At 41.6% G+C, this 283,943-nt stretch overlaps 4 protein-coding genes and 1 long non-coding RNA gene across 12 annotated transcripts; 2 read left to right on the forward strand and 3 right to left on the reverse strand.

Moving 5' to 3' along the window:
* The first annotated feature begins 1,284 nt into the window (after positions 1-1,284).
* sycp1 (synaptonemal complex protein 1) lies at positions 1,285-107,593 on the forward strand. Of its 4 annotated transcripts, XM_062978684.1 has the most exons (33): positions 1,285-1,534; positions 2,929-3,040; positions 3,925-4,041; positions 5,269-5,344; positions 6,008-6,054; positions 6,953-7,117; positions 11,611-11,678; positions 12,865-12,938; positions 15,356-15,414; positions 22,666-22,735; positions 25,707-25,780; positions 27,407-27,515; positions 31,298-31,392; positions 34,126-34,310; positions 42,102-42,169; positions 42,830-42,891; positions 48,591-48,707; positions 68,333-68,437; positions 69,219-69,322; positions 74,356-74,473; positions 76,040-76,110; positions 80,347-80,428; positions 81,989-82,051; positions 82,680-82,742; positions 83,594-83,656; positions 85,498-85,614; positions 88,597-88,707; positions 94,234-94,326; positions 96,242-96,316; positions 97,899-98,033; positions 99,186-99,326; positions 106,424-106,519; positions 106,601-107,593. In XM_062978684.1, the coding sequence occupies exons 3-33, from the start codon at positions 3,928-3,930 to the stop codon at positions 106,742-106,744; spliced, it is 2,964 nt and encodes a 987-aa protein (XP_062834754.1). In that variant the 5' UTR covers positions 1,285-1,534; positions 2,929-3,040; positions 3,925-3,927; the 3' UTR covers positions 106,745-107,593. The 4 variants fall into 4 exon arrangements, with proteins under 4 accessions (XP_062834754.1, XP_062834756.1, XP_016848847.2 ...); XM_062978686.1 differs by lacking the exon at positions 88,597-88,707 and having other exon boundaries at positions 1,353-1,534; XM_016993358.2 differs by lacking the exon at positions 68,333-68,437 and having other exon boundaries at positions 1,355-1,534.
* LOC100554747 (uncharacterized) lies at positions 107,313-118,096 on the reverse strand. Of its 2 annotated transcripts, XR_506293.2 has the most exons (5): positions 117,346-118,096; positions 113,420-113,550; positions 112,140-112,602; positions 108,239-108,403; positions 107,313-107,892 (listed from the first exon to the last, which is right to left on the reverse strand). It is a non-coding gene; the product is annotated as an uncharacterized LOC100554747 (long non-coding RNA). The 2 variants fall into 2 exon arrangements; XR_506292.2 differs by lacking the exon at positions 113,420-113,550 and having other exon boundaries at positions 117,346-118,090.
* Positions 118,097-132,443: 14,347 nt separating this feature from the next.
* tshb (thyroid stimulating hormone subunit beta) lies at positions 132,444-139,053 on the forward strand. 3 transcript variants are annotated; one of them, XM_062978687.1, is made up of 3 exons: positions 132,444-132,580; positions 135,885-136,053; positions 138,395-139,053. In XM_062978687.1, exons 2-3 carry the CDS (start codon positions 135,886-135,888, stop codon positions 138,635-138,637), a joined length of 411 nt encoding a protein of 136 aa, XP_062834757.1. In that variant the 5' UTR covers positions 132,444-132,580; position 135,885; the 3' UTR covers positions 138,638-139,053. The 3 variants fall into 3 exon arrangements, with proteins under 3 accessions (XP_062834757.1, XP_008108073.1, XP_003220553.1); XM_008109866.3 differs by lacking the exon at positions 132,444-132,580 and adding an exon at positions 132,594-133,864; XM_003220505.4 differs by lacking the exon at positions 132,444-132,580 and having other exon boundaries at positions 133,872-136,053.
* A 912-nt stretch (positions 139,054-139,965) lies between these two features.
* On the reverse strand, positions 139,966-155,056 carry LOC100553181 (mitochondrial glutamate carrier 1). 2 transcript variants are annotated; one of them, XM_062978688.1, is made up of 11 exons: positions 154,970-155,045; positions 153,337-153,443; positions 148,040-148,171; positions 146,518-146,643; positions 145,917-145,972; positions 145,170-145,260; positions 144,105-144,223; positions 142,581-142,782; positions 142,336-142,490; positions 141,623-141,698; positions 139,966-141,187 (listed from the first exon to the last, which is right to left on the reverse strand). In XM_062978688.1, the coding sequence occupies exons 3-11, from the start codon at positions 148,057-148,059 to the stop codon at positions 141,028-141,030; spliced, it is 1,005 nt and encodes a 334-aa protein (XP_062834758.1). In that variant the 5' UTR covers positions 148,060-148,171; positions 153,337-153,443; positions 154,970-155,045; the 3' UTR covers positions 139,966-141,027. The 2 variants fall into 2 exon arrangements, with proteins under 2 accessions (XP_062834758.1, XP_003220554.2); XM_003220506.4 differs by lacking the exon at positions 153,337-153,443 and having other exon boundaries at positions 154,970-155,056.
* Positions 155,057-163,069: 8,013 nt separating this feature from the next.
* On the reverse strand, positions 163,070-238,787 carry tspan2 (tetraspanin 2). The gene is made up of 8 exons (XM_008109867.3): positions 238,589-238,787; positions 201,440-201,542; positions 172,255-172,352; positions 170,994-171,068; positions 168,529-168,624; positions 167,773-167,847; positions 165,843-165,926; positions 163,070-164,447 (listed from the first exon to the last, which is right to left on the reverse strand). The coding sequence occupies exons 1-8, from the start codon at positions 238,655-238,657 to the stop codon at positions 164,382-164,384; spliced, it is 666 nt and encodes a 221-aa protein (XP_008108074.1). The 5' UTR covers positions 238,658-238,787; the 3' UTR covers positions 163,070-164,381.
* Positions 238,788-283,943: the final 45,156 nt, after the last annotated feature.

Raw genomic sequence — 283,943 nt, forward strand, 5'->3', positions numbered from 1 at the left:
TCCTGTCTCCCTGATAACCTGACAGAGAAAATGCTTCACTGCTGAGCCACCACCGAAAAAGCCCTGTCTCTCGTCCCCGTCAACCGCACCTGTGACGGCGGTGGGACCGAGAGCAGGGCCTCGCTCGAAGATCTTAATCTGCGGGACAGCCCATAGGGGTAGATACATTCTGAGAGGTAAGTTGAACCAGAGCCGTTTAAGGTTTTGTAGGCCAAAGCCAGCACTTTGAATTGTGCCCGGAAGCTAACAGGCAGCCAGTAGTGCTGCTTCAACAGAGGAGTTGTATGCTCCCTGAATGGCACTCTGGTTAGTAACCTGGCTGCGGAACATTGGACTAAGCTTAAGTGGCTGAGGGGGAAAAGGAAGGGGCCTGAGGTTGTTATGAATAATGGGAGTTGAAGTCCAAACACCTGGAGGGTGGCCTCAAGTTTGCCCATGCCTGGTCTCTTTCCATGGTCCCAACTGCAGCTGATTTACAAACCTATGATGAATTACTTTGCATATTAAAACTGTGAATTTCGTCCCCTTCCTAGTGGCGCTTACATTCAGGCAGGAGGAGCAAGTTATCAGCCCATTCATAGACTTTTGGGATCATATGTGTCATTATTTATATTTTATTTATTTATTTAATTTATATACTGCTCTTCTCCTCCAGGGGGACCCAGAGCGGTCTTACACAATGGCAGAATTAGATGCCACATACTGTATAATACAAATGTAGTAAAACCAGCCATAAAACACAAAAGCCGGTATCCAAATCAAATTAAAACAATAAAAACCGTGTGACCGTTACAACAAGGGCAGTAGAATTGATCCAGAAGTCAATTTTAAGTTTTCCTCCGAGGATTATGACAACCCTGATGTGTATATTTAGCAATCCTGTTATTAGCTCAGGAGCTCATCCTGACTGGAAAAAAAATCTCAACAGTTGGGTCTTTAGATGCCTCTGCTCTGTAGAGTAAATGCAGCTTGACAGTACTTTATTAACGGATATGGCACAATGCTAGGGGACCCTGGGAGCTGTAGTTTTACAAGGTCTTTAGCTTTCTCTGCCCAAGACTTCTGGTGGTACCTCACCAAACTACAACTCCCATGATTCTACAGCACTGAGCCATGACAGTTACCAAGTGTTGTCAAACTGCATCCATTGTGTAAAATGTACAGTGTAAATGTGCCTGACTTTTGGAGGGGAAATCCTCCCCTCAGAGTGGCTCTCTCTCTCTTTCTCGCGCGCACAATCCTCCCCCCCCCCCCCCGCCCGCGCGGTTTCAAAAGATCAGGCGACCGTTGAATTCCGTTGGAAGCCTTGCTCTTTATCTTCCCCTCTCTCCCTTTCCTTTCAAAGTGTCGCGCTCCCCCCGCCCTCTCCATTCAAAATAATAACGGCTAGCGAGGGCGCGCGTGCACACAGGTGCTCGCTCGCTCGCTCCTGACGCCCCTCCCTCTTCCCTTTCTCAGCAATCTCTATAGACTGAGGCGAAGTGGAGGTCGCTTTTACGTACCCTTTATCAGCTGAATTATAAGGGTGACGGAGGTAGCCTTCACCCACACCCCTTTCTTGTGGAAAGTGGTCCTGGCAGTTTAATTCCAGGCACCAAAAATCACAAAAACAGATTATGTCTGGCTTCTTAAACTAATAAAAAAGGCGCCTTGAGAGTTCTCTTAGGAGGTCGAATTAATACAGCTTGAGGCCGCTTGATTCCCAAGGTTTCATCCTAGGGAATCGTGGGATCTGTAGTTTGCTGAAGACACCAGCCCTCTTTGGCAGAGGATAAAAAGAACTACAGTTTCCATGACTCCGTGGTATCCAGCCATGGCAGCGAAAGTGGTGTCAAACTCCTCTCATTCCACATTATAAATGCACCTGTGGGCTGTTTTTGTGTGAATAGTTCCCTGTGTCAAAAATGGGGTTGTTAAGGGAAACGTGTTGGCTGAGATTTAAACAGGCCACACAGCCATATAGCCCAGAATATCAAGGCAGAAAATCCCACAATATCTGCTTTGAACTTGGTTATCTGAGGCCCCTTCCACACAGCTGAATAAAATCCCACATTATCTGCTTTGAACTGGAATATATGGCAGTGTAGACCCAGTTCAAAGCAAATATTGTGGGATTTTCTGCCTTGATATTCTGGGTTATATGGCTGTGTGGAAGGGCCCTGAGTCCACACTGCCATATATCCCAGTTCAAAGCAGATAATGTGGGATTTTATTCAGCTGTGTGGAAGGGGCCTCAGAATGGGACATGCAAGAGAGTGTCACATGTGGAAAAAGCAGCCCATGCCTTCATGCTCAGACATCTATTTTGCTAGTATCCTTGGGATCAAAATGTAAAAAGGTGCTTTTATAAGTTTACTTATAAGTTCACACATTATTTTCAATTAAAAATATGTTTAAACATTTTTTCAGAAAACTCATGACAACATTTATGTTTTTTTTAATTATTTGCTTTATTTTTATTCTGCCTTTCTCCAGATATAGGCACTCAAGTTGGCCAACAACAAACATGATACAAAGCAGGCTTTTATCACTTTTATTTTTTTAAAACTATAATTTTAATTGAAGTTTTTATGAAGTAATTTAAACAGAAGTTGGATGGCCATCTATTGGGGGTGCTTTGAATGCGATTTTCCTGCTTCTTGGCAAGGGGTTAGACTGGATGGATGGCCCGTGAGGTCTCTTCCAACTCTATGATTCTATAATGTTTATATATATATATATATATATCACACACACACACACACACACACACACATATACACATACATATACATTTTATCGTAATGTGTTAATTTTATTATCACTGGAAGTCACCTTGGGTCTCATTCTTGGAGAAACACAGCATATTAAATAAATAAATAAATAAATAAATAACGGACATATAAAATAGAAGGGATGCACAATTGTTTTTCTTTTTAAAAATTACAGGATTTGGTCCAATAAAGGAAATGATTGAAGAAGTGGTAGAAAATAAGATGTTATGAATGAAGGACGACATTCTCTGAAGCCTGTGAAACATTTAGTGAAGGAATGAAATAGGGTGATGATGTCATTAAAATCTTCCTCTGAAAGTGGTTGTAGAATGAAAGCAACTGACTGTTACTGTTTATTATTGCTTATATACTTGATGACATGTTTGTATATGGTGATTTAGAGTCAATCTGTGAGTTTTACAATTTAGATAACAATAACGAGAAAAGAAAACAAAGACGCAGTTGATACATACATTTTTTTTCTATTACATTTGCTTGCAGCAATCTCATTGGATTGAACTGGGTTATCTGCGTCCACACTGCCATATATTCTAGTTCAAAGCAGAAAATGTGGTATTTTATTCAGCTGTGTGCAAGAGGCCTTAAAATGTAGCAAAGGCAACTATATAGTGTTTTGGGGTCTTCATGTTAATTATGTTCAGAAAGGCCCTGTCTCCCACCATAAGGTCCATAAAAACACAATCACAGTATACAATAATAACTCCAGAGTTTACTCATGAGGTGAGTTTACTCATGAGGTCAACAATTTTCTGTCCAGTAAGTAGCATTGGCTGTCTGCAATGGGGGCATTGCGTAGGTAGGTGGTAGCTAGTCTCTTGTGTGCCAGTGATCAGAAAGAAAGAGTCCTTTGGCATATTTTAAAGACCACAGCCATGTGCCATTTCAGTAAATTATTGAAGTCTTCTGAACAGCAGTGAGTTGAGTAAATCAGGCACTGCTTACTTTGGCTATTCAGTATGCTCCCCTTCTCAGTCCATATGTGGCATATTGTGAGCTTTACTATCTTATGCCATAGAGCTATTTTAGGAATTATTTAGAGAAGCTGTTTACATTAGTCTGAGGAGTCTGAAAAGACACAATATAATACCTTTATTGTTTAAATATTTCTATTGGTACTGAAATATTGTTTCTTCTGTCTTTATTCAATCAGAAAATGGAACAGGAGAAATCATACAAATTTAAATTATTTCTACCACCAAAACTGAATAATGCCCAGGTATCGGCTGTCAAACCACAAACACACACACGAGATGGGGAATTTTATCAGGTAATTATAGAATATATATAATGATAGTCTAACTGGTGAACTGTTGCCAATATAGTGTGAGAATTAGGTGGATCTATAATTGGTTGATTGGCAGAACCTAGAGTGTATTCAGCAATGGTTGCTTCTCATCTTGGAGAGAAGAGACTAGTGAGGTGCCTGCGGGTTCAGTCTTGGGTCACCCCTTTATAAATCACTTGGAGAGATTTCTAGTATCACAGAGGAGAGGATCACAATTCAAAATGACCTAGATAAATTGAAGAGCCAAAACTAACAAAATGAATTTTAGCACTAAGGAACTCTATGCAGGATTCAGAATACAGAAATGCAGAATGGATTGCACCTGTTTTGAAAATAGTACATGTGAAAAGGACCTAAAATCTTAGTAGACTACCAGCTAAAGAAGAATCAACAATGTGATAGAAATGTCATGTAGCGAAAGGAGCCGGCATGTTTCTTCTGCTCCAGAAATTAGAATAGAAACCAATTGATTCAAATTACAAGAAAAGAGATTCCATCTAAACATTGGGAAGAAACATTTCCTTTTAAGAGCTATTCAACAGTGGAATAGTTTGCCTTGCAGAGTGATGGACTCACCATCCTTTGAGGTTCTTAAACAGAGGTCAGAAGGCCATCTTTCAGGAGTGATGTATCTGTGTATTCCTTCATAGCAGGATTTAATGATGGATGAGATATGGGTGAAGGAAATGTTAGTCTGTTCTGTTAGTCAATAGAATAGCCAGTGTTGGTTTGGAACAATTGATTTTTGAAGTGTGTTGTACACCCTTATAAAGGATAATCTTTCCATCTTAGATTATGCTCCTGGACTGAGTGCTGTTCTTGAAGTGCCAAGCAGCTGATGTTCCTTTGCCTTGTTAACCTGATGTACCTGCTGCATCTTACTTAGGAAAGACAAATCTGGATATAGTGACTATATTTCAGTTAGATGACTGTAATGAATTTTACATGGTTCTGCCAATGAAAAGCACTAGGAAGCTCCAGTTAGTGAAAAATGCAGTTTTTGGAGTATTATCTTCTGTGTACTACAGAGACCATATACTGTACCACTGCTCTTCAACCCACTGTTCCTGTTCTCAATTTGTTTTTGAGTAATAATAACAAGAATGTACATTGTTTGGAAGGGGGTTGTAGCCAGAATAAATGCTTGAAATAAATGGTAAACCCTAATAATTTCATATATTTTATACCACTATTTGATTCCTTCCCCAGAATTTTAACAAGGGAATTGAAGATGATTACAGCTTGCCATTTGGGATGAATACTTCAAAATATATAGATCTCACAAGTAGGTATTAAACATGGGAATACAAAAATGGTTAAAAGTAACTGTTTATGATTTCTACAGTATTTAAAACCAAACTTCTACAGTTGGCCCTCCACATTTGTGAGTTTAACTGTTGATAATTTGATTATTTGCAGATTTGATTAATATATTTGCTCAGTCTAGGTCCTTCAGCACAACTCTGTGGTCAACTGCTGCCAGGGGTCATAATGGAAGACCTAAAGCTTACTGGAGAGAACACTTCCCTAGGCATTTGTAAGTCCTCTGGCACTATTCTATTGTCATGTTCTGGTGGAAGTTGACCATAGACCTTTGCTGGAGGACCTAAAAAAGTGTTTTTTTTTCAGGTTAAAAAATTAGTATTTGCATTTTTTTTCCATTTTGAGGGGGTCCTGCACCCGTAATTCCCATGAAAGTGGAAGACCAGTTGTAGTTTTAAAGTGGTATATTCTCCTATACATTTGATAACTAAGAATGCAATATATCTATTTTATATTTATTTTGTAATCTATAATACTTGGATGAATATGTACATAGCAATAAAATATGTTAAAAGCAAAGTAGTTCACTTGTGATTTTGTGGTATCATGCATACTTTCTAATTAGTTGTACCAGTGTAATCCATTTATATTGAAATAAGCAATATAAAATTTTACTTTTTTCTAGAACCAGTTTCACAGAACATGAAACTTGTACCTGAGATTGATCAGGAGGTCAGTTAAGAATATATATGATGAAACATGCCCAAGAATGTATTATTAACACTATAAATATGCATTTAAATTACACCAGTTTCACTTCTGTTCACCATTCCCCATGATAGCCAAAACATAAAAAGGTAAAGGTAAAGACATACACACATATATATTTGGCTGGTGTTACACTTTTAAATGTTCCTGTTCTGACTTACATACAAATTTAGCTTAAGAACAAACCTTCAGAACCTATCTTGTTCTTAACCCGAGGGCAGCCTGTCCTGAGTTTCACCATTGGTCCAATTAGGCAATTCTTGTTAGTTCTGACTGAAAACAACTCCCTAGTGATTCAGACAGGATTGCTGGTATTCCTTGGTGGTCTTCCATCCAAGTACAAATAAGACCAAAACTGTCTTAATTTGTAAAGTCAGAAAAGATGAGGTGTTTTGGATAGTATGATGGCAGACAATCAAGTTCAAAAAACATTACAATAATCAAGAATCTACCCCTGGCCACCATTATGACCATTTTCCTGCAATTTTTTCTTGCTCTGTATCTTTTGGTGTGCTCTGAGAAGGTGTGGAAGACTTTGCAAGATATGGGGAAGAAATAGGCTGCAGCTTTAAGTATGTTTGACCTTTCTGGAGAAAATATTTCATGAAAATTGGCCCCCAGATTAAATTTTGTTGAGTCTGGGGACTAGAGGGCTTCTGCGGGTTTCCAAGGGTAACACTTAGGGGCCATTTTGCCCCATTCCTGAAATAGCCAGTGGGTACTGAAATGAGATAAAAACTTGTTTCACTAAAACTTAATAGTTGAAAGGTTTTTTAATGAATTTTTGTGTGTGAAATAAATTGTTTTCCAACTTTTTAATTCAACTGCATTTGAGTTTAAATTGTTGAAACTGCTTTATTAGAACATGGATACAGTGACTGAACTTTATTCAAGACTTTACAAGGAAGCTGAAAAGATCAAGAGATGGAAAGTCACTGTAGAATATGAAGTCAAGGAAAAGGAAAGAAAATTACAAGAAAATAGAAAGATTATAGAAGCCCTACGCAAAGCCATCCAAGAGTTACAGGTAAATATTTACTGCATTTTGAAATGTATATTTTTTAAAATACAAGAATAATGAACGTTCAGGTTTTCTGACATCATTTTCCACAAGGAGTTGAAAAAAACCCTACTCAATCCTTTCTTTTTTTGGGGGGGGGGATAAGTCAGGATTAAGAATAGAACATGCTCTTACCTTATATACATTCAGTCTTCATACTCATTTGGGATCAGGTGATTTGAATTCAGAGTCACTTGGTTTTAAGTGAAAGGAGGGACTTGATGAGAATATGAAAAATAGACACGAACCTCCGACTCCCAATAATATCTTAATTCATGCATTGTACGCTTTTGTACCAAAGGCCCCCTGGTGGTGCAGTGGGTTAAACCACTGAGCTGCTGAACTTGCTGACCAAAAGGTTGGCGGTTCAAATCCAGGGATCGGGGTGAGCTCCTGCTGTTAGGCCCAGCTTCTGCCAACCTAGCAGTTCGAAAACATGCAAATGTGAGTAGATCAATAGGTACCGCTCCGGCAGGAAGGTAACGGTGCTCCATGCAGTCATGCCAGCCACATGACCTTTGAAGTATCTTTGGGCAACACTGGCTCTTTGGCTTAGAAATGGAGATGAGCAGCAACCCCCAGAGACAGACATGACTTAATGTCAGGGGAAACCTTTACCTTTACTACCCTTTTGTGGATATGGATGGGCATGAATGGTGTAACCGTTTTGTGCTCCCACTAAAAGAGAGCACATTCTTAAACTGGTTTTCCATGAAATTAAAAGTTATTTATTTAATTTATATCCCATCTTTCTCCCAATAATGGGAATGAGTACTTGTACTTAGTATTCACACCTCATGAAGCTGTTCTAAGATTAATATGAAATAACTCCAATTTTACTAAGCTACAAATATTTGAATTTATAACTATTTGCATAAAATTGGGAATATAAAATGGAAACAAGAATAGCATCTAAAATCCTCCTTAATTTTTAAACATATAAAATCTAATTGCATTCAAGTTTTTTAATTTATAAATAAGTGGCAAAATAGTAGGTGGCTATTGTTGAAGTGGGAATGATTGTATATAGAGTTGTTTAAATGTCATTGAGTTATAGTGTTGCAATGTGAGCTGGAGATTGCATCATGCTGTCTGCTGTCCACTATGCGAGTGTGTAAAGAGTTAACTGTGTATTGCATCAGACAGCAGAGGTGGTTATAAATAGCTTGCTGTGTTATCTGTTCTTCCTCTCTGCCCTCTGCTCTCTGCCTATTTGCACTCTGTATGTATATGTCATCTTGAGAGTTTTCCGTTTGTCAGTAAATCTTTTGTAGAAAGCCAAACAGGCTTCAGCCTATTTATTGGTGCCAGTGATTCTTCGTTGATCTTCCGCTGCATGTATGTTTATCCAAACCGCGCGCTCTGACAGCTATTTCTTCCTCTTCCTACCAACTTATTCCTTCTATCAAAACAGTTTAGTGCAAGAAGAGTATTGCAGTTCTTTCTGCAAAAAATTGACCTGACAGGAAGAAAATTTGTCTATGATACAGCTGTCTTTTACCAATGTTTTTGGGCATGTTTCACATGTTGGAATGCAGTTTCATAAATGAATTTCATTTTGATTTTCAACCGTATTACACATTAAATTACATTATTTTATATTATATCTGAATTACATCTCACTTGGTTATTACCACAAATAATCTTGTATAAGCATCCTTCTCTGAAGGGTTTTAAGCAGAGGCTGGATGGTCATCTGTCACAGGTACTTTGATTCTGTGTTTCTACATGGAAGGTCATTGGACTAGATGGCTCTTGTGGTCTCTTCCAACTCTAGGATTCTATGATTCTTCATCCCACTGAACAGGTCAAGTGTTTGGGAGAGTAGGTTTACCATTCAGTTTAGGCATATTCCGTTTTGAAATTAAATTGATGATTTTCCTACCTTCATGACACACTTTTCACTATCTGTTTTACTCAGGAATCCTTGATTGATTTTCCATAACATAGTTGAGATTTGTCCCCTCCCACTGTCCCTCCCCCCGTTTTCTTTGTGGGAATAAAAACCTAAAGAAAATTACTGACAGTAAAAGATAGCTGCTATTATGGAAAGTTATGTACTATTACAAATATTTAAAAACCATCAGTCCATAGCATCGATCCATGACACCATGAAGTGGTGTCAAAGTGCTGTAATTTGGCAGTGTAGATCAGTGATTCCCAACCTTTTTTTTTTTTTTACGAGGGCCCACTTGACCAGGGCTCACTTTGACCAGGGACCACTCTCCAACATTAGTATCAAAAGGATTACAGATCAGTTTCTGGTCAACTTTAGATTCGGTTTGGTTATTTGGGTGCTAATTCAGAAAACTGCATTGGATAGACCACATCAGCTCTAGTTTCTGATACAGAACATATGCCATCCAGTAGTCACCATCTGCTCACTCACAGAAAACCATATTTAATAATCTAGAGCTCATGTGGTCTATCCAATGCAATGGTCGGCTCTGCAGAAAGGAGCGAAAATAAAATAAATAAAGAGGAAGGCGGTTTGCGGACTGGATTTTTGTTCTTGCGGCCCACTGCTGGGCTGCGGCCCACAGGTTGAGAACCACTATTGGTGTAGATGCACTCATATACTTACCTACCCTGGTTCCCCAAACTAAATTAACAGACAAGAGCTATGCCTAACAGCAGAAATCATTTGTACTAGTGATCTTGTTTGTTAGATAGACAATCATTTGTAAAAAAAAAAAAAGGACTAGAATCCATATGAATCAGAATCAGAATCACCAGCATAACAGATCTCTTTCACCCAGTGCAGCTCCTGGCTGTTAAAGTGGATCGGAAGAAGGAAGAAATGAGCCTAAAGCTTTGAAACATTTTCAAGAGTTTTATTAAAGTTCAGTGTACTTCCCAGAGTGCCCTTCTTAGGAAAGAAGAGTCTGCCTAGGAAAAAAACCCACCCCAGCTTCCCAATCATTTTCAGTCTTGTGGAAGCTGCTCCGAGGAACTTAGTTCTCATTCAGTGAGATGGGACTTCTCAGCGGCCCCCGAGAAATCTCTGTTCGACCTCCCTTTTTCCTTCCCTTAGACCTACACTGACTCCATACCTGTTCTGAATTCATCTCCTGAAGTGCCTTTCAAACCTCAGCTCTTTCTCTGTATAGCAACCAAAGCTCATAGATGCAACACAATGACAATGAAAAGGCTCAAGTGAAGCAATGTGTGTATTTTTGAAAGAAAGCACAAGAGAATGCCTGGAATTGCACTGTTGTGGGATCCAGCGAGGTAGAAGGATGTGAGAAGGGATACAAAGATGAAAGAAGGGAAGAGGGAAAGAAGGGGTAGAAGGAAGAAGGGAAGGTATCAAAGAAAGAAGGGAGGGGAGAGGAAAAGGGGAGAAGAAAAGGGAAAAGAGGGGAGGAAAGAAAGAAGAAGAAAAGAAAAGGGGAAAGGAATGAGATTTCTCCAGGAGATGAAGACAATGGTGCCTTTCCTTCTGCTGCTAGAACTATTGGCATCCTCCTTCTCTCCCCCCCCCCCCCCCCGCTTTCTCCTTGAGAAAAAGCTAAGCAAAAGGTAATGGCAGAGCTTTTTCTTTAAAGGGCATTTCAGCTCCTCCCACAAATTGCGTAGCTGTTTAATTTTAAAGTGGAGAATGGGGAATTCATCACATGACAGAATTGGCCAACTTGCCCATCTCTATGCAGATAATTTACAAAAAGTCACTTGCTAACCAGTTTAGAAAGTGTCTGAAAAGATAACCTTTTAAGACACCTAAAAATGCTAAGATATCTCTACCCTACATTTGAAGCTTATGTCATGTGATGAACACAGCAGGTTGCTGTTTCTTAAGTGGGTGGCTCAGTAGAATTTAATGAATGTGATGAAGTGGTAAATTGACTATGGTATAAACCATGGATAAATTGAGGATTAGTCAATAGAGAAGGGAAAGGAACAGTGCTGCTTCAAGGTGGCAGAATCCCTTGGTTACTGCCTACACAATAAAAAAAGTTAGAAAAGCAGCATTGTTGTGGAAAAAATAGAGGGGATCAGTATTTCTTATGGATTTTCCCTGAAGGTACTAAACTTCCGGTTTTTGCTCTTCTACTCAGAGAAGGGGATGGCTTCTTTATTTATAAAAGTTAAGGTATAGTGTTTAGCTGACCTATGAATAAGTTACCCCAGGTTTTTGGGGATGATTTTTTGTCTACAGTCTAGACATATGCATGAATATATGCAGTAAATAAAATGCACATAGTTAATACATGTAATTTATAGACTGTATGAAAATCTCAAGCTCATTCATGCATGTCTTTTAAAAAAATTCAAATCCTGGCTTCTAATTTTGAAGTTTGCTTCTAGCTTTTATAATTTGCAGGTTGAAGATATAAATCAAGTTCATCATACTGCTCTCAAGTGTAATAAACACATATGTGAAAAGATAACATTTTGACAATTACAGAGTATTTGTTCATTCAAAACTATTTTTGTGTGATTATGTTTTATAAATTTAGTTTGAAAATGAAAGGCTAAGCCTAAAACTAGAAGATGAAATACATGAACATAGAGATCTTCTAAAAGAGTAAGTTTACTGTTTCAGAACAATGTACATAATGTATAATTAAATAAGCAAGTGATTTCTCAAAAGCCCAATGGTCCACAAATTTGGAATTTTGATATTACCATGTTTCATCTGGAACACTTGCATGTTTTCATAATCATATAGACTCTGATAGATCAACAATTAAAACAAGAGTAAATTGTGCTCAGATAAAGTATTGTAACTAAATTGCTACTCCTTCAAACAACTTAATTAAAGCATTACAAGAAAATGTACAATAATTCTGGAAGACAGATTTACAAAAGATTATCATTGTCTTTATCTTCATTACTGATAAATTCTAGAAGTGACCTACAATTAATTTAGCCCTCTAAATTTTCAGGTTGGAGATATGAGGAATATACAAGCAGTGGGTGCTCTTACTCCTCTGCCATCTTACTTTGTCAGTTGCTCAGAAGAATTTCAGGATCTTTTTACACAGGGCAAAAATCCAAGAGGAAGTAGGTTTCTGTCCCCACATCCTCCTACAGCCTGACCAGTACAGGCCCCTCTGCACAGTCTTCCTGATGTTTGAAAATGACGCATCAGGAGTACTGTATGGAGGGGCCTGTGCTGCCGGCAGGCCCCTCGTGTAAGTTTTTTTGGGGGAAATGGAGGGCTGGGGGTGAGTGGCTGAGGAGACCGAAGAACTAGGATGGCTTTGTGGATTGACCCCTGGGACTGCAAAAGGAGTCCCAAGGAGTCAATCCCCACAGAGCCCTCACCTGGAAAGATCTGAACCTCAGTTTAAGATCTGCATCTTTCCAGGTGTTTAATTAATGTGGAGTAAATTGGGAAAATCCAGTTTTCTCCACATTAATTCACTTTTAACTGAGGTATCATTTGGACACCTCAGGTAAAAGCGAGACAGGTCTCGCATTTTGGGCCTGTCTGGAAAGACCCTTCAGTTGCACACAATGCATTTAATGAGCCATGGAGTTTAATTATTATTTTTGCTATCGTGCTTATATATTTTTTGTACCAATAAGGCCCAAAGAGGAGATACTTGACTTCATGCTGTAGACTTTTTATTATAAGAACCAGCCGAAATAATTCCCTTTCTGGGATTTTACATATAGATTCATTTTCTTTGTAAGACATGAAATAGTAGTATCATTTATAACAGTAATAGTATTTATTATAGTAATATAATTTATTTTTCCTCCAGAAGCAACACAACAAGACATTTCTGTGACTTGCTGAAAGAAAGGTTTATGCAGTCAGTGGAGAAATCCAACAAATGTAAATATCTTTGAACAGTGTTTATATAATTGTTGGTTATTTGTGTTATTGTGGCTGCATTGCCATCTAATAAAGTGTAGACAGTGCAGTGGGCTTTTCATAGGAAGTTGTATAATATTTTCATAAACTGTATATTGCTGCTCATTTCTCCAGGATTTATAGTAATTCCTTGTTATCCATTAGTAAAGAATTCAAGGTACGGATTTTGACAATATAAATCAGCAAATGTTATTTTGGTTCAATCAAAATAGTTGGTTGGGGGTATTGCTACTTAGTTACATTGCTAGTCTAAGAGCTAGCATGGGCATGGGTGAACTTTGGCCCTCCAGGTGTTTTGGACTTCAACTCCCACAATTCTTAACAGCTGGTTAAAATGCCAATATTAAAGTGCCAAACTAAACAGCAATCAGTTTAATGGGTACCTTAAACGTTATCAAAGGCCTGCTTGAAAAGCCACATTTTTAACTCTCAGAAAGTATTGCAGTGTGGGGGCTTGCCTAATTTCCCTGTGGAGTGGTTCTAGAGCTGGGGAGCCACCACTGAGAAGGCCCTCTCCCTCGTCCCCACCAACCATGATTGAGACGGAGATGGAACTGAGAGGAGGGCCTCCCTGGCAGATCTTAAAACCGGCACAAGTTTATAGGGAGAGATGCGGTTGCGAAGATAGGTTGGACCCAAACATGTAGGGCTTTGTTGGTGAGAACTTGCACTTTGAATTGGGACTGGAAAATTATCAGCAGTCAGTGGAGGTGCTTTAATAGGGGTATGCTGTGCTCACAATAGCTAGTCCCAGTTAGTAGCCTGGCTGCCGATCTTTGCACTAATTGCAATTTCTGAGCTGTCTTCAAAGGCAGTCTTACGTAGAGTGCATTGTAGTAATCCATTCTAGATGTAAACAAGGCATCTGGAAGACCCCAGGCTTGTCTGCTTCCGCGGTGGGGGAAAAAGCAGGCCTTCCCGAGGCTGCAACAGCAGTAGCAGGTAGAAAAATGATGGACCCAGCACTCTGTCCTATGGAGGTGGTGGAGAGACAATTCCCCCCAGTTCGGCAACAGCAGCAACAGCGATGGTGGGGCGGTGTTAAGGCCCTTTTCAGCAAGGCCTGTGGCAGTGGAGAGCAAAACACCCCCCCCCCCCCCCAGTCAACAGCAACTGCAACAGTGATCATGGGGAGGGTGATGTTGAGGCTCCCAAAAGATGTTTAAAAGTTTTAAAGTTCTTTTTGGAGTCTCTCGATGTCCAAGGGGGAATAAAGCCATAAGCCACAAGCTGCGAGTTGCAATTATAACGGCGGCAGCGGTTCTCTACTTCATGTCCTCTCTTCTGGGGCTTTTCTTCCCTGTTCTCACCTTAGGCTGCACCCAGCCAGTCCCCAGGGTGTCCTTTGAGATCCTGGGTCCCGGCCAGGGCGGCTATTTTTGTAGGAAGATACAGGGAGGGAAGATGATAGCACATTTCAAATCTACTCACAGAGCCTGGCGGAGGTGCTCTTGACGTCATCTTGCACACAACTCCTTGTGTAGAAAGGTCACCCTCCTTGAACATGTTTTAATTGTTTTTTGAACATGTTTTAATTGTTCTTAAATTGTTGTTGTTGTTGTATGCTTTTTTGATGTATTTATTGCTGTGTTTGCATTTGTTTTTACTGTTGTATTTTTATATTGTTTGTAAGCATATATGTTTGTATATTGTGGTCCCTTTGTAAGCTGCCCCGAGTCCCCTTGGGGAGATGGGGCGGGATATAAGAATAAAGTATTATTATTATTATTATTATTATTATTATTATTATTATTAATTTGCCCTAGTTAAAAGTTGAAAAGACCATGTTAACTTAACCAGCCCGCTCGCTCTAAAGATTGGCTGGGTTGGCATGTACGATTTTTTACAGTAACACTACATATTAATGAATACAGAACAGTTATGAATTATAACTCTAGGAATCTCTTAGCATTCTGAGTTTTTGTGAGTCTTAGGTGTAAAAATGTAATGTTTGAAAACAGAGCCGGTCCTAGGTATTTTTCAAGTGTAGGCGAACAGAATTTTGCCCCCCCCCCCCAAACCAATCACTGAAAAATAAAAGCGTTGGATAAGTAAAAATGTTGGATAATAAGGAGAGATTAAGGAAAAGCCTATTAAATATCAAATTACATTAAGATTTTTACAAATTAAGCACCAAAACATCATGTTTTACAACAAATAAACAGAAAAAAGCAGTCTAGACTGCGCCCCCTATGTTCCCCTATGTTTTGCGCCCAAAGCGACCGCTTAATTCGCCTCATTGTTGGACCGGCTCTGTTTGAAAATGCACCAATTGTTGAGGAATTACATTGGAACAATCATTGCTGTTTTGGCACTTTTAATCAAAATTTGTTACATATCAATATGCCTTGTCAGTTCTATGGTTAATTTTGTTTTAGATGAACAAGAGCGAGAAGAAACCAGACAAATGTATGTGGATCTTAACAATAACATTGAGGTAATATTCAACATGCAAGAATTATCATTTTTCTGGGTTTTTTATTCTGCACTAAATACTGTATGTAACCTATTTCTGTACAGAAAATGTTTTATGCACAAAACAATCATGTGTTCTGTGCTGTAAATGAGTGCATTCCAGAACATCCCAAGACTTTATTTGTGCCACACGTATATTACTGCTATAAGATAAGCTTTATTGATGGTAAGTACTACAGCAGATGAAATTTAGCAGGGAACTATCCACCCCTATTCATTGATGGAGCCCAGCATTCCTTCACAGCCATAAAAACGTCACCCATAAGAAATGAAATTAGTTTGGTTCTTGAAACAGACTTTGTACATATATGAGGGTTGAATGAAAAGTAATGCCTCCGTCTTCATTACTTCGGTTTGGATGGGAATATTTTAATAAATCAGATGCAGAAATAATCCACTATTCACCTTTCCACATAATCACCAGACAATTAGATACATTTCTGCCAACGATGAACAAGTTTTCTGAAGTTGTCACGGAAGAAGTCAACACTCTGTTTCTGCAACCAGCGTCTCATAGTACCCATCGTGCACAGATCTTCCGATAGCCAAGCAAAGCAATAATGTTACTCACACGTTCTTGTGAAATGCTGATTATGCTTGAAATTTCTCTCTGAGTGATACGATGAGCGTCCTGAATCAATCTTGTCAACCTTTTGCTTGTGAAACTCGGTGGTTGCTGTCACAGGACGTCCAACTCACTGCACTTTCTTCTTTCACCCTGGTGATAAGGCTCCTCAGCCCTTCCTCACTTTCGGACATCAGAGTGATATCATCTGCATACCTAAGGTTGTTAATCTTTCTTCCAGCAATTTTAACTCTGGCCTTGGAATCGTCAAGCCCCGCACGTTGCGTAATGTGTTCTGCGTACAAGTTGAATAGATAGGGTGAAAGTATGCAGCCCTGCCGTACTCCTTTCCCGGTCTTGAACAAGTCTGTTGTTCTGTGATCTGTTCTTACTGTGGCTACTTGGTCTTTATACAGATTTCTCAGGAGACAAGTAAATTGTAGAATTCACTTTGTTTGGTATTACATAGGGGGCATAGATTGCTACTAGAAGAACCAATTTGTCCTGGATGAGGACGTTAATTATTAGAATCTTACCCTCCTTATCCGAGAAGATTACCTCAGTGTTTAAACTTTTCTTAATATAGAATACAATCCCATTGGTTTTCTTGCAATTACATGAGGTTAATAACTGGGCCAATTTTTCTTGTTTTGGCAAATAGGTGTATTTTTCTGTTATGTGAGATTCCATTAAGTAGGCTATGTCAGACTTAACTTTCTTCAAAAAATGGAATACTCTCGCATTTAGACCCACTATTTAAATCATTAAGTTTGGTGCACATTTTACCAAAACCATGCCTCTCCCTACCACCCTTCTGGCTCACTTCCCCCCTGAGATAAACTTATGATCTATACATGTATATCATTCTCAAATAGTCTATTCTTTCTCAATTCCTTTCTCCACTTCTTCTCCCCTTTCTTCTGCATCATCTGGCACCCATTTCTCCTCCTGCACAGGCTCCTTATCTTCTTCTGCCTGGAACTGCCAAGTTTGCCCTAAGCTCGCTTTCTTATTTCTTCTTTGTCCTTGTCTTTCTTGTCTCTTTCCTCCTGACTGAAAGTATTCTTCTTCTGTTGGGATTATTGTTGATTATAAATTCAACATGAGCCAGCAGTGTGATGATGCAGCAAAGACAGCAAACGCTATTTTACCCACTTTGGTGCAGATTCCTGTCACCACCCCCCCTGAAAAACCCAGGCATCCACCCCCTCCCCAAACCCAAAATTTCCCCCTAAAAATTAAATAAAATGTACCTGGATGCCATAACTTTGTTTCTCATGCCCTCCTGGTAGGTTTTACTTTCTTTTTAGGGGAAAATTGGTGTGCTTTGGAATGGCATATGATTTTAATCAGGATGGCATGTAAGCAATTCTTCAGAGTGGAAACTGGGAGAAACTTAATGGTGGGAGGGAGGACTTACTTTGACTAGCTCCCCTTTCTCCCAGTTTCCTCTACTTCCACTCCTATCTACACAGAGATAGACCAAATGCAATTTTCATGGCTTCATATTGCCCCCTCCCCCCAGGGACAGCCAGGTTTTTAAAGAGCAAACACCGCTTTAGCTCTCCTCATGACACATATTATTCTGCACAATCTGACGTTCCCTCAGAATTTGTGCTAATTTCTATCTATACTGCAAAGATTCTCTGTGTCTTGAACAGTGAAAATTAACATACTAAGTATACATTGTTGTTCTTACAATGATGTTCTGTAAAGGTAGACTGCCGTTTGAGTTAGACTCAATCCTCAAAGGAAATGGGTCTTGGTAGTAGGTGACTCCCTCCTTAGAGGAACGGAAGCCATCATTTCCAGACCGGATGGGATGGCTCGAGAAATATGCTGCCTCCCGGGGGCAAAAATACACCATATCACTCAGAGGCTCACCAGGCTCCTAAAGCCCCATCACCCTCCCCACCTTATGTTGATTCATGTAGGAACTAATGACACTGCTAGGCATACTTTTCAAAAGATCACAAACGATTTTCGAGCTCTTGGAACAAAGCTAAAACTATGTAATGTACATGTGATCTTTTCATCCCTCCTCCTCGTTGTAGGACACGGCTCTACAAGGGCCAGAAAAATAGTACAGGTCAATAACTGGCTCAGAAACTGGTGTCAGGAGGAGCGTTTTGGCTTCCTCGACCATGGCCTACTCTTCTAGGAGGATGGCCTACTGGCAAGTGATGGGGTGCATTTCACACAAGTAGGAAAACATCTTTTTGCGCACAGACTCACAAACCTCATCAGGTGCACTTTAAACTAGATCCACTGGGGCAGGGGAACAACAGCCTGGCAAACCCTATATTTCCCACGACCACAGGGAACCGCCAAAAGGCTAAACAGAGGGCTGCACAAACACAGCAAGGACCAATTACCAAGAGCACAATAATCCCAAATAAACAGCTTGGGGGAAGGTCACAGGGGCTTACATGTCTTTACACTAATGCACAGATCATGAGAAATAAGCAAGACGAACTCCAACTTTTAGCGCAGCACCGCATGTATGATGTCATAGGCATCAATGAAACTTGGTGGGATGACGCCCATCACTGGAATGTAGCCATTGAGGGCTATAACCTCTTTCACAGAAATAGAACAAAGGGGAGAGGAGGGGGAGTAGCTTTATATGTCAAAAACAGTTATGTTGCAGAAGAAATGCAAGCCTGTAATCCAGGAAACCAGCTTGAAAGCATCTGGATAAGAATCAAGGAAACCGGGACTCAAAGAGATCTCGTCGTGGGTGTCTACTACAGACCTCCGAGTCAGGATAAAGGACTTGATGAAGCCTTCTATCAACAGCTGACCAAACAGGCACAAAGAAGGGATATAGTAGTAATGGGTGATTACAACTATCCCGATATCTGTTGGAAAACAAACTTGGCCAAGAGTACAAAGTCCAACAAATTCCTCACTTGCCTTGCAGACAATGTTATGGTCCAGAAGGTAGAAGAGGCAACATGGTGATCGGCTACTCTTGATCTAATCTTAACAAATGTGGAAAACCTGATCAATACAGTCGAAGTTGTCAGATCCTTAGGGGCAAGTGACCATGTGCTCCTGCAGTTTGCCATACAAAGAAAGGCTGAAACTAAGACAAGTCAAACACGCATTCTGGACTTTAAGAGAGCTGACTTCCAAAAACTGAAGGAAATACTGAGTGGCATTCCATCGATGGCAATATTAAAAGACAAGGGAATTAAGGATGGATGGGAGTTTTTAAAAAGTGAAATACTCAAGGTGCAAATGCAAACAGTGCCAACAAAGAAAAAAAAATAAGACAAGTGCGAAGAAGCCAGAATGGATATCCAAAGAACTTCTAACCGGGTTAAGACCAGGATGATGGTGAGAGGGGACAGGGAAAAGGCAGAACTACTTAATGCCTTCTTTGCCTCGGTCTTCTCACAAAAAGAAAGCCATCTTCAACCTCAGCAACATGGAATGGACGAAGGATTAGGGGAAATCCAACCCCAAATAGGGAAACAAGGTGTCCAGGAACACCTGGCCTCTCTAAACGAATTCAAGTCCCCAGGGCCAGATCAGCTACATCCAAGAGTATTGAAGGATCTAGCTGAGGTTATTTTAGAACCATTGGCAATTATCTTTGAGAGTTCTTGGAGAACAGGAGAAGTCCCAGCAGATTGGAGGAGGGCAAATGTGGTCCCTATCTTCAAGAAGAGAAAAATGAACGACCCAAACAATTACCGTCCAGTCAGCCTCACGTCGATACCAGGCAAGATCCTGGAAAAGATCATTAAGGAAGTGGTCTGTGAACATCTAGAAACAAATGCAGTCATTGCTAATAGCCAACATGGATTTACCAAAAACAAGTCATGCCAGACTAATCTGATCTCTTTTTTCAATAGAGTTATGAGTTGGGTTGATACAGGGAATGCTGTGGATGCAGCCTACCTGGATTTCAGTAAGGCCTTCGAAAAAGTCCCCCACGACCTTCTGGCAAACAAATTAGTAAAATGTGGGCTAGACAAAACTACGGTTACGTGGATTTGTAATTGGCTAAGCGAACAAACCCAAAGGGTGCTCACTAATGCGTCGTCTTCATCTTGGAAAGAAGTGATGAGTGGAGTGCCGCAAGGTTCCGTCCTGGGCCCGGTTCTGTTCAACATCTTTATTAACGACTTAGATGAAGGGTTAGAAGGCAAGATCATCAAGTTTGCAGATGACACCGAACTGGGAGGGATAGCTAACACTCCAGAAGACAGGAGCAGAATTCAAAACGATCTTGACAGACTAGAGAGATGAGCCGAAACTAACAAAATGAAGTTCAACAGGGACAAATGCAAGATACTTCACTTCAGCAGAAAAAATGGAATGTAAAGATACAGAATGGGGGACTCCTGGCTCGACAGCAGTATGTGTGAAAAAGATCTTGAAGTCCTCGTGGACAACAAGTTAAATATGAGCCTACAATGTGATGCGGCTGCTAAAAAAGCCAACAGGATTCTGGCCTGCATAAATAGGGGTATAGCATCTAGATCCAGGGAAGTCATGCTCCCCCTCTATTCTGCCTTGGTCAGACCACACCTGGAATACTGTGTCCAATTCTGGGCACCGCAATTGAAGGGAGATGTTGACAAGCTGGAAAGCATCCAGAGGAGGGCAACTAAAATGATGAAGGGTCTGGAGAAGAAGCCCTATGAGGAGCGGCTTAAAGAACTAGGTATGTTTAGCCTGCAGAAGAGAAGGCTGAGAGGAGACATGATAGCCATGTACAAATACGTGAAGGGAAGTCATAGGGAGGAGGGAGCAAGCTTGTTTTCTGCTGCCCTGGAGACTAGGACGTGGAACAATGGCTTCAAACTACAGGAAAGGAGATTCCACCTGAACATCAGGAAGTATTTCCTCACTGTGAGGGCTGTTCGGCAGTGGAACTCTCTCCCCCGGATTGTGGTGGAGGCTCCTTCTTTGGAGGCTTTTAAGCAGAGGCTGGATGGCCATCTGTTGGGGGTGCTTTGAATGCGATATCCTGCTTCTTGGCAGGGGGTTGGACTGGATGGCCCATGAGTCTCTTCCAATTCTACTATTCTATGATTCTAAAGAAAGCTGCTTAGACAGCTTTCCACATAAGTACAGTAGAGTCTCACTTATCCAACGTTCTGGATTATCCAACGCATTTTTGTAGTCAATGTTTTCAATACATCATGATATCTTGGGGCTAAATTCGTAAATACAGTTATTATTACATAGCATTACTGCGTATTGAACAGAGTGTTGTTCTTTGTGATATTTTATTTTCTTCTACTGTCTGTGTAGATGAAGAAGTACCCATATGCAGTGTTTGAGCGCACACTAAAAAAAAAGACTGTGGCCCTCAGAAAACAGAGGATTTGCCAGACCTTGGTGATAGGAATACAGTAGAGTATCACTTATCCAACATTCGCTTATCCAATGTTCCAGATTATCCAATGCAGTCGGACTTTTAGTAGTCAGTTTTTGTAGTCAATCTTTTAAATACATTGGTGCTAAATTCATAAGTACAGTAATTACTACATAACGTTGATGTGTATTGAACTGCTTTTTCTGTCAAATTTGTTGTATAACATGATGTTTTGGTGCTTAATTTGTAAAATCATAACCTAATTTGATGTTCAATAGGCTTTTCCTTAATCCCTCCTTATTATCCAACATATTCACTTATCCAACTTTCTGCCGGCCCGTTTATGTTGGATAAGTGAGACTCTACTGTATTAAGGAGATTTGAAGAGGCCAACCAGAAAGGGACTTTTAGCATTTTATCCACTCATGTATGTAAGCTTATTGAGTTTGATTATTTTCAAGCAGCAAGATTTCATGTTTTGTGAGTATGTGATTTATGAACTGTTACTGAATCTTCTAATTCAATTGTTTGGACTCTGGATTTACAACTTCTTACACTGGACTGCTGGATATCGGACACCACACTTCCTGTATTTTTGTCACCTTGGACTTGGATTCAGTGTGAGAGTAGGACAGCCATGTGATGTTAGCCACCCATGTTTATTCATTATTGACACGGGCTTTGGCAAATGCCTGGACTATATTCTCTTCTTATAATGGCCCAACCCACCACCATTATTAAGTCACAGATTTTTGTGGGGCACAGAGACCTAAAAAAAAATCCAGACTATTTCCTTGTAACTCTTCAAGTGGACATCTGTAGTCCCACACATCTGTAGTCCCCTTCTCTCCTTTTGTCAGATCCTGGGTTGCTCTCTTGTTGGATTTTGGGAACTGAGGAGAAGAACAGTATTGGCAGAACAGAGCATGCATGGGATAGGTTGAGGGGAGGAATAGGAATAGGGCAGTTTTCCTGTCAAAGCTGCTCAGCTCTAGAACATTCCATTTTTGGCTCTGCTTAGGTCCAAGATCCATTTGCATTGTTCCCCTCCCTAGAGATACCCTACATGTGTTGTTCCTCCAGAATAAGCTTATCTGCTCTTTCAAAAAGATTCTACCTGATATATTGAAGTGTCATGCCTCTGTTAATAAGTCTCTGATAATCAAGCTCCTTTTTACAAAGTCTTTTTACACAAGCTTTTCCTCCTAGCCTTCTAGAAGGATGGTTCTTTTAGCATTGCCAGCATTGGGAGGATGATTGAAAGTGGGCTTTTTGTATTTTTTTGTTTTCAAATATTTATTTGCATTTTTCAGAGAATGATACAGGCCTTTGAGGAACTTCGTGCACAAGCAGAGAACTCCAGATTGGAAATGTATTTCAAATGTGAGAATGTAAAGTTACAATACATGTATTGACTGCAGTAGATTATTACTTTGTTCCACTGTTACAGAACAGAAGAAAGTGTAACAATGAATGATATGAACTGATATGAACAGGGCCAGGCTGTGGCGCAGGCTGGTGAGCAGCCTGCTGCAATAAATCACTCTGACCATGAGGTCATGAGTTTGAGGCCAGCCTGTGGCGGCGTGAGCAATTTAAAAAAAAAGTAAAAAATAGCCCCTGCTCATTGCTGACCTAGCAACCCAAAAGATAGTTGCATCTATCAGGTAGGAAATAAGGTACCACTTATAAAGTGGGGAGGCAAATTTAACTAATTTACGACATTGGAATGAGGAAGTGTTGTCACAGTGGATGATGAAGCAGCTGCTCCCCCCTGTGGCCAGAATCAAATATCCCCTCAGGAGAAGGTTAAATTGCCTCTGCGTCTGTCTCTGTCTCAGTTCTATGTGTTTATTTATTTATTTATTTATTTGTTGTTCAAACTTATATGCGGCCACTCCCCTAGGACTCGGGGCGGCTTACAAGAACAGGCTAAAATCTAACAATTTAAAAACATCTTAAAAACATCTTTAAAACACCTTAAAACATTTTTTAAAAACATCAATAACAGAAATAAAAAGCCTGCCGAAACAGGTGTGTTTTACATGCCCTGCGGAAGGCTGATAAGTCCCGTAAGGCACGAACTTCAGGTGGCAGAGTGTTCCAGAGAGATGGCGCCACTGCTGAAAAGGCTCTGTGTCTAGTTGTTGTTAGACGCAAGGTCTTAAAACTGGGAACTTCCAAACTGGGAACGGAGGGATCTCTGGGGTTTGTAGGGGGTGAGGCGGTCCCTCAGGTACATAGGCCCTAGACCATGTAAGGCCTTAAAGGTAAGTACCATCACTTTGAAAGTGATCCAGTGCTCAATTGGTAACTAGTGCAGCTGCAGTAAGATTGGTGTTATGTGGCATCTCATCGGGACTACCGCAAGGAGCCGGGCAGCTGCATTTTGCACCAATTTGAGCTTCTGGATCACCGACACAGGAAGGCCAATGTAAAGGGCGTTACAGTAGTCCAGTCTTGAGATGACTGTAGCCTGGATCACCGTAGCTAGGTCGTCCCTAGACAGATAGGGGGCTAGCTGTCTAGCCTGCCAAAGATGAAAAAAGGCGGTTCTGCCAACGGTGGAGACCTGGGCCTCCATTGTCAGTAAAGGGTCCAAGAGGACTCCAAGACTCTTTACCAGTGAAGACAGGCATAGTGCTTCGCCATCCAGGGTTGGCAACTGGATATCTCTGCTGCCCGGTTGACCCAGCCATAGGTTCTCCGTCTTTGCTGGATTCACCCTCAACATATTGGACCATCCAATAATGGCCTCAAGGCACTGATGAAAATTGTCAGGTACAGAATCCGGTTGGCCTTCCATCTTTAACACAAGCTGAGTGTCGTCAGCGTATTGATAACACTCAAGCCCAAAATCTCAGACCAGCTGAGCATGTGGTCGCATATAGATGTTAAACAACAGAGGGGAGAGAATAGCCCCCTGAGGAACCCCACAAAGTAGAGGGGACCTTTCAGAGACCAGGCCTCTTCTCTCTACTCCACTGTCCATGGTTGTGAAGAAAGGAGGCTAGCCAATTTAAAATTGTCCCCCTGACTCCAGCAACGGCAAGACGGTGGGTCAGAAGATTGTGATCGACTGTGTCAAATGCTGCTTTGAGATCCAATAACACAAGCAGCACCAACCCGCCCTGGTCAAGCTGGCATCGAAGATGATCTGTGATGGAAACCAATACAGTCTCTGTCCCATGCCCCGCACGGAAGCCGGATTGGAAAGGATCCAGTCCGGCTGTGTCGTCTAGGAACTGCTGCAGCTGCACCTCTACTGCCCTCTCAGTCACCTTGCCCAGAAACGAAAGATTCGAAACTGGGCGGTAGCTGGAGGGAACCGAGCGATCTAAATCTGTTTTTTTCAGCAGAGGAGAGACCACTGCCTCTTTTGAGCCCTCTGGAAATACTCCTTGCTCAAGGGAGCTGCTTATTATCTTCAGCAGCGGGTCACGCAATCCCTCCAGGCAGGATTTCACCAACCAAGAGGGAAACGGATCGAGGGAGCAAGTGGTCAGTCTAGCTGTAGCTATGAGCCTATCGAGAGCCTCTGCGTCCAGCAGGATGAACCGGTCGAGGGTGGGTCCAGCGAGTAGCCACGGAGTCTCAAGTTCTCTCACTGTGTCGATTGTGGCAGAGAGGTCCTGGCGTAGTAGCGAGATCTTGTCGGCAAAATAGCTCTGAAAAGCCTCAGCTGAAAGGGCCTGATCATCACTTTTTGGGACGATAGTTTGTTTGCCCTATATGTATATAATGTGATCCGCCCTGAGTCCCCTTCGGAGTGAGAAGGGCGGAATATAAATACTGCAAATAAATAGATAGATAGATAGATAGATAGATAGATAGATAGATAGTTTGAATAATGATTTTACCTGTTTTCCTGATCGGTCCTATATGGCAGCCATTTTAAACCCCTTGAAATGGTTAAAAGTGACAAGGAAATGGTCTTTAAAAGATAACCAGTAAGGTTGTGGGTTATTTGGTCTAGGATAGCTAAGTGTTATTAATGGTTTTGCAAGTTTTATTTGCTTTGTTTTAAACACATATAAAGAAAAATTGGAGATTTGCTTGGATTTTGTACTTGATAGTCAATAAAAATAGGGTCTTCTATATATTATTCCAGCCTTCTTTTACCATTCTTAGACAGATTCATGTTTGGATTTCAGGAACATCAAACATGAGTTGCCTGCTCTGGCATTAGTGGAAAATTTTAATGTTTTTTCAAGGGCGGCTGCCAAAACATCTTTCTGTGTTTTCTGTTTATTGTTTTTCCTAATTGTTTTGCTATGTGCAATTAACATTATGCTTAGTATAAGAATTAAAAGAGGTTGTGATTTAATTATTATTTTCTCTTAAATCTGGGAAGTAAAAGAAGAAGCAGAAAATATGGCACAGCTTGAAAAAGAACACAGAAGAGAGATGATTGCCATGGAAAAACAGGTTTTTACTGTTACTAATATCTGTAGCATCTACAGGTTGAATATCCTTCAATATCCCTTATCCAAAATCCAAATTCTCCAAAAATTGTCTGAAATCAATCTTGTGGCAAAAACTTTGTTGGGACACCAAAAGGCACAATAATTTGTGAAAGATTTGTATTTTGGGGTCCTTGCTTGTTTTCATTCACATTGAATACCTCACTATTGGGCACACTATAGGGTTTCAGGAAGGCCTGGATTTAATGGGATATCAAAATAATTAATTCAGAATAACTTGGTTTATTCTGAATTAATTGGTTTTTACTGGCGCCATTGCTTGGGGGCACCTCTGGTAAAATCCCAGACAGGTCCTGGGATATGGGCCTGTCTGGATGGGCTTTAAGTTTGGGCTTCTGGCCTTTTAGGGCATTAAGTTGAGTCAGGATCACATCCTTACTATTGATTTTTAAATTCCTGCTAGAGTTGAACTGTGTGGACTACAAGATGGCATTTCTCCAGCCTCTGAAGAATGGAGATTTTTTTTTTTTTTAGTTTGGCCCTCCACATTTTGTGTTTTGTCTTTATTATTCATGGTTTTGCCACTGCCTGGCCTGACCAATTTACTCCTGTTTTCCAGGATGGGAGGTAGCACTTGGCTCAGGTTTCTTAGCCCATAGGGCTAGATATGTAGGCATTTACTAAAAGGATCTGTGCTCAGGATGTTATCCTGAAGTCTTCCTACATCTCATGGACTTGGTGACACCTATGCTAGAGTATGGCTAAGGCCCTGCAAGCATGGTTCCTCTTAAATATTGATTCTCCCACCAAGTCTCAGACTAAAATGATGATGATTTCTCAAAACATTTTCCTGCAACATCTTTATCAGGTCTGATAGGTAATAGAGGTAGCATGAAATTGCCGAAATGCTGAAATTGTGTTTTGGTGTTTCTTCTAAATGTTCTCCCTATGAAAAGATTCTAAAATTATTTTGTGGGATTATCTATTCTGTTTATATATTTACTAGCTTAGATACTCGGCAATGACCAGGTTAGGTATTTGGTAATTTGTAACACTATTTCAAAAAGTCATTGTTTTTGGATTTTGTGAATGGTCTCATTAAGAAACTGCATAAGGATATGGGTGAACTACAACTCACATCATGTCAGGTTAATCCTCCTCAAATCCCATCAGTACTTAAAGTTGGTCATGTTGCGTATGTGTGCTAAGTTTGTTCAATATCCATTATTGGTGGGGTTCACTGGGCTCTCTGGATGTGGGTGTACTAAAACCCCCATCATGCTGAGTCAATCCCTCCAAACCACTCCAGTATGCTCTGTTGGTCATGAGGGAGTGGGTGTATGTGTCAATTTGGTCGTGGTCTGTCATCGGTGGGGTTCACAGTGCTCTCTGGATTCAGGGTAGACTACAACTCCCATCATGCTAGGTTAGTCCCCTCAAAGCCCTCCAGTATGTTCTGTTGGTCATGGGAGTTCTGTGTGCCAGATTCATAATCGGTGGGGGTCACAGGGCTCTCTGGAAGTGGTAGCCAATAGGAAATCGCCCACAAACATGCACTTCCACTTACATACTTTCACTTTTATTATATACATATTTATATTTGTATATGTCAATTTTTTCATGTTATCAGGTATCGCTATTGACAATGCAAAGTGGAGAAAAAGATGATAAAATGAAGCACATAAACATTAATTTACAGGAATCAAGAGAGCAAATTGCTGAATTAGAAGAAGTAAGAAGTAAGCATTTTTATAACTCTACTCCAAATAGCATTTTAAGTACAGATAATGTGATGCCTGGTGGCTGATAGGAATTAATCAAAATTGTTTGGATAGTGACAGGTTAGGGAAGAGATCCAGAAGTTCTTCTTGCTCTCTGTGGTTCACACAAATGAGCCTGATAGGAATTAATAAAAATTGTTTGGATAGTGACAGGTTAGGGAAGAGATCCAGAAGTTCTTCTTGCTCTCTGTGGTTCACACAAATGAGCCACCTGGCCATCATGCAAAGCCTTAAGGCAGTGGTTCTCAACCTGTGGGTACCCAGGTATTTTGCCCTACAATTCCCAAAAATCCCAGTTAGTTTACCAGCTGTTAGGATTTCTGGCAGTTGAAGGTGTATAATAGCCTTTTGGCAATAGCTCCAGCCATTCCCTCTGCATTGTGCCAGAATACTTCCTGACTGAACCCTCAGTTCCTCTTTGTTCATTCTTCAGCAGCATCATGAGGAATTGTGATCACTCTTTTTTCTTTTCCCCCCTCAAATTATTCTTTTTCCTCTTTGTTTTGACTGAATTTTCTGTCATTATATATTGATTTGGACTTTTTTTGGTTTTTGGTTTTGGACTTCTCATCATTGGCCTGGCCTTTCTTGGCTGTTTTCCTCCTGAGGGACTATGTACTGCCTTTCCGGATCTTTTAAGAGGCATAGTAACTACAGAAGAAAGATTCCCCAAAGGGACAGATGCTTGAAGTGCCTCTTTCTGTTTAGGAGAAGGTCATCAAGTTGATTCTTGTTCACATTGCCAGGCCTTTACACAGCAGGCTAGGTGGGACCAGCCTCCATCTGGACAATCTCCATTCCAGTGCCCAACTTGATCTCAGCTTGCTCTACCCTACTTATTCTGAGTGGCTATCAATTCCATCCATGTAAAAGAAGCTATGAGTGGCATTCAAGTCAAACCGGGACGTTTGTGTTTATTAAATTAAAGAACAAGTTTTAATGAGTGGAAACTGCATTTATTTTTGATATACCCTGCTACATTTATACACTTATCACAGCTTTTAACTAATGCTTGGAAAGCTTTGGCATGGAAAGAATTAATGTACACTAGAACTATCCTAAGACAACCTGCTTCACTTCGTCATCATTTGACCTCTGAAGAACTCTTTTAGGGGTCCTAACTTTTCGAAAATATAAATGTTTGTGAATGATTATGTTCATCCGAAGAAAGATTAGTCTCTTGTGCAATTTCATGACAGATTATGCATCAATTACCCAGGATCAGGACTTCCACATGCTGAATGTTCACAGGAATGACTGCTGTGGGCTGGGAATCACCATGGCCATGATCATCACTGATGGGCAGATGGCCATCCTCGAAACACCATCCAAATGTCTTACTGCAGCTGATCATCTCATCATCATACTGTGCTTGAAGTCTTCTATAGATATCCACAGACTTTACACCTTTATTCACAAGAAATGTCATCACCACATACTGTTCTATACACACATTAACACTGTTGTCTGTCATCTTGATTAATGGTTTCTGAACTGGCCCGCAACATGTGTGTCGCCTATCAGTAACAGGACTCACTAGCAATTTTACTACTACATGTAGTACTGCCATGCTAGCATCGATTTTTATATCTGTAAAATTAAAATTCCCAGTTTGACTTGAATGGCCCTTCAAGAAGACTTGTTCTTTGTTGATTCCAACAGGCTGATACATCACTCTAAGCTGAACACATTAGTGATGCTGCAAAATCTGAAATTTACTGGCAACTCCACTCAGCACTATGAGACAAGTTGGGGAAGAAGCTTGACATGGACTGAAAATGATTTCCTTCATATTACCACCTATTGCATATCAACAATTGCTGTGGGAAAAGATTTCCACTGGATAACCTGCAAGATTACCTCTACATTGCAAGCAGAAGCTCATAAATTGGCTGTAGTTCACCATTGCCCAAAACCTAGCAGACTGTAATGCTAAAGCTTTGATTGGGGTAGCAGTTCTTTGTAGACTGTATGGCTGTGCTCCTCAGGCCTCTCTCATCAAGCCTGTGGCACAATTGAAGATCTCCCTTTTGATCAGAGTCATCTTTTCAAAATTCAAACTCACAAGAAACCTGAGTACACCACTGCCAAAAAAGTTGACTTTCAATCACAAAATTTGCCAGGTGGTTCTCACTGCTCTTGGTCACAATATTGGTTTTTCTCTAGGCATCCCTACAACCTTTCAAGGGATGGACAGCACAAACACGTCCAGTCCTTGTCCTCTTCCACCTCCAAGAATGGTTTTCCATCTGGAAGACATATGTCACCACAGCTTTTCTGTGGGCCGTGTTGTTTTCCTGTCTGGCATGTCACTCTCTCCTCCTGCTAGTCTCTCATTTATGGGAGTCACAGAAACCATGAAGAACAACAGGTTGTTTATAACTATAGTTCCTCAAATATTCATCTGTCAACTCACAAACAGCCCCACCCACTCTCCCCTCATTGTGTCGTGCCTTCTCATAGATCCTTGGCTGCTGCATTTGCAGCCATGGAAAAAGGTTTAGCATGGTGGTATGGCATGCAGGAAGTGGGTGGGGCTGTTGCCCAAATGCTTATGTCAAGCTCTAGAAGATTCCAAATGATTGCACTGTACTGGTGCATTTGTGTAAGTTTACAGATGACCACTTAAATTACAGGCAAGCAACCTGATCTAGCCCTTAAAACTGGATAACCATTTTCCTTAGTTGAGATGTTGGTATGCTATGCACAGCTGTCTTTTACATAGTGAAAGCAGATGGCAACCATGCTCCCTCCTATGAAAATTGATTATATTTATTAACTTTTTCCCATCTTTCTTCTCATGGGAACTCAAGGTGGCTAACAATCCCATACCTTTTTCATAATTTTAAAAAAAGCAATACAAAAATTAAAAATAATGTGTGGATTAAGGTAAAATCAGATTAAAATATAATAAATACACTTAAAATAGCCAATAATACCCACAACCCCCCCCCCTCTAAATCTCCCCTCCCCACACACTTCCCCAGCACCATCCCCTTTATTCTTCCTCAGATGCCTCCTGGCAGAGGAAGGTCTTGAAAACCCCATAGAATAATTGCATTTTAATTTTTTTGTATATAGTCTCAACTTAACTAGGGATTGACTGACTTTAGGCTTGTGGGATTTACAGTATTTTTTAAACTAGAGAATTGGCTAAAATATGGTACAAACTACAGGCAATTAAAACTAAAAGAATCAGCACACAAGAATTGGTTTGTCATATCTGACAAAATTTCTTTGTCATCCTAAGCATTCTTCATTATAGCATAATTTGGGGTTTGTGTATGAATCTTTTTGTTGACCCCATCACTAAATAATTGGGTATCCAAAAATTCTGTGAATCTACTAAATATATTTTCAGAAATTTACCAGTAGATCCAGTTCTATCTTGTGTATACCACTAGCTTAGGCTCAATAAGGACATCCTTGGTTACACTAAGAGTCTACTGTGTTAGTCAGAGGAGATAAAAATATGCTGCCTTGCAAAGTGGGAGAATTTCCAGAGGTTTTTAAGCAGAAGATGAATGGCCATCTATCAAGGGTGCTTTGATTGTGTTTTTCTACATGGCAGGGGGTTGGGTTGGATGGCCCTTGTGGGCTCTTCAAATTCTATGATTCTATGATATATCAAAAAGACCACACTAATGTTAAGAATAGAAATCTTGTTCAGACTGTGACATATGCTTTGCAAGTCTTGTAAAATATCTGAAAATGTTGTATGTTTAACACTTAAAATTTAGAACAACAAGATGAGATGTTGAAAGAAGCACAAATAAATAAACAGTCTTTGTTGACAGAACTGGAAGAAACTAAAAATTCTTTGCAAAAGGCAGAGGTAGGATCTTGGAAATTTTTTTTGTAAATCTAGTAGAAGTATCCAGGTTTAGAACTGTTGGAAACACATTTAATCACTCTAGTTCTTCTTCATGGAGTCTGTAAAATACACAAATATGGGCTTCTGTATACATGCCCAGAGTTTCCAAAGTGAAACATTTTGGTGGATCCACATTCCCTATGTACTATATATGCCCTTGGGCAGGGCTACGCCTCAGTTCCTCATTTCTGCCACAACAGCAGCATCTAGGGAACATTACAGTCGACTGTGCTGGGAATGCTTTTATCTAGTTTTTGACATGGCTGATATTTTATACTGGCTTTTTACCAGTTATATTTTGCAAGTTCAGTTTTATTCTCCATGCATCCTGCTTTTAACTGTTGAATTTTACAGTGTTTTCTATAGATGATTGTTTGATATGGTTACTTAAGTTTTTTAAATGACTGATCTTATATATTAGCTTTTTACCGGTAAATGTGCAGTTCCCAGCACATGTTGCACTTGTGTTGCTGCAATGTATATTTTGCACACTTTGTTTTATCCTGCTTGCATCCTACTTTTAATTGTTGGATTTTACAGTGTTTTGTATAGTTGTTTGTTTGATATTGTTTCTGTAAATGCACATGACCGTTGGTTGAAGCATTAATAAATTGATTGTGTGTGTGTGCTTACCTGTAATTGTATTTCTTCAAATGATAGTCTGTGAAATTCGCACAGCCCTGCCCGTCCCCCCTCTTATGTCATGCCTCGGCACCTCAGCTGCTGTCTTGCAGCAAGGAACTGAGGCGTAATCCCATCCAAGGGCATATATAGTGCATAGGGAGTGTAGGTGGGCCTCCGCCAAAATGTTTCACTTTGGAAGCTCTAGAATGTTCCAAAATTGCTACACATGTGCACAAAAATCCAAATGTGTGAATTTCACAAATGACCACTCAAAGAAATACGGTTACAGGTAAACAACCTATACATCTTTCTCTTCATCTATCCTGGTTCTCATTCATTCTTTTCCTCTCCTTATTTTCCCTTCCTAACTTATCAGGCAATAGGAGCCTCTCCTGCTCCTTTTAATCATTTGAAGAATCTGGACCAAATGAAATTGTGTGTGCAGGGTTACCATTCCCACTATCCAGTAAAAACACTGAACAAAAAATACACAAGAAATGCATTTTTGGGATAACAAAGGCAACAACTTGTTTATTTGTTACAGCTGATAGCACAGGGTTGGCCAGGCACACATGGGTCCTGGATCTAACATCAGTAATCCTGAGTGCTATAATGATGGCAAGAATTCCACACAGATAGGTAGAGATCGCCACACCATGCTGTATGACCTCTATCTGCCCCTAATAATAATAATAATAATAATAATAATAATAATAATAATAATAATAATTTTCCACCACCTCCCAAAAGTGACTCGGGCGGCTTGCAGAACGGCACATAATAGTGTCATAAAAACACATAAAAACCCGTTAGCACAGAAGGAGGGGGAGGCACGGCACAGGTGCCCGACCAGGTGCCAGGTCCAGACCCATCTGCATAGCCATATGCACAACACAAAGCAGGGCTATAACTCCAAGGACTATGAGTAGAGAGGGCCAAGAAACATAAATGGATCCAGGGGCTATGCCAACCACCCTCAAGTTGTGACAGAGCAAACCATAAAAAACTAGACAATATAGAGTCAAAATACAGTGATGGGTGGGGGGGGGGGGGTGAGAGCTCAAAGGCTACTGAGTGCAGGAACAGGTGGGCCTAGAATAAATATCCGAGAGGCAGACCAGAGTTAGAAAGTTCTCCTGCAGGATTTCCTTCAGTCAGCCAATCAGCACAAGCCACGTGGTTTAAACCAATTGGCTGGCCATTTTCCCACTTTCCAAAGCAAGTGCACAATGCCCAGCTTGCTGGGAAAGGGATACTGTGGCAAAGGAAGGAGGGAAGTTGGTGGGCAGCTGGCAGCACAATGCTGCAACTTGTCCTACCTGGTGGGTTGGGTAGGGCATATATCAAATAAAGTGGCTGAGAAGGCTTTTGTAAAAATTATTATCCTAGACCCAATTTTAGATTCCTCTCTAGTGATCAGAGAAAGTTACAGAAGTTGTCACCTAGTGCCTGAAGATGATACTACTGTATAGGCTATAGAAATATTTAAATTATTGATAATTATTCAGATAAATCCCCCCTAGAATAATTATTTAGTGCAGACTCCTACTGTCCTTTTAGCATTTCACAGCCTTGGAACTAAGTTGGAAAAAGACAATTACACACTCAGTTTCTTTATTGTTGATAAAGTGAAATACAGTAGAGTCTCACTTATCCAACACTCGCTTATCCAACGTTCTGGATTATCCAACGCATTTTGTAGTCAATGTTTTCAATACATCGTGATATTTTGGTGCTAAATTCGTAAATACAGTAATTACTACTTAGCATTACTGCATATTGAACTACTTTTTCTGTCAAATTTGTTTTATAACATGATGTTTTGGTGCTTAATTTGTAAAATCATAACCTAATTTGATGTTTAATAGGCTTTTCCTTAATCCCTCCTTATTATCCAACATATTCGCTTATCCAACATTCTGCTGGCCCGCTTATGTTGGATAAGTGAGACTTTACTGTACAAATTAAATGATAACATGCAAATTGTTACAGGTAATTTGATCTTATTTGTAGATATTTTTCACAAGATGTAAGTTGGATAAATTTAACATTACTCTTTATTTTGATTAGGATGCTTTCAGGACTTTAGAAACTGAGTTGCAAACTGCAGTGAAAACGTTAATTCAAGTCACTGAACAAAAGGAAGTTACAATAGAAGAGCTCAAACAAACTAAAATTCTTCACGCATCAGATATTGATGAACTACAAAGCAAAGTTTTGAACTTAAATGAATTGCTAGAGAAAGAACAAAAGAGGTAAAACAGTACTAGTTATAAAAAAGAAAATGTAACATTGTGATAAAATGTGATTAAAGAACCAGCTAGAAATTTGTAGACTGGGAAATACGTAGCTCTCAAAATATGGCTGTACTACAGTGCTCATTACCCATAATCAGTGTAATCATTACACTTAGAAGTCCAACAGTTTCCATCATTTGAAAGTTATTGTTCATTGCATTTTCTGCTTGTAGGAACTTGACTAGATTCAACTCTTTGCATCTGAAGTCCTCTTCATATTGAGGGAAAGTTTAGCACGAGATTAGAGAACATATGCCAATCCAGACATTGTTAGAATAAATCTCCGTAGCTGTACTGGCTAGGATCAAAGGGAGGTGCAAACCAGGACCATCTATAAGGCCACACAGTCCCCACTATGTCTTTGTTTCTGCAACAAATAGCAGTTTTGAGGTATATGATGAATGACAGGGATAATAGGTTGGTGCAGGATCAGACTTGGCAAATCATCACTTCTAGCTTCTCATTAGTTAGGAATTCCTTCATCAAAACTGAGGCTCTTAAACTGATCAGTTTTTAAAAGGAAATAGTTTTTGAACAGAATGGGTTTTTTTTCATATGCATGATCCAACAGAATATGTTGATTTAGGAAAGCAACTACACAGGAAATGGGGGTGGGGTTATTTTTCCAGCTGAAAAGGGGGCAAAACTATCTCATAATGATAGGAAGACCACCTCGGTTTCCATGTTAGAGGTTTTCAGCAAATCTTTGATCTTCTTGTGATGAGGGGAGATTGTGATTTTTTTTAAAGGGTGGGCTTATTTTGTTTGTAATATTTAATGCAGATGAGAATACAATTGAGTGTGTGTGAGAGAGGAAGGCTACATGGCTACTGAACATACAGTACATTCTCGGCTACTTGGAACACAAGCAACCAGAACTCTCAAGCAGCCAGCAAAAATAATAAAGAAATGCGTATATATGAGTATAAACCAACTCAAATATAAGCTGAAGCACCTAATTTTACCACAAAAACTGGGAAAACTTATGGACTCGAATATAAGCCTAAGGTGGGAAATGCAGCAACTACTGGTAAATTTCAAAATAAAAATAGATACAAATAAAATTACAGTAATTGAGGCATCAGTAGTTTAAATATTTTTGAATATTTACTGTATTTCGAAGAAAAACAATAAACTAGCTCTGTAAGTGGAAAAGTAGGTCAACAAAAACAATATGATATCAACTTAATAATAATAATAATAATAATAATAATAATAATAATAATAATAATAATAATAATTCATTTGTATACCTGCCCTATCTTCCCATAGGGACTCAGGCCAGCTTCCAACATAGTAACAAACATTCAAAGTCTATATAAATAATGCAGAGCTAGATATAGATCTATAATTATATTTACTAATTTCACATATGCATTTCGCCCTGAAATGTTTGCAAATCCTCCCTCTCTATATGTGCATTTCCTGCCTGCAATATTTGCAAGCCCTATATTTCTATATTCATATATATCTATCTAGACATTTATATGTAGATAATTATATCTATATAGGATTTGCACAGACTTGTAAACATGGGAGGGGAAAATTCATATATGAAAATAATGTATACATAGTAAAGGTAAAGGTTTCCCCTGACGTTAAGTCCAGTCATTTCCAACTCTGGGGGTTGGTGCTCATCTCCATTTCTAAGCCAAAGAGCCAGCGTTGTCCGTAGACACCTCCAAGGTCATGTGGCCGGCATGACTGCATGGAACGCCGTTACCTTCCCACCGGAACGGTACCTATTGATCTACTCACATTTGCATGTTTTCAAACTGCTAGGTTGGCAGAAGCTGGAGCTAACAGTGGGTGCTTATTCCGCTCCCCAGGTTTGAACCTGGGACCTTTTGGTCTGCAAGTTCAGCAGCTCAGCGCTTTAACACACTGAGCCACCGGAGGCTCCAATGTATACATATAGATACAGATATACAGGTTCTTGGAAATCTCTAGATATCTATATTTATATAGGATTTGCAAAGACCTGCAAACATATGAGGGGAAATTGATATATAAACTTAATGTATATAGATACAGATATATAGACACATAGGGATTGCAAAGGCTTGCATAGGGAAATGCCTCGATATCTGTAGGTGAGATTCACATATATTTCAGGGGGAAATGCTTTTATAAGATTTATATATATATATATATATATATATATATATATATATATATATATTCTTTTTCCTGACTTGCAAGGGCTTCTCTCCCCCTCCTTTCCTTTTTTAAAACATTCCCTTGGTTAAGAGTGTGGGAGGCTTTGGAAAAGAAAACACTGATAAAGGAGGGTAAGAGGAGAGATTAATATATCATATATTGCAAGCAATAGCCTCCAGGCTGCACTGCCCGGCCTTGACCCCATTATAAGCCAAGGAAGGCTTTTTCAGTTCATAAAAAGGGCTGAAAAACTTGACTTATCTTGGAGTATATATGGTAATACTTTATTAAAATACATGTATAGACAGTCATCAAGTTACAAACAGGGGCAAGACAACAGGAAGTAAGAGGAAATCTACCCTCAGGTCATTCCTGTAAGAGTTATCATGGGAAAAAGTACCTCCATTCAAGCTTTATCACTACTTGTTTCCACAAATAACCCAATTGTCACAGGGACAGAAAGCGAGATGAAACCTTCTAAATAGGGGTACAGACCTCAAGACAAATGCTACAGGAATGATCATATAGATGGTCATTTGTAACTGAGTATGATTGTCTTCCAAGGGTAGATTCTTGGTGGTGGGACCATAAGCGACTGTGGAAATGTATTCTGGATCATATGGACTTTCACAACGAGGACATAGATTTCCAGGTGGGATGCGATTATGACAAGGGTTTGCTTGATGTGCCTTCCTCTTGGCATGTTTCTGTTGCACTCTAGTCTTGAGACACCTTTTCACCCAGCATCACACCAGAGTCCAGTAGTACTAACTACAGCAGTTTATTAAGAAAAGCATGTACAAAGGAAAAAAAGGCATTTCCCAAAAGAGCAGTGGAAAAGGAACTATTAAATAGCAGCAGTCTATATACAAAAGAACAGTAGTCCAAAAATAGCAAAGTACATGAAGTCAAGAGAGTCAAAACCACAGGCATAAATCTATGAGCATAAAAGCAGCAACTTTTTCCAAGGCAAACTCTTCTAGGAACATAGGCAAATGCACGTAACTTGAATAATGAACTTGATAGCTAAGACAGGAACCCAAACCTTTTGGCAACATCATCTCTGAAAGACAGCAAGTAAACATCACTTAATTTAAGCCCAAGCCTGACCAAGAAGCCATCAAATCATTCCTCACACACCTGGGTTACAAGGACTTCTCATGGAGTCTCTCTGAAAGCCTAATTAATCTATCTTTCACTCCCTCTGTCTGGAGACCCAATCTGACATTGTGGGAAAACTCCCCATTGGCTGAAGGCCAATTCCCAAGGGAAATGGACCTTTCACCTGTTTCCCTTTCCCCTGTTGCTAAGGAACTAATGTTGGAATAAAAAACATCATCTGTCTCATCTTCAAATGCCTGCAGTTCTCTCTGATCTAAGGCCTGCAATTCTCCCTGATAACACAGAGACTCCTCAGTTTGAAACCCATCATCTCCGTCCTCCTCTGAGATGCCAGTGACCGCCATGATGTACTTCTCACAAGAGCCATGAGCAAGTGCTGATAAAGGTTGGACACCTATCAAGATTGCTCCCAAACTAGACTTCAAGGAAGAAAGATGAAGCATAAAATGAACATTCAAGCCCTTCAACAGCCCTCCAAATGAGCCTTTCTCCAAACATTTTAAGGGTGTGCCCATGAAACACCCTGAAAATGTTGCAGAACATTGCAATAAACTGAAAACCTCTATCATTACATCCTGCGAAGAAACCATTGGATTCTAAACTAAGAAACATGAAGATTGTTTTGATGAGAATGATAGCAAGATCCAACATATAATTGATAAAAAAAGTTAAGCCTTCCAAATGTAGCAAATAGACATTAACTGTGCTGTTAAGAAAAAAGAACTATGTTTATACAATAGCTGAAGTTCAAAAAGGACCAGAGGATGGACAAAAAAGGCTCAAAATATTTAATGCTTCATAGATGTCCACAATGCATGGGGATTATTTAAAGACACAAAGGTCATTTATAGCCCACAAATCATGGCAATCATCAGGGGTCACCAAACTAAGGCCTGTGGGCTGGATGCAGCCCTCCAAGGTCATTTACCTGGTCCCCACCCTAAAATTTAGACTTAGGTTGCCCTAAGTCTGAAATGACTTGAATGCACACAAAAACAATCCTAATTAACTTGACTATCTTATAGTCAAAAGCAGGCCCACACTTCCCATTGAATTCCTGGTAAGTTTATGTTGGTTAAAACTGTTCTTCATTTTAAGTACTGTATTGTTTCTTTTACAGTTTTGGTGCACTACATTTTCATTTTTTCAAACTATAGTCTGGGCCCCCAACAGTCTGAGGGACCATGAACTGTCCCTCTGCTTAAAAAGTTCAAGGGCCCCTGGCATACACCCTCTGTGTTCATCAGGTGGAACAAAACTTCTAAGGGCTGTGGCGCAGGCTGGTTAGCATCCAGCTGCAACAAATCACTCTGACCAAGACGTCATGAGTTCAAGGCCAGCCCGGTGCCTGTGACTGTCTCTGTTGTATGTTATGGCACTGAATGTTTGCCTTATATGTGTAATGTGATCTGCCCTGAGTCCCCTTCGGAGTGAGAAGGGCAGAATATAAATACTGTAAATAAATAGTAAATAAAAAGGAAACAAATTTATTGTACTACATTGGAAAAAACATTATCATAACCTTCTTAACAATAATTCTAACATGGCTGAAGAAGTTTTATTGTAAATCCCACAAGCAATATCCAGAGATGAGCTTGTAGCACTGCCTCGTTTGTACACTGCCCTTCCACACAGCCCTATATCCCAGTATATCAACGCAGAAAATCCACAATATTTGCTTTAAATTGGCTTATCTGAGTCCACACTTAGATAATGTGGGTGACTGAGAAGATCCCAGTGGACTTCAAGAATGCCATTATCACAATTCTTTCCAAAAAGGGAGAAAGACCAATTGGTTTTATAGTGGTTATCCAAATTCACCTTTAATCCACTAGTCTCAGTGGAACTTCCTTGTCTCTCTCACAAAACTGTCCAGGGTTGTGGTTATCTTGGTCTAACATGCCAGCAAACTGTCTGGCTTATAGATGTATAACCCCTACATCTTCATCTATAAGCACAACGTAGCCCTTCAAACTGATACTTTTCACAGAGGCCAAGAAATCACTCTGCTGGTATTCTTTCATAATCCAGCCACTTCACTAGAAGAAACTCTCAACTCGATAGATGTGAGGAGAGCTCTAGATTTCTATGTCTGTGGGACAAATGGACATACAAAATCTTCCAGATTCTTCTGTAATTACTGCCAAGATGAGCTTATACGTTCTGTATCTCATATCCTCATTTATCATGGCTACAATGTGTCTTCCCTTCCAGTTTAAGGGACAGGACAATTCACACCACATCAGGGGGCACTCACTTAGAGCTGTTACTATGTCAGCAGCTTTTCTCTGATTAGTTTGTTGCGTCCCCCCCCTGCAAATGGGATACCTCCTCTTGGAGCAGCGGTTCTCAAGATGGGGGTTGTGACCCCTAGAGGGGTTGAACTGCAATTTGAGAGGGGTTATGCTGCTACCTCCTTCGACCCCGTCTCCCCGGCATGGCTGTTGGGCCTCCTTTGCCAGCCAAACAGCCGCTTCACCTCCTTCTCTATCTTTTCTCCTCCGGGTCGGTGCAGAGGGGCTTCTCCTCTTCTTCCTCTGGTGGCGCGGGGAGGTGCTTGGAGGCAGAGTTGAAGCAAAGGGGCTAGCAAATTGGGGAGCCAGTGAAGGGACACAAGACAGCCCCAGGAGCCAAGGAGATAGAGGCAAATGAATGGCGAAGACACCACGGCTGCCTTTGCATCTTCCTCCTTGGCTTGTCAGGGCCACTGCCTCACCAGCCGCAGGCCCTGAAACCGAAGAGGAGGAGGATTGAAGGTGGCCTCTTTCACTTGGACTCCCCAGGGCCTCCTCAGTGGAGCCAGCCTTGGCTCTGCTAACACAAAGCTCCTTTCCTTCTTTCTCTCTCCCCCTCTCTCTTTTTCTCCCCCTTTCATTCTTTCCCTTTTTCCCTCTCTTTTTCTTTCTCCCTTCCTCCATTTTTTCTACCTTATCTCTTCCTCCCTTTTTCCTCTCCCTTTATCCTCCTTCTTTTTATATCCCTTTCTGGGCAGGATGGAGGGGACGGGGATGGCAAAGCCTCGCCCTGGCAGTTGGCAAGAGAGTTTCTTTCTGCGCCCGAGAAGTGAAGTGGGACAGAAAAAGAGGGAGGTCCTTTCCGACTCCAACTCCTCTTTCTCCTTCCTCTGTGTCTTTGGAAGAAGGAGCCTAGGAGCTGAGGCGGAAGTGACGGCCCTCTCACCTGCTGGGCTCCAAGGCAGAAAGAAACAGGAGGAGGGGAAGCAACTATAGTTATGTATTTCCTGAGTTAATATTTAATTGTTTGATTTCAATCATTTCATTTTGCTGACTTGTACATTTCACTTTTAATTCATCTGTAGTCATTTCATTGAAAAAGAGAAAAATGACAATTTTCCAATTTTTGTAATTTTGCCATTTGTATTAGTTGGTTGTTAACAAAAAAAATTGGTGAAATGTTTTAACTGCTGAACAATAAGGATATTGAGCACATGTCTAACTCTTTCCTGTTGAAATCAATGAGATTTAAAGCTTAGCATCTACTGGAAAATACCAAGTGTGTTGTCGAAGGCTTTCATGGCCGGGAAGAACACAGCAGATAAGCTTTTCAATGCTAATGAAGGTTATTAACAACAACATTCACACTGACCTCTCTCACCTTAGACTTTCCACAGATATATATTAACCTCTTTGCTTAGTTTTCTTCATACCTCACTACCTCTGAGGATGCCTGCCATAAATGTGGGCGAAACGTCAGGAGAGAATACTTCTGGAACATGGCCATACAGCCCGAAAAACATACAACAACCCAATACCAAGTGTATTTTATTTATTATCTTTAAAACAATTTAAAAGAAGAAGTTAATGTTTAATGGTAAGAAATATTATTTTAAGCACATTTGAAAGAAGGAGGCTAAAAAATTGCTCAAAATTCAGGCATTTTACTAGCACAGCATCAGATTTTTTTTCAATGATTTGATGCACCATTATCTTTTTAATAGATTTGAATTATATATTTGTGTTTTACAAAAGTATAATTTTTTTCTCTCTTTTGCATTAACCAAGAAAAAAATGCCACAGCCAAGACAGTTGTTACAAGAAAGAGAAATAAGAATTATTGTAGTAGGCGTTTGGTGGGCAGGTTGGGGTAATGCGTGTATTCATTCATTCATTATTTCAAAGGTAAGATGGTTAAATTCAGGATTGTGTAGGTAGCAAATTCACTCTCAGATTTATTGTTTCTGTTCCCACAGCTGTTCTTGGTTACACAGGGGACACCTAGGTGCAAGATCCTGTTTCTAACAGAGGCTTGCCTCTAGGAGAACCCCTATACCATCTGGAAGAACTGTAGTAAGACCAGCTGTAAAACTGAGAGTGGTTCACCACTATCCTAGTAACAGATGCATTAGTCACCCTTTTAAACTTATATTCCCCTTCAAGTTCATATGCATCTGACATTTACTTAGTTTATTACTCACTCATACTTTGACTATTTCAATTATTTTAATAGACAGAAGGAATTGAAGGATGGATCAGATATATTGGTTTTGGAGCTTCAAAAGAAAGCAAATGAACTAGGTATGTTGTTCCAAAAATGTTGAAACTTAAAGAAATCATTGCACTGTTAGTTCTAGTACATTAATATCCATATGTTGCAACAACAACAACAGCAATAGCAACAAATGGTGGACCACCTCTATGCATATTGTGATCCTGATGAGATATGTACTAGGATTTTTTCTCAAATGACATCATTGTCATTTAGGAAAATTGATGCTGTCTTTATTTGGTTTATAACAGAGACAGATTTAATGTAGTAAAGTTAATATTTGTGTTTTTAAAACTCCAGATGTACAATTGAAACTGGTATATCAAGTTGCTTTAAAGGTGATTTAATAGTGGGAATTGCTTTTACTGCTACTTCATTACAATTACAATTACAATTACTTCATTACAATCCTGGTGTCCAAGTAATTATACCTTTCTCTTTGATAAACGAGTAGAACTTTTTACGAATACCTTTTAAAATGTAATATGAATAATTTATATATGTATTTGTGTGTATGGATGCATGTATTTAAATTGACTAAAGAGTTAAGTACCAATCCCATTAACTATTTAAGAGTTGCATAAACCTCAACAAATTACAAAAGTGATGACAAAAAGCAAAAAATACTATCTTTTAAAAACATGCAATGTTACATTATTTTATATTGTGTATATTTGTATTCATTGCAGAAGTGGTGGTCAACCTGAAAAATATTAAAGAAAAACAAGTTGAAGAAATGGCAACAGCACTAGTAAGATATAACTTTCCATTTCAGAGTAAATCTCACTGATCTGAATAGATTTCAGCATAGGGTTACTGTATTACAGGCAAGACTGTAAGCAGGAGGTGGGGTGGGGAGTGGTTACAAGTTTACCCCCCCAAATTCAGGTTAAAAATGTTACTCATGCATTTTAACTGGTTAACCAAATCCCCATGCTAAGACTATCAGAAGCAAAAATTAGAGTTCCTTCCAAACTGCAAACACTATCTCATTCTCAACCAATTTCTGATCCTTTATTCACACTATCATTACCTACCTTTCTGCCAATTTATATTGCAATAGCGACAATAGTCAACATAGTGGAAGCGACCAATTTTGATGTTGTGGATATTTAAAGAACATTTTTGACATGAAGATGATACAATCCACCGAAAATGACATCAGAACCAGACTCCCCAGGTTAAACTTCATCAGAAAAACTTAAGTTTAAATATATTGTAATTTACAATGTTTCTAGATATATAATAATAATAATAATAATAATAATAATAATAATAATAATAATAATAATAACTTTATTTTTATACCCCGCCCCATCTCCCCGAAGGGACTCGGGGCGGCTTACATGGGGCCTTGCCCGATAAAACAATCAAATATCAAAACACAGCAATAAAACAGTTATCCAATAAAAACATCAATTACAGTAAAAACAATCGTTAAAATCAACATAAAACATACAATATTAACACTGGAGACTAATTCATAGAACCCAGGCAACGTGCAACATGTGCCGAAATGGGCCGAAATGGGGAAGGTAATTTCACAGTTAAAATGGACAAAGTGCAATATAGCATTGGCAACACCTCAAGAATGGGGCTATTATAAAATGGGCAGATCGATCAGTCCGACACCAGATTAAGTATCAAAGGCCTTTTGAAAGAACCAGGTTTTTAAGCTCTTACGGAAGGAGAGGAGGGTAGGGGCCTGCTTGATCTCTCTAGGGAGCGAGTTCCAAAGCCGGGGGGCCACGACGGAGAAGGCCCTCTCTCTCGTCCCCACCAACCGCGACTGCGAGGGTGGTGGGAGCGAGAGAAGGGCCTCCCCCGACGAGCGAAGAGAACGTGCGGGTTCGTAGGGGGAGATGCGGTCTCTAAGGTAGGTGGGTCCCAAACCGTTTAGGGCTTTGTAGGTGATAACCTGCACCTTGAATTGGGCCCGGAAAGTAAATGGCAGCCAGTGAAGCTCCTTAAACAGAGGCGTATATAACAGCTATGATAATTTGTGCTTCCTTTAAAAGTTTATACTTTAATTTATCTCAAACTATCAAGTAGTTTTTTTAATAACTAGTTACCAGATTATAGGTATTTTATGTAGTTTTTAAAACGCTAATAATATGTGTGGGTCATAGATCTTGATTTTTAGATATTCCAATTTAAAGTGAAAATACTTGTATAAGGGATCTTTCAAAATGCAGTATCTCTGATTCTAATCAACATTTTTGGTGAAATTTGAACACAATTATAGATTTTATTATGCAGTTTCATTTGTATTTTACCCCATAAACTTATCTTTAATAGTTTTTGAAATATTATTTAAAAAACACCTGAAAGTAGTCATGTCACTGCTCTCTTGCTCTTCCTCCTTTCAGTGCTCTTTCTTACGCCTGCCTTCTCCCCCCCCCCCCCCCAACTGTGGTATAAAAGGAAGCCATGGAAACAGCTTTGGGTCATTCCAAACACAGATGTCTTACTGTGCAATTGTCTGTCAGCTTGAGTTACTGTTCTGAGACTTAAAGCCCTGTTAGTTGCTGTTAAGTGTTTTCTTTCATCCACCTGACTCCAGAAGATGCCTAAATATTTTTGAGTTCACAGGAAAAAAGAAAAAGCCAAATAGCTTCTTGAAGACCAAGAAGGCAGCAGGTTGAGAATCATTGCAGCAGCTGGTTCTGTTGAAGACCCCAGAACATGCACACCTGGATTGCAGGTGGAACCTGAAGTGTCTACCACTGGTTTCATCTAATCCAAACTGTGGAACAGGAACAAAGACAAGAAGCTATGCCATTGTTAGACATTGGACTTTATATGAGTAAGACAGTTTCTGATGACCACGTGAAAGCTCAATTAGTGCAAAATCCACAGACTCTATTGCCATGTGGATAAGAAGAGGCATCTAAGTTTTCAACCCAAAGGAAATAAGAAGAAAACTGAAGAAAATAGAAAAAAACTTATATCAGTGGTGGCAACTATTTGTTGCACCACTAGACTGCGTAGGCACCTCAAAACCACACTGGAGCCCCAGAATATAAGCAATCAAGCTGCTTATTGAAGATTATATGCAAAGAATAGCAAATCAAAGTTCAAAGTCAGTAAAATGGGGTTGAATCCACAAGAACAAAGTACTTGAAAATCTTGAAGCAAGAGTCTATAAAAGTCACCCACAGAACATAGTCAGAATGTGTCCCCCGCTACGACCCACCTCGAAGTATAAGATCGTCAGGTGAGGCCCTGTTCGCGATTCCATCAGCCTCACAGGTGCGGCTGGCGGGGACAAGAGACAGGGCCTTTTCAGTAGTGGCTCCCCACCTATGGAACGCCCTCCCCAGTGAAGTCAGGCAGGCTCCCTCCCTTCTATCTTTCCGTAGAAAAGTTAAAACTTGGTTGTAGGGCCAGGCTTTCGAATAACCATTAGCAGCACTAATTACTATTATGTACGCTGGAATTCAATTGACAGACCCAGTCTTTTAGACTCAAACTTGCCCATCTGTATTTTATAAGTATTTTTATGAATGTCTGAAGTAATTTAATAACTTTTTAGTTGACTTACAATGTATTGTACAATTTATATATGTGTTTTATTGTAAGCCGCCCTGAGTCCCCTATTGGGTAAGAAGGGCGGGATATAAATATTGTAATAAATAAATAACTAAATAAACCGGATATCAAAGTCCCAAGAAATGTATCACGAATAATCCGAACAAGATATCAAGGATTAACCCAAGGCATGAGTCAAGCTGGAGACACAGGAAAAAAACTGGAATACAGGAACAAAACTCCAAGTTTAGTCCAAGGTACAGATTCAATGCTGGAACACAAGGCAAAGGTCTTTCCTGGAACAGAAATCCAAACTGCAAAATTACTGGAACATTCAACTGGATACACAGGAACAAGAACGAGTCTGGAACTCAAATCAAGATCCAAAGCTGCAGGAATTCACAGGAACACAAAGCAGAGATCTCCCTCTCTTTGATAAACAAAGTTGCCACCTCTGACTCTGTCAGAAAAAGCAGCCCTTCTTAAGGGAAATTCAAGGTCCCTTCCCGTGAGAAGTCTGCTCATTATTTCGTTTCAATACGTAGCTAACACTTACTCCTTCTAACATACTCCATTCCTTTCCTCTGCTAAGGTATCACCTTCCTTCTGTTAAGCTCATTAGCCCTATCTGCCTTATCACTTCCAGAATTCAAACTAGAATGTCCATCTGGCACCAGGAGATCCGACCTTGACTGCTTTGAGGAATGCGGTTCAAGCTGCTTACTTGCAACGATTATGTCTCTGGTCCCAGAATCCACTGGGACAAACTCTGGCTGCACTTCTGACGAGGCAGGTGCAGGGACAATCACAGACTGAACCTCAGGCTCACCTGACAGCTCAAATGGAGGCTGGGCCACAACACTATTGTCCTTTGTGGCTAACAAGAACTGGCTTTAAGGGGGAGCAATGATTCAGAACCTATTGCCTGTTAAGAACTTTTGAACAAATATGGTAATTTCAGGGGCCCTGTTGAGATCTCGTGGTAGATCAGGAGACACTAACTTGAACAGTAATCTCAAAACTGCAGCTATGAATGCCCAGTATACTAGTCCTCAAATACAAAAGGAACTAATTTGTGGTGACAAAATAGTCCAAAATATGTTGAGTGATGCAGTACATCACAGTGTTTCTCTGTTTTGGCAGATGAAACTTTGGATGTGAGTTACTCAGACAATTATCACTCTCGTTAGGTTTGTTGATGTTGAAGCTGAAGGAATAAGAGAAGACGTAGCTTTGTAAAAATAAGTGATATGACAGATGGAGGACTTGCAGACATTATTTTGAAAACACTGGAAAATTGGGCTGAACTTGCAACAAGGTTATGATGGAGCTGCTAATATTAGTGATGCACAGGGAGTTATATCGCAGAAGTATCCAATGGCTGTTTATATCCATTGCAGTGCTCGCTCACTAAATCTAGCCCTAGCAAAGACTTGCAACATTCCACCTGTCAGAAACTGTCAAGGAACAATACCATGTGTGCAGTTTCTTCAGAACACCATCTATGAAAATGGAACTGTTGAAGAAAAATATAAAAGACTGTTTCCCTGAGCAAACAAACTCTTGCCGCTTTGTGAAACTCATTGGGTTAAGCAACATTATGTAGTTTTACGTTTTGTTGAACTGTACAGTGTGGTGGTGAGAACACTTGAGAGTCCTTTATACAACACTCAGAGTCCTCTATACAACAGTGAGATTGCTTCCTAAGCTGGACATGTTCTTTTAGCTGTTCAGAATGCTGAATGTGTAGTAACTATACATATCCTAAGAAAGTGTCTGTCATAATCCCTTCAGTTTAGCAAAACAATGCAGCCTGCATTCTGTAGCCTGCAACATGTCGACAGTCTCTTAGAAGAAGTCAAGAGAGATGCACACAGAATCTGTGAAATAATTTCAGGAGATCTTTGACACAGCAAGATCAGTGGTGGAGTCGTGGGTGGAGAAGTTAGGATTCCTCATACCTTGTAAAAGCAACATTCAGGCAACTTCACCAACATCAATGGAATATTATGGGCTAATAATCCAATTTCTGGACTTTTTCTGCAGTCAGCTTTAAGAAATGTTTACAAGGCACAGGGAAGTAGTTCAGGAACCGCAATTAATTGTGGCCATTTAAAATCCAACTTGAACAAGTGCACAGAACTTTACAATGAATGCCTTCAAGATCCTGACAAACTGATGGAAGAGTTTGACCTGTGGTGTAGAAAATGAAAAAAAGACTGCAGAAAAAAACATAAAATGCACTGGAAGCATATCTTGTCTGTGATAGACAGTCCCCCCCCTCCCCCCGAAAATAAAAAACAAATGAAAAGGTGATTTTCAACTCTTAAACGTTTGAAAACATACATAAGAAGCACAACAGGGCAGTTAAGACTGACTGGACTTGCACTCTTGAGTATCCACTGAAGTGTATCAATGGAGCTTGATTTCTGTCAAAGTATATTGGTATTCTTTTGTATCCACTAAATTACCAGTTAAGAGTCGTTTTTATTTATTTTACTTGAAATTTAGTAGATAAATTGAAATTTGATTTAATAAAATACAGAATGAGTCATAGAATTTAAATTATTTTATGTTATGGACCCACTCTTCATGATTTGCTTAAAAAACCACCCACCTACGTCCCCAATTTTTTTTGGCTACGGGCCTGTTACAGAGGTAAACAAAGTGTAGTCCTCGAGGTGTGCTCAAATATAAGCCTAGCCAATGGTGAGTAATACCTGAGGGTGCCATTTGGCAATATCTGGAGGATTACACGTTGCCCACATCTGCTGTACTAGCCTCATGTTGCATTGCAGTCAAAATTTTTATTTCTCCCATAGTAATCTGTAATTCTACAAATTAATAAATTCATTTTTCCATTGATTTTAAATACAGTTAATACATTTTTATACGGTTGTGTTTATCTTTATACTTTAGGAAAGTTCAAATGAAGTTCAAAAAGATTTGAAGCATGAATTAGAAAGTACACAGTCCAAACTTAATCTTTTAATGAAGGAAATGGAAAGCAGAAATTCTCGTGACTCTACAGTGCAGGTTAGATGGTTCTGTTTTCTACCTTCATTTGAAACACAGATGCAAGCACTTACAGTATAGTCAAGGATGCTTCAGATGAATCTTTTGCTTTGCAATCTCAGCCTATCATTCTTGAAAGAGGTCCAGATGATGTTAGAGAAAATATACATACTAAGAGGAAAAAAGAAATACCAGTACTTATACAATAACTTTCAATTGTGGCCAGTAGGAACTGTCTGGAAGCATTTTAGGTGTTTCACAAGATGCTAAGGAGAAATGTATGTACTTTTTAGAAATTATCTTGGGATAGTACTACAAGATTTTTGTTGCTTCTGATTGATCTCACACTGTTATTGAACATCTTCCAAACTTTACAATGTATACAGTGAGCACTTTAAAAATTACATGATGTAATTCAAACCCTGTTTTACACATAAAATGTATATTTTATGCAAAGCTGTGTTAATTCTTTCATGATTCTCCATCGTGATCCCTGTGAAATTGCACATACGATATTTCCTGCACCTATGCAGTCAGTATCAGAATCTTCTAGAGCTCTAGGATTTTGGTGAGAGCCTGGCCCACTCTCCCCATAGTACATAACCAGTGGGGAAGGGGGGGGGGACTACTGCCTCAGTTCCTTTAGTCTGCCGCTATCATAGCAGCTAGCGAATCTTGTTCTTTATTAGTTAGGACAGCTCTTTCACTATCTTTGGATTTGACTCAGACTGATTTTGGATTGCTGATTTCTCTTTTTTTGAAATAATTTTTATTAATTATTTGGCACAGTCTAATATACAATCAGAAAATATACATTCAAAAGTAATGAAACGTGTCTAGATCTGTATTCAAATAACAACTTGCACAAAATAAATATAACATTCTTTGCTGTTTACTCTAATTCAAAACATTTTCAAAGCAAAATCCACCAGCTACTTCTCCCCCCTCCCTATCATATACAGAAATCCTAGTTTAAAAAAAAAGAGAGAGACTCTTTGCAAGGCAGGGAATATATCTTCAGGATCAAGAGAATTTCAGAGTATGTCTAAACACATCATGACATCACATTAGTAAAAAAAAAACCATAAGAATGACAACAGGCAATAAAATATTTTCTGTGTTTTGAGCTTTGTGACTGTTTTGCATCCACCAGTATGGATAGCTATAAAAACGCAATTTGCATAAATTGAAAGATGTTTAAAGTCATAATTGAATGTTTTATTAACATTATTCCAACATATTTAACCTTTTCGGGAATCACTTATTTTTAATTTTGTAACCTTCCAGCTTTTCCAAATAGCATTACATATTTCTTTTTCTTTAAATTTTTTTTCTTTTTCCTCTTCTATTTTTTCCCCTTCTCCCCCCTCCCTTCCCTTCCTTTCCTTGACAACTGCACATAATACCTTTTCTGAACACAAACTTAACGTTCACATCTCAAGAGTTCTGCCATAATACATATACTAGAGAAAATAAAGTCACATCAAATAGTTCCTAAGGATTCTTCATCATGACATTCTTAAGAAAGGAGTTAAACAATGTGATTAAAATTTAGCTTTTATAATGTTTAAACTTGAAACCCCCACATTGAAATAGTCTTTCCTTCTAAGAACCTTTTGAATGGCTCCCAGTGATTTCTCCATCATTGAATCGGATTGGACCATTGACCTACATTTTTGTCTGATCTCCCGTGAGGCCTGTTTAGTGAATATGGCTTCTTCTTACGTGTTGTCTGTGAAATACGCACATATGGGTTTCAACTGCGCCTGCGCAAGACTTCGGAACATTCTAGAGCTTGAGAAAGCAGTAAAATGGCGGCAGCCCCGCCCCTTTTCCCCATACACAATATAAGCCCGAAAGCGGGGCTATGCCTCAGTTCTTCTTTTCCACCAAGAAAGCAGGACTGAAGGAACTTCTGTAGCTTGATCTTTTTCTCTCACAACGATTACCTCAATACTTGACCTAACGGACTGGCTTGACTACGATTTTGCTTACCCCTTAACTTACCTTCACTCGGATCTCCATTGATCTCAGGCCAGTTATGTCCACTTCTTTCTTCAAGAAGTGTGGGGCTTGTGGGGGCAAACTCCCCGATTCGGATGGGCATTCAATGTGTCTCCTCTGCTTGGGGGAGACCCATAATCCCCAGATCTGCCCGATCTGTCAAGGCTTCACTCCCCAGGCACGGAGGAATAGGGATGCCCGTTTAAAGGCAACCCTGTACGAGCAAGCCTTAGCCCCGGAGGAGAGGCGACTGGAAAAACGGCCCGCCTCAGAGCCGCCATCTTTGCCATCGGGCACTCAAATTGGCGATTCCTCCCCTGAGGGAGAAATAATAGCGGATGCTGCTCTGCAGCAGGAAGAAGTGCCCAGGAAGAAAATGAAGCCTGCTAAGCCTCACAAGGAGGCTAGGGCGAAAGACGGCCATCAAAAGCTTAAGAAGGGGAGGCAACTCTCTGGCGTTATGCCCCAGAGCCCTCCAGGCTGCTTGTCTGCAGAAGGGAATATCCCTCGGGATCGAGCTGCTTCACCTCCACCCCCTTCACAGGAGGCGCCGCTGCAGCTCTCTCCTGCTGAACCCTTGCAGGAGCCAAGGAATGAGGGGGAGGCCATCGCTCCCGAGTGCCCAGCGCGCGCTTCGGGCCCGGGATCGAGCACAGCCTCACCCCCTCGCCTTCGCCACAGCCCTTGACGTCGAGCCCCACCGTCATCTCCTGGGGCACAAAGCGTCCGTACTGAGAGGCGTGGCCGTAGCTCTGCCAGGGATGGGAGGCGCCGAGGCCGTTCTCCATCTGTAGCCTCATGTAGCTCTGGCTCTGGAAGCCCATCTAGAGTGTCATGTTTCTCTCGGTCTCCAGGCGGAGGATCCCGGTATCGTTATCCAGATTATTTTTACCCTTACCCTCCCCCTCCCCCCTTCCCAGGCTACGGGGGTTACTTCCATTCACCTTATGATTTTTACCGGGATCATGGGGAAAGGGCCTCTTTGATTTCAAGGCACTCTGTCAGGGCCCACTCTTTAATAGAACAGCCAGCTGCCCCCTCGAGGCAACTGCCTGTTACTGCAGTGCAGGCTTCAATTCAAACGCCTGAACCAGGATCTTCATCTCAAGAACCGGAACCCCAACTGGGTCCCCTAATGGACGCACCCCCACAGGCTCCTCTTGCCCTTGATGAAAGGGACATATTGAAACAACCACCTCAGATCCAGCAGATGAAGCTGGAGGGGCACCTCTTCAGGAAGAGCCTGAGCAAGATCCACAACAGGTGGAGGAGTTCAGAAACTTTTCGGCCTTACTGATTAGGCTTTCAAAAGCTTTGAATTTGCCTACCCCTAAACCAGCAAATGTGGTAGATGACCCTTGTTTCTCATCTTCAGAATAAAGAAACCCTTCCTCTGCACCTCTCCCTACACTCCCTTATCTATTGAAGGTCATTAAAGTTGAGGGCATTGCCCCCTCTCTTGTGCCAGCAACGCCCAGAAGGGCTGAAAATCTCTACAAGATTGACATCACCTCAGCTACATGGCTTGCTAAATTGCCAAAAGCGAACTCTGTAGTAACTGATGCACAACCCAAACCTGTCCAAAAGTCTCAAGCCTCCCCCTCAGATAAGGAAGGAAAGAAACTTGATGCCATGGCAAAGAAATTCTATTCCTCTGCCTGTCTCTTTGCCCGCATAGCCCACTATGGAGTCTATATGAGTGTTTATCAAACCTTTCTTTGGAACAAACTCAGGCCTTTCATCGACTCCCTATCCTCGGGGGACCAGACACTGGCTAAAGCTTTTAAACAAGAAGCCCTGCTTTTGTCGAGCCTACAGAAGGACCTTGCAAAGAATACGGCAGATGCCTCTGGTAAACTTCTTGCAGGAGCCGTTGCCTTAAGGCGTCACGCTTGGCTACGTGCCTCTACTCTATCTCCTTCGGCTCGATCACTGATAGAGGACCCTCCCATGGATGAGACTGGCCTCTTCAACCCGGACACTGACTCGCAATTGGAGCATTCACACAAAATGAAGCAAACAATTAATAAGTACGGCCAGTCTTATCACCCTTATCCATATCAACAACGTCAACGCTGGGGCTTCCAGTCTCAATACTACCGCAGGCATTTTAGCCCTCCTTCCTTTCGTGGAAGACAGCGCCAGCAGCCATCAATGTCTGGAGGTAGGAAGCCTCCGCTACCTCTTAAGGGCCAATATCGCGGGTCCAAGACCACGGATCCCAGGAAGCGTCGTTTTTAGCTCGGCACAAACCTCCCCCTCTCGTTTGAGTCCAAGTTTTGCGGCCACAACTTTCCATGGCCTCCTTGTTTATGACCACCAACCTTCCTTGCCCTTACTGTTTCTTGATAGGCTCTCTCCCTTTTTCGACATTTGGAGTCAGATAACGACTGACTCCTGGGTTCTTGACATTATAGGGAGGAGTTATGCCATCGAGTTTGTTGATGCCCCACTGGTGGGCCGTGTTTGTGCTACACCATCTTCCAACACGTTGTTGGAGGAAGTTTCTTCTCTACTTGTCAAGGGAGCTATTTCGCCCGTACCACCCGGCCAGGCACACCGTTGTTTTTTCTCCCGCTATTTTCTGGTATCCAAGAGAGGTGGCGGGCTTCGGCCCATCCTCGACTTGCGCGCGGTCAACTATTTCATCAAACCGTGCAAGTTTCGAATGGTCACCCTTGCCTCCATTCTTCCCTTTGTTAAGAAGGGGGTGTGGCTGGCCACAGTAGACCTGAGGGATGCTTATTTTCATATATCTATCAGAGAAAGCCACCGTAGGTTTCTTAGCTTTGCAGTTGATGGTTGTTTTTATTCCTTTAATGTGTTGCCCTTTGGCTTTTCTACGGCCCCTAGGGTCTTTACAAAATGCATGGCCCCTGTGGCAGCTTTCCTCCGCCAGGAAGGCATTACCGTTTTTCCCTATATAGACGACTGGCTCCTGGTTGCAGATTCCCGCGTTCAGTTGCAAGCCGACATCAATTATACTTTATCTCTTACAGGCTCTTGGTCTTATAGTAAATCTAGAAAAGTCTCGTTTGGTCCCTACCCAATGTATTACTTTCATCGGCACCATTATAGACTCCAGGAAGCAAAAGGCTTATCTACCCGAAGAACGGTTCAGAAACTTGAGATCTATGATCGGTACCCTGCGTCACAAAGGCCATACATCTGCTTGGACTATCCAGTCCATCTTGGGCCATATGGCCTCTACTACGGCCGTTACCGAATTTGCCCGCCTAAGGTTAAGGCCTCTTCAAAATTGGTTTCTCAGAACCTTCGACCCAAGTCGCCACGTTCAGACCATGGTCTTCTATCCCACTCGCCACGTGATACGGTCCCTCAGATGGTGGACAAGGAGGTACAGTGTTCGCTCCGGTATGCCATTCACTCCACCATCCCCATCGATGGTACTAACAACAGACGCATCTTCCCATGGCTGGGGCGCTCATCTCCAGGGCCTGACGGTTCGGGGCCGTTGGTCAACTCAAGACAAGAGACTTCACATCAATGCCCTAGAGATGATGGCAGTGGAGAAGGCTCTGCACTCCTTCGCTCTCCTGGTTGTCGGCCGGGTTGTCCAAGTAGTAACGGACAACACAACCGTCATGTATTATATAAACAAGCAGGGCGGAACGCACTCCCAAACGTTCCTATTTCTGTCGTTACGGGTCTGGGAGTGGTGTATCCGGAGACACATCGGTCTAGTGGCCATTCACCTCCTGGGGGACCAGAACATTTTGGCAGACGCCCTGAGCAGGACGACGGCGTCCATCCACGAATGGAGACTACACAATAGGGAGTTCAACTTCCTCACCAGGAGGTGGGGGACCCCGGACGTCGATCTCTTCGCCTCGCCGATGAATGCTCACTGCCCGAGGTTCTGTGCGCGGATGCGCCCTCTCACAACCCCGGGTTGTCTCGGAGATGCCTTCCTCTTCACATGGACACCAGGCCTCCTTTACGCCTTCCCACCTCTACCTCTTCTGACCAAAGTGGTGGCCAAAATAATATTGGACAATGCAGATTGTATTCTGGTGGCACCGTGGTGGCCTCGCCAGCTCTGGTTCGCACCTCTCCTCAAAGCGTCGAACGGTGACTACATCCGCCTACGGGGCAGCCCCGACCTCTTTACGATCCAGGACGGTCTTGTCCGACACCCCGAAGTAACCTCCCTTCGCCTGACAGCGTGGAGGATCAGGCCACAGCCCAGCTCTCAGGCGCTGTCCGCCAAATAATTGCGGCGGCACAGAAGGCCTCCACGAAAAAAGCCTATGTGTATAAGTGGGGTCGCTTTAAGGACTTTGTGGCGGCATCGGGGGTGGACCCTGTTTCGGCGCCCATATCGATGATACTCGACTTTTTGGTTCATCTTTCTACCAAAGGAATGGCACTCTCCTCTATCAAGTGCTACGTTGCGGCCTCTCCTGGTACAGAAGGAAAGGAGGACAACCGTCCCTTTTTCAAGACCCTCTGCTCCAATTATTCCTAAAAGGTTATAAAAACGTTCACCCTCCCAGTTCCCTGCCCCCACCTTCCGGGAGTTTGGAGCTGGTTTTGTCCCAACTATCTAAGCCACCATTTGAGCCTATGGCTTCGAATGACTTATGTTATCTCTCCTGGAAGACCACGTTCTTGGTGGCTATTACTTCAGCCAGACGGGCCAGCGAGTTGACTGCTCTTCGATCTGATCCTCCTTATATCCGATTTCATGAGGATAAGGTTGTACTGCGGACGGATGTGACATTCTTACCAAAAGTAGTGTCACGTTTTCATATGTGTCAAGACATCGTGTTGCCTGCCTTTTTTCCCAAACCATCCTCTCCATTGGAGCTAGCCCTGCATTCTCTGGATGTTAAAAGAGCACTCTCCTTTTACATCCATAGGACTGCTCCATATAGAAAGTGGCCTAGGCTCTTCCTTAAGTACAGGAAGGATTCCCTAGGTACACCAGTGACTACCCAACGCTTGGCTGTGTGGATTACATCAGCCATCCGCCTGGCATATCAACTGGCAGGCAAGGAACCTCCAACCAGGATTGCTGCACATTTCACCAGAGCGCTGTCCACTTCCCAGGCCTTCCTTCATGGCGTCCCTCTAGAGGACATCTGTAAAGCGGCTACCTGGTCGATGCCTTCCACCTTTGCGGCGCATTACAAGCTGGATGTCCAGGCGAAGAAAGATGCCGCCTTTGGCAGAGCTGTGCTTTTTTCCTGCGTGGCATGACCCGCCTCCAGGTTAGTAGCTTGCTAGTCACCCATATGTGCGTATTTCACAGACAACACGTAAGAAGAAGTATAGGTTGCTTACCTGTAACCGTATTTCTTCGAGTGTTGATCTGTGAAATTCGCACAGCCCCACCCTTCCTCCCCGCTGTGTCATGCCTTGTTTTCAGTTGCTATCTTGGCGGCTGAGAACTGAGGTGTAGCCCCGCCTTCGGGCTTATATTGTGTATGGGGAAAAGGGACGGGGCTACCGCCATTTTACTGCTTTCTCAAGCTCTAGAATGTTCCGAAGTCTTGCGCAGGCGCAGTTGAAACCCATATGTGCGAATTTCACAGATCAACACTCGAAGAAATACGGTTACAGGTAAGCAACCTATACTTCCACTGCCTGTTTTAAGAGATGTGCATCATGTGGGGACAAACTGCCTGACTCAGATGGCCACACAATGTGTCTTTTATGTCTTGGGGAAACCCATGTGATACAATCCTGTTCCATTTGCCTTTCCTTTACGCGTCAGGCGAGGAAAAACTGGGAATTGCACCTTAAAGTGCTACTTTATGAACAGGCCCTTATGGCATCCTAGGGCCCTGATCAACATGCACCTGTTGTGACCTTAATAGAAGCTGCCCTACCTGTTGGTGCTTCCTTCATGACAGTAAATTACCACCATCATTTAATAGCGGCCGATGGAAGCGTGGTTATAACCCTGATCTGATTTTTGTAAAGGAAAGCATAAGCCACCAATGCACCAAAAGGGTATTAAACCCAATACCTAACACACAACACAGACCAATATGCTGCGTAGCATATGCAGCTGTAAGACCAAAAAGTGTCCCATTCTGCAGAAGATATAACTTCAATAAAGCTAACTGGACAAAGTTTACAGAGACCTTGGAAGCTGCTATTTCTGATATAGAACCTTCTATAGAAAACTATGACCTGTTTGTAGAAGCTGTGAAAAGATCCTCGAGGCTCTCAATCCCTAGAGGCTGTCGCACAAGCTACCTACCAGGCCTAAACGAAGAATCACTAAATCAGCTACAAGAATATCTCAGATTATTTCAAGAGAACCCATACAGTGATGGGACTATAGCAGCAGGCCAAAAACTATCTACAGCCTTAGCTAATGCTAAGAAAGACCGTTGGATAGAGCTGCTTGAGAACCTGGACATGTCCAAGAGTAGCCGAAAAGCCTGGCAATTGCTGAGACGCCTGGATAGTGACCCTCTGGTCAACCCTGGACACGCGAACGTGACACCAGATCAGATAGCTCACCAGCTAATTCAGAATGGGAAAACCAACCGCAGCAGAATAAAGATGAAAATCAACAGGGTGCCAGAACTTGAAACCCACCAGTTGTCTTCTCCTCTAAACCTGAAAGAACTCAGAGAAGCCATCAAGCGATGTAAGACTGGTAAAGCACCTGGCCTAGATGACCTGATGATGGAGCAAATCAAACACTTGGGGGCCAAAGCTGAAAACTGGCTTTTGAAATTCTACAATCAATGCCTGGCACACAAACAGATTCCCAGAGCATGGAGGAAAACTAAGATCATTGCCATCTTAAAACCTGGTAAAGATGCCTCCAATGCCAGGAACTATTGACCAATCTCCCTCTTATGTCATCTATATAAAGTCTATGAGAGGATGCTATTAAATCGACTAGGACCTGTTATCGAACCCAAGCTTATTGCACAACAAGCAGGTTTCACACCAGGGAAAAACTGTACAGGTCAAATTCTTCATCTGATGGAACATATCGAGGAAGGCTACGAGAAAGGCTGCATTACGGGAACAGTCTTTGTGGACCTTACGGCAGCCTATGACACGGTGCAACATAGAAAAATGCTGCATAAAGTCTACCATATCACCCGGGACTTTGACTTTACAAAAACTGTCCAGACCCTCTTAGAAAACCGCAGCTTCTATGTGGAGTTTCAGGGACAGAAAAGCAGATGGAGGAGGCAAAAGAATGGTTTACCCCAAGGCAGCGTTCTTGCACCAACCTTATTTAATATCTTCACGAACGATCAGCCACAACCACCACTCACAAAGAGCTTTATATATGCTGATGACCTTGGCCTTACAACACAAGCAAAAGATTTTGAAACAGTTGAAAAGCAACTCACCAATGCCTTGAAAGATCTCTCCAGCTACTACAAAGAGAACCACCTGAAGTCTAACCCTTCCAAGACACAAGTGTGTGCTTTCCACCTACGTAACCGCGAAGCCAACAGGAAACTGAAAGTTACTTGGGAAGGCCAGGAGCTCGAACACTGTTTCCATCCTAAATACCTTGGTGTCACCTTAGATCGAACACTAACATATAGGAAACACTGCATGAACACCAAGCACAAAGTAGCTGCATGCAATAACATCCTGCGGAAACTGACTGGCAGCGCATGGGGTGCAGACCCACAAGTAGTAAGAACATCAGCCCTGGCTTTGTCTTTCTCAACTGCAGAGTATGCCTGTCCTGTTTGGCACAAGTCTGCCCATGCAAAGCAGGTGGACATAGCACTGAATGAAACATGCAGAATCATCACGGGATGCCTTAAGCCTACACCTGTTGATAAACTCTACAAGTTAGCTGGCATTGCCCCTCCTGACGTGCGACGGGAAGTTACTGCTAATGGTGAGAGAAAAAAGGTCGAACATTGTGAAAGCCACCCACTGCATGACTATCAACCTCCTCCCACCAGACTCAAATCAAGGAAGGGCTTCATGAGAACCACCACTCCTCTTGATGTTCCTCCAGCAGCAGCAAGGGTGTCTCTCTGGGCAGCTAAACCTGGCAATTCTAACTGGATGGCCCCCCAAGAGGGTCTTCCTCCAGGGGCAAACCAAGAATGGGCCACTTGGAAGTCCCTGAACAGACTCAGAAGCGGAGTGGGCAGATCAAAAGACAACTTGGCGAGGTGGCACTACCTGGAGGAATCCTCCACCTTGTGTGACTGTGGAGCTGAACAAACAACTCAGCATATGTATGCTTGCCCACAATGCCCTGCCTCATGTACAGAGGAGGAGTTGTTTAAAGCTACAGACAATGCGGTTGCTGTTGCCCGCTTTTGGTCCAAAACTATTTAGTTGCTTGTGATTTCTTTCTTTCTTTCTTTTTTTTAATTTTATTTTTATTTCCATTATTTGAAATGTACAATGCTTTTGACACGAAATAAATAACCTGTTGGTGCTCCTCCTCCAGCATCACTGCCCGTGGGTGGCAAGAAAAAGTCTTTAAAAAAGCCAAATCTTCTGTTCTGGCTGCAGGCTGCAAAAAAGGCCCCAAGTGGCCTAGACCTTTGGGAAAGGCAGGGATGGGGAATTTGAGTACCCTCCCTGCCACTTTGAAGCAGCCCACTTCAGCACCATCCCTAGTGGCCACTGCTGACATGGCACCCACAAGCCAGCCATTCTCGTCCCAGCCGGGAGAGGTGCACTTGCAGCAGCCCATGGACCTCCAACTCCCACAGTCCTTCCCTCTTTTCCTTCTTTTCTTCAACTGGCTGGGGCATTTGTTGTCACTTCAGTGGTGCCCAGACACGTTAATAACATGTACGAAATGGACACTTTAACGGCGGAATGGCTCTCTTGCCCTCCTAAGCCTAACTCTATTGTCGTTGACATGAAGCACCTACTGAAGTCCAAGAGGCAAATTCCAACTTCTGACAAGAAGGGATGGAAGTTTGATGCAATGGACAGACAAATACATACGTCCGCAGAGCTATTCAAGCACCTTGCCCACTATGGAGCCTACATGGGATCATACTAGATGTTCCTATTGTCGAAAGTTGCTCCCCTTCTCAAGCATCTTCCTCAGGACGAACAACAATTGGCAAAGGCTTTTCATGCTGAAGCAGTGTCCTTAGCTAAACTTCAGAAATATCTGGGCAAGTACATGGCTGACTGGGCAGGCAAATTATTCACCGCTGCAACTTCTATTCGGCATCATTCATGGCTCCGTGCATCGGGCTTTTCAGAGGATAGGTTCCACCATCATGGAAGACTTACCAATGGATAATGGTGGCCTTTTCAACCCTGAGACTGACTCTAACCTGAAGCATACTCAGGAGATAAGACAAACTGCTTATAAGTATGGCTACCCATTACAACCATCTTATCACCCAAAGCCACATTGGCAACCTTCAACTTCGTCATCCAACTGCTGACCCTATGGGGGAACATTGAGTAAATTTCCTAATCCTATGCAGCCCAAGTTTAAAACACAGAAAAGGCTGTCCTTGCCAGCTAAGGATCATCCTGCGGGTAAACTGAAATATCAAGGTGGCTCCAAATGGCATCTTTAGCCCAGCCCTGCTCAGGACACTATTTCTTCTCGCTCGTTGGTGAATGTTGATAATCCCACCCCAGTTTCCACTCCTGGTGACTTATTAACTTGAGGCCTTATTGGATCTGTTTCTGAGCCCATGATTTTTTGTTCTCGATTTTCACCCTTTATCGCGGCTTGACGCAAAGATATCTCGGACAGTTGTGTCCTTGACATTGTTGAATTTGGTTATTTCATTGATTTTTTCAGCACCCACCTGTGGGTTGTCTCCATGTTACTCCACCACCACCATCCTTATGGGAGAAAGTTCGTACTCTGTTGCATCAGAGTGCTATCCAACTTTGCAAGCCTCTATGCTTTCTAATTATTTTTTCTCTAGCTACTTCTTAATTTTCAAGCAAGATGGGAGTCAATGTCCCATCCTGAACCTGAGGGATATTAACAAGTTCATTTGCATCCAAATATTCTGGATGGTGTCCCTTTCTTCTGTTATTGAATAAAGGTGTTTGGTTTGCCACCATTGATTTGAAGGATGCTTACTTCCATGCTTACAGCAAAATCATATACGGTTCTTGTTGTTTATGATTGGGAAACAAGCCTTTCATTTTAATGTTCTCTTGTTTGGGCTTTCCACTGCCTCACAGGTCTTTACTAAATGCATAGCCGCTGTGGCAGCATGCCTTCACGTGAGGAGCATCACAATTTACTCATATATTGATGACTGGTTGTTGGTGGCTAACTCAAGATCACAACTAACCTCTTACATTCATTCTACATTATCCCGTCTCCAGTCTTTAGGTTTGATAGTGAACTTGGAAAAGTCACATCTAGAACCTACACAACACATCCAATTTATTGGGCCTATCCTGGACTCCCAAATACAGAAGATGTTCCTCAGGGAGGACTGATTTTCTGCCCTGAGGACCACTACCTTTCAGGCAATTTCACAACTGTTTATATCAGCCAGGCACATACAAGTCATCCTGGGACATATGGCTTCAAGCACAGCAGTCACCCCTTATGCCAAGCTCTGCCTCTGGCCCCTGCAGTCGTGATTCCTCAATACCTTCGACTTGCTGATGAACAACCCCAACACTCGTTTATCACTACTATTGGATGTCTGATACACCTTCCTATGGTGGACCAAAAGATGGAATGTTTGTACAGGTTTGCCTTTCAAACCACTCAACCCTGCCAAGTTTTTGACAACAGATTCTTTCCTGCAGGGATGGAGTGCCCATACCTCATTGTCCAAGGGACATAGTTGGAAGAGGAGTCTACCAACCACATAAATTACTTAGAGCTCCTTGCTGTCAAAAAGACTCTAAGAGTCTTTGAACCCATGCTGTTGAGACATGTAGTGCAGATTATCACAGACAACACCACAACAAAGCACTATGTAAACAAGTAAGAAGGAACACACTCTGCCCCACTCCTGTTGCTTATGCTCCACCTGTGGGACTGGTGCACCAGCAAACGGAGAAATCTAACCTTTATCTTTTTGTATAATGTGGCATTGAATTTTGCCATAATCTGTAAGACACTCTGAGTCCCCTTCAGGGTGAGAAGAGTGGGATATAAATATAGCAAACAAACAAATAAATAAATAACTGCAATCCTCCTTCCCAGGGAAGACAGACCACCTGTAAGCAGTGTATTGCTTGCTCACCACGAGTGGTCACTCCACACCAATGAATTGACTTGCCTCTTTGATTGTTGGAGGATCCCTGCTTGCAACATCAGAGAATATCAGGTGCCTAACATATTGCACACTATGAACCGAGAGTCCAATTCTATGCCTTAGACACAAGTGAAAGCAAATAAAAAAGGCTTTACTTCAGCCGAAATAAAGATAATGCAATTTAGAAAGAGGAGGTTGCTTGCCTGTAACCGTGTTTCTCCAAGTGGTCACCTGTGAAATTCACACATATGGTATCCCTTAGCCTGCGCTGACAGCATATGGAATCTTCTAAAGCTATTAGATACATTTTGGCGGTAGCCCCGCCCACTCTCCCCTCGACATATATAGGCAGTGGGAGGGGCTGCCGCCTCAGTTCCCTGCTGCGATGGCAGCAAAGATAGAGGCATGACAACAGCGGGGAGGATGGGCGGGGATGTGCAAATTTCACAGGTGACCACTCAGAAAACACATGGTTACAGGTAAGCAACTTCCTCTTCTCCAGTGGTCAACTGTGAAATCACACATATGGTAGACTAGCAAGCTACTGACCTTGGCTGGTGGGCATCATGCCACCAAGAAAAAAGGACTGCTCTCCCAAACTCAGTATCCTTCCGAGACAGGGCATCAACTTTGTAGTGTCTGATGAACATCAACGGAGTGGACCAAGCCAATGCACAGCAAACAGCATCCAGGGGCACACCCCTCATGAAGGCTGTAGAAGTTGCCACAGATCTCATTGAATGGCCCTTAACCTGCTCCGGTAGATCCCGGCCTGCTATCTGATAAGTGAGATGGATCAAAGAGACAATCCAAGATGACAGACATTGAGAGGAGACCAGGAGACCCTTGGTGTCTGTATAGCACTTGAGGAAAAGTCTAGGAGATTTCCTAAATGCAGAGGTCCTACTAATGTAGAAGGACAACACCCTGCGAACATCTAAAATGTGAAGAGTTTTTTCTAATGAAGAAGACAGGTTCTGAAAGAAGGCCAGGAGGATTATCTCTTGAGAAGCATGGAAACTGGACATCACTTTTGGAAGGAACGAGATGTCAGTGCGTAAGACCACTTTGTCTTTATGAAAACGCAGATAGGGAGCATCCGAGCAAAGAGCATACAATTCACTGGCACGCTGCGCCAAAGTAATTGCAACCAAAAAGGCAGTTTTCCATGACAGGAAGGAAAGATCAGTAGAAGACAGCGGTTTGAATGGGGGCCTTGACTAGGATGACAGAACTATTTCTAGGCTCCAGGTTGGGCCCACAGGTGTGATCAATGGTTTCAAGTTTTTAAAACTCAGAAGGAAGAGAACGACCAAGGGGTCAGTGAAGCAAGAAGGGTATCCTGCCTCCCTCATACCAGGGTATTGCCGCAAGATAACATTTCAAAGATGAAAGCGACAAACCCTCATCAGCAAGAGAGACCAAAATGACCAAAATGTCCAAAATCACAGATGTTGGCATGGACGTGGGTGGTACTTCCTTGCACATCGTGAAGGACGATAAAACAAAACAATTTATAAGTGTATGATCGCTTAGTCAGCGCTCTCTGAGTCGTGTCTAAGATCTTCTGTACTGACAGGGACAACGAGGATGTTATTGCGGTGGTCAAATCTGCCACACCGTCAACTTCAAGCGATGTACGTCTGGGTGCAGGACCATGCCGCTCTGGGTTGACAAAAGATCTGGGCGGTTTGGTAGGCGGAGATATTCCCCCCTGGACATCTGCAGCAATGTTGAGAATCATGGCTGGCAAGGCCACCATGGAGTGAGAAGGATGCAGTCCCCATTGTCTCTCTGCAGCTTGGATATCACCTTCATGAGAAGAGGGATCAGAGGGAACGCATACAGCAGATTGTTGGTCCATGTAAGAAGGAAGGCATCTCTGAAGCATTCCCTCACTCAGCTCCCTGACTGACAAGCGCAATACACTGGACATTTGGAGTTCTCCAGTGAGGCGAAGAGGTCTATTCCTGGAACCCCCCAGCAGCTGAACAGGCGTTCCTCCTTGTTGTCATGGAGTGACCACTTATGGTGCGCAAATGGCATTCTGCTGAGTCGATCCACCAGAGTATTCTCCTCCCTGGGCAGATGTATCGCTGTTAGGTCTATGTTCTTGCTGATACACCAGTTCCATAGGCGGAGGGAGAGTTGCAGGAGCTGTGTCGAGTGTGTTCCCCCCTGTTTGTTTAGATAATATTTTGTGGTTGTGTTGTCCGTGATGACCTGAATTATGTGTCCTGAAAGCGCTGGCTCAAATGCCCTTAGTGCTTTCTCGTCCACGAGGAGCTCTAAGTAGTTTATATGATTGTTGGACCCCTCCCGTGACCAGGTACCCTGTACAGTAAAATGTCCAATATGGGCACCTCATCCCACCAGGGAAGAGTCAAAATATGGTAGGGTCGAAGGCTTGAAGGGAAACCCTGCACAGACATTGCTGCGGACGGTCCACCAAGACAGGGTATGGCGAACATCTGTTGGAATAGACAACTGTGTATTGGGGCTGTCCAACAGTGAGTTGAACGAACTGAGGAACCATGCTTGTAACAGCTGCAGGCGTAGCCAGGCATAAGGGGTGACTGCCGTAGTGGAGGCCATGTGACCTAATATGATCTGTACCTGCTTGGCCGACACAAACGGTTGCAAGATTGCCTTCTGAACAGCGTTTCTCAATGCCACATACCGGTAGACTGGCCTTGAATGTTCAAGGGCATATTCCCCCAGTGCGTGCCTACTTCGAAGTGGCTTCGCTTCCCTTGCCTCCAAGACGCACGTCGCCCCCGGGATCAAGCTCGGTCTGAGCCACTAGAGGTGGTGGTGGAGGAGGAGCTATAACTCGAGGAGTGACTTCCTGAGGAGGAGGAGGAGGATTGACTGCGAGATCGTTGTGGGCAGCGTGAGCTACGGTCCCAACGCCTCCTCTGTGGGCTGAGGAGGAGAGGCTTAACAATGCAGGGAGGGTACTCTGGTTCCCTCTCCCTGCCTGCGGCGAAGATGGAAAAACAAGCCGCTTGGTGCCATTTTCTTGAGCTGCTTGAGCCACTGAGGGCTTAGGCTTTTTGGCCTTCTTCTTTCCAGGCGCCCCTCCCAATGAGAGCTGGGAGGCAACGGGAGGTAAGGAGGGTTCTCCCTCGGGAATCGGGTGTGGTAGTAGTGCCTGCTCATAGAGCATCGCTTTGAGGCGTGACTCCGTATTTCTTCTGGCCTGGGGGGTAAAGCCCTGACACACGGCACAAGATTGAGCTATGTGCCCTTCCCCCAGGCACAAAAGGCACATAGAGTGCTCATCCGAGTCAGGCAGCTTGCCTCCACAAGAGGAGCACCTCTTAAAACTGGCAGTTGATGCCATTTGTACTTAACGAAAGTGATCCATGAGGTGAAGGGAGAGATCCGATCAAGAAGAATTATCTAGCTGTCAAGCAGAAAAAAGGAACTGAGGCGGCAACCCCTCCCCAATGCCTATATATATGCTGAGGGGAGAGTGGGTAGGGCTACCACCAAAATGTATCTAATAGCTCTAGAAGATTCTGTATGCTGTCAGCGCAGGCTGAGGGATACCATATGTGCGATTTCACAGTTGACCACGCTGGAGAAACAAAGTACACTCTCGATGATAATCTTCAAGCAAACGCAAAACAAAAGTCTTCACAGCAGACATCAAATAAAGTCTTTGATATATAGGCTTATGAGTTGCAAACAACAGGAGGTTTCAGAGATTCCACACTGGACACAATACTGGTAACAGACTCTCTCTCGAAAGTAAGACTGTTGCAGCCAGCACTGGCCCCTAACCTCCTGCTAATTTATAGCCCTGAATTTCCTAGCACAGCTGACCCTAGTGTGAGGTTTGATTGCTCTACATTTTCTCTGCTAGCCTAGTTGACCTTCTTCTGCCTTCTTTTGCCCTTTGTCACTCCAAAAAGGTAGGGATCTCTGCCATACCTGCCATCTCTCCTCCTGCGTCTTCTTCCTCATAAGTTAACCTTTAAGCCCCAAGTGCTGCCTCTTCAACCACCTGTCCTCCTTCTCTCTCAGAATCAGAAAAGCAATCTACAACACTGAGAACTGTGTGCAGGCCTGCCTTGGAGATGCATTTCTTCTATTATGGAGTACCCACCTTCTGTGTTTCCATCTATACCCCTACTCACATGAGTATTCCCAAAATGGACAACGGGAACTGCATCCTAATTACCCCATGGTTGCCTCATTTGCTGTCGTTCTCCCCAACTTCTGGAGATGTCCAAAAGCAAGTTCTTACATCTCCCAGCTCAGGCGGATCTGCTGTTGAACCAATCTCGACATGCATCCCCTCAAGTTAACGGCATGGCGTGTCAGACCCAGTTAGTGACACCTTCCCGATCACATCCTGTAAAAGCGATTACAGATGCCACCCAGAGGGCGTCCACTAAACTCTCTTATGGGTACAAATTGTCACGCTTTTCATCCTTTTTTACACAAAAGGGAGAAGACCCCATCTCAATCCCTGTAATTTTGGACTTTCTAGTTTCCCTCACAGATGCGGGCCTTTCATTGTTATTGCTGAAATGCTACCTTGCAGCTATATCGTGGTACAGAAAGAAAGCAGGTCTTCCCTTGTGTTTCTCTGATCTCTTAGTATCTCTTTTCCTTCAAGGCTTCAAAAACATAATTCTACCATGGAGTTTGGAGGTCTTACTCTCTTTGCTGTTCAAGCTACCCTTTGAGCCTCTGGCTTCCACATACATATCCTTCCTCTTGTGGAAGACAGCATTATTGATCTCTGTGTGCCCGTGAACTTTGCATACTTTGGGCAAATGAGTCTACTTGCATTTCCTCAAAGATAAAGCACTTTTACTCACTGACATCACGTTCCTTCCCAAGATAGTTTCCCATTTTCACACCTCACTAGAGATAATTTTGTCTCCCTTTTTTCAAAACCTATCCTCTGCCTTAGAACAGACCCTCCACTTCCTGGACATTCACTGGGCTCTGGCCTTCTATGTTAATAGAATGTTCCCAAGACTGTTTCTGAAGTACTGGAAGGATGCCAGTGGCCTTCTTATTTCTTTGCAGCAACTATCATCATGGATCATCTCTGCCATTTGGCTGTCCTATCAGCTAGCCGGTCAAGACTTGCCTACTCAGATTAAGGGTTATTCCAGAAGATCTGTGGCAATCTCTACGGCCTTCATGGGGGGTGTTCCTTTGGATGTCTGTTGTGCCTTTGTCACACACTATAAAGTCAATGTTCTGTGGTGTTTGGGAGAGCAGTCATTTTCTCTTAGGTGGCATGATACTCACCAGCCAAGGTTAGTAGTCTGCTAATCTACCATATGTGCGATTTTATAGGGAACACGATATAGAAGTAATGGTAGCATACCTGTAAACGTGTTTCCCTGAGTGGTCACCTGTGAAATTCGCACATCCCCACCCTAAAAGGTTTCATTTTAGAGATCTAGAAGGTTCTCAACTGCACGGCGCATGAGCAGACAAATCCATATGTGTGAATTTCACAGATCACCACTCTAAGAAATAATAATAATAATAATAATAATAATAATAATAATAATAATAATAATAACTTTATTCTTGTATTTTGCCACCATCTCCCCGAAGGGACTCGGGGCGGCTTACAACAGGGACAAGCCCAACACAACAACATAACTTTACATAAAAACAATAGTTTAAAACAGTAGTTAACACAATACAGCAATAAAAATACACATTGTGTAAAATTTCCTTAAAAACATAACATCAATTGCACATATAACAGAGACCGACTAGTGCAAGGACTAAAAGGGTCCATAAGTAAAGTCAGGGCAGGAAGAGGACAAAATAGGGTTCCATTAAAGTGCTAAGACATAGAGTGAGGAGCAATGAGAAAGTGCAATACAATTTTACATGTCTGGTGGCCTTATTCACTCAAAGGCGCTTTGGAAAATCCATGTTTTCAATTCACAGTTACAGGTAAGTATCCCGTTCTTTTAATTTTTCAGTGTTTAGTCTTGGGTCACTTTTGACACTGTACAGTGCAACTTGCAGAAACATATCAGTAAAGGCACCTTACTGCCAGCAGAAGGACCCTAGCACCCAATTGTGAACAAGCAATGCTCACATTTAAAGGTCCAAATTTGGCCCTGTGCCATCTGATTTCCCCCCTGCCACACTCACTCACCTTTTCACACAAACATTCTCATTTAATTGTTTTAGGATATAGGTATAATAATTCAATTCCTAAAATGATTCACAATAACAAATTTGTATTTGTATTTAATAATTCTGGCCTCACAATAATAGTTCTTCTCTCATAGGTAACTGGAATCTATCATTTCTAAATGTTTTTATTCTGCTTGCTTGATACCATTTTAATGGGTTTTTTAAAACGTTTCAAATGCAATCTGGTGGAAATATTCCATTACAGACTGACTGACTTCAAAATTTGTTCATTTTGAACATCACTACCCTAATTTTAAACAGGTGCAACTCCAAATGCTTTTAGATGAAAAACACATTTTTGAGAGCACCATTGAGAAATTACAAAAAAGAGAAAAGGAACTAAAGGACATTGTTCAGGTCAGAGAGGTATGTAGACTGTTATTTATATATCGAAACACAAGATGCATTTAATCCTCCTACCTAATAATCTGCATCTTCCAATACACTTATTTTCGTAAGTGTAGCACCAACCCTTTCATCAGGCAAGGCTAGCCATTTCCCATTCTCACCACCACTCTGAATCTTGTTGGCTGCCCTGAGTTCTTCAATGGCTAGACCAGGCATGGGCAAACTTTGGCCCTCCAGGTGTTTTGGACCTTAACTCCCACAATTTCTAACAGCTGGTAGGCTGTTAGGAATTGTGGGAGTTGAAGTTCAAAACACCTGGAGGGCCGAAGCTTCCCCATGCCTGGGCTAGACATTGTGGCACAGGTAGTCTCCCAGGGCACTTCATCAGAAGAAGGACAGGCATTTTCTGTTGCTTGCCTTATTTGTGTCAGTGGAGTTTTTCATCCTAAATCAGGTGATGAGACATGATGGGCATCCACTACCTAGATTCTTCAAAAATCAAAGGAGCTCATTGCACATTGCAATTCAACACAATTTCAATCCAGCAGAGGGGGCCATTTAGGTAGAGTTTAAATCTTTTTTGATGAAACAAAGTGGGAATGTTACACTGACTTTTAATGAGAAAATGTGACTATTTTTTGCTTTTAATATTTAAATATTAACACATACCCGGAAGGTTTCAGAACAATATGATTTATAGGAGTCATGTAGAAATCAGGGCATTTTTATATGAAAGCCATATTGTTTGTTTCTCAGAAACAATACATAATAAGTATATATGTATAAATTAAATCTATAGAGAGAAGTACATGATTTGGAAGTGCAGTTATCTGGTGCACTGGAAAATAATGAAAATTGCTTACAGCAGCTTACATCAATGAAAGCAGAGCTTGAAAAAGAAAGGTATGTTTAAACTGGTATAAGGTTGTGTTTTAAGACAAGCAATGTCATTTTTGAAGGCTGTTTCATAACAGGGCAACAGAATGCACACTCACACTGCTCTTCAAGAAGGAGGGGAGTGGGAGATACAATCACTCTGGTCATCAACCATTTCATGAAGCCTGGGATTGCTATATACACATTCATACTTTAAGAGGGAGGGGAAGAGGAAACAAGTTCTGTTCTGAATTTACTTCTCAAGCTTAGGGACCTACCACTGGATATGTCCATTGATGTGCTTGGAATACTCTTTCTGAGACATGTAAGTATGTGGAACAGAAGAGGCAAAGAAGGAAAATACGCCCAAGGAGACTTGGCCTTCCTGTATTTGCTCTTAACCATTGATATTGCCAGGGTTGGGCTCATTAACTCAGGTAATGCTGTTGCTTCAAAACTCCTCAGTAAGAAGGACAAACACATTCAGTTTTAGTTCATTTCTCTATTGGTACTCAAAGATCTCCACTTACCCTAACATGACTGCCCAACCTAACATCTCTGCAGAAGAGGTATTATTTTTCAGTACTGTGAAAGAGGATGAGATTCCTGATTCTTCATCTTGAGTGACTCCACAGGTTTCCATTCTGTCATCACCTTTGGTCAATTGTCACTGCAGATTTGCCTCACCTCTTTAGCCATCTCATTGTCTATCAAGATTGCCATATTGACATAACTGATCCCCTTCTTTACACATTTACTTAATGAGTTTGTTAAATTCCTGTTCTATATTTTCCCACTCCTAGTCATGTAGGCCTTGACCCTGTTCTTCATTTCAGGACAGAAGAGGTTATTATTCCATATACAAAAAGCACTGATACTGGGAATCTGAACTCAGTACTGAGCATCAGATGTTGGTCAGGAGTGATCTTTACTATATGGAATCAAGTCATGACAGATTTCTACCTCAGGCATCTCACTTTTACTATATGTTAATCCTTATGATTAGCATCCTTGCAATGATACAGAACATACTTCTGCTGCCTCACATTCCTTCTCATCACCTAGCTGTGATATTTTCAAGGCATTCTCCATTTCCTTTGCTATCTGAGATTGTCCATATTCAACATCCAGCTGGAACAAGATCTGTCCAGCCCCCCAAAGCTCTTTTTGTCAGTGTGCAGCCTATGACCGAGACTTCCCCAGGTCCTCTTTCAAGGCTCGCTGTCAGACAACAGCCTTTCTTTATCTCTCAGTCTGTTGAATTAGACCTGGTACAACTTCAGACCATATGAACCTTCAAGGTCTGATGATGACTCAGACCCATCTTCCATTTCATCCGAGGATCCTTCCTCTTCTTTGATGTAGGCTGTGGTGGAAGATCAGAACCTTTCTTCACTACTGGTGGTGATTTCAGATCATTTGTGTCTGACCCTATTTGTAAGTGTGCTCAACACCACACGTTAGCTTTGATACTATTATTTGGATTCTGTCACCTGCTCTCCTTGGGTCGTCCATTGAAAAATACCATCTTCTAATTTTATCACCTCTAGGAGGTTTGAGGCCTCTAGGGTTCTTGAAACAAACTGCATTTTAGAATCACTAGGTGGAAAAGTTTAGCAGTATCCCATGGCTATATAAGGCCTGGTTGCTGCTGAAACCCCTCCGTTCCTTTCATCCATGCTGGTTTCAGGAACCTTCACTCTTCAAGCTTGTTCTCTGGACCTTTCTTGCTCCCACAAAGCCAGCTTTGACTGCTGTGTTCTTCTACGAAGAGCCTCCAATCTATCTTAGCTAGAGAGGCTCCCACTCTGAATTTGTCTCGCTCCATGGGTACAGTGCTTGCGGTCTAGTTCAAGATGGCCTCCATGACTCACTTCAAGTAATGTGAGCAATTTATGGGCAGACTGTATTCATTGCCAGGCTTTTACGCCACAAGACAAGGAAGAACCAGGAGGCGAAGCTTCATTCTTCAATGAAGCAAAAGGCCTTGTCTCCTTCTTCCATGGCTTCTGCCTTGACTTGGAGGTCCCAAGCTGGGTCAAAGCATTCGGATGTGGGCACATCAAAGTCTTCCCACTTCTACCTCGAGGAAGCCCATTCCTCCTTTGCCATCCTGCAGCTTCTCACTAGAAGAAAACTAAGCTCAAGGAGTCCACTCCCTCAACCAAGAAGCCACCAATGCTTACAAAGCAGAGGAGGCTAGAAAGAAAAAAGGTCAAAAATTGTCTAAGAAAAGCAAATCCTGAGCATCTCATAGCGATCCTCCAGTAATAATCGTTGCACTATCAGGGGCCCAAAGGGCAGCCCCTGATGCATGTCTATCAGCCTTGCCTTTGGAAGGAAGGCCTGCGACCCCAGAGCTGCACTCTAAGGGTGAAGAGCTTGAGTTTCTGTGGAAGCCACCTAAACCTCCAGTTGACTATGGGAATGAACCTATCATGGTTGGCTCCCTATCTTACCAGAGGTCACGGTCTGCATCTGTGAACTGCCTTGTTGGGGCTGAACTCCCCCTGGTACTACTATACCACCAACATAAAAAGGCTCTATAGGTTCCTTGATACTATGAGAGGAACATCCAGGACCTGAAGCCTCCAATGCCTCATCCCAGAAGGGCATCATTGTATGCTTCAAGAGTGTATGACTCCCCTGCAATGTCTGTTTGATGTTTTGGTTGGGGGCTGTGGATGAAGATTATGAAACTCATTCCCCTCCATGGTAGGAGGCTGCTTTCCCCTCAGCACCACATTCTGGGTACAGCTCTCCAGGAAGGAACGGAGCCACTGTAAAGCAGTGCCATTGTTAGGGGGATGGAATCACTATAGGTCATTGCAACTCCACCTGACAGGCAGACAAATTAATCCCCGCCAGTCTTGACTAGCCAAGTCAGTTGTTTTTCTATTTCCTGACCTGGCATTTAACAGCAGCATTTTCAACTTAGGGGACTGTCACCCTGGTTATCCAGGCCACTTGATATAGGAGATAGTTTGGGGGCAATAAACATTCTATTTTGCACTCCATTTTGTTGGTACTGAGACTGTCTCCTCCTTCCTTATCTCCCCCTGCCCTGTATGACTCCACTGGCTGCCCTATGAATCTGGGGACTCCCTCCCTCTAGAAAACACATCCTTTCTCTGTGGGCAGGCTAACACATGGCAAATAAAAACAACTTTATATAAAATCAAATAGGCAGATGGTAAAAACAAGGTAATAGGCTTGAGGTCAGTCAATTAAAGGGACATGACCTCGTCCTTATGCCACTCCCGAAGTGGCTTCCCCAAAGGGGTGAATGCCCTTTGGTGGCGCCGTCACTCCCATAGACATCCTCTTTTTGTCCCCCAGCCTCTGGAGGTAAGCAGGTGTTTTTGCTGGGAATCTAGACCTTGTCAAGACCTCAATCTGTGAATAGCCAGTCCTCTGCACCAGGAGCTGAGATCAGAGGCAGCCCACAACAAGCAAACGCTTTGTCGTCCTTCCAAGCTCCCTGCTGATGTTCTTTCTGGCTCTTCTGGTTGGTGCTGTGTAAGCAAGTTCCAGTATCAAAGATCCCCTGTTTAATGAGGCAAGGACTCTTTAATGCTGCCACTAATGAAAAGTTGGAACAGATGTGCACTTCAGCCAAGAATTGGGTGTGCAGTTGCACACTCAACCATTCCACTTCTCTTCATGAACCAAACAAAGCCCATTCACCATTTTCTTTCACCTCGTCTAATAGCCATCAGATCAGAAGACTCCTTTGCCATGTTCTTCAAAGGAGTCTTACCCTTCTGGCAAGTTTACATTAATATCATAAAAGAAAATGGGTTCCCTAGGAACTACAAAGACAAGTATTCACTGTTACAGTAATACAGAAATTGTTTTGGACGTCATTAAACCTATATTTAGTTCAATGCATCAATATGAATACAGATACAAAAAAGCATTGCTATACAATAAAACAAAGGACTGTTATATTCACAGTAAAAATAATATTTTTCTCTTGAAAGATGAATTGACTCCTCTTCTCATAAACAATAATTTTTCTTTAGTAGGAAGTAGTAGACTTCAAATACACAAATTGACTCCTCTTCTTATATATAATAATTGTTCTTATTTCTTTACTATGGATAGTAGACTCAAAAACTACAACCGGTTTCAGCTCAAAAGAGTCTTCATCACGTGGATTGTAGTCTATTCTTTAAATTCTTTTTCTGAGTTTTTTTGATATGGACCAGAAAGATCTATTTCTTAATATGCATACTCTGCAAGCAGTTTGATTTCAATGCGAGTAAGTTTACATTAATGTCATCCAATAAAAGGCACTGTTATCGATATTGCCAATAGATGAAAAGAACTGCAAATTCCAGGTAGGTGTTGCAATAATCCTAATCTATGGGTGATTTTTGGAAACCAAGGAGTTTTGGATTTCTTAAATTCGAGGCCATGTCAACACACCCAGAGTGTCTTGACTTGTGGCTATTCACAGATGGTACAGAGCTTTCTATAGGTTTGTCTCTCCTTCTCCCATCATCGGAGGTCGCAACGACCATCCCAACGAGACTTACTTTATGTACTGGGTCCTAGAGAAGTGCACTTGGAAAGGACCAGACGCAGAACTTTTTCTATTTCTCCCCCTGCCTTATGGAATGCCTTGCCGCCCTATATGAGAGCCATGCGTGAGTTAGGGCCTTTTACCCTAGCACTCAAGACCTGGCTCTTTACTAGAACTTTTAATCTGTGTTAATTTTATCAATATTTGTATGTATGTATTTTTATCCTTTACAATTTTATCTTGTAAATCGCCTAGAGCATCGTGGATGGAGGGCGATTAATAAGTAATTAAATGATGATGATGATGATGATGATGTTTAGGGATTCTCTAGGTTGGGACTATTGTGGTTCCAGTAGAATTACTTTCAGCTGCAAAAACAGCAATTTCCCTTCCTTCCTATGGATTTTCACTATATTTCAAATGTCCTTATGATTCCACCCCCTATCAAAATCCAACCCCAACATCATGTTTTACTTTTTAAAAAATTGAAAAATGTAAAAAAATATATTTTCAAGATTATATATTTTATCAGATCAAAGAATCGGGAACTAGATATGAATACAAACAAACTCTTGTTGAACAGTGAAAACATCACATCAGAAAAAAACAATCTACTTAATGAATTTAAAAAGCTTCGAGAAGATCTCAAGGCAAGTTTTGAATTTCTTGGTTTTTATTTTGATTTCTTAATTTCAATTAAAAACATTATTTTTACATTTTCATTTTGTGCTATCATAGTTGCACTTGACAGTGCATTTTTCAAATAGGCTATAACATTACTGTTTCTAGACTGAATTTCTGTAATACTGTTTTTTATACTGCTGGTTTTTCAATTTCTCCATAGTAGCTGCTTAATAGAATTGCATATTGTAGCATTAGCTGGAAGGCCTTAGTAAATGAATAGATATTTTCACAATCACAAATAATATGATTTTATCTTCATACATCAAATAAATTGTCAATGTATATACCATATTTACTCTAATATAAGGCACCATCCATTGTAATGCACACCTCAATTTTGAAGGTGCACATTACAATAAAGGATTTGTAATCAAATATAATGCACCCTTGGAACACCTGACAGACAAGGGAAAGCCTGGTGGAGGGGCACATCTTCCCAACTGATTTCCTCCACAAGCCTTTCAAAACCTGCCCCTTGGTTCTGAAAGTCTTGTGAAGGAAGCCAGTTGAGAATTGTGCAAGGCTGACAAGTTTGCCAGCCTCAGTTTGACAGGGCATAGCTTCAGCCTGACAGAGGACACAGCCAATTTATGTGCATGATTCTAATACGCCATCAAATCTAATGAACACCTCAATTTTTTGCTTTGTAATTTAGTCAAAAAGGTAAGTTAGACTCATGTAAAAATGGTACTTCAAGACTGATATCAACATTGCCTGTCGCAGAATTGATACTTTGAGTATCCAGCAAAAACATACCAAGTACTTATTGACTCTCAGCAGTCCTGATAGTGCTTTCAGCAACTGCAGTAAGAGACACAACCTGCCCTCCTCAGAGAACTCACCTTCCTCCTCTCTTTATTCACTTCACTTCACTTTATTTCTTAATTAGTCGCTCTCCACCAGAGTGCTCCGAGCGACTTACAATTTAAAATATCATTCCACAATATAAAAACATTCAATATAAAAAACATTCAACAGTGACTATTTATTGCAAATCTGGCTCTTCTGCATATGATAACCTATAGAACTGTGGAGGAAAACGTTTAGCATACTGGAGTGCACAGTGAGAATTGGAAAGATGGAGTTCTGACCAAAGCTATTCAGATCTGCAACATTTCATTTGCGTCTTTACACAGGTGCAATGTATGTGTGAAGATATAACAATGTATGTGTTGAAGAACCACAATTACAGAAAAGCACCTTTTTTCTCCTTGCACATATTTTGATGTTTTTGATGTGCATCAATACATATTTTTAATATTTTGTCTTTTAATAAAAAATACCCTGAAAAAGGTAGCCAATGAACACTTCAACCTGTTGATTTAAGATTTAAGTCTTGTTTAAGCTCAGTAATGCTTGCTTTCAAAGCTGAGTGTATATTATTGCACAGATCAATAAAATAGATTCCCGTTACTGCAGGAAGCTGTCCAAATGGTTACAAAATGGTTTATGATCATTTAAATATTATGACATGTGCTGCACTTCATACTACTATGCATTCTGAGTAAGAGATTGGTTGTAATTTTTTTCAGAATCAGAAAAAGATGGAAGAAAAAGCTGAAAAGCAAATAGAAAACCTGAAAAAAATGAATGCTAACTTAAGGCAAGAAGGAATGTGAATATTTTAGTCTAGAATGTCCCACACTAATGTTTTAAATACTGGTAGCCAGATTTTGTTCATTTTCATTGTTTTCTCCTTTTTGTTGAAATTGTCCACCTGCTTGTGGCTTTCGATAGCTTCTCTGTGTAGTCTGACATGGTGTTTGTTAAGAGTGGTCCAGCATTTCTGTGTTCTCAAATAATATGCTGTGTCTTGGTTGATTCATCAAGTGCTCTGATGAACAGAATGGCAGCCAGTGGAGCTGCTTCAACAGGGGGGTTGTCCACTCCCTGCAGCCAGCCCCAATGAGCAACCTGGCTGCAGCTCTTTGGACCAGCTGAAGTTTCCGAGCACTCTTCAGAGGCAGCCCCACATAGAGCGTGTTACAGTAATCCAGTAGGGAAGTAACTAAGGTATTTACCACCATGGTGATGGTGGCATACTTGATGTTTGCTGGGATTTTCTCAGTTGCCCACACTTTTTCAATGAGCTGGCGGAGTTGTGTAAATTCAGGTCCACCCTATCTAAAGATTTCAGCAGGCATCCCATCAGGTCCATTGGCTTTGCTATTTTTAGTTGGTTGATGGCTTTGCTGACTTCCTCCAAACTAGGCAGTGCTGTAAACTAATCCCTGGTTTGTTGCTCTGGGATTTGCAAGAGAACCTCTTGGGCCATGTTGGAGTTGCGGTTAAGGAGATTATGGTAGTGCTCTGTCCAATGTAGTGCAATTGATTTTTTTTATCCTTCAGAAGTTTATTTCCATCTAATGAATGGAGAGCAGTGGTTCCGAACCTTTGGGCCTCCAGGTGTTTTGGACTTCAACTCCCAGAAATCCCAGCCAGCTTACCAGCTGTTAGTAAGTGTGGGAGCTGAAGTCCAAAACACGTGGAGGCCCAAAGGTTGGGAACCACAGACGTAGAGGGTGTATGCTATGATTTGTTGGGCTATAGATGATCTTTGTGGCGTTAAAGAATTTCTTGAGCCTTTTTTGTCCACCAGATGTTCTTGAGTTCTCTGGTCCTTCTTTGGACCTCAGCTTTTGAACAGGCATAGTTGGTGTCTCTCCATCATATTTGGAAGGCTTTCATTTTCTTATTGATTAACTGTTGAATCTCAATATCATTTTCATCAAACCAGTCTTGATGTTTCTTAGTTTGGTATCCAATGGTTTCTTCACAGGTCTTCAGTTTATTCCAATGTCTCCCAACATTTTCAGGGTGTTTTATTGGCAGATGACCCTTGAGTGTTGTTTGGAGAAGGGCTCATTTGGAGGCTCTTGAAGGGCTTGGGTGTTCATTTTACACCTTATCTTTCTTCCTTGAAGTCTGTGTTTGGGGGCAATCTTGATGGCCATCATCATCACCTCCTGTCGTGGCTGTTGTGAGAAGTACATTGTGGTAGTCTCTGGCATGTATAATTACATAGTCTAAAAGGTGCCAATGCTTTGACCGGGGGTGCTTCCATGATGTCTTAAGATTGTTTTTCTGGCAGAAGAGTGTGTTGGTGATGATAAGTTTGTGTTCCCCATATTTGATGAGAAGCAGGATGCCATTCAGGTTGCTGTTTCCAACCCCATCTTTTCCTATAGTCCCTGGCCACAGGTCGTAGTCTCATCTGACATTAAAATCACCTAGAAGAATTATTTGTCCTCTTTAGGTATCTCTGACAGGATGATGCCCAGCTGACAGTAAAAAAAAATTCCTTTATGTCTTTTTCAGCATCTAGTGTTGATGCGTAGGCACTTATGATAGTTCCCTGTTGGTTTTTGGCAGGGTTAATTTGGAGGGTTGAGAGTCATTATATGCTTTGGACAGATGCTTCACCAGGTCGTTTCTAATAGCAAAGCCAACTCCACGTATTCTTTGTTCTTCAGGCAGTCCCTTCCAGAAGAAGGTGCAACCCCTTTATTTATTTCTTCAGCTGTCCCTCTTCTGCTCTTCAGGTCTCTTGAAGTGCTGCTATGTTGATGTTAAAGAGACCCAGCTCCCTTGAAATAATAGCAGTCCTGCGTTCAGGGTGTTCACTGTCTGTGTTGTCCAAGAATTTCTGTATGTTCTATGTTCCAAAATTCATCTTTCTTTTTTGGTCACTTTTCACAGCCATTGTAACATATAGCATGTTACTGTTGGCCTGCTCTGCTGTTGAGGTCTTCAGATTGTGCTTGGTCTGGTTCCTCCCCTGTGGCCCTGCCACCCAGGGAGACCCCCTGGGAACACACAAGTCCCCTCACCATGACAAGATGACAATCCATCAAGGGGGACTGATGTGTGTCAACCAGCCAGCCAATAGACTTGCCTTTTATTTATTTATTTATTTATTTATTTATTTCCAACATTTATATCCCGCCCTTCTCACCGGAAGGGACTCAGTGTGGCGTACACAATTGGCAACAATTTGATGCCTACGCATAATTAAAACATAGCAATGTTTTGTTTAAACATTTTGTTTAAATCCAATACATCTGGAGAACATCTTTTACAAAAAGATATTATCCAGATGTGATAAGTGTGGTGACTGTTTACATACAAAAAATTATTTAATGATTAGGGGCTTTATTTCATTTCACCCAAGGTTACAAGACATCAAAGGTAATCATATCAAGATGGCACAGGAGGTGTATTCATTTGTGTTATTACTATACTCACATCCCAAGGCCTCAGTATGAGCACATGCCAGTAGATCTATGGTGACAACCACAGCAATTAGATAGACAATCAACATCTTTGAAAAATGTGTGTAGTGTTGCAGAATGAAAAGAAACATCCACATTTATTAGGCATTACAAGCTGGATAAATACAAATAGAATTTGGAAGAAACTGTCCTGTAACTGGTAGTTCAAGAGGATAGCAGCCATTCCCACCTTTAAAGAGTGAATCTTGTGGGTTGTGCCCTCAGCCAGCTTAAGAATGAAAGGTTGATAACTGCGATGACTCTAGGATGACTGAAGTCATTCTCTAGGATGACTGAAGAAGAAACCCACTCTGTGACTGCCCCCCCCAAAAAAAACTCCTTCTTCTTCAAACTATCTTTTATCATATCATGGAGTCTTAAAAAGCTTTAATATAATTTCCTCAACTCTATATAATTATAGAGTTGAGGAAAGGGGAAAAATGGAAGAAATGCCTGTAGAACTTGGAACTCTTGTGAAGGAATAACCTAGCTGTAGTTTAGCTTTTTTAGCCACTCTAGAATATGTCATGGTATGTATCCACCTCTCATTTCCATCACAATGGTTTCATTATTCAATTCACCCAATTCTGGTCTGGGGTGTGGGATCAGGGGGTGGGTGCTGCTTGGGTAGCTGTGTATAACCTTTCAGGGTCCCTTGCATGCTGGGCTAGACCCATTGGAACTCTCAGCCAATGAGTTTGAACCACCAAGGATGAGTTCATTGGCTGGCACTTGGGTATCAGCCTCATTGGTTTGAAATCATTCGCTGAACTGTCAGCAGGAATGGAGGAGGTGTTCCTATTCCAGTTTCGCACCTGAGTATCAATTAGGTTGCTTAAGGCAAGCTTGGGCAGTTTGCTTTTGGTGGCATCTCACTTCCCACCCTGATTCCAGTTGTTTTCTGTTCTTGATTGTTCTGGTTGTATGTGCTATTGTTTTGTATGTAGAACCTATATAGTACTGTTGTATATGTTTATATGTAATAATGTAATCTGTGTGTGTGTGGGGGGGGAGGGGAATGCAGTTAGCATGGGTTCTGGATTCAGGATTGGAAGGTACCCAATGGGTTCTGGTAGCGGGTTGGAATGGTTATGGGCCCACTGATCAATAAGCAGATTTGTTGATGCCTGGATCTGGGGGCCCATGAAGTTGTGGCCTGGGTTTCCCAAACAAATGGTATATTTAGTATTTATGTGAAACCTGGTCTCTCTTGGACGCACAATAAGCCAACTAACCTAGATCCCCAAAATATGCCCCTATTCTTGAAAGGAGCCTGTAAAACCATTGCTTGATGGACCCCCACCCCCTTTCCTGGAAGTATCGCTCATTTGAAGTGGCTTGATAAAACAAAGGAAAAGACAACTGCTGGTCTTTTTGAGCCAATTTGGAGAGAAAATGGGGATGAGGGGAGGATGGAAGGGTAATGGGAAGTGCTACCCATCTCTTAACGATAAGTTTCTAGGAGTAACTGAGACACCATAATGATGGTTGTCTTTATCTTTTGTTCACTGTTATTCTTTTTCAGCTGCAGCTTAGTAATACTATTTATTTGTTAATTTAATATATAGCAGTGAATTGGAATGTGTAAAAGAGGAGATGAAGCAGAAGAATGAAGAAGCAAAATATAAACTTCATGAAACTGGAGAAAATGTATGATGTTGCTCCTTAATAAGATATAAAAGTATTTATATATATAATTAAGTGACAGGGAACCACCATCTTCCTCAGCATTTATTTTCCAGAGACCCATGTGTGTTTTCATAGGTTTCCAAGACGCTGACTGAAAGCAGCTATGATGGGCAGATCCTTCTCCATAAAGTGTAGACCTCTCTGATTGACCTGAAAGAGATATAAGGAATCTTGATATTGCTCCAGTAGATGAAGCCTCAAGTGGTGCAGTGGGTTAAACCCTTGTGCCGGCAGGACTGATTACCTGATGGTTGGGTTGCTGACATGAAGCTTTCTGGTTCAAATCCAACCCAGGGAGAGCACGGATGAGCTCCCTCTATCAGCTCCAGCTCCATGCAGGGACATGAGAGAAGCCTCCCACAAAGATGGTAAAAACATAAGAAAACATCCGGGCATCCCCTGAGCAACATCCTTGCAATGTCTCGCAAGGATGCAAACTTCTGAGGCAAAGAATTTCACTGTTGAACAGCTCTCATGTTCAGGAACTTCTTCCTAATGTTTAGGTGGAATCTCCTTTCCTACAATTGGAACCCATTGCTCTTAGTCCTAGTCTCTGGAGCAATAAAAAACAAGCCTGCTCTGTCTTCCTTGTCAATCTCTCTCTTCAATTGTGATGAGGTCTGACCAAAGCAGAATAGAGGGGCACCATTACTTCCCTCAATCTAGACACTATACTCCTTTTGATGAAGCCCAAAATTCCATTGTCTTTTTTAGCTGCTGCGTCACACTGTTGGCTCATGTTCAACTTGTTGTCCACTAAGACTCCAACATCTCAAAGACTACACATCTACTGTTGTTGAGCCATCCTGTATCTGTGCATTTCATTTTTTCTGCTTAAGTGAAGTATCCTATATTTGTCCTTGTTGAAATTCAGTTTGTTAGTTTTGGCCCAACTCTCTAATCTGTTAAAGTCATTTTGAATTCTGATCCTGTCCTCTGGAGTATTAGCTATCCCTCTCAATTTGGTGATATCTGTGAACTTGCTAAACATGCCTTCTAAACCTTCATTCAAGTCATTAATAAAGATGTTGAACAGCACCAAGCCTAGGATAGAACTCTGTGGCACCCCACTAGCCACTTCTTTCCAGGATGAAGAGGAACCTTTGGAGACCACCCTTTGGGTTCAGTCATTTAACAATTTCCATATCCACAAAGTGAATTACTTTGTGCAAAAGTAATCCTAACATTTTTGCTCTCTCCCCACTTTTCCATTACATTCTTTAAAAAACTCCAGCCCTGATTTAAAATACTGTTTAGTATATGCCATTTTCACATTTAAATTCATTTAAATCATAGCAACATTAAAATAGTTTAAAAAGTACTGTTGCAGATAGTACAACATGATTCTCTCCCCAAATATATGTGTGTGTGTGTGTGTGTGTGTATTAATGTGGAAATTTGAATATGAAATTTGAATATGAAATAGTAGGGTTTGTACACAAGTTATTGTATATTATGACTTTCATGTGTGTATGTTTTACAGTTGTGTGAGATATGTGTCAGATTCTATACTTTTTTCAGATTAGAACAATTGAAAATGAACTTTCAAAGAAAGAAAAGCAGTTGAAAACATCAGATAGTAAGGTATAAACATTTAAAATATACAGAATATGAAATGTAATTATTTATATTATTTTCCCATGCTATTTCAGTATTTCAGATACAACCCTTATATAAAATGTATTATTGACATTATTTTGTTAGAACTATTCAGTTTAGTCTTTGCTAGGTCATATACGTGGTAATTCTAATTATTAGTGCTAAATGGTGGATCATGATTATGACAATTATTATGTGCTTCCATAGTTCAAGAAAGTCCTTGTGGATATATCACCTAAATATGATAAAGGCATCAGTTCATGTCTGATCTTGGGAGATAAACAATTATTAGTATGTGGATGAAAAACTGTCAACGAATACCAGGTGCTATAAACTATTTCAGAAGAACTAACTGTCAAAACAATTTCTGAGATTATAATTTGCCTAAGAAAAGCTTATGAAATTCATACTTAAATTCCACTGAGTTTGAATTTGATACAGGTAACCTAGACTACACAGCTTCAGGGTTATACAAATAAGTATAAGCAAGATTTCAGACTTATCCACTGTGGAAGAATTAGTAAATGTTCTTAAAATGTCAGCTGTCTTATTAGAATCATAACAACTAAAATTTATATTGTAATGCATTAATATATATTCTAAAACTCTTTAGATTAATAGTTTAAAGAAGCAAATTGAAACCAAAGTGAAGATTGTTGAAGAACTTCATCAAGAAGTAAGAATTGCTTTATACTTGTAGGTCCAGGGATATATATATATTTCATAAATGATGTACTAAACAATAGTTGTTATAGTGCCTGTTATGAATCAAAATTAGTTTAACACCAATCTCTCTAACATTTCTGGGAGTAAAGTTTGCTTCCATTAAAAATGAAAATGTTTATTATTTTTCAAAAAGGCAACTGAATGTAAATAATAAAATAGAAAGGAATCGGGAACAAGGTGATTCCACTTTTGATGACATAAATTACTCCATGCTTTAAGTCAACATTCTAGTATACTAGAACTAATTCTCCAAGGAAAGAGTATTAGAAGGAGCAACAAAAAGTCTCACTATAGTACATGATATACCTGTTTTCCTATCATGGTCATTGACAATTACAGGGGAATATACAAACTTGCAGAAGCCATGCAGAAGCTTGATGAGAAGAGTCATTTTGTTAATTTTTCTCTTTTATTCTTTCTTAAAGGGGGTGAGACATTTTATTCTTCTTCTTGGTGCCCTGTGGTGAGGGAGATATTTCAGTTGTAGTAGTGTAGTAGTAGTGAACCAAAACACTCAGTTCACAGTTTCTAATAATGCAGGATGGTCTGTGTTTATCTTTAGACTGGAATTCCTCCCCCTCCCCATCTCCACCTGCAGCCCAGTGGTTTAATTCAAATTGTCTTGATTGAGACATACAAAATTAAAATGCCAAGTTATTAAAATACCAAGTCAACAATTTGTAAGTGCCTCCTTTACAACAAACCAGAAATAACTTTTTGAGGAAGTTAGGTTTTCTAGTATCATAAAATACTGAATACTGGATAAAGATAAATTTCAGTAACACTTTCTGTTGTTAACAGATTAAGGTTTTGCGAAAGAAAATTGGTACAGAAAGCAAGCAAACCAGTATTACTGAAGAAAAGGTAGGATGAAATGTTAATCTTCATTGTACATTGGATGAATTAGAATGGAAAGGTATTAATATTGAAATCTGCCAAGATGTGTCCATTTAACGTTGTGGTTTTATTCTTCTCACATGGCCTGGGCTACTTATTTCTAGCCTAACAGTTCTTTCAAGAGGCATGGAAATGGCTCACTGTGGGAGTTTTTCCCTTTTCCATTGGCAGGAGAACTGCATAAGCTGTGGCATGTGGGTAAAATAAATACAAGTCCTCAAGCAGAAGCAGGCAGGCTGCTAAAGTATTCACAGTTGTCCTTTATTTCCGACATCACAGAAAGATCTAACAGTCTCTGATCTCCCTCCTCCCTTTCATTCTTAGTGTTCTTCCTTTTTTATCTTCCCCGCAGCCCCACCCTTCACACACACCCTTGAGCCATGGCTTTTATCTCTTTCCACTGAATTAAGGGAGTGTGCTTTCTTTAGACCCAGAGCAGGACCCTCTTCTTTGTCACACTTTTAAACTCACTCTGTTATAACTTTCTATAGAATATGGAGCCATTTGTAAAGGGCCCACTGTATTTGAGGATGCATGATGCACAGATTCAACCCAGTACAGAGTGCTGCTGCTACTAACTACCGGTATGTCCCTGAAAAAACTGCTCACCACCGTGCATCTAGCAGCTGTGGCATCCCTACTCATTTGCGTGGGTAGGGAGACACATCTCCCAGCATGAAACCAAGGAAGACTCAAACACGTGGTTGGGTAAAAAATTGGCCACAACTTGTTTATTGATAACAGTAACAAAAGGAGTTGGCCGACATGCACGGGTCCTGGATCTAACATCTGTCAACCCCATGCTGACCGATACCAAGCACGCCAGGGTGCAGCCGGTTAGAAGACCAAGCCAGCGTTACCCCACACCTCTGGCAAAACAATACCGCATGCAGGGTGGGAAGGGAGGGCCAAAAGAAGCAGGCGTGGAGCCTGACCCTGGTTAGGGGTCGCCTTATAAGGGCGACTCCAGCCAATAAACAGTGGGCCCCAGCCCACTGGCCAGAGGAGGGTGCATGCTGCTGATAGGCTGCCTGTCCCCCAGTGGCGGGAATTTTCCTGCCGAGCAGGGGGCTTCTGGGAAGGAGAAGCCCCCTGCCGCTGCCATCTTCATGGGGAGGCACCCCCACCCCGCAACGGACGCTCCCGGTAAGTTGGGCGCTGCTTTTGTTTGTGTATCCACATGAAATCCTTGTATAAATCTTCCATGAACTGGGTGGTGTGGGGGTCATACCATACAAAGTGTTTCCCAGTAGGAATTTTCCAGTGGGTTAGGAATACAGGAGGCTTTGATTCTTGCACAAATGCACTGTGCTGTGCCCCAAAATAATCATATCCCATTCAAATAATGTTATAGAAACATTGCAGCAGATAGGCTTCTTCCTATGAGCTTTCCACCACTAGTTTAGCCTTTATTTGTTAGAGTTCTATTAATGTTTCCTTTTGGAACAAAAAAGAAGAAGAGGAAGCCACATTAGTATAAACAGATGATGCTTTTGTCATCTTGTGGCCAGAAAGGTTATGTGTTGCTTTTATTCTTTGAAGATTTGCCTAGTTTCCCAATGCTTCCTGTTTAATTGGTTATTGGGATATGATGTTTTAACTAATTGTGTATTGTGGTTGGATGTACTTGTATGAATTTTATATTTCTATTTCAGTTCATGCATGTGAAAACCCAAAATGTGATGGGACAGCTGGAATTCACAATACATAGACATACATTGGACAGATGTGTGATGCCAAAATAGTTGGCAAGATTTGCAACTACTGAGCAGAAAAAATACTGAACCAAATATTTTTATTCTTTAAAGGTGAAAAAATTGCAGCTGGAACTTGAAAATATAAATAAATTGCACAAAGAAACAATTTTCAGCTACAAAAATGAAATTGAGATGGCAAGGGCAACTGAAGAAAAGCTTCTCAAAGAGGTAGATTTTTTAAAGATTTTAATTTGCATATACCATATTTAAATATTCTTATTTATATTATTCATCTGTGTCTACTAGCAATCCTCCTGTCAATCTTTCTTTGTTAGACTTTGATTTGTATTATTCACAGTAAGGTGAAGAAATAAAACCTTAAAAAATTGGCTTTGAATGTGGTGGGGAAACATTAAAAGCACACACTACTTTATGTGACAACCTGAAGAGCGTGACTGTTAGAGCTAGTTTTGGAAAAGAAAGAGAACTGAAACAGTTTTCACAGATGTATTTTTCCCAAGTCATTATAGTGTCTCAGATTGAAGATAGCAGAAGAAGAGAGCACAGAATCAAATCCTTAGAAAGACAACTGACTGGCTATTCAGAGTGGATTTTATCAAACTAAAGAAGCAGGGATAATGTAACTAAGTTTTGTTTTTGTTTTGATGCTTTTTATTGGGAAATATGAGACACCCCCCTGTCCAGGAAAGGAAATAAAACTTACTCTTATTTGTAAGATATATAAGAGTAGTTTTTATTCACTAACACTTGAGCATAATCAACACAGTTTTGTTTTCTTGAAGAAAAGCAAGAAAAGAAATACAATTACATTGTACCAGGAGAGTTGGAGCATACACATAGAAAGGCTCGTATTACACATGCCTCATGAAGGACAGGTAGAGGGAGGGGAATACAAGTGGGCAGATGAGATCCCAGACAACAAAGGAAGGGAAGACAGTAGATGTCAACAAACACAAATAAATAAGAAGTTCCATAAGCATGCTGTAACTCTACATCTAGAGTGTCATGCAATATAACTACCCCCGAATATAAGCATCTAATGCGGGATTTAGGATAAATGAGACCTTGTGCTAGTTAAAATATGAAGCCCCTTGCTTGGTCCTGAAGAAGGTAGGCCTGGTAGAAGTACACTTCCTGCTTTGTGGCACACTCCCATACACTATTAACTCAATCATTATGTCTGGAATTGCTCCAAAACAGAATACAGTAGAGTCTCACTTATCCAACACTCACTTATCCAACGTTCTGGATTATGCAACACATTTTTGTAGTCAATGTTTTCAATACATCGTGGTATTTTGGTGCTAAATTCATAAATACAGTAATTACTACATAGCATTACTGCATATTGAACTACTTTTTCTGTCAAATTTGTTGTATAACATGATGTTTTGGTGCTTAATTTGTAAAATCATAACCTAATTTGATGTTTAATAGGCTTTTTCTTAATCTCTCCTTATTATCCAACATATTCGCTTATCCAACATTCTGCCGGCCCGTTTATGTTGGATAAGTGAGACTCTACTGTACTTTCTAATTTAGAATTGCACCACATAAGCAAAATCCATCGTTTTTTTTTGGGGGGGGGGGAGAAATGGGCCCTGTGCTTCAGCACCTAGAATCATAATTAGAAGAGATCGCATGGGCCAACTCGTCCAACCCCCTGCCATGCAGGAAAAGCACAATTACAGCAACCCCGACAGATGGCTATCCAGCCTCTATTTAAAAATCTCTAAGGAAGGAGCTTCCACCACACTTCGAGACAGAAAGTCCCACTGCTAAACAGCTCTTACAGTCAGAAAGTTCTTCCTAATGTTCTGGTGGAATCTCCTTTCCTGTAATTTGAACCCATTGCTCTGAGTCCTAGTTTCCAGGGCAGTACAAAACAAGTTTGCTCCCTCTTCCTTATGGCAGCCTTTCAAATATTTAAACATGGCAATCATGTCTCCTCTGAATCATCTCTTCTGCAGCTAAAAATATCCAACTCTTTAAGATGCTCCTCATTGGGCATGGTCTCCAGATCTTTGGTCATTTTAGTTGCCATCCTCTAGACACCTTCCAACTTGTCAATATCTCTTTTAAACTGTGCTGTCCAGACTTGGACACAGTGTTCCAGGTGAGCTCTGACCAAAGCAGAATAGAGGGTTACCATTACTTCCCTCAATCTAGACACTGTACTCCATCTGTTGCCTTTTTTAGCTACAGTACAGTATCACATGTTTAACTTGTCCACTAAGACTCCAAGATCTTTCTCATATGTACTGCTGTTGAGCCAGGCATCACCCATCCTGTATCTGGGCATTTCATTTTTTTTTTCTGACTAAGTGTAGTATCCTACATTTGTCCTTATTGAAATTCACATTGTTAATTTTGGCCAAGCTCTCTAATTTGTTAAAGTCATTTTGCATTCTGATCCTGTTCTCTAGAGTATTAGAGTGTTCTCCTAATTTGGTGTCATCTGCAAACTCGATAAGCATGTCCTATAAACCTTCATCTAAGTCAGTATGGTCCACTTAGGGCTGAGATTTCTCTCTCATAAAGCATCGGAATTCTTGCTGTCTAATCCACAGTAGCATAGTCCTGCATCTCAAATGCCCATTGACCTGTAAGGAAATCTCCCTGTGCCTCAGAGTTTGGTATTTTCAAAGCTATCGCTAACTTTGCTGAAGTTTGAAATGAGGATCTTGCATTCAGATCTAACCTACCATCAGATCTTGTCAGGAGGTCTCACGTTTTAGACGTTACGTGCTTGAGGACCCAAACCACCAAAGCAACCCCTTGTTATCTGGTCTTTCATCTATATAGATCTTAAACAAATGCTAGCCTTCTTTCCGCTTAACCTTCAGGTGTAGCTTAAATGCAACTCTGCAAGCTTTTGCCTTTCCTCTATTCCATAAAAACCAGTACCCAAATTGCTTAAATTGCATCAATACCATAGGGAGGTGTGAAGAGTATTAATTATGAAACATGATAATTAACAATTCCATCTTGAACATATGTTGTAAGTTCTATTATGTTCAGTCAACTCTCCCTCCGTAATATGTCAAGCTTTGTTCATTATAGCATGACTAAATTGCACAAGTAATTATTGTATATTACATAGTACATCTGTTTCATTTGATGCATAAATAATTGTTTAATATAAATAAAATAATACATACACATTTGAATTCACTTATGTTATTACAGCTAGAAGCAATGAAATTGGTAGCTGATGAAGCAGTGACAATGCAGAAAGAAATAGACATTCGATGTCAGCATAAAATTGCTGAAATGGTAGCACTTATGGAAAAGCATAAGGTAAACATAGCTTTTTATTTGTGTGTTTAATGACTAGAACCAGCAGAGGGAAATGACACAAGGACAGAGCTGTAGGTAGGTGCAGTTTTGCTTGTTTTTGCTGCTGTAATAATCAGTTTAGGGAATGTTTACACTGGCTACATAGCTCAAGTTTGATTAAGTTTGATACCCAGGAGCAACAATTTCCGGTTCCATTCTGTGGGAGAAAATAAGTTAACCTGATTCTGCTCAATATTTGGAAAAATTGGGGAATGCTCTGGAACATTCCGCACTTCAGGGTTTATCTGAACAGCTTGGCTAGTTCTGATTCAGAATTGGCCTCACTATTCACATGTGCCAGTGTCACCATCTCACTTTCCCCACACTTCCTGGCATGGGGAAGAAAGAAATGGCACTTATCATTATTGTTTTTTGTCATTGTCGTGGGGGGTTCATCTTTGGGTACATTTGTCAATGTCAGCAAAGACACCCACATGACTTGGAGAGGGGAGGTAACAAAAAATGGCAAAGGTAAGTGTGGCTGTACTGCGGGGATGAACCAGGTTCAGTCCATCTGGATAGTCAGGACTCCACCCCCAATGCTGCCACAGTTCAGGAGAAAAGACACATAAGCATCAGAACAGACCAGATTTTGTGGTCTGTGTAGATAAGTCCTCAGACAACCTGCTGCTCATTGAAAGGAGTTTTTCACTTGATCAATGAGATCTACAAATGTGGCACCTATTGTGACTATGTAAATGTTTGCCATTCTTATGAAGTATTGAATTTTCTATTTTACTTTTGATGTCTGAATGTGGTTATGGTTACTGTTGTCCACATGAGGTGATAAATGGTACCAAAGAATGCCTCTATAGTAGTGTCTCCTGTCTGTGGAATGTCCTTCCACTGTAGAATGCCTGGTATTCACATTAGTAACATTTAAATTCTCTTTCCTACCGACCAATCTCCCTCTTATGTCATCTATATAAAGTCTATGAGAGGATGCTATTAAATCGACTAGGACCTGTTATCGAACCCAAGCTTATTGCACAACAAGTAGGTTTCAGACCAGGGAAAAACTGTACAGGTCAAATTCTTCATCTGACTGAACATATCGAGGAAGGCTATGGGAAAGGCTGCATTACGGGAACAGTCTTTGTGGACCTTACGGCAGCCTATGACACGGTGCAACATAGAAAAATGCTGCATAAAGTCTACCATATCACCCGGGACTTTGACTTTACAAAAACTGTCCAGACCCTCCTAGAAAACCGCAGCTTCTATGTGGAGTTTCAGGGCCAGAAAAGCAGATGGAGGAGCCAAAAGAATGGTTGACCCCAAGGCAGCGTTCTTGCACCAACCTTATTTAATATCTTCACGAATGATCAGCCACAACCACCACTCACAAAGAGCTTTATATATGCTGATGACCTTGGCCTTACAACACAAGCGAAAGATTTTGAAACAGTTGAAAAGCAACTCACCAATGCCTTGAAAGATCTCTCCAGCTACTACAAAGAGAACTACCTGAAGTCTAACCCTTCCAAGACACAAGTGTGTGCTTTCCACCTATGTAACCGCGAAGCCAAGAGGAAACTGAAAGTTACTTGGGAAGGCCAAGAGCTCGAACACTGTTTCCATCCTAAATACCTTGGTGTCACCTTAGACCGAACACTAACATATAGGAAACACTGCACATACACCAAGCACAAAGTAGCTGCACGCAACAACATCCTGCGGAAACTGACTGGCAGCGCATGGGGTGCAGACCCACAAGTAGTAAGAACATCAGCCCTGGCCTTGTCTTTCTCAACGGCTGAGTACGCCTGTCCTGTCTGGCACAAGTCTGCCCATGCAAAGCAGGTGGACATAGCACTAAACGAAACATGCAGAATCATCACAGGATGCCTTAAACCTACACCTGTTGATAAACTCTACAAGTTAGCTGGCATTGCCCCTCCTGACGTGCGACGGGAAGTTGCTGCTAACAGTGAGAGAAAAAAGATCGAACATTGTGAAAGCCACCCACTGCATGACTATCAGCCTCCTCCCACCAGACTCAAATCAAGGAAGGGCTTAATGAGAACCACCACTCCTCTTGATGTTCCTCCAGCAGCAGCAAGGGTGTCTCTCTGGGCAGCTAAACCTGGCAATTCTAACTGGATGGCCCCCCACGAGGGTCTTCCTCCAGGGGCAAACCAAAAATGGGCAATTTGGAAGTCCCTAAACAGACTCAGAAGCGGAGTGGGCAGATCAAAAGACAACCTGGCAAGGTGGCACTACCTGGAGGAATCCTCCACCTTGTGTGACTGTGGAGCAGAACAAACAACTCAGCATATGTATGCTTGCCCACAATGCCCTGCCTCATGTACGGAGGAGGAGCTGTTTAAAGCTACGGACAATGCGGTTGCTGTTGCCCGCTTTTGGTCCAAAACTATTTAGTTGCTTGTGATTTCCTTTTTCCCCCCCCAACATTTTGAAATGTATTTGTTGTACAATGCTTTTGACACGAAATAAATAAATAAATTCTCTTTCAATAAGCAATCAGTCCATATTATTCACTTTCATTATTCTGTTTTATGTTGGATTTTAACATCGTACTTTGTTGCAAGTTAGATGGTATAGTAAACTCTCAGTTAACCAAAACTCAAGCCACTGGAATTTTAAAGCAACCAGTAAAAACATTCAATTTAATAAAAATTGAAATCTTTTACAATACAGTATAACTGTGCTACATTACATTTATGTGTATTTGTCTTAATTTGCTTTTGATTTATGTTATGGTATATTACGGGATATAGTATTAGTTAGATCTATTTATAATAGTGACTCTCAAACAAGCAGAAACTACATTTATCTGGCATCTACTAATCCCCATCGGTATAGGTTAACTGAGAGTCTACTGTATATAAGCATGTTAAATAAATGGTGCATTTGAAGTGTAGTTAATATTTCATACTGTCATCATATCAGTTTTTCACATTGTGTTCATATGCATTTGAAGGATGCGTATAGAGACAGATCTTTTAAAATTGAAAAAGACAAACTCCATTGCCATGTTTATAGTGAATAAGGTTATTGAGTTAGTTTAATTATTTAATAATAATTTAATAGTTTCCCACTATTCGGAGTGTGCATGTCAGAACACAGACGCTTCAGAAAGCCACACACTCAATCAACAGTGTAAACAAAAGGTTTATTGTCACTCAAAACTGGCTCAGAAACATTTAACTGCAGTGTCTCTAACCAAAACTCAAAATGTAAACCCAAACCGGGCTAAAAAGGTAGAACGGAAAATAATCCGGATTATATAGGAGAATAATCCGGGTTTAATGCAGTCAAACAAACAGCGCTAGAAGTAGCCTCCCCAGGGGGCAGCGCTGTATTCAAAGGAAAGCAAACTTGTCAATGTTCAGAAGACAAAAGAAACAGATTATCAGCGTCCTGTTGAGTCAGCCAGGAGCAAGGAGGAAGAATGCTGCCCAGGCAACAGTCAATTCAAAGGCAGCTCACAGAAGAGAGGAATCCCAAACTGGAGTGAAGACAAGCCGAAGTTAGGAAGGGAGAAAAACTGCAATTCCGAGTAGCCCAACCAAGCGTTGTTACCAGAGGTCGTCAAACAGGATTGAAGTCGCCAGTCCAGAGGTCCAGGGGAGGGGAAAGCTGCAAACACGATTACCCAATCCAAAAGTTGTTACCGGAGGTCGTCAAACAACTTGGTTGTGGGGCCAGGCTTTCGAATAAGAATCAGCAGCATTAATTACTATTATGTATGCTGGAACTCAATTGACAGACCCAGTCTTTTAAACTTGTACACGCCTATCTATATTTTATAAATGCATTTTATGAATGTAAGTTAATTTTTTAACTGATTTATAGTGTATTGTACTGTTTTTATATGTCTGATGTATTGTAAGCCGCCCTGAGTCCCCTGTTGGGTGAGAAGGGCGGGATATAAATATTGTAATAAATAATAAAATAAAATAAATAAACAATGCCGAAGTCGTCAGTCCAAAAGTCCAGGGAGGGAGAAAGCTGCAAACACGATAGTCCAATCCAAATCCAAGAAACACAGGAACCAGGAACGCCAAGCTGTAGAGCCAGGACCCAAAGCCCAACAGGAAAACACAGGCAGGGACAAACTAATGCCAAAAATGACACTTTGCCTTCTGCGAAGAATCCCCACTTTAGACCTTATTTTTATCTTACACATCATCATCAGATGAGCTGGTCTCCACCCCATTATCATTCCCCACAGCTGTTCCTGTTGTTACACGTGGACCTCGCCCATCATCCCTCCAACTCCTCCATCTTCTGTCAAGACTTAGATCTCCCCATGCCCAGGTGTATCATCTGCTTGCCAATCGTCCTGTCCCGAAAATCCCACAAATGTATCACCAAAAGTTGACTCTGCAAACACATCCCTCATTTCCTGAACCCTAGTCCAGTCTGATGTGCCCTCTACGTTTTCATCACTCCCAGACCCATCATTCCCAGAGAAACCCAAAAACGTCTCATCTTCTGTGGAAGCAATAACTGTATCCCGGAGCTTCTTTCTTTCTCTTTCCTCATCTGATTCTTGCTCCTGAGTAACCCTTTTAGTTCCTCTACTCATATCCATCCCATCTCCCTCTTCAATCATTGACTCCTCATCACTTGAAAACCCTTCAAATGTGTCTTCCTCCGATGGAGCCATAAGTATCTCCCGAATATGTTTCCTTTGTTGTTCTTCATCAGGCAGCTGCTCAATATTACCCCTTCTCCTCCTACTAGTCCTTTTACTACCGTTTGTAATATTGCCAGCTGGCTCAACTACAACAGTGCAGGTTTTTCACAATAATTTTTTTAAGCCAGATTGTTTTATTTAGGGAGCTCAGCTATCCCCATTCACTTATATATACAAAAAAAAAAAAAGGGGGGGGGGGAAAGATGATTTGAGAACCCACAGTGCAAACAGCATCATAATTGCTATGAGTTTACTAACGTAGTGATAGCAGAATAAAACTATTATGTTTTGCAAGATGCACACTAAGTGGAATACTTTCTTTACATGTTTATGTATATACAAAAAAAAAAGAAAAGGAAAAGATGATTTGAGAACCCACAGTGCAAACAGCATCATAATTGCTATGAGTTTACTAACGTAGTGATAGCAGAATAAAATTATTATGTTTTGCAAGATGCACACTAAGTGGAATACTTTCTTTACATGTTTATGTATATACAAAAAAAAGAGGAAAAGATGATTTGAGAACCCACAGTACAAACAGCATCATAATTGCTATGAGTTCACTAACGTAGTGATAGCAGAATAAAACTATCATGTTTTGCAAGATGCACACTAAGTGGAATACTTTCTTTACAGGTTTATGTATATATAAAAAAGGGGAAAGATGATTTGAGAACTCACAGTGCAAACAGCATCATAATTGCTATGAGTTTACTAACGTAGTGATAGCAGAATAAAACTATCATGTTTTGCAAAATGCACACTAAGTGGAATACTTTCTTTACATGTTTATGTTTATGACCATCTCTTCCAAACAGCACCAATATGATAAAACAGTTGAAGAAAAGGATACAGAATTAGAATACTTTAAGACGAAAGAAAAAGAGCTATCATCTGCAATAGAATTATTGGTAAAAAATATCTCCTTATTTCTTTTCATTCACTGATGTGGTTTCTGTACAACCAATACAAATTTCTGTATTTTATTGTGTTTCACTGCCCTGTATATCTCCAGCAGAAAAATCCCAATGTTCATCAGTGAGTATTAATGGTGATTGTTTGATTTTGAGATAATGTTCTATGTTAAATGTTGGTGTTTGTTTTATTACTTCTAGGCAAAATTTAAATTATGTAGCCAGGCAAATACATGGACCTGAGCCATCTAGGCCTTGAAAGGACATAACCAGCACTTTGAATTGTGCAGCCAGTGGAGCTGCCGCAACTTTGGGGGGGGGGGGGGGAGGGGTTGTCCTCTCCCTGTAGCCAGCCCCAGTTAGCAATCTGGTTGCAGCAATTTGGACCAGCTGAAGTTTCCCAGCACTCTTCAGAAGCAGCCCCACATTGAGTGTGTTACAGTAATCCAGACAGGATGTAACTAAGGCATGTACCAGTGTGGCCAGATCTGGCTTCTCAAGGAATAGGCGCAGTTGGCACACAACGTTAAATTGTCCAAAGGCCCTGCTGACCATTGCAGATACCTGGGTCTCCAGGTTCAATGCCAAGTCCAGGATGACCCCCAAATTCGGACCTGTGTATTCAGGGGGAGTGTAACTCCATGCAGCACATGCTGGATCACTATACCTGATCTGCCTTCTGACTGACCAGAAGCACTTCTGTCTTGTTTGGATTAAGTTTAAGTTAGTTTGCCCTCATCCAGTACATTACTGATGACAGGCATTGGTTTAAAGTCAGGACAGCTTCCTTAGCTTTAGGTGGGAAGGAGCAGTAGAGTTGGGTGTCACTTCTATATAAGTGGCACCGTACTCCAAAACTCTGGATGACCTCTCCCAGTGGTTTCATGTATATATTAAATAGCATGGGGGACAAAACAGAACCTTTGGAACCACAGAGGACAATGGACAGGTGTTCGAACAGAAGTCTACTAACACCACCTTCTGAGTACAGCCCTCCAGAAAGGAATGGAACCACTGTAAAACAGTTCCTCTCAGTCCCATCGCAGCGAGATGGACCAGAACGATCCCATGGTCGATGGTGTTAAAAGCCACTGAGGGGTCCTAGAGAACATACTCCCTGTGTCTAGCTCTCTGCGTAGGTCATCCACCAAGCAACCAAAGCTGTCTCTGTTCCATAGCAAGGCCTGTAACCAGATTGATATGGGTCTAGATAATCTGTTTCAACCAGTAATCTCTGGAATTGGATCGAGCTCCTTGCTCAAAAAGAGAAGCTTGGACACTGGCCAATAGTAGTCCATTACAGATGGATTCAGGGATGGCTTTTTAAATATAGGTCTCACAAGTTGGAATGTTGCCTTGTTCCAAGGAGGCATTGACCATGATTTTCACAGACTCTGCCAGTCCCCCTCTGGCCTGTTTGATCAGTCAAGAAGGGCAAGGATCTAGAATACATGTGGTATGTGTTGTCGAAGGCTTTGATGGCCAGAATCACTGGGTTGTTGTGAGTTCTTCAGGCTGTATGGCCATGTTCCAGAAGCATTCTCTCCTGACGTTTCATCCACATCTATGACAGGCATGGAACATGGCCATACAACCCGGAAAACTCACAATAACCCATACATGTGGTAGTTTTCTCTCTCCTCTAATCCCATAGGAAGCCTTGAATATGTACAGGAAATATAAAGAGGACTGGGATACTAAATTGAATTCAATTATTTACCTTTTAATATATATTGTCAAAAGAAGGTGTCTTATTTCACTGTTTATCAGCAATGAGATATGTTGAAATATATGTACTTACTGCATTGCACTTTTCTTTCAGTATAAGCTCAAAAACAGATACATGTGAGATTTCAAATGTAGCCACTTTATTTTTTGAACTGTTTAATTTACACTTTACTTTCACTCTCAGCAAACAGAGCTTTCTTGCAAAAAAAATGAACTTTCTTCACTTCAAGATCAGCTTAAAATTGAAATAGAAGAGAAGGTATGTCTTCTGGTTTCATATTTAATTTTCAGTACATACAAGTAGTTCTGTGAAGGTTGTTTCATGTCTTCCATATTCAGAGAAACGTAAAAACAAGGACAACTTAGTGAGACTGTAGTAAATGGAATTTCATGTAGTGGCAATGTGTTTCAGGATGGATTTCAAGCTGTCTGGAACATCATTCCAGATAGGACTATCACAGGCCTAGAAATCAAGGTCTGTTACTTTCTTGTTACACACAAGTACAGTGTTATACTTTTAGTAATATAATGGTAAAGGTTTCCCCTGACGTTAAGTCCAGTCATGTCTGACTCTGGGGGTTAGTGCTCATCTCCATTTCTACACAGCACCACAATATGCCAACATCTTCATGGCAGACCTAGGACAATGCTCCCTTAATTTCTGCATTGAGAAATGTCTCCTCTATCTGATGATATTGATGATATCTTAATAATGTGGACATAGAAGTATTCATCCAAGACATTCTACCAGAATTTCAACCACTTCCATCCTACTATCGGTCTCATCCTGGAAACAGAACAAGTCCACTTTCTGGCCCCCTCAGACATTTAAGCACCACACTATATTGCAAACTCACAGACTGCTACATTTACTTACATGCTTGCAGTTTCCTCTCTGAACCCATTTTTATTCCGCCTTTTTCTTGATATAGGAACTAACAGAAAACATGACACTAATGTAGTCTGTGATGATTGGAGACCCTTGTTAGCAATTAAAAGTCACTCACAAGAAAACCTTGGAAATTTCTTTAATGCTAGATTACTACTGTACAGCAAAGCTACGAATGAAGAAAATGCAGACAAGTTCTCAGTTCAGTACCCCCCAAAAGCCCCACCCCTTTAACTCCCAAAAGTTCCCCCATGGTCTTCCAGTCTGAGCCAGTTCATCTTATCTGACACATTCCCACGTAGGGCCCCAGATGTTTCCACTCTGTTTTCATTCCTTAACTTTGTCTGTGAACTTTTGGTATGGAGGTTTTCTGGTGTATTGAACACACCAGATATAAAGTCTATGACATAGTTTGACAGCAACTCATTGCATAAATATATGTCAAAGGTAAACCAGCTTTGTCAAGGACTAAACGAGTCGCCTTCAGACTATCTCAACATGATGTCAGTCAGTCTCAATTTTGTGCTACAAGATCCCTTTTTATAGTGAGTAATGTGTTTGTTAAATCTTTGAAAAGAACTCCAAATAGGTTGGAGTTATTTGTAATTAGAGTGGAAACATGCTTCATTAATAATATAGTTCTATACAATTGTTCACACTGTTAACAAAAATGTCTGGTTAGTATCAATTAAATTGACATTATCAGTTTCCAGGCTGTTTGCAGAAATTCAAAGTGTTTACAGATACATATAGCTTCACCTCTGAGCTACTATGGAAGCCAACTTAACACATTTTAAACATAGCTGTTCCCTTGCTATCTTCTGTAAATCAAATTAATAAGTTAGAAAAACACATTTGAAAATAGTAACATTTTCTAGTACTATTTATTGGTAAGGATTTTGTTTTTTCTCTCATTCTTATTGAATTTTTTTTGTTCTCATTTGAATTATAGAAGGCACAAACATCCACTCTGGAGACACCTAAACACAGCTTGAATTCTCAGCCACTTCATGCACCTCAGAATTCTATATCTACTAATGTGAATAAATTGGAATATACACAGAAGCCTTCATGGACTCCGGCCAAGGTTGGCTTGTTAATATATTTGAGTTATCTATTAATTTTTAATAAGATAATAGTTCAGAATTCATTTTCAGATTATCATCTATGCCAATACTTTGTAGAGATACAAATAGATTTATTTTAAAACAAGGAAAATGTCCTCATGCTTATTACTATCTATATTCATGTGTAAGAAACAATTTTTAGACAAAATATTAACCAAAAACGCCATATCTACACCAGCGAAATATTGATACTGGTGCTATCAGAACACATGATATTCCACTACTTTAAAAATGAATGCTATTTAAAAAGCTGAGAGCTTTAAGGCCATTTTTTTTTAAAAAAAACAAACAAATATCCATTTAGCCTGCATTTTCTTATATAAACAGCTTTTTTTTTTTCAGAAGTGTGACCTTTAGTCTGAATCCAGATTTGAATGTTATATGGGGGTAGGATGGCAGGACAAGTTAGTGGATACTTACCTGGGTTCATAAGACATGATGTTAAAAACAATTAAATGAATATAGGATTAACTGAAAACTAGCAGGGCTTCTGAAACATTAAACACATGAATGAGTAGAAGATGGGCAGAGCCGGCCCTAGGTATTTTTCAAGTGTAGGCGAACAGAATTTTGCCCCCCCCCCAAAAAAAAAACAATCACTGAAAAATAAAAGCGTTGGATAAGTGAAAATGTTGGATAATAAGGAGGGATTAATGAAAAGCCTATTAAACATCAAATTACATTAAGATTTTACAAATTAAGCACCAAAACATCATATTTTACAACAAATCAACAGAAAAAGCAGTCTCGACTGCGCCCCCGTACGTTTGGCGCCCGAAGCGACCACTTAATTCGCCTCATTGTTGGACTGGCTCTGAAGATGGGTAAAGTTCAGGGGAGGAAGGATCTCAAGCTTGTGTTGACTTTTTTTTAGTTCAGTGTTGTTCAAATAGACAACAATGGGGCAATATTTATATCCCTTTGGGAGAAATATTTTTTTTTCTCCACAGCTTCATCAGGCATCATGTCAATGCGATGAGCTAACCAGCATTGTACTTTCTGTATATATTTATTACAATATTGCACATGAGTATCTTTGAGAGAGAATTTCTAGGTACAACACAGAGGATTTTACTATAACAAATTGTTTTAACTATCTTTATTTCACCAAGATTTACACTGTGAAGACACCTCCAAAATCTAAATTGCAAAGAGAAAACACCAATCAATGCCCAGAAAACAGAAGAAAGAAAAAGAGAAGAGTTCTGTTAGAAATGGATACACGATCAGATAGCTCTGAGAATGACATTCTGGTACATATCTGAAAATAAATTTTACCTTGCTATTTAAAAGATGCCATATAGTATCTGAAAATAATGTGGGCTAAATATATCTGATGTTTGCATATTTATATCTTTATGTTTAAGCGGTCTCAGCTCTTGCGTTTTTCTTCATTTCATATTTACCGTATATATTCGAGTATAAGCCGACCCGAATATAAGCCGAGGCACCTAATTTTACCACAAAAAACTGGGATAATTTATTGACTCGAGTATAAGACGAGGGTGGAAAATGCAGCTGCTACTGGTAAATTTCAAAATAAAAATAGATACCAATAAAATTACATTAATTGAGGCATCAGTAGGTTAAATGTTTTTGAATATTTACCGTATTTCAAAGAAAAACAATAAGCTAGCTCTATAAATGGAAAAGTAGGGTCAACAAAAACAATATGGTATCAACAATAACTTTATAACAACAACAACAACAACAACAACAACAACAACAACAACTTCATTTGTATTCCACCCTATCTCCCCATGGGGACTCAGGCTAGCTGCCAACATAGTAACAGGCAAACATTCATTGCCTATGTAAACAATGCAGAGCTGGATACAGATCTATAATTATATATACTAATTTCACATATGCATTTCCCTCTGAAACATTTTCAAATCCTCTCTGTGTGTATATGTGTGTGTGCATTTCTTCTGCAATATTTGCAAGCCCTATATATCTATATTCATATCTATTTAGACATCTCTCTTTATATAGATCTACTACTGCGGACAAGAGGAACACTGAAGAAATGGAGTAGCCTTCATAGTTAATAATAAAGTTGCAAAAGCAGTGATTGGATACAACCCAAAAAATGATAGAATGATCTCAATTCGAGTTCAAGGCAAGCCGTTTAACATCACAGTGATCCAAATATACGCCCCTACCACAGCTGCTGAAGAAGAAGAATTAGATAAGTTCTACGAGGATCTGCAGCATTTAGTGGATAACACACCAAAAAGAGACATTATTCTCATTACAGGAGATTGAAATGCTAAGGTGGGCAGTCAAATGATAACCGGGATCACAGGCAAGCATGGTCTGGGACAACAAAATGAAGCAGGACGTAGGCTGATAGAATTTTGCCAGGAAAACTCAATGTGCATAACAAACACTCTCTTCCAACAACCTAAAAGACTAGATTTAATAAATAGAGTCCAAGAAGAACTATGGACAGAAGTCCACAACATTGTTCAGGAGGCAGCAACAAAGTATATCCCAAAGAAAAAGAAAACCAAGAAGGCAAGATGGTTGTCTGTTGAGACACTGGAAGTAGCCCCAAAAAGAAGGAAGGCGAAAGGAAACAGCGATAGGGGGAGATATGCCCAATTAAATGCACAATTTCAGAGGCTAGCCAGAAGAGACAAGGAATTATTTTGGAACAAGCAATGCATGGAAGTGGAAGAAGACAACAGAATAGGAAGGACAAGAGACCTCTTCCAGAAAATCAGAAACATCGGAGGCAAATTTCAGGCAAAAATGGGCATGATCAAAAACAAAGATGGTAGGGACCTAACAGAAGCTGAAGAAATCAAGAAAAGGTGGCGAGAATATACAGAAGATCTGTATAGGAAGGATAATAATATAGAGTATAGGTTTGCTGGTGTGGTGAGTGAATTAGAACCAGACATCCTGAGGAGTGAGGTTGAATGGGCCTTAAGAAGCACTGCTAACAACAAGGCAGCAGGAGACGACGGGATCCCAGCTGAGCTGTTTAAAATCTTGGAAGGTGATGCTGTCAATGTGTCATGCCATATGCCAGCAAATATGGAAAACACAAGATTGGCCATCAGATTGGAAAAAAATCAATTTATATCCCCATATCAAAAAAGGGAAACGCTAAAGAATGCTCAAACTTCCGTACAGTGGCACTTATTTCCCATGCCAGTAAGGTAATGCTCAAGATCCTGCAAGGCAGACTCCAGCAATACATGGAAGGAGAGTTGCCAGATGTCCAAGCTGGCTTCAGAAAAGGCAGAGGAATGAGAGACCAAATTGCCAATATCTGCTGGATAATGGAGGAAGCCAGGGAGTTTCAGAAAAACATCTACTTCTGCTTTATTGACTATTCTAAAGCCTTTGACTGTGTGGATGATAATAAACTATGGCATGTTCTTAGTGGTATGGGGATACCAAGTCACCTTGTCTGTCCCCTGAGAAATCTGTATAAAGACCAAGTAGCCACAGTAAGAACAGACCACGGAACAACAGACGGATTCAAGATTGGGAAAGGAGTACGGCAGGGCTGCATACTTTCACCCTCCCTATTCAACTTGTACGCAGAACACATCATGCGACATGCGGGGCTTGAGGAATCCAAGGCCGGAGTTAAAATTGCTGGAAGAAACATTAACAACCTTAGGTATGCAGATGATACCACTCTGATGGCCGAAAGTGAGGAAGAGTGAGGAGCCTTATCACCAAGGTGAAAGAAGAAAGTGCAAAAGCTGGGTTGCAGTTAAACGTCAAGAAAACCAAGATCATGGCAACTACACCTATTGATAACTGGCAAATAGAGGGAGAAAATGTGGAGGCAGTGACAGACTTTATATTTCTAAGCGCGAAGATCACTGCAGATGCAGACTGCAGCCAGGAAATCAGAAGACGTTTACTTCTTGGGAGGAGAGCAATAGCCAACCTTGACAAAATAGTGAAGAGCAGAGACATCACACTGGCAACGAAGGTCCGCATAGTCCAAGCAATGATATTCCCCATAGTAACCTATGGTTGCGAGAGCTGGACCATAAGGAAGGCTGAGCAAAGGAAGATAGACGCTTTTGAACTTTGGTGTTGGAGGAAAATCCTGAGAGTGCCTTGGCCTGCAAGAAGATTCAACCAGTCCATCCTCCAGGAAATAATGTCCGGCTGCTCACTGGAGGGAAATATATTAGAGGTAAAACTGAAGTATTTTGGCCACATCATGAGGAGACAGGAAAGCTTGGAAAAGATCACGATGTTGGGGAAAATGGAAGGACAAAGGAAGTCCTTGAAGTGATTAGCTTGACCTTGAAGGAACTGGAGGCGGTGATGACCAACAGGGAGCTCTGGCATGGACTGGTCCATGAGGTCACGAAGAGTCAGAGACGACTAAATGACTGAGCAGCAGCAGCAGGATTTGCAGATACTGTACTTGCAAACATGCGAGAGAAATAAGAGGATAAGAGAGAAATATATCATGGCCTCCAGGCTCCATTGCAGATACTGTACTTGCAGATTTGCAGATACTGTACTTGCAAACATGAGAGAGAAATAAGAGGATAAGAGAGAAATATATCATGGCCTCCAGGCTCCATTGCCCGGTCTCGACCTTGACCCCATTATAAGCCGAGGGAGGCTTTTTCAGCTCAAAAAAGGGCTGAAAAACCCGGCTTATCTTCAAGTATATATGATAATATAGCTATAATATGATTATTTCTGCATGTTATTGTGGTTTGATTGTTGGACTAAGATACAGGGAGAACAGAGTTTGAATCCTGGCTTGGCCATGGAAATCTTGAGTAACTCTAGGCAACTCACACTCTCTCAGCCTCAGAGGAAAGTAAGGGCAAACCTCCTTCTAAACAAATTCTGCTAAGATTCTCAAGATGGTACAGTGGAATAATCCACAATGACTGGGTTTAACCTCATTAATAAACAATATGATCAGGAGCGTCTGCTTCAGAATTAATATAAAAAGCCTTGCTGAATCAGATTAATCGAATTCATCATTTTTTTTCTACAGTGGTAGCCATAGCCAACCCTTCTGTAGCATGAAATGATAGAATTTTTAAAAATGTTTTTATTGGATTTTATATTCATAATCATAACAGTAGTACAGTAGAGTCTCACTTATCCAACATAAACGGGCTGGCAGAACGTTGGATAAGCGAATATGTTGGATAATAAGGAGGGATTAAGGAAAAGCCTATTAAATGTCAAATTATATTATGGTTTTACAAATTAAGCACCAAAACATCCTGTTTGAAATCCAAAACCCCTGGAAGACCAGAGCTGGGAACACACTGATAATACTGTAGATTAATCATCTCTAGAATTCCATATTGAGCAGAGCAATGGCAACACTGGGAAACCAAAGTTTGCTAAATATTTGATATTGGTCAAATGTCTCCAGAATCTCACCTGGAGCTGAGTGGTTCTGTGTTGGGAGGAGGGCTTGGCTTGTGCCTTCCAGCCTGACAGAATGGGGCTGGGCTGGAGAGCCTCTGAAGGGAGGAGGGGGTCTCTTGTGTTTCTAGGGTGCTATGCCTCTAATGATCCTTGCTTGGGTTAAAAGAGGAGGAGGAGGAGAAGGCCAGAAGTGCAAGTTGCTGCAAGGCTGATGGATAAAAGGGAGAATAGGGAGGAGGAGGAAGAGAGAGTGTGTGGGGGAGAAAAAGGAAGGGAGAAGGAGAGAGAGGGGGGGGGTCTGAAGCAAAGTGTGTGTGTGTGTGTGCAGGAGGAAAGGGGGGTCCTCCGCCCACCCGCCCAGGTAAGGAGACGACAGAAGGCAGCCAGCCCCCCTGCCCCATTCGCCAGCCCTGACTTGGCCTTGCCTGTGGCCCTTTCCCAAGCCCGGCCCCGCTGCTTTGGCTTCTCTCCTCCCCATTCTTTCCTTCCAATCACGAGCCATTGATTTGGAAACAAGGCCAGTTTGGAGACAAGAGGCTCTGCGAGCACAAAGAGAAAGAGGGAGGGAGAGGGAGAGCCATCGAGTTTCCTTTTTTCCCCCTCCTCCCTCCCTTCCTCACATACAAATGCCCCCCTCCCCCCATGGAATTATTCACCCTCCTTCCCTTCCCTTCCCTTCCCTTCCCTTCCCTTCCGAGATGTGCTTTCCTCTTTCCAGTTTTTTCCAACGGGAAAGAGCCACAGCTCTCACCTTGGATTGAGTGAAGGGTGCAATTTTTCCAATTGGCCACTAGATGGCGTCGGATAATACGGAGTTTCGGATAAGCGGAAGTCATATAAGTGAGACTCTAATGTACTTCCCTTTCTTTAACATTTGTCTTCCAAATAAACTTATTTTTTCCCTCCCTCCCTCACCCTCCCTCCTCAACCACAGTATAGTCTACTAATCTTGCAGGTTCAGCCACAGATAAAGTCTTTGTATTTTTTCTTTGATGTAATCATTGGCTTCTCCATTTTTCACCCAGTTGAAGTAGTCCTTCCATTTATTTGTAATGTCCTTTTGTTTGTTCGTTCTTGTTACTTGCTTAGTCACAATTCCTGTAATGTCTAACAACACTTGGTCATACATATAATCATTCCAATTACTTAATGTCCATTTCGATTTGTCTCTCCATCCTCTAGCAATCACCATATGTGCTGATCTTATTGTTACTTTAAATAATTCTTGGCAGTTGAGTTTTATACTCGGATGATCCAACACTCCCCAAAGTAGCCGATCATTATTAATTTGTATTTTTATCTGTAACAACTCCTGAGTTTTACCTTGTATCATTAGCCAATTTTTTAAAAATTCAGAACATTCCCACCACATATGTGAATAAGTACCTGAAATGAAGTACATGAAATGATAGAAATAACCATTATATAGCAGCCTCTAAATCAGTGGTTTAGATCCTATAGGTCCCCTGGTTTTTTTTTGGCCTACAACCCCTAGAAATCCCAGCCAGTTTACCAGCTGTTAGAATTTCTGGGAGTTGAAGGCCAAAACATCTGGGGATCCACAGGTTGAGAACCACTGCGCTAAATAATCTGTTACAAACTTCTCTGTGGTTGCATAATAAGTTGCTAGATATCAAAAATGTTTATTTATGTACACAAACCAATTAGTGTGTGGCCAAAAGAACAGAACTATTTGAATATTTTCCTATGTCAATGTGAAATAGTTTTTTGCACTTCAATGTACCCAGATTCTGTAGTTGAACATTGGATCTTAGTTATCTAGGGGAGGAATCTTAAAACCATTTAGGAGAGATATTATTCCACTACAGGGTAGGAGAACAGAATTCAATGGAGCTGTTAAAACAGCTCCACTGGCTGCCTGTGATTTTCCAGGCCCCATTCAAAGTGCAGATTATCGCCTATAAAGCCCTTTACAGTTTGGGTCTAGCCTATTTGCGTGACTGTGTCTCCCCCTATGAACCAATTTGGGCCTTAAAGTCCTCCGGGAGGCTCTTCTTATGGTCCCACTACCCTCACAAGCACGGTTAGTGGGAACAAGGGAAAGGGCCTTCTCGGTGGTGGCCTCATGGCTTTGGAATGCTATCCCTAAAGAAATCAGACAAGCTCCCTTTCTAGCTCCCTTTAGAAAAGAACTAAAAACCTGGACGTGTAAGCAGACTTTCGAAAATAGATGATTACAATATGATGGTGGTCTTTTAGCTCTGTCAAATACCTATTGGTTTTTAACTGGTTTTGCCTCCAAGGAGCAGTATATTTAAACCCAAAACAAATTTTTTAAACTGTGTATTTATTTTGATACTGTTATGTTAATTTAACCTGCTTATGATTGTTGCTTATATATTATGCCCTGACTTGTTGCTTTTGCTTCTGTATGTGTTATGGTTAATTTTTTGTAAGGCAGCCCGAATCCTTTTGGAGAGAGGGCGGGATATAAATAAAGATTATGATGATGATTATTATTTCAATGGCTTTTAAAGGGTCTACAAAACCCCTTGGAGCCTACTAAAAGAAAGAGCTTAAAATAAGTTCCTGAAAGTCTGTTGGAACTTGTTTTTACCTGCCAGCAGAAGGATAGCAAGGGCAGAAAAGAGGACCTACTCTAGCTGCCCAGGAAACAAATAAAAAAATCTTGGGGCAACTGTTTCCAGTAAATACACGTAATGGTGGGATGGTGGAACAGAGAAATGACATTTTTGAGCCTGAATAGGTTCATAGGGGAGAATATATAGTAAAATACTGTTTATAGACTTGCATAGTATTTTCTCCTGTTCCCTGCACACTGAATGAAATGCTACTAAAGTTTATGGACTTTACAGTTATTTCCCAGGGAACATAAGGATTGTAGTTTGAATAAACTTGCATTAAATGGTTTTCCAAGGTTTGCTATAATAGAAAATGAAAGAAAAGTCTCTGTGGACTTTACTAATTTAAATTTTTTTTCCAGAGTCTTGTGTCAAAAGAAGATAAGTTTAAACAACTGTATAAAGATTATCCATCTGAATCTCATGTCAGGACACCAAATACTATGACACCAGAAAAGGTATCTTCTTAGATTTTCTGGATGCTATGAATCTCAATGGTCTTAACAAAATGAACTAAAGCTTCCTTTTTTTGTATATAGGTTCAAACTCCATCTAGCCTCAAAACCCCTGGATCCTTAGTGAAGCTTGCTGCTATAAAAAAGATGCGAGAGTCTGGATGGTCTGCAATCTCCAAAATGGACAGAAAAAACAAAATGAAAGAAGCTGAAAAGCTTTTTTCATAAACTAAAAATGTACTCATGTAACTAATACGTTTTCTTATTATTTTATTTAAATTCAACATCACCTTTGTTATATGTTATTACAATAATTTATTTCACATTATCACATTCTAATTAACTTGAAAAGACTTAAAGTATTGAATCCTTAAGTAATTCAGATGTAAAAAAGATTTTATGGCCTGATCCATCCGCTGCAGGTACAGCTGTATATGTGGTGGGGAAAGGTCAGGTTCAATAAAGCCCTCTTTCCTCCCACTTCCTTCCTGCCTGTTTTAGCACAGTAGTCTCTTCTGCACTAGGCCCTGGAAAGAAAAAAAAATGCCTATAAAGGTTTACATAGGACTATAGTTGAAACAGTGTGTAGCCCGCTGGGCACCAGCATTGGAGGAATAAGGAAACAGGATTCCAGTGAAATCTATGTCAGTTTTCTCACCACATGATCAGTTGCAACATATATTAATAAAACAGGTAAAACCTGACAAGGTTTTTTAGAGTTAGCAAAAATACAATTTTATTAAAGTTTTATGTTACTTATTTAAGCACAATAGACTGAGACCAGAAATATTCATCATTAGAGTCATTGAATCATTTTTATTCAGACTTTATTATTACAATAACATACCAATAATTATTACAGCAAAGTAAAATATTCACAATAGCAAGGAGATCTAACTTAGCTGATAAAAATCATTAAATTGGCCCTGTGTGTTTGTGGGTCTACTCTGTGTATGAATAAATCTGGATCCAGTAAAATATTGTGCATGAAGCAGTCAAGTTGCAAAGAATTGTTAACTATTCCTGTATAACTTGTAAATGGTTCTTTGTTTTAATAAACGTCTTTGTGAGTTCTAATTTCTGCTTTTATTCAAACTGAATTTCACAGTGGATTAATTTTGCTACTTTGAAGGATCTGTGTCCCATCCATTATAAATCTCCTGGTGTTTTCTGAAATGTTTCATAAGCTGGGAAAATGTTCTGTTCTTTTTCTCCTGACAGAAATTCCAATTTGAGTTGTCCTGGTTGAGCACTAAATGGTAAATGATCATTTGAAAGTTCATCATCTTCATACATCATGTTGGGATTATATATTCTTGGTGCATCATACAACCCTCCTGATATAACCAGTACATCTTCTTGAGTTGTATATCTTTCTGTTGTGAAAAGTTTGGGGAAATATATTATTGAGGAAGGAAAACAGATCAAAACAATCTCAAGGCTCAAAATTATTTCTTCTATAGTATGAAACTGGATAAACAAAATGTCAAGTAACAACAACAATTTTTAAAAGTGTTGCCATCAAGATAAATCATTTAACTATGTTCCAAATCCCACTTTACTTTTCACATTTCTATTATCCAATTAGCCGTCTTCTGCATCTGCAAAAGAGCTCTTAAAGGTGACAGCAGTATGACATGTGCTCCAGTGGATTTCCATCTGAAAATATGGAATAATTTCATGCTTCTGCATATAGGCCTTTTGATGAAAATCTATACTAACCTGTTTCAGAAGAAGTATCATAAAGTGGATGGTGGGAATATTGATCTCTTCTCTTTCTAAATTTATTGAAAATATACACAGTGGATCCTAGGATTGTTAGTGCAAGAAGAATGGCAAAACTGATAGTTAAGATGGCTTCTGAATTCTTCAAACGACCACCTCCTGCTGAAATGAAAGAATACAGGCACGTTCCTCACACATAGGTTTGCTAGTCAGGCCCTGAGGTTTCTGCACCAAATTCTAAAACCAAGGACAGCTCCATTAATTTCATTAACTGTGATCTATTAGATAGCACCCATAGCAGCTCACAGTTTAGCATTCAAATTCTGGCCTCATCTACTCTGCCATATAAAACCAGTTTCAGAATGCAGATTTTCTGTGTTGAACTGGATTATATGGCAGTGTAGAGTCAAATAATCCAGTTCAATGCAATTCAGTCTGCATTATATGAGTCTACACTAACTATTATAATGCAGCTCGAATTGAATTATATGGCAGTGTAGATGCCCCCTCCCTCTCTCTCTCACACACATCCTGCCCCCAACTTTCCTGTTTATAAATGAATACAGGAAACTAAAAGGACTGCTCCCAGATTAAATTGAAATAAGAGGATTCTTCCTTCTATGTGAAATGGAATAAGAGATATTGTTGTAGCCTACTCACTTCTCGCCAGAAGGTGAATGGAGAACAGATATGATATTAAGCCCTTGTACTCCATATCTGAGAGAGGTAGAGGAAGCTATCTAAGTAAATGCATAACTTTTAGGATTTGTAAGTTAGCCAACATTTCTGTAAGTGATAACAGGATCAGTGCCTGAAGTCTAGCCACAGGTGTCATTGTAATTGGGATGTGGTAGCCAGTGTTGAGACTATTAAATATACAAGGGTTGAATGAAAAGTAATGCCTCCACCTTCATTACTTGGATTTGGATGGGAATATTTTAATAAATCAAACACAGAAATAATCCTTAGAATGTGCTCTTTAACTCCCATTATTCACTTTTCCACATAATCACCAGACAATTGGATATATTTCTGGCAATGATGAACAAGTTTTCTGAAGCTGTCATGGAAGAAGTCGACACTCTGTTTCCGCAACCGTCTCACAGTACCCATCGTGCACAGATCTTCTGATAGCCAAGCAAAGCAATAATGTGACCCACATGTTCTTGTGAAATGCCGATTATGCTTGAAATTTCTCTCTGAGTGAGTTGAATCAATCTGTCAACCTTTTGCTTGTGAAACTTGGTGGTTGCTGTCACAGGTCATCCAACTCTTTGTTTGTCATGCAAGTCAGATGTTCCCACCTCAACATCTTTAAACTTACTCACCCAATGATGCACAGTAATCACATCAAAACAATCACCATAAACAGTTTGCCTTCTCTGATGAATCTCCTTTGGGGTGACACCTTCTGCTGTCAAGAATTCAGTGAATGCACATTGCTTAAGTCGCATTGACCGACCGTCTGTGCAGGGTTCCATACTTTGCACTTTAACAACACAACCGTTCAATGCTAAGACTTCCCGCCAAATTGAAATGTAGAGGAGAGTCTACTGAACTAGCCAGTACCTGCTGCATACCAGTACTGCCATCTGTTGAGGAGTTGCGGAAGCATTACTTTTCATTCAACCCTCGTAGGGTGTAGTAACTAGGGGTTAGTTTGAAGGTTGATGGATGAAGAATGAAGTTTGTTGTACATACTATACTGGTATTTGTACTGTTTGTACGTTTTCTGCAACTGAAGAAAGAAAAACCTTCCATTTGGAAATAAAAGCTTTGTGTCTGTGTTATTTTTGTTCTAAAGGATACCACTTCATGGCAAACAGACATTTGGCTCCCCCCCCCCCCGCGGTGGCACAGTGTGTTAAAGCGCTGAGCTGCTGAACTTGTGGACCAAAAGGTCACAGGTTCGAATCTGAGGAGCGGAATGAGCGCCTGCTGTCAGCCCCAGCTTCTGCCAACCTAGCAGTTCGAACACATGCAAATGTGAGTAGATCAATAGGTACCGCTCCGGCGGGAAGGTAACAGCACTCCATGCAGTCATGCCAGCCACATGACCTTAGAGGTGTCTACAGACAACGCCGGCTCTTCGGCTTAGAAATGGAGATGAGCACCAACCCCCAGAGTTGGACATGACTGGACTTAACATCAGGGGAAACCTTTACCTTTTCCTTAACTGGAGTGAAGAATTCCTTCAGCTGTGCACCAGAGAATTTCTTGCTTTTTTGAACCCCTAACAATAACCCCATGTAGAATCTATGCAAATAGCAACAACAAAACCTCGGATATGGTTGTTGCTCCCCTAGCTGAGCTGGAAATTTGCAGACAGCCCTGTCATCTGCAAACCGGAATGGTGTAGTGGTTTGGGCACTGAACTACGCCGGGAGACCGGATATCAAATCCCTCCATGGCAATGGAAACCAACTGGCCAAGTCATATTCTCTCAGCTTCAGAGAAAAGTAGAGACAAGCATCCACTGAACAAATCTTGCCAAGAAAACTCTATGGTAAGGCTGCCATAAGTCAGAAATGACTTGAAGGCACAGAACAACAACAACCTTTCCTCTAGTTTGGAACAGTGCCTATCAAAACTGATGAATTTGTAATCTTCCCTCCCACTTGGAGATGACTCATAAAAACTTGTGACTCAAGGCAGACCCTGATATTTGGCAACTTTACTCGTACATCATTTTTAGAAGCTCACTATGCAGAAATGGTTGAAAATGGTAGTAGATATTTTAACCTTAGTCTCATGTTAATGTGGCCCTAATTGTCATGCAATAATGTCCTTAGAGCTCAAGTTCGGACAACAATCAACACCCAAAATTTTAATTCTAACAAATAAATGAAGTGCAGAAAATGAGATTATTTAACTTAAGCAAATTCACATCATTCATCCTCAAACATAACATATTCTTATTAAAAAGCGTTAATGATGTTTTACTTTAGATTTCATGCTAAAATGATCAATAAGCAAAGCCCACTTCTCTTGAACCTCCTTGGTATTTTCATTTATATGGTTATATTAAAAACACAAATGGTCATCTTGATGGGCATATACTTTTTCTGGGCATTGTGGGGTTTGTATTCTCTTCCTCCATTCACAATGCTAAAAAAGGTAACATTTATGACTTAATGAACAATTACTGAAGACCCCTGCACAGCCACCATGTGCTCCAGGAGGAGCAGACAGGATCACAAAAGTATTTGTTTATATCTCCAGAGTCACATGTGCCATTATCCCTGAAATATGTCGGGGTCCAGGTGGAGGTCTAATCATTTCACGTCTGGTACTGGAACTTACTATGCTATGATGAGCCTTACACCATTAGACCACGATCTACCATCCCCTTGGCATAGCATAAATACCCACATGTGAACATAGGCTATGGCAGCATTATGTAACATGCATGCAGAATAGCAACACATCACAACACATGTCAATGAATGCCATTGTGCACCACACTATACACAACACACAACCACAATGCAAAGTATAGGATGCACAACCAAAATACAAAACATAGGATTCACAACCTCAGTGCTTATTGCACAACTTGCAAAGACAAGGCAAAAAAGAACATGTTTCTGTTCAACTCAATCTCTGCCATTATCAGCAGGATACATCCATTATGCAGTGACTTGTTGACCCTACATGCTTAGCATGACTTACGTATGAATTTATGTCCAAATGAATTCAAGCCCTAACATCCACACTTCCATCACTACATTTTGACATAGGAATCTCCAGATTAATTCAGTGTGAGATTTTTTTGCTCCTGAACTGAATTGGGCCAATTTCATTTTAACAGAGACTAGTACTAATTAGTCTAAATTGTCGCAATTTGCTTTAGAATTTGGTAGGATTGGTTGTAATGGCTTATCAAATATATAATTACCTTGAAACTGATTTGATGAAACTGAAGCCAGAAACTTGCTACTGATTAATGGCATACTTGTTGAAACTTGGACTATCAAATTCGATGTTATAGCTGAAGTTGTTGTTTTGGGATCTTCTACAGTGGATTGATACACAGAATTACTAAAGAATGATTCAGCAGGAAATGTTGTCACCTTTTTGGTTTCGGCAATGATATCTGATGAACTGTTACTTTCTGTACTAGGAGAGCGAGTGCTTTGTGATAAATAAGATAACATTGAGGAAACATTGGTAGTGTTTGCAGTTGCGGTATATATATTCCAGTTGGTACTTGTGTTATTCAAGGCAGTGTTGTTGTCTGCTTCTTTAGTGGCTATTGTGGGCATTTTGGTCCATTCAGAGGTAGCAGCATGTCTTGCTTCATGAGTAGTCATGGTGGTTTGCAGATATATATATATATATAGCCTTTAGTAGCAAATAACCTGTAACATAAAGGGGAATCGTCTGTATTATGGCAAAAGCTAAAAAACGTGGACTTTATCACATGATCCCATTACAGTTGTATTATCATTGATAGTTGAAAACTGTTGATATTGAATATGCTTTCATTAGAATAATTGTGCTGATTTGTCAGTTGGTGATCCTATGATCACCCACCCTCATAGCCCCATCTTTCCATGCTCAAAAGTAACAAAATGCAAATTTAAACTAAAAGGAAAATAGCTAGGGGGAGGAGGGGGAGGAGGAGAATGCTGCACCCTGACATCACTTTACTTCTGGTATGCTGTCACAGAAACTGAAAGGACCCATTACACCACATTTTTATTGTGTCAAAAGCAACTTGAGAACTTACTGCAAGTCACTTCTGGTGTAAGAGAATTGGATGTCTACAAAATGTTGTCCAGGGGATACCCAAATGTGTTACTGGGAAGTTTCTTTCATGTCCTCGCAAGCTAGAGCTGACAGATGGAAGCTCACTTCATCTTGTGTATTCAAACCGGCAACCTTCAGGTCAGCAACCCAACCTTCAGGTTAGCAGTTCACAACCTATTGCACTACCGTGGCTCCAAGTAGATGACAGGGACATTGCGGCATTGGAAGCTATTAATGAATTTTACCTGCTAATAGGTAGGGATGGGAGGCAAACATGCAGCATGAAGCACAGGGCATCATGCAATGGGGACCATCACTTTGCCTACCTCATGCAGGAAAATCTAAGCACAGTATCTTTTTTCATCCATTATTACTACTACTTTTTCCCAATCATTTGATCTTTGATTCATTTATTGCCACACATACCTGATTTCAGTTTGGAAAGACACATGGGACCTCCATTACAAAGTCACATTGGTGCAATGAGATGTTTCTCTTGTGTGTACATGTTAGCTGTATCAGTTTATGTCCAGTTACACAGATACAGCAGCTGTGGCCTTGTAAAGTGAAGCCAGTAGAAGAGAGGGAAATGAAATACTGATCTGTGGATGTGTGCAACTATATGCATACAATCACCCCGCCCCACCCCCCACCCCCCGAACATTGCCTTTCCTACCTGCTGATACAAACAAGGGAATTATCCTTCTATGGAAGAAACCACCTAACCTAGATTACCACCCACCAACCTGCCTCCATCCTCCCACCAGGAGAATGCTTTTAGCAGAGGCAGCAGAGAAAGGAAGTAGGACAAACATGAAAGGAAAATGGCAAAGGGGAAGAACTGTGTCAACTTCCAGGAAAAAAAAGGGTGGGGCATCTATGGGGAAAGAAAGCCATACCCTGTAACCACTACTAGTCTGTAGCATTCCTTCAATATCCCCGCTCACTTTTCAGGTGTTGGTGCTATTTATCCACAGGCCTTTGCTGAATGAAAAGTCAGAGACCAGAACAATTATACTACCAGCAAGCTTCCACCCTAGACAGGGGCGGTTCACCCATAAGCATGAGGTTTTTAGACAAATGGATCTAATTTACATATGTTTTAATTGTTATAATGTATTTTAATGATGTATTTTTATAGTTTTAATTGATGATATGTACTGTTTTTGTTTTATTATGTTCTTGGCATTAAATGTTGCCAACTGTTGTAAGCCGCCCTGAGTCCCCCCGGGTGAGAAGGGTGTGGTATAAATGCTGGGAATAAATAAATAAAAATGAATAAGGCAATTTAGGCAGTTGCCTCGGGCACAATCGTTTGGGGGGCACAGTTGAGGCTGCCTCCTGCCAGGTGAAGCGGATGGAGAGCGTGTGCGCCGCCGCTTCCGACGAGGTCTCTTGGAAACTAGGCAAGTGGGGATTATATATATATGGAATGTCAGCCCTTGAGGCAAGTGTGAATGTTGTAAATGGCCACCTTGATTAGCATTGAATGGCTTTGCAAGTTCAAAGCCTGTCTGCTTCCTGTCTGGGGGAATCCATTGTTGGGAGGTGTGCCGTCGCGCCTGGGGCTGTAAACTCTTAGTGAAAGAGGCATGGACGTGACATCTTTCCCCAGGGGATTGCTTCTTGCCCTCCTTTAGGGAAACTGGAACTCCCAAGGACCAAAACACTGTAGTTAACTCAAAAACTGGGTTTATTCTTCACAAAGGGGGTAAAAGAAAATATACATTACAGTCTTTGATTGTTTAAGTCCATGAAGCTTGTCCAGATCCCTCTTTCTCTGGCTGTGAATGCCGGAGCAAACTCAGCCTCAGTCCAATGACCTATATCTGAAGACAAGAGTCTTCCTCTGTTGCCAAAGGACTGATGTGAAGGCGCTTGAGACTCCTCAACGTTGTTCAGGTTGGCCCTGAACATGAAGTGTGAGTCCCAAGGGTAAGAACCTCAGAATTGGTGCTGAGAGGTAACTTTTGAAGGGCTTTTAGTGCCAAGTCTCTCTCTCACGTCCATCCGATAGAGAACTTGCTGATGGAATGAAAAGGAGGAAACACAGTCCTACTCCAGGAAGAGGTGGAGCCAAACAGTTTTGCTGAGTGAGCAATATAACAGGTACAAACAACATTGATTGACAGATATAAATAACCAATCCAACTACATTTACAGGGTAAGGGCAAAATCAGGCATGATACAACAATTCAAATCTTGAAACTTATAGTTCCAACATATAGATGGCGCCACTCGCGCCGTCACAGGAGGTGTTAGCTGGCCCTGATTGTTTCCTGTCTGGAATTCCTCTGTTTTCTGAATGGTGTTCTTTATTTACTGTCTTGTTTTTAGAGTTTTTTAATACTAGATTCTCTTTCGGTGGCCTTTTAATTCCTATGGATTCCTAAGGACCCTCAGGGCTCTTCCACACAGCCATATAACCCAGAATATCAAAGCAGAATAACCCACAATATCTGCTTTGCACTGGGTTATCTGAATCCACACTGCTCTATATCCCAGTTCAATGTTTGGTGCTAAATTCGGAAATATAGTAATTCCTATTTATTTATTTATTTATTTATTACATCACTTCTACCCCACCCTTCTCACCCATCAGGGGACTGAGGGTGACTTACAATATAAACATACACGTCAAAAAACAATTTTCATCAAATTTAAAAATCCATCAAGAATAAAAATTACAATAAAAATAAGAATATACATTAAAATATACATAATTATACATTTAAATATACATTTAAGGCGCTTTCCTACATAACATTACCATGTATTGAACTGCTTTTTCTGTCAATTTGTTGTAAAACATGATGTTTTGGTGCTTAATTTGTAAAATCATAATGTAATTTGATGTTTAATAGGCATTTCCTTAATCCCTCCTTATTATCCAACATTTTTGCTTATCCAACACTTTTATTTTTCAGTGATTGGTTTGGGGGGGGGGGAACGACAAAATTCTGTTCGCTTACACTTGAAAATTACTTAGGGCCAGCCCTGACCCTAGAGTATCATTAGAAATATTTGCCAGAAAGATGAATGGTATAAGCCTAATTTTCCTTGGTCTTCAGGATGACTGGTAGAAAACTAGGAAATTGAGACCTTAGAAAGGTCTTATTCAGAAGGGGAGGACTCTAGCTTTCTAAGCAGGAGAGTGAGACGACACTATTTTCCTTTAAGAGACTTTATTGGTCACTGACAAGAAGTCAGTGTTATACAGCGTTCCCTCACTACTTCGCAGTTCACTTTTCGCAGATTCGCTGTTTCACAGTATTTCAATAAACTCTAAAAGAATATTATAAATCATAAAAATTTACAATTGACAGCCTAAAGAAGGAAGGAAGGAGAAGCTGAAGGGAGAGAAAAGGAGCCCAAGCGGCAACAGGAGGAGGAGGAGATTTATCAACACACAATTGTTTGATAAAGACTTAAAATAGTGTATAACTACTAAAATAATGTATAAATGTTAAAATAAATATAGTGTCCCTACTTTGCGAATTTTCACTTATTGTGGGTGGTCTTGGAACGTAACCCCTGCGATAAGTGAGGGAACATTGTAGGTGTTTCTGTAATAGTAAATAAAAACCCGAATCCAGAAACTAAGAAAGTATTGATCTTAGTATAAGTTTGTTGTTGGATATTATGGTCAGAGGAGGGTGAAATGTATTACTGTTTGGTGACCTTTGGCATACAACCAGAATGGGGAAAGGAAGTAGCCTATCCCATTTTTCACACTGGCCATGCCAACCTTTGGCTTTAAGGGTGCCCAATGTTTTCATATGGACTTGACAGATTACCACCATCCCCTCCCAAGATGCAGACCTCAATAGAAAAAAATTTATATATGCATTTGAATTTCCTAGTGACTTATTATAATGCCATCAATTTGATACACTTTTCTTATGTAAGCAATCATTTGAGGTGTTTTTGTCAGTTATAAGGTAAAATAAAACAAAATCTCTTCCCAGCTGTCTCTTGGTTTCTGGACCTCCATGTGATGGGGTCCTAACAGTTTCTTAGAAATGTCGCATGAAGGGGTGGAGTGGGAAGTTGCTTGTTTCAGTACAGAGAAATATGTCTTTGTGGAAACTGATCAGATGTGATCTGTGGCCACTCTTTCTGCCTTATCTAAATAGTACAGCTCTAATTCTAATATCTAATTTCAAAAGACCAGCTAATACCAAACACAACTTAAAGTAAGGGAGAAATCCGTGAAAGCAACATCCTAATTTTAATTCAATTTATTTCTGCTTCTTAAGAGTATTTTCAATGATTATGTTTCTAAATAGTGCCCTAGAAAATAAACATTATTTCTAATAACAGAAATCTGAATCAGATCTCTTAGAACTCACCAAGGATCGAAGAAGGCAGAGGTGGTTGAACTTACTGGTAGCTACTCCAAGTAACCGATACTTTGCCTTAGCAGGTTTCTGTGTATTTAATAACTGGAGGAACTGTTTGCTGGAGGGCTGGACAAAGCTTAAAGAGATCCCTATGGCAACAGGTGAAACCATAAAAGGGTTCAGAGATTAGTCATGTTGAACAATAACTGGTTGGGTTGAGCTCACCTGTCATTTGATTACAGCTGGGAAACATAACAGGAAATAATACCTTTACCTATTATAAGGTAGAATTTTAGTGCAAGATGAAAGGTGTGTCCAGTAAAAGAGATCCTGTATCTTTACAGAGAAATGTAATTGTAAAAGCACCCCTTTTGTTTTTGAAATAGTTTTCCTCCCAATAATTGTAAGTATTTTAAAAATCTGATTTTGATCAGAGTGCTGACTTTTCTTTAAAAAGAGGGTGGGAGGGGACCATTCAAGACTGGTGCTAGGATCTACACATTAAGGTTTTTTTGGTGCTAAATTTGGCACTACTGCTTTATACAGGATTTTAGATCTTTTCCTTGTTTGTTTTCTTTATGTGGTACTGTTTGGTTTTATTTTATTTTTCTTTCTGTTGGTTTTATTTTCTTTTTTGTTATGGATTTATTTTGTATTATATATATTTTATTTGCACGCTGCCAAAAGAACTGCACCTATTGACATATCTATCTATATCTATCTATATCTATATCCATCTATATCCATCTATATCTATATCTATATCCATAATAAAAGTGAAAACCCATATATGTGTATGTGTTATAGTTAGGCGATCTCTCATCATTCGAGGATGATTGACTTCCATTTCTGTTGTCTTGGGTGTGTGTCCTTAAGTCGCTGAAGAGACCTATTCTTGATCTGCATGTTCTACCACAGTGAAGACATCGGTTTCCAGATGGAAGGCGGTCCTGATCAGGATTGGTTTGATGCTCCTTCCTCTTGGCACGTTTCTCCCTTAAGCTCTCCATTCATGCCTCTTTGAACTCCGCAGCACTGCTGGTCACAGCTGACCTCCAACTAGAGCGCTCAAGGGCCAGGGCTTCCCAGTTCTCAGTGTCTATGCCACAGTTTTTAAGGTTGGCTTTAAGCCCATCTTTAAATCTCTTTTCCTGCCCACTGTGTATGTGGCACAGGTGTCTGCTCACACAGACAGTCTCCGGCCTCCCTAAACAGGCTATAGTTCCCAGTGCTGAGAAGCCAGCAAGTCACTCCCGTCCACTGACATTGAGGTTACAGCGAACTCCATGGACATATAGCCCAACCCCTGCCAATGTCCTCCCCAAACACTACGGCCCACCACCCAATGAATGCTTTCATTTGAGGACCATTTCATCCTAGATTTTGCTTTTTCCACCACAGGCAGTCATCCCAGGGTTCTCTATTGCTGGGAAATGTGCATGACCCCGCCTCCTGCCCTTGCACCATAGGCAGGCATCCCAGGGTTCTCCATTGGTGTGTAATTTGCATGACCCCGCCTACTGCCCTTCCATTTCAAATCTTTCCACAGAACAAACAGAGAGAACTGAGCAACAACTAAACTTACTGGAGGAGTTTGGGGGATTGCAGTTGTAGTTTACCCTGCATCAAGTCAGAGTATTGTGACTCTTACTGGGGAATGTAGAGGAGTTGTAGTTCACCTACACCCAGAATGCTATGAACCCAAACAATGATGGGTCTGGACCAAACTTGCCATGCATCCCCGATATGCCCAGATTTGAATACTGGTGGGTTTGGAGGGGAATTGGCCTGGACATTTGGGAGTAGTAGGTACTGGGATTTATAGTTCACCTGCAATTGAACCCCGCTGATGATAGACCAGGATCAAACTTGGCACCCATAGAGCCCCCATAACCAATACAACATATTGGACAAGTTTGGGGAAAAGGGAGTTATAGTTCACCTGCATCCAGAGAAACACTGACCCCCACCAACAATGGACCAGGACCAAAATTTGCACAGAGAAGCCTCATGACCAATTGAACATACTGCAGGGCTTTGAGGGAATGGGCTTTGCTTTTGGGAGTTGTAGTTCACCTGCATCCAAAGACCACTGAACCCAGCTAATGACGTATCTGGACCAAACTGGGTATACAGACTGAACATTGCCTGCTGTGGATACTGACAGATGTTTCAGAACAATTGCCCCCGGAATCTGGGAGTTGTAGTAGTTCACCCCCATCCAGAGAGCACTGCAGCCAGGTGATGACCAGTCAATGACAGATCTGGACCATGCTTGCTACACAGACCCAAAACGGCCAACTTTGAATACTGGCAGAGTTTGGGGAGGATTGAACCACGATTCTGAGAATTGTAGTTCACCCACTCTAAACTGAGAATACCTAACATTCAAATACAAATAATGCCTTTTTCAAATAACCCAGGCACCACCAGGTCCCCAAGCTAGTAATAAATAAATAACCCATGTCAAACACACAATGCTTGAATAACACTGTGTAACAGAATTTGAAAAATATCTGCTCCTGGTTTGAAAGTGTTATTCCTGTTTACTTGTGCAGTGCTTACTTTGAAAGTAGTTGTTATACTCCAAAAACTTTGTTTTGTGGCTACCACAAACTGTTGAATTGGTTTAGACTCTACGAGATATTCATTGAAAAACTATAGCAAAGTGTGCTGCAGGATGTCCTGCAAAAACAATTTTTTTGCAGTTTAATAAACCTTTTCATGTTTTAATGATAAAACCAATTAGGAAATGACATTTATAACCCAGGTACAAAAAGCGTGTTACATAGTGCAATAGAAAGGTTCAAAACAAAATTAAATCAATGATCTGGACATCTCTATTTCAGAATTCTAAATATTCCTCCCTAAAATGCCATTTGAGTACCATAAGTTGTTGCCTTGGACTCATGAAAGGCATTATAGTTTGATTGATGGTCAATATAATTATCTCAGAATATACGTACTTCCATTATGCAATTGTTATTTTCATGGACTAGAGAAGCTAGTTCAGCCCATTCTGTTCTTTTGTGCATATGGTCACAAAATCTATACTTAGTATTAAGAAATCACTTCCACAATTCTATCTCTGCCCTATTAATGTTTTCTGTGACAATTGTTCAAAAACCAGTAGATTTTATGGTTAAAATCTTCCAAGTTACTGAAACACCTTAAGCATATAAGAACTCAACACATTTTCTGAAATTACCAACAGGCTAAAGCTGTAAATACTGTTTTGTGATAAACACAAGTGAATGATTAATTTGTAATCTAGAAAGCCAGTAGTAGCATACAAAACAGTCCCCCTTTTTGTACAAAACTACTCTTTGTTGAATCTTACGAGCAACACAATTTCAGTCTGAGAATGCAGCAATCCAGCTTTAGAAAAATGAGCAGGCTAGTGTTGAATGGTGAGCTTGACCAGTCCACTGCCATCTGATTCTCATTTTGTACTGTATCCTTTCTTCCTGTTTCATGCTAGAATCAAGAAAGTATTTTTGTGGATCGAATGCTGGTTCTTGAAACAGATCAGACTGTGGATCCCTGCCAGGAACTCTTGCAATCATGACTGGGATATATCAAATTATCTATATTCTAAAGTTTCCAGATAGGTCTAATAGACATGCATAAATAACATTGCCCTTTCTGTTTGTATTGTTTCAGTAATTTACATTTCCTGTTGGTCCCCCTCCTTCTCCTCTTCCTCATTTCCTTGGGGGTGAGGATGACTTCTACAACCAAATAGTAAAAAAAAGAGAGAAAAAAATGAAAAGGAAGAAAAGAAAAAGAAAATGATGAAGATCATTAGTTAATATTAGTAAACAAGTAAAGGATTTTTCTTTATTTACTTGGGAAAGATTTTGGATTGGAAACAACTCTTGTGATGAAGTAGTTCTTGGAATGTTAAAAATAAAGCTAGAAGTTTGGGTTTCTTTCATTCAAAATAGAAGCAAGAAAACATATTTTAGCTGGATTATTTCTCCCATGTGTTCCTGTGTTCTTAGAAACAAGGTTTTAAAAACAGCAACAGGGAGATTTTTGGGTTCCCCCTCCCTCCATCAATGCAGAAATTAGAAAAAACAATTTTCAAATGAAGAAATATTTTCTCATCATTTAGACTAGATTTTTAAAAAACTGTATGACATGCTATGAACATGACATGTCCTACATGCATTGTATTTGAGATTATTACCAGGGCCCAAGCAATTTTAACGAATTTCTTATTGAATGTCAAATTTTCTGTTGAAATTATTCATGAATCAAAACTTTGCTATTACTTAAAACCTATACACTGATACTGAGGCAATCATGATATGAAAAACCAGGAACAATTCTGGGATAAATACAGACTTGCATATGTTGTGTTTCTTCCATTCTAAGTTGCACTCTCCTCCCTCTCCCATAAACATCTCTAAAAAACAGGGTACATCTTAGAATCATGGATGATTTTTTACATGGAGTTTTTTTTTCCTATTGATGGTACTGAAATTATTGTGCATTTTATAGTCAATGGTGTCTTAGAATTGAAGAAATACAGCATATTCACACACAGATAGATTTAGCTTTAGAAGTCAGATCTGGCCACTGTGATACATGCCTTATTTACATCCTGTTTTGACTACTGTTACACGCTCTTCATGGGGCTGCCTTTGAAAAGTGCTCAGAAACTTCAGTTGGTCCAAAAACTAGCAACCAGACTGCTAAGTGTGTCTGGCTACAGGGAGCATACAACTGTTGCAAAAGCTCCACTGGCTGCCAACACGTTTCCAAGTACTATTCGAAGTGCTGGTTTTGACCTACAAACAGGGGCGGTTCAACCACCAAACTAGGCACTTGCCTGTGGCGCCATCTTGTAGGGGGCGCCATTGAGGTGCTCCTGGGTGTGCGCGCATGCATGGGCGCATGCATGTTGAAGTGCACGCAGGAGTGCCTAAACTGTGCCTTCGATAACATGGCACCAGGTTCCAGCTGGCCTGGGCCTTCCGGGTGGCGTTCGCTTTCTCCAGCCACTTCAACTGGTGGGAGGAAGCTTCCTTCCACCGGTTAAAGCAGCTGGAGAGTGCGCACGCTTCCCGGAAGGCGGGCCCACGCTGCCCTGCATGCCGGTGTGGGTCCGCCCTGCGTGCCGGCATGGGCCCACCTTCTGGGCGGTATGCACGCTCTCTAGCTGCTTGAACCGGCAAAAGGAAGCTTCCTTCCGCCGGTTGAAGCGGCTGGAGAGCGCGCACGCCACCCGGAAGGCAGGCCCACGGCGCCCTGCGTGCTGGCATGGGCCCGCCCTGCGTGCTGTCGTGCACCCACCCTGTGTGCCAGCGTGTGCCCGCCCTGCGTGCCGGCGTGCGCGCTCTTCAGGAGGCTGCCGTGGCCTCGGCAATTGCCGCCTCCTCCTCCTCAGAGGTTGTGAACTATGTAGGAAGCAATGCAAGTGGGGTTTATTTATCTGTGGAATAATATCCAGGGTGGGAGAAAGAGATCTTGTCTGTTTGAGGCTAGTGTGAATGTTACAATTGGCCAGCTTGATTAGCATTTAATGGCCTTGCAGATTCAAAGCCTGGCTGCTTCCTCCCTGGGGGCATTCTTGGTTGGGGGGTGTTAGTTGGCCTTGATTGCTTACTGTCTGGATTTACCCTGTTTTCAGAGTGTTGTTCTTTATTTAGGCTTTTCCTTAATCCCTCCTTATTATCCAACATTTTTGCTTATCCAACGCTTTTATTTTTCAGTGATTGGTTTTTTTTGGGGGGGGGCAAAATTTCTGTTCGCCTACACTTGAAAATTACTTTGGACCGGCCCTGCCTACAAATCCCTATATGGCTCCAGTCCAGGTTATCTGAAGAACCGTATCTCTTTCTATGAACCTGGGAGACATCTACGATCTACTAGGGAGGACCTTCTCTGTCCCACCACCTGCTCAAGTGCACTTGGTGGGAACACAGGAGAGGGTCTTTTTGGTGGCTGCTCCCAGACTGTGGAACTCCCTCCCAAGAGAGACCAGAAGGGCCTCATCCATGCTGGCCTTGCACAAGCAGATCAAGACCTTCTTTTGCAAACAGACATTTGGAAAAGGATAAGGGGCAGGCTTTAGGGAGGTGTGGGTGGGACTGGTGGTGGGGGCTGCGAGTTTTAAAGGATATTTTAAGTGTATTTATTGTATTTTAATCTTTTTTTTACCACAATGTTACTATTTAATTGGGTTTTTAAACTTTTTATTGCATTTTTTAAACTTGATCAGGTGTGGGATTGTTAGCCACCTTGGGTTCCCACAGGGAGAAAGATGGGGTATAAATGAAGTCAGTTGTTGTTGTTGTTGTTGTTGTTGTTGTTGTTGTTGTTGTTGTTAGAAAGTGTAGCATCTACTGTCAATTTGTTTTAATAGCTCATTGATTAAATTATACATGTGTCCAAAAGCTATGGCAGGGTGCCTTTTAGAACACACAGCTGTTGCTTGCCAGAGCCTGGTCCAAGAAAGGCCACATGTTGTAACATCATCATGGCCCACCTCGGTGATCTCACTAAGGGCCATCGCTCAGTCTTGACTGTGAAGTCTCAGAGCCTGGGACGCACTGGATTAATGTGGACTAATTGTCAGAGCCAGAACAGAAGCTTGCTTGTACTCTACTGTTTGATTCTCTGTTGCCTTCCTACTTCCTCTAAGTAAGGCTCCTGCCCTCTCTATAAAGGAGATTGCACAGAAATCATGAAGAAGACTAATTATTTCTTTAGGGGGTCATTTGTACAACCACACGACTCGTATGCATTCCCTGCTGAAAATGTTATTCTCTCTGTGCTTTGCACTATCACTTATTTTATATGTCATGGTGGCCGCCACAAATGGAACTAAATTGGAAAGGCTGAAATATGGATGATAAAGGTAATAGGCAAGACCGCCAAAACTCTAATCTTGCTTTAGAACAGTGGTTCTCAACATGGGGTTCTCAGATGTTTTTGGCCTACAACTCCCAGAAATCCCAGTCAGTTTACAAGGTGCTAGGATTTCTGGGAGTTGAAGGCCAAAAACGTCTGGGGACCCCAGGTTGAGAACCACTGCTTTAGAACCATCCTGAATGGGCAACAATTATGGATAAAACAACCTGTCTTTTCAAAGTAATCACTGATATATATTAAAGATTCAATTTCTTGTAATTATTTGTGAAATGTGTTTGATTTTCATAAAGTTTGTACGTATGTACTGAAAGAACATATGTTATACCTTGGATTATACATGGAAGCATAAACCCGTATAATTTCTTTGCTCTGAAAAGAACCTTGAAGCAAAGCTTATACAATCTTGGTCTGCCAGTGTAATGTTGCAGCTAATCCAGGAAGACTGAGATCATTTCAATTAATTATGAGATCAGAACTAAACAATAACATTAACAGGAGATACTCTGGCTGTCTTTTTTATATGGCCTTTGAGATTCATCAAGAGAGGAAAAATAAGCTGTTACAGCTTTTCTTAACCTTATAGGACCAATGGTATCCACCCCAAATCCTGCTTCTACATAATTCTTGTACAATCTCTCATCTCTTTTGCGCCTTGCCATCCCCCCATCTGTTCACAAGGGATGCCAGATGTGTCTCTGTTTCCTTTCAGCCCAACTTGTTTTATATCCCTTTAACAAAATATTATCAATAATATCATATTTGTACAACATGTGTAATGTCATAAACTTTCCACTACTTAAATAGTCATCTTTTGCGTTTTGTGTAACATTACTTATTATTGAGGCACATCCAGTGCCTTGTTATTTGGGTTCCTGAGATTATTTTCTAACAGCAACACAGCAATTGCAGCTTTCATTTCATGAAAGTGTAAATTGCTGATGTCACCGAGCTAGCTGTTTTGGTTAAGAGAAAGGTTAGATATGAATTATTGACATTTAAGCTAGCTAGCCATCATTGAACAAGGCTTTTAGAGTTCAGTGGCAGCTGGGCAAGTCATATAACCAACAAGATAGCTTTAGACAGAACAGATATGAAAATGGACTGTGTTATTTAGATATGGACCCTGGAACAATAGGGTACATGAGATGAAAGAGTAGCTGGGCCACCAAGACATCTGTATCCAGGACCGTAGCCAGAAAAAAATTTCCGGGAGGGGTTTTGAAAATTTCGGGGGGGGGGGGGGTTGAACCCCTAGCACATACCCCTCCCCGCTACAAACCTGTCAATATCTGCTTGAGATAGTGCCTGGAGGGACTCTTAATGTTTTGCATCTCATAGACTTAGCATGGGGATTTGGTTAACCACTTAAAATTCATGAGTAAACGAGATTTTTTTTATAACTTGAAAAATTTCGGGGGGGGGGGGTTGAACCCCTAACCCCCCCCCCCCCTCGCTACAGGCCTGTCTGTATCATTCATCCCCCTCCCAAAGATGATCAATCAGAAGTGTAATAAATAATCAATCCCAAGTTTTAAAAACTAAGACAGGCATGATATTTCAGCCCTCCAAGAATAACAAACACTGCATGCAACCTATCCTACAAGCAACACTCAACTCACGAAGGAGGTTATTAAGCACACATTGTGAGGGTAAGAGACTTCATATTTAATGATGATTTTATGGATGAGAGAAGTTTGCATGTATGGGAGAAATAACCTGCCCCCTCCCTGATTGTTCCCTCAGACATTGTATGATAGATCTTCTGATAGCATAGCTGAAGATTCTAAGTCAAAGCAATATATATTCTAGACTGGCTTGTCTTCAATGAGCCTAGGAAACACCTATGGTCTTATCTATATTCACAGGGCCAATTTCCACTTAATAGAGCCAGTGTTGGTGCAGTGGACTAGAGCCACATTTACAATTACCACTTATCCCAAAGGGTGGGTGAATCAGGAGAACAGGGAATGGAGACAATAAGGGTGACTGCCTGATGCTGCTGAACCAGGTTTGAGTCATGTTGGAAGAAAGGTGCAATTCCTTATTTCTGTATACAGTGTTCCCCCGCTACTTCGCGGTTCGCTTATTGCGGATTCGCTGTTTTGCTGAATTTTTAAAAATGTATTTATTTACCCACCCTATTGCTGCTTTTAATAGTTAGTGGCCTTTCTCCCCCTTTCAAGCCTCGTGGATAGTGAAGCCTTTCCTACCAGCGCCGGCGGGCCCCTTGCTTGGTGCCTGCCATGTTGCTCTGGCTGCCTCTGCTTCTGCAGCTAGGGAAGAAGACACCTCTCTGCCCAGTAAGCGAGCGAGTGAGGGAGGGAGGGTGGTTGAGAGAGTGAGGGCGGCCAGGCTCCTTTTTCTGCCACCAGGGCCGGCCGGAGATATTTTTTAATGGGAAGCGGGGGTGCTGAAAAGCGCCCCCGCCACCGGCCCCGCCTCCCGCGCCCTGGCCCCGCCTCCCACGCTGCGTAGGAGGCGGGGCCAGGGCGATTAGTGAGGGGGGCGGGGCCACAGTTGGCCCCGCCCCCACCCAGCGTGCCCTGGCCCCGCCTCCCACGCAGCGTGGGAGGCGGGGCCAGGGCACGCTGGGCGGGGGGGCGGGGCCAGAGTTGGCCCCGCCTCCCACGCTACTCCCGCTTGCCCGTCTGGCCTTTTCTAGCAGGCCAGAAAGCAGCGGAGGTCCCTCCAGGCCGCAATCGCGGCCTGGAGGGACCTCCGCTGCTTTCTGGCCTGCTAGGAAAGGCCAGACGGGCGAGCGGGAGTAGCGGAGGCGGAGCCAGCTCTGACGCCGCTCCCCCCCCGCCCAGCGTGCCTTGGCCCCGCCTCCCACGCTGCGTGGGAGGCAGGGCCAAGGCACGCTGGGCGGGGGGGGAGCGGCGTCAGAGCTGGCTCCGCCTCCCACGCTACTCCTGCTCGCCCGTCTGGCCTTCCTTGCAGGCCAGAAAGCAGCGGAGGTCCCTCCAGGCCGCAATCGCGATTGCGGCCTGGAGGGACCTCCGCTGCTTTCTGGCCTGCTAGGAAAGGCCAGACGGGCGAGCGGGAGTAGCGGAGGCGGAGCCAGCTCTGACGCCGCTCCCCCCCCCGCCCAGCGTGCCTTGGCCCTGCCTCCCACGCAGCGTGGGAGGCGGGGCCAAGGCACGCTGGGTGGGGGGGGAGCGGCGTCAGAGCTGGCTCCGCCTCCGCTACTCCCGCTCGCCCGTCTGGCCTTTCCTAGCAGGCCAGAAAGCAATCGCGGCCTGGAGGGACCTCCGCTGCTTTCTGGCCTGCTAGGAAGGCCAGACGGGCGAGCGGGAGTAGCGTGGGAGGCGGAGCCAGCTCTGACGCCGCTCCCCCCCCGCCCAGCGTGCCTTGGCCCTGCCTCCCACGCAGCGTGGGAGGCGGGGCCAGGGCACGCTGGGTGGGGGGCGGCGCCAGAGCTGGCCCCGCCTCCCACGCTACTCCTGCTCGCCCGTCTGGCCTTTTCTAGCTGGCCAGACTGCAGCGGAGGTCCCTGTAGGCCGCGATTGCGGCCTGCAGGGACCTCCGCTGCATTCTGGCCAGCTAGAAAAGGCCAGACGGGCCAGGGCGCACTGGGCGGGAGGCGGGGCACCGTCAGGGCGGTGCCCCGCCTCCCGCCCAGCCTGACGGCGCCCCCCCGGGCCTGCGCCCGAGGCGGCGGCGTCAGGGGCCTCAATAGTGGGGCCGGCCCTGTCTGCCACCTGCTCCAGCCGGGTCACGCTGGGAAATGTGGAGGACTCGGAAGAGGGACTTGGAAGTCCTGTCCCCTTTTCCTCCTTCTCTGCTGCCACCCGCCCTCACTCTCTCACCCACCCACCCTCGCTTGCTCACTTACTGGGTGAAGTGGTGTCTTCTTCCCTGGCTGCAGGAACAGAGGCAGCCAGAGCAACATGGCAGGCACCAAGCAAGGGGCCCGCTGGCGCTGGTAAGAAAGGCTTCACTCTCCCCGGGGCTTGCAAGGGGGAGAAGGGCCACTTAACTATTGAAATAATGTTTAGATACTAAAATAAAAATAGTGCCCCTACTTCACAGATTTCCACTTATCACGGGTCCTGGAACTTCACCCCCCGCAATAAGTGAGGGAGCACTGTATATATATTAGGCAGCTATTCTGGTATATTGGTTTGAGTGGTGCACTAGGACTGTGGAAGACTAAAGTTCAAATTCACACAAATACATGGTGGGTGACTTTGACCAAATCATGTTCTCTCAGCCTAAGAGAAAGGCAATGACAAATTCATCTGAATAAACCTTGCCACAAAACCTCATGATATGCTGTAAATCAGAGTTGACTTGAAAACACACAACAATAATGCGTTTGTGTATGAACAAATATTTTTGTTTTTGATAAAATAATGGGCTTTTCAAATTGTCCCAAAGCCCCAGAATTTAGAGATATGACTATACTGATTCTTTAAAAAATCAAATGTCCTTCTAGTCTTAGTCCATCAGTGGTCCATCCCTAGGAGCAGGTACAATTTTTTTAAATCTAGGGTGGGAGAAGTACCGTATGCCTTTTTTAATTGTTGGAGTTTCTGATTTAGGCAGAGTAACGTACCATGTCTGGCTTCATGGTTTCCCATTCTCAGTGACTTCTGACCAGATGCTGTGATGACACCTTGAATTGAGACATTACATTTGAGACGGAGGTTCCTCTAAGCTTTGCTCCCACCAGTGGGTGAAGAAGGAAAAGGGAAAGGGCTGAAGCCTCAGAATGCATCAGGCATGTCTGGATGCAGAAGTTGGACATGGAATGCCTATCCAAATCCTCATACTTTGGGCCAGTTGGGATGAGCCACTAAGAAAATATTTCTTACTCTCCTTTGTGTAAACGCATTTTAAACAAGTGCAATTGTTGTCTACAAAGATTTTAAAATGGCAAGAGAAGTTCTGAAAGACTGAGCCACCTATCAGCTCTTTTAATCTTTTCCCTTAGGAATATGTTTCTAAATATTATCTAAACATTTCCAGCTAGGATGTGTTAGCGGGCATATATAAGGGATTTGCCGATGTAAGCACTGTATGCATAACACATAAACATTTTTATCAAGTAAGTCAGCAGCTCATCCAAATTTAGAGTTAGCTCATCATTGACGCATCAGACAGAACCTCTGGTAGTTGATAAAATTTACACACAAATGAGCTGATTAATATTATAAAGTGTGTTTACAGCTGAGGACTGCACAAAATGTACAATCGTATTTTACTCATAGACAATATTTTGACCTGAAGGATCTGGAAATTTCCTATGTACGTCATATGAGAATGGCCTGTTTTTGACTGTCAAGAATTCTGAGGAGTCCTGGCAGTGTTTTTATAGATGTCACCTTCATCAAGAAGGATGTATTATTGGTTGAGGTCTGTATCTTTCAGCTCTGAATCAGGGAAAGTGCTAAGCAAAATAAAAACAGACAAAATCCCATCTGCTGTATGGTTCCAGTTCCAGAGGTATAATAGTCATCCACTTCTAAATTCCCTCAAAGGAACAAACTTACAATTGAACCCACCTGTGAGGCTGGAGACTTATTAGCTATCATGATAAGAGTAGGGATTTAAGTCCAAGCAAACACCAGAAATGAGGAAGCTAGCCAACCTCAACAGTCCAAAGTCTGTGATTCCAGATACAAGAATCCTTGGAAAACAACAGGAATGTCCAGAAGTCTGCTCCAAAGTCAGAAACACAAAGTACAAGCAAACCAAGATGCCAATGCAGAGTTCCAGAAGTTGAAAGTTCCTTGATAACAAACCAGGAAGCAGCAGAGTTGGGTCCTAGGTCAAGAGCAAACAGGCATTTGATTCAAGCCAGAGAATGATGTTGTCTGCAGTGAGAGTCACACCACTGACGGCTTTATAAGAGTACTTCAAGATCTCAAATGCTGCTTGATGAACAATAATTTTTCAGCTCATCTCCAAGACCCACAGAGACCTAACCTGTTGTTTTATGATTTAATCGATTCTTTATGTTACTATTATTCTGTTAGGTCTTTGTATGTAAGGTGTTTAATTTTGCCATAATTATATTGGAAGTACATGAGTCCCCATCAGAATCATACAATCATAGAATAGTAGAGTTGGAAGAGACCTCATGGGCCATCTAGTCCAACCCTCTGCTAAGAAGCAGGAAATCGCATTCAAAGCACCCCTGACAGATGGCCATCCAGCCTCTGCTTAAAAGCCTCCAAGGAAGGAGCCTAAACCACAGCCCGGGGGAGAGAGTTCCACTGCCAACAGCTCTCATAGTGAGGAAGTTCTTCCTGATGTTCAGGTGGAATCTCCTTTCCTGTAGTTTGAAGCCATTGTTCCGAGTCCTAGTCTGCAGGGCAGCAGAAAAGAAGCTTGCTCCCTCCTCCCTATGACTTCCCCTCATATATTTATACATGGCTATCATGTCTCCTCTCAGCCTTCTCTTTTGCAGGCTAAACATGCCCAGCTCTTTAAGCCGCTCCTCATAGGGCTTGTTCTCCAGACCCTTAATTATTTTAGTTGCCCTCCTCTGGACACTTTCCAGATTGTCAACATCTCCCTTCAACTGCGGTGCTCAAAATTGGACACAGTATTCCAGGTGTGGTCTGACCAAGGCAGAATAGAGGGGGAGCATGACTTCCTTGGATCTAGATGCTATACCCCTATTGATGCAGGCTAGAATGCTGTTGGCTTTTTTAGCTGCCACATCACATTGTTGGCTCATGTTTAACTTGTTGTCCACGAGGACTCCAAGGTCTTTTTCGCACACACTGCTGTCAAGCCAGGCGTCCCCCATTCTGTATCTTTGCATTCCATTTTTTCTGCTAAAGTGAAGTATCTTGCATTTGTCCCTGTTGAACTTCATTTTGTTAGTTTCGGCCCATCTCTCTAGTCTGCCAAGATCGTTTTGAATTCTGCTCCTGTCTTCTGGAGTGTTAGCTATCCCTCCCAGTTTGGTGTCGTCTGCAAACTTGATGATCGTGCCTTCTAACCCTTCATCTAAGTCGTTAATAAAGATGTTGAACAGAACCGGGCCCAGGACGGAGCCCTGCGGCACTCCACTTGTCACTTCTTTCCATGATGAAGATGACGCATTGGTGAGCACCCTTTGGGTTCGTTCGCTTAGCCAATTACAGATCCACCTAACTGTAGTTTTGTTTAGCCCACATTTTACTAGTTTGTTTGCCAGAAGGTCGTGGGGGCTTTGTCGAAGGCCTTACTGAAATCTAGGTACGCTACATCACGGCATTCCCTGTATCGACCCAACTCGTAACTCTATTGAAAAAAGAGATCAGATTAGTCTGTCATGACTTCTTTTTGGTAAATCTGTGTTGACTATTAGCAATGACCGCATTTCTTTCTAAGTGTTCGCAGACCACTTCCTTAATGATCTTTTCCAAAATCTTGCCTGGTATCGACTTGAGGCTGACCGGACGGTAATTGTTTGGGTCGTTCTTTTTTCCCTTCTTGAAGATAGGGACCACATTCGCCCTCCTCCAATCTGGTGGGACTTCTCCCGTTCTCCAAGAACTCTCGAAGATAATTGCCAGTGGTTCTGAAATAACTTAGGGGGAGATAAGCAGTATACAAATGAAGTAAGTAAGTAAATAAATAAATAAATAAATAACCACTCTAACCAATGCTCTAAAGATGTGGGTATGTTTAACTCTTTTGTAGTTTGCTGAGATGTTCTTTCTTCGGTTCCCTCTACAGGGGCTTCTACAGACTGCTGTGGCATGTTTGTTTCAGTTGAGAGCCCATCTCTAGCAATGGCTTAGGCATGGTTGACTGTGGGGAGCTGTAGCTCTCTATCTCTTCTGCTGGCCCTCATTCTTGCTATATGAGCTGGCCATGACACTAGCCTCACTGCCCTACAGTACCAATTTGCACCCCTCCAAGACAGAAATAGTATGTCCATTATTATCTATGCTTGGTAACCCCTTCATTGGGCCAGTGCATAACATATCTGTCATGATAGTTTCAAAGCAGTTCACTCCAAAGCTTTTGGGAAACCCTGGGGTGACTCATGGTGTTTTTGATATGCGGACAGCTGGATTCAGCTGGATCTGGGCTGATTAGTGTCCACATGTCAAAGACTTACCACTGTTTCACCACTCAGAAATGGCTTCCTGGCAGAGACTTACTGGTAATGTTGCTTCTAGTCATCACATCTCTGGGCACCCTGTTGTGACCTCACCAGAAGCAATGTCACCAGCAAGGCTCTTTTGGGGAGTTGCTGTGACTAACAAAGCAGAGGTGGCAGACAGGACATCAGAGCAGATGCGCAGTTGGCCTGGCCAGTTGTGTGGACTACAAAACAGCTCCAGGAAATTTCCTTGTCAGTTTATGTGGACTCCCCATTGTGTATCTGAGGCAGCTGTGAAGCAGAATACACATGGTATATAAATTGATTTCTCCAGTTTTAAAGGAATTTTATTAATTGTCCATCATTGTCTGAGGCCATTTCCAAAGCTCATGTTTTGCTACCTTGGGAGTCAGATATAATCTAGAAAATAATCTACTTTCATTTCAACTTGCCTGTGCTATACGTTCAACTCTTGATAATTTTTGTGTGTTTCTTCTTTGCTTAAAATATAGCAGGAGGCGAATTAGGAGGACTTTCTCTGCATTAGTGACTGGTTATGGCATGGAATTCACTGACAAGTTTATTTGGTGCCAGTCTAGCTTTTCTCTCTTCCCACATAAGAATATATAATTCTGGATGGGCTCTGAGACCAACAGACACTAAAGTGCCTTTACTATGATATAATTAGTGACCGAAATATTAACAGAATGAAGACTGAAAACTGTTTCTTTCACTGTCAGCAACATGTGACGAAATCAGTAGTTAATGCATAGTTGGGAATCTGTATATAGATTTTTTTTTAGTTTGATTGTACTGTCCTTGATGTTGCTATTTACCCCTATCATGACATTCAACTTTCTTGCCCTGTCCATGCACTCAAGGCATGTTGGTGCCAAAAGCATAACAGAACCTATGCACCCTATGTTATAATAGGCTCTGTGAGCCCTTATACAAAAAGTACCTACAATGCATGGAGGTTGGGTATAATAAACATGCAACTAGCATAGCTCCCAGTGAGACAATATGGCCAGAATTACCCATAAAGCATGTCATTTCCCCCCCTCAAATTGGCTGCTCTTTGTCTTGCTTGGTTGCCGCACAACAACCCACATGCAGGTTATTCTACTTCACCAAACATCATTCAGAAATACACTCATTGGTTTTTCTAGTAGCTTTGATTTGTATCCATTCTTGTTTCCTGACATGTATTTTCTGAACTATATCAATAAGGGTGCTTCTTCAATCCACATATACATATTTTATTTGGTAGAGAATGAAGAATTAGCATGAATTTAATTAGCATTGAGGTCCAGCTGCTAGGCAGAGATATTATATTCTGCTTATTCCAATCTCATTTCCTTAGTGGTCAAGTATGAATCTTCAGTAGATATTGCAGAGATTAAGAGAAGCAATTAATACAATTATATAAACAGGTAGATCAGCCAAGAGGATATAAATGCACTCTGAGCTTGTATTAGGCTTCTTGCCTCTGCAATAAACTCAATACATACTCAGGTTCCTGCATGAAGGGAAAGAGCTGGCTGCCAAGAGGTTGGTCTGTCTTTCCAAGATCCAGCTTTACTGCCAGGCTAATAAGTGAGTAACTGTCTATAGTCCCAGATTTTTTGTATATTTGTGACTGCATATGTCCAGCTTTTACCAAATTGTGCTCTAAATTTCATATCAGGCTTATTATGAATTTTTCTCAGGGAACATAATGTGTTTGGGTAGGTGAGTGTTTCAGACAGAGGAGATCTGGACATTATTAGTGCTTTGTGATGTAACCGAATTTGATTTGCCAATCTTAGTAAGATGCCTCTTTTCTTAAACATTGGTGTTACTAGATCGCAAGTTCCAGATCTTGAACATTTCTTTGATCTAGAATACCTCTTTTTGCAGCATGTTATATTGAGAGCGTTAGCTAACACTACAAAAGATAAAATCAAGATCAAAACAAAAGAGGCTAGGACAAGAGAAAATTCAGTAGAAATGCATACAAAGTTCTATGATTCTAAGTCCTATATTTAGGTGCAAAACCTCAAAGATAGATTTAGAGAATTGGAGAGCCTTCATTTGGGAGCAGTACGTGAGAAAAGGATCCAGGCATCAGGAGCAGAAGTATGAAGCATGAGAGCAATGGGGTTGTTTAAAAAAATTATGGTGTTATGTTCTGAGTGCAACATTTGAAGAAAGACATTGATCAACTGGCACACATTCAGAGGAAGTCAGACAGAATGGTGAGAGATCTTGATATTAAATTCTATATAGTCTTCATACAGCAGATAGTTGGATCAAATGACCTCCAAGGTTATTTCTAACTCCACAATTCTTTGACTACATGAAAGTGTAGGTTTCTTTGTACAGTATAAAGAAAAGCTTGCACATCTTTTGTTGCTTCTTTGTTTAAAAAAAAAAGAAAGAAAGCCTTCTATCTCGATAGCTTGAATTTTGAGGATCAGGTGCAGTTTTTCAGCACTGCTGATGTGCAGACTCATGGAAACAGAAAGAGAAAGAAAGAGTACTGACTTAGAGATTCTTTGTATTATGAGAAGTTAAACAGAGAAGCATCCCAAAAGAAAAACACACGTAGCTTACCCATAGAGATTTTCACCTTCAGTGATGTATGTGTTCGGAAGGTTACCTGAAGGAAGTTAAACATCCTGACATCCTGTCTTTATGATTAACGCCAAAGCAGAGCCAGCCCTAGGTATTTTTCAAGTGTAGGCGAACAGAATTTTGGCACCCCCCCCCCAAACCAATCACTGAAAAATAAAAGCGTTGGATAAGCGAAAATATTGGATAATAAGGAGGGATTAAGGAAAAGCCTATTAAATATCAAATTACATTAAGATTTTACAAATTAAGCACCAAAACATCATGTTTTACAACAAATCAACAGAAAAAGCAGTCTCAACTGCACCCCCGTATGTTTTGCGCCAGAAGCGACTGCTTAATTCACCTCATTGTTGGACCGGCTCTGTGCCAAAGGTCCTATTTTTGGATTGACCAGCAAAAGCCACTAGCCAGAGAGGGGGGGAAGGATACTAGAAGGAGGACTTTCTTAATGGTGGCCCCACATCTATGGGACATCTTTGTCACCAATGGAGATTGGTATACCTTCATTGCTTCTGTTTTGTAAAAAATCTATAAAATACACAGTTACTGTATTTCTTCAATTTTAATACACTATCAATTGTAAGATGCACACTAATTTCAGTACCACCAACAGAAAACAACTTTATGCATATCTAAAACTCCCAGGATTCTAAAATGCACCCCATTTTTAGAATATATAGGAAAAAGTGCATCAAGTCAGTTTACATTTGATGATTTAATATTATTCGCTGCTTGCATCTCTCTGTGTGTTTAAACTGTAATTGTACTTTAATGTTTTATAAGTTCAATGTCCTTGTGAGTGGGGTGTGACCTAGACGATGGTCTAAAAACCTTTGAATAGAAAAGTAGGGATGGCAAACATTGGCATTTTGAATGATCAGTATTTGGGGGATGGAGACAGGAAAGCCATGTCATGAATGTACAAATCACTATATAGGGAGCAATATCTCTACCCATAATCACAATAACTAATTCATATTTGCTTTGTCTTTATATCTAGCATGAATCCTGCCCTTTTAATCTCTCTTCCCTTCTTCTTGGCCCTCACTTTGGGGCAGAGCATGTCCTTTTGCATCCCTGTTGACTATGTCATCCATGTGGAGAAGAGGGAGTGTGCCTACTGTCTGGCTATCAACACGACCATCTGTGAAGGATTCTGCATGACCTGGGTACATAATTGCAATATGCTTCTTAGTTATTTCCAACAACATTTACTTTGTCTCCTGTTGTGAACTGATTCTTTTTCTTTAATAAGCATAATGGGGAGGAGGGGAATCAAAAATATGACACCATGGGAAAATTTTTGTAATCACACAATGTTTATAAGAATCACAATCATTACCCATACATGACAAAATAAGAACCATACCTGTTGCCTATGTAGAGCAATAACTATGGTTCTTATTTTATCAAGCAGCACCTAAAGATGTAGTCCCAGATGTAACCAAAGTACAGCCAGCTCCTTCTGTCTGGCTCCCAAAGAAAGCAAGGTCAAATTCAAAAGAGATCACAGGGGATCCAGAGGGAGAAGAGAGGGAAACTAAATCCACGAGAAATCATTATATGAGTCACTCTAGAACAGCTTTGAAAAAGAAATTAAGGAGTCATTGTGCACATCAGAAAGAAGTAAATGCCATTAACAGGGAGTTACAACAGAAAGTAAAGAGGAAAGAAGTACGGTAAGAAGTAACCCAGGAGCTGTAAAGTGATGTGTTATGAGACAGTTATAGAGTAAATAGATGAATTAAGTACTATAAAGAACCAGAAACTAAACGTCAGTTAAATCCAGTGTAGGGAATACAAAAGATGTGGCATCAAGTCTGTGATTTGGCAACAACTTTTTAGAAATTTGAAATTGGTCCTGGAAGATCATTTATTGTAAGACTTTCACACCCAGTTCACAATGGTCTTTCCCTTTAAATTCCAAAAATCCATTTTTGTCACAACATAATACTGTAGTTCTCAGTATTTTCTTCTTGTTATTTCACATCTCATTTACTCCATATTTATTTATTTGTGCTAGATCAACCATTTCTCACATTTATGCCTTATTAATTCTGTAACTTGCTTTGTTTTTTTCTGAGCCACAGTTCAATCCCATCTCACCTCCTTTATGTGCCAGTTCAGCAGTGACTGTTTTTAGACCAGTAACAACAACCTACATATTCATTCTCCTATGTGATGAAACTCTTACCTGCATTAGCTGCTTCACAACTGTACCAAAAAAATCCCACATAATCCAATGCAGTGATAAAATTGATTAGCTGGATTGAAAGTGACTCCAGCTCTCATTAATTTCATGAAAGAAGGATGTGGACTCTTGGAATACATTGTAAACAGATGAATTAAGTACTATAAAGAACCAGAAACTAAACGCCAGTTAAATCCAGTGTAGGGAATACAAAAGATGTGGCATCAATGTCTGTGATTTGGCAACAACTTTTTAGAGATTTGAAATTGGTCCTGGAAGATCATTTATTGTAAGACTTTCACACCCAGTTCACAATGGTGTTTCCCTTTAAATTCCAAAAATCCATTTTTGTTGATCACAATGTATTCCAAGAGTAAAGTATGTCTTGTACATAGCTAGGCCCCAAATGGTATTTGCAGGAAATGTCCTCTTGAAATTCTAGAAAGTTTCTGTCAGTCATTGCAGACAATTCTGATACAAAAACAAGCACGGTACTGACCTCTTTCGTGCAGGCCCCCTTTAGCAATGGAAGTGTATTTTATGCTTTAAGGTGAATGTTCCTGAACTCACATCTTGCTCCTTAGTTTCCTCAAAAATGCATTTTTGCCAGGATTCATTGACCAATTCCCCCTCATTGCTGATTTTAGGTCTTCCACTGCTGCATGCCTAGCAAAGCATCCACTGGCTTTGGTGTTGGCTAGCTGTGGCATCAGAACAGGGAGCCCAGCCATATGTGATCAGCAATGGGTCAGGGTGCTCCTAGAGAGACGACACTGTGCAACTACTGCATCTTTCCCTCCTTAAAAAGTAAAACAATATAGAAATACTAGTGGAAAAGTGTGGGAGTGTTACCAGTGGAAGATTATCTATGTCCCTTATTCCCCTACCCCATGAGAGAGCCAGTGCTATTGCATGATAAAAATCCTCTTGTGACAAAAAAATAATAATCCTGGTGATAAATGGCCTTTCTTGCATCAGATCTACAATAATTAAAATGTGAGCCATGTTAGGAGATGTGTAATTGAGAAATTGCTTTCTGTGCATTAAAGGAATGATTTAGATTCAAACAAACTTAGGTTTAAAGAACCAGAATGGTATAGTGGTTTCAGGACTGGACTAGGAGAGCAGGGTCCAAAGCCCCTCTAAACCCACTGCGACACTTAGCTTCAGAGGAAATCAATGACAATCAATCAATGACAATCCTCCTCCCAATATATCTTGTCAAGGAAACTAGAGACAGGACTGCCAAGCTGTACTTGGCAGCAACAGGTTTAAATGAAAGCTATGAGAGCTGGAATGTATTTTGCATTCTCTTACAGGATAGCAATGGTAAGAAGCTGCTGCCCAGAAGTGCTCTGTCCCAGGACGTGTGTACCTACAAGGACATGGTGTACAGGACCGTGATGATCCCTGGCTGTCAGCACCATGCTGTTTCTTACTATACCTATCCTGTGGCATTGAGCTGCAAGTGTGGGAAATGCAATACTGACTATACTGACTGCATCCAGGAGGCAGGCCACACTGAGTACTGCACTGTCTCCCAGCAGTTATATAACCCATGAAGCCCTGGAAAGTCCTCTCCTCTGTCTTACACTCTGTGACACAATGAAAATTATTGTCAGCCAAGAATAATAAAAATTTGAATATTGTTCTGTCGAATTTTCAAAAATGAAACAAAATTGGCTTTTTTTTTTCTTTTTGGGGGGAATACATCTGCAAATATTGCAAATTCCCATATTGTTGTCCTTTATGCCATTGCTTGGTTATAAACACCTGCACTACCACATCAGACAGAAATGCTGACGGCCGCCAAGACAGCTGAGATACCATGATTACATTGTGACCATTGGTAACCAATAGAATGTTTCCACTAAATGCAACATACCAGTTAAATCTCATGTTATGTAATACATTGGGTCAAAATGTCACAATACACTTAGTTTTCTTTGATACAAAGAAGGATGAAGTATATTCTAATAAAAAGCTAACATTTGCTTAAAGCATATTACTTGCGTTCATTTGTAAGTTGTGTTTATACTAGATTAAACTGCATTGAGCTGAGGGGAAAAAGGGGAAAAACTTTCTTCCTCAGAAAACATTGCTACGAGTCAAATTGGAAAGAGTTCTTCATGGCTTTTGAGTTCTAGCCCATTTTGCTTTCATTTAGGTTGTGTACTTTTGCCAACAGAATCTACTTTGCTAGCAAGTTTTCAAAACCTTAACATGGACTAATGGGGTGGAGAAAATCACAGTTGTAATCACGTTATGCCATTTCCCAGAATTCTTCCGAACAGTATGTTTGCAGATTGGATGGCGTACTGTAAAGTGACATACAGAGGTGAAAGTGTCCCTATTTTGGGCCTTGTGGAGGTTGGAATTCTTGACCAAAGCCTATAACCACTGCAGCCACATCCTCTCCATTATTTCATGGTTGCTGAAGAATGACATGTCTATGTTCCAGTAGCCAGATATAGAGTGATTACAATTACTTGGTGGGGTATTTCAGAAATCTGTCTTTATTTGAATTAATCAAACAAGTTACAAATGTATTTTGCAGGATGTGAATGTGGATAGAGATAGCCAGCATGGTGTAGTGGTCTGACAGTTGGACTAGGATGCTGGAGACCAGCATTCAAATCCCCCCTCAACATGAGAACTACCATATTGGACATGTCACACTCTCAGAGAAAGTTTGCAAACTTTCTCCGAATAAATCTTGTCAGGGATGCCTCCTGTGTGTGTCACCATACTTCGGAGTCACTTTGACGGCATGTGGTAATAAGGATAAAAGGGAAAAGATACTGAAATAACCTCACCTACATCCAATCTAGTCCTAGTCCTGCCAAAGAATATTTCACGAAGGAACAATAAAGACAAAACACTCAGATAATTATATTGGTCTGAGCCTTTTTATTATGCCAGGGTAAGGGCAGAAATATGATAATCCTTGAACTGTTTACATAAACGTGAGTGTTCCGAAATCAGCTTAGAATTCTTCACAAAAGACCACATTGACACTCTCCCTTGAAGATGGTCTCTTAGATGAGCCCAATAACAGAGAAATTCTGTAGTTCATTATGAACAATAAGAGCAGTAATAAAGTTACCTAAACACATAGATGTAACAGCTAACAAAGGAAAACTGTGTAGCAGTGTGGCCGAACAGTATCTATAATGAGATAAACCCTTCAATACTCAGGAGAACTATAATGTTCTGAAGAGCATTTTTGAGAACCTTGGCACTCATTTGCATATACAAAACTTTGGGGTAGCTACCTAGTTGTCTTTTCATACAACACATGTGTTGTTCTCAAGTTACTTTGCAGTCACCACAGGAACCAATTTTTAAAATATATCAGTATAAAGTCATAAAAATGGATGTATAAAAAGTTACAAACATTGTTCCCTAATTTACCTTTGGTAAATGAAACAGCAGAGAAAATTTTATTAAATAATATTACTAGTTATGTGATATAGCTGAGAAGTCTGCATGCAGGATGGATTGACAGCATTTATATAACCCCAAACATAATTGCTCAGTTTGTTTATCATTAAGTTCAAAAGATTTGGCCCACAATAACTGGGTAGCATTTCTCTTCTTCCATTTATACATTTAAAAAAGATTAATTCTCCTCATCCTCATGGCTAGGCTAAATAAAAGAAGCCACCAATGTTTCCTTCTCAGAGACTTCAGTCTCTCAGCTCCAAAACTACTTACACTTACAGATGTCCACCCTACCACCACAATTCTGGTTTTAAAATCCCAATGTTACTGCTAGGAAACAACCTAGCATAGGCACATTGCCTGAAAAATCTGGCAATACTTAAGGAGGTCTGCATGATTCACCTTTGTGTCCAAATTTCCCCAAGGGAAAAAAAAACCTGAGCTGCCATAGTTTTCTCCTGGTTATTCTTGTGGACCTATGCATTGAAATTCAATGAATGAGAGTAGTTTAGGGAGAAAGTCTTCTGTATTGATATAGATCTATAAGAAACTCTCCAAGGCCAATGAAGTAAATAACTTGGGCTATACCGAAGAGAGGTGCAATGACCAGCGCTCTGCAACCAGCCCCCTTCAGAAAGGCGGAGGGACCCTCCTTCATCCATATCTTCCTGTAAGATTGAGACAAAGAGATAAAGAACAATTTTGAATTACAAAACTCTGCAACAAATTTACTACAAATAATTCCAACATTACTGTGTCCATATTTCAAATATTTTTCTAGATATCTCAAATGCATGCCCTGGCCAAGAGAATAAACAAACAATTCCCTCCTGCAGCTGTAATTCATTTATCTCATCCAATAAAAACGAATCTTTCAGAAATTGCAGCAATTTTAATAGGTTTACAGCCATTTAAGATTTTAATTACATCATGTAAACGCTGATGAAAATTGTTTGTATATGACAACACTTTAGCTCATGACTGTTTGGCAACTATTTTATATGCTATTTGCCTTGACTATGATATGTTAAATTGTTAAGTAATACAATATAATTATGTTGAATGCTCAAGTAATACACAGTGCTAAGATTTTTATGCTTTACCTTGCACAATCAATAATTCCATTATAGCTTTCCTCATTTCTTCCCTTGCCCATTGATTGGAGACGAGTCTTTATTACTGCAAAACACAAGTATTAATTGATAATTAAGACTAATGCAAGAAACTTTTAGAACATACCGTATATACTCAAGTATAAGCCAACCCAAATATAAGCTGAGGCACCTAATTTTACCACAAAAACTGGGAAAACTTATTGACTTGAGTATAAGACGAGGGTGGGAAATGCAGCAGCTATGGGTCAAATTCAAAAATAAAAATAGATATTAATAAAATTGCATTATTTGAGGCATCAGTAGGTTAAATGTTTTTGAATATTTATATCAAACTGTAATTTAAGATAATAATAAGATAAGACTGCCTAACTCTGAATACCTATATATTCAAGTATAAGCCAGCCTGAATAGAAGCCGGCCAGGACCCTCACTCGAATGTAAGCTGAGGGGAGCTTTTTCAGCCCTAAAAAAGGGCTGAAAAACTAGGCTTATATTTGAGTATATACAATATGTCTGCAACACATTGGACTTCTTTTTTAACTACTGAACTGTTTTGTTATGCTACAACCTTTTCTGCAGAAAAGCCCACAAAGATAACAGTAGATGCCAAAAAGGTTATACTTCCCTATTATTTAATGTTACTACTGTACAGAAAAGGGCAAACTACTGTGAACTGTGGATAGATTTAAAACATCTCTTACCATCACAAGGATTAACAGAAACAGCTGCCACTGAGCCAGCCATGCAACCAGCAAGAAAAGAACAGATGAAAGGCGCCCTTTCCTCCATGGAATCCTGTTCTGCTTTGTTCAGATGGGCAAACAGAGGGAAATAGATGATAGAGAATGGGACATCCCTAGAAGACAGGAGTAATTCCATTTTTTAAAAGCTGCATGAAAAATTGTCTCTAGAAATGAGAAAGTCAATGAAGATGCACCACCCTTACCTCAGCAAGGTGGCTCCAAGGCCCTTGTAGAGTCCTTTAATACCCTGAGTGTGCAGAAGCTCAGCTGCAATCTGGGTGGCAGATATCCTTCTTGGAAACACTGCAGGTCCTACATTGTACGCTCTCGTCTGAACAGGGCTGACAGCGACAAGCTTGCATCCGGGAACTGAACAAGGAACCCTGCTCACAAGCTGCTGAGATGCTGAAATAAAATTAGAGAATGTGTCAAGGTCACAGAACTTCTGAAAATTCTGGTTTGGCTCTCCTTCATCCTGCAGCACAGACAAGTCCTAGATGCATTTTAAAGCAGAGTATCTGAAGGTATGATGTCTGGAAATCCATTTATCTCAAGCATACAGATTTCTCTAAAATATAAAATCTCTCTGGACATTCTAAGATTACTCTCTTATGAACCAAGAGAGTAAAACACACCTGTTTACTGTTGTCTATGCACTAGGTCATATGTATCAAACTCAAGGCCTGTGGGTCAAATCAGGAATGCCATGTCATTTTATATGACCCTCCAGAGGTTGGACTACAACTCCTATGTTAGACATTGTCATTAGACATAATTAGAGCTGATACAGTGACATCTGGAAGGCTGCAGTCTTTTCTGTTTAGTCAGGATAGTGGGGTTTGGATTTAGATACAAGGCTTGTGGATATGTTGTCTGACTTTAACACATTCTTTAACTTTTCCCTAATTTCTGAGCCACAAGTGCTGTTTGGTTGTAATTCTCATTATCCCCAGGCCAGAAGGTGAATAGTCAAAAGTGATTGGAGCTGTCATTTAATAATATCTGGGTACTCAAACTGGGACCCAAAATTAAAGAGCACCAACTATTATGTAAAAAAAATTATAATTGACCCTCTGTATCCATGAATTCAATGGCCCACTGAAGGCAATCATAAGGCTGATGTGGCCCTTGATGAAAATGAGTTTGACAACCCTGTACTAAGTGGAGGCAAGAACTAAAGAGGTCTGTGAAACAGGCTTGCCTGTGATTTGGAAGCATGGGCAATCAGAATTCTAAAAAATAGGGAGAACTAAGTAGGTGTCCTCTTTTTAGTGGGGGAAGAGTTGGCAAAGTGGACCAACAGTAGCAAGTGGGCTCTACTACCCCCAATTCCTATTACTGTAAGTGGTTGTGCTTCACGTTATTTTCTGTCACCACAACCTGTAACAAAATAGCTAGAGATGACGGTGGGAGAATATACTACCAACATCCATAGCCACTATCTGATGCAGACAATATCAGAAACCAATTTCTCATTTTTTTTGTCTTAAGCAGACTTTCCTCATAGAGGATATATAACAAATTTGCTAACTAGCCAACTAAATTAAGCATTGTGTATTCTGGGCCAGGACACAATTAACCCATCACTAAATTGTCCTAAACCTAAGCCAAAATGAACATTTTTCTTCAGTTCATGAAATGCACTATATTATGCATGAGTATGATGTATAAAAACTCAAGACCTATTTTCAGTGAGGAGTGTGGAAAAATGCAGAAAGTATAGTTACCTAGTCTCCCAGCATCTTGTAACTGGATTTTCAGCATTTCCATAGGAGTAGTGACAATGACCTGGCAAAAACCAGCACCACAACCTGCCATCATCTCCTTCGATAAGGACAGTGATACACTGTTAAAAAGACAGAAGATATGTTTCACATATTACATTAATATGAATGTTATAACCATATTTTCAGAAATATCCAAAGCAAGTAAATAGATCTTAAGGTTTTCAGCTTACAAACTATTCATATTATAACCCGCCCCCCCCCCCCCCCCAAATCACATATATTACATTAACTGAAAAACTAAAATACTCCAACAGAATAAAGAAGGGTTGTATAGAGAAAATCTGTAAGTTATATCAAGACCGGCTTTTAAGAAATGAATGAAACAAAACTGAATGAATTATGGGCATAAAAGGCAAAAGACTCCTAACCGATATCTCAATTTAATCTAAGTGTTACAGTGCGTGTGAGTACAGAAATGGTAGTATGATTTTGCCCCTCCCTATTCTGTATGTCTTTTTTCTCCTGTTTCCCATTCCAATGAATTTGATAGATTTGTGACTGATGCAGATATCTAAAGGCAAAGATGACATTCTCTCAAACTGTCCCAATTTAGCAGGGAAACTCCTGATTAATCCTCTGTTGTCCCCCCTTTCCAATTATTTTTGAAATGCCCCAGTTTCTTTCTCTTTCTCCACTTTTCCCCTTTATCTTTGGATCAGGGTATGCAAGCTGAGTTCATAGCTCAGGAGTTTCTTGCCACTAATTCCTGCAGTACAAGATGACTGCCATTTTACAAAGAGGTTTTAATGCAAGTGGGTGTGAATACATACTGCAGTATTGAATTTCTGCAACTATCTGAAATGAACTTTGATAGTAGTGAAGGTTTGTACTGTTTGTTGTATGCTGAGGATTTTATTTTTCATTTGTAGCTTTATCTACAAATGGTGTGCAAGAATAAATCAAATACACAAAATATTAAAATAAGGCTTTAAACAAGTATGAAGTCTGAACTTTTAACTTACATAAGGTATAAATGAGACAGTTCTAGCATCTCAAGTAACATACCCTTCCTTGGCAAGAAGGTGCCTAAAATAGTCATTAGCAGCCAGTTTGATAGCCTTCTCGGGTGTTACAAGGGTCAGATTTACTGCTGCACCTAGAAAAAAAAACAGACTTACACTTAACAGAAATGAAAATGTCTTTGTTTTAAAATATGGAACATAATTAACACTTCAGTAACAAACTAGGTGTTGATCAGCTATAAGGACTGATAGAAAGAAGGATACTACTGATACACTTCCAATGAGAGGGAAACCTCAGTGTTACTTTAGAAATATACTGATTATGTTCACATAGGCCCCTTCTACAATGCCCTATAATTCAGATTATGAAATCAGATAATCCATGTTATCTGCTTTGAACTAGATTAATTCTACAGTGTAGGTGCAACCTTAGTTATAAACAGGAAAGGGATGGCAGCCAGGCAGTGTACCTGAACATCAATGTTGCAGTCATGAGATGGGATCCAAAAAATGTCAGCAAAACCAAAACAAAGGTTCAATATATCTAATTCTAATATTTCTTTTTTAAATTGCTGAGCTATGAACAGGACACTTCTAGGGATATTTGATGAGAAATAAGTGGGGGAAATAGACTGGTTTGCTAACCAGGAAATAGATTTAGGACTATTTTCTGGAATCCCTGTTCCTGACTTTTCGAAATGTAAGGTGTTACAGTCAAAATGAATGCAATCACAGTCATATTATTGAGTTACTTATAGCCAAATAAGAAGCATTACATAAAAAGACTTACCTCTATACATGCCAAAATAGCCTTCTGAACGTAACGTTTTGATTAGACAGTCAAACCTGAAGATGGCACAATTGACATACTATTAATTTCTGGACACATCTATTAGTTTATTATTTACCTAGCTAATCAACAATATTACATTCACATTACAGTATATATTTGTTCAAATATTACATCATTAAAGCAACTGAAACATAGCATATGTTTGCACATTATCCTGAATTTTATCACTGCCAGATATCAAAAGTCTCATTTTTAATAAATCTGTTATTTGCTTGCCTTCCTACCATCCATGCTGAATATTTTTAATTATAGCTATAATGTCTTATGATTTTACAAAAGCATTTCATTATGATGGAATACTGAATCTCTATTTCCCAAACTTCTACAGCTCTTTATAACTATTTACAGAAGGTAAAAAAGCCATTCAAACATGTCACTACATGTAGCCAACTGAGTGTCGAAGAGCCACACAATTATAAAATCTGAACTAGATCTGTGTGGAAAAAAAATACACAAAATTATAAAGGGGCTTTAGGAAATAATTTCTGCCACATGCTTTTTATCAGTTTGGACTTTTTAAACTTCCAAACCCACTTACATGCTTTTGTAAACTTGGTGTCCACTTCTCTGATTCTGTAGCCTGGTTTTAACCAGATCAATTGGAAAGATACAAGTAACTCCAATGATCCCTGCAGCTCCTCCATTGATGAGTTTAGCTGGCAAGCTAAAAAAAAGAGCAAAATTTATTTAATAGTATCAAACCAAGAAAAATTCTTTCCATACCTCACAACCTCTGAGGATGCCTGCCATAGATGTGGGCGAAACGTCAGGAGAGAATACTTCTGGAACATGGCCGCACAGCCCGAAAGACATACAACAACCCTGTGATCCCGGCCATGAAAGCCTTCGACAACACTTTCAAAGGTATTCTGTATCAAAGAGAGCTTCGACTTTGTCACATGACAAATTCCCATTCCCTTGAGAACTGATCACTGTCTCCTTGCTCCTTTCAGCATCGCTGACATTCAGGCATCACATCCAGAGCTAAGAATTATAGATTTTATTCATTAAGACATTGTAAAACCTTCCTTCACATTCATGGATAGCCGGTCAATTCACAAGTATAATTAGATATGTGAAATGATACTTGTTTAACATATATACCTCACAAAATGCCCTTCTAATTGTTGTTAATTAAAATTAGTGGCACAACTCACTGCACCATATGCACAATGCTTACCTAACATTTACAGCTTCATTTTTGTGGTATCTCTTGTTTGGTTTCCTTCACTGAATCTATATGGAATCAAGCTATTAACTTACTATGATCTCTCAACCCATAAATATGCAAAACATGGTTTGACTAAAGAAGAAATGTGATTTTAAATCTCAATAAGAGCAGGCTTTTGTACTTTGTTATTGCTCTCTGCTTCCATTTCAAGGCTGAAATAAGAACTAACATCCTTATTCTTAATTTATTTTTCTTTGCTTCTGCAAATACACTTTCTTTCCTACTTTGAATCCTTTCTCAGAATCTGTTATTCCTTTCTTCCCCAAAAAAACAGTTTTGGCCCATCAAAGAGCCACAGATTAAAATACTGAAAGCTACTTGTTATTTTTTCCCCAGCCTTCAAATTCGTAATTAGTTCAACATTAATTTTCTTCCTTCACTTTTTACTCTTTTGGTTTTTCTAAAATAATTATGACAACATAAGCTGAAATGTTAAAGAAAACCTACAGACTTTAATGTTGTTTAAATTGTTCTCCAAATGTAATGTATGAATCTCACTCTTGGAATTGATGCTCCCTATAGACTAAATCTGGTGTTATTCCACTAGTAAGGACTTTCCAGAATCAATGGTACTTACACAAATGGTGATGATCAAAACCCATTCATTCGGGTTGTTGTGTGTTTTCCGGGCTCTATGGCCGTGTTCCAGAAGCATTCTCTCCAGAGAATGCTTCTGGATCATGACCATACAGCCCGGAAAACATACAAATCCCTGTAATTCCGGCCATGAAAGCCTTCGACAACCCATTCATTTCATTGCATCTAATCTTATTGCTATTCGTATGAGCTCTAACCCCTATACTTCAATAATTTTGCACTTGACACATACCTAATTTGTTTATCAGCCATCTTCTTTGGGATCACAAGGAGAAAAGTGCTCCAAACTCTTTTTGGTCAGAAAATATAGCAAGCTGCCAATGGTGGGAATTTGGTTCTTTGACGAGACAGTTCTGTCTAATCTCTGTGGAGTGAAACTATGCTTTAATATTCATCAACTCTTCTATAAATAACCCACAACTCTCTCATTGGCTGTTTGAATATACAAGAATTCCAAACAGTTGACAGCTTCTCAAATTCAGTATGACAAATCAGAATACCCTCTTAGCACTACTGTTACACTAAGTGTCATCATCTGTTAATAATAACTAAATGATTAATTTATGCCAAAAGTAAAAAAAATCAACTGAAATTGATTACTTTTGATAATGGATCAGAATGCTCAATAAACTGTGAAATTATACAGAAGATGGCACATATTTGTGAGACACCAAGAAGGACAACACTGCATGCTCGATGGTGGATTCAGAATTTGACTTCTGTTGCTCATGGAAGATGGTTCTGCCCAATTTGGGGAATACTGTTTATTTTCACAATATTCAACTGTCTTTTCAGGAGGCTGAAGATGCACAGAGCAGGAAATTATTTCTGCCTGCCCAGCTCTACAAGTCTAAACTCTTATCCAACTTTATATTTTCCATCAGCACACAGATTGCAGACAGACTTACTAGGGCCATTTGCTATACCCACTCAGGTGAAATGGAAGACATCTTGAATAAACACATTTAGGATTGCATTTTATGGCTTCAGTGTTTCCCTTTTCCATTGTAACAAATATGGAAAAAATGGCAGCACCAACTGGTTGCATTACTTGCCAATGGAGATAAATTAATGCCTTCTTGTAGGTCTATTACATCCCAAGATTTCTTTTTTCTAGTCACATTTTCTGTACTCAAAATAGTGGAAAATTATTGGAGATATGGACTACGGGTCTGAATTAGCCTGAATTAATGAATATGTCAGACTGATGCCAAAATCACAGGACTACCAAGCTAATCATTGGGAATTCCCTGTGCCACGATGAGGCATGCGCTCGTGTCGCCACGTAAAGCAGCACACCATCAAGAAATGTAGCTCACTCCTGGGGATAGAGTTTCCACTGCTTGCATCAGAGAAGGGTGCTCTGCACAAAGGATGAGATATTATTAGCTTAACATTTGATGAGACATGAAGAGAGACAAGTATAAAGCACACAGGGAAATTTTAGTGGCAATATTACAAAATATCTAATAACAAAAAAAATCCCCTTTAATCTATCTGTACAGTTGTGTCTCCAGAAGGTGGGTATAATCACCATGAGTTCTTGTGCCAAAGGGAAATGACAAATTGTACGTGTGCATCTTCAAGTCGCTTGTTGACATATAATGACCAGATGAATTTAATAGGGTTTCCTTAGGCAAGGAATACTAAGGATTGGTTTGCCAGTTCCTCCCTGATGAAATATAGTATACAGAACCTGATATTTGCTGACAATCTCCCATCCAAGTACAAGGCATGGCTGATATGGCTTATATTACAATAGCAGATAGGATCTTTAAAGTGGAAAATCCTTATGGCATTGTTTAGAGTTCATTAATCTTAAACTTGAAAGTTTGCTGATATTAAAATTACACTTTTGTTAATTAAATAAATAGAATTCAAATCTGAATCTGTGAAATCCTGAAATGCATGCTTGCTTTGTCTGAATGCTGGTGGGCTTGATCACATGAGTCCCTCTCAAAGAACAAGCAGTCTTAAGATGCATCTACATATTAGAATTAATGCACTTTCATACCACTATAACTGCCATGACTTAATATTGTGGAACCCTGGGCTTTGTAGGTTAGTGAGGCACCAGCACTCTTTGGCAGAGAAAAGCCAAAGACCTTATAAAACTTCAACTCCCATGATTCCATAGCATTGAGCCATGGCAGTTCAAGAGGACAGGATAAGAATTCAAAATGTCCATTAACAGAGAGTTTGGCCAAAAATTAACAAAATAAATTTCAAAAAGGAGAAATGCAAAATACTACACTTCGGCAGAAAAAATGAAATGCAAAGATACAGGATGGGAGATGCCTTGCTCAACAACAGTCCATCTAAAAAAGATCTTGGAGTCTTTGTGGACAACAAGTTGAACACAAACCAACAGTGTGATTCAGCAACTAAAAAAGGCAATGGGATTTTGGGCTGCATCAAAAGGACTATAGGGTCTAGATTGACTCTATTCTGCTTTGGTTAGACGTCACCTGGAATACTGTGTCTAATTCTGGGCACCACTGTTCAAAAGAGATATTGACAAGCTGGAAGGTGTCCAGAGGAGGGCAACTAAAATGATCACAAGTCTGAAGACTATACCCTATGAGGAGCATCCTAAAGAGCTGGGTATGTTTAGCCTGCAGAAGAGAAGGTTGTGAGGAGACAGGATAGTCATGTATAAATACGTGAAAGGATGTCATGAGGGAGAGGGAGCTGGCTTGTTTTCTGCTGTCCTGGAAACTAGGACTTGGAGCAGTGAGTTCAAATTACAGGAAAGGAGATTCCAATTGAACATTAGGAAGAACTTCCTGACTGTAAGAGCTATTCAGCAGTGGAAGTGTTTGCCTCGGAGTGTGGTGGAAGCTCCTTCCTTGGAAGCTTTTAAACAGAGGCTAGATGGCCATTTGTCAAGGGGATTTTGATTGTGCTTTTCCTGCCTGGCAGACGGTTGGACTAGATGGCCCATGTGGTCTTTTCCAACTCTATTATTCTAAGTGCTGTTTCATTGCATTAATTCTACAATGTACATGCACACTTAGTTCTGAGTTGCCAACAACTCCACTCCACAGAAAAAAGGCAATAAAGCCATTAAACATTTAAAATATACACAAAATTTCATTTCTCAAGCAGAAAGAGGGCATAGTTGCACCAAGGGTTAGGGCCGTTGTTATCTTCTAGCAGCAGCCCTTTTTTCTGCAACATTTTATTACTTGGCTTCCTGCTCGGGCTGTAACTGAGAAGGCTGTGGGTAGGGCTGTAGGCAGTAGGGTGGTGCCAGGAGGCAATGAAAATAATGGTATCTTGTTCCAGCTTTCCTCTCTGCTATCTTCAGTATTCCCTTCTACTGGGCTGCAACTGGAGACTCCTGCAAAACCCTGCCTGGCAAGTCCTTATACACTCTGAAGGCCACACTAAAGCCAACACTTCTCTGGCAGATCTCCTGATCTTTAAGAGCAGCATTTCTGGAGATAGTTCTAGATATAAGAGAACTCCCTCCTGGAGAATCTTTATGGCAGGAAAGTTTGCCCAAATTATAATTACAAATCCCTTTTTGGGAGGGGGGAGTATTTAATACCCAGTGAATTCAGTGCTGCATTTTTAAAGCTTCCCTTCCTATTTATATTTTCCTGGAAGTATATCTCAGTCATCTTAATGGAGATTACTTCTGGACCAGGATGGTATCGTGGTCTGAGTGTTGGACTATGACTCAGAGACCAAAGCATGAATCCCTGTTTAGCCAATGCAATAGGCTGAGTGACTTTGGGAACATCACACTCTCTCAGCCTCAGAGGAAGCCAAAGACAAATCCTACCCAAATGCATTTTGCTAAGAAAACCCCAGGATAGAGTTTACCTGGGGGTTGCCAGGAGATGCAAATGACTTGAAGACTCACAACAAAGGTACAGGCATGTAGCGGGGGGGGGGGGGGGGGGGGGGCTTGAGAGGCCTTCAGCCCCCCCCAAAATTCTCAGGGTGGTCCGCGAGAAGGCCTTACATTTATTATTTAAACTGTTATGTTTATTCATATCATGATCTGATCACCATGTTCAATATATCCCATATGCATGGGGTATTGGGATAACAATACAAAAGGTTTGCTAGGGTAGATCCTCTCTCACTCAGACTCAGCCCCCCCTCCCCCCCCGAACCAAAATCCCAGCCTCCTCTGAATCATAATCCTGGCTACGGGCCTGCAAAGGTATATAATTTTTGAACAGATATGGAATGGGCGGCAAAGCAGCTGGGTTGTGAGCAATGGCTCTACCTTTATTATTTTACTCATCACTGTTGCTCTTTATTATCAGTACTGCTGTTCTGTACACCACTAGGATCTTGATTGGTAGCGTATGTATGCCTTCTAGTCACTTGTCAAGTTACATTATGTAACAAAATTTGAAAGGTTTTCTGTTCCTGGTTTGAAAGTGTTATTTCCTGTTTAATTGTGCAATACTTACGCTACTCCAGAAACTTTGTTTTTGTGGCTGCTACAAACCACGTAGAATTGGTTGAGACTCTAGGAGATATTCATTGAAAAATTGTAGCAAAATGTGTTGTTGAAGGCTGGCTTTCATGGCCAGAATCGCTGGGTTGCTGTGAGTTTTCCAGGCTGTGTGGCCATGTTCCAGAAGCATTCTCTTCTGACATTTCACCCACATCTATGGAAGGCATCCTCAGAGGTTGTGAGGTATATTGGAAACTAGGTCAGTGAGATTTATATATCTGGGGAAGGTCCAGGGTGGGAGAAAGAACTCTTGTCTGTTGGAGGCAAGTGTGAATCTTGCAATTAATCACATTAATTGGCACTGAAAAACCTTGCAGCTTCAAAGCCTGGGGGAATCCTTTTTTGGGAGGTCTTAGCTGGCCCTGTTTGTTTCATGTCTGGAATTCCCCTGTTTTCAGAGTGTTGTTCTTCCTGGAATCCAGATTACACAGAGAAGCCATTGAAACCCACAAGCATGTGGACAATTTCAACAGAAAGGAGGAAACCATGAAAATTAACAAAATATGGCTACTAGTATTAAAAACAATTCTAAAATCAGGACAGTAAATAAAGAACAACACTAAAAAAACAGGGGAGAGAATGCTTCTGGAACATGGCTATACTGCCTGGAAAACTCACAGCAACACAGTGGATATGATTTTCACTACAGAACAGCTTCAGCCTCTGTATGTGGCATTCATTGACCTTACAAAGGCATTTGACACAGTGAAGGGCAGTGCTCTCTAGACCAGTGGTTCTCAACCTGTGGGCCGTGTCCCAGCAGTGGGCTGCGAGAACAAAAATCCAGTCTGCAAACCTCCTTCCTCTTTATTAATTTTATTAATTTTATTTCTACTCCTTTCCACAGAGCTGACCATTACATTGGATAGACCACATCAGCTCTAGATTATTAAATATGGTTTTCTGAAGGCAAGCAGATGGCGACTACTGGATGGCATATGTTTTTTATTAGAATCTAGAGCTGATGTGATCTATCCAATGCAATTTTCTGAATCAGCCCTCCAACTAACCAAACCGAATCTAAAGTTGACCAAAAACTGATCTGTTACCTTTTGGTACTAATGTTGGAGAGTGATCCCTGGTCAAAGTGGTCTCTAGTCAAGGTGGTCCATGGTCGAGTGGTCCCTGGTTAAAGTTGTCCCTGGTCAAGTGGTTCCTGGACAAAAAAGGCTGGGAATCACTGCTCTAGACCATCCTCCGAAATGATTAGATGTCCTGACAAATTTGTGAACATCCTGCAGCTCCTCCATGATGACATGATGGCAGCAGTCTTGGACAGCAATGGCTCCCAAAGTGACCCATTTAAAGTGGAATCAGGTGTCAAACAGGGATGTGTTATTGCAGTTTAATAAGCTTTCCCCATGTTTTTATGATAGAAGGAATTAAGAAGTGGCACTTATAACCCAGGAACAAAAACCGTGTTACTAATAACCCTTTTAATAGTAAAAGGTAAAGGTTTCCCCTGACGTTAAGTCCAGTTGTGTCCGACTCTGCGGGTTGGTGCTCATCTCCATTTCTAAGCCGAAGAGCTGGCGTTGTTGGTCGACACCTCCAAGGTCATGTGGCCAGCATGACTGCACGGAATGCAATTACCTTCCCACTGGAGCGGTACCTATTGATCTACTCACATTTGCATGTTTTCGAACTGCTAGGTTGGCAGAAGCTGGAGCTAACAGCGCGTGCTCACTCAGTTCCCCGGATTTGAACCTGGGACCTTTCGGTCTGCAAGTTCAGCAGCTCAGCGCTTTAACACACTGAGCCACCAGAGGCCCTTTTAATATAATGGTATAAATGAAACAGAAAGGGAACAGAGACTTGAGGTGCATCTATGTCTTAGGATTAATGCAGTTTGACACCACTTCATTCACCCTGTCTCAGTGCTATGGAATCTTGGGAGCTATAACACAAGCCAACAAGTATTTTTCATTAGATATAATTTTAGGTCATTCTTACAGTTTTTTTTTTTTACCGAATTCAGGTCTGTGTTTATTTTTTCTCTCTATCACATGGAGTTTTTGCGATTATGCTATTTGAATAATTAATGCAGTTATAAACTGATATCAATTAGATTCTATTGATATCAGTGCATAAATGCATTAATTATTCAATTAGCCTCATTGCCAAAACTACATGTGAGAAAGAAAAAAAAAAACACTGATCTGAATTCAGTGCAAAAAATCTCTACTAGAATGACCTAAAATTATATCTGATGAAAAATACTTGTTGGCTTGTGTTACACGGATGTGGCGTGAAATGTGCAGACTTTACAGTAGTCCGCTATAATGTACCATTCCTCATGTGTTAAAAAGTTGACTTGATGGGGAAAAAATAAAGACATTTAAAATCAGCATAAATATTTGATTTAAACTGTGCTACTCTCATTTCTGATGATTACAAATTTTTTTGATTTTGTTGGCTTGTGTAATTTTACAAGGTATTGAACCTTCTGCCAAAAAGTGTGGCTGCCTCGCCAAACGACAACTGCCAGGATTCCACAGCATTGAGCCCTGGCAGTTGGAGTGGTGCACTGTCAAAGTGCTTCAATTCCACAAGTGCAGATGCACCCTGGGAGAGACGGAACGGCGGCAGCGCCCTCCTTGGGGGCAACTGGCGGCCACCGGTTTTAGATTTCAAATTCCTGTCGACGCAGAGCAGCCCCCCGTTGCTTTTCCATTGACTCACCCGCCGAGCCTCAGCTGAGCCAGGCTTCCATTGACGCACAGCAGCTGCAAGGACGCCTTCAGCCCGGGGATCCCCGCTCCAGACCGCTTTGACCCAAGACGCGTTCCGATTGGTCCGGCCACTAGGGCCCTCAGCCAATGGTAGGAAGGAAATCTCTGGGCGTGCCCCACACTCGCGCTCCCTCCTTCCTATATTCCAGGCCTGGGAAAACTTGGGCTTTGGACTTCAGCGCCCGCCCTGCCCAACAGCCTCAGGCCCCTTCCTTTTCCCCCTCAGCAGCTTAAGCGACCTGGAGGGAAGGCTCAAGTTGGCCCAGGCCTGGACTAAAGCGTGCTAATAGGCAGAATGGAAGAGAAAGAGTGCCCTGACTTGGACATTATCCTCCAGCGCTCCTGTTTTTAATGGGCTCCAGATAAGACATAGCAACTTCAGAGTTGCCCCATCTACACTGGCGTATAATTTTTATTTATTTATTTATTTATTGGACTTGTATACCGCTACTCCCAATTTGGCTCAGAGCGGTTCACAAAATAGATAAAACAATACAGCATTAAATAACAATAAGAACGGACATAGCCCCAAGTTTTCACCCTTTGAAGGCTTGTTGGAAGAGAAAGTTTTTACAGGCTTTCCGAAAGGCAAGTAGGTCTTGGGTAGTTCGAATTTCAACTGGCAAGGCATTCCATAGATAAGGGGCTACAATTGAGAAGGCTCTCTGCCTAGTGGAAGACAAATGATAGGTTCGGGTGTTAGGGACTTCAAGCAAATTTTGGTCTTTAGACCGAACTAATCTCTGGGGTTGGTAAGGGGATAAGCAGGCCCTTAGGTATGCCGGCCCCAGACCATGTAAGGCCTTGAAAGTTAGTACCAACACCTTGAAAGTAATCCGGTACTCAATCGGGAGCCAGTGCAACTGTTGAAGGATTGGGGTGATATGCCACCTCGCCGGCACCCCGGCGAGAAGATGAGCCGCCGCATTCTGCACCAGCTTCAGTTTCCGGATCACTGACAAAGGGAGGCCAATGTAGAGGGCATTACAGTAGTCAAGTAATTCAGTTTCTGAATCCAGATTGTCTCCTTTGAACTGGATTATATGGCAGTCTAGATCAAGCCAGGGAGATCCTGGAATTATCTGCCTGAAGAATAAGGATAGACTGAGGAAGGGCACATTCTTTTTTTAGGACTTTAAAATATATATACAGAAGTGTATGTTTATAGAAAAAGGTGTTGTTAATGTGGCAAGCAGTAATAATAATAGAGTTGTATGTATTCTGGGCTATATGGCCATGTTCCAGAAGTATTCTCTCCTGACGTTTCACCCACATCTATGGCAGGCATCCTCAGAGGTTGTGAGGCATGGAGCAACTAATAATAAATAAATAAATAAATAAAACAGCCACAGCATGCAAGGAAGCCGTATAAAAGATACAATATCCAGGCCGTTAGCCAGGATTTTGATTTTGGGGGGGGGGGGGGGGCTGAGTCTGAATGAGAGGGGGTCTACCCTAGCAAAACTTTTGTATCGTTATCTCAATACACCCATGCATATGGGATATATTGAGCATGGTGATCAGAACATGATATGAATAAACAGAACAGTTTAAATAATACCAGTAAGGCTTTCTCGCGGACCACCCTGAGAATTTCAGAGGGAGGGGGGCTGAAGCCCCTCAAGCCCCTCCCCTGGCTACATCCCTGTAAACAAAACCAACTTGGTGCAGTGGATAAAATGTATCCCATCAAGCAAATGCCTGGTTGAAGGGAGTTGTTTTGCCATACAACCAAACCAGGTAAGAGTCTCAAACAGAGGGGGCATCTACACAGTAGAATTAATGCAGTTTGACATTGTTTTAATTACCTTGGCTCAATGCTGAGGAATCACGGGAGTTGGAGTTGAACAGGGTCTTTACCCTTCTCTGCTCTACCCTTTACCACTGAGTTGCTGTTAGGAATTGTGGGAGTTGGGAGTCTAAAACACCCGGAGAGCCAAAGTTTGCCCATGCCTGGTGTAGATGCACCCTCAGTCTTGGAGGTAGCACTAAACACCTTCAGAAAAATAAAATCAATAAAAGCCAGCAAATTGGAATTGCAGATCAAAATGACGCAAACTTAAGAGCTTTTAGTGCATCTATAGAACTAATACAGTTTGACATCACTTTAACCACCATGGCTCAATGTTATGGAATCATGGGAGTTTGATCCATGTGAAAAAGATCTTGGAGTCTTCATGGACAACAAGCTGAACATGAGACAAGAGTGTGATGCAGCAGCCACCAAAGCTGACCGGTGCCTCCCCAAACTACAAATCCCAGTAATCCCTAAGCTCCTCAAGTCAGAGAAGTTGCTGGAAGTGCAGATTTGGCCTAGAGCAGTGGTTCTCAACCTGTGGGTCCCCAGATGTTTTGGCCATCAACTCTCAGAAATCCTAAAAGTTGGTAAACTGGCTGGGAATTCTGGGAGTTGTAGGCCAAAACACCTGGAGACCCACAGGTTGAGAACCATTGGCCTAGAACCACCCTGGAGCCATGTCAGATAGGCTGTGCTAACATATCTGTTTTGCCTTTCCAACCAGTCACTGGTTTTGAGAGAGACTGCTTGAAAACATTCTTCTGCCTGATGTATTCACTATTCAGACACATGTGAGAGATACTGACTTGTGCAGCTGCTGCAATGTACAAAATTAAGACTTGGGATGCTGTCAGACTGGTGTCGCTTAGATCTAGCAGTCAAGAGGCAGATCTTTTGCCCTTTCTTTTGGCAGTTTTACAAGGCCTTTAGCCTTCCCTGCCAAAGAGGACTGCTGCCCCATCAAACGACACATCCCAGGCTTCTGTAGTAATGGCAGTTACAGTTTGGGGGCTATGATGTTCAGTATTGCAGGGGACCGGGCTGCCTGCTGGTTCAATTTATGTGTGTGATTCAGGCTTCCCCTAATATAAATGACTTGGTCATAATAATATCTTCTCTGGTAACTTGCTGTTTTGACTACTGCAGTGTACTATAATTGGGCTATCCTTGAAGACAGCTACAACAACTGCTATATGCAGCAACTACATTGCTGGTAAAATCATGTGACAAGAACCATGCAACATTAGCTTGAAAGGACTTCAACTCACTGACAGTGCACTGCTGGTCAGTTCAAGATGCTGATGATGTTGTTCAAACTGTTAAATGGAGATGGATTTCAGTACTTGGATTCAAGCAGTACATTATGTAGGGATATGGGTTTTCTCTACTGCTCCATTCTAGCTATGGAATACCTTCTTGCTATTGCTGGCAGTGTCTATTAACATTACACTAAATTAATAGCCCAGATTATGCCTGTGGATTACGTGATTAACTGTGATTGTATGGTTTTTAATTGTCTCTGATTGTTTTAATTGTATTTTATTCTATTTTAAATGTCCATTTTAATTTTGTAATTTTAAGGCATCAAATAGCTGCCTATTTGTAAAGCCGCCTTGAGTCCCCTTTGGGGTAGAAAAAGCTAGGATAGAAATATCGTAAATAAATAAACTTGGTCTTTACTAAAAATTTTGTACTCCAGGGTTAATGACTTTGTTTTTAATATTATTTTCATATTTGAAAGTTTACCTTTGTTTTCAACTTTTTCCTCCATGTTCTTTTTCAGGGGCCCATCTTTTTGTCCCTATTTTTTTATTTATTTACAGTATTTGTATTCCGCCCTTCTCACCCCAAAGGGGACTCAGGGTAGATCACATTATATACATATAGGGCAAACATTCAATGCCCATATACACATAGAACCAAGACAGAGACAGAAGCAGAGGCAATTTAACCTTCTCCTGAGGGAATGTTCGATTCTGACCACAGGGGGGTGCAGCTGCTTCATCATCCACTGTGACGGCACTTCTTCATTCCAACGTCGTAAATTAGTTCAATTTGCCTCCCCACTTTATAAGTGGTACCTTATTTCCTACTTGATAAATGCAACTATCTTTCGGGTTGCTAGGTCAGCAACGAGCAGGGGCTATTTTTAATTTTTTTTAATTGATGGGTGCTCACCATCAATTTTAATTGATGGGTGCTCACGGGCTGGCCTCGAACTCATGACCTCATGGTCAGAGTGATTTATTGCAGCAGGCTGCTCACCAGCCTGTGCCACAGCCCGGCCCCTTTTTAGTTTACCCTACCTCATTTTGGTTCTTTGTTGATTTTTCATTGTTTCTTACAGCTTGATACTTTTACTAATATATGGTGCCTTCCTCTGTCAGTGATCCGGAAACTGAAGCTGGTGCAAAACGTGGCGGCTCGTCTTCTCGCCGGGGTGCCGGCGAGGTGGCGTATCACCCCAATTCTACAACAGCTGCACTGGCTACCGATTGAGTACCGGATTACTTTCAAGATACTGGTACTAACTTTCAAGGCCTTACATGGTCTGGGGCCAGCGTACCTGAGGGCCCGCTTATCCCCCTACCAACCCCAGAGATTACTTCGGTCCGAAGACCAAAATTTGCTTGAAGTCCCTAACATACGGACTTATCATTTGTCTTCTACTAGGCAGAGAGCCTTCTCGATTGTAGCCCCTCAGTTATGGAATGCCTTGCCAGTTGAAACTCGAACTATCTGAGACATACTTGCCTTTTGGAAAGCCTGCAAAACCTTTCTCCTCCGACAGGCTTTCGATGGGTGAAAAACTTGGGGCTATGTTTGTTTTTATTGTTGTTTTTATTGTTATTTTAAAACTAATTGTATTGTTTTAATCTATTTCTGTAAACTGCTCCGAGCCAAACTGGGAGTAGCGGTATACAAGTCTAATAAATAAACTAACTAACTAAATAAATAAATAAAATGTTATTGGAAAGGCCACCCAATTTTCTTTTTAATATTTGACAATGTAAATAGCGTGCGACATGTTGGCTAACAGAAAGAAACACCCCATCGTTTTTACTTCTGGTTATTTTTATTAGATTTTTTGCATCAACTTCAGTAAACAAAGGCTGATAAAAAATGCATCCAGAAAGCAGGCCACGCTAGAACATGTTTCAGTAATGGAACAACTACTAACAACATTTACAGCCAGGGAAAATACCTAGATGATAGTGAACATAGTTGATTTGCCATAATAAAAATGTGACGCTATCAGATGCCAGGCACACTAGGATGGACTATCTTTATTTACATTATCATGGACGTACGAAGAAGTAATGGGTCTTTCTCCACAAACTCTACAATGTAAGTTTTATGGTGTTGAAATAATAGTTTAGCACATACCCTTCAACAGAAAACAATAAATTTTTAAAAATAAAACATTATTTTCCCAAGGTGAAGAAGAGGGTTTATATCCACAATAAACCAAGGTTGTTTATTGGTAGTCACAATGCTTCCTATCAGCATCATTACTGGTCTAGTAAACCTGGAGGTGAACTGTTCTGATTATTTGGACACGTTGTGAATCACTTTCAGCAAAGCCTGGCACGATCATTTAGATATGCCAACTCATGTGTCATAAAGTAAGACATTTAGAAAAAAAGTAAAAAGAATAATAGCATATTAACTGCACACAGTTAGCAGAACATTATAGAAAAATGCACATTTTAAGAAAGAATAAACAGTCCCAGTAAGGACTGCAATTCCTTGGGACTGCAAATGTACTTATTATTTATTTATTAGCGACATTTATATCCCGCCCTTCTCACCCTGAAGGGGACTCAGGGCGGCTTAAAATATACTTCAAATATAACTCAAGAGTCAAGGGACTCTTCACTAATATGGCATTACTGGAAACTATTTTTGATACAGTGAGATGGAAAGGCTACAGCTGTGGAAGTTTTTTCAAGGCACTGATAGACAGTATATGTATAGTGAATTTTCAGACACACAATGCGGAGATGTAAACACATGGTGCGATTGCATTTATGACCTGCAGTTCCAAACACATCCTTTAATTATTTCTGAAAAGTAGATGATTCGAGGACAGGTATATTAATTGCATGCATAGAAATAAACACAACAAGATTTAGGACAGTTTGAATTCACTAGAAAATAATGCAGTTCAAGTTTGAGTTTAATAAAAAAAATCTATTTGTAGAACTGGCTCTCAGTCCTGTTTTAATATTTTAAAAAGGCACTTAGAGGTAAAGAAGTAACTAAGAAATAGCAGAGGACATTTGGAAAAGCAAATGTGATTTCTCCAAGCTTAGGAGCCAGGGATGAAAGACGACAAGGCCAACATAATGTCATTACTCTGATGCCACTTACATAAAATAATGGCATGTGTGCGTATGTGTATGTTTCTGTGTCTCCAATTCCAATAACAGTGGGTGTGGACATAGCCCCATCTGTCAATATGGATACTCCATCCCCACCCTTGGTTTGCAACCCACAGCTTAGTTATCAGCACTGTTCACCAGGCCAGGGTGAGGTCTGCAAAGGGCACAGTCATTTCATAGAAATGTCCTACTGAAAGCTAATCAGAAGCCAACCTGAAGCCATTTCTATCCTGGCATTGACCATGTCTTTGCTCTGGCATTAACTTTTTTCAAGTTAGTGTATGTATGTGTGTGAAGTGAATCTATTTCTTTCATTGACTGAGAAAAGTAACTGCCAGAACAGAACAGATTACATCTCACCTGTCTCATTGCCTAAAATCAGGCAAGAAAAGACAGCATAGGATAGACAGGCAAAAGAAATGCACAGAAAAATAGAATTATTCAAAATAGAGGTCCCTCTGCTTCTGGCCTGGGCATGTACCATAACATGGGGGGGGGGGGGGGAACACGGCTTACACTGGCCCTTATCTATGTAGAAAAGGATCGGCATCATTTGAAAGCATATGGGGAAGCTGAATCTTGTAGATTAGAACTCTGCAAAATGGATGGGCCTTTGCTAATTTGAAAGGTCAGAATAGAGTAATAGGGGAGGCAGGGACTGAAGCAAAGCTTAGGATGGTATTATTGGATAATTTGTAGAAAGTGCTCAGAAGCTGCTGATTTTGTCAATATCTTGCTGTTTTTACTTTTAGGAAAGCTTGGTTTCATTTGAAAGCTACTAGAGGAGATAATCTGTTTCTTAGGGCAAATTCTGGACACTAGAATAGAAAAGCAAGGTAAATACTTTTGAAATTTAACAATGTAATGTTTACCCCAATCTTATTTAAAATGGGCCCCTTTGTTCTCCTGATTTTCCTCCAAAATTAAAATTTCAAATCCATATATTTTCAAGTGGAAAACTGATTGAACTTCCAGCAGAAATCAAAGTCTTCATTTTAATATATAACCATACTGCTAATGACTTTTTAACAATAACAGCCCTCTTACTCACAGATTTTATCCAGCTGTTTCTGAGCCTTTTTCATCAGCAAATTTCAACTATTTATGTAATATAGAAAAGTCCACTTCCTGAATAAACTAAGTCATGTTTCAGTGATTCAGGTACACAGTAATATCTTTGGCATACCACAAACTCAGTCTCGGTATAAGAAGTTGTGGACACCAAATATTCCTCTCGTTGAAACAGGGTGAATTGATCACAAGACTGTGGCCAGCTTCTGTGGTTTGAAATATATTACTGAGAGTCTAGATATCTGATGGAGGTTGAGCTACAGAATCAGATAATGTGTACACAGGGCCGGCCGGAGATATTTTTTGATGTGAAGCGGGGGTGCTGAAAAGCGCCCCCGCCACCGGCGCCCTGGCCCCGCCCAGCGTGGGAGGCGCAACGTGGGAGGCGGGGCCAGGGCACGCTGGGCGGGGGAGCGGCGTCAGAGCTGGCCCCGCCTCCCACGCTACCCCCGCTCGCCCGTCTGGCCTTTTCTAGCAGGCCAGACGGGCCAGGGTGCACTGGGCGGGAGGCGGGGCACCGTCAGGGCGGTGCCCCGCCTCCCGCCCAGCCTGACGGCGCCCCCCCGGGCCTGCGCCCGAGGCGGCGGCGTCAGGTGCCTCAATAGTGGGGCCGGCCCTGTGTGTACAACCAAAGTCACGGTGTCTTTATGTCTGGAAAGAGGGAAAGAATAGACTGCATGCAGTTGGGAGCTTTTGTGTCTCTAAACACACAGACACGCACACACACGGATATACACAAGCATACTTGGGTGTTCATTGCACTTCAAATTAAGGCCCTTCTATAGCAAACTTTCCCTGAGGTCTCATATGCTTAGATTTTAATGGAACAGGTGCATGGACTGCAGTATTTGTTAGGAAACTAGTATGGTTTGCTGAAATATTCTTTTAGATGGCCTGCTCCCATTTGAAACATAGCACTGGACCAGAAGAAGACAGAACAGAGGTCCCCACTCTGAACATGTTATCCTATCAGAGAAATGACAGGGTTTTTTTTACAGGTCTCAAGGATGTATCTCCCATAGAAATTAATGGAAAGATCCTCCTGATTGTAATGTATTAGGACTGCACCATAAATGACTTCCTTCTGGCCAGCTGCATTGATTCAATCAGGTTATTTTCCCACTAGGAACATTTTAGTATAAATAAATAGAAACACTACAAAGCACAGATGCTAACTGTAAACTCACTCTTGAGGTATTTCAAGCATACAGTGTAATTTCTACAGTTTTACCCACAACGCACCTGGAGCAGTAATAGCTTGACATGATAATAGTATAACCATCCTAGATGAAATGCCCTGCAGTAGCTCTAGCTTCTATTCTTTGTGCAGGCCAGAGGGCTCACCGGAGACCCCTTATATTGCCTCCTTTCTCAAAAAATAGAATGTGCCAAAGAAATTAACATATTCCAAGAAGTAGACTTGTTTAGGACTACAGGCTTGTTTCTAGCAAATTTACTTTCAGGCTAATTAATTATATCTAGTTTGCTTTGGACGTTGCAGACTCTGAATAGAAGCCAGATGGGGCATTTTGTTTGTTGAAAAAGATTTGCTTCTCCATAAATTATCAGCCAAGAGGAGCCCATTTCGAAATGGTTTGAGTTTGGGTATGATGTGCCCAAGTGAATATATATATATATATATATATTGTTGAAATATGCATGCAAATATGGTTCACCCACAAAACATACCTACAGTCATACTGAGTACTGTATATACAGATGTTTGTGCAGCCGCACCATATGCAACTGTGTGCCAAAACATGCACACATGTACTTGAATGTAGAGATACAGGCACGGTTCACTCACACACATGTGCAAAGTCTTATTTCAAAGAAATTTTAGTTTCAGGTGCTGCCACTGCCTTCAGCAATGCCTTGTTAAGCTTGTCCTACTTGCTCACTTCAGATTTCATGGTCTTAATTTTTTAGAATGCAAATGACGCAAATTCTCAGGCTAACTATACGTCCCCTTTTCTCTGTCAGTTGGTTAACACCGCTAATTAAAAATGGATTACAGTTGTTAAGCTGAGCAAGCAAGCGCCTTTTGCAGGTTCCGCCAGGAAGCCTTCCAATCCCTGGGATGAAAGCAATGTTATGCAGTGACAGTTCTAGAGCATGTCTCTTGTGTTACGGATTGCACAGCAAAGAACCATACTGAAGACCATGCCAAAGATCTAAAAGAGAAGAAACAAACAGTTAAAATAGCTGCTCAGAAATGGATGCAATTTTTGTTCTGTATGTCTGCCATACCTACCATCTTGATAACCACATTTGTGCAACAAAATTAAAGCTGCACTTCACAATCAAAGATGGGAATCATGCAGGCTACAGGATGCTTTGAGTTATTAGTCTACTTTGGTCACCTTTATCTTAGTTCTTCCCCCTGTCCCAGGGAGGATTAATCCTCCATGGCAATTATATGGAGGGACTTGAAGGTTCTTGGTCTGGAAAAATGATTCCCAGTCCCCTAGAACTTTCTTAACCATGCACTAAAGTCTTAATTCAGATGTCTGCCAGATTATTTTGGCTGATGCACAACATTCTACTTGGATTCTGCTCCTCTCTGTTACAAGTCTGTCCTGCAGCCTGTGTCTTCAGCCATCGAGGCATTGCATAATGTGTAATATGAAGCAAGACACAAGGGATATAATTTTTATGGGGGAAGGAATTATATGTTCAGGCATCTGACCTTGGGATGGTCCAACTTAAATGTACAATTACATATATGTAATCAGTGAACATGCACATGCTTCTAATACAAATGGCTTCCTGAAAGAAGAAACAGAACTGCAGCCATAATGTGTCAAGAGAGTGAAGCCCCTTGCCCAGCTGTTGCTGAAAGTATCAGGTTGCAAGGAAAATATTCCCCACCATTCCAAAACTGTTAGTTGAGCCCCATAGCCTACTTCCCCAGCTAGAGGGAAGTAACATCTTCCACAAAGGCATGGCTTACTGTGTATGTTCTGTGTTCATCATTATGGGAAGCATTTTGCTAATTCGCAAAAATACATTTCTTCATTACAAATATGTGACCTGAGACCTGATTTTCAACAGATTTTCAACAAGGAGTGAATTGAGATTTTAACATACAGATAGTTACAGTCACTCGTTATGCCTTTTCAGTAGTGTCCTCCCATGTGAAAGTCTTAGAAAGCTGTGGGGTTTCTCAATAAACAAAATAGGAACAATAACAACGATGACACTGTGATCATCAGTACTATTACAGGTCAAGTATCCCTTATCTGAAATGCTTGGGACCAGAAGCTTTTTTGATTTGTTTGGATTTTTGAATACCTGTATTTGCATATACATAAATAATTAGATACCTTGATGATGGGAACCAAGTCTAACTCAAAATTTACTTATGTTTCATATACAATTTATACACATTGCCTGAAGGTAAGTTCATATAATATTTTTTTTAATTTTTGAGCATGATGAACCACCAGAAAGCAAAGCTATTACTATCTTAGCCACCCCTGTGGACAATTTCAGATCTTGCAGTATTCCAGATTTTGGAATCAGGATAAGGGATGCTCAACCTATACTATCATCAGACAATGGCTTACTGTGATTCCAGCAATTCCAATCCCAACAATGCCAAGCAAATGAAGCTTTGAGTCGATGAGAGCCTCAATTTCAACCAGACAGTTCTGTTAAAGAAATAAGGACAATATAGTAAGTTCTGAACAGTCATTTCTATTTCTCCTAAGCATCAGTCTTTACAAACACTTCAGCTTGTGACAATCATGAAGAAAAAAAAATCAATTCTGTGTAGCTCTTTTGCATTTTCTTACACACCAGGCCTGGCTCTCTAAACATTCTTATCCCCAAAGCTATTGCTTCAGTGAAAATACAGCCTTTGGCTATGCTCAGACTGTGTGGTGGGATCCAATTGAAAGAGGTTAAGATCTTCTGGGGAGGCCCTGCTCTCAGTCCTGCCTGCTTTGCAGGTGAGGCTGGTGGGGACAAGAGACAGGGACTTCTCAGTGGTGTCCCTTCAGCTCTGGAACTCCCTCACCAGTGAAATTAGATTAGTACCCTCCCTCCTGGACTTCAGAAAGAATGGAAAGACATGGCTATGGGACCAAACCTTCGGGCAGTAAAGCAATGCAGTTCAAGAATTGAATAGGAAATATGTGCAATTGACAATTGGAAAGGCTTTGGATTATGATACTGGATTATGTGATTGTAATGTTAATATTAAGATGTTTTAACTCTATTTTAATTATCTAAATGTTTGTTTATGTTTTATGTTAATATGATTTTAATGGTTTTAATTTATAGATTGTTGTGGATACCATGCTTTGGTGTAGTATGTATATTGGCATTGAATCTTGCCATTATTTGATGTACACCGCTTTGAGTCCCCCATGGGTGAGAAAAGAAGTACAGTATATAAATGCAGCAAATAAATAATAAAGATGTGGGGCCCACCTAGTACATACCCCCATCATCACACTGCCTTGAAGTTCTGTGGCTCCTTATGTTGGTACAATTATCCAAAATTTATGGAATCTATATCCAAACACGCCTGAATTCTCTACCCAACAAATCTGAGTATCCAAGTTTCAGTTTCTCATCACTAACTAGAGTTGCTGGGAGCTGCCCTACAAAAACATCTGTAAAGTCATAGCATTCCTATGTTTAATTTTAAACAAAAATAATGCAATGTGTGTTCAGCGCTGGTCTTTTCATCATTTCTTCTGTGAGATTTAAATAAAAATCTCTTGGCTACCAAACAAATTTGTATCATCCAGGTAATTCTGTTCTATTCATAGTATTATTTTTTTTTGCAGCTGACTTGAACAAGAAAGACAATTGTGGATGGCTAGGGCTCTGCATTAGCCCACCAAGAGATCTCGGAGGGATGATATGAATGATGGGATGCCACTGAATTTCACTTAAGATCATATTAGACTAAGGATTCACAGAGTATGAAAGTGCCATAAATGTTTGGGCTTCCATACTGTATTAAGTCCTAGGTTGATTACACAAAAATGAACCATCAACATGACACACAAAATGTTATACTTTATACACAAATTATACACAGGCTAGGTGTATAAGGTATATATGACACAATTCCTTGTTTAAAACATAAATAGCAGTGGTGGACAAAACTGCACTATTTGAATTCAAGTTTTTCCTTCTATGTTGCAGTCTTCATGAAACCCATAAACCACCAACTAGATTGAATGCCCTCACCCTATTAATCAGGTTGTAGAGAAATTTGCTGGATGTACGAAGCATCCATTTCTGGTTGGCAGAAAAAAATGATGCTTAAAAGTCATTCCTCTTGGCAACACCTCAATGACATCTCAAATAACTAATGGCAAGAAGAAGAAAAATTGTGCCAAGTGGCCCTTGTCCAAACCATATTATCTGGCTGTATATGCCTACCTCCTACCAGTTTCTCTAACTCACATTGCTTATCCCATTCCACAGCTATTTTCTGCTACAGCATCAGAGTTACATGTCTGTTTTAGAGGCACTTACTTTGGGAAGTTCAATATCTTTTGGACAAGTAGGTTTCACTAGAAGAACTTCAGTGCTTTTCCCACAGCATTGAAGCTGCAAAGAAAAAAAAGAAAAAGAAAGCAAACTCTTAAAGTTACTACTTTCAAATGCATGTCAAAATACTGTCCCTTGATAACAAAGAAAAACCACACACACAACAGTACAAAGTATAAATGTAAACGCTAAAGGCACCTGTCTAAAATCAAAGATCAGAGGAGGTAGATACCAGATATACTTAAACTAACCACAAGTTTCAGGAAAGAGAAGATGAAAATCTCTGTGGCTGTAAAAGTCAAGAAGATTGCTATCTGGAACAATGAGATTACAACCCTCTTCGCTCTCAGCATGGCATTGGGAGTGATAGGAGTTGTAATTCTGCATGACTGGAAGGAATCAGGTTAGGTTGCAGTGGTTCTCAACCTGTGGGTCCCTAGATGTTTTGACCTTCAACTCCCAGAAATCTTAACAGCTGGTAATCTGGTTGGGATTTCTGGGAGTTGTAGGCCAAAACACCTGGGGACTCACAGGTTGTGAACCACTGCTCTAGGGAGTAGTATTATCCAAAGCACTAAAATATATGAGAAATGACTTAAGCAACACCAAATCATAGGATTTGCTGTCTATTCTAGACTGCCTGCATTTTAAAATAGGAGAGATCATAACATTTTGGAAAATTAATATTTTGAAAACTAATGTTTCTACACCAAAGAGCTGCATTTGCAAATGGTTACTCACTGCTTTGTGCATCTGGATAAGTGATTGGTTCTTCCCTGGATCAATGATATATTCTTCATAAGCTTCGTCATAGATAGCCTGGACCTCTTCGATAGCCTGTGGGAAATCAGATACACCTTAATAAGATAACAATACAAGGAGGGCAGGGAACCTGTGGAGGTTCTGTAGTATGCAGCTTCTTTACTTTCAGTATGCTTTCAGACTATGATGGCTAGGATTGACTGCACTTGTAGTTCTACAATGTGGGAAGGATGTGCTCCAGAATAAACTATCACGTCAGAATAAACTAACAGAAAAGAAGGCAAAGGAACAGAAAAGACTACAGTTCCAGCAGGAGAGGACCAAAACTTTAGCTGTAGACTTGCAGCTTTAAAAAGGTGACAGCCCAAATGAGCCCAAGTGGTTTTTTTGGAACACAGTCTGAAACATTAAGTGCAAAAGGAGGAAGTGGACAGGATTTAGCTCAAAACCTGGATTAGGATTTGTTAATAGCATGCTCACCACAGAGCAGACCTGAGGAGTCCCCATCCAGTCGAGAAACTTCTCTGTCAAGCTCTGTCCCATCTCCCAGTAGGAAGAAGTTCTTACCTCCATTCACCAACTGATATGAGATATGGGTTTTTCCCCATAAATACTTTTAAAAGACTTAATTTATCAGCATCCTCCTGAATAAATAAAAAGTTTTGTTTCAGGTTTTAGTTCTCAACAGATATGAAGAAGCTTCCCCAACTACTTGTCATGAGGTCAGGTCTGATATTCCCTCATTTACTCTCACCACTGCTGTTCCTTCCCTATATATTTCCTTAATTGTGTTTATGGATGTTTCCCCTAGTCCCAATTTCTTCATTACTTCCCATAAGAATTCTCAGTTTATTGTGTCGAAAGCTTTATATACATCTAATTTCAGTACTGCTAGTTTTTCATTTTGTCTATGTCCCAATATGCTTACAATATTGTGACCAAAATATGCATATATGATATGTGGTATGAATGGAAGAATGAGTGAGTTAGTAAATTTGAAGACACCAGTCTGCAAACCATTAACTACTTGCTCAGGAATTGTAATTAAAACCTGCTGAGACCTGAAATAGTTGACCTGCCTGGCAAACTGTGATAAGAACTGCGACTGATAAGAGAAATGTTTACATCTGTTAACATCTGTCAACATTTGCTGACTTGATGAACTTTTGGGGCAGAGCTGCTTGTGTTTGCTAACACCAATCAAGAGGAATCAACATCTGGCCCAGGAAACTGAGGATATTCCAGGATGGAAGACGTCTATCACTCATTTACAACTTTGGGGCAACATCATCAGCAAAATATTGCTATATAAGTGACCTTATGACAGTCCAGAAGGTGTGACAGACAGCGACGCTGTTCACCCGCCATGCTCAATGGAGATGGTATACTTGGGAGTGGCAGATCTGCTATGGGAAAGCAGGATTCTGTTCACTTTTTGGGGCCTCTTTTTCTCATGGGAAGAGAAAAGAGTGCGTTTTGAAGTCATGGTCTTTTTGAAGTTTTGGCGTTTTGGAACTATGTCTTGGCAGGCAGCAGTGGAAGCTGGGTCTGGCCTAAGCAGGTGCTTCTCCAAGGAGGGAGAAAGAATATGGTAATATTTGTGTGCATGAAGATGGATGCATGTTGTGTGTGAATGATGAATGAAAATGTAACCCTCCCCCTTGTTTGTTTCTTAGCCAATGTAACTGTAGGTTGTTTGTGAATCTAATGTAGTTGCATAGAATCTGTATGTTTGTATGTCTAAATGTTGTTCTTTGTTGTTCTGTAAAAGTTCTGCTATACCTCTCAGACTGAAACTGCAATAAAAAAAACCTATGCTTTAAAGTTATTGAAAAGTTATTCATAACAATATTCCTGATTGGGTGTCTTCTACTACTACTGTGCTGCTTCTGAGCAAACCTACATTCCGTAATAACCCAATTTTTGCCCCTTCCACTTTTATTTTTGACTCTGTCCAGAACTGGAATGTTCCCTGAGATCTTTGTCACTTAGGAATCAGTACTTGGACTGAAGAAGGTTCTTTACCACTGATGTAGAGGAATGTAAAATGGGGACATGTAGGCAAAATCTGGAAGATTTCTGCAATTCTGGATTTGGCGAAATACGATACTTAGCACACATTACAAATGGGGCGTCTGTGTAGGAAAAGGAAATCTCTTTCCACCCTGGGGTTTTAAGATCACCAGGCTATCTTCACAAAATAAAAACCAAACCTGACAGCAAATCTGCTTTTGGCATCAAACAAAAGAGACTGACAAAAGTGGTTAAATTCACACTTTGAGGCTCGAATCCTTCTAGAGCAGGCATGGGCAAATTTTAGCCCTCCAGATGTTTTGGACTTCAACTCCCACAATTCCTAACAGTTGAAGTCCGAAACACCTGGCAGACCAAGGTTTGCCCATGCCTGTTCTAGAATGCTTCTCTCTGACAAACATCTCACTTACCGTTTTCTTGCCAAGGAAAGCAAAAACTCCTGCAGTGACTTCAGCAGCAAAAATAACCAGTAAACACGTGAAGAACTATTTCAAAAATAAATAAATAAAAGGACAGAGAATAAAAGTTTTAGTTTGTCTCGCGTATCTAATGTTCCCCTAAATATGGTTATAAACACATTAAGCAGTTCAAAGTAAAGGAGGCAAAGGACAGTTCCAGTTTAAAGTCAAGGATAGTACAAATAATTAATGTTGTGATTCATACAATTGAGAAATAGGAGCCAAACAATATAAAAGTCTGAATCTGTTTGAGCATATCATTGCAGTTTTCAATAGATATACTAGACATGTACTTTCAGTTGCTTGCAATCTTGAATAGCTGCTTTTTGTGGAATTTTTTTTGTAATTTTTTGTGGAAATTTTGTTTTTGTAAAATATCAGATAAAATAACTGGATTTCAAGAAACCATAATGGTTTTCTTTTCATGTATTTTGCTTTTGTGCAAACAAACCCCAAATTACCAAAAATGCCAAATGGTCTCATAATCTTCTCCATAAGAAAGAAAGAAAAAACCCTTTTGATCTCTTATATAAGAGAACAAAATAACTAAAGATTTACAATTACTTTTGAACCTTTAACATTTGAATTTCCTACTATGTTCAAAACAGGAATTTTAGTTTCAAGGTGGTTCACTCACCAGGATATTAAAATGTGACTAGAAAGCGTGGTTAGTAAAATAACACCGACAAATCTTGGTTTGGAAATAATGGAAACTCTGGTTTAAAAAAAGAACAGAACTGAAGGGTCAAAACTGAAGTGTGAAGAGAGGAAGAAAAGGGAGAAGTACAAGTTCAGCAGCCAGAATTCCAAAATACTGTACTCCCAAATTGTTCCTATGACTGTCTGTGGTAGATACACTTTTACTTCCTGATGGTTCAATCTACTTGTTTTTTCTGCATGCACAAAATTATTACATTATTTATGCACATAGCCTAAGCATTACCTTCTACACAAAATTATTTAAAATTTTGTGTAGAAGGTAACGCTTAGGCTATACACGTAAGGTGTATATGAAATATAAATGAATTTCATGCTTAGATTTGAGTTCCAGCTTCAATATATCTTATTTTATAGATGCAAGTATTCTAAAATCCCCCAGAAACATATACTCAGAAATATGGGCTAATTCTGGCATCAGAAATGATTTTTTTAAATGACAATATTATTTCTGGGGGGAAAACCCCACAATATTCCATTTAGGTGTATTACTCACTGCTCCAAGTAGACATTGAGATTCCCGTGCAGCTCCACAGCACCCAAAAAATCCTACTGTCATCATCAAGGCACCTGCTCCCACCAGCACATAGAGTCCTGCAGAAAAGAACCAAGTTATAGAGTCAAAATGAAAGAGTGTAGCATACTATACAGTTATTTTCCAGGCTTTGAGGCCCCATCTATGCTGATATATAATGCAGTTTGAGAAAGCAGGTTTACTGCAATGAACTGCATTATATGGCAGTGTAGACTCATATACAAGCAGTCCCCAAGTTATGAACAAGATAGGTTCTGTAGGTTTGTTCTTAAGTTGAATTTGTTTGTAAATCGGAACAGGTACATTATTTAAGTGTAACTCCAACTACACGTGCGCGCGCACACACATACACACACACTTTGGATAGCATATGGAAGGGTTAACACCCCCGTGGTGTTTGTTTTCTGTGTCCCTATTCACAAGATTTTACCTCACTTTCTGTGATAATTGAATTTTGAAAAATTTGGCTTATTGTGGAAACAAGGGTTGGTGATAATGCTTCCGTGGAGACCCTTTTTCCCAATGATAACTCTTCCAGCTTTGAGTTTCCCTTTTGAGGGGTAGTTTTCTCCCACTTCCTGTTGTCTCATTTATGTTCTTATCTCTGAGTCATTGTAAGTCAGATGTTTGTAACCTGTGGACTGTCTGTAATGCAGTTCAATGTAGTTAAACTGCATTATGAAACTGCATATGGCAGTGTAGATGTGGCTATTCATCCCCACAACAGACTAGTCCATATAAATCCCTTTTGTTAATAGCTAGATTAGAACTAAATTTCACATGAAATCCAAGTTCTTAAGGAAACCAGTAATAGCAACTATACTCTTGTACATATAAACATAGTTAGGAAGAGGGGAAATGATGCCTAGCCTGTTCCTTCTATAGGCTTGCTTAGGTATGGAAACATGCTCTTGTCAATGATGTGCACTAGGTCAAGATCTTTCACAATCAAGCTGAGGATACATTCTACATTGATCATTTAATGCAGTTTAAAGCTAGCTAGCTTCAAATTGTGGCAGATATATCGTGCAGGAAAGAAAGCCGTTAATGTACATTCAGCACTCTGTGGTTTATGTAATCACCATCTACACCTCACATTTCAGGATTTCCTATGTAATCATCTGTATAGAGAAACTCCTTTCTTCAATATTGGTTTGAAACTGACCTAAATGGTCTGCATAGATGTATCCTTAGTCCTGAGGCAGTAGTCCTACAGAAAGGCTATCTATTGGTCTTTTACAGAGACTAGTTAGGGGATAGGTTTGCAAATACTGCACTTTGAGGCACAGGGAGATTTCCTTACAGGTCAATGGACATTTGAGATGCAAGACTATGCTACTGTGGATTAGACAGCAAGAATTCTGATGCTTTATGAGAGAGAAATCTCAGCTCTAAGTGCCAAGAATGGGTCAGGGAGAACCTTGGAAGATGATCCAGTACCGTGTCATATACCACCATGGATCCAAATTAAGGCCTCTTGAGAACAAGCACTAGTATTACCAGAATGTTGGCTCTGCTCCCAGGAAGTCACTATGAGAAACAGGCAGCTCTGGAGGTGGGACTACTGTTCCTCCCCATCTCCAGCCCTCCCCAAAATATTGCTCTCAACCAGTCTGTGGATTGGCTGAAGTATAGCGGGGACCCTTTGCACTCCTGTCCTTAACAGTAAAACTGGACATTTGAAAACTAGTCTCAGTTTTAAGGTCCAAATTGTCCTTAAAAAGTTTCATGGCCTATGAAAAGTTGCCTCCTGCTGTTCTAAATGAAGCCATAAAAAGGATTGCTCTGCATCAAATACCAAACATAAATGGATAATTCCATAGTATTTACCTCTGTAATTCTTTTCCCAGGCAAGGAGGTACTAGTAGTTTCATGCCTGTTCAGTAACAAAGATTTAACTACATTTTGACAAAATATATTTTCACTCCTTTTGTTGTGCAACTATTACTAAAGTTTCTTTTTTAATTAATGGTGGTCATGATGAATGGCATTGGAGAAAAATCATACATTTCAAATTTTGGTTTGAACTTCCCATTTTATTGTAACATAAGGAAACTGCCAAAGAAATAGTGCATTAAAATATTATAGTAAATATTATGATGCAGATTGGAAATAAAAATACATTAAAATTAGTTACAATACAACTAGAAGTCAAACAAAACTCATCAAAACGGTATATATGAAAAGTAGTCTTAAACATTCTGCAATATATTTATTCCTCAATTAGTTTTCATAATAATTCAGATACACAATGACTGGTCTCAGGGCGCTTAAAGATAGCTTGAAAATGCATTAAAAATAAGGGGAGTAAAAGATCATAGGACATGACAGTAAGTCCATGTGCAGACCTGTCAGTCCTGGTAAATGGTCCCTTGCCGTCCTGACACTTTCGTTTGTAGTGGATTTTAGAAATCCGCAGGATGTACGAGGGGGTGGGAGGGGAGAGAGGACACAGACGGATGGACTGATGGATGTGGGATGGAAGGACACATCAGGCGGAAGTTTACCTTATTTTTTTATTGACGCTCCGAGATGTGCTGGAATGGTTGCAGAGAGTTTTGATGGCAGTTGCTTTCCTATTGTGCTTCTATTTAGCCACATGTGTGTCCATAGCTCCATTTATCCATAGCCCTGATCAGCTGTTTTGGGATTTTAAAATGTGGACATGCACTGGAGGAGTCCACACCAACATGTAGGAATGAAGTCACATGTTTTCCTTGACTGCAGGGATATACAGTCATGCGAATATGCACATTTTTCAATCCGGATCAGCACACATTTTCCTTAAACATCATTTACCCATCCCCCTTTATCCCGGTTTCTTGTGCATTTTAGGGCCTGTGTAGAAGAGCCCTTAGTGAGTATACAGGTGTCTCACTCTCCCCAATTGTTCTTATTTGTCAGGGACAGTCCCAATTAATTTTTCTCATCCCACTATTTCAACTGCTTTTCAAATGTTCCAGCTTTTCTCTCTTCCTCCCACTTTCTCCTTTGTTTTCAACTTATTTCAACTGCTGAAAATTGAGTTTAAAGTAAAAAAAAAGTTGCTTGCACACATTTAACTCAGGGAGGGAAGAAAGGAGGGGTGAAACTTACCCTTTCCAGTAGACTCAGGCAAAAAACCCCAAAAAACAAAACTGCAGACACCTTTCTTAGCTTATGTGTTATTTTTCATTAATAGTTTTCATCATCTTTTCAAAATGTTTATTATTAAAGACACAGGTAGAATAATGTCAATTTCAATAATTATTTCGTAGTACAAACAACTTAATTTTCTTAACATTACTGATTCCGCATTTATCTTCCACAAGTGTTCTAACAGTATTACTCCCCTCACTCCCCCCCCCACCCTCTGACAGCAGTATTTTTCTTCATTCTAATTTTATTTTAATTGATCAATTGTGGAGAGAGTGTGGTTCAGTTCTTTGTATTTTCTTTTCTTTTTACTCTGTCTATCAATGTTACCCATTTCAGATCCCACTCCTTCTTCATTTGACCTGATGTATATTTAGTTTAGAGCCTCGGTGGCGAAGTGTGTTAAAGCACTGAGCTGCTGAACTTGCAGACCGAAAGGTCCCAGGTTCAAGTCCCGGGAGCGGAGTGAGCACTCACTGTTGCTTCAGCTTCTGCCAACTTAGCAGTTCGAAAACATGCCAATGTGAGTAGATCAATAGGTACCGCTCAGGCGGGAAGGTAACGGCGCTCCATGCAGTTATGCCGGCCACATGACCTTGGAGGTGTCTACGGACAACACCAGCTCTTCAGCTTAGAAATGGAGATGAGCACCAACCCCCAGAGTCAGACATGACTGGACTTAACGTCAGGGAAAACCTTCTTTGGAGGCTTTTAAGCAGAGGCTGGATGGCCATCTGTCGGGGGTGCTTTGAATGCGATTTCCTGCTTCTTAGCAGGGGGTTGGACTGGATGGCCCATGAGGTCTCTTCCAACTCTACTATTCTATGATTCTATGATTTTATGATTTACCTTACCTTATATTTAGTTCTCCTTTCAAGAATGTAATCCTGAAGCATAAAATCTGCTAAATATTTGAAACATTTTATAAATCCTCACTTCATATGTTCTTTCCAACCCAACACCACAGTTGCTTGGGCGGCGACTGTCATATATTTTATAATTTTGGCCTAATGTTTAATGTTGTCCTTCTCTCTACTTTCTGAGTGAAAAATTCTTTTTTATTCAGCTCCAATTTAGGGCACAAATAGTTTTCATCATCAAAGTGACACAGTAATGTGGGTTGGCCATATGTGTTTGTTTTCATCTGTCACATGTTTGAATGTTTGTTGTATCTCCCTTGCCAAAGATTGACAAAGAATGGCATAAGAGGCCAAAACAACAAGATTTAAATTTAATTGTAAACTTCAAGACATTTCTAAATAAAAAGTTCCTATTACAGCTGGACCACCGGTTTATGTATTAACAGATTTAATCATCCATGGCTTGAAAATATTTTAATCCAAAAAGCAAATCTTGATTTTGCTGTTTTATATAAGGGGGAATTTATATCAAACTACTGTATATAATGGGACTTGAGCATCCATATATATTAGTATCTAGGAGAGTTCCACAACCGAACCCCAGCGAATACCAATGGCCCACTGTATCTTGCTGCTAGTCATGCTCAATGGGATTCTGAAGACATACAGCAGAAGGGTAGATCCTGCCAGTTGAAAGGTTAACTGCTGTCTGGACATGACCTTTGGCATGATGAAATGCAAAGCCAAGGCTGTTCCACAAGAGGGCAGAACAGACCCATGAATCACCACAACATGAACGCCTGTGAAGACTTTACTTTCATGCGTTTTTATATGGGAACATTTTTCATTTCTTCCGTGTTAAAAACTATCAGAAGAAACAAAGAAAGAGAAAAAGAAAAGAAAGACTAAAGCAGCTGCCATAAATCACCCAATTTCTGTTCCTTTAAAATGTACACAGGAAAGCACATGGAATAGATGTACCTGTCCGTAACTGTCTTATACAGAATCTGTCTCATTGGTTCATCTTCCCTGAGTTATAACTGCTTTTTAAATTTTCAAGAGGCAGTAAGATCTTTGCCAGCCATATTCCTCTTCCTACATGGGCTTTGCATTCAAATTTCTAAAAGCTTATGCTTTACTACTGGCTGAGCTAGACATGTCTTACAATAGAAACCTTTCCATTTTTACATCACGTTTGGCTAGTTATTCATTCAATAAGCCCATCCATGGCAAACCAGGATCCCAAGTACTGTTCAACTCCTATTCTGTGATCTTAATTTATTAGCTGAAACTTGCAGAAGGCAGACAATATAGGGGCCTTCTACACATGCCTAAAAACCCAGAAGTAACTGAGATAAAAAGGGGTGGGGTGGGTGGCAAAACAACATTTAGTGAAAGTGCGGGCAGCATCGAGTTAAAAGTTGAAAAGCACGTGTTAAAAAGATGCATGTAAAACCCAGTTCTGCCCCAAAAATGCACACCTTCACATGACTGTATATCTCTGCAGTCATGCAAAACACGTGATTTCTTTCCCTTCCCCTCCCTTCCGTCCCTGCCCCCCGAAAGAGCTGATCAGGCTCTAAAAACGAAGCAATGGAAACACAGGTGGCTAAAGGGAAGCACAATGGGAAAAAATTAGAACTCTCTGCAACCATTCCTTTATGTAGATCTTTAAAATATTAAACAGAGCTTGAATTAACAGTTGGGCAAAGAGAGAGAATAGGAAATCTGTTTGTGTTTACATTTGGATCTCCACGTGTGTGCCTATGAGGTCCAGCACATCTTAGAGCGATTATTTAAACTTCTGCCAGATGTCCCCTGTCCGTCCTTCATTTTGATCCACTTCAAAGGAAGGTGTGAGGACAGTGGGGGACCAGTTCCAGGGACTGACAGGTCTGTGTGTGAACTTTTTGTGAGGTCCCCGGATTTTTCGCCCCACTTTTAAAACCCCAATTTTGGCGCTGTCTGGAAGCACCTGTAGATTGCCTGTTTGGACCACATGGCAAACTATGGCTTGCTGCAAACAAGGGTTGGAAGTTACACACAGACAGAACAGTGTGTATGTGAAAGAAACATTTAGTCAGCTTGATTTTGCCTGAAAATTCTAATGATCTGGTATTATCTTGCAGAGTTTGTAATTTTCATATAAAGAATGCAATTGTTGTGAATGTCATTAGTGTACCAGAGGGAGTGGCTGCAACTTTGGGGGTTTTCAGAGTAGGATCAATGATTTCATCTGTCAGAGCACAAGGGGAATGGATGGATATCTAGGAGGTTCTGGATCTGTCTAATGTTATAGCATTCCAGAAAGTAAGAGGTTGTGGATCCAATCTGTGTTTGAATGAAATCCGTTGAAAGTCCCATCTGAGATTTCTAAAAGATGAAGAGGTTGCAAGCAATTAACCATATCTTTTCTTTCACTTTAGTATCAAGCCTTTAAGACCACCCAGTATATGCCTTGGCTGATCACATTCACTCTGTTGAAGGAGTGGGTCATTTTGTCCAACCTTCTGCTCAGCTTGCTGTCTAAAGAACAACATGGTCTCTGAGAATGGAGCATTTGGCCATCCCTGGCTTAAAAATACAAGACTTATAAAAACATTTCTGGACCAAAATGACCTTATCTTGTTTGAGTAATGTTGGGTGGATATGTGTGTCAATGAGTGCCTTTAAATCTTTCTCATTCATATTTTCCAGTTGAAGTCAGCATCAAGGGGAGGGGGGAATGTTGTACCAGGCTCTGCTAGATCTTTGCAAGGCAGGGCCCAACCCTCTTGAACAGGAATGTGACAAGGAAGACTTTTCACCCTCCACAGCTTACATAGTACTCACTCTTCCACATGATTATGTGTTCAGCAAGGGAGGTGAAACGTGCTTCCTATTAACATGCCTTAAAGGGAAGCTTTTCCTGAAAATGACAGTTTAGTTCAATGAATTAGTCAAATGAAATGGCAAAGGTTACTGAAACAAGAGCCAATTGCCTGGCAGTGAGGGCTTCTTGGAGTGGCCAGGACATCATGGCATACTTAGTTAAAGAGAGTAGATAACAGTGTACTGAAACTGAAGGCTGGGATGATGGCAGAGATGAGACAGATGTTTCTGTGATAAGGGATGCAGCTTTTCCAGCCAAGGAATAGGATTGGCAGCAAACACCAATTCTGCATGCTAATCTCACAGTGCAGTTCTAATTAAAGAAATAATTATTTCCAAGAAAGCTCTGCTCTGGCTCTGAATCATACACAGTCAAGGCACTGTCCCCTCTTCCCTGTACTTCATGTCTCATGAAGAACCTCCTGACCCTAAGATCTGTTCAACAGTGGAACTTCTGCCTCAGAGTGTGGTGGAAAGTCCTTCTTTGGAGACTTTTAAACAGAGGCTGGATGACCATTTCTCAGGGGTACTTTGTGCTTTTCCTGCATGGCAGGGGGTTGGACTCAGGGCTGTAGCCAAAGGGGGGGAGGGGGTTAGGGGCTCAACCCCCTTGAAATTTTTCAGGTTTTAAAAAAAACTGGTTTATTTATGATTTTTAACTGATTAACCAAATCATCTGAGGATGCCTGCCATAGATGTGGGCGAAACGTCAGGAGATAATACTTCTGGAACATGGCCATATAGCCCAGAAAACATACAACAACTCTCTAACCAAATCCCCATGAGTGTCCACTGAAGTTTATCTGTCTTGTGTGTCCTCTGAAGTTTATCGATGGAGCCTGATTTCTAAATAATTTTGCATTATACAACTACTCTTAATGATTCACTAAAAAAGTTTCAACCCCCCCCTCCACCCCCGATTTTTTTTTTTTGGTTGGGGCCCTGGTTGGACTAGATGGCCCTTGTGGTCTCTCCCAACACTGTGATTCTATGATTGATGGTTGGAGGCAATGCTTGAATCCCACTAGCTCCCAAGCCTATTCCTGTCTCCCATTCCTCAATCTAATTACTATGAGATCTAGGATGGCTGGATGATCCACCACTGTGGGAATATGGTCCAGCACTAGGTGAGCGCCATCTCAATTTGGAGTGGCAGTTCTCCTCCAACTACTACAGAAGCAAACAAAGAGTAACATAATTCCTTATGAGCTTGGTGGATGTGGCAACAACACCCTCTCAAGACGACTTTGCACCTGGTAACAAGGAAAATTGGTATTTTGTGTGATGGCCATGGATGTACAGGGTCATTGTCTCAAGTGGTGAATGCTTATAGAATGATAGGAGAGGCTTTTGCAGCTGCAAAGTGGGCAGGGCGTTGTTGCACTTGGGAATAAGACCTGGCTCTGCTCCATCAAGCTTATATCTGAAGCACAGAGCTCTCTTTCGTAGCTGACATGCAAACCTTAAGCTAGGATCTTGCTCATAATTAACCTCAGAGGAGGTTGTTTCTGCAGCCTGCCGTGTAACATGCTAGAAACTCCGCAGCACTAACATCACACTCCATAATGATGTAACTCCTTTCCAGCACAGCTGTTGACTGCTACTATTGTAAAAGAGCTCAAGTTGGGAAGAGACAAAACTCTGCTACAGAGAGAGCTTGTGGCCAGAGCCTGGCACATTCAGACCTCTCTCTCACACACAAACCACATTCATTCTCTCTAGCATATAGTATCATCTTTATGCATTTTTGGAGGGAAATTCTCACAAAAACCTCTAATGGAATTCTAAGGCTTATGTTTCCATTAACAGAAGAGAAAATGGGAGTATGGTCCATGCCAGAAAGCATCCTTCATTTCAATTCATTAGGCTTATTAATATTACTTTCATATGTCACAATTTCCCCATTGAAGTAACAAACATTTTTTATTTTTTATTTATTTTGTATTTATTACAATACTTATATCCTGCCCTTCTTACCCATAGGGGACTCAGGGCGGCTTACAATAAAACACAATATAAAAATATTACAAAAATTCAATCAAAATTAAATACATTAAACATTGATAAAAATATACATTTAAATATACAATGACAATTGAAATTGCCATTTATGTATTATGTTTTATTTTTGCTTTGGTTTTTGTACTGTGTTTTATTTTCTGTAAGCCGACCCGAGTCCTGTTTGGAGAGGGGGTGGGATATAAATAAAGTTAATAATAATAATAATAATAATAATAATAATAATAATAATAATTTGAACAGAACTAGTCTGTGAAAGTATGAGCAGAGAATTAATGCAGTTTGATACCATGCTGTCGCATTGCATGTGGAGCTGCAAGGGCATTGGGAGAAATGGGCAGGTACCCAGTAATTAAAAATAGCATTCCAAAAGTTACTGATACAAGCTAGATATTTCCAAATTCAGGGAATCCTTCACCTTGATCAGATATAATGTTATGTCATTAACACTACTTCAGGGTAGGTTTGTAGGTATCCCCTACCATGAGTGAGTATGTCCATGTGGTTTGAAGGAAGTGGAAACTGCCAGGCATGTCCTATTACACTGTTACTTCTCTAGATGTATTTGATCTGCTTTTATTACTCCTATTGTACAAAAGATACCTGGCAGAAATAATGAATATTATTTAAAACATCTAATAGAGGATAGGGAGTCATGGACAACTTTTAGAGTAGCTAAGTTTTGTGCTGCAGCTATAAAATTAAGGGCGCTTCCAGACAGTGCCAAAACCCTTGCTGAAGCGGGTTATTTAAACCTACTTCAGTGTGGGTTCCTGTCCCCACTCCTCCACCCAGGCTTTCTTGGGGGTGGATGGCTACATGCTATCCCAAGGCAAATCAGGATGGTATGAAGCCTCCCTGAAGCCTCAAATTTAGATCGAAAACTTACTAAAAGTGTCCTTGGCTGTCATAACTTCTCTCTGCATGTCCCCCTGGGGACAATGATGTCTGAGGAGATGGGAGGGGCGAGGAGGAAAATTTCTCCTCCTTGTGTGTCATTTTCTCACATGAGGAGAGAAGTTATGGTGATCAGGGACATTTTAAGTAACTTTTCAGAGTAAATCAGAGGCTGAGCACCTTTGGGCTTGAGGAACCCAAAAGATCTGGGATGGCATTGGAGACTGTCCCCCGGGGCATTCGGGAGTGAGTCCCCAAAGGCCCAATACCCCATTAGACCCAGGTCTTTTAGGAAGTCCCGGATATAATGGGGCATTTATTTATTTATTTAATTAAAACCTTGGTTTGTTCTGAATTAATTCATTTTTACTGGAGGTGTCATTTGGATGCCTCCGTTAAAAACTGAGACAGGTCCCGGTTTTGGGACCTTTCTGGATCGGCTCTAAGTAGGCCAATTGCAGATAATTTTAGTGGACAGTGTTTTAACCTATGCACTTAAATATCTATATACACAGATTTTAATTAAGTGTCAAATGAAGTGTCATATATGAAGCTGATTAGGATGGTTGAATTTCCTGGTCTTTCTGCTTTTAATGTTTTGAACTTCTGATTTTAATATTTTAATGTTTTAAACTCCTGGTCTATGACATATAATAAAATTCATTCATTCCTCATGCAGTTAAAATGCAATGTCTCAATGCTATGGAATAATAGGAATCTTAGTTCTTTAGTCTTTGTCAAAGAGTGTTGGTGCTTCAATAAATCTTCAAATCCCAGGATTCCTTAGCATTGAGCCTGGCAGTTAAAGTGGTGGCAACCCAAAATACAACTCTCATGTTATTTATTTATTTGATTCACAATTGCATTTAGGCTGAGAAAAACCATCAAAATTGCATAAAAGCAAAACAAAGAGGGGAAAAGCCAACTGTCTAAAAAGGCATGGAACATCAAGACAGCAGGAATAATTCAGTAGAGCAGCTCAGTGCATGTTTTAACTATCATTTTATGTCTTCTGTTTTCTCATGGCAGTGCTGTGTTTTGCCAGGAGCTGGTTATGCATGGAGAGAAGTGTAATCAGTATCTTAAAAGTTGTAAAACACCAATTTTCCCCCTCTCAAAAAATGCAAGTTTTAATTGTCAGGAATTGAAAATGTAGCTAGCAAGAATGCTGGATGTGTTTAGGGGGGCATAAAGAGGACTCCCTCTGAATTCTACTAAGCCAGAAATTAAGGGAAATTAAGGTGCATCTACTTTGCGTAGCAAGTAATAAAAGCAGAGAGTAAACGATTCAAGATAATTAGAAACGATAATTAGACCAATTTCCTTGCTTCCCCCTTTCTCTCATAACTCTTTGGCAGTAAAAATGAATCCTTTTTTGCAGCAGTGTATGAAAGCTTTTAATGAGATCAGAGCATAATGTTAACAGAATATTGTGCACATATTGTATTGAACATGAGCACTTATTCCTTTCCTGCTGCCTATATACACTAACAATTTACAGTCAATCATCCACATTTGTGAGTTTAACTTTTGCCAATTTGATTACTCGTGGGATTGAGTAATATAGTTTCTCTAGAAATGTCTAGGTCCTCTAATGCAACTCTATGGTCAACTTTGCCAAATGTTGACCATAGAGTTCTGCTGTAGGATCTAAAGATGCATAGAGTACATCTCTCTAGATACTTTGGGCTGCTAAAATGACAAATAAATGGGTCTTAGATCAAATCAAGTTTGAAATGTCACACTTCAGACATTTCAAGAGGGGAAATGACTCATTAGAAAAAAGTAATAATACTTTGTAAGGCTGTAGAAAAAGAGGAAAATCGCACTATAGTCTATCGAAGTCAAGCAAGGAAGCCATGGCACTGAATATGAAAGATCTGGACAGGAATAGCATTAGTGTTAATAGGGTGAGTTGGAGGTTTCTCATTCATAGGGTTGCCATAAATTCCAGTTGACCTGACTGTAATGAACAACAATAGAAGAATTTCAGCATGACAAGCACACCTACTAAAATCTTCTCTGATAACAACTATTAAGATAATAGGAGCCCTGTTCTGTGATTCATTGGGCAACTTTCATCTAAACTCAAGGCTGAATCCAAGAATGCAGCCAGACTGCATGCCACTATCTTTCTAAGCAGTGTAAACACATCCAGAACAGGTTGACTCCCTATTCCTTAGGACAGAAACCTGTATTTTGTCTGAATTGACACTGTCTTTTCCAATCTGTACCTGATAGAAGGAAAGTACTAAACAACTCCTTTGGATTTAGATGGAATAGAGAAAAAGAGTTGGGTATCATCTACATCTCTTAATCATTTAAGTAAATATTAACTATTAGAGCAAGACTGGCAAAGATTAGGAACTTTACAGGCCAGTAATCAGGACTTAAAACAGGAATCCTGCAATAATCAAACAACCAACCAACATATATCCCTCAAAAGTGGGAGTCAACACAGCTTACAAACAAAAAAGAAATACAAGGAAAAAAAATTCTGAACCCATTCTTCCTGGAAGGACGAAAGTCATGCCAAACAATGCTTCCTAGTATCATCTCAAGGTGCTTCACACTAGACTTAAATACGCACTGAAGCGGGCTGGGACAGAAGGGTTGGGTGCCGTCCTGGACCTTTGGGCTCCAGGAACCCAAAAGATATGGGATGGCAAATGGGGACTCACCCTCGGATAGTTTTCAGTTGGTCCTGAACTATCTGGGGATGAGTCCGCACAGGCTCAATACCCCATTAGATCCGGGCCTTTGAGGAAGGCCCAGATCTAATGGGGTATTTAATTAATTCGGAATAACCAAGGTTATTCCAAATTTATTCGTTTTTACAGGGGGTGTCATTTAGAGGCCCCAGTAAAAACCCAGACAGATCCTGGGATATGGACCTCTTTGGATTGGCCTTCAGAGAATTTACCCAGAAGAATACTGTCATTGATAGTGTTGAAAGTTACTTAATAGTTCAGAAGACCTAACAGGGATACTTTTCTCCATCTAGATCTTGAGACAGTTCACTAAAGTGACTATGTCTTGCTCTGCCTCATAATCACAGTGGAAGACAAACAAAAATAGACCTGGATAACCCATTTTCTCCAGGAATCCTTGAACCAGAGAAGCTATCACATACTTGCCTATATATTGAAACAGTCTAGACTTGCAAATAATTACCTCATATTGAAGACTTCAGGGGCTTTTTCTTTTTTGACCATGATATTACATCTGACTCTTTCAGGTATAATGCAAAGCATTCTCTGTCCTCCTTTTAAATAGTGTCATTGATTCTGGGAATGGTGAGGGCAAATCAGAATCTAGGGAAATATATCTCGTCCATGACTTGCATCCGCCCACACCTCAGTTACGGCAGTAAGAGTGTAAAGCTAAATTATGCTGATATGACATGCTCACAACCAAGGCCTTCTCTTAATTGAATTTGGCCCTTTAACTGAAGAAAGTAGTCCACATTTGGGAAGGTATTGCATGAGGTAGGTAAAACAAAAGTGCAGCATGGTAACTAGGGCTGTAGCCAGGGGGGAGGGGTTCAACACCCTCTCCCCCCAAAATTTTTCAGGTTTTTAAAAAACCTGATTTACTCATGAATTTTAACTGGAGCCCTGGTGGCGAAGTGCGTTAAAGCACTGAGCTGGAGACCGAAAGGTCCCAGGTTCACACCCTGGGAGCGGCGTGAGTGGCCGCTGTTAGCTCCAGCTCCTGCCAACCTAGCAGTTCAAAAACATGCCATGGTGAGTAGATCAATAGGTACCGCTCTGGCGGGAAGGTAACGGCGCTCCATGCAGTCATGCCGGCCACATGACCTTGGAGGTGTCTACGGACAACTCCAGCTCTTCGGCTTAGAAATGGAGATGAGCACCAACCCCCAGAGTCAGACATGACTGGACTTAACGTCAGGGGAAACCTTTACCTTTAACTGGTTAACCAAATCCCCATGAGTGTCCACTGAAGTTTATCAATGGAGCCTGATTTCTAAATTATTTTGTGTTATGGAACTACTCTTCATGATTCACTAAAAAAGTTTCACCCCCCCCCCCCCATTTTTCTGGCTTTGGCCCTGATGGTAACAATGTCTCCAGTTGCTGCTGCTTAAAGCATGATATTGTTGCTCTTCACATGTTATCCTTCACGAGATGGTCTCAAAAGTGGCTCTTATTAGCTGGGAAATTCCATTAATGATCTTGTTTCCAGTTTATGCCGCACTATTATATACTTTGCAAAAGTTCAAACGCATTTTTACTCTGCATTTGGGTGTTAAGGGATAGTTGTATAAGTGTGCTTTCAGCAATGGTGGTAGTGCTTAGATCTGAGGCCAGTCCTTTCTTCTTGGGTTAGCACTGATAACTGAGGCTGTGGGGTGGGTGAGTGCATGTTAGGCTCAGATGGTGCTGCAAGTCTTGGAGAGCCTCTACTCCTCAGGTTAAATTTTTGGAAAAGGGCAATGTACAATGATGTAATGCTACAATGCTACGACACCATGGCGTGTTATATTTCAGGGGAGGGCACCCTTGTGTGTGTATGTTTCAAACAATATGAGAAGAAATGGGGATAATGTGTTGGAGGAGATAGTGGGTGGGAAGTCAAAAGTGCTGTGTGTGATACATTGTTAGCACACATGGATGCTGCAATCTTGCAATGGTTCTGAAGCTGAGTTGGAAAGAAAGCAATTCTTTTTGAATATCATTTTTGCAGACATAGAAACTATATTGGAGGCTCTGGCGATAAGGCTCTTGGTGTAGACATTATATCAATGGTTCGAGTCATATAAGGCAGTTTCCTATGTAATCCGTGGAAGTTCTTGCTCTGTCAAATCCAATATGTCCATCAAGAAATAATTAGTGGAGGGATGGAAGGAGCGGGAGAGTAATTGCCATGGTCTGGATTGTGTTTATCAATTATTTTTATGTTACAACCAGGTAGAGTGGCCCAATTTGCTTAAGATTCTGGGCATCAGTCCAAAAAAATAGATTAAAATGTTATATAACAGTCCAACAGCTATATTAGAAATAAGCTTCTAATTGACAGATGTAGTTATATTTGTAAAAAAAACCCAACACAAGACAGATTCAATTGCTATCCCTTCTGTTTGCCTTCACAACAGTACCTTTAGCTACTGCTATTAAATTGAAGTCAAAATGCAAAAAGATAGAAGGCAAAACACACAGACACACACACACACCTGCCAGAAATAATGCAATGAAAATCAAGCAGACCACATAGGCAGGTTGTGGCATCAGCCATTCTGCCCAATTCCCCTTTATCTAAAAAGGTCTGATAACTCTTGATTGTGGAAACAAGATAGGCTATACTTAAGTTAATTAGTATATCTATTCATGGGCAGAAACTTTGGTAGCAGATATATAACATGGAGATGAACAATTTGACATTTTTCAATAAACATTTTATCCAAAGCTAACGATATGCATAGGTGAAGAGAAACAACTAGGTTAGAGAAACCACACAATGAAACCACAACATTTTGAACCTCTCAGAAACTACAGTGTTTGAAATGATCTTCCAAAATGCAACCAATTATCTATTTTTCTTTTACCAGCTTCCACCTTCCTTATGGGTTCTATTTTGATGACCAAACTAACAGGTGTATTCTTTTTTTCAAACATGAGTCAGGACTATCTGCTTTTTCAGTTTATTTATTTTTCTGTTCATGCAAAGGGATTTGGGTGGCAGATGGTGCTTACTTTACCTATTGTAGGCAGGCATATAGAGCTACAGAAATAATAACTATAATCGCTCAAGCTTATTGCATTATTTACTGTAGATATTCCCCTGCAACCCAATTCTGAAAGTCTGTGGTTTCCAGCCCTCATTCATCATGTTCCTAATGCTAATAAATGTCCACATAGACAGAATGATCAAAACAGAGAACAGAGGGATTGGGGGGGGGGGGAGAGAAATAAGGACTTTGTGTAAAAGAGCTTTTCTCAGAGGATTTGTTGACTGAAACCCGCCTTTAACTGATTGCAAACATTTATTTCCATTGTCATTTCGCATTTTAAAAAAATGAAACAAGTAAAGCTTTTCATCAATTTTTCAGGGCATTTTCAGCTGCAGTCTATTTGTACCCTTCTCCTTCCCTAAGTGAACTCTATTTTCAATTAAGAACTTAGTCTCCTTGTGAAAAATTAATAAAAATCCAAGCAAATGGCCAGATTTCAAAAATGTGTGATCTCATCATTGCAGCATAATATCTACCAGGTAATAATAAACGCCCAAGGAACAAAACAACATGATAGCTAAGACATGCAACATAATTATAGCACTGAGTATCATTATGTTTAACATTTAAAGATGGGCCAATATAAAAAGACGATTGATGCTATCTGACCCCATAGAAACCAAAGAAGGGGCATATGATGGCAATCTTTTTAACGACTGGAAATATCAGGATGTTAGAACCACTTCCTTTCTTCTATGTTGTTTGATAAAAGTTCAGAGATATTGCCTGTCTTGAAAAAAATACTTGGCGTTTGACCATATAAGCATTTTTGAGGGGGGGGGGGGGGAGAGAACTAATTAATGGAATATATAGTGTAAAAACTATACTTGAAACAACACAGGTATATTGACCAATGGTATATGTGTAGTTCAACTCTCAAAACTTATATTCTTTTTTTTTCAAAATACACTTATTCTGTACAATACTTTAAAAATAATATTATAGGTTCATCATGTGAATTATCCACCTGTTGCGTAGACTGTTACAAATGTTCATTATTTAATAAGTTTTTGCCATGAGATTCATACTCATACCTTTAAAAATATGAAAAATGAAAACAGCTTTAAGAAGGTGACAAGCCAAGCACTGACTGGAATTCATCAAGGCAGTTACAAATGTGTAACCTTGAATTACACATTCATAACTGGTTCACATTAACAGTCCCTATATATTCATGACTTTAGGCAAGATGTAGTCACCAAGTTTCCTAGTCCCCACTTACTGGGCTGCTGCTGCTGGGAATGACAAGGGTCAGTTCCCCTGTTGATTGGAAAACATCTCTTCTCTTGTTTTGCAATCTGTGTTGTGAGGTGAAATTGTGACAGGGATCCAGCTTCTGTCTGCTGCAATGCATGTGTTTTAGGTTAGGAGACACTACTTAGCTATGTAACTAAGGGCGCATCCAGACAGCCCTTTTAAAGCAGGAGTTCCTGCTCTTTAAAGTGGGACGTACAGATGATGTCACACAGAAAAACGAATTCATTTTCCACAAACCAGGAAGACCCTGGTTTGTTGCAAATTAATTTGTTATGGGTTTATTGCGTTGTATCAAGTGCTGCTTGTGAGGCAGCACTTGATACAACAGATTTCTCAATATTGCAATGTATATAAGCTCATGGAGCCATGACAGATTAAAAAAAGGAAGCCATAAACTAGCCAGCTGTTTCCTTTACTCCTTTTGGAATGTTCCTGCATTATAATACAAGCCATCATTTTGAGTTACAGTATCTGGAAAGCCTGCCTGTAAGAGGCATGTAGGAGGTATAAAGCCAGCAGCACTGATGCAAAAACAACTGAGCACCTGTCCACTAAGTACCATTTGCTTGTAAATTTAGAGCAGCAGTTCTCAAAGTGTGTTCCGTGGAGCCCTTGGGGCTCAGCAAAGCACACTGAGGGATCCGCAGTTCCCTCCTCCCCCTTCCCTGCCCCCCTCCAAGCTTTTCCTCCTCTTTCCTGCTCATCCCCCTCCCCCAGCTCCCTTGCTGCCAAAATCTTTTCCGCCCCTCCCCACTTTCTGCCAAAAGCCTTTTTTCCTCACCTTCCTTGCTGTCAAAAGCCTTTCCACCTTGCCTTGCTTGCTTCCAAAATGCTATTTCCCTCCCACCACTCAGGGGGTGCTTTGATTGTGTTTTTCCTACATGGCAGAAGGGGCTGGATGGCCCCTGGGGTTTAACACTGAAATACTGTTATGTTTTGTTGGTTGTTGGTTAAAATTGTTCTTATTTTAGATATTGTATTGCTCTTTTATTTCCTTTTTTGCACTACAAACAAAATATATGCAGTGTGCATAGAAATTTGTTCATTTTTTTCCATTTAGTTACACAAACACTCTCCATCCATCTGCCAGTCTGTCAAATGTTAAAACACAATGCATAAAAATGTTGCTCATGCTTGATATATATACATCATATATAATATAATATATAATATATAAACCTTTTTCGAGCTCCATGATAAACTTTTGCTTCAAAAAGGGCTCCATGGCTGAAAATGTTTGGGAACCCCTGATTTAGAGGAATACTCTTGAAAGCAGCTGTCAAGCAAGTAATGTCAACTAATGCTAAGATACAGAAAAGTTCAGTGTAGTTTAAGCACTATCCCATCCAAGTTGTCCAACTTCAGTCTTTAATCCATACTCAGAGGCTGCCCCACCATCATTTGACTCTTGGCAGCGTCACAAGCCAGACGTTTGTGGGTTATTCTCATGTCCTTTTCCAGGCCACGAAAATGTTTTTCTTACTGGTTCCCCTAGGTGATGCCTAATATATGTGCTCAGACATGCGTAAGATGGAAGCCATAGATTTCTAGCATAGAGTAATTAAGGTAGCTTGATTATATTACTGTTTGTAGAAGATGAAACACAACCTGAATAATGCCCTCCAACTCACTTAACACAAAAAAACCCATCACCACCAAATTTCCTCCTGCCCATTTTTTTCAGATGCCGAAGTGGACTTTTATCTACATCCCCATTTGTTTTTTGGTTTTTTGGTGGCTTTTGGCATTCTATGTGTGTACTGGGACAGAAAATTGGCCTGGATATCCCAAAGTTGCCTGCCTTTGTTATCTTGAAGAATATGTTAGTGAATGCTCCAAAAACAGGACATTTGTTTAAAGCCCAGGCACATTTCATGTTGTGATACTCCACCACAGTTTTTAGACAGCTTTTCAAACATCCTTTTTATTAATTGAGTATTTTGTGCACGTGTCTTTCTTCTATGCCCGCTCTTATCAGAAATGGCTCTGCATACTGTGAATAGCAGATTTCCCATCCCTCTTTCAATGATTTTGCTGTTTGAAATATTCTCTGCATAGTCATACATGCCTAAGTCCTGGCTTTCTTCCTGTCTTGAAAGCAATTTTTATTTGCTTTTCATGGCTTGTTAAGAAGGGCTTGAGTTAATTTTAAAAACTTAATAGGGAAGAAGAGTTAAAGTGGAACTTATCATGCAGAAACAAGAGGCAAGTTACTCTTGTTATAGCTGGGTTGTTTGTGTAGGCACCCACCTCCACAGTGGATATTTCTCAATATCCTTTTAGGGCAGACATGACTTCATATTCTTAAAGTAGACATTGTCCCTGAAACAAACAGCGGCATTACAGCTTCTACTAAGGAAAGACCTAGTCACTGAGGTTCCGCCCACAGCAACTTTGGCACCCACAAATGGGTGCCAAAGTTGCTATAAATGCTTATCATGAGAGTACTTTTGTTGCATTAACACAACAGCTGGCATAAACAGAGAAAGGACTGAAGCTACCAAGTCTGTAAAGAAGAGATATTTGCATTACAGCCCCCCTCCCTATACTGCAGCTCTAGCAGAAAGTGTTGCATTTGTTAAAGGGAGTCTTGATAATATGTATAGTGTCTTCTCTCTCTTGTTCAATGCCAGGAAATTTCCCTCCTTCCCAGCAAGTCAGACCTCTTGCAAATATGCCAGATGCCAATGAAACTGAATATTCGAACCAATTAGAAACACTGCTGCCAAAGGTTCTGGCAGGCCACACTGGCACTGGCCCTTAAATGACCTCTACAATTGTCAAGATATGGAGAAGTCCACCCATCCCTGGGACCTTTGTCTGCTTCATACACTGTTTTCAATGACTTTCACTGATCAGGCTTTAACTCTCAGATGCTGTTATGGTAGAGTCTCTATAGAAATGCAGTGAGGAAGTGTCTTTTGCCTGTCAAAATGTTCTGAACCAATGCTATTCAAACTCCATGAACAACTGATGTTGACTGGTGACATGGGCATATTTCAGGAAAGAAATAAACAATTGCAGTCAGTGGGAGCAAAAATGATTCTGGTCCCTGGCATACTGAAAAAAGCAACTTGCTGGTCCCCTCAAATATATTAAGAACCATTGTAATAATCCCATAGACACCTATTAGCCCCAGGCAACCATTTCTGAAGTAAATGTCTCTCTACTTGAGCAGCAGGAACACACAATTCTGCACAACAGGAAGCACTGCAGAGTTTCCTGTGTTATTGCAACACTGGGGTGCAGCACTTGCCACAACGATCTTTTCAGTACAGATATTAAAAGCACTGGAGTTCTGTCTTGCAAAGTTAGCAAATTTCACCAGCAGAACCCTGGATTAGAATAATCCCTGGAGAGAGACAGACAATGTCATATGTTGCTGGGGAAGAAGAGTAGGAGAGAATGGTTGCATTTATATCAAGCTTGTGGTTTCTTATATGCCATTTCAAGTATAGGAGCTTTTATCAGTTTTGATTTATGCCACAGTATATAAAAACTGTGAAATAAAACTCAGGTGCTTGAACTTCTGTAGGCTGGCACGAGAACACCCAAGCCGTGGCTATATATAGCCAACTTGACTAGATCTCTCTGGACTACTGCCATTTGCATTTGCATGTTCACACTACCTAAAGATTTGCTCACACCCAGATGTCAGGTGGAGAGATGGTGCTGAGATCAAACAGCTTGGTTTCCATGCTATATGTATTTCCTACCTGCCTGGCTCCTATGTGCTATATATTTAATGCAAAATGATGAGGAATTTCAGCCCACCTGCCAGCGCCCTGCACCTTCTCCCAGTGCAGACGCCTGAACTGTTAGTACAGCTGCCTGCTGTTGTCATGGGGATGGAACCAATGAATGGAAAAGATGAGTTGAGTCCCGGCTTGGAAAGAGGGCAGAGAAGGCTTGCTTACGGGACTGTCTGCACAGCAGGCACAAACCAACTGCATGGAAAGTACAAGACTGTAATTATCAATTATTGCAAAGTCAAAAATACTACGGATCCAGGAAAAATCCCTCCACAAATACGCAAGAGACAAAAAGCAGTGAACAAATCCACAGTTCCAACAAACCACATGAATTCTGGTTGGGCCAACACAAACAGTAGTGGCAACTAGACATGGGCCCAAAATTTGTTTCATCTGTTTCATCCATGTTTTTGTTTTGTGCTGTTCATTCATTTGGCACGATACGGTAGACCCCTCCCCAAATGGAAAAAGCAGTGAAACAAAAGTGAAAACAGCACAAAAGTCATTTGCTTTGCTGCTTTTTGGGCCACTTGGCGCTCTCTGCGAGGCCCTGGGAGCATTTCCTGGTTTTCTCTGAGCCCTGTTTGGGCCAATCAGAAGAACTGAACATAGTGACTTCGCCACGCAAGGCTCTGGGTATTTAATGATGCAAATGTCCCCAAAGAACTCATTGCAGGCCGGGTGCTGCTGCTGCTCTGTCTGCTGTGCTTGTTGCCTGCCTTCCCACTTCAGCCACGGCAGCCAGCTAATTCTAGCTTTTGTTTGGCTGCTTGGCATCTTTTTATTTAAATTTTTTATTATTTTATTTTTATTTAAAGGGAAGGGAGGGACTGGGAGTTTGGAAGGGGTCGGGGTGGGTTGCGCCAGGCTTGGAGCTGCAGCACACACGCTGGGGGGAGGGGGGGAGGGGAACTCTCTTAGCTAGCTGCTCAGATTCTTTCTTTTCTCTTTGCTTTACTGTAAAAATATTTTAAAATCTTTGAGTGGCTCAGAGAATCTTAGTCTGGGAGTTTGATTTTTTCCCCTCCCTTTCTCTCCTATTCAAAGCCCTGAGAAAGATATTACAGTAGAGTCTCACTTATCCAACATAAACGGGCCAGCAGAACGTTGGATAAGCGAATATGTTGGATAATAAGGAGGGATTAAGGAAAAGCTTATTAAACATCACATTAGGTTATGATTTTACAAATTAAGCACCAAAACATCATGTTAAACAACAAATTTGACAGAAAAAGTAGTTCAATACGCAGTAATGCTATGTAGTAATTACTGTATTGACGAATTTAGCACCAAAATATCACGATCTATTGAAAACACTGACTACAAAAATGCGTTGGATAATCCAGAATGTTGGATAAGCGAGTGTTGGATAAGTGAAACTCTACTGTAATAGCAATTGTATTCTTGTAATAGCAATTGAATTTAACTAAAAGGAAAACCCAAAATCCCCTTTCCTTCCCTCCGCCTCTAGTACTATATATTTGCATTCCTTACTTTTACCTAGGATATTTCTCTCTTTGGGCATTCCCTATCTCCTTTTTTAAAAAAATAAATATTTTTCAAAAGAAATGAGTTGTTGCACTTCTGTAGAAAAACTTCTCAACTTTTGGAAACCACGATATCTCTCTATCAAACCTTCAGTCTCTCTCTCTCTCTGGCCTGCCTTGTTCTGCCCTCCTAAAATCACTATCGAATTCTGCCAGTTTTGTAAGCCACCCTGAGTCCCTTCGGGTGAGAAGGGCAGGATAGAAATGATGGAAATAAATAAATAAATAAATAAATAAATTTCTAGTTAAATCACATCTTCTGTAATACTTTATCAGAACAGCAGCCTTTGGCTGGATAGGGTGGAGGGATAAAGGAGATCGTGTTACCCCCGAAGGAGTTTGGCAATGCCTTTTCAGGCTCCCTAAGCTACACAAACGGTACACGCCCCTCTCCATCTCCTTATTGTCTTCCTTGGTTGGTTGTGCCAATTTGTTCTTTTGGGAATCACACCTGTTATAGAACAATAACATCACAACAGCAGCATTTGGCTGGGTGTGATATAGGGGTCCCCATGTCCCCGAAGGAGTCTGGCCATGTCTGGTCTCAAAATCAGTGATACCGTAAGTTCTGTCTTTAACCTTGGGTTTCCTTTGCATATTGAGAGGAAAACCTCTCAGAATCAGTGGTATCATAAGCCCTTAAGTTAAGGGATGGGACCAGCGGGGAAAGAGGGAATGTTTTTAAGGAGATTTATTTAAAGAAAGAAAATAGCCCTAAAATTTGGGGGATGACCCAAACCTTGTAAGAGTTGGAGGGCTAAAAGTGGTAGATATGCCCTCCATTTGTGGTGATTTTCACCCCTTTAGCCCTAAAACTGAGGGGAAGGGGAACTTGGGCAGCCCACCCATTGTTGCCAATGGGACAAATGTAGTTGTACTTTAGGATGGTGGAATGAAAAAGCTCATTCGAATGGGCGCCAGTTTCGGAAGCTGCAGACGGAAACGGAAATAGGGCCATACAAATGGGACAAACAGAAACGGATAGTGATTGCATGAGACTAGTGGCAACTAACCACCACTAAGCCTTTCCCATGTTTGTTTCTCTTCTTATATTCCAGTACTTTCTCTGATGTACTAGAATAATAGAATAATAGAATAATAGAGTTGGAAGAGACCTCATGGGCCATCCAGTCCAACCCCCTGCCAAGAAACAGGAAATCACGTTCAAAGCACCCCCGACAGATAGCCATCCAGCCTCTGCTTAAAAGCCTCCAAAGAAGGAGCCTCCACTACAGTCCGGGGAAGAGAGTTCCACTGCCGAACAGCTCTCACAGTGAGGAAGTTCTTCCTGATGTTCAGGTGGAATCTCCTTTCTGTAGTTTAAAGCCATTGTTCTGTGTCCTAGTCTCCAGGGCAATAGCATAATTGACAATGACCTGAACCCAACTCATGAATCAACTGCTGAAATGCAAGTCCACATTTATATGAATTCCCTTGATTCAAATGCATATCCTCCAACCTTTCAGAGATGAAAATGGGACATTCGTTGTAAAACAACATCAGAGTGTGGCCAAGATGATAGAAGCTATTAATGATTCCATAATACTGAGTTATTAATTGCATCCTGAATTGCAATATTAATTGCATCTACTTTTGTACTTTGAGTTTGGTTTGTACCAATGGAAGTAAGGCAAAGGAAAACCAAAAAATGGGAATAGAATAGAGAAATGGAGGAATTTTAAAAACAGCCGAAAAAATTAGGACAACAGAGGATTAATTGGAACTATTCTCTGTCAAATTGGGAGAACTGAAGGGCATGCGATAGTCTAGCTAATGAGGCACCAACCCACAACTCTCAATGCTGTGCATTCCCTTGCATCTTCAAGGCTCATTTAAAAATAAATAAACCAGATTGCAAAATACAGTTCATAAGTAAAATCAGGGTGTATTTTTACAATGAAATCAAGTTATCACTAAGCGATGAGACTGGGATATATTTTTTATTCAGTCTACCTTTTGGTGAATAAAATATGAAATTGTCCAAATGACATGTGCATATTAGGGGGGGAAATATGCACTACAGGTGAAATAGAAATGTATATGATGCAATTCAGGGGGATGAAACATATGCATTTGAAAAAGTCTGTAGCATATGTGTTTTATGAGTAATACACATGAAAAAATTCATGGATTCTAAAAACTAACATATATGCGATGCAGAAATGGGATGAAATGAACTTCTGGGGGATATCCAACAAAATGAGCAAGGTCAGCTGAGCAAAAGTTTCTAATTCTACTTCATACAATGAAAAAACTCAAAGAACTTAAAGATAGTACTGTCCCAAACTCTGGTATGATTCCTGGTTTTATAGATGAAATCAGAGGTGTAACTATGCAGTTTATAGGTCTTTGTTCATGGCCCTAGTATAGTCATAGCACTATCATGCTAAAGACTGGTTGCTTTTTGGATAAAACCAAATCTCTTGCTGTTTTGGAAAATGGGCCTTCTAGTTCTTTCCCTCTCAGTTGTCCCCAAAAAAACAAACAAAAAAACAAACACACACACACACAAATACAAAGTGCACCTTATTCTAGACTCCGTCTTATTTCTGGGGTCTAGCTCAAGAAAGTCAGCCCCGTATCAGAGATTATTCTGAACAAAAGCGCATTGTTTCTGAAAAGGCTTTGGAAAGTGTTTGCACCTTGAAACCAAGTGTTTAATTACTTGAGCTGTTGCACACCATCCATCCAGAGACAATGCCCAAAGAAGGCAATGGCTTGCTCTCCTTGAAGGAGCCTGGCCGAGCAAAGACAGAAATTATCTGTATCTGTAAGGCTGCCAATGTAAACAACCACAAAGAAGGATACTTAATGTAACTGAACAGATTTACATCTCCCTGTCACATTGATTATCTGATTCCTTCTCTTTCACCAAGCTCCTGAGCAGCTGCCCCAGCAAAGAGAACTAATATAAACCGCAAAAGCCTCTCAGACTGCAAAAGTGCAGCTGTCAGCTACAAGGGGCCACCGAACCCAACACAGAACTCCTCTGCTCTTTTAGAGGAGTATGCCTTTGTGAAGAGTATTAAAAAACCCAGAGCTGAGGAAATGGCTCTGATTGCCACATGCAAACAGTCAGAAGATGGGAAGGTAGAACTCTTTACAGGAAAGTACTTGTGCTGATAAATCTCTTACTCCCCTAGCAGAATTACCCAGTAAACTGCATCTACAGTTTTTATCTTTCAATATAATGTATCCTAGTCTATAGGAACACCCTGCCAGAACGTGATGGTACAGTGTCAAGAAATGTCCAAAGTTACACAGGACATAAAAGATTTGGCTTGCGCATTTCAGCTGAACCTGGATCCATTTCTGCTGGGCACATTTCGGGTAGACCCCCAGATCCATTTTTATGCACCTCCCAAAAATGGGCAGGTAGCCAAATAGTGGTTTGTGGTTAGATCTGGCCCATTGGCAGCAATGGGGGGGGGGGGCTTCCCGGACTCCCCTTCCCATCATTTTTAGGGCTATCGGGATGAAAATGACCACACTTGGAGCACACATCAGCGACTGCTATCCCATCAAGTTTCATAACATTTGGGTCATTCCCTGATTTTTAGGAATTTCTTTTCTTTTTAGAAATAAAAACTCCGTAAAACTTCCCCAAATGGTATTCCCCTGCTAGCCCTGCCCTGTAACTTCTTCAGGAGCAGCAGCAACACATCATTCATTCCTGCCAAATGTCAAAGATGCACTTCCACATCACACAGCCCAGTACCCCTCTATTACACTTTCTTCTTTACTAATTTATTTCGTGTCAAAAGCATTGCATAATAAATAAGTTTAAAAGTGATAAAATAAAGGAATCACAAACAGCTAAGTTTTGGACCCAAAGTGGGCAACAGCAATCACATTGTCCATAGCTTTAAACACCTCCTCTTCCGTGCATGAGGCAGGGCATTGTGGGCAAGCATACATTTGAGGAGTTGTTTGTTCAGCTCCACAGTCACACAAGGTGGAGGATTCCTCCAGGTAGTGCCATCTTGCCAAGTTGTCTTTTGATCTGCCCACCCTGCTTCTGTGTCTTTTTAGGGACTTCCAAGTTGCCCATTCTTGGTTTGCCCCTGGAGGCAAGCCCTCGTGGGGGGGCCATCCAGTTAGATTGCCTGGTTTAGCTGCCCAGAGGGATACTCTTGCTGTTGCTGGAGGAACATCAAGAGGAGTGGTGGTTCTCATGAAGCTTTCCTTGATTCATGAAGCTCTTCCAAATCAAGGAAAAGCTTCTTTACTAATAAAAAACAACAGCAAGCAACTTCTTCCAAAGCTTTTGAATTTCTTGTTCTCACAAAACATACTGGAAGAAGCCAGCAGCAGCAAGCAACCATTGCCCCCTTACTAGAATGAGGCTTTTCTGTTTGTTTGCTGGGATTAATAATAAAAATTATCATTATCTTTAAAAAGTGTTTTCTGAAGGAGAGGAGGGGAGCAGAAAAAGAAGCTAAAGGGTGAGTCAAGGCTCCCAGAGCCACCCAAATATTTTTAAAGAAAAGCACACCAAGAGCAAAGAGATGCTCTTTCTTTCTCCCAAGTCCCCAAATGCATGTGTGAACCCCACCCACCCATTCCACCCATTCCCAACACTTAAGACAGTCCCACTAAAAAAAAATAATCAAGAAAATAAAGGAAAATCAGAAAGATTTAATTCTAGAGAAAGGCCAAGCCAAGCTAAGCCAAAAAATAATGCTGAGAGCGAGTGACAAGGCAATTGGACTGAAGCACCTCTCTAGAGCTAGGACTCAACTGAGAGCAATGGAGGCAGTCACCTCATTAAATAGACACAGCTTGTGTAAGACACATCACTGCATTCTTCTATTCTGATTGGCCCAACAAGCAGGGCTCACAGGGCGAGCACACAGCAGCCTCTTCGCATGCTGTGTAGTGCCAAACGGGGAGGAGGAGTCATGACCAGCTGCCATGTGGCCTGTTCTGAACGAAAAAATGTGGTGGCTGAGCCCTTACCGTTATGGCCAACCAAACAAGCTGAATTGGCTGAAAGGAACCAACCAGACCGAATCTGTGCACAAGCCTACAAGGGATTAAAAACTTCTGAACTTCCAACTGTAGTTAGCCGTCAACTCCCACCAACCCAAGCAACATGACAGGAATAAGGAAAGCCATATCCCAAATACTTGTTGGACTGCAGCATGAGGACTACAACTTTATTTCCCCATGGTTTTCAGCCTATCCCTTGCTAAGCTGCTCTAACACACCAGCTCAAGAAACACTAGACATGATCCATAATCAACATGGACATTTTAATCCAATCTGTCCTCAGGCTCAAGGAGATTTGGACATTACTACAGCAATTATCACTTTACTTGAATCAGACATGTAGTCCAGGAATCTCGATGTGTACAGCTTTGATTATAGTGCAGAAAAGCAAGGGTAAATCTATTTCACTGTTTCCAAGGCAGAAAAAAAGCATGAGATGGAATCTACCTGCAACAATACTTTTTACCAAATGCCCTCTGGTTGACATCCTATTTAACAGCATTTTATGAAACTGTTCATTATTGCATCCCATTGAACATTAAATAGAAACCTCAACAATCATGACACTGAAATCAAAATGGGACACGTAATTATTTTCCTTGTACATGTCTGGACATACAGATGCTTTTTATAGAAATACCAGTCCCAATGTAGGAAAGATATGACTGCCTATTTACCTATTAAGTCCTTTACAGAGGAAGTCAGTCACTCTGCAAATAAAAAACTGCACCTTTTGTTTGAAAATTTCCTGGCTTGCCCACTTTCCATTTAGTTAATGACTTTGTTACCAGAAGTGATAGAAATACTACAAAATTCTAGGCATCTCATTCCCTCCATCCTACCGAGAAATCCTTTTAGTGTTAAATTGGCAAGTCTTTCTTAGTTGCGGGTCTCACCTCGGGAGTTCCCAGCCAATGCATGAGGCATCCATTTTTGCTGTCTTTCATGGAATCTAATCTTATTACTGGATTTTATTGGCACCACCGTAATGAAAACTTGTTTATTATTTATGAATTTGATTTGGTTTTTAATTTTTTATTTTTTTATTTTTATTGCAAGCATTTATAATAATGTGGTTTACAATGACAAGACAAAGGTTCAACAAAAGAAAACAAAAAAAACGAAGTGAATACATTCCCCCTGAAAACCGCATTGGCCAATCTCACAAGAAAGGTAGAAGAAAAGGAAAGAAAAAAAAACAAGAGAAAAATAGACAAAAATACCATAACTTACATAACCAAAACACACATCTGTTAAAATCGACTTCCATCTATTATATGGTGTTCCTTATATTGTTTCTTTGGTACTACCAAAGAAATTTAATTTTTTATCATGGTGTTGTTTATTGTTTAAATATATTGTTATCTACTTCAAGCATCCCTGACAGAAAGCATGAGCAAAAATCTTCTAAAAAATAAGTGTTAACTCTATGAAGTGACCTAAAAGGCTCTCATCTGAGCTTTAAACAGTCAGGCTGCCATTTCTCAATCCTTGCACGCTTAAGAACAAAAAGATTATCAAACAAGATGCCTTCAAGTTCATTTTAATTAGCCTGGGGAATGAGAGGGAAAGTTTTACAGGATCTCTGTCAAAGAGTGTTGGTGCCTCACTACTTTAGAAATCCACGGATTCCATGGCACTGAGTCATGGCAATTAAAGTGGTTACAAACTGCATTAATTTTGCAATATAGATGTAATTTTAGGCAAAAACAAACAAATTGCCTATTTACACTAAAAGACACTGGCTTTACTAACTTTCAATATCAATTTGTTAGCACTGAACATTTGATTCAGTCAACACATGGTTTTGTTTCCACAATATTGTGCTTGATATTATACAGATGTGTAGTTTCTTGACCCTGGGGAGCCAACTCTTCCAAGTCCTCCCTCTCCTGATATTGTTGCTGAAAGAAAGGAGGTGGTATTGAGCAGGCTAAGTTGAGATACTTGTCAGAGAACATCACAAGAGTATTGGGGAATTGTACAGCACTGAGCCATTACAAGCAGGACTTTTTTGGTTGATGTGTGTGTGGGAAGCTTGGTCATTATTTAAACATAACTTACCCATATAAAAGTATTCTGGGGACTTTTCATCAGTTGCTAAATCTCTTACTACATTTCCAAACCGTAGCCACAGCCCAAATGCGACGACAGCTGAACCTGCCAACTGAAAAAACAAAATAAAATCCAGAAGGTTAACAGCTAAATGGAAATAATAGTAGTTCCAGAAAACTTGTAAACAAACAACTCTTTATTACATCCTGGAAACTCCCAAGGTAGATAATGCTGAGGCCCCACCCATGTCCTAAAACAAAAATATTGTTATTGGCATTAACACACTGTGAGCTGTACACAAATCTATTAAAACTACAGTGCTAACAAGGATGTGTACAGACATTTTGACAGGTGTGCTCACTCTGGGAACACTTTTATTTAAGATGTGTACAGTTCTTCTAACAGATTAAACCGATGAAAGCCACTTCCATGCATTAGAACTATAACTCGCTGGACACAGTGCTAACTGGATGAAAACAATGTCACATTCTTTCCTACTCCTGAAACAGTTTTTCTCAATATTTTAAAAACTGATGCATGCGTGTTTTTTTCCTTTAAGAGAGAATAAATTAACTGAATAAATGTGAATGCAGTGTTTTGGGGAAAAAAACCTAACAAGCTATCAGTGAAAGTGGAAATGAAATATATGTTTCTGAATCAGTGTTGAATTTGTTAGCCAATATATCTGTAAAAAGAGGAACCAGTTCTGCATTGCAATTTGAACTAAGCATTTGAGAAAGCAACGTCCGAATGATTTCTCAGCCACGGAAACTCACTGGATACCTTAGGTAAGTCCTAGAATCATAAAGTTGGAAGAGACCCTAAGGAGCCATACAGTCCAACCCCATCCTGCCATGCAAGAGTGCACAGTAAAAGCTTTCCTGATTAATGGTCATTCAGCCTCTGTTAAAGAACTCTGAGGCAGCATATTCCACCATCAAACAGTTCTTATCATCATGATTTTTTCCTCATGTATTTATGGAATCTGTTATCTTCAGAGGAAGGTAATCGCAAACTGTCTCCAAATAAACTTTTCCAAGAATGTTCCATGATTGGTTTCCTTTAAGTTGTCATAAATTGAAAATGATTTGGAAGCACACAGCAACAATTGTCAAATATATTGCAGTAATAGAAGTCTAGGATTGTGGGGGAAAAGAACATGGTGAATTCTGCCACACAGCGACATACAAAATATGCTGAAAATTGCTACAAATAAGCTTATATTGTAACAATATTGTGCATCTAGAGGCTGCATTTTTTAGCACTTGAATTCGAGACCTGTTAAATAAACACACTTTTTGCAATTTCTTCTTTGCATGGTGCTCATGAGCTCTTTACCAAATGTTTAACTCAACCCATGATTTATAAGTAGCCAGTCCTTTTTGCTTTCAATGGAGCCTCTTTCTCAGGCAAGCAACCAAAAGCTATGGTTACCTCTGTTTGTACTAAGAGCAATTACCAAATACTTAAAGTGCTCCAGCCCATCACTAGCACAGCAAGCCTATAAACATGTGACCAAAAGCTATATTAGATTTCTAGATTTTCCATTTCCTAGATTACAATTCACTTCATCTTCAGTCCACAATAAATAGCAGTTTGCTTCCCTAATGATGAGGACTTGAATATGTCTTACAGAACTGTCTGCTTTGAATCCAAAGGCTCATTCTCCCTAATACAGTATTTCACATACGAAAATCAGGGCATGCCTGGACAAGCAATATCAACATTGGGCCAAGATGGCAAAAGTTATTAATGGGAAGAACACACAAGTTAGGAGAAGCTGCTGCAGTTTGCTTTGGCCCGGATCTACTGAAAAGGGCAAATTGTTGTCCCCTTTTGTCCTTACCATCCCCTGAATTAAAGAACCACAAAATTCGGAGAACCTGTTGCTCCATTCCCCACATTACCTGATTTACTTGGACCCCCATCCCATGGGGGGAAGCGTCGCCACCTGGCTTCCCCCATTCTTCCAAAGATAATATGGGAAGCCTCCTGTGTTGCCGCTTCCTGTCCTCTTTCACCACAGAACCTGGTCAGAAGTCCCTGCATGTCATGTAATGTGCTCCATGGCGAAAGGGGAGATGAAGCAGTATACCACGGGTAAATCAGCCCAACTGATGAAGTTGTAAGTCCAACTCTTCTGTCAGATATGTATTTGAATAAAGTAATATGTAGGAGCCTCCGGTGGCCTAGGGGATAAAAGCCTTGTGACTTGAAGGTTGGGTTGCTGACCTGAAGGATGCCAGGTTCGAATCCCACCCGGGAAGAGCGTGGATGAGCTCCCTCTATCAGCTCCAGCTCCATGCAGGGACATGAGAGAAGCCTCCCACAAGGATGGTAAAACATCAAAACATCCGGGCATCCCCTGGGCAACGTCCTTGCAGATGGCCAATTCTCTCACTCCAGAAGCAACTCCGGGTTGCTCCTGACACGAAAAAAAATAAAAATAAAGTAATATCTCAAACAAACAATATGAATGCTCAAAATTAGAGCATATGATTTTCAATAGATGGTCCTAGGTTTGACTAGCAGTGTTTCCAAATGGGACTAGGAAAGGCTCCTGCCTGAAATCCTGGGAACTATTGCCAATCAAAATTGATAATATTGTTCTAGATGAACCAATGATTTAATCCAGAATATAAAAGTATTGAACCATGGCATTTTAAAGTGGTATCAAACTGTATTAATTCTACAGTGTAGGTACACCCCAAGAAAACACAATGAAGAAAAATAACAGCAAGGAAACCCATAACAGCAAGGAAACCCCACTAAACAAGGAGGAAGAAAGTATTAATAACATTCATTTTTTCCCCCTGGGTTGAAGAGGAGTAATTTCTCTTCTAGGAAAGACTAAGCACTTTGACAGTCACAAAGGCCTGATACAGATAATGAGCCTCCTCTAATCAATTTGGAGTGGGGGCGGAGAAGCAAACCATTTTTCTCTTCTGGCAAAGAGCAATTGAACAAGGGACAATAGCCCCTGCTTGCAAGGCCACACAACACAGAGCTTTGTGTTGCTGCAGTTGGGCTCCCAGCTGCAGCTAAGTGGCACCAGCCTCCCAACTCTGTATTCATCTTTATGAGGATTAAAAACATCACCCTCTAGAGGAGGGATAGGTGGGCTTTACTTTGCACATTGGTATCTTTAGGCTTGGGAATTAGATTTTGCATGTTGTGAAAAAGAAGCGACATCAGTTCTTGGGAGATGAACTTGTGGAGTTTGTGATCTTATGTGCTGAAAAAAATTGCTGAAGTTTGGATGCTCTGCACCTTTTCATTAGGCAGGGGGAATGCAAGTGTTGCAACTGTAACTCAGACAGCAAAAAGTCTCTGGGCCCTTCCAGACATGGCAGAAACCTGGGAGGAAGCGGGTTAAAATAAGGTGCTTCCTCCTGGGTTCCTGTCCCCACTCCCAACTCAAACCTCGGCCTTTCCCTTAAGGGGTGGCTAGATGCCATCCTGGGTTAACCATTTCCCCCCCAAAAGCTTACCAGAGGGAAATCCCTCCTCACACCCTGGCCTCCTAATGTACCATGTTTGCGCATCAGCAGTATTGTGCAGAGGGACCACAAATGCTGGCAGGCCCCTCCAGTAAGTTTTTTTTTTGGGGGGGGGGGACTGGAGGGGAGGTGTTGGGCGCCTTCCCACTCTTCAGGCTCCAGGAGCCCAAAGAACCAGGATGGCTGTGGGGATTGGCTCCCAGGACTGTGGAAGTGGTCCTGGGAGTCAATCCCCACAGCCCTGGAACCTGGAATGATTCGGACCTTAGTTTAAAGTCCAGACCTTTCCAGTGCCAAATTAATGTGGAATAAACTGGAAAATCCCAGTTTTCTCCACATTAATTCGCTTTTACCTGAGGTGTCTGGACACTGCAGGTAAAAGCAAGACAGGTCCTGCATTTTGGGCCTGTTGGAAGGGCCCTCAGTCAAGCCCTGTTCATTTGTACTCAAAGTATTGAGCATATACTTAAAATAATAGAAGGAATCATGGGGTCTTCCAGATGTTGTTGGACTCAGTGACTCCCAGGTGTTTGGGACTTCAACTCCCATAAGCACTAGCCAGCTTGGCCAAATGTGAGAAATTTATGAGCTGAAATCCAATAGAGAGGACACAGGGATTGCAGGGTAGGAAGAGGGAGCTCCTAATTTGCTAGATTTCATCTCTTTTTTAGCTGTTCCTTCACCTTGATTAATAAAAAGGGATGTCTTCTCTCCTCCATAATTCTAAGAATGCTGGAGTTGGGAAAGGAAACACAATTTCCTTTTCTGGAAAAGAGCAGATTTGCTCTCCCTCTCTTAGTGGCAAATAATGAAAAAAAAATGTATACTCATAACCACACAGAACTGCTTAACTTTCCTATTCTGCCTCCAAGAAACTAGTCAGAGACATCTGTCACCTCCTGAAAGGACTAGCACCCACAAAACATTTCCTTAGGGAGAAGACCAAATTTCCTCTCTAGGAATCTAGTAGGTGCATCTATACTGTAGAAATAGTAGTCCAATATCACTTCAACTGACATTACTGAATGCTATGGAATCCTGAGACTTGCAGTCTGGTGAGACACCAGTACTCTGGCAGAGAAGTCTGGATGTGTCTGTACATCATGTGAACAGAGAATTGATTAAACTTCTGTTATCTTTTCTGTCACTTCAAGTGGAGACATTGACTATTATGCAATGAAGAAACAGATTACGAAGCTCTCTGGCTCAGCATACCCCCCACCCCCAATTCTCCAATATTTATTTTGTCTGAAAATCCCAGGTTTCGAATATGTTTATTTTGCCTGCAGGGCTGGATTGCCCTGGTGGCCAGATGCCCAAGTATATTCATGGCCTTATTTCAGAAGCAGCAAATGGGCTGCAATAAATTCCTTTAACAGTAATTCCTCACAGGTTGCTATGGTTCTTTCAGGCTCTGTACTGAGACGCTCTTGTACTGCATGAAAAACTACTCCATCTTGAAGATGTAAGGTACACTCTCTGGCCATTGGTCTTTTGGTAATTAGCAATTTCTTTGGGAATCCTTCCCATAGAAAGCTGCAAATGAAATGCAGTAGATATGTTGTTTACAGAATTAGACTTTGTCAAACCACTGAAAATGTTCTCAGACTTGACAGGGGAATGAGTGGCTTATTCAGATGCCCGTCGCTTAACTCCACCAACCAACAAAGGCTCTCACAGGAGCCCAGAAAGGCAAAAACAAACAGTCCTTGTAAATGGCGCTGGCTGTCAAAACCCATAGGCAAGATGCAGCTCCATTGGCTGCAATACATTCCTTCTCTCTCTTTCAGCATGGTCCTTTCCTTGTAAGAGTTCTCAGGCAGAAGGAGGAATCCCCTTGCTTTGAAGAGTCATGTCACCACTGAAATGAAGACTGTCCTGAATAGTTGGAAAGCAGGGAAGGGCTGTATGCATTCAGACACTGCAATTAACTCTGTTGCTTTGCGACCACTGCTTTCAGGTAGGAAGAGAAACAAAATCCCAAACACTGTGCCAATTTGCAAAGTGGCCTTTTGCAACAAAAAACAAGAGCACCTTAAATATTCACTATATTAGTCTTCAGGGCATTTTGCTCATGGCATTTTGTTATTTTTGTCCCTGTTTGACTTTTTATGCAGTTGTTTAGGATGCTTTTACTAAAGTGTTACACATGTGCACAATAATTCTTCAGATTATCTTGCTACTAGATTTCAACTATCTGATGAAGTGACATGCATAATCTTAGATGAACTACAAATGGATATAAATACTTGCACACAGGCACAAAATGTCAGGTTAACTCTGTACTGTATACATGGTTGCTGTCATTGCCTGCCTTCAAAGTATTTCCAACTGATAGGATACACTCTTTATTGTGCTATAAGATTTTCAAGTTTACATTATTATCAATTTTCTCTAGCCTTTCTGAGATAGGTTATTTATTTATTTATTTATTTATTAATGAAATATTTGAATTAAACCAAAGGCTCCACATGGTGCTTTAGAAAGCCAAATGATAAACCAATGAAAAACATTTTAATAAAACAGCACTTTCAAATATTGAAATCAATAGCAATAGTAAACTCCAAAAATAAAATTAGAGGACCCATTCATCTAAAAACAGGTTGAAACATCCCAGTCTCTAAGACCTATTTAAAACCAGGGTAAGAGTTTTTGTTCTCCTTAATTCCCAGTTATCTGTACAATATCCTATCCAACCTAACAATTATTGAGGTTCCAGGAAGCAACCTACTCCAAGGAGACAGAAATTGCCAATGGCAAAGAAATCCCTTTACATCATCACACAGCTGAATAGAAATAAACATTCCCCTTTGACAGTTTCACCTAGCCATGCACTCCCAGAGAGGCTGGGTAGATGGCACAGAGCCGAGAAAGAGAGCCAAGTGCCTTCTCCAGCTGCCAAGAGCAATTTCACGGACCCTGCTGGACTGCTCTACAGTTCTGCAAAGGATAGACTTAGGTGTACACAGCAGGCAAGAGAGTGGAGGCACTTGGAAGATGTCACATCACAAAGAAAAGGTAATTCAGAAGGGGAAAGCATCCTTTCATTAAAAAAACACACCTTGCAATGGTGAGGACTGTGAGCTTTCTTTGCATCCCCAGGCACTGCAGCTGAGCAAGTGACAGAGAGATCATAGGACGGCCACCGAGATAATACTATGTGTTTATATTATGCCTTTCTTCCATAATGCAGGAAACAAAAAGAATTGTAGGTCATAAAGCAAACTGCACCTCTGTTCTCAGTGTCTTTCCTGCGTTCGAATAATCATATACCTTCCTAACTGTAAGACCTATACAGTAGAACAGACTAGATTTTATTTCATTGGGTTCTTTGTAAATAAAAAACAGGTTGGACAGCCATCTGTTCAAGATGTTTCAGCTATCGATTTCCTGCAATTGTAGATGAATTTTGTGGTTTCATTCTACTGTATAAATTAGTGATATCCAGAGCCCTTAAGTGTAGGACAAAATAAAAGAGGTGCAACAGAACTTGTACAATGAGTTGACAAACCCAAACGGCTGTTGATTTTTTTTTAAAATGATCAGTTGATAATTTCACTGTAGGTCTGTCATAGGAGAAAGGGAAGAGACACATGAGAACAATTAACCTAATTGGAAGAACTGATTACATAGGTCACATAGATAACAGGTGAATCCAACCATGCACTTCTGCATATCTGGTGATGTATTTCTAAATAATATGAAATCCAGTCACTTCTAACATTCATATAGACTCTACCAGGATTCAAAGCACTGCACACACATAATGAAGTGAAGTAATTTTGATCAATGTTATTGGGATAGGTTGCTGAGGGGCAAATGTGATTTGTGTAAGACAGCCTAATAGAGTTTTCCCCAGCCTCGCACCTCCTGCTGGTATCAGAACACAATCCCCATTATTTTCCTTTGGTTGAGATGATGGACACTGTAGTCCAACACATCTGGAGGGCATTAGGTCAGAGAAAGCTCCTGCCTCCCCCTCCCCTACTCTTTTCATTAGCAGGCACAGACCATTTAAGCAGACCCTGTATTTTTATCCAATTTACCTGATTTATAAGGTGTAAATTTGTGTGTTTTAATAGGATTACACTGAACATTTTAAACATTTTTATTTGAAACAGTTTTAACTGTATTTTATTACAAGCTATATTGTAAGCTGCTCTGGATCCCATTTTCGGAGAAAGGGAATTGTTGCTGTGATTATGTGCCTTCAGTTTGTTTCTGACTTAGACCCCTTCTACACTGTTTTATAATCCAGATTATCAAAGCAGATAATCTGAATTTTATATGGCAGTGTAGAACACGCCTGAGTAGCAACACTTGGCACATATTATGGGGCTTTCTGGGAGTGAGAGTGTGTGATGTGTCTAGGGTCATCCAGTGGATTTCCGCGGCCAATCAAACCTTGGTCTCCAGTGTCATAGTCCAACACTCAAATCACTGGCTCTCTGGGAAAGGGGGGCATGCTTTAAATAAAATAATGAATAAATAAACTTTGAAGCAGGTGCTTCCTTTCTACTACTGTGTCATTTCATGAAACATTGGAAATAATTATTGTCTCAGTGAGCAAAGCAGAGATGGCAATGATTATCTTATAGGGAGGAATAATAATAATACTAATACTACTACTACTACTACTACTACTAATAATAATAATAATAGTTTTATTTCTTGCCCATCTCTCCTCATGTCTCGAGGCGGGTTACAGCATTACTAAAACACAAACACATAGCTCATTTAAAAATACTCTGTAAAATAAACATATTAAAACATACTTCCATAAAATACGTATCAAAATACACAAAACAAAAACCAGGAATACAGCAGAGTTTAAAATTCACCATTAAAACTGTCTGGGTGGGCCTGTCGGAAGAGATAGGTCTTCACTTGTATCTTAAATTCCAACAGCTGATCCAGCTGGGGGGAGCTCTACCGGCAGGTCACTCCACAGTTGTGGAGTGGCCGATGAAAAGGTCCTCTGGGTGGTGCTTGCCAGTCGGGTTTTGGCTAGTTGGAGTAACTGTCCCGCAGAGGACCTAAGTGTGATGTCTCATGGGCCTTGTAGTCCCGTTCCTAGTGCTATTGTGGCAGATGAGGAGGAAAATTTGGGATTTCCACCGGTTCAGCTTGAATCGGAGCCTCGCCACCTGGAGGATGTTTGTCCTCAGGAAGTTAACCAAACAAGCCTTGGGCAGAATTCTCCCCCGTTTTCCCGAAAGGACAATTATAATAGAGATAGAGGGGCGAGGGAGGCTAATCGCCGGAGCCTCAGAATCGCTGCCAGACAATTAGCTGATTAGGTCTGCTTCCCTTGGGAAATTCTAAGGAGTCATGCATCTGGACACAGTTTGGGTTTCACTTCTTGTTCTCCAGGGAAAGTGTTCTATTGGCAGGAAAACAAGACTCTATATAGGGGTTTTGCCGCAAGGGGAACCTTGCGGAGTCAATTTGTTCAGCTTGAGGAGAGAGATCGTGTGTAGACTTCGTACTCCAGTTCCCTGTTTCCCGGATCAAGTTTCCAGCCTTGCCTTGTTTCATGGACTTCTATGGACTCAGTTCTTGTTTCATGTTTGCCTTGTTTCAAGCTTGATCTTGCCAAGTTTCAAGTCTTGCCTTGCCTTGCGTTTTAACACGGACCTTGCTTCCTAGTTTCAAGCCTTGTTTTCCAGTTCCCTTCGGATTTACCTTAAGCCTCGAAAGACTATGGACAGTTCCCCACACTATTGCTTGGCAAATAGTGTGTGTTTCGGTCAAGTGGATTATAACTTTGAACTCTAATATCTCATATTGGACAATATTTTCCTGGACTATATTTGGCCTTTCCTGAAAGGTCTGCTTCTGAACTATATTCTTCACTTGTTTTTATTGACTTTATATATTTCTTTAATAAAGATATTAGATAGAATCTGGTCTCTGCGCATGGTTATTGGTGCTCTGCAGCCTGGATTGTGACACTAAGTGTGTGGGGCTATCCTTTAGCTAACCTGGACCCAAACCATGTAGAGCTCGAAAGGTCAAAACCAACACCTTGCACTTTGCCTGGAAACTAATTTGCAACCAGTAGAGTGACTTTAAGATAAGTGTAATATGCTCACACCTGGATGTTCCTGTAACCCAGTGGTTCTGAATCTGTGGGTCCTCAGATGTTTTGGCCGTCAACTCCCAGAAATCCTAATAGCTGAGAAACTGGCTGGGATTTCTGGGAGTTGTAGGCCAAAACACCTGGGGACCTATATGTTGAGAACCACTGCTGTAACCAGTCTGGCTGCCATATTTTGAATCACCTGAATTTTCCGAACTTGGTACAAGGTACAAGAGTAGAAAAAAGGCATGTTGTCATGTCATTTCTATAGTGGGTTTTCCTGAAAGAACAACAGACATTAAAAAATAAGGTTTCTTAATTATCCAGGTACACTCTGAGTATTTGTGACTGGAACAGATTTCTGACTAGTAATAAAGATGCCACACAAAGCTCTTTAGTTTACCTAGTTTCCAGTGTCCAGTCTGTGAGGTATGCAAGAAGGACCCATTTCAATGATAATGTGCCAAGGGATTTTGGAGCCACAGTATTGGTGAAACTTATGGCTCTGATTTGGCTGAGCATGTTGAAATGGAAAATCAAGAAAATTTTTAATATCAGTCATCTAACAAAAACCACATCACTGTCCAACAGAAAAGTCATTCTCACCCTTCACAGAACAACTTCACATGCACTAAAAAGTCATCTGACAAAAACCACATCAATGTCCAGTAAAAAAGTCATTTGTTACCTCTCATACGTCACCCTCACATCCATACATTTCAATAACACTGTGTAACAAAATTTGAAAAAAGTTCTGTTCCTGGTTTGAAAGTGTTATTTCCTGTTTAATTGTGCTGTACTTAGTTATACTTTCAGCCAAAGAGTTTGTCATAATCTACATACTGGTCTCCTAGGACCCTTCACATTATTGTAGCACTGTAATTCTACTTTAACTGCCATAGTTCTATCTTAAAGAATCTTGGGTTTGCATTCAGAGAATAGCATGGCAAGCCTCTTCTGAACAAATATTGCCAAGAAAACCCTGTGAAAGAGTTACCTTAAGGTGGCCATAGGTTTGAAATTACTCAAAGGCACACGACAAATAACAATGTAAAATTCTCAGTCAGATTGCTCTAGTGTAATACCTACAGACCCCAGGTTAATGTAGGACAGAGACAGAGCAATTAAAGTGGAATCTTAGGTCCCTTCCACACAGCTGAATAAAATCCCACATTTTCTGCTTTGAACTGGAATATATGACAATGTGAGCCCAAATAACCCAGTTCAAAGAAGACATTGTGGGATTTTCTGACTTAATATTCTGGGTTATATGGCTGTGTTGAAGGGCCCATTATATGATGTGAAAGGCTTTCTGGCTGTTGCAGAGCAGAGTATAACAATGTCAGAGTATAACATGTCATTATTAAAATCTTAGAAAAAGAGTCATTAATGTGCTAGTCTGGGGCTACCTGAAACTTTTCTTAAATGTTTGTTAAACAGTTATTACATGCCATGCAAATGAATGGGAAAGGCAATGGAGGAGGAACAGTGAAAACCTAGGAAAGACTAGTATTGGCTGAGCAGCTGGAAGTATGAGTAGCATGGCTAGGCAGAAACTGTCCCAGATCCTGAGACTTGCAGAGTTGTAGTCGGAAGGGGCTTTGTGCATCACTGAGTCTCAATTTTCTTCTTTCCCATTTATGAAGAAATTTACAAATCCAAGTAAGATGTTTTCTAAAGGAACTGAATAAAGGGCTCACACAGGTGCACTGACCAAATTCAAGAAGTACAGTCATTCTTAGCATAGAAATAGCATCCTGCATCTATTCTCAGTGTAACTAAAGATGAAATACCTGCCAATACAAAAGACAGCAGCACAACTAAATTTGAATGAATACACAGCAATTTACATATAACCATTTAAAAGCTAAACGTTCAGGTCTCTACCTGGATTGAGAAATATGTCAACTTTCCTTTTTCCTATATTTCTTTTTAAATAATCCAGTTGTTTTTGTCCCATTTATGAAGAAATTCACAAATTTTCCTATATTCTTTCCAATATTCCAAACTCAATCAACCCTTTTGTACTCTCTGCAATGCACAATTTGAAGAACAGTGTTGTGTGGCTTGTGCATGAGTCACTGTTTCTACACTGTTTATTGGTATTTAAAGTATCAAATTGACTAAGGATGCGAATCTTCATTAAATTCATTCTCACAGAGAAGAATGAATAATATTACAATTTTTCTCATCACTGAGAGAAAGTCATCTATAAATGCACACTTTTCAAAGACTATTTCAGGTCTGGCATATATTCTGGTAAAAAAATAGTTTTCATGTGCAAAAAAGGGGGCAAATAAGGGATTATCTGCACAGGAAACTTGAGCAAGAAACACTATCACATGCATTTGTCATGAGTTCTGCACTTTGAAGACTCTTGCCGGTGCAAAATTCATGCCAGGATTTCCTGACACTTCAGAAATCCAATTTATCAACCATTTCTAAATGTTTTAAAATCATCTTTCCATCCCTATTGATATACTGATGGCTTGTAGGAATCACATACAACAATATGTCCGAAGCAACATGTATGAAGCTCTGAGACACCAGGGGAAAAAAAGATGCTTATTACAGAATTTCATTATTTTCATATAAACTATATCACAGCAAAATGTAGTTGTTTGAACACTAGGCTATGATTCTGGAGACCAAGATTGAAATCCCAGCGCAGTCAAGGAAACCCAATGGATGACCTTGGGCAAGTGACATGCTCTCAGCCTCTGGGGAAGAAAAAGGCAAATTCCTTGTGATCAAATCTCGCAAAGAAAAACCGCATGACCTTAGGATTGTCAAAGGTGCACAACAACAAATATTAAAAGTTGTACAGATATTTTGTTATCATGATAAATGTCGAGCATTTACACTTACATTTACTGTGAGACAGTAAATGTAACTTGTCAGCTATGAAAACGAAAGACCACAGTACTCAGGATATTGATACTGAAAGATAAGTCATGCAGATTCGCTGTCAGTTTCCTGTGACCTGCTTCAAGTAATGTTCCCCTTTGACAATTGCTTGCTTCAAAGGGTGGTTGCTGGAAACCTTTACTTTGCACAGACATGTGTAAAGCTATCCTCTCTGCCCTTGTGTCCTAAAGCTAGAGGCAGCTTAGCACATTCATTTCTCAGAACAAACACAAGCATAAACAAATTGTGAGCTGGGGGACTTGGCACAGCAGCATTTGCGTAATCATCCGTTCTTTATTCCTAGAAAACCCATTTTATTATTTGGGGCTTAATTTCAGATGTTACAAAGAAATAGTGTAGATAATTTGCTTTGATGAAATACTAGAAGTATTTGAGTCCTAGTTTTAGAGGAAATGCAGAATGGAAATGAAGTGATAGATTAGTTGGAATTGGAAAAATCTCCAAATATCCCCTTATTTCCTGCAGGGAATGGTAGAAATAGATCAAGAATTATACAAGCCCAATATAATAGTAAGTAATTGAATAGGCAGACTATTATATTAAGCTTTTGTTGTTGTTGTTTATTCAGTCGCTTCCGACTCTTCGTGACCTCATGGACCAGCCCATGTCAGAGCTCCCTGTCGGCTGGCCATTTCCGCCCCCAGTTTCTTCAAGGTCAAGCCAGTTACTTCAAGGATAACATCCATCCATCTTGCCCTTAGTCAGGCCCTCTCCCTTTTTCCTTCCATTTTCCCAGCATCATTATCTTCTCCAAGATATCCTGTCTTCTCATTATGTGGCCAAAGTACTTCATCTTTGCCTTTAATATCCTTCCCTACAGTGAGCAGTCAGGCATTATTTCCTGGAGTATGGACTCGTTGGATCTTCTTGCAGTCCAAGGTACTCTCAGAATTTTCCTCCAACACCACAGTTAAAAAGCATCTATCTTCCTTCTCTCAGCCTTCCTTATGGTCCAGCTCTTGTATTCATAGGTTACTACAGGAAATACCATTGCCTTAACTTTGCAGACCTTTGTTACCAGTGTGATGTCTCTATTCTTCACAATTTTATCAAGATTGGTCATTGCTTTCCACAATGTAGCCCAGTTTCCCTGATGAAATTTACTTCTATTCCTAACCATGTATGTCTATAAGATGCTGCAGGACATGCTGTCTGCTGAAATGAATTAACATGGCTACTTCACTGGGGATTTCTCCTAAGGTTTTGCAAAATATTCTTTCCCGAATGCCTTTTTAAAGCTCTCCTTTCTCATGCAACTTGCAAATGAATCCTTGCTTCAGAAGCACCTCATTTTCCTCCTAGTGACAGTCTCCACTGAGATTCAGTCAACACTTAAATGACTTAACTGGATCCAGTCATTGTTCAAGTGATAAAAATGCAATAACACAGTGATGATGCAATAACACAGCTTGTTGGCAGAAGACCATGAGGCAGATCGATTCCAAGGCTCGCTCGCTCGTTCTTTCTTTCTTTCTTTCCTCCTTCCTTCCTTCCTTCCTTCCTTCCTTCCTTCCTTCCTTCCTTCCTTCCTTCCTTCCTTCCTTTCTTCTTACAACCACTCATTACCAACTTGAAATGTGGTCAGACCCAAGACTTCCTGCAGAGACAGGCTACTTCTATGAAGTGCTTAAATGGACTGGTAACAACCTTCTCAGCACTCATTCAGCCAAGGCACATAAACCATAGAAGTTCAATGTTCAGAACTGGCCTCAAAAATTGAACATATATGCAGAGTCTAGGAAAGGATGCCCCATTGTCCTCCTACTCATATACCTCCCATTACATAACTGCTCCCTTGGACTCAAAACATTGTTACTCACCCACCCATTTTCCCAAAGAGCAAAAGGCTCAGAGTCAGAAAGACAGAATATACAATAGAACCCCGGTTATCCGATTTAAACGGGTGGACTGAATCTCGGATACCCGGGTTTATTAGATGACCCGATTTATAGGCCCAGGCGCCTAGCGGAGGGAGGAAATTTCTCCGGCAGGCACTTGGACCCAGGGAAGAGTGAGGTGTGCCGCTGCTTAGCAACACGCTTTACGCTTCTCTAAAGGCCCAAGCGCCTGGCGAAGGGAGAAGTTTCCTCCCTCCGGCAGGCACTTGAGCCCAGGGAAGCGCGAGGCGTGCCACTGCTTAGCAACACGCTTCGCGCTTCTCTAAAAGCCCATGCACCTGCCGAAGGGAGAAAACTTCTCCCTTCAGCAGGAGCCCCAGCCCAGGGAAACAGGCCATGATTGCCGGCCGCTTTCGGGATACTTCCTCCTGCCTCTCCCTCGCCTCTCGCGAGAAGGAGCTCCTTCTCACGAGAGGAGAAGGAGAGGGAGGAGGAAGCGGGCCATGATCGCTGCTGCAGTGGTGATTGCAGCCTACTTCCCTGGGCCGAGCCCTCGCCCCTTGGGAAACAGCCCACAGGCACTGCTAGGCAGTGGTGCTCATGGGCTCCTTTCAAGGGGTGAGGGCTCCTCTTAGATACTTCAGAGTTTGAAAACATGTTTACATTTGCACTAAAATTCCCAGATTGCCCCAAAAATCATGCCCAATGTCCATGCTAAGTATAGTAGTACAGGAATTGTTAAAAAAATGTTTGCAAATTCTGCTCTTGAGTATGAACTGGAATATGCACATCAAATCAAGCATCTCAAACACCTAGCAACACTTGACCCAGGTATAAAGATAGTCTCTGTGATAAACACGGAGCATTAAAAATTCCTCTCAAACTCTTCCTGGATGATAGAGGAACTTTAGAATATAACATAGGAAGCAAATGAGTAACCTATTATTACTCCTAAAGTGACTTTTATTGCTCTGTTTGACAAAAAGACTTCAGTCAAGGCTACACTTGCCATTACAAAGAGTGATGCAGTTGTCTCAGAGACTAAATTTAGGATGTCATAAAAAGACAGTTGGTTATTCAGTTTGCAACTAGCGCTGATGGGTGTGTCATCAGAATATGGGGAAATCAAACAAAAGTCAGGAGAGGTTGCACAATACTTACTGAGCTCTAGAGTAGGGCCCGAATCCTGTTTCTTCTGTTTCTTTCGTGGTTTTGTACTGTTCCGTCCATCCGGATGGCATGGAACGGTACAACCCCCTGAGAACTAATGAAGCAGTGAAACTAAAGAAAAAGGAGAACGGTAGCCGTTTGGTCGGCTGATTTTCAGTGCTTGGCTGTAGGCTGTGACTGGCAAGGCCTATGAGCATCGAGCACTCGGCGCTCAACTGTAGGCCCTGCGAGCTGGGCCTACAAGCCATCAAGCGTACAATGCTCGTAGGCCCTACCTGCTGGGCTTACAGTCAAGCGCTCGACTATAGGCCCTGCAAGCCGGGCCTACAAAGCATCAAGCAGAGTTTCCAACATCACACAGATGATGGTTTTAGTAGTAGATTCACCATGAATCCTAGTGGTTTTTCTTATATATTGTGGCCATGACTATATTTCATCGCATAATAGGAAATATTCCCCCCCCCCACCATTATTATGAAATTAAAAAAAACCTCTTTGAGGACTTTTTCACAGTATAATCATCCTTTTAAGGGTGCCACTGTGGAGGAGACAGAAAGGGGGTGAATTCACTCCCCGGCCACCTACTGTGATGCTCTAGGCTGCGTGAGCACTGGAAACCAGACACCAAAGCCAATAAACAATCTAATATCTTTATTTTTGTATCAACTGGAAACACTGAACAAGAAAATTGATCATCTTTTCAAGGGAATTTCCCTGATTGCGAAAAACCCTTCTCCTATAGACATTATAACAACTGTACCAACCAGTTCTACTAACATCAATGAGGAACTAAACGCTCCGGAAGACCATGGAAAAATAAAGCTAGAGGAGCAGAAAGTAGTTAATTGGTCAGATTTGGAAGTGGCCAAGGATGGGGATGGGCTATTATCTGGGAAAGAGGGTCAGGAGAGGGTGGCCTGGAAGGAAATTAATAGAGTCTCCCGAAGGACAAACAACACACTGTCCCCAGAACTGTTTGGACAATCTCGAGATACTTCCTGCAACCTGTTGCGAACCAACAAGGTGGCAGTGGAAGTCTCAGACTCTATGCTAAATAGAGGCAGATGGTCATCAAAGCGAGCTGTCCAGATATCTCTCTCTCAAATCCTTTCTTTGAGCCGGTCGGAAGTGAAGATCAAGACCATTGACTGGCTTCGCAGAGACTATCAATCTTGGAATCGCTCCTTATGTCTTCTCATTGGGCTGGAGGATAGAATGTTACTGGAAGAACTGTTTTTGTACGGGCCTAAACTCCAACAATGGGGTATCATTCTTAAGAGGGTATTAGTAGACCCAGTGATCCGCCCCCTAGACATTGGGCTGTCTCGCGAAATACAAGAGTCTCTAATTTCAAGCCATGTCTGTTCTACCCCCCAGCCCTGTCATCAGTCATTAGCTGTGCCTAGTCCCCCTCCCTCATTAGATGATGTTATCATATTAGATGACTCCTCCCCTCTCATACCAGCGGAGATAAGCCTCTCTTTTAAACAATCAAATACACTTGGAGGCCTTTCATCCCAGGATAGCTGACTATCCCCTTCAAATGGCAATCTCAACAAGCCAATCCCTCAGGAGGAAGAGGGTTCTCATGGGTGGGGCCCTGTCAGCTCACCACAGCCGCTCCTGAATGAACACACAAGACTCTCTGTGATATCACCAGAAACTTTTACTGTAGGAAACATGAACATCAGAAAAGCCAAGAATGGGATACTACGGCCAACCCTCCTTTATATACCCTCCCCCTCATTTGAACAGTCTCTTCCCGCTCAGTAAAACCCCGCGCAAATTCCCCGCCAAGTCCAGCAGCCGTTTCTTCTCCAAGTCCTGAGCCGCAGGTGTCTTATCAATGTCAGTGACCCTGAAACTCAGAGCCACATCCAGGCTCTAGTAGCAGGGTTCTGACATGGCGTCCTCCTCCCCTTCATCCTGGAAGGAAAAGATTAAACACAACTATTGTTCTCCGCCGTCCAGAGTTCCTTTATACTTTTTTAACAGGCTGCAATGGAATACCGGGTGTACCTTTCCTAGGTCCTTGGGTAGCCTCAGCTCATAGGTCACTTCGTTTATTCTTTTTGCTACCCTGAATGGTCCTATATAGCGTGGAGCCAATTTCTTGGATGGGAATCCCAATTTTAGGTTTTTTGTGCTCAGCCAAACCAGATCTCCTTCGCCCAATTTGTCCCCCTCTCGGCGCCTACGATCCGCAAAGAGCTTGTACTTCTTTTGTGTTTCCCGCAATGCCTCTACCACGGTTTGCCACCCTTGCTTGATTTTGGCCGGCCATTCCTCGTCGGTCTGGCCCTCCCCTTCCTTCCACTCGGGTAGCCTGGGGAAAGGTGCCACCTCCTGTCCGTATACTATTTCGAATGGGGCACGACCTGTGGCCGAATGTACGGCCCCGTTAAAAGCCATCTCAGCAAACGGTAGAAGGTCCGCCCAATCATCCTGTCTATAATTGGTGTACATCCTTAAGAATTGGCACAGTGTCTGTTGGGTACGTTCGACCCCCCCGTTGGTCGCGGGATGAAAGGCCGAGCTCAGGTTCCTTTCTGCTCCTAACAGCTGTAAGAATTTTCCCCAAAATTTTGCAGTAAATTGGACTCCCCGGTCGCTAATTATTTTGTCGGGACACCCATGTAGGCGATATACATGCTTCACATACAAATCAGCAAGTTTTTCAGCTGAAGGGAGTTTTGGCAGGGCCACAAAGTGTGCCTGTTTTGAGAATAGGTCCAATATTGTCCAAATGTATCTGTGGCCTCTGCTGGGGGGTAGTTCGCCTACAAAATCCATGGCTACGCATTCCCATGGCCTCATGGGCTCCACCACCTTCTGCAATAGCCCCTGGGGCTTCCCCGGTGGTGTTTTTCCCTCTGCACATAATTCACACTGCGTGACGTACCCCCTGGCGTCTTTCCTCATTCCGGGCCACCAGCATTGTTTGGCCAACAGTTTAATAGTCCTGGTGGGGCCTAGATGACCCGCACCTTTGTTATCATGGTACTTCCTTAACATTTCTCGTCTTAAACATTCAGGGATATACAATTTCTTATTTACAAACACCAAATCCCCACACAATTCTCCCTTTTCTTTGTTAGTTTGTAACCATTTGTCCATTCCATACGCTCGCTTCAACTCTTCCTCCCATATTTCTCCTCCCCCCGTGGAAATGGCAGTACGTTTGTTTTCTTTGGCCGCTTGTGCTCGAGTTAGTACTGCCAGGCCCCATTGCTTATCTAGGAATAGGCTCCCTTCAGATTCCTGAATTCCTCCCCCGTGCTGAGGCATCCGAGAGAGAGCGTCAGCGAGTATGTTATGTTTCCCCTGGAAGAATCTGAGTCTGAAATCAAAACGGCTGAAATATTGGGCCCATCTAATTTGCTTCGCCGATAGTTTACGAGGGGATCTTAGATACTGTAAATTTCTATGATCAGTCCACACCTCAAACGGTGTTCCACTTCCTTCCAGAAAGTGTCTCCAGCACTCTAGTGCTTTTAGAATAGCTAAGGCTTCTCTCTCCCAAATTGGCCAGTTTTTTTCTGTATCGCTAAACTTTTTTGACAGATAGCCACATGGCTTCAGGTTCCCCCCCTCGTCTTTCTGTAGCAGAACTGCCCCATATGCCCGGTCTGACGCATCGCAATGTAATACAAAGGCTTTAGACATATCAGGGTGCTGTAGGACAGGCTCCTCAGTAAAACGCTTTTTAAGGGCTTCGAAAGCTTCCTGGCATTCTATTGTCCAGGTCAGTTTGGCCCCTGGGGCCTTCACTTTGGCTGTTTCTCCCCTGCCTTTAGTCTTTAACAAATCCGTTAATGGCAAAGTGAGGCGCGCAAAGTCCTTGATAAATGTTCTATAGAAGTTTGCGAACCCTAGGAAAGATTGCAGCTGCTTCCGTGTTTTGGGGGCTTCCCACCCCCTCACGTCTTCTACCTTCGCAGGGTCCATCGCCACTCCCTGGGAGGAAATCCTATACCCCAGAAAGTCTATCTGGTCTTTATTGAACTCGCACTTGGCAAGCTTCGCATACAGTTTTGCTTCTCTCAACTTTTGCAGGACTTCCCTGACTAGTTCTATGTGTTGCTCCTTAGTCCGAGATATTATCAATATGTCATCTAAAAAAACAAAGACTCCCTTGTACAACAATGGATGCAACACTTCGTTGATTAATTGCATGAACGCGGCACCTCCGCCGCACAACCCGAAGGGGAGCACACGATAATTGAATAATCCGAATGCACAGGAGAAGGCCGTCTTCCACCTGTCCTCTGGTTTGATCTGCAATTTATGGTACGCTTCAATTAAGTCCAATTTAGTGAATATCTGTCCCTCCGATAACTGGGCGATCAAGTCCTTCACTAAGGGTAGGGGGTATTTATTTACAGAACTGATTGCATTCAGGCCCCTGTAGTCGATGCAGAGCCTCAGCGTTTGGTCCTTTTTCCGCCTGAACAACACAGGCGCCCCTAAAGGGGAATTTGAAGGCTCTATGAAACCCCTCGCTAGGTTTTTATCAATGTATTTTCTCAGTTCCTCCTTTTCCCTAGCCGACATTGGGTATATTTTTGCCTTGGGAAGCTCTGCTCCTGGGACTAGCTCTATCTTCACTTCAACTCTCCGCTTCGGTGGGAAACTGTCTGCTTCCTTCTCATCAAATACGTCCACAAAATCCCGATACTCTGGGGGTAATTTATCTGCCAGTTCTGCTATCCTGATAGAGTCTTCCTCCCCCCTTTTCCCCGGCTCCCTCTCCACTTCCTGGCTCCCTTCTTCCAACTTCATCCTGAAGATCATGCTCTTATCCTCCCAGTTGATTTGCGGGTTGGCCTGCCCCAGCCATGGCATGCCTAGTATAACATTATAGCTGGCTATTTGTGATATCACAAATGATACCTTTCCTTCCCAACTCCCTATCTTACACTTTACATCTTCGGCACTGTACTTAGCTAATGATCCCGATGCTGTGGATCCGTCCAACTGCGAAAAAGCTATTGGGGATTCTAGGTTCGTTCTTTCGCATCCCAATCCCTCGGCTAATTCAGGGGAGATGATGTTCCTGGAACATCCACAATCCACAAATGCTTTGCAGGTTGCTTGTTTGCTGCCACTTTCAAGCTGAATGGGGACCACTATCATGGCTTTGTCCTGACTTACCAACCCCCCCGAGTGGTGCCTCATCGGTGGTTCTTCCTCGGCGCGTTTCCCTGCCACGGCTCTTGGTTTGGGCGGGCCTCCGCCTTCCCCTTTTCTCTGCCAGCACTCGGCAGCCCTGTGGCCCAAACGGCCGCACACGAAGCAGCCCCTCCTGCTGGTGCTCACGTTCCCTGTCGGCTCCGTTCTCCTCCCGGCTGGGGTTGATCCCTCCTTCCGGCTCCCCTCTTTCATCTGCGGCCGCTGCTGTAGCCCTCCTCGGTGCCTCCTCGCCTGGGCCAGCGATGTCTCGATGCGCCCCGCCAGCTGAATCCATCCGCGCAGTGTGTCAGGCTCATCACGATGCACCGCCCAGGAGAGGATCTCCCGCCTGAGCCCCTCTTTGAAGAGTTCTATCTTTGTCACTGCAGACCATTCCGGCACCTTTTCAGCGAGGCATTGGAACTCCTCCGCATACTCAGATACCGACCTCTGCCCCTGGGAGACGGTCTTCAACTTCTCCCTCGCCCGGATCTGCTCCAGTGGATCTCGGAAACGGGTCTCCAGGGCCCCCATAAAGCGTCGGAGTGACCCCAGACATGGGTCGCGCCGCGCGTGCAGTTGAACGTACCAGCTAGCCGCTCCCCTCTTCAACACTGCACCAATGGCCCGTACCCGGCTGGATTCCGTTCTAAAAGTGTGAGCATTGTCCTCCATATAGCCCCTCACTGTGGTCAGGAAAAAATCCAGTTCAGAGGACTCTCCCCCAAACTCGATCCTTAGTTCCTCTCGTCTCGGTAGGGGTCCCTGTGGTGGCAATCCCCAATTCTCCGCCCGTCGCAAGCCCCCTTGCGGACCAGTGGGCCCCGCTGCTGCTTCTCTTGGCCCTGTGCCACGCCCGGCATTCGCCAGGGGCACCAGGGTCTCAGCTGGGAGCGTAGCCGGGATTCTCGGAGGCTTTTCCCCTTCGTCGTCACTCTCCTCCACCCGCGTCAGGCTTGTTTGGATCTTGGGCCGGGCGCCGGGCTCCTTTCGCATTTCCCTTCCCTTCGGTGCTGGGAGGTCTGCAAAGCCCTGGCTGCTTCCCATGCTCACGTCCCACATTGAGCTAGCCCGAAGTTCCCTTCCTCTCTCCGGCTCCGCCAAAACTGCCAGGCGCTCCATCGCCCTCGACATCACTGCCAGGGTGGTCTCCATCGCCGACATCCTCTCCTCCAGAAACACCATCCTCTGTGGGCCTGGGGAAGGTGAACCTTCCTCTCCTCCGGTGCTATCTCCCCGCACCACTCCGCGCCTCTGGGTTACCCCATTTGGCTGGGCATAAGCGGTGGATGACGCCAGGGCCGCCAGCTGGTGGAACTCAGCGTCCGGCTCGGGAGTGGCCCTTTCCGACCTTCCTCCTCCTGCGCCCAAGAGCTCTTCATCCTCCACTTGCATGTTACACCTCACCGCTACAGCGGGATGGTGTCCGTATTCTTGGCTTAGTGTCAGCTCACCACAGCCGCTCCTGAATGAACACACAAGACTCTCTGTGATATCACCAGAAACTTTTACTGTAGGAAACATGAACATCAGAAAAGCCAAGAATGGGATACTACGGCCAACCCTCCTTTATATACCCTCCCCCTCATTTGAACAGTCTCTTCCCGCTCAGTAAAACCCCGCGCAAATTCCCCGCCAAGTCCAGCAGCCGTTTCTTCTCCAAGTCCTGAGCCGCAGGTGTCTTATCAATGTCAGTGACCCTGAAACTCAGAGCCACATCCAGGCTCTAGTAGCAGGGTTCTGACAGGGCCCCATTGAGGTGGTGTGGGGGAGAAGGAAGAACGGTCACCAACAACCCAGGGAGAAGCGCAACAGAGTTATTGCGACCCTGGAGAGGAATAGGTGTGGTAGTCTTCAGGACAGACCCCTCAACCTTAAGGTCCTGCTTCTGAATGCCAGATCCGTCAATGGTAAGACAGCTATCATCCAGGATTTGATCCTGGAGGAGGGGGCGGATCTGGCATGTATTACCGAGACATGGTTGGATGAACCGGGTGGGGTGAATCTCACCCAGCTGTGTCCACCGGGTTTCGGGGTCCATCAGCAGGCCAGGGTTGAGGGGCGGGGAGGAGGAGTTGCGGTGATCTTCCGGCAGTCCATCGCCCTGATCAGATGCACCGTTCCACAATCTATGAGGTTTGAATGTGTTCTGCTGAAGGTGGGAGCCCGAGACAGCTTGGGGATTCTGTTGGTGTACCGTCCACCCCGCGACCCAGCAGTCTCCCTGTCTGAGCTAGCAGAAGTGGTCTCTAATGCGGCCTTGGTCTCCCAACAACTCATAGTTTTGGGAGACTTTAACATTCATGCCGAGACCACATTAACAGGTGCAGCTCAGGATTTCATGGTTGCCATGACGACCATGGGGCTGACTCAAGTTATATCTAGGCCCACACATCAGGCGGGACACACGTTGGACCTTGTCTTCATTGTGGACGGTGGGACAGTCAGAGTGGAAGAACAAAACATCCTTCCATTGTCATGGTCTGACCATCATCTGATCTGTTTAAGTTTCGCCGTGTCTTCTAACCTCCGCAGGGGTGGTGGACCCATTAAGATGGTCCGCCCCAGGAGGCTGATGGATCCAGATGGACTCCTGAGGTCTCTTGGGGATCTTCCTGTTCTGGAGACTGGCGATCCTGTCGATGTCCTGGCTGATCGCTATAATAGTGAGCTGGCTAGGGCACTTGACACGATCGCTCCCGAACGTCCCCTCTCGCTGCGTAGAGTCACGTCAACCCCTTCGTTCACTGAGGAGCTGGCCGTGATGAAGCGTACGAGGAGGGGACTAGAGTGCATCTGGAGAAAATCTCAGGATGTGTCCGACCAAGCACGGGCTAAAGCCGCTATTAAGGCTTACTCCGTGGCTCTGCGAGCAGCCAGGAAAGCTTTCACGACTGCCCGCATAGCGTCTGCAGCCAATAGGCCATCGGAGTTGTTCCGAGTTGTTGGAGAGCTCCTGCGGCCTCCTGAGGCCCAGGAGCTTCCCGATGACTTGGCGACTCGGTGTAGCGATTTCGCACACCACTTCGCAGGCAAAGTTGCTCAGATACGTCATGAGTTGGACTCCAGCTTGACTGTGGTTTCAGCGGAGGTAACCGAGGCACCTGTCGGTTCCATCTTATGGGATTCTTTCCGGCTTGTTCTTCCTGATGACGTGGAGGGGATTCTTGGGTCTGTGAGGGCGACCACGTGTGCTCTGGATCCTTGTCCCTCTTGGCTGGTTAAACTGGCCAAAGATGGGTTGTTGGAGTGGTTTGTGGCTATAATAAATGCCTCCTTGGGTCAGGGGTCATTTCCATCCTGTTTTAAGCAAGCGGTGGTAAAACCGTTACTAAAAAAGACCTCGCTAGACCCATCGGTTTGCGACAATTACAGACCAATCTCCAACCTTCCATTTTTGGGCAAGGTTCTGGAGCGGGTGGTTGCCACGCAGCTCCAGGAGTTCCTCGATGACACTGATTTTCTGGACCGCTCGCAGTCTGGTTTCAGGCCTGGGCACAGTACTGAGACGGCTTTGGTCGCCTTGGTGGATGACCTCCGCAGGGAGCTGGACAGGGGGAGTGTGACCCTGCTGGTTCTCCTGGATATCTCAGCGGCTTTCGATACCATCGACCATGGTATCCTTCTGGGGAGGCTCTCCGGGATGGGGCTCGGGGGCACGGTTCTGCTGTGGCTCCAGTCCTTCCTGGAGGGTCGTTCCCAGATGGTGAAGCTGGGGGACACCTGCTCGGACCCCTGGCCATTGACCTGTGGGGTTCCGCAGGGGTCTATTTTATCCCCCATGCTATTTAACATCTACATGAAACCGCTGGGAGAGGTCATCCGGAGTTTTGGAGGGCGTTGCCATCTCTACGCAGATGACACGCAAATCCACTATTCCTTTCCACCTGACTCCAAGGAAGCCCCTCGGGTGCTGAATCAGTGCCTGGCCGCTGTGGCGGACTGGATGAGGAGGAACAAGCTGAGGATCAATCCTGACAAGACAGAGGCCCTCCTGGTCAATCGTGCGTCGGGTCGGGGTATTGGGTGGCAACCTGTGCTGGACGGGGTTGCACTCCCCCTGAAACCACAGGTCCGCAGTTTGGGGGTCCTCCTGGATTCAGCGTTGACGCTTGAAGCACAGGTGTCGGCGGTGGCCGGGAGGGCTTTCGCACAACTCAAACTTGTGCGCCAACTGCGACCATACCTCGTGAAGTCTGATTTGACCACGGTGGTCCATGCCTTAGTTGCCTCTAGACTGGACTACTGTAATGCACTCTACGTGGGGCTTCCCTTGAAGACGGCCCGGAAATTACAATTGGTCCAACGCTCGGCAGCAAGATTAATAACGGGGGCAAATTACAGGGAGAGATCCACTCCCTTGTTTAAGGAGCTCCACTGGCTGCCGTTCATCTTCCGGTCCCAATTCAAGGTGCAGACCATCATCTATAAAGCCCTGAACGGTTTGGGACCCACCTACCTCCGTGACCGTATCTCCTTCCATAAACCTGCCCGTTCTTTGCGATCATCCGGGGAGGCCCTGTTATCACCATTGCCTATATCCCAGGCACGCCTTGTAAGTACAAGGGAGAGGGCCTTCTCTGCTGTGGCCCCCCGACTGTGGAACTCACTACCTACTGAAATAAGGCAAGCTCCCACTCTGTTAGCTTTTAGGAGAGAATTGAAAACATGGCTCTTCCGTTGTGCTTTCGGTGAGTAATTTCTGTCATATATCTCCGTATTACTCCCCTCCGAACATCTATCCTCTAGATTACCCCTTCCAAATGTCCCTGCCCATAGTGGAGTACTCCTCTGTCCCTCTCACTCCGGGTTTTATCTCTGTGTTCAAGCGGCCTGCCCTTGCTTTATTGTTTTTTGATTTTTTGATGTTCTGTTTATTATTATTTATTGTATTTTAAATGGTGTTATGATATGTTGTTTTTATATTTTATTATGTTGTATTGCTCTGGGCATGGCCCCATGTTAGCCGCCCCGAGTCCCCATTGGGGAGATGGTGGCGGGGTATAAATAAAGTTTTATTATTATTATTATTATTATTATTATTATTATTATTATTATTATTATTAAGGAATAGAAGGAATAAAACAAAAATAAGCAGAATATATAGTCCAACTATAGACCTTCTGGGAAAGGTCAAAAATAGTCCAGTATTATGAGAGCCAATGTCCAGTATTAGAGTTTAAAGATAATAATCCAGTAAACCGAAACACACTCAAACTTCCAAGCAGTTTGAGTGGGGAATAATCCAGGTCTTTTTCAATAGTCTCAGGAAGTCAGTTCAAGGCAAGGAGTTCAAGACAAGGCAAGGAAAAAAGACAAGACAAGGCTGGAAATAGTGGATCCAAGCGTGGTCCGAACTTTGCAAGAAGGCGAGGCACTGCGCCCAGTCAACTCGAGAGTAAGCGCCACAAGGACTAGAGGCGACGTTAATGCTCCAACTGACACGTTGACACCGCGCTGGCTGGCTAGCGCGCAGAACTTTTAAGGGACTTCAAATCTCCCTTCAAAACAGGTGTCCAACACTTTTCCCAGGGGAAAAACTGGCTAAAGACAGCATCTGCACCAGATGCAAGCCTCCCTGGAAACTCTCAAGGGAAACGAGTTAATCAGCATTCTCTCTGGCAGCTAATCTCGCGTTTCTCCTCAAGCTGGCCTTCTCCGAGCGACTTGATTCCCAAAACAGCCTCCTTTGAAAAGGAGGGGAAACACTGGGAACAGACTCGGCTTCAAGGGCTTTTTTAATGAGCTCTGGGCTTGAATTGTCAACAGGGAGCATCTGGAAGGAAGCGGACTCTTGCTGAGTCGGCAAAAATCCTGTATCCTCATCGCTTTGGTCCGCAACGAGTACAGGGTCATGACCCGAAGTTCTCTGTGACGTCACACCTGCCCCCTTTCCTTGGCTCTGCAGGGCTTGATTTGGCTCCCAGCTGAATCAAACCCCGCAGTGCCAAAAAGACAGTCACAACTCTAATTCACTAAGGGTGCAACTATTACGTGGTGAAAGTCAAAAATTTTGCCTTCCCCTTAGGGGAGAGTGACTATTATGTGATAAATATGGTATTTTTGAATCAAGTTTGATTCTGCAACACAGTTGTCTATCCATTCCTGTTGTCTCTAGCTATACTTATCTCTTTCTATTAATACTACCCAAACACTAATCTTTTGTTAGGTTCACATCAATCTCTTGAATACCTTTAATACTTCTGTAATGGTTTCTGCATACCTATTTTCCATTCCAATATCCAATCCATAATACGTGTTTGCTATTGTCTCATTTTTTGCAACTGCACATTAGCCTATCAGCTTTCCAAGTACTGCAGAATCCTACCTTCCAACTGCTAATTTTGGACCTGTCTGGAAGAGCCCTGAGGGTGCACCACTTATTGTCAACTTTTCCTACTATTAATCCTAGAAAAAAAAGGCATTTTGGAATCAATAGAGTATTAAAAATCAGAGAGTGCAATTAAAATATGCTGTGTTCTTCCCTCCAGTGATTAATAACTTATTCCTTAATGGTACTGCAAATACCCATTAGAGTGCTGAAAATCTACAAATTCTCTGGCCTTAAACTACAGTACTAATGGGAAAGGCAAGAGCAAAATAGGCATAATCTTGGAATGTCTGTTAGCAGCCATAACACACGACATATTACTGGTACATCATGCGGCCATCTCAATACAGACCAAACTCCTTCTTCCCTGCAGTACAAGATGGATTGAATTACACATGCACTAAAGTGGTTATATGATAGCATTAGCAGTTCTGTGAGAAACCACCAGTGTGTGAACTGAAATGGCAGAGTAGGTAGATTTGGGGTCTTTGGCAATACCCAGAGAATTGAGAAATGGCCCACTTTGGAAGAAGTAAAGTATTCATTGATTAATCAATTAAAGTCAATTAGTTGATTAACCATTACCAATATAATAAATTTATACCAATAAAATGTCATCTCCCACGGGAAAGGAATTCCAGAAGCATTTTCATAGACAACAACTAACTTCAACAAATGGATAAAGTAGATTGCAGTAGGTATAGGCATACAACTTTGGCTGGCACCTTTTCTGCTGGTACTGTTATTTGCCCTGTTCCTGTATTTATTTATTATTTATTTACAGTATTTATATTCTGCCCTTCTCACCCCGAAGGGGACTCAGGGCAGATTACAATGAACATATATATGGCAAACATTCGATGCCATCAGACAAACAACATACAGTATAGACACACACAGAGGCAATTTTAACATTTCCAGATTCATGAGGGTATGCTCGATTCCGACCACAGGGGAGCTGTTGCTTCATCATCCACGAGTGACATCGAGTGATGTACTTCCTCATTCCTTTCCACGTGCTGCTGACAGTTTTATGGTGTTGTAAATTAGTTAAATTAGCCTCCCCCATAAAGCGTACCTAAATTTCCTAGTTGACAGATGCAACTGTCTTTTGGGCTGCTTAGGTAAACAGAAAGCCGAGCTATTTAATGGTCGGAGGCTTAACCTGACCCGGGCTTCAAACTCATGACCTCTCGGTCAGTAGTGATTTACTGCAGCTGGTTACTAGCCAGCTGTGCCACAGTCCGGCCCATTCAATCTGTAATTCAGCTATCTTCAACATGTATTTTAACTATGGGTCAAATGGGATATTAAGAGAAACCCATAGGCCTCTCCCACAATGGATGCACATCTCTGGAATCAGTCCCATAAATAGAAACATGTTCACCTTCCACTAATTTTCCTGTTTACCTCCCAGCATAGTGTACTGGTTTAAGCATTTGGACTACGATCTGGAGACCAGTGTTCTATTTCTCCCTTGCCATTGAAATTCACTAGGTGACCTTGGGAGAGTCATGCACTCTCAGTCCCTGCCTTAGAGGAATCATAAATTGGAAATAACTTGAAAGCACATTAACTAATAATAAAACAAAGCATCCTAAATACAGGTAGGTAAGAAAAAGACAAATGTACATTATCAACCATTTTTGCATAACTACACAAGAAATGTGTTGTTACCCCAGATTACTATGCCTTAAGATCTTGTGGGAAGGCACGTCTCCCAGCAGCAACGGGTCTTATAAAATCAACATAGAAGGATATGTTGGAAAGTCAGCAGATATGGACAGCTTGGTTCTATTGGCCAGTTAGGGTGAATTTCTACCCCTCAACTACAGTAGAGTCTTGCTTATCCAAACCTTCGCTTATCCAGCATTCTGTATTATCCAACACAGTCTGCCTTTTAGTAGTCAATGTTTTTGTAGTCAAATGTTTTCAATACATTGTGATGTTTTGGTGCTAAAGTCGTAAATACAGTAAATACTACATAATGTTACCATGGATTGAATTGCTTTTTCTGCCGATTTGTTGTAAAGCATGATGTTTTGGTGCTTAATTTGTAAAACCATAATGTAATTTGGCATTTAATCGGCTTTTCCTTAATCCCTCCTTATTATCCAACATTTTCGCTTATCCAATGTTCTGCCGGCCTGTTTATGTTGGATAAGCGAGACTCTACTGTACTTGGTAACACTGGGACTAGAAACTACTCCAGGTTGCTGGGTCAATGTAATGGACAATGGAGCAGTTTCAGGATCCCTCTGGGTACCAGGCAAGTGGAAGGGTGGCACTAGCCTTCAATCAATCTCTCCTTAAAGGGTTACTTTTACCGAGGTTTCCACCTAAATATGTAAGAAAGTTCCCAGCTTCAGCAAGAGGAAGCAATCATCTGAAAGGCAGAAGCGTAAGTACTCGTGAAGTGTAGGACCCCAAGGGAAATGGACTTTGCCTTGAATTGATGAAGGAAAGAGACTAGCCCTGGGCCTGTAATGTAATGAGGCCTTTGAAGTGTTAATGTGTTCTTATAACTGTCAGCAAAGCATTCCTGAGCTATATTGTACAACATAACTGTATGGACTTCAAGGAACAGGAAGGATTTCGTGCTCCTCCCCTGAAAGAGTGTATCACTCTTCTCCACAAAGGTATGATAATGCCAGCTTCGCAATATTTTTAATGCCAGATCAAGATGTTTTTACTCGCCCAGGTGCTTTAATTGGGACTATGAGGATCAAACTGTTTCACTGCTTTAGCTGCCTCTGAAGGGTTTTATCCTGAGAATTTTGGTTTTAGTTTACTTCTCTACAACTGCTTTGGCCAGAAGAATGAAAGACTGTTGAAATATGTTTTAAATAAATAACAAAAACCAGTGGAGCATAGGCAAAGTAAATTTTCAAATATATCAGCTATTAAAACAGAGCAGAGAAGAAGTAGTAATGGCGTGAGCAACAAGAAAAAGGTTGCGAGACAACAATGGCAAACTCTGTTAAATTGTTTTGTGAATTTGCCAAAACTGTGTCCTATTATCAAAGGAAATGGGTGGTTCCAAAAATGCCCCCATTGCCGCTGGGTTCTACTGATTTCTCAGCAGCTCCTGTGATCCTATTATTGCCTGCTTGGGGATTCAGTGCCATTGTTAAAATGAATAGCACAAGTCTGCTTTCACCATTGGAAATACGTAGTAGTACCCACGCAATGCAGCAAGGAAATGGTATTAAATAGAAAGGACAATGTTAACTTGATACTTTAATATATAGCCTGAGATTTTAATCACATGGAGAATAAGTTCAGGCCAAAGAAGGCAAAAGAAAAGATCTGCTTGCATGAGAGATGCTTCATACAGTACATTTTGCTGTGATTATTACCACACAACAAGATCTCATATCTACAGCAGCTTTGCACCTGTAAAATCTAGTCTTTAACTATACAGGCTTAAATGGATCAAAAATACCTTAGGATAAGGACAGACATAACTCCTATTCTGTTATTTTAAAAAGAAAATGAGCTATTTTGAAAGCCCAGTTTCCAGACAGGGAGGGGGGTTGCTCTTTTGGAGGAGCCAGCTCTTCACAGTGTGGACTGGCTGGCACCATATGATGCAACCAGGAAACAGCAACCCAGATTTCCAAAGCAGCTTTGCACTTTTTAAAAGAGGAAACATTGCTTTAAATCAGATGAAAGAACTCCGAACCATTTTTTGCCATGTCCGGTAGGGGATTCTAGAACTTTTAGCTAAATATATTTTCCAATATCTGGATTTACAACTGAAAAAGCGACATTTTAAAAATAAAATAAAGATGACAGACTACTCAAAGAAGGATGGTAAGACTAACAAATGAGTTAACATTTTATTCACTGGTATTGTTTTGTATATCTTTAATTTTTGCTCCATTGTCCACATTGACTCTTTTTTTTTTTTACATTAGCTCTGTCTTCACCCCTAACGTCTCCACTGTAAATAAACTAACTAAATGTAAATATGGGAAAAGGTAAAAATCCAAACATTATTGTCAGTCAGTATAGAGCTACTGAATCAATAGGAACTTAACAAGTCAACACTTTTGTAAATTCTCTTGATTCAGAGAATTAACTTTACTTGGGACTAACAACTGGATTTAGGCCTGAATCTTTACTATTTCAACAAGAACAATTCAGACGAAGTGTAAATAAATTTCACTGCTTCCCTCTAGTAGTTTTCCTTAGCAGTCACAAATTCTTAACAGTTTTCTGAGCTACAATTTCAGAGGAGGAGAAGGAAGAATCTTGTCCTTCCCAGTGGAAGGCAGCCCAGGCCAAGGTTCACATAGGACTTTTCACAGAATCACAGAGATGGAAGGGGGCTCATGGGCCATGGAGTCCAATCCCCTGATCAATGTTGGATCTCCAGCTAGACCATCCCTGGAAAGTAGTTATCCAATCTCTTGAAGATGCCTGGAGAAGGCATCTCTCTACCCCACCATCTATCTACTGCTAAACCACACACACTATTAAGATGTTTCTTCTAATATTCAACTGAAATCTCCTCTCCAGGAACTTCAAACCACAATACCTGGTCTTACTCTCTGTCCCATGCTCTCGTTGACAATCCTTGAGTTTTAAAGAATGCAATCATGTCAGTCCTCAGTCTTCTTTTCACCAAACCAAATGCCCAGCGCTCCTTCAATCTTTCTCTGGGGACCCTCAAATATGAGGTACCATGTCTCCCTGCCCTAGAGCTTCAAATACATTATAATAAGCCTCCATTCCAATGCATTTCCAGAGAGAAAATTCAAATTAGCTCAGAGACCTACTCTTGAATTGACATAAATGGGACTGAGATGCTTATCTAGAACCTCTCTATTGTTTGCTACCCTAGAACTGAGTTAAGATAATTCCAGAAGATCCCAAATTTTGAGATGGGGGAAGTTTCAGAGCTGTTGCTGGATTGCCCTAGTCAGCATAACCAATTGTGTTGGAAACTGTAGTTTAACCAGATCTGGAAGGCCACAGAATTCCTCTTCCTACTTTAAAGAAGGATTGCTTTCTAAGTCTAAGCAAAGTTACAGACTTGGGGAAGTGTATTTCCCTAGGGACCATTTTTATGCAGCTCTGGAAATGTGCCCATGTTAAAAGAGACCCATAGTGTTCCTTTAGAATCCTTCTTTTTTCTTCCCTCTAGATTACGGATCAGCTGCACTGCCTAGGCACCGCAAGACACAGAGCTCTGGGAAAAGTGTGTTGATATCAAAACAATGTCAAGGATAAACAAATGTGCCCCATTGTGGTTGTTTATTTCCTTCACTGTTTCTATGGTTTCACTCACAGGCTATTTTCTTTTACTGGCTGGTTGGTGTGGGTATTTGGATCTGGGAGATGTGTTATATCAGCAATTTAAAGGGATGTTTGTTCTTCGGGAATTTAGAGATAAAACATTTCTGATTTCATGGAAAAATTCTGGTCTGTACGCAGCAAAGTAGAGAACTCTTGTGAGCTCAACAGAAGAATTTGAGAAATTTAATTCAAAATATTAACAAGACAAAGAGCAAACCATGCTCATTACATTGCCTAAAATGCACTTGGTCTCAGTGATAATTTCTTTACCATGTGATTAAAGATGCTAAAATGAAAAGCTACTTCTGAGAAAGAAGATCACAGCTCTGCAGGCAGGATATCAGGTAAAAGAGCGAATTACCTTCATAAAGACTATAGTTGTTTGTAAAAGAATAAGTTTGAAAACTTTTAACAAATTAACAATTAACAAATTAACACGATTAACGAATTATCCCACTTAGCCAAACAGTGATGTCTTGTTGTAGATTAGAAATAAACTTCCAGTCTTATTACGCTAACAAAATTTACCAGATAAAATTAGGTCTTGGGCTTTCCTTATGGAAAAAAGACAAGTGTTTGCTCACTATAATGTTAAAATTCAGCTCCAGTCATCTAACGTTGAATTTTAGAGCTGACAGACATTTTATTGGCTGATTTCTCCTTGCCAGTTCTTTGCAGCCATCCTTGGGACTATGCATTGTCTTGGCTAGTTAATGACGGGGAGGGAGGAGACAGAGTTGCTACTGGTGTCAACTCTAGTACGTCTGTCTCTGCCTGCGTCTGTCTCTGTTCTATGTTATGACATTGAATGTTTGCCTTATATGTGCAATGTGATCTGCCCTGAGTCCCCTTCAGGGTGAGAAGGGCGGAATATAAATACTGTAAATAAATAAATAAATAAATAAATACATAAATAATATCAAAAGGAAAAAGTGTGATTACTTGAGGGGGGTTTGGGGGGGGGGGGAGAGAGAAAATCACTGGGTTCAGTCACTTTAAAAAGGTATTGTTTCCAAAGGTATACATTTCTAACAAACTACTGGCTTTCAACCTTTAGTGTTCCAGATCTTTGCAACTCCCAGAATCTCTGGTTATTGTCCATGAAAGCAGAACCTTCCGGGAGTTCAGGTGTCAAGGAGCTCAAGAAGCAAAGGTTTAGAATCACCATTTAAATTACTGTCTTTGGAGATGCACATTTGCTGCTAGGTTCTAGAAAGTGATATAGAACTAATGTTTGAATTGTATGTTTTCATTTGTACTCATAGAATTGGTATTTTGGAAAAGGAAGGTTTCATAATAGCACTTTCAAGACCAACCCAACCCAAATGTCTTGTATCACAACAGGAGCAACTCAGAACAACTGAGATTGCACCTACACTGTGGATTTCATTTGAACTGTCATGACTCAGTGTTATGGAACTCTGGGATTTGTAGAGGCACCAGCACTTGTTGGCAGAGGAGGCTAAAGTGTCTTGTAAAACTGCATTCTCTCCCCCCCCCCCCCCAATGTTAGAGGAGAATATGACAGCAAAATATAAAGCATATAAATTAATATGCATTCAAAGTCACAGTGCATTTGTCTAAAAAAGATATTAAAAGAAATTTATAGTATAAGCTTTTGTGGACTCAAGTCTATAACTACAAATGTCTTCATGCAAATTATCAGAAATCAATATGGAAAGCACATTCATGTGACAAATGTAAAGCGTACAGCACAAATCATACTGCAAGTGAAAGAACGATTCCACAATCATAAGCTAGAATGATGCAAAATGAGCAATGGATGGAGTTGTAATAAAAACATAATGTAAATAAAAGAGAATGTGGTTCAAAAGACAGTAAATGCTTCAGGTCACCCTCCCAGTGCTTACTGGTAAAAAATTGTTGAAATGGAATATTAATTACAATTCCTGTATGCTCAATGCCAAGGTTTAAGCAACTTTTTCTTATTTCCTTCCTATTTTGTACTGTTACCTTTTATTTACATTCATATTTGGTTACAGTTCTGCTCACTGCATGTTTTGCAGGTCATTTATAGTTTAGTTCATCCATGTTATCTTAATACCCTCATTCTATGTTTACCCAGTACTTTCACTTGTAGCTAGATAGACGTTTGTGTTGTATACATTCAATTTGTTACATTTACCACATGGGTGTGCTTTCCATAATGAGTTATGTTATATTCTCCCCACCCCCCCCCCCACCCCAGTTGTGATCCTCTAGCATTTCTGTTGTGCTTTGTTTTTGATGGCTGTTGTTATCTGTTATTTGGACTTGCAATCCCAGCAGCTCCAACTCAGCATGGCCAATTGTGGAGGCATCTGGGATTCACAGTTCATCAGAATCTGGAGGGGCACAGGATTCCCATTTCCATCAAAAACCAAGCACATTGTTCAGAGATAGAATCATTCCAGTTGATACCACTCAAGCAAGGAAACTTGGAACAGCCTTTTTAACCACAACAAAAGGGATGGGGATCAATGTGATTACTACTGGTATTACCTCCCACTGCAGCCATGACTTCCATATCAGTCTATTTTTTATTGCGCTCTTTAGTAATTCTGTCAAGAGCACTCGTCTCCTTAACTAATCCATCAAAAAGTGAGGGGTGACAGAAACTTTAACCTGTATTTTCTCACTTATGCCTGAACGATGAGATTTGATTGTTGAAGACATATGTTTATAATCCTGTGTGTCAGAACTTAATATAGATTTGCTGCTCTTCCACGATATGAATACATTTTAATAGACTACAGCTGCTTGCTCTCTTTAATAGTTGGAAAGCCACTTGTTTGCTTACTGAAATATTCTGCTTTTTCAGTGTTAGGAGGGGGAAAGGGTTTGCCCCAGAGGAACATGCTGATATTGATCTGTTGATTTTTTTTTCTTTTGTGACATACAGGTTCAGGAGAAAATAGCCTGTATGACTACATTTCATACGAGCTATCATCACAATACATTACACTTCTGAAGGTAATATACATCGCACTGAGTTACGAGATTGCTGCACATAACTTGAAAAACTAGCTTTGGGCTAAGGGGACACTTCAATGAGAAAAGCACGAGTGAGGCATGGCATAAAAGCCCCCATGAAGAGCCACAGTAGTGACCCCACTTGCACCACAAATAAAGGAAGGCTGACCAATTCTGGTCAAAGGATGGATCTCTACTATCTGTACAATTACTCTTTTGTTCAAATACACACAAGGATCATGATGCACATACCACTAGGGAAGCTTTATAAAATGGCTAGGCTTTCTTGTCAGCATTCTAACCAATGCTGATTGATCTTTGCTCTTTAAAACACATAGTGGTTTCTTGTTAACTGGTTTCCCATGATGGAAAGAAGACAGAACACAACACTCTTCTCTTAAAACCACATCATGATCATGTGCTCATTGGAGGCATTTGCACATTTGTGCCATTGTGGGTTCCAGACTCTTTTTATTTGCATCAATTGGAGCAGTCCTGCTTTGCTTGTGATTCTAGCTAGCAAGTATGATCTAAATCAAAAGGCCAAATAAAGGTGAGGGACATTTTCATGCGAAGCAGAAATCCACGCCTTTCCTAATAACTCCATCAGCTTCAAACAAAAAGCACTGTAAAATGACACACAGATGAAGACACCAATAAAAGTAACAAAGAGTGTGGGAGAAAATTAATTAAAGTTCCCAAAACCCTCCATCCACTACATTCTGGGAGATGAAGTAAAAATGAAAATTTCCAAACATTGCATGGAATAAAATTATTCCAATCTCTGAATAGGCATTGGAGGGTTTGATAAGACAGTATACCTTATTCCATTCTCTGCCCATTTGGTGCCCTCAAGACTAGATAATAATTTCCATTATCCTTGATCTTTAGCTATACTGACTAATGATGATGACCACTATAATAGCAAACACCTAGAGAATAGTAGGCTGGGAAAGGGTGACCAATGTTTGGTCCTCCATGGCCTCCAAATGTCATGCACACCACTGCCTATGCTGGCTGGGTCTGATGGGACCTTCAGTCCAACAATACCTGGAGAACCCCACAGTTTCCCAGCTAGGCCATAGCACACTGAATGACACAATGTCTACAGCAGGCCACTTGCTTCTGAACAACTTCTGTGGCACACAACATATCAGGGCTCAGTAACATTATCTTCCGTCTCCTAACAGAAGCATCCATCAACAGGGCATCTCTCAATGCAGAAAGACCACAAGCAGAAAAAAAGGAGGGCAGCCCCAAAGCAAAGGTCCAACATGAAGGGGAAGCTTTGTTTTCCTTCCCCGAAATCTTGCCCATCCTCATCAGTTGTCAAGGCACCAAGTTGTCAAGGACTTTTAGGCTCAGATCAGAGGGAAGCACCGCAGAGTGGTGAGCATCTCTTACTTCTCCTCTCTCTTGTTTGGATTTTCACTACTTACAACCCAAAGGGACTCAGCACTATGGGATTTACAGTATAGCTGATCGGCATCTCTTGTCTGTAAGCTCAGAGAGGATAAAAAAAAAAGCTCAGCTGGTGGCAGGCAGAGGGTTGCACCTACATTGTAGAACTGATGTACTTTGACATGACTTCAACTGTCAGGGCTCAAAGCTATGGAATCAGGGGAGTTGGAGTTTGGTGATGTACCAGCACTGTTCGCCAGAGAAGGCGAATGATGACTCCAACACCATTGATTCCACCCCCAAGAGTGGTGTCAAACTGCATTAATTCTACAGTGTAGCTGCATTCTGGGGCTCCAAGGCTGAATGGGCGCGCACAAAAGGCACTATTTCACAGGCTTGGACACCCAGCTCTGCCCCCCACCTCCTTCCGTCCCTTGCATCCCCTTGAAAGAGACTGACCCAGAAGATGAAGTTGAAAACGAAGAGCAGGAACTTGATGCAGCGCACCCCTCCTTGCACTCGCCCCATGGCTGCCGGCGGCGGGTTGCTTCTTGGTCTCCTTCCACAGGCTCCAAGGCAGAGGACCCGGCGTCGCTGACAAGCGCCTTCCTGATGCTGCTGGAGCCAGGCTGATGCTTCTCTCCGGAGGGGAAGGGGGAGGGAGGGAGGGAGGGAGGGGGCGAGGAGGGCGGAGCTCCGGGAAGGAGGCAGGTGCCAGGCCGGGTGGGCGCCACACTCAAGAATCAGGGCAGTTTGACTCCGCTTCAGCTGCCATGGCTCAAGGCGAGGGCATCCTGGGCACCAGCGCTCCTTGGCAGACAAGGCTGAAGAGCTTGTAAAACTGCAACTCCAGTCATTCCATAGCATTGTGCCAGGATGGGTAAAGTGGTGCCAGACTGCATTCATTCTACAGTGTAGATCAGGCATGGGCAAACTTGGGCCCTCCAGGTGTTTCGGACTTCAACTCCCACAATTCCTAACAGCCGGTAGGCTGTTAGGAATTGTGGGAGTTGAAGTCCGAAACACCTGGAGGGCCCAAGTTTGCCCATGCCTGGTGTAGATGCACCCAGGTTCAGTCCCAGTTCCATTTCCTTCCCCAGGTTGGGTTTCTAAGTCTGGGTGTACACTGATATAGAATGCAGTTTGAACTACAGTATATGGTCAACATAGACACTTATGATCCAGTTTGAACTGCATTATAGGGGTCTACATTGACCATATAATGCAGTCCAAGAAAGAGGGGCCTGGGGCACAAGGTGGCATTAATTGCTCCAGTGCAGTGGTTCTCAACCTGTGAGCCCCCAGATATTTTGGCCTTCAACTCTCAGAAATCCCAAAAACTGGTATACTAGCTGGGATTTTTGGGAATTGTAGGCCAAAACACCTGGGGACCCATAGATTAAGAACCACTGCTCCAGTGGGATTGGCTGAGGCTGAGAGGATTATTAGAAGCTAATGTTAGAAGTTAGAAGTCAGTTGAGGCTTGGGTTTCTTTGGAAGTAGAATGTTGTTAAAGAGAGCTGTTGTTAAACAGAACAAAGAAGAGGGGGGAAGAAACTCAACTATTCTATTTGCTTTATGTCTTCATTTTCTGAGTGCAGGGAGGTTTTAAAGGAGTAGTTAGTTTGAATTTTCTGCAACCAGAAGTGGTTCTATCTATTTCTATGACTATGATTTTCCCCGTCAAGCTGCGTCATTTTCAGACCCAGTTTTAGTAAGACACCCCTCATCCTGAGGCTGCTCCAACACTGGATTGCATTAAAACAAATATTCTTAGCATGAAATGAAATATATATATATATATATATATATATATATAAGCTTATAACATTGTCACTTGCTCTGAGGTCAGTGAGACTCTTTATGGCCAGCAGCTGTGAGCAACATATCATTAGTTTGTCCTGAAAACCTTTTTTATTTACCATCAAAGGAAATACAGTAGAGTTTCGCTTATCCAACGTAAACGGGCCGGCAGAACGTTGGATAAGTGAATATGTTGGATAATAAGGAGAGATTAAGGAAAAGCCTATTAAACATTAAATTAGGTTATGATTTTACAAATTAAGCACCGAAACATCATGTTATCCAACAAGTTTGACATAAAAAAGTAGTTCAATATGCAGTAATGCTATGTAGCAATTACTGTATTTATGAATTTAAAACCAAAATGTCACGATGTATTGAAAACATTGACTACAAAAATGTGTTGGATAATCCAGAATGTTGGATAAGCGAGTGTTGGATAAGTGAGACTCTACTGTATTTGCTTTGCTTATTAAAGCAAACTCCAAACCTCTGGTCTCAGAATCAGAGGGCTTATTTGGGCGTTATAGTCTCTCCGTTTCTCTCTACTGTGTCTCCAATACCCAGTCTTGCTGCTCCTCATTTCTTAGAGGGAGTTGGACAGGTTACATTTTAGTACTACAACTCCACAATCCCTCAATTTAGCATGGTCTATCTTTGAAGTGGCGAAGTGTGTTAAAGCACTGAGCTGCTGAACTTGCAGACCGAAAGATCCCAGGTTCAAATCCCCGGAGCGGAGTGAGCGCCCGCTGTTGCTCCAGCTTCTGCCAACCTAGCAGTTCGAAAACATGCCAATATAAGTAGATCAATAGGTACCGCTCCAGCGGGAAGGTAACAGCGCTCCATGCAGTCATGCTGGCCACATGACCTTGGAGGTGTCTACAGAACGCCTGCTCTTCAGCTTAGAAATGGAGATGAGCACCAACCCCAAGAGTCAGACATGACTAGACTTAACATCAGGGGAAACATTTACCTTTACCTTTATCTTTTGCTATGGAAAGCTTGCACATATCCCGGCTCACTGCAAGATTCTGTGGTTGCCTAAAATCACATGGAGATTTGTCATACCTTGAGCAGTTTCCTTACTATTCCATTCAAAGATTCAGAGGGCATTGGGACAAGGCACTAATGGGAAATGATGGACAAATAAGGTCAGAAAGCATACTTGTATTGTACAGTCATATAATTCTGATAGCAGAAGCCTTAAACCATAAGGGGTGCAATGCTTGAAGAGGTAACTATAGAATCACCAGACTGTAAAGATTTGTGGAGGAGCACAAATAGGGGCAGGGAAGCGATAGCTCTTGAGAAGTTTTTACACTGCAACTCCCATCAGCCTTAGCCAGCATATTCAACAGATGATGTTTGGGAACTGCACTTTGACTCACCTCTCATGTACAACAAGAAAAGGCTACTTTACAGCCTCATCCTAATTTCAAAGCATTGGTCTATCTACCTTGGTATCATTGACATGGACTAGCAGCATTGTCCTGAGGGATTTTTTAACCCTGGGAAGGAATCAATATCATATATATATTAAAAATTAGTCCATCTAGATCGGTAATAAATATACTGATTGGCAGCAGTTTTCCAGAGGTATTCTTTTCCAAGACGCTCAGAGGTGCCAGAATTTGAATCTACGACAATTTGCATTCAAATCGTGCTCTACTGCTGAGCAAAAGTCTTTGGCATTAAAAGCTCTGGAGTGAGATAAGCAGGTTCTTTGATATAAACTTTGCAAGGTGGAACAATACTATTTTTGGGATGCAAGCTATGAGTGTGTTCCTTCGGGTGAAATGATCATTTCATAGGAAAAATTGATCCCAATAGAAAGCCAAGAAGATACCCGAAGAGCTACATACTTGCAAGCCATTGTAAAATAATGTAATAGAAAGGAGTTATTGTGTTATTTTAGAGATGAGGGGGTCATCAGAAATTCACAGCCCCCTCTTTGGCTTTCCAGATTATGGATGGATGTTTCAGCTGAACCCTCCTCTTATGGGACCTGCAGATAAGATGTGGTTTTCTCAAGTCCATGAAGGTGAATCACAAGCAGGATAGGGCTGGCCTCAAGCTCTGTGTATCAGCTGCAGTATGAACACTTATTTCTCTGCCCCAAACTGTGACTCCAGTGCTCCCTCCCAAATTGCCAGTTTCTAAGGAAGGACTGACTCGTATCCCAAATAAGGCAATGTGTCTAAATTAGAAACTGTCACCACTGAAGGCATGGCAGAGGCCCAAAGTGAGAGCCAGCCCCATACCTCTCCTGTTACAAAGAAAACCTCAGCATCATCAACACACCACTTTGCTGTGTTTTCTAAGCCCCACCTCCTGGGAAAGCCCTGGGTATATCCTCAAAGGCTGCTTGTGCTGGGCTGTGGGTGGGTGGGGAACCTCGGCCGGGTTGTCAGCCTGACTTGTCCGCACCCGTGGAGGCAACAATGTTGCCCCTGGCTGTGTTGTTCTGTTGTGTTTTGTTTTCCAGTCGTTGTCAGGGAGCTGAGAATCCGGGACAGAAGCCTTTTCGGAAAAGTCCTCTTTTAGTTCTCTGGCTTTGGGGAACCTAAGGGGAAAAGATATAGCCAGTTTTCTGGGCATATTCTGGGCAGCAGAATCTAATTTCTGCAGCAATTTAATTCTGTTAACAATCCACATCCCTTTGGCAAATAGCAGGACTGTCTGGAAGAACTAAGGTGAAACAAGGGACAATTCTATATAGAGGTCTCTTGTGATATCTGTTCATCAGGATGAGAGTTTCAAATTAAAGTGGAATTATTGTTTGCATTCTGCATGGGTGAACTAATCTTAACAACAAATCTGCTTTCAGTCTTCATACTCTCACAGTGTTGCCTGAACTTTCCTTGTTCAATTCCACTCCTTCCAGTTCTGCTTCCCTTAAAAACTCTTACCATTCAGAACCCGAAAGGCTCCCCGCAGGACTGGTCTCAGCGTCAGACAGGGCAAAGCAACTACATCTTGAGCATCCCTTATCTGGAATGCCAAAATTCGAAATACTCCAAAATTGTCCACATGGGTGGTTGAGATAATGACACCTTTGCTTTCTAGTGTTTCAGTGTTCACAAGCTGGGTTTTGTGCAAAAAATCATCAAAATATTCTATAAAATGACCCCCAGGCTATGTGTATGTGTCTATGAAACAACAACAACAACAACAACAACAACAACAATATTTCTTACCCACCTCTCCTTGCGGCTCAAGGTGGGTTACAACAAAATTTAAAAAACATGAACATTGCAAAAAGTCAACAAATATGCATACTTCTATAGAAGATCCACATTAAAACTGCATTTCTATAAAATACATATTAAAATAAATGGATTTCACGTTTAGACTTGGGTCCCATCCCAAAGATGGGATGTATATACACATTGTGTACATGTGTGCAAATACAGGTCTTCCAAAATCTGGGGGGAAATTGCAATCGGAAACACTTTCTGATCCCTAGCATTTTGGATAAGGGATACTCATCGTGGAGCTTGAAGACTGGCAAATAGTTCATATTCTCACCCTGATGGACTTGCCTCCTGCTTGCCTCACTGTGCTGCTATTGCTTCACACAGGTCATTTCCTTTTCTCATTTTGTGGCACTTGCATCTTTCTACACTATGTTCCCCTTCATTTCCTTCTTCACTTCCTTCACCCTGTGTCACTTCTCTCAGTGGACTATTGTCTGTTTAATGATCTGCTCTAGAATCCCTTTTGATATTGATGTCAGGCTGACTGGTTTGTAATTTTTCTTTTTCTCATTTTGAAGATGGGGACTTCTCCTGTTCTGAAGGAATTCCCTAAAATGATTGCCAGTGTCTCTGAAATTACTTCTGCTAATTCATTTAATGCGCTTGGGTGTAGTTTGTTTGGCTCTGGAGAGTAGAGTAGCCAGGCATTGCTGAATTGTCTCTTTAATTTAAAAATATAATGTGTTTCATTTCCCCTACTGCATGACCTGTCCCATTTTCCTTAGGTTAAACACTTTCCCCCCTTTTGGGAGAAAACATAGGCAAAGAAGGTGTTGAACAGTTTTGCCTTTTCTCTGTCTCATTTCATCATCTTCTCCATGCAATGGTCCTACCGTTTCCTTGTATTTCCTTTTGCTATGAATACAAACAAAAATTGCCCTTTTATTGTTTTAAATGTCTATATTTGTTACTGGACAGACAGCTCTTTTTCCATAGGCTTTGAGTTTAGGCTTTTTTCTTTTGGGCCACCAGTGCTGCCATGAACTATCAGCCTCAAGGGGGTTGAATTGCCCCTTTCCTCCAGCACAAGGCAAAACTGCTTTTAAATGAAGAACTGTGGTGACAACCAACCCAGTGTTTCTTTTCCCTGTGCGGTGCTTTGCCAAGTTTTTTGCCTGGGCTGTTTTCCCATATTCCAAGGCAGAGATTGTCAGGCTTGTCCAACTCAAACACTGGACGCTGTGAAGCAGGGAACCCTCCAAACAGCAAGATGGAAAAAATCCCCTCCTTGTCTGTCCCCTTCTCATTCTGAATATTTACTGTTAACACGTTCCTTTGATAAGTCCCCGCATTTGATATTTATAGACTGCATTTCCCTAAAGCTTGGACTCCTGGTCTAATTTTAAACACCACAACTTTAAAGTCATCCCAGGGTAGTATTTTTTGTTACAGAGAAGTTCAAGTTGCCATTTGGAATTGTTGTAAGCAAACAGTCCCTTTTAGTGCAGGCAGCTTAGGCTCCAGTTTTAATTATTATTGTGTTTGAAACTATTATTATGGGTTTATGTATATAACTTTGTGCTCAGAGGTTCCCACAAAAAATTACTCAATCTGTCTATTGCATTTTATTCTATTATACCAGCACAAAGATTTTTAATAAATATATGAGAGAGAATAATCTTGGTAGCTGGTCTCAGGCTTCTGGCTCCATTTCTGCTCTCTTTCTAGAAAATCACAAACAATTGTTGCGGAGTTGTTTGTTCTGCTCCACAGTCACACAAGTTGGAAGATTCCTCCAGGTAGTGTCATCGTGCCAGGTTGTCTTTTGATCTGCCCACTCTGCTTCTGTGTCTGTTCAGGGACTTCCAAGTTGCCCATTCTTGGTTTGCCCCTGGAGGCAAGCCCTCGTGGGGGACCATCCAGTTAGATTGCCTGGTTTAGCTGCCCAGAGGGACACCCTTGCTGTTGCTAGAGGAACATCAAGAGGAGTGGTGGTTCTCATGAAGCTTTTCCTTGATTTGAGTCTACTGATAAGTCATGCAGTGGATGGCTTTCACAATGTTCGACCTTATTTCTCTCACAGGAGCAACTTCCCGTCGCACATCGGGGGGGGGGGGGGCAATGCTAGCTAATTTATAGAGTTTATCAACAGGTGTAGGTTTAAGGCATCCTGTGATTATTCTGCCTGTTTCGTTCAGTGCTATGTTTACCTGCTTCGCATGGGCAGACTTGTGCCAGATAGGACAGGTGTACTCAGCAGTTGAGTAAGACAAGGCCAGGGCTGATGTTCTTATTAATTGTGGGTCTGCACCCTATGCGCTGCCAGTACGTTTCCGCAGGATGTTATTGCATGCAGCTACTTTGTGCTCGGTGTTCATGCAGTGTTTCCTATATGTTAGTGTTCGATCTAAGGTGACATCAAGATATTTAGGATGGAAACAGTGTTCAAGCTCTTGGCTGATTACCTGCAAGGAAAGACTGCAGAAAAATTGTCTGGAACTACTAGCAAGTGGGGCCACAGTGGCACAGCGGGTTAAACTGCTAAGCTGCAGAACTTGCTGATCTGGTGCTATCCCATAATTCAACAATCTGGGGGCACTATGTTGAAAAAGACTGATTAACAGGAATTAGCCATTTTCAGTTTGTAAATATGCTGCCGTTATGAAAATGCAGTTTCATTTTTATTGCCTTTACCCACACAATTACCCAAGGGAGAGTAACTGCATATATATTTAAGTCATTTCTTGCCTATTGCCTGTGATAGGATTCCCTGTTTTCTGGGTCTAGCCTAACTCTGATCCTAAGGACTTGGACCTTCTTCAGTACTCAGAGTGAGGGGGAGGAATTTCAGAGTGAAAGTACTGCCTTGAATAGTGTATGTATATGTGTGCGTGTGCATGTATTATTTCTAGCTAGATTTCATTGTTTTCAATGACATGCTCTAAGCAACTGTGTTTGATCCTCAGTCTGTCATGCTTAATGAGATAAAAATGACCTGCTTCCTGTGACAACATTGAGGGCCATCCCCATGACTCACAGCCTGGAATGATAGTAACCTGGAAACCCTAGGCAATGACATTACTTGTGATCAATGACTCCTCTCGCAGTGGTGCCATTCTCTGAATTTTAAATCATGGCAATAATGACAAGCGTATCTTTCAAGGTCAATTATTTCCTACTGCTCTACTCAAGCATAAATAGGTATTTAGGAAAATCTAAGGGAATATCACTCTGCAAAATCATAATTGCATAGATGTCAGTCTTTCTGTCTATCTGACATTGCAGCAGAACTGAAAGATCTTCCACACTAGTGTAGATGCATTTATCTCTGGTAGTAAATGCTGAAATGGAGCATGCAAGCATTTGTGTCTTCTTGTTGAAGTGATCAGACGTACATATTTCTCAATGTCTAACCACATCACTGATTAACACAAATCATTTGAAGGGAATGTTTGGAAGGTACTGTCAGATCTGCCAATATATGTTAACAGAAAGGTGTGATTGGAGAAGGATTTTGAAGATCAGAGATGATCTTATTTGTGTATTGGTTATTCATATGCCCCAAAAGAAATGAAATTCATGGTAGCTAACAGCAACACTGAAATAAAACAAATACAATGAAAACATAAACACCGATTTAGTTGAGTCTAATTTTTCAAAGTTATTGACATCAAGTTTTCTTCTCTGACTGGTTTAAATTTGGCCTTATCACTGAGCTGTCCCCTTACACCATGTATTCTCAGGAATCTGGGAATAGTAATCCAAATAAATATCTTGTCAAAACTTTGGTAAAGAAGATAGCCAGATAGTTTTGCCAGGTTTAGGAAATGAAGGACCATTATGTGGCAGTGGGTTGGAGTTGATGATCTCTTTGTGATCTCTTCCAACTCTATTCCATGAACAGTTGCAGCTTTCTTCACCCATCACAGCTTTTCAGAGGGCACCCCAGCTTCTCCAATTAGGAAAGAACAAGCTGTCCTGCCTGCCCCATGCCTTTGGTTCCTGTTGCTTCTTTTATTGAGTGATGCCAACATGCCCTCTGCTCCAGATTCCAGTGCAAAAGGACAAGCAGAAGCCGCCAAGCAGAAACCAACTCAAGGCGAATTCACAATAGCCAATAACAACTCTGTCCCTCTGCAGCATTGTGCTCAAAACTATATTACTCCATCAGATTCTGGATGTAAAACTTGTTTCTAAAGTTGATTTTAATTTTTTGCGGAGTGAGAAATACTGATTGAATGACTGATCCTCTATAACCATGGGCTTTACATCCACAAATTCAGCTTTCCACAGCTTGAAAATATTCCTGCACCAAAGCGAACCTTGATTTTGCCATTTTACATAAGGGGTACCCTTTTTACTAGCCTGTTGTATATACAGGCAGTCCCCGAGTTACAAACATCCAGCTTACAAATGACTCAAAGTTACAAACAGGAGTGAAAAAACAGAAAATGAGAGTAAGCTATCTCTAAGAAAGGAAAATCACTCCTGAAGGAGTCATCGCGGGGAAAAGGGATCTCCACTGAAACTTTATCACCAATTCTTGTTTCCACAACAAGCAAATTTTTCCAAAATCCAATTCTTACAGAAAGAGATATGACCTCATCATATGGGGCTAGATTTGGTGGCAAACACCGATCTAGCTCCAGTCACCCATGGAGCCAGCTGGCTGCAATCACACAATGTCGTGCTGGCTTTGTAGGCAAAGGAGGGTGGAACCGGTATGCCACTGCCACCCTGCCAACAAGGGAGGCTTCTCGTGTTGCCATGTCTTCACCACGCGTGCACCACGCTTCGCCCTGTGTGAAGAGTTGCCGGATAGCATAGGGAAGGATTAACACCCCTGTGGTGTTTGTTTTGCTGTCTGTGGCCTTGCTCAGCAGGAGACGGTGGGATCCCAGCTGAGTTGTTTAAAATCTTGAAAGATGATGCTGTCAAGGTGATGACAGAATTTATATTTCTAGGTGTGAAGATCACTGCAGATGCAGACTGCAGCCAGGAAATCAGAAGACGTTTACTTCTTGGGAGGAGAGCAATGGCCAACCTTGATAAAATAGTGAAGAGCTGAGACATCACACTAGCAATGAAGGTCCGCATAGTGAAAGCAATGGGATTCCCCATAGTAACCCATGGATGCGAGAGCTGGACCATAAGGAAGGCTGAGCGAAGGTAGATAGATGCTTTTGAACTTTGGTGCTGGAGGAAAATCCTGAGAGTGCTTTGGACTGCAAGAAGATCCAACCAGTCGAGGAAATAATGCCCGGCTGCTCACTGGAGGGAAGGATATTAGAGGCAAGGATGAAGTATTTTGGCCACATCATGAGAAGACAGGAAAGCTTCTAAAAGATCATGATGCTGGGGAAAATGGAAGAAAAAAGGAAGACAGGCCGACCAAGGGCAAGGTGGAGGGACGATATCCTTGAAGTGACTGGCATGAACTTGAAGGAACTGGGGGCGGCGATGGCTGACAGGGAGCTCTGGCGCGGACTGGTCCATGAGGTCACAAAGAGTCGGAAACGACTATCTGATTGAAGAAGAAGAAGAAGAAGAAGAAGAAGAAGAAGAAGAAGAAGGCCTTGCTCAGAAGAGTTCACCGCACTTTCTGTCCCTACGACAGCTGGATTTTGGAAAATTTGATTTGTTGTGGAAACAGGGATTACCCTTGAAAATGTACCTGTCCCAACATTCATATTCAAATTATTTTTCAGAACTTGGGGACTGCCTGTAGTTGGACTTGAGTATCCATAGATTTTGGTATCCACTTAAGGTCCTGGAACTAAAGCCCACAGATATTGAGGGTGCACTGTATTTAATTATGAAGTTATATAATTGCTTAAACATTATTCTAAGAGTGTTTATGAGCAAAGAAGCATTAATATTCCTGCTGTTGCTACCGCTTGAATCATCCCTGCTACAATAATTGGAAGGCTGGATATAAGACAGAGAAAATAAAAAGAAAAGTAACGACCGTAATTACCTCTTACATTCTCCCCTTCCCCCAGTAGTTTAGGACAGTGTTCATTTCTTCTCCCCTGTTCATAACTATCCTGTGAAATTGGCTAAGTAGACAGAAAGTGATTGAGGCGGGATCTACACTGCCATATAATACAGTTTGGAATTGCATTATATGGTCAGTGTAGACCCAAATAACACAGTAAAACTTCCTTATGTGGGTCTAACTGACCTTCCATAGCTATGAAGCTGGGCTTTTCGGAGCCTAGTGCAACTGCTGTATAGTTATCTAAGCTAGAGATGTGCAGGAACTCTAATTTTCAGAAAACTCAAAGCTTTTCTTTGAATGGAAAGAAATTCAATATCTTCCTGCAATGTAAGCACATGTGTTAGTAATAATCATAAATAAGAAGCTGTTTTTTTTATTAATGCATTTTTCACAGACATGTTTGAGTAGATTCCTTGAGAGCTAGCAAACTGAAATTATGTGAAAACTGATTCAGATTATTCTACAGAATGTAGACCAAGTAAAGGTATTTTGAGATCTTAGTTTTTGAAGTGATCACAGCTTCAATATGCCTGAATTTGAATTTTGGTGGGACTTTCTCCATGTAGAGTAAACATTAATGTAGGCTCCTTTTACACTGCCGTATAAAATCCAAATTACCTACTTTGAACTGGATTATATGGTAGTATAATGTGGATTATCTACTTTGATAATCTGGATTATATGGCAATGTAGAAGAGGCTGTTGTTGTAGGGTTCTTTTTGCAGCCTTTGCTTGAGTCTGGGTCCATCTACACTGTAAAATTAATGCAGTTTAATATCAGTTTTAATTGTCATGACTACACAGACCTGAAAGCCCAGTAGAAAGTGGGATAAAAAGTGTGGCAGTGGACATATAACGCACACCTATAATGTGTGATTGATCATGAGAAGGCATGAAAAACATATGATCAAAAGGTTCGCATAAAATCCAATATAAGGTGAAAAATGCACTGTATGTCTCTGTGCTCCCCCCCCCCCCCCAAAAAAAGAAAGTTCCTTGTGGTACACTGGTGTAGACTGCTCCAGTGCTTATTCTCAATTTAAATTTTTTAAACAGCTGATAGAGGGATGTAAACAGATGGAGCTACGGACACACAGGTGGCTAAATGGAAGCACGAGAAGAAAGCAATTCCCATGAGAACTCTCTCCAACTATTCCTTTGTTTTCATTTCCTGTGTATTACAGAGCTTGAAATTACACAGTAGCAGCAACATGTCACAAGCAAGTGACCCCAAAGGGAAATGGGGTTCAAGAGGACAAACCTGGAGGCACCAGGAGTGAGAGTGAGGAGAAACGAAAGAAAATCTGCTTGAGCCTACTTTATTATCTCCGTATCTGTGCTGCAACTGTGGCAAAATGCTTATGAGGTGCAGCACATCTCAGAGCTTCATTAGGAAAAAAAAATTAAAAGAAAACTTCTGGCGGATGTCCTGCCATACCTTTTGCAGTTCCCTTCAGTTTGCATTAACTAAAACTTTCTGGATGCTGTGGAACAGTTTCCCGGGCCTGAGAGCTCCTTGTGTGAACTCTCCTTCCTTACTTTGGATTAATCCCACTCCCTTACTCTGGATTAAGCACCTGTCTGGAAGGGCCCTCCATGCTATGAAAACATGAGAAGGGTAGTTTTACATGATATTTAGCTTTCTCTGCCAAAGAATGCTGGTGGTTCACCAAAGTACAAATCTCAGGATTCCATAGCATTGAGCCATGCCAGTTAAAGTGGTGCCAAACTGCATTAGTTCTACAGTGTAGAAGTGATCAGATAAGTGATGAAAGAAAGAGTCAAGGTTGAGAAGAAAGACGTGGATTTAATACATTGGAAGCCCCATAGTCTCATATCAGTTTAATTAAATATTTCTAGTTCCTTCTGCCTTCAGGTTCCTAGTTGGGCCAGCTAAAGAAGCTGTTTGCAATAATGCATACCCTCTCCTTTGCTCACATACATTGTATGAAGAAAATATGTGATTATATTAATATTCCCATCACTTTCAGAAATGTGTCTTAATAGCCTTGGTCAAAAGCAGTGTTATATTATCTTTGATGCTTGGCTCTTTACACACGATTAGTAGGGCATAGTGAAGATAATCTGATGTGGATTTATTATAATCCTTTAACAATCATATCTTTTCAGAAGCATTTCATGAAGGAGAGTGTTTTGCCACTTCTGCAAAATTATCTGTCTCAAAGCATATTTACAGTAACATAGCAGGGAGTCATAAAGAGACCAGAGTGACAAAGATTAACCCAGAAATTTCAACATCAAAAAGGCACTTTTCCAATCTCACATGCTTAAATCTTCTCTAGCTCCACAGCCCAGTTTAATCAAGCTCTGAATTTCTCTATGACAAATCCAGGCTTCTTCCTTAAATGTTGTGCTAGGGAAATGTGAATATAAAAAGTAAGATGAATTAGTTTGCATTACCTTCCTGCAGTTTTCCTTCTGCTTTTTGCTATAAAAGTAGAATTTTCTTTCTTCAAAATTAAGATTTAAGTCCTTACAGTTTGAGTTTTTCATGGCTGCTGCTATTTATGTGTTTTCCAACACCGAAGCACAGAAGAGTTAATGGGGACATGCTTATTTGGAAGTAAATCCTATTGAATTTAATGGCTTATACTCCCTAATAATTGTTCCTAAAATTAAACCTCACCAGGCAATCCTATGCCTATTTATTTAAAGTGTACTTTTGTGAAGTGATCTTACTCCCTAATAGCAAATGTGTTCATGATCACAGTCTTGTGGTCTTCAGTGATGCAAAAGAGGCTAAGCCTAACTGCTACGCTAATTGACACTCTTTGGCAGAGAAGGCTCAAGTCCTTTTAAAATTACAACTCCCATGATTCCATAGCATTGAACCATGGCAGGAAAAGTGGTGTCTAACTGCATTAATTTGACAATGTAAACATACTTTGTAAATATTCCACTCTTTGCCATGAACTCACAAGGATGAGAAGAAGGACCCGTGATCTGTACAAAATATGTGATCCCAAAGTAAAAAACCAGCAACAACTTAGGGGAGAATTGATGTAACCAAGAAGAAATATATTCCAGCAATCACTTTGTGATTATATGTATGTATGTATGTATGTATGTATGTGTGTATGTATATGTTGCTCCATCCACCTTTCTCTGTATTCCCCTGCATTCAGCTGCATTTGTTGCCACTGTGCCAGTTAGATCTTCCCTAAATATAAGATATGTGTTAGTGTGCCAAAATTGTAATTCAACACATAGCATCACAGATATATTGGTTTGAGCAGCTGGAAGTCAGCAGGAGCTAAGCTTCCCAGCAGCTGCCATATGCCAGACTGGCTGTCGTGAGCCCAGGCCTCTAATCCAATATTTCCATCCCAGGAGGAGTAACATCCTTTTATCCAGAAACTCACCCCTTGCGTGAAGAAAGCAGAATCTTCAAAAGGCATCAGTCATTAGCCTTACTGTAGATTGCTGATAGCAACATTTATGGGCAAAATAGGAAACTGGTTTGATACCTTGAAGGCAGACACAAGATAGTAACTGTAACTTTTTCAAAGTTGTGAAAGTGAGATAAAAAACTGTGAAGGCTATGTGGAAGTGTCTGAAGCAAGGAGCCTGACTGCTTTTCCAAAATACTCCAAAGCATTATAGAACAGTGAAAAAATGTGTAAAATCTAAAAAATGCTTTCAATATATCCCAGAAGGGCATTCCATTCGTTGCCCTGTGAAAAGAGTGATTATTAGAATCTTGGATGGAAAAAGACTTGGGGAAAAAAAAAACAAATCAGGACACTACATAAAGAACAACACTCAGAAGACAGAGGAATTCCAGCTAAGAAACAATCAGGGGCCTTCCTTCCCTCAGGCAGGAAGCAGCCAGGCTTTGAAGCTGCAAGGCTATTCAATGCGAATCAGGCTGGCCAACTGCAACATTCACACTTGCCTCAAACAGGCAAGAGTTCTTTCTCCCACCCTGAACATTCTACAGATATACAAGCGCCACTTGCCTAGTTTCCAACAGACCTCACAACCTCTGAGGATGTCTGCCATATATGTGGGTGAAATGTTAGGAGAGAATGCTTCTAGAACATGGCCTTACAGCCTGGAAAGCTCACAGCAACCCAAAACAAATTTGGTTGTTCCTAATTTATATGAAGAAATTCCTTGTATAATAGCATTATATTATATTTGCAAATTAAAAGCAGAAACATTGAGACCATATTACCTTCAATTATGCAAATCAACCAATTTTCCTTCTTTCAAATTCTTTTTTCCTCCAAGGTTTTAGAAATCAGCCCATTCCTGGGGCACCAAATGGAATGCTCTGCCCTGGGACACGAAAGGATTCTTCTAGATTTTATAAATAATTTTCTTCCACTGTGCTATAATGGAAAGCAGTATGGAAACAGGAAATTAAATAAATCTAGAGAAAGGAAACACATTCAGTCTGATGCATAGTTGTCATCCCTCCCCTTTGGGGAGGAAGTAAATGGTTGTGACTGGAAAAATACTGTTTTCTAAAAAGTCTCTGTTGTACAACCCAGCCCTTTATTCCTTACTAGTATGCATGGGACGTGCCATTAATTTGTTTGCATAAATGGAACAGTGTTTGATTTGCAAATGAATTTACAAATCAGAGATCTTTCCATAAAGCCAGGCTTTGTATTTTATTTTATGTGTTGGTGGTGCCGCCTGGTGTTAGAATGTATCAAGGATAGACACTCACATAATTTCAGATATCAAGCTACTTTACTCTTTGACAGAATGATACTCCAAATGTATTTTAAAACAAGACTCAAAAGAAAGGATGCAGGAGAGCAAATGAGAGAGACAAGGACAAAATGTTAGCACATATATCCAATGAGCAAAGATGTGTGAATGGAAATACTCTGTGCTGATTTCCCTTTCAGCACTAGGGATAGGTAGGAAATTTGAGCCATTTGCATGTCAATATAGACTTTGTAAATGTATAATTACTGGTCTAAACTGAAATGCACTTTAAACCTTTCTCAGGTTTGTGATGCAGTTTTCAAATAATGTTTTTAAAATGTATGTGTGCATGTGTGTAAGGGTAAAAGTAAAGCTTTTCCCCTGACATGAAGTCTAAGTTCCATCTGACTCTGGGGGGTGGGGTGGTGCTCATCTCCATTTCTAAGCTGAAGTGCAGGCATTGTCCGTAGACACTTCCAAGGTCATGTGGCTGGCATGACTGCATGGAGTGCCATTACCTTACCACTGGAGCGGTACTTATTGATCTACTCACATTTGCATGTTTTCGAACTGCTAGTTGGCAGAAGCTGGGGCTAACAGTGGGAGCTCACGTTGCTTCCAAGATTTGAACCACCAACTTTTCAGTCAGCAAGTTCAGCAACTCAGTGGTTTAATCCACTGCGCCACTCGGGGCTCTGTGCATGTGTGTAAATGGACAAAAACATGTAGGTTTGAGACTGTGCATACAACAATGAATATGCACACAGGATACTTCATTCAGTATGTGGAAAATAATTAAAAGTACTCCAAAAATAAGATGTTTCATGATTTCCTTTCTATACCCATCTTTTATTTCTTCAGTGTGTTCAATATTTTCTCTATATACATTTCTTTCTTTTTTTGACTCAGGGGTTTTTTCTCTGCTTCAGTGGTTGCCTTTACTTGTACTAAACCCTCAGCCAGCAAAACATGGTAGATGCCGTCCATTAATATCACTTTTAGGATATAGGGTGTGGTTTGTTGTCCTAATTTTCTGATCTTTTAATACAGCTAGTTGTGTCTGGGCCCAAGCAACAATTTCAGTATTATGCTGAATAACTGGTTACCACTCAAGATTTTATAGCCTGAGTTGTGTATCTACTGTTAAGTTCTGATTTTAAGAATTTGCATATTCATTTTGTATACTTGCTAGTAATTTCTATCACTTTCTTATGTTGCATATCCTCCTCATATAATATTTATAATCACGGTTGAGACCATATTCTTCTCATTTATACTCCACCCATTTCCAGATTAAAGCAAATGCAACATAATTAAAATGTATGACAGAATTTAATTCTCATATCTTTCAGTTTTTAACCCACAGAGGGAGCTGTAGGGCAAGGGAAGATTTTGTTATAATGACAATTTACTTAGTAAGAATAAGAATGTAACAGGAATCTCTACTAGAAAAAAATTACAAACAAGAAAAGGAAAGAGTCCATAGTAGGAGGCTATGGAGGGCTTGTCTGAAACCTCCCCATAACAGGTCTTCATAGGTACTTGTTGAGAATGTGGTGGATCTCTGATTCACATGGAATAGTATTGGTATATCAGGGATGCCTGATTGAAAAGGTGCTATTGTCTCTTTTCCAAGCTATGTAAGGTGAGGGATATGGAGGACATTACATAAGAAGACCATCTCCTCCAATACCAGAGTTTATTTTTAAAAATACTCTATTAAACTACAGCTCCCAGCAAGTTCTCAGAAATCTAATTTAGTAAGGCATTTGTCCAATGCCAGCTGACTTAGTCACTGTTGCCAGTCATCCCAAACACTGAATATTCAGTAGGAGACGTTGGATATAAATACTGTGGTCTGAAACAACAATCCAAAGATACAAAATTTGTTCCCCTATTATCATACCAATCACCCTAAAAAGTCTCCACCAGGTTGATTATTGTGACAGCTACAAGACCACCACAGGCCCTTTCCATACAGCTGTATAAAATCCTACATTATCTGCTTTAAACTTGGTTATAGGGCAACGTGGACTCAGATAACCCAGATACTGTGGATTATCTGCCTTGCTATTCTGGATTATAGGGATTATATGGCTGTGTGGAAGAGCCCACAATCTCCTGTACCTCCCTAATTACAGATATTCTTGAATTTGACCTGAACCTCTACTGTCCAGCTGGTCATTTGTAGGCAGTGCTATCAACCATAGCAGCTGCTCTTCCAACAAACTCAGCCTGGTTAGGATGACATACCTGTATCTATCAGCATTTGAAACTATGCAAAGGAAAGATTTGAGAACTTTGCAGCTGATTAAAACAAAATCATTGCCATTGCTGAGTAGCACCCTAAAAGGTGCTTTATGTTGACATGAATTAGCTGGTGTAGGTCACCAAAAGGATTCCAGTCAAGATGCTAATTTTTCTCTTTGCTAGCCTTCACTGTTCCAAAACCCAAAATCTCAGACTTACTCTCGCTTCCCGTCATTTGCTCTCCAGGAGGTGGCAACAGATGTCTAGCTGAAGGATAGTTGAAAAGCAGAAGTCTTTCCCTTTACTCCAGTTTGCTGATCTGTTGTGATTAGAAGCACATTGTGGGTATTGCTCTTGCAATGAACAAGTTCCCACCTTTCCAGCTGAGCTCGAACACTGGACTGCTGCACCTTACTGCTGGACTGCTGCACCTTAGTGGAGTGAGTAATTCTTCTGAAATATGTGATCCTTCAGCATTGATAACAAGCTGGCCGAATGTAGCCAGTAGCCACCAAGTTATACTCAACCAGTCAGAGCCAATAGCATATCAAGACTTCCAGAAACAAAGGAGCCAAACCAATAGGGATGATTATGGAACCTGCGATGAAATTCACAAGTAACAGATTTTGCCTCTCTGAAGAGACAACACACCTGCAATACCTGATCGTCTTGTCTCAATGAAACCAGGAGGAAAAGATCTTCTGTCCCTAAAAATTACAGAAAGGTTTACATATATGCCTGTGGAAAATATTGTGTTAATTTTTGAAAGTGATGGATGAGGATCAAAGAAGTACAACTAAAAGAGCGAAACACAAATGCATATAAATGGGTTAATAACAATGCACCTTGCAGGAAAATGTATATTATTGTACTTATTATTCTCTAGCCCATACCCACTAATGTGTTGTTATAATGGAGCAAAATTTCATAGATGAAAATTGAGATATGTGTGGACAAACAACATTGCGGTGGTTAATGAAGAAGAACACATAAGCCAAGCAAGGCTGTGGAAGTTTTAGCCTGTGCCTACTGGGATGGAAAAGATTCTGCCTACTCCTTTCCTGCCTGCTGAGTTTATTGATTAGAAATGGCTTTGGCACTTTGAACTCTGTTTGCAGCACTTGAAATAAACTGGGGACAAAGGGGGAAAGTGTGAGTATAGATAGAAGCTTTGAGCTTTTAAAATATGTTTTAAAAGTGGGACAGAAGAGGCTTAATTGTTCTTGCTAAATCATGACACGTTGAAGGATATGCAGGTGATAGTAACTGGAATACTGAAGCATATGTGGTGGGAATCATGACTGAACAAAGACTGACTAATACAGTAGAGTCTCACTTATCCAAGCCTCACTTATCCAAGTTTCTGGATTATCCAAGCCATTTTTGTAGTCAATGTTTTCAATATATCGCGATATTTTGGTGCTAAATTTGTAAATACAATAATTACAATATAACATTACTGCGTATTGAACTGCTTTTTCTGTCAAATTTGTTGTAAAACATGACGTTTTAGTGCTTAATTTGTAAAATCATAACCTAATTTGATGTTTAATAGGCTTTTCCTTAATCCCTCCTTATTATCCAAGATATTAGCTTATCCAAGCTTCTGCCGGCCAGTTTAGCTTGGATAAGTGAGACTCTACTGTATGTACAAATAACATTTAAGGACTAAACACCCCTGGTATCCCCAACCAGCACAGTCCCTCCTCCATTTTCAGGATAAATGCAACATACAATGGACACTAGAAACCAAACATTGCCATTTTCCTGTTATAAAACCTCCTCCTCCTCCTCCTCCTCCTCCATCTTCCTATCCCTTCTTTTTATTATTCCTGTAGCTTGGATATTTACTTCAGCAAAAAGTCCATAACCAGACTCCTCACTTACATGATATTCATTCTCTAGATATAGTCCTGTGACAACTAATATATGAAATGCTTTTTCACTGTAAATTACTCTGCCCTATTTCCCTTTCCATGTGAGATCAACACTTTTATAAAAGATAGATTAAAAACTTGTTTATGAATTTTGCAACTTTGTAAGGTCCCATGGTTGCACAGATCTGTCCTGGTTTCCTGTTTTGATGGTATTGCTTTGTCCTCACTGTGCTCAAACCTTTTACCAAGTACCACATTATTTCCCTCTGAAATGTGAAAGCTAAATAAGAAACAATCCTTTTTTTCAAAAAAAAAAAAAAAAAGACAGATTCTTCATCTCAAGTAAGCAGTTTTCTTGGAACTTCAGGATAATCTCAAATTCCAGGCAATCATGTAGAAGCCTTGGCCCATGCTTTGCCTCTCAGCTCAGATCACCTAACAGGCCCGCACCCATCTGTTTTTGTTGGGTAACAGCTCCCTTCAGCCTTGACTGGATGTGACAGTTTACAGCCTTGGCACTGAGATCGATGCTAGACACACACAAACCCTCCCACTTCTCACAGATGAAAACATGTGGTCAAGCAATATTAGAGTGTGGTCAGGATGGCAGAGGTTATTAATGAGGAAAAACACACTGGCTAGGAGAAATTGAGTTAGAACTAGTTTATCCAAATTTGCCATCCAGTGGCAACTGGTGGGGTGGTGAATCCATTCTGGATTTTACTCTGTTTTGAAGACAGAGTTCAGCACTTTGGATGGTTCCTTTAAAGTCAACATTAAAACCCAGAACAGACTTACCATTTTACTTAAATTGAAGCTGCCATTAGTTATTACTGGAGACATGTCAGCCTTTGAGTGGAAAATTCTCATTCATACACTACAATACAATATTCCCAGAATAGGGTAGGGATGGCGCTGACACACACAGCAATTTATTTAATCCCTTGTCTGCCTTTTTGTGTGCTTTTTGTGGTTTATTTTAGACCAAATTATCCCTTTCCCTTTGCATTGGGTTCCAGATATGCTCCTAACGTCGAAGGCACCTGAAACTTGGGACGTAGAAAGAATGTGCTAATATATCTCAAGAAATAATCAAGTACCCCTTCCTTTTCACTTCACATGCTTCTCCTGCTCAAAATTACATTTTGTTTATATGGCTTTCAACTGAAAAACAACTCTTGGAAAATTATTATGTGCATTGCCATTTTAACCTGTAACTGATCCCTAGACAATCTTCTGAATTTTAGTTTACTTGGCATGTGGCTGATTCAAATCGCTGGAGCCCTCTGGCGGTTTGGCATGGAACATAACATTAAAAAGTATTGCTCTCACTCCTCGTAACTGCTTTATAAAAAGTTTTTAAATGGATAGGCATAAATATCCTGAAGCTAGCAGAGCCCAGCCAATCTTGGAAGCTATGTAGGGTCAAATCCCGGTTAGTACTTGGATTTTTTTTCGTGTCAGGAGCAACTGGAGAAACTGCAAGTCGCTTCTGATCTAAGAGAATTGGCCTTCTGCAAGGACGTTGCCTAGGGGATGTCCGGATGCTTGATGTTTTACCATCCCGTGGGAGGCTTCTCTCATGTCCCCTCAAGGGGAGCTAAAGCTGACAGACAGGAGCTCACCCCACTCCCCAGATTCAAACCACCGACCTTTCGGTCAGTAGTCCTACCAGCACAAGGGTTTAACCCATTGCGCCACCAGGGATGAAGGATCACCAAGGAATACCAGATACTCTAGGACTAGCCTATATTTCGAAGAGATAATGGCAAATCAGCGCTTGCCATAGAAAATGCTATAAAATTCATGGGGTTGACATATGTCAACAGAATTTCTGCATGTCATTTTGAAGGGCAACTTTTATAATCAGGGTAGGACTTCAAAACTAACACACATACAAAGCCTAATTGTATTTGTGATCCCATGAATTTTTATATAAAACAATAAAAAGACATAAGAAAACAATTAGATGACATGGCTTCAAAGTTAGTGGATTGATTTGGGTGAGAAAACATGCTGCACGCTCAACATAATCTGAAAACTCAATCCTCACAGAAGCAATTGAACTCTCATTGTGTAGGGCTGGAAAATCCCCTAAAGATATCTAAGTAGTGCAAAGCTGGCTTTGTAAATTCAGTTCTAAGAAAAGTGCTGTTGTGCTCCATTGAAAGCCAGAGTGACAACTTTTACTCTCTACTTCTCAATCACCATTCTCATGGGAAACATAGGACGGATTAAGTACATTACCCCCTTGCACATGTTATATATGACATCCAACTCTTGAAGAAGGCAGTAACCAGGGAAATTCCTTGACGGTTAGGGGTTCAAAGGTTATATGGCACCCTTTCATGGTTTTAATGAGACATGAACCATCAATTACCTTGTAATTTCCAGTTAGAAAAATCCCCCATTGGTCTTTCATCTTTTATTGGAGTGGGTGCTGAATATAAAATCCCCGGCTTGCCATGTTTTCAAAATAAACTTTGAAGAGGTCTTTCCCCTTTTTGCCATGCACATGGGGTGGCACAGTAATAAAATGAGGCATACCAGGTTGGGTAGGATGAGGGTTCAGAGTTGCATAGTCCATGACAATGACCCAAGGATGCTCTTGAAGTGAGATGTTCTGTACTGGGTGGAGGCTGCAAGTGGGTGTGCACAGTGAGTCAGGGTTGAGTGACCTCCAGCTTTGGTGTGGTAGAAAGTGAGATGGAGAGGGGAGCATCACTCACTTCAATCTCTGGTGCTGCCCATTGCTGGTATGTGGCCCTGATGGGATCACTGCTAAGGGAATGCAGCCCTTGGCATAAATGAAAATGGGCTCCCACCCCTAAGAGAGGGTGGCTAACCACAATGGGGGATCTGATATATTGCCTTTTACTTATTGGACTCTTCTGTATTTTGAGAAGGGTGTTCCCACACAACGCTGACAGCACATTTAGATAGCAAGTATACTACTAGAACAGTGCTCCTGTGTGCCTTTAGACAAAACACAGCTGATAGCATACATTGTTCTATGTACTTATGTGTTGTATATGTTTCACATGGAAGTTGTAAGCAGCGATGTTTCACCATCTGACTCTTGTTTTTTGTTGATGGATTGATGACAATGTTTGTGGCAGCTGCTGATAAAATCTGCCAGAGATATGTTCCGAGTTTCTGTCTTTCATGCTGGGTGATCATATATAAAGGTATTACTGTTTCGTTGCCTTTGATATGTTCTATTGGCAATTCTAACGTCTGTAAATTTGAGCTGACTGGTTTAAGGGCGTACATTTCATTGACTGGCCTTTTCAGGGCCTTCTTCATCTGAACTTTGGACTCTCCTTTTCATTAAGAGGACTTCAAAAAAGAAAGGAAGGAAGGAAAAGAAAAGAAAAGAAAAGAAAAAAGGAAGAAAGGAAAGGAAAAGAAAGGAAACAAAGTTGGAAAAATGCTCTTAAGAGCATCCAGGCTTGCTCTTAAGAACTCAGGCAAGTGCAAGTCCGTGTCCATGTGCTGTTAGTCCTTTTGGGGTAGGGTGTTCTCGCAGTTGGTTCTCGCAGAAGCAGAGGAAGCAGGAGGACATTTTTGCTCCCTGGCTTCAGGTAGGATTTGGCTAAGATTTGGCTAAAATTTTAAACTGAGTTTGGGCTTGGCTCCTGTGGTCAAAGTCTAACTGTTGTGTGACTGTTGTGTTGAAAGAGAGCCAGGTACTTAAGTTGATTGACAGCAGGCATTGTCCCCTGTTAATTGAGTTTCTGGGAAAGCTTTATTTGCCAGTGTGAGTTTCTGCCAGAGCCTGATCCCAGAAGGGCAGTTGGTTCTCGCAGAAGCAGAGGAAGCAGGAGGACATTTTTGCTCCCTGGCTTCAGGTAGGATTTGGCTAAGATTTGGCTAAAATTTTAAACTGAGTTTGGGCTTGGCTCCTGTGGTCAAAGTCTAACTGTTGTGTGACTGTTGTGTTGAAAGAGAGCCAGGTACTTAAGTTGATTGACAGCAGGCATTGTCCCCTGTTAATTGAGTTTCTGGGAAAGCTTTATTTGCCAGTGTGAGTTTCTGCCAGAGCCTGATCCCAGAAGGGCAGTTGGTTCTCGCAGAAGCAGAGGAAGCAGGAGGACATTTTTGCTCCCTGGCTTCAGGTAGGATTTGGCTAAGATTTGGCTAAAATTTTAAACTGAGTTTGGGCTTGGCTCCTGTGGTCAAAGTCTAACTGTTGTGTGACTGTTGTGTTGAAAGAGAGCCAGGTACTTAAGTTGATTGACAGCAGGCATTGTCCCCTGTTAATTGAGTTTCTGGGAAAGCTTTATTTGCCAGTGTGAGTTTCTGCCAGAGCCTGATCCCAGAAGGGCAGTTGGTTCTCGCAGAAGCAGAGGAAGCAGGAGGACATTTTTGCTCCCTGGCTTCAGGTAGGATTTGGCTAAGATTTGGCTAAAATTTTAAACTGAGTTTGGGCTTGGCTCCTGTGGTCAAAGTCTAACTGTTGTGTGACTGTTGTGTTGAAAGAGAGCCAGGTACTTAAGTTGATTGACAGCAGGCATTGTCCCCTGTTAATTGAGTTTCTGGGAAAGCTTTATTTGCCAGTGTGAGTTTCTGCCAGAGCCTGATCCCAGAAGGGCAGTTGGTTCTCGCAGAAGCAGAGGAAGCAGGAGGACATTTTTGCTCCCTGGCTTCAGGTAGGATTTGGCTAAGATTTGGCTAAAATTTTAAACTGAGTTTGGGCTTGGCTCCTGTGGTCAAAGTCTAACTGTTGTGTGACTGTTGTGTTGAAAGAGAGCCAGGTACTTAAGTTGATTGACAGCAGGCATTGTCCCCTGTTAATTGAGTTTCTGGGAAAGCTTTATTTGCCAGTGTGAGTTTCTGCCAGAGCCTGATCCCAGAAGGGCAGTTGGTTCTCGCAGAAGCAGAGGAAGCAGGAGGACATTTTTGCTCCCTGGCTTCAGGTAGGATTTGGCTAAGATTTGGCTAAAATTTTAAACTGAGTTTGGGCTTGGCTCCTGTGGTCAAAGTCTAACTGTTGTGTGACTGTTGTGTTGAAAGAGAGCCAGGTACTTAAGTTGATTGACAGCAGGCATTGTCCCCTGTTAATTGAGTTTCTGGGAAAGCTTTATTTGCCAGTGTGAGTTTCTGCCAGAGCCTGATCCCAGAAGGGCAGTTGGTTCTCGCAGAAGCAGAGGAAGCAGGAGGACATTTTTGCTCCCTGGCTTCAGGTAGGATTTGGCTAAGATTTGGCTAAAATTTTAAACTGAGTTTGGGCTTGGCTCCTGTGGTCAAAGTCTAACTGTTGTGTGACTGTTGTGTTGAAAGAGAGCCAGGTACTTAAGTTGATTGACAGCAGGCATTGTCCCCTGTTAATTGAGTTTCTGGGAAAGCTTTATTTGCCAGTGTGAGTTTCTGCCAGAGCCTGATCCCAGAAGGGCAGTTGGTTCTCGCAGAAGCAGAGGAAGCAGGAGGACATTTTTGCTCCCTGGCTTCAGGTAGGATTTGGCTAAGATTTGGCTAAAATTTTAAACTGAGTTTGGGCTTGGCTCCTGTGGTCAAAGTCTAACTGTTGTGTGACTGTTGTGTTGAAAGAGAGCCAGGTACTTAAGTTGATTGACAGCAGGCATTGTCCCCTGTTAATTGAGTTTCTGGGAAAGCTTTATTTGCCAGTGTGAGTTTCTGCCAGAGCCTGATCCCAGAAGGGCAGTTGGTTCTCGCAGAAGCAGAGGAAGCAGGAGGACATTTTTGCTCCCTGGCTTCAGGTAGGATTTGGCTAAGATTTGGCTAAAATTTTAAACTGAGTTTGGGCTTGGCTCCTGTGGTCAAAGTCTAACTGTTGTGTGACTGTTGTGTTGAAAGAGAGCCAGGTACTTAAGTTGATTGACAGCAGGCATTGTCCCCTGTTAATTGAGTTTCTGGGAAAGCTTTATTTGCCAGTGTGAGTTTCTGCCAGAGCCTGATCCCAGAAGGGCAGTTGGTTCTCGCAGAAGCAGAGGAAGCAGGAGGACATTTTTGCTCCCTGGCTTCAGGTAGGATTTGGCTAAGATTTGGCTAAAATTTTAAACTGAGTTTGGGCTTGGCTCCTGTGGTCAAAGTCTAACTGTTGTGTGACTGTTGTGTTGAAAGAGAGCCAGGTACTTAAGTTGATTGACAGCAGGCATTGTCCCCTGTTAATTGAGTTTCTGGGAAAGCTTTATTTGCCAGTGTGAGTTTCTGCCAGAGCCTGATCCCAGAAGGGCAGTTGGTTCTCGCAGAAGCAGAGGAAGCAGGAGGACATTTTTGCTCCCTGGCTTCAGGTAGGATTTGGCTAAGATTTGGCTAAAATTTTAAACTGAGTTTGGGCTTGGCTCCTGTGGTCAAAGTCTAACTGTTGTGTGACTGTTGTGTTGAAAGAGAGCCAGGTACTTAAGTTGATTGACAGCAGGCATTGTCCCCTGTTAATTGAGTTTCTGGGAAAGCTTTATTTGCCAGTGTGAGTTTCTGCCAGAGCCTGATCCCAGAAGGGCAGTTGGTTCTCGCAGAAGCAGAGGAAGCAGGAGGACATTTTTGCTCCCTGGCTTCAGGTAGGATTTGGCTAAGATTTGGCTAAAATTTTAAACTGAGTTTGGGCTTGGCTCCTGTGGTCAAAGTCTAACTGTTGTGTGACTGTTGTGTTGAAAGAGAGCCAGGTACTTAAGTTGATTGACAGCAGGCATTGTCCCCTGTTAATTGAGTTTCTGGGAAAGCTTTATTTGCCAGTGTGAGTTTCTGCCAGAGCCTGATCCCAGAAGGGCAGTTGGTTCTCGCAGAAGCAGAGGAAGCAGGAGGACATTTTTGCTCCCTGGCTTCAGGTAGGATTTGGCTAAGATTTGGCTAAAATTTTAAACTGAGTTTGGGCTTGGCTCCTGTGGTCAAAGTCTAACTGTTGTGTGACTGTTGTGTTGAAAGAGAGCCAGGTACTTAAGTTGATTGACAGCAGGCATTGTCCCCTGTTAATTGAGTTTCTGGGAAAGCTTTATTTGCCAGTGTGAGTTTCTGCCAGAGCCTGATCCCAGAAGGGCAGTTGGTTCTCGCAGAAGCAGAGGAAGCAGGAGGACATTTTTGCTCCCTGGCTTCAGGTAGGATTTGGCTAAGATTTGGCTAAAATTTTAAACTGAGTTTGGGCTTGGCTCCTGTGGTCAAAGTCTAACTGTTGTGTGACTGTTGTGTTGAAAGAGAGCCAGGTACTTAAGTTGATTGACAGCAGGCATTGTCCCCTGTTAATTGAGTTTCTGGGAAAGCTTTATTTGCCAGTGTGAGTTTCTGCCAGAGCCTGATCCCAGAAGGGCAGTTGGTTCTCGCAGAAGCAGAGGAAGCAGGAGGACATTTTTGCTCCCTGGCTTCAGGTAGGATTTGGCTAAAATTTTAAACTGAGTTTGGGCTTGGCTCCTGTGGTCAAAGTCTAACTGTTGTGTGACTGTTGTGTTGAAAGAGAGCCAGGTACTTAAGTTGATTGACAGCAGGCATTGTCCCCTGTTAATTGAGTTTCTGGGAAAGCTTTATTTGCCAGTGTGAGTTTCTGCCAGAGCCTGATCCCAGAAGGGCAGTTGGTTCTCGCAGAAGCAGAGGAAGCAGGAGGACATTTTTGCTCCCTGGCTTCAGGTAGGATTTGGCTAAGATTTGGCTAAAATTTTAAACTGAGTTTGGGCTTGGCTCCTGTGGTCAAAGTCTAACTGTTGTGTGACTGTTGTGTTGAAAGAGAGCCAGGTACTTAAGTTGATTGACAGCAGGCATTGTCCCCTGTTAATTGAGTTTCTGGGAAAGCTTTATTTGCCAGTGTGAGTTTCTGCCAGAGCCTGATCCCAGAAGGGCAGTTGGTTCTCGCAGAAGCAGAGGAAGCAGGAGGACATTTTTGCTCCCTGGCTTCAGGTAGGATTTGGCTAAGATTTGGCTAAAATTTTAAACTGAGTTTGGGCTTGGCTCCTGTGGTCAAAGTCTAACTGTTGTGTGACTGTTGTGTTGAAAGAGAGCCAGGTACTTAAGTTGATTGACAGCAGGCATTGTCCCCTGTTAATTGAGTTTCTGGGAAAGCTTTATTTGCCAGTGTGAGTTTCTGCCAGAGCCTGATCCCAGAAGGGCAGTTGGTTCTCGCAGAAGCAGAGGAAGCAGGAGGACATTTTTGCTCCCTGGCTTCAGGTAGGATTTGGCTAAGATTTGGCTAAAATTTTAAACTGAGTTTGGGCTTGGCTCCTGTGGTCAAAGTCTAACTGTTGTGTGACTGTTGTGTTGAAAGAGAGCCAGGTACTTAAGTTGATTGACAGCAGGCATTGTCCCCTGTTAATTGAGTTTCTGGGAAAGCTTTATTTGCCAGTGTGAGTTTCTGCCAGAGCCTGATCCCAGAAGGGCAGTTGGTTCTCGCAGAAGCAGAGGAAGCAGGAGGACATTTTTGCTCCCTGGCTTCAGGTAGGATTTGGCTAAGATTTGGCTAAAATTTTAAACTGAGTTTGGGCTTGGCTCCTGTGGTCAAAGTCTAACTGTTGTGTGACTGTTGTGTTGAAAGAGAGCCAGGTACTTAAGTTGATTGACAGCAGGCATTGTCCCCTGTTAATTGAGTTTCTGGGAAAGCTTTATTTGCCAGTGTGAGTTTCTGCCAGAGCCTGATCCCAGAAGGGCAGTTGGTTCTCGCAGAAGCAGAGGAAGCAGGAGGACATTTTTGCTCCCTGGCTTCAGGTAGGATTTGGCTAAGATTTGGCTAAAATTTTAAACTGAGTTTGGGCTTGGCTCCTGTGGTCAAAGTCTAACTGTTGTGTGACTGTTGTGTTGAAAGAGAGCCAGGTACTTAAGTTGATTGACAGCAGGCATTGTCCCCTGTTAATTGAGTTTCTGGGAAAGCTTTATTTGCCAGTGTGAGTTTCTGCCAGAGCCTGATCCCAGAAGGGCAGTTGGTTCTCGCAGAAGCAGAGGAAGCAGGAGGACATTTTTGCTCCCTGGCTTCAGGTAGGATTTGGCTAAGATTTGGCTAAAATTTTAAACTGAGTTTGGGCTTGGCTCCTGTGGTCAAAGTCTAACTGTTGTGTGACTGTTGTGTTGAAAGAGAGCCAGGTACTTAAGTTGATTGACAGCAGGCATTGTCCCCTGTTAATTGAGTTTCTGGGAAAGCTTTATTTGCCAGTGTGAGTTTCTGCCAGAGCCTGATCCCAGAAGGGCAGTTGGTTCTCGCAGAAGCAGAGGAAGCAGGAGGACATTTTTGCTCCCTGGCTTCAGGTAGGATTTGGCTAAGATTTGGCTAAAATTTTAAACTGAGTTTGGGCTTGGCTCCTGTGGTCAAAGTCTAACTGTTGTGTGACTGTTGTGTTGAAAGAGAGCCAGGTACTTAAGTTGATTGACAGCAGGCATTGTCCCCTGTTAATTGAGTTTCTGGGAAAGCTTTATTTGCCAGTGTGAGTTTCTGCCAGAGCCTGATCCCAGAAGGGCAGTTGGTTCTCGCAGAAGCAGAGGAAGCAGGAGGACATTTTTGCTCCCTGGCTTCAGGTAGGATTTGGCTAAGATTTGGCTAAAATTTTAAACTGAGTTTGGGCTTGGCTCCTGTGGTCAAAGTCTAACTGTTGTGTGACTGTTGTGTTGAAAGAGAGCCAGGTACTTAAGTTGATTGACAGCAGGCATTGTCCCCTGTTAATTGAGTTTCTGGGAAAGCTTTATTTGCCAGTGTGAGTTTCTGCCAGAGCCTGATCCCAGAAGGGCAGTTGGTTCTCGCAGAAGCAGAGGAAGCAGGAGGACATTTTTGCTCCCTGGCTTCAGGTAGGATTTGGCTAAGATTTGGCTAAAATTTTAAACTGAGTTTGGGCTTGGCTCCTGTGGTCAAAGTCTAACTGTTGTGTGACTGTTGTGTTGAGAGAGAGCCAGGTACTTAAGTTGATTGACAGCAGGCATTGTCCCCTGTTAATTGAGTTTCTGGGAAAGCTTTATTTGCCAGTGTGAGTTTCTGCCAGAGCCTGATCCCAGAAGGGCAGTTGGTTCTCGCAGAAGCAGAGGAAGCAGGAGGACATTTTTGCTCCCTGGCTTCAGGTAGGATTTGGCTAAGATTTGGCTAAAATTTTAAACTGAGTTTGGGCTTGGCTCCTGTGGTCAAAGTCTAACTGTTGTGTGACTGTTGTGTTGAAAGAGAGCCAGGTACTTAAGTTGATTGACAGCAGGCATTGTCCCCTGTTAATTGAGTTTCTGGGAAAGCTTTATTTGCCAGTGTGAGTTTCTGCCAGAGCCTGATCCCAGAAGGGCAGTTGGTTCTCGCAGAAGCAGAGGAAGCAGGAGGACATTTTTGCTCCCTGGCTTCAGGTAGGATTTGGCTAAGATTTGGCTAAAATTTTAAACTGAGTTTGGGCTTGGCTCCTGTGGTCAAAGTCTAACTGTTGTGTGACTGTTGTGTTGAAAGAGAGCCAGGTACTTAAGTTGATTGACAGCAGGCATTGTCCCCTGTTAATTGAGTTTCTGGGAAAGCTTTATTTGCCAGTGTGAGTTTCTGCCAGAGCCTGATCCCAGAAGGGCAGTTGGTTCTCGCAGAAGCAGAGGAAGCAGGAGGACATTTTTGCTCCCTGGCTTCAGGTAGGATTTGGCTAAGATTTGGCTAAAATTTTAAACTGAGTTTGGGCTTGGCTCCTGTGGTCAAAGTCTAACTGTTGTGTGACTGTTGTGTTGAAAGAGAGCCAGGTACTTAAGTTGATTGACAGCAGGCATTGTCCCCTGTTAATTGAGTTTCTGGGAAAGCTTTATTTGCCAGTGTGAGTTTCTGCCAGAGCCTGATCCCAGAAGGGCAGTTGGTTCTCGCAGAAGCAGAGGAAGCAGGAGGACATTTTTGCTCCCTGGCTTCAGGTAGGATTTGGCTAAGATTTGGCTAAAATTTTAAACTGAGTTTGGGCTTGGCTCCTGTGGTCAAAGTCTAACTGTTGTGTGACTGTTGTGTTGAAAGAGAGCCAGGTACTTAAGTTGATTGACAGCAGGCATTGTCCCCTGTTAATTGAGTTTCTGGGAAAGCTTTATTTGCCAGTGTGAGTTTCTGCCAGAGCCTGATCCCAGAAGGGCAGTTGGTTCTCGCAGAAGCAGAGGAAGCAGGAGGACATTTTTGCTCCCTGGCTTCAGGTAGGATTTGGCTAAGATTTGGCTAAAATTTTAAACTGAGTTTGGGCTTGGCTCCTGTGGTCAAAGTCTAACTGTTGTGTGACTGTTGTGTTGAAAGAGAGCCAGGTACTTAAGTTGATTGACAGCAGGCATTGTCCCCTGTTAATTGAGTTTCTGGGAAAGCTTTATTTGCCAGTGTGAGTTTCTGCCAGAGCCTGATCCCAGAAGGGCAGTTGGTTCTCGCAGAAGCAGAGGAAGCAGGAGGACATTTTTGCTCCCTGGCTTCAGGTAGGATTTGGCTAAGATTTGGCTAAAATTTTAAACTGAGTTTGGGCTTGGCTCCTGTGGTCAAAGTCTAACTGTTGTGTGACTGTTGTGTTGAAAGAGAGCCAGGTACTTAAGTTGATTGACAGCAGGCATTGTCCCCTGTTAATTGAGTTTCTGGGAAAGCTTTATTTGCCAGTGTGAGTTTCTGCCAGAGCCTGATCCCAGAAGGGCAGTTGGTTCTCGCAGAAGCAGAGGAAGCAGGAGGACATTTTTGCTCCCTGGCTTCAGGTAGGATTTGGCTAAGATTTGGCTAAAATTTTAAACTGAGTTTGGGCTTGGCTCCTGTGGTCAAAGTCTAACTGTTGTGTGACTGTTGTGTTGAAAGAGAGCCAGGTACTTAAGTTGATTGACAGCAGGCATTGTCCCCTGTTAATTGAGTTTCTGGGAAAGCTTTATTTGCCAGTGTGAGTTTCTGCCAGAGCCTGATCCCAGAAGGGCAGTTGGTTCTCGCAGAAGCAGAGGAAGCAGGAGGACATTTTTGCTCCCTGGCTTCAGGTAGGATTTGGCTAAGATTTGGCTAAAATTTTAAACTGAGTTTGGGCTTGGCTCCTGTGGTCAAAGTCTAACTGTTGTGTGACTGTTGTGTTGAAAGAGAGCCAGGTACTTAAGTTGATTGACAGCAGGCATTGTCCCCTGTTAATTGAGTTTCTGGGAAAGCTTTATTTGCCAGTGTGAGTTTCTGCCAGAGCCTGATCCCAGAAGGGCAGTTGGTTCTCGCAGAAGCAGAGGAAGCAGGAGGACATTTTTGCTCCCTGGCTTCAGGTAGGATTTGGCTAAGATTTGGCTAAAATTTTAAACTGAGTTTGGGCTTGGCTCCTGTGGTCAAAGTCTAACTGTTGTGTGACTGTTGTGTTGAAAGAGAGCCAGGTACTTAAGTTGATTGACAGCAGGCATTGTCCCCTGTTAATTGAGTTTCTGGGAAAGCTTTATTTGCCAGTGTGAGTTTCTGCCAGAGCCTGATCCCAGAAGGGCAGTTGGTTCTCGCAGAAGCAGAGGAAGCAGGAGGACATTTTTGCTCCCTGGCTTCAGGTAGGATTTGGCTAAGATTTGGCTAAAATTTTAAACTGAGTTTGGGCTTGGCTCCTGTGGTCAAAGTCTAACTGTTGTGTGACTGTTGTGTTGAAAGAGAGCCAGGTACTTAAGTTGATTGACAGCAGGCATTGTCCCCTGTTAATTGAGTTTCTGGGAAAGCTTTATTTGCCAGTGTGAGTTTCTGCCAGAGCCTGATCCCAGAAGGGCAGTTGGTTCTCGCAGAAGCAGAGGAAGCAGGAGGACATTTTTGCTCCCTGGCTTCAGGTAGGATTTGGCTAAGATTTGGCTAAAATTTTAAACTGAGTTTGGGCTTGGCTCCTGTGGTCAAAGTCTAACTGTTGTGTGACTGTTGTGTTGAAAGAGAGCCAGGTACTTAAGTTGATTGACAGCAGGCATTGTCCCCTGTTAATTGAGTTTCTGGGAAAGCTTTATTTGCCAGTGTGAGTTTCTGCCAGAGCCTGATCCCAGAAGGGCAGTTGGTTCTCGCAGAAGCAGAGGAAGCAGGAGGACATTTTTGCTCCCTGGCTTCAGGTAGGATTTGGCTAAGATTTGGCTAAAATTTTAAACTGAGTTTGGGCTTGGCTCCTGTGGTCAAAGTCTAACTGTTGTGTGACTGTTGTGTTGAAAGAGAGCCAGGTACTTAAGTTGATTGACAGCAGGCATTGTCCCCTGTTAATTGAGTTTCTGGGAAAGCTTTATTTGCCAGTGTGAGTTTCTGCCAGAGCCTGATCCCAGAAGGGCAGTTGGTTCTCGCAGAAGCAGAGGAAGCAGGAGGACATTTTTGCTCCCTGGCTTCAGGTAGGATTTGGCTAAGATTTGGCTAAAATTTTAAACTGAGTTTGGGCTTGGCTCCTGTGGTCAAAGTCTAACTGTTGTGTGACTGTTGTGTTGAAAGAGAGCCAGGTACTTAAGTTGATTGACAGCAGGCATTGTCCCCTGTTAATTGAGTTTCTGGGAAAGCTTTATTTGCCAGTGTGAGTTTCTGCCAGAGCCTGATCCCAGAAGGGCAGTTGGTTCTCGCAGAAGCAGAGGAAGCAGGAGGACATTTTTGCTCCCTGGCTTCAGGTAGGATTTGGCTAAGATTTGGCTAAAATTTTAAACTGAGTTTGGGCTTGGCTCCTGTGGTCAAAGTCTAACTGTTGTGTGACTGTTGTGTTGAAAGAGAGCCAGGTACTTAAGTTGATTGACAGCAGGCATTGTCCCCTGTTAATTGAGTTTCTGGGAAAGCTTTATTTGCCAGTGTGAGTTTCTGCCAGAGCCTGATCCCAGAAGGGCAGTTGGTTCTCGCAGAAGCAGAGGAAGCAGGAGGACATTTTTGCTCCCTGGCTTCAGGTAGGATTTGGCTAAGATTTGGCTAAAATTTTAAACTGAGTTTGGGCTTGGCTCCTGTGGTCAAAGTCTAACTGTTGTGTGACTGTTGTGTTGAAAGAGAGCCAGGTACTTAAGTTGATTGACAGCAGGCATTGTCCCCTGTTAATTGAGTTTCTGGGAAAGCTTTATTTGCCAGTGTGAGTTTCTGCCAGAGCCTGATCCCAGAAGGGCAGTTGGTTCTCGCAGAAGCAGAGGAAGCAGGAGGACATTTTTGCTCCCTGGCTTCAGGTAGGATTTGGCTAAGATTTGGCTAAAATTTTAAACTGAGTTTGGGCTTGGCTCCTGTGGTCAAAGTCTAACTGTTGTGTGACTGTTGTGTTGAAAGAGAGCCAGGTACTTAAGTTGATTGACAGCAGGCATTGTCCCCTGTTAATTGAGTTTCTGGGAAAGCTTTATTTGCCAGTGTGAGTTTCTGCCAGAGCCTGATCCCAGAAGGGCAGTTGGTTCTCGCAGAAGCAGAGGAAGCAGGAGGACATTTTTGCTCCCTGGCTTCAGGTAGGATTTGGCTAAGATTTGGCTAAAATTTTAAACTGAGTTTGGGCTTGGCTCCTGTGGTCAAAGTCTAACTGTTGTGTGACTGTTGTGTTGAAAGAGAGCCAGGTACTTAAGTTGATTGACAGCAGGCATTGTCCCCTGTTAATTGAGTTTCTGGGAAAGCTTTATTTGCCAGTGTGAGTTTCTGCCAGAGCCTGATCCCAGAAGGGCAGTTGGTTCTCGCAGAAGCAGAGGAAGCAGGAGGACATTTTTGCTCCCTGGCTTCAGGTAGGATTTGGCTAAGATTTGGCTAAAATTTTAAACTGAGTTTGGGCTTGGCTCCTGTGGTCAAAGTCTAACTGTTGTGTGACTGTTGTGTTGAAAGAGAGCCAGGTACTTAAGTTGATTGACAGCAGGCATTGTCCCCTGTTAATTGAGTTTCTGGGAAAGCTTTATTTGCCAGTGTGAGTTTCTGCCAGAGCCTGATCCCAGAAGGGCAGTTGGTTCTCGCAGAAGCAGAGGAAGCAGGAGGACATTTTTGCTCCCTGGCTTCAGGTAGGATTTGGCTAAGATTTGGCTAAAATTTTAAACTGAGTTTGGGCTTGGCTCCTGTGGTCAAAGTCTAACTGTTGTGTGACTGTTGTGTTGAAAGAGAGCCAGGTACTTAAGTTGATTGACAGCAGGCATTGTCCCCTGTTAATTGAGTTTCTGGGAAAGCTTTATTTGCCAGTGTGAGTTTCTGCCAGAGCCTGATCCCAGAAGGGCAGTTGGTTCTCGCAGAAGCAGAGGAAGCAGGAGGACATTTTTGCTCCCTGGCTTCAGGTAGGATTTGGCTAAGATTTGGCTAAAATTTTAAACTGAGTTTGGGCTTGGCTCCTGTGGTCAAAGTCTAACTGTTGTGTGACTGTTGTGTTGAAAGAGAGCCAGGTACTTAAGTTGATTGACAGCAGGCATTGTCCCCTGTTAATTGAGTTTCTGGGAAAGCTTTATTTGCCAGTGTGAGTTTCTGCCAGAGCCTGATCCCAGAAGGGCAGTTGGTTCTCGCAGAAGCAGAGGAAGCAGGAGGACATTTTTGCTCCCTGGCTTCAGGTAGGATTTGGCTAAAATTTTAAACTGAGTTTGGGCTTGGCTCCTGTGGTCAAAGTCTAACTGTTGTGTGACTGTTGTGTTGAAAGAGAGCCAGGTACTTAAGTTGATTGACAGCAGGCATTGTCCCCTGTTAATTGAGTTTCTGGGAAAGCTTTATTTGCCAGTGTGAGTTTCTGCCAGAGCCTGATCCCAGAAGGGCAGTTGGTTCTCGCAGAAGCAGAGGAAGCAGGAGGACATTTTTGCTCCCTGGCTTCAGGTAGGATTTGGCTAAGATTTGGCTAAAATTTTAAACTGAGTTTGGGCTTGGCTCCTGTGGTCAAAGTCTAACTGTTGTGTGACTGTTGTGTTGAAAGAGAGCCAGGTACTTAAGTTGATTGACAGCAGGCATTGTCCCCTGTTAATTGAGTTTCTGGGAAAGCTTTATTTGCCAGTGTGAGTTTCTGCCAGAGCCTGATCCCAGAAGGGCAGTTGGTTCTCGCAGAAGCAGAGGAAGCAGGAGGACATTTTTGCTCCCTGGCTTCAGGTAGGATTTGGCTAAGATTTGGCTAAAATTTTAAACTGAGTTTGGGCTTGGCTCCTGTGGTCAAAGTCTAACTGTTGTGTGACTGTTGTGTTGAAAGAGAGCCAGGTACTTAAGTTGATTGACAGCAGGCATTGTCCCCTGTTAATTGAGTTTCTGGGAAAGCTTTATTTGCCAGTGTGAGTTTCTGCCAGAGCCTGATCCCAGAAGGGCAGTTGGTTCTCGCAGAAGCAGAGGAAGCAGGAGGACATTTTTGCTCCCTGGCTTCAGGTAGGATTTGGCTAAGATTTGGCTAAAATTTTAAACTGAGTTTGGGCTTGGCTCCTGTGGTCAAAGTCTAACTGTTGTGTGACTGTTGTGTTGAAAGAGAGCCAGGTACTTAAGTTGATTGACAGCAGGCATTGTCCCCTGTTAATTGAGTTTCTGGGAAAGCTTTATTTGCCAGTGTGAGTTTCTGCCAGAGCCTGATCCCAGAAGGGCAGTTGGTTCTCGCAGAAGCAGAGGAAGCAGGAGGACATTTTTGCTCCCTGGCTTCAGGTAGGATTTGGCTAAGATTTGGCTAAAATTTTAAACTGAGTTTGGGCTTGGCTCCTGTGGTCAAAGTCTAACTGTTGTGTGACTGTTGTGTTGAAAGAGAGCCAGGTACTTAAGTTGATTGACAGCAGGCATTGTCCCCTGTTAATTGAGTTTCTGGGAAAGCTTTATTTGCCAGTGTGAGTTTCTGCCAGAGCCTGATCCCAGAAGGGCAGTTGGTTCTCGCAGAAGCAGAGGAAGCAGGAGGACATTTTTGCTCCCTGGCTTCAGGTAGGATTTGGCTAAGATTTGGCTAAAATTTTAAACTGAGTTTGGGCTTGGCTCCTGTGGTCAAAGTCTAACTGTTGTGTGACTGTTGTGTTGAAAGAGAGCCAGGTACTTAAGTTGATTGACAGCAGGCATTGTCCCCTGTTAATTGAGTTTCTGGGAAAGCTTTATTTGCCAGTGTGAGTTTCTGCCAGAGCCTGATCCCAGAAGGGCAGTTGGTTCTCGCAGAAGCAGAGGAAGCAGGAGGACATTTTTGCTCCCTGGCTTCAGGTAGGATTTGGCTAAGATTTGGCTAAAATTTTAAACTGAGTTTGGGCTTGGCTCCTGTGGTCAAAGTCTAACTGTTGTGTGACTGTTGTGTTGAAAGAGAGCCAGGTACTTAAGTTGATTGACAGCAGGCATTGTCCCCTGTTAATTGAGTTTCTGGGAAAGCTTTATTTGCCAGTGTGAGTTTCTGCCAGAGCCTGATCCCAGAAGGGCAGTTGGTTCTCGCAGAAGCAGAGGAAGCAGGAGGACATTTTTGCTCCCTGGCTTCAGGTAGGATTTGGCTAAGATTTGGCTAAAATTTTAAACTGAGTTTGGGCTTGGCTCCTGTGGTCAAAGTCTAACTGTTGTGTGACTGTTGTGTTGAAAGAGAGCCAGGTACTTAAGTTGATTGACAGCAGGCATTGTCCCCTGTTAATTGAGTTTCTGGGAAAGCTTTATTTGCCAGTGTGAGTTTCTGCCAGAGCCTGATCCCAGAAGGGCAGTTGGTTCTCGCAGAAGCAGAGGAAGCAGGAGGACATTTTTGCTCCCTGGCTTCAGGTAGGATTTGGCTAAAATTTTAAACTGAGTTTGGGCTTGGCTCCTGTGGTCAAAGTCTAACTGTTGTGTGACTGTTGTGTTGAAAGAGAGCCAGGTACTTAAGTTGATTGACAGCAGGCATTGTCCCCTGTTAATTGAGTTTCTGGGAAAGCTTTATTTGCCAGTGTGAGTTTCTGCCAGAGCCTGATCCCAGAAGGGCAGTTGGTTCTCGCAGAAGCAGAGGAAGCAGGAGGACATTTTTGCTCCCTGGCTTCAGGTAGGATTTGGCTAAGATTTGGCTAAAATTTTAAACTGAGTTTGGGCTTGGCTCCTGTGGTCAAAGTCTAACTGTTGTGTGACTGTTGTGTTGAAAGAGAGCCAGGTACTTAAGTTGATTGACAGCAGGCATTGTCCCCTGTTAATTGAGTTTCTGGGAAAGCTTTATTTGCCAGTGTGAGTTTCTGCCAGAGCCTGATCCCAGAAGGGCAGTTGGTTCTCGCAGAAGCAGAGGAAGCAGGAGGACATTTTTGCTCCCTGGCTTCAGGTAGGATTTGGCTAAGATTTGGCTAAAATTTTAAACTGAGTTTGGGCTTGGCTCCTGTGGTCAAAGTCTAACTGTTGTGTGACTGTTGTGTTGAAAGAGAGCCAGGTACTTAAGTTGATTGACAGCAGGCATTGTCCCCTGTTAATTGAGTTTCTGGGAAAGCTTTATTTGCCAGTGTGAGTTTCTGCCAGAGCCTGATCCCAGAAGGGCAGTTGGTTCTCGCAGAAGCAGAGGAAGCAGGAGGACATTTTTGCTCCCTGGCTTCAGGTAGGATTTGGCTAAGATTTGGCTAAAATTTTAAACTGAGTTTGGGCTTGGCTCCTGTGGTCAAAGTCTAACTGTTGTGTGACTGTTGTGTTGAAAGAGAGCCAGGTACTTAAGTTGATTGACAGCAGGCATTGTCCCCTGTTAATTGAGTTTCTGGGAAAGCTTTATTTGCCAGTGTGAGTTTCTGCCAGAGCCTGATCCCAGAAGGGCAGTTGGTTCTCGCAGAAGCAGAGGAAGCAGGAGGACATTTTTGCTCCCTGGCTTCAGGTAGGATTTGGCTAAGATTTGGCTAAAATTTTAAACTGAGTTTGGGCTTGGCTCCTGTGGTCAAAGTCTAACTGTTGTGTGACTGTTGTGTTGAAAGAGAGCCAGGTACTTAAGTTGATTGACAGCAGGCATTGTCCCCTGTTAATTGAGTTTCTGGGAAAGCTTTATTTGCCAGTGTGAGTTTCTGCCAGAGCCTGATCCCAGAAGGGCAGTTGGTTCTCGCAGAAGCAGAGGAAGCAGGAGGACATTTTTGCTCCCTGGCTTCAGGTAGGATTTGGCTAAGATTTGGCTAAAATTTTAAACTGAGTTTGGGCTTGGCTCCTGTGGTCAAAGTCTAACTGTTGTGTGACTGTTGTGTTGAAAGAGAGCCAGGTACTTAAGTTGATTGACAGCAGGCATTGTCCCCTGTTAATTGAGTTTCTGGGAAAGCTTTATTTGCCAGTGTGAGTTTCTGCCAGAGCCTGATCCCAGAAGGGCAGTTGGTTCTCGCAGAAGCAGAGGAAGCAGGAGGACATTTTTGCTCCCTGGCTTCAGGTAGGATTTGGCTAAGATTTGGCTAAAATTTTAAACTGAGTTTGGGCTTGGCTCCTGTGGTCAAAGTCTAACTGTTGTGTGACTGTTGTGTTGAAAGAGAGCCAGGTACTTAAGTTGATTGACAGCAGGCATTGTCCCCTGTTAATTGAGTTTCTGGGAAAGCTTTATTTGCCAGTGTGAGTTTCTGCCAGAGCCTGATCCCAGAAGGGCAGTTGGTTCTCGCAGAAGCAGAGGAAGCAGGAGGACATTTTTGCTCCCTGGCTTCAGGTAGGATTTGGCTGCACATAAAGTGCGTGCATATTACTTAACTGTACAAAGATCCCACTTGGCCACCACGCTCACCAAGAGATGCAACAAAAGCAAAACATTCCCATCACATCCACCAGCTGTGGCATGTTCCGCTTTTTCACACAAAAACTAGGCAACTACATCTGCTCCAAATGCAAACAGATGACTCTGATGGAGCAGAGGATCCAACAGCTCGAGCACCGTATTAAGACCCTTAAGGACATTCAGGCACTCGAGCTCTTCTTGGACACTGCACAACACGCTGCTGTAGATCAGCAGCCTGCATCACACCAACACCACCAAGACCATGATCAGGAACCTTATGGGGAGATCAACTCAAAGGTAGACAACCCTCAGGCTTGGAAGGAGGTCACCCATAGAAGGAGACGCAGGACCAGGCAGCCTCCACAGAACTCCTCTGCTCAGCTGCATTTACACAACAGATTTGAAATTCTTACATCATTAACATACAATCAGGAAACACATCTTGTGGAGGACCACAGTTTCTTAGATACCACTCAGTGGACCATCCTGGATCAATGCGCAGGGGATAGCCCTGACAGGGACAGTGCATCACCACAGTCACACTTATGTAATCATGCAAATGCTCCATCCCCAATCATAGACCAGGAGCAACAGGAACATCCTTGGGAGAGTAATGGGCTCTCGGATGTATCTCAATGGATTGTCATTGATGAATGCACTGGGGATGTTGAGGAGGAGGACAACACTTTACACCTACATGATTCACTTCAACAGGAACACTCTTCAGGGGACATACACACTGTCTTGCACAAAAGGGACCCTGTCAATCCTCAAAGGAAACAGGTCTTGGTAGTAGGTGACTCCCTCCTTAGAGGAACGGAAGCCATCATTTCCAGACCGGATGGGATGGCTCGAGAAACATGCTGCCTCCCGGGGGCAAAAATACACCATATCACTCAGAGGCTCAGCAGGCTCCTAAAGCCCCATCACCCTCCCCACCTTATGTTGATTCATGTAGGTACCAATGACACCGCTAGGCATACTTTTCAAAAGATCACAAATGATTTTCGAGCTCTGGGAACAAAGCTAAAACTGTATAATGTACATGTGATCTTTTCATCCCTCCTCCCCGTTGTAGGACATGGCTCTACAAGGGCCGGAAAAATAGTACAGGTCAATAACTGGCTCAGAAAATGGTGTCAAGAGGAGCATTTTGGCTTCCTTGACCATGGTCTACTCTTCCAAGAGGATGGACTACTGGCAAGCGATGGGGTGCATCTCACACAAGTAGGAAAACATCTTTTTGCACACAGACTCACAAACCTCATCAGGCGCACTTTAAACTAAATCCACTGGGGGAGGGGAACAACAGCCTGGCGAACACTATATTACCCACGACCACAGGGAACCGCCGTAAGGCTAAACGGAGGGCTGCACAAACACAGCAAGGACCAAGTACAGAGAGCACAATAATCCCAAATAAACAGTTCGAGGGGAGGTCACAGGGGCTTACATGTCTTTACACTAATGCTCAGAGCATGGGAAATAAGCAAGACGAACTCCAACTCCTAGCACAGCACCACACATACGATGTCATAGGCATCACTGAAACCTGGTGGGATGACTCCCATCACTGGAATTTAACCATTGAGGGCTATAACCTCTTTCACAGAAATAGAACAAAGGGGAGAGGAGGGGGAGTAGCTTTATATGTCAAAAACAGTTACGTTGCAGAAGAAATGCAAGACTGTAATCCGGGAAACCAGCTTGAAAGCATCTGGATAAGAATCAAGGGAACCGGGACTCAAAAAGATCTTGTCGTGGGTGTCTACTACAGACCTCCGAGTCAGGATGAAGGACTTGATGAAGCCTTCTGTCAACAGCTGACCAAACAGGCACAAAGAAGAGATATAGTAGTCATGGGCGATTTCAATTATCCCGATATCTGCTGGAAAACAAACTCAGCCAAGAGTACAAAGTCCAACAAATTCCTCACTTGCCTTGCAGATAATTTTATGGTCCAGAAGGTAGAAGAGGCAACAAGGGGATCAGCAACTCTTGATCTAATCTTAACAAATGTGGAAGACCTGATCAATACAGTTGAAGTGGTTGGATCCTTAGGGGCAAGTGACCATGTGCTCCTGCAGTTTGCAATACAAAGGAATGCTGAAACTAAGACAAGTCAAACACGCATTCTGGACTTTAAGAGAGCTGACTTCCAAAAAATGAAGGAATTACTGAGCGGCATTCCATGGACGCCGATATTAAAAAACAAGGGAGTTAAGGATGGATGGGAGTTTTTCAAAAGTGAAATACTCAAGGCGCAAATGCAAACAGTGCCAACAAAGAAGAAAAATAAGACAAGTGCAAAGAAGCCAGAATGGATGTCCAAAGAACTTCTAACTGAGCTAAAGCTCAAAAGTGACATGCACAAGAAGTGGAAAAGGGGAGAAATCACCAAAGAAGAATTCAAACGTATAGCCAACTCCTGTAGGGAAAAGGTTCGCAAGGCTAAAGCGCAAAATGAGCTCAGGCTTGCCAGGGACATAAAAAACAACAAAAAAGGTTTTTTTGCTTATGTTGGTAGAAAAAGGAAGAAAAAGGAGGCGATAGGGCCACTGCAAGGAGTAGATGGGGTGATGGTGACAGGGGATAGGGAAAAGGCAGAACTGCTTAATGCCTTCTTTGCCTCGGTCTTCTCACAAAAAGAAAGCCATCTTCAACCTCAGCAACATGGAATGGACGAAGGATTGGGGGAAATCCAACCCCAAATAGGGAAACAAGTTGTCCAGGAACACCTGGCCACTCTAAACGAATTCAAGTCCCCAGGGCCAGATCAGCTACATCCAAGAGTATTGAAGGAACTAGCGGAAGTTATTTCAGAACCACTGGCAATCATCTTCGAGAGTTCTTGGAGAACAGGAGAAGTCCCAGCAGATTGGAGGAGGGCGAATGTGGTCCCTATCTTCAAGAAGGGAAAAAAGAACGACCCAAACAATTACCGTCCGGTCAGCCTCACATCAATACCAGGCAAGATTCTGGAAAAGATCATTAAGGAAGTGGTCTGCAAACACTTAGAAACAAATGCGGTCATTGCTAATAGTCAACACGGATTTACCAAAAACAAGTCATGCCAGACTAATCTGATCTCTTTTTTCGATAGAGTTACGAGTTGGGTCGATACAGGGAATGCCGTGGATGTAGCATATCTAGATTTCAGTAAGGCCTTCGACAAAGTCCCCCACGACCTTCTGGCAAACAAACTAGTAAAATGTGGGCTAGACAAAACTACGGTTAGGTGGATCTGTAATTGGCTAAGCGAACGAACCCAAAGGGTGCTCACCAATGCGTCGTCTTCATCATGGAAAGAAGTGACAAGTGGAGTGCCGCAGGGCTCCGTCCTGGGCCCGGTTCTGTTCAACATCTTTATTAACGACTTAGACGAAGGGTTAGAAGGCACGATCATCAAGTTTGCAGATGACACCAAACTCGGAGGGATAGCTAACACTCCAGAAGACAGGAGCAGAATTCAAAACGATCTTGACAGACTAGAGAGATGGGCCGAAACTAACAAAATGAAGTTCAACAGGGACAAATGCAAGATACTTCACTTCGGCAGAAAAAATGGAAATCAAAGATACAGAATGGGGGACGCCTGGCTTGACAGCAGTGTGTGCGAAAAAGATCTTGGAGTCCTCGTGGACAACAAGTTAAACATGAGCCTACAATGTGATGCGGCAGCTAAAAAAGCCAATGGGACTTTGGCCTGCATCAATAGGGGAATAACGTCTAGATCCAGGGAAGTCATGCTCCCCCTCTATTCTGCCTTGGTCAGACCACACCTGGAATACTGTGTCCAGTTTTGGGCACCGCAGATGAAGGGAGATGCTGACAAGCTGGAAAGCGTCCAGAGGAGGGCAACTAAAATGATTAAGGGTCTGGAGAACAAGCCCTATGAGGAGAGGCTTAAAGAGCTGGGCATGTTTAGCCTGCAGAAGAGAAGGCTGAGAGGAGACATGATAGCCATGTACAAATATGTGAGGGGAAGTCATAGGGAGGAGGGAGCAAGCTTATTTTCTGCTGCCCTGCAGACTAGGACACGGAACAATGGCTTCAAACTACAGGAAAGGAGATTCCACCTGAACATCAGGAAGAACTTCCTCACTGTGAGGGCTGTTCGGCAGTGGAACTCTCTCCCCCGGGCCGTGGTGGAGGCTCCTTCTTTGGAGGCTTTTAAGCAGAGGCTGGATGGCCATCTGTCGGGGGTGCTTTGAATGCGATTTCCTGCTTCTTAGCGGGGGGTTGGACTAGATGGCCTTTGAGGTCTCTTCCAACTCTACTATTCTATGATTCTATGATTCTATGATTCTATGTGTGGGAAATGTAATTTCAATCTGATTCCAATATTTGTCTGTCTGGGGCTTTGGCACCCCATATGCCCATTGTCCTTAAATGGAGATGGGCAACTTGGGCTTCCTGATGTTGTTGAGCTCTAGTGCCCATCAGCCCTCACTAACATAGCAAATTCTGTTGGGAGGATCACAATTGTCCTTTCTTGCTATTTATTTTACAATTGCTTTCCTGGTTGTATGACAAGAAGTAAACACTTGATAATCAATTTTACCCCATAATGGCAGGGGTAAAATTGTGTGGCCCTGTTGATATTATGGCATTGTAACTACCATAATTTCTACTCTTATGCTAACCTGGGCTTCTGGAACCTCGATGTCCAACAAAATCTGGAGGGCTAGTTAATTCCCAACTTCTTTTATGGCAACAAACAAGCCAAAAGCTTGTTATAGGACCACAAATATAACAATTTGGACATTTTTATATTTACAATTAAAATGCATTTCTTAACTGCTTTACAAGGCTGCATTCTTTCCACAGAGATTTTTGAAATAAAACAGTAACATTCAGCATCAGCTTAGAAAAGCATCTCAAATGTAAAATGGGTTTAAAATGAAATATTATTTTAAATATCTGGCAGCATAAAAAATTGAAACACAAAGACAGCAAATAGACCTTTAAGACCCCCTTTTAAAAACGTAGTTACAGATAATATTCTTACATTTCTCATATAACTGGTGATACTTGCTTGATACATTTTCTTGCTGCTTTTCAGAATATAAATATAGTATTTTCACACAATCTGAGATCCTGCATTTCCTACTTTTTTACATAGCTAGTTTGTTTTTCTTCATAGCTTTTCTTTCTTCAAGTGGATTTTTGCCTTCTGTTATGCAAGTTTGTCTGGGAGAATAAATTAGAGAAGCAGACTATGTGGAGAAACAAGGCCTTGCACCCTTTTACTATATTTTGGCTCTTGAGTTCTTCCTTTCCCAAGCCATCAACACATTTGGGGAGGAGCTGCATGGCTTGCATTCAGGAGAGTAGGCAGCTGTGAGCTGGATGGGAAAAGAGCATCTCAGTGTAAAACAGTCCATATGTTTGAAAGAGTCAGCTCTGAATTCATTTATTTGTTCAGTTCCTAAAGTTGGAGATTGAACATCACTGAAGGAAATAATGCGAATAAAGTACAGAGGCTATTTAGAATTATGTCAGAAAGAGACACCATCATTGAGAGTTTTTTATTAGAAAAGTAAGACATTTTTGCCTTCAAATTAGACCTTCAAATTAGTCTTTCTACCACAAGTCCCAGTTAGCATGGCTAGTAGTTAGATAATGGTGGAATTATTTTATGGGACAGAATAAGAACAGGGTCAGACTAACCTCAAGGAAGATACCAGGAGTGGCATGTGCTGATTTTAGCAAGGGACATGTAGTCATATTTGTCTGATTATGGAATGGGACAACTCTAGCCTCGGAGATTAACAATCTCAATAATCATCCTGTTCTAATATCTGATCAGCTTGTGGAGCAATACATCACAGAATATCTCACAAAATGTTTACATTTGGTTTCATTTATTTATTTGGGATTAATAGAACCCTATAAATATTTGGTTTCCAAGGAGGCCTTTGAGCCAGGGACACTAAAAATACCTGGCAAAGATCCACCAAAAACAGGTACGAAAGCCATTGTTTAGAGTTACTAAGTACTGAGCCAACTACCGTATATTCAACATGAAGGAAAAGATAGCTTTCCCCACTGATGTTATGGCATGCTGAAGATTTTAGATGGTCAAGACCTCAGAGATTAGTTTTGCTCAACTTCTCAAAACAGAAGCCCGAATCCTGTTCCTAGAACTAGAGTAGACCTGTTAAATCTAGAGGATTTCCATAATTCAGCAACCGATTCAACAGGTTTCTCTAGTTGGGACTATGAAGGAACTGCGTGTGCAGGAAGTTGGTATAAAATATCTTTATATTTTGCACATGCGTTTGCCATTAAGAACCATGATAAGGTCAAACAAAACAAATGCAGCACAGCCTCGGTATCCACAGGGAATACATTTCAGAACTTAGTGTAGATAAATGAAATTACATATAATATTGAAATACTGTTGAAATGAAGGACTTCTGGAAAATCTAGAAAGTGCTCAGAAATGACATATTTTGTCAGATGAAGATACACAAAACAGTGAATGATGGCCCCACAGATAATGGAGTTTGTGCTGTAAAATTAAAATTTGAAACAAATGTAAGACACAATTGTTAGTATTGTCAGTATTTATCACAGAATGAGTGGTGCTATATTGGTGATTCCCAGTCGTCTTACTCGACAGGGCAA

This window comes from Anolis carolinensis, chromosome 4 (assembly GCF_035594765.1).
Source record: "Anolis carolinensis isolate JA03-04 chromosome 4, rAnoCar3.1.pri, whole genome shotgun sequence".
In the NCBI taxonomy this organism is placed as follows: Eukaryota; Metazoa; Chordata; class Lepidosauria; order Squamata; family Dactyloidae; genus Anolis; species Anolis carolinensis.

Excerpts from the sequence above, each read along its gene's own strand:
- sycp1 (XM_062978684.1), top strand. The coding sequence starts at position 3,928 with ATGGAACAGGAGAAATCATACAAATTTAAATTATTTCTACCACCAAAA. Across the intron at positions 12,939-15,355 it reads AGTGGAGAAATCCAACAAAT|ATGAACAAGAGCGAGAAGAA; the intron begins GTAAATATCTTT and ends ATTTTGTTTTAG. Across the intron at positions 22,736-25,706 it reads ATTGGAAATGTATTTCAAAT|TAAAAGAAGAAGCAGAAAAT; the intron begins GTGAGAATGTAA and ends AAATCTGGGAAG.
- tshb (XM_062978687.1), top strand. The coding sequence starts at position 135,886 with ATGAATCCTGCCCTTTTAATCTCTCTTCCCTTCTTCTTGGCCCTCACT. Across the intron at positions 136,054-138,394 it reads AAGGATTCTGCATGACCTGG|GATAGCAATGGTAAGAAGCT; the intron begins GTACATAATTGC and ends ATTCTCTTACAG.
- LOC100553181 (XM_003220506.4), bottom strand. The coding sequence starts at position 148,059 with ATGGCTGATAAACAAATTAG. Across the intron at positions 145,973-146,517 it reads CACCAAGTTTACAAAAGCAT|GTTTGACTGTCTAATCAAAA; the intron begins GTAAGTGGGTTT and ends TGCCATCTTCAG. Across the intron at positions 141,699-142,335 it reads TTCTGTTAATCCTTGTGATG|TAATAAAGACTCGTCTCCAA; the intron begins GTAAGAGATGTT and ends TGTGTTTTGCAG.
- tspan2 (XM_008109867.3), bottom strand. The coding sequence starts at position 238,657 with ATGGGGCGAGTGCAAGGAGGGGTGCGCTGCATCAAGTTCCTGCTCTTC. Across the intron at positions 201,543-238,588 it reads TTTTCAACTTCATCTTCTGG|TTGGCAGGTTCAGCTGTCGT; the intron begins GTCAGTCTCTTT and ends TTGTTTTTTCAG. Across the intron at positions 168,625-170,993 it reads CTTTCCTTGGCAAGAAAACG|GCTATCGAAGAGGTCCAGGC; the intron begins GTAAGTGAGATG and ends GATTTCCCACAG.